Source organism: Oreochromis niloticus, linkage group LG5 (genome assembly GCF_001858045.2).
Source record: "Oreochromis niloticus isolate F11D_XX linkage group LG5, O_niloticus_UMD_NMBU, whole genome shotgun sequence".
Classification (NCBI taxonomy): Eukaryota; Metazoa; Chordata; class Actinopteri; order Cichliformes; family Cichlidae; genus Oreochromis; species Oreochromis niloticus.
Window position 1 is genome coordinate 35,750,415 of NC_031970.2, and position 288,358 is coordinate 36,038,772.

The window sequence follows — 288,358 nt, forward strand, 5'->3', positions numbered from 1 at the left end:
ATAAAATTGATTCATGTTTGTGGCTGTAATGTGACAAAATGTGGAAAAGTTCAAGGGGGCCGAATACTTTTGCAAGCCACTGTATATATAGATATATATCCTATAACTGCTTATTTCTATACCTAAGTCTCAAACACACACTTGGACTTGGATTTTGAGGTGCAAAATGGAGAAGCTGGGAAGTAAGCCACCTTCTGAGCCCCTGTTAAACGGAGCGTCTGGAAAGTATTCACAGCACCGCACTTGTTTTACATTTTTGTCATGTTACAGCCTTATTCCAAAATGGATTCAGTTCATTTTCATCTCAAAATTTTACACACAATACCCTATATTGACAAAGTGAAAAAGGTTTGCTTGTGAAAAAAGTGAAAGTGAAAAAACACCAACATTCACGCTGACCAGGTAACACATGGAAGCTCAGTGCTGTAGTATTAACAGAAGAAAGCTGCTAGATATCTAGTGACTCCAGCACAATGGGAACATTACTAATCAGGATGGCCTGACTAGATTATGCCCAATGGCAGATGCACTGACAGAGTTTAGGGTGAACATTGTGGCAAGACTATAGGCAGCTACACAACTCTCACAACAACAGAAGAAGCTTGGAAGCCAAAAGGAAGCCTGGAAGGATGTTAGTGGCCTAAAAGAGATCCAAAACAGTGTCCTGGCTGACACGACCAGGATGGACAATAAGCCCTACAAGAGAAGAGAAGCAGAGGCAAAGATAATAAATGGCCTGTTCACCAAAAACTGATTCAGGGTGTACTCCAGCTGCAAGGGAACAATGATCAAAGGGCAGAGCCACCCTGACCTGAGACTAAGCAAAGCTGGTTATCCAGTTGAACAGATAAATCAGGTGCATTCACATGAGGTCAGTGGTGTTATCAGCATCTGATCAATCTAAAAGGGATGTTTCTGGGTCAAAGGGATTTTCTTCCACAAAAAATGATCCCTATGAGTGCCACCTACTCTTGTCAGAGACACGTCAGATGATGATAAAGTGGTGATCAAAAATTTGATGTTGTTGGATGTTGATGGCCTTATCCCCCAGAAGTCATCCTGTTAAAGGCGGAACCAGTTAGAAGCTATTTTCAAAGTAGCTGAGCAGATTTCATCTCAAGTAAGTGATTATCTGTTTGTTCATTTGTTCTGCCACTTAAATGACATTTAAGGACGTCTTTTGACTGTCTACTGACTCTTATCATCATTTGCAATGAAGGACATATTTTTCATGTTCATCCAGCTATTTAGTAAATTCGATATCTATCAGCTATAACATATAATATAAATATAATAAATAATATAAATATCTCCTGCTGTTTATAGTTTAGTGAAGTAAGACTGAAGTAAGTCTGTTATCATGTTACATAAGCATTCCTCACATATCAATGAGATGCTGTACAGTACAATCCTGCTGACACATGAGAGGGATAACGACAGCTATTCAACATGGTTACACGACACATTCGAGCTGCATGATGGAGACAAAGGGACAAAATCATCTTTTTTGTTTATTGTCTTCAAACCAGCAGACAAAGCTGAACAGGTATCTTTTCTTGTTATCATAACACATTTGGAGTGACGGCTTCTAGAGCTCAGTTTTGGAACAGCTGTTTGCCGGTTACCCATGCTCTGTCATCATGGATGACAACATCATTGGAGGAAATGGGGTAGCCAAACCTGACACCGACCTGGAAAAAGTGCTAACACGTGCACAGGAGATGAAGCTCAGGCTAAACCCCGAAAAGTGCAAATTTCGCCTAGACTAAGTGTCATATGTGGGCCACATCTTTACTAAGGACGGCCTAAAAGGAGGCCCCTCCAAAACCACGGCAAAAGGAGCAATGCCGGTGCCCACTGATGTCACATCACTACAGTACTTCCTTGGTATGGTTAATTACCTTGGAAAATACATACCGAACCTTAGTGAGATCGCTGCACCTCTAAGGAAACTGACCCATAAAGAGACTGCGTGGTGCTGGTTCCAGCAGCATCAGGAGGCCTTCGACCACCTCAAATCATGCCTCTCCAGCCCACCAGTATTGGCATATTATAATGTCAAGGAGCCAGTCACACTGACATGTGATGCATCATGCTATGGACTAGGCGCTGCATGTTGGCAGACCGGTAGCTTGCGCATCGCGTGCTCTCACGGACATAGAGAAGCAATTTGTTCAAATAGAAAAGGAACTCCTAGCCGTGGTATTCGCCTGCACGAAGTTCAAAGATTACGTCTATGGCAAAGCAACAATCATCGAAACTGACCACCAACCCCAGTTGACCATAATGAAAAAGCCCATCCATGCCGCCCCTGCCCGACTCCAGAGGATGTTACTGCGACGAAAGAGTTACGAGATCAGTCTGGTTTTCAAAAAGCCCAGCTGAACACACCGACTACGAGGTGATGGCAGTGAGCTACATCTCCACTGCTCGCCTGGAGGTTCTCAGACAGCACACAGCACAAGATGAAGTGCTACAAACCCTCTGTGCAGTCATCCGGGGAGGGTGTTCCATCAGACAGAGCACAGCCTGCCATGGTCCCCTTTTTTCCATACAAAGATGAGCTCAGCGTGGAGGATGGGATCATCATGAAAAGCCACAAAGCAGTCATTCCCCAGTCCCTGCACAAAGAGTCCATCAACATCGTACACAAAGGTCATCCAGGTATTAAAGCAACCAAGCGCAGAGCTAGAAGTGTTATCTCTTAGCTCTGCGCTTCAAAAAGACAAAAGACATCACGGAAGAGCTGCGCTCTTGCACAGTATGCAACAGCACCAAGACACATCAGCAGAGAGAACCTCTACAACTTCACCCCATTCCAGACCTGCCGTGGTCGATGGTGGGCGCCAACATTTTTACCTGGTATGGAAAACAGTACCAGGTCCTTGTAGATTCCTATTCAGGATGCATTGAGATTGACCTTCTCCGTGATGTGACCACACAGAGGTCATCTCCAAGCTGAAGAGACACTTTTCAGTTCATGGCACACCACATACGCTCATCACTGACAATGGCAGACAATACACGAGTCAACAGTTCAGTGATTTTGCAAACCAGTAGGACTTCACTCATTTAACCAGTAGCCCAGAGTTTCCACAGTCAAACGGTCTTGCCGAGAGAGCGGTGCGCTGTGCAAAAAAGCCTTGGAGAAATCACACAGAGATGGTTTCTTGACCTCCTAAACCTTAGAAACATTCCCTGCGACACAAAACTAGGCTCCTGTCATGGGGTGGAATGGACAAGTGTAACTGAGTGTTTTTATTTTGCATGTGTTGCTGTGTTTTTTTAGTTTTAATCTTTTAATAATGTAAAGTGTTTTAATCTTATAGTTTTATCACGTTTTACTTTATATATTTATTAACTTGTCCCAGAGAGACTCCACCCCCCTCCTGATCACTAATTAGACACACATGGGAGGTCACAGAGGCCAATAAGAAGGCCTGGCAGGACACAGACAAGGTAGTGGTAGAGCATGTGACATGGCGGTAAAGGGTAGCCGGTGGTCGTGGAGAGCGGCACTGAAGCCAGAAGAGGCAGCCTGGAGAACAGCGTTGGTGCAGTGTGGTGAAGCAGAGGTGGGTGAGACATAGAGGGAGCTGTGTTGGTGCTCGAGAAGTAGCTTGAAGCCGGAGGAGGCTACGGTGGAGGATTAAGTGGCAGTGGGATGGCACCCTATCCCCTCCTACGGCGACATCACAGTGCTGGCGTGACACAGCAAAGCGGCAGAGAGAGTTGAGAGAGTCCCGAGACATACCATGTTACAAGAAGTCACAGTCACAGGACCAGGCTCCCCCCTCTCTCTTCCAGTACTCCAGAGCGAAGAGACAAACAGGACGGCCGGGGTTGCTGCCAGGTTTTCATTGCCCCGCTCCGATTTTAGTGAATTTTAATGCTGTGGCTGATGCCACTGAGCTTTTAGTGTTTGTTTTTATGTTTTTACTGTGTGTTCTCGTTGTCCAGTGGTGTTTTAAACTTTAAAAGCTGGTGTCCACCTAAACACTCCCCTGCTGAACGGCTCCTGTCTCGTCAGACATGCACAGACATTCCTGTGTGCAGCAAGTGGTTGGAGCCCGTCACACAGGACACAGGACAGATCTGTGACCGACTTCACAGCAAAAGGCTCACACTGAAGTGTCACTATGACAAGTCCAGCCGCACACTACAGCCGTTGCAAGAGGGCTACAACAAGCTGGGAACTGTAGAAAGGAAGAGCAAGGAGCCATGATCCTACATCATCCAGGTCGACGGAAGAACCTACAGGAGGAATCGCCACCACATCCTCCCAGTGGCAGAGAGGCCGCTGCCACCACTCCATGACTATGACCCTGAGTGCCAGGACACTAACCATTCTACATGCTCAAACAAAGATTCATAAAACACAGCCTCTCCCGAGCCCCAATCCGCTGCGGATTGGGGCTCGGGAGAGCGGCGCCCGACCAGAGCATGGTGAACCAGACACCATAAACTACACGTGCAGGTCACATCTGCAGACCGAACCCAAGATACATGTAAACGGAAAACACTGGGATGCCTCATGTATAATCAGTTTGAAGTCAGTATGTTGAGATATGATGTTCGCTGGCTGTTTGCCTTTCTGATGATTGCTGTTATGTTAAATTGTGGAGTTACTCCGACTGTAAACATTGTTAAGTTAAAGTCATGTTAAGAAATAATGTTTGGAAGACTAGTGAGTAACTTAGTTTTGTTAGGTGCTACCAGTTAAATGGAGAGGATGCACATCATTTGGCTAAATGATCACCCTGCAATATTTGTCTGTCCGCCGTACCTGTGTGGGCGAGTCCAACCGGAATAGTATGTAGGGCGTTATTTTCTTCCGGTATTCGGCCATTATATGTATTGTGTGCTGGAGTACGCATTGAAAGTCTACAGTGGAATAACATTTGGAGTGATCATTGGCTCCTCTCACCACATGAGTGTTACACTGTTGTTAGCTGTCCATGGTAGGAGGGCTGCGTTCCATTTAGAAGTAGCGACAGTCTGCTGTAACTTGAATTCAAACCCCACTTTGTTCTTTAAGAAAAGGCCTTTTATAGCTGTTGGTAACACACACACACACACACACACACACACACACAATCTTATCTTACTCTGATTACTTGAAAAATGGCGGTTCAACAACCAGTCCTTAAAAATCTTATTGTCAACCACACATTCCTAATAATTTCCATCCAACATGAAACATGGATCAAAACTGCCTGTTGTGCCAGACACAATAATCTCAAAATCAATTCATTTCCATTCAAAGTCTGGTTAGCGCTAATTTTTCTGGTTGGTCATTTTTTCGATTCCAAAAAGCCATTTTAAATATTTTAAAATGTATTAGTGCAGGTGTAGCCTAATCTGGCCTCTTTTTCAACCGCCTGCTACTGCAGACATTTATGTTACCCTGAAAAATGATGATCTTGTGTGAAAAGTGTTCTGTTCATGCAGGCCATGCACCTTTTTTCTCAGGGATCTGCTATTCTTCCCTGGCGAGGAGCAGTCTGACTCTGGGAGGTGAACTCAGGGTTCAAGCTTGCCTTCCCTCACCTGCAGCTCGTTTTGCCAGCACGGACCTCCACTCTTTGTGGATCATCTGCCATTCTACGGTGGTTAAATCGGCTCAGCAATTCTCGCACTTTCCCTGTGTGTTTTTCAGAAGTAATCCTTTGTTGTGTTTGGAGCTACCAGCATCCTGCCTCATCTCTCACGTTTTCTCCATACACACCTGGTTACCTCTGTGGCTGCTCCATTCGCCCCATGCTGCCACACACCAGTAAGGACATCAGCTCCTTTCCACCTGTCTAAGCTGGAGATTGCACTCACCTACCTGCCTTCCTCCTCGCCACTCTCGCCAGCTCTGCTTGGAAAGGCTCTCCTCTCTTGCCCACGGCTCGCCGTCACCCAGGACCATTCCTGGCTCCCCCGGCAGCCTTCCACTTCTGTAACTCATGTAAGCCAAATTCCGATCACACAGTGCAATCACTCCTCGACACAGACCTTGCCATGCAGTAATACTTCTCTTTCCTGTTTCCTCACAAGACCCTCCATGTGCACGTTCACCCACCTATTCTAAATAAACTCACAGTTAACCCAGCCACTCTAGTGTTTTGTGTCTGCTTTTGGGTCCATTTTTGTGCTGCCTGTGACACCCTGCTCTTTCAGTAAAATGCATCTCAATATCCTAACTGGAAGCGTGGTTCTCAAAGATCCAGGTGTGGAAGTACAAGCTGACTGTAATGAAACCTGAGGTATAAAAGTTTGTCCTATTATCAATCCACCATTTAGCCAGGGCCTTCATGTGAATTTGCAAGTACTCCTACTTCCTCCCACAGTCCAACAACATAACCCTGTTAGGTTAACTGGTGATTCTAAGTTGCCCATAGGTTTGAATTTGAGTGTCAGTGGTTGTCTGTCTCTGTGTTAGCCCTGTGATAGAGAATATTCTGCCTCTCAGCCAATCCAACTATGGTAGTTGGAACAGGCTGTCAGTGGACAATCTACAACCAGTCAGCTGTATTCACAGGGATTCAATTAAAAAACAACAACAACAACAACAACAACAACAACAACCCAACAAAAAAACAAAATAGGTCTTTGAGAATAATCTTGAAAGACAAGGACTGTAAATGTTGGTCCTTCTGTACCTGTCATAAACCGATGGTCACAAAAAATTGGAATTTTGTGGGAACTACAAATATCCATTTCAAATCTGATGGCAGTCTTGCATTTGCCAGGAGATTTCATCTGATCGACTAACACGACCACAAATACTGTAAGCCTCGCTGCTAATAGTGTTCAATGTAAAATTTGTACCTTGTGGGAAAAGCCCCCCTTAAATCTTCAAAGTTATTGAGATATTTTGTTTGATCAGAATGGTTATCTACTTCAGAGATTCAGACATTCAGCTGAGTCTTTAGTCTAACAGCATGTCATTCTGTCTGACAGCAGATGCTCGTTCATTCCTGACCGCTCCTTTCTCACATCTGGGTGTCAGTTCATCTGTTCATTCATACATTTATTTACTGTCATCAAGCTCTCATGCAGACACTGACAAATTGTTATTTTTATTTCTTTTCATTTTCATGGCAATTAATTTACAGCTGCTATAAAAAGCTTCATAAACTTAACAGCTGCTCATGTGCAGTGTTATCTTTAGCTGCAGAATCACCCTTGTCTTCTAAAGCCTTTAAATTTAAAGGGTGTTAATGTGCTTCTTGATGTGCAACACGTGCAACTCTGCATGTAGTTACAAAATGAATAGAAACAGACCACTGCCATATCAGAGTTTTCTGCCACAATATGAGAGCACAATGGGCTTTGTGTTATAAGATAAGATAAGATAAGATAACCTTTATTAGTCCGACACGTGGGAAATTTGTTTTGTCACAGCAGGAAGTGGACAGTGCAAAAGTTCTGAAGCAAAAATTAGAATACAATAAGAATAAAGTACTGTACACAACTGTACAGAATAGAATAAAATAAAATACTATATACAGTAGAATAAAATAGAATAAAATATACAATGAGATAAAAATAGTATACAAATGCTATATACAACTGAGTAAAAATACAACGATGCCAGAAAGGAGTATTGCACTTAGTGTTATTGCACATGTGTGGATGTGTGTGTTTGATCAGTTGAAGACTTTGTTGTGGAGTCTGACAGCAGTGGGGAGGAAAGACCTGCGAAGTCTCTCCGTCCCACACCGTGGGTGCCGCAGCCACTGAAGGAGCTGCTCAGTGCTGTCAGAGTCTCATGCATGGGGTGGGAGATGTTGTCCAACAGGGATGACAGCTTAGCCGCCATTCTCCTGTCACTCACCACCTCCACTGGGTCCAGAGGGCATCCTAGAACAGAGCTGGCCCTGCGGATCAGCCTGTTCAGTCTCTTCCTGTCCCCAGCAGAGATGCTGCCGCCCTAGCAGACCACACCGTAAAAGATGGCTGAGGCCACAAGGCAGAATATTACTGTATCTGGAACTGGACCGGAAATGCCAGCTCAACATGTATTAATCAAATTAGTTCATTGAAGAAGTGAATGATCCTGATGGATTTCAGTTTGGCGTATTAATTCTATTAGTCAGCTTCCTTCCTGCCAGTGTGTAGTGATGATTTTGATAATTTTGATGATTTCCATTTATAAATATGAAGAATAAATGAGTGGGTGAAGATGAAAGATTATGGCATCAGTATGCCATAAAGTGGGTTTGTAAGATTGGACCCATGTTTGTATTAGATAATATTTCACTTGGGAAAGTAGTTTCATTTTATGTCGTTCTTTAAAACACCTTGAGGTAACGGTTGTTGTGTTTTGGGGCTATATAAATAAAACTGAGTTGAATTTCCCATTGAATCTAAAGTATTTCACTTTCTGGCTTTCGGGATTACGCCTTCACAAACTAAACGTGTATGTGGGAATTTTCTGTTATTCTGGATGTAATTTGCATCATTTTTGTGTCATCTTTTGTTTCTCACATCCAATCAATATTTTAACCTAAAGCATATCAAATTTCAGGTAAATGATTATAGAAAATAATCTGTCGAATCTGTGAAAAATATTCCTCCTGGCTGTAAACGCCACGTAAAGATCGTCCCTCATGCACTCTGGTACATGTAGTTTTTCAAACATGTTTTTCGGTCTACAACGCGTTCATACAACTACACTTCCCATAATGCACGTGGGTGAAGCTGTCTGAAAGACGGTGAGTCTGTCCAACATTTACCTGATTTGAAAGTGCCTTTAGCACTAGCTCACTGGCTCCTGTCGGCGTTTCTCTGCTATCTTGTTTTGTTTTCTTAACTGTAAACGTGCCCGTGTTTTTGTTACTATAATGTGTACTGAATAATAACGGGGCAAGACCCGGCACGGGGTTTCCTGTGCTCCACGTGACAATGTAAACGTAACCGCAAACATCCGCGAGCTTAACAGTCCCTTTAAGTTAGCCAGCCTGGCTAGCTCAAAGCACCGTGTTTGAAAGTAAAATAATGAGAAACAGTGAGGACGACACTAACACGCAAATATCCACTGACAGTTGCGTGTGGTCAGCTTGGCTTAAAGTCGCTGCCCCGTTCTTCGTTGTGCTGCTCACAACGTTTTACAGGAGTACTGCCCCCCACTCCACACTCCGCGGTGTCTGAGGGTTTGTTTGCTGTGGGAGCTGTTACCTGCCATGGTTAAAGTTTACCTGTCACTGGAGATAAAGGGCTGTTCACGTTTACGTGTGATGAAACATGGGACGTGGGATTGCACCTGCCACATTCATAGGACACAAGGGTTCAGCAACTGATTTTACAGTCATGAAAATCGTGTCCCACACACCACTCATTCTTTTGGGGACAAAAGAGTGTTCCATTAATTAATTATAACAATAATAATAATACATTTAATAATTTGTGATACCATTCCTTACATTACTTTTGAGCTACTGTGTAACATGAGCTAAGATACATTATCACATAATTACAGCATAAACCCAGAAACCACATCCCCTCCCAAACGAGGACACACATGCCTTTTAGTGTTTGCTGAATTTAATACAGTAATCTGTTACATGGTACAAAAAATTGTAAGTTTATTATGGTAACTTTGAAATTCAATAAATATGAGTTAAACCCAACAACGCTGTAAATACACGTTTCCAAAAAGTGGTAATGATGTGTATGCATCTCAAGATAAGGGGCTTTTTAAAGTCCCTTTTTTTGACCAAGAGGCACTTAGTGATGGATATGAAGTGGTACCATCACAGACCATGAACTTGAATTGTGTGAGCAGAAATTAGACGCAACATCATTTTCTGTTTTTGGTGCCAGCCGTACAGTGAGGATGATGTGGCCACTGCATTTTCCATGTGCCTGTATTACTTCTGCATTGTTTTCTGATTGTATGGAAGGACTTTTAATATTCTCATCTTTTTAATATCTAAACACTATTTTGGTACTAGTTTACTGATATGAAATGCTTAAACTTGATATGTCAAAGCAAAATACTGTTCCTCCAAAAGGAAAACGTATTCATGCCTTCATCACCTCTAGATTGGACTACTGCTGTTCTCTGTATTTGGGTCTTGAACATTCCTCTGTTCCTTGCTTGCAGTTAGTCCAAAGCACTGCTGCATGTCTTGTAACCAGTGTTGGGGAGTAACGGAATACATGTACCGCCGTTACGTATTTAGAATACAAAATATGAGTAACTGTATTCTGTTACAGTTACCGTTTAAAAAGGTGGTATTCAGAATACAGTTACTTTGTTGAAATAAATGGATTACACGGCGGTACTTTCCTGTTTCATATTGTCGCGGGTCAGGACTGTTTGGGTTTGTTTGACAGCTACGTCCAGGCAGCAGCGTTACGGTTGCCATGGTTACAGGGTGACTCTCTCTCTCTGCGTGTTTCCTGGGTGAGAGAGCGCTTTTTTGTTGTTGTTGTTGTGCTAAGCTAAAAGGCAGAATGCTACAGGCATGGCCCTAAAGAATGTAGCATCATGGGCAGTGTAGTCCGTGCTGCAGGGAGAATGGACTGCCATACACGTTATGTGTCTGTGAGCGAGGGAGGGAGAGAAAGGAAAAGTCCGAGCTGTCACGGAGCAAAAACGGGAGCTGGAAGCATGTAAATATAATAATAACCACTGCAGCCAAGAAGAGTGCCTGACGAGCCCAGCTGTAAGTAAGCTATTAAGACTCAACTGTACACTGTGTTCGTGTTTTCCTCCGGAAAAAATAAGTTCCGTTGGAGCAGCCTTTCAACGCCTCTCTCTGTCTCTGGCAAGCAAAGTTGACCCAGACAACAAAGTAAAGCTAGTTTTCGGCTACCAGCCCGACACGGAACCCACCGTATTAGCCAGAGGTCCCTTTACTATGGTTCGGAGCCGCGGACCTTCAGTATCAGTAATAAATCACAGCAATAGTACATTCACGTAGTTGTAAACAGCATGATAATATATTAAGTAATCCAAAGTATTCAGAATACGTTACTCTCATTGAGTAACGTAACGGAATACGTTACAGAATACATTTTGGGGCATGTATTCAGTATTCTGTAATGGAATACATTTTAAAAGTAACCTTCCCAACACTGCTTGTAACAGGTATAAGTCCAAAACTTACATCATCGATCTAAATGCTCTTGCATGCAGCTGAGGTCTTAATTAAAGCATGGAGGGCTTTCTCAGTTGCAGTGTCTGGATTAACCTCCCACTGGATATTCACACTGCAGAGTGTGTACAGTCTTTAAAATCCCGTCTTAAAATTCTCTTATTTACCTCGACTTTTAATTCAAGTTGAGTTTGAGCCCCATCAGGTTTTACATTGTCTTTTTTATTATTATCTATTTATTTGTTGATCTGTGTTTTTTTTCCTTTGCTTTTTAATGTTCTGTAGAAATAAAACTGACATTGACATGCACCGACAGCTTGTTCTGAATTATACCTGCTGCCAGTCCAGAGGGAGTGCAAGAAAGAAGGAGCACATAGAGCAGAAAAGTAGTTCCCTTTTCCTTATGGTACTTTAACTTGGTATACGTAATTATAGTCGACCCAGTGATATTGAATATGCAGTACATATGTTGCTCCCAATGTGTCTTTAAATGACATTTAATTGCAGAAATGCTAAAAATACTTTATTTCATTTCTGTGACATTAATTTACCGAAAATTGTTGGTTCTGTAAAGCTGCTGACACGATGTCAGTATGATTGTCAGCAGATGTTAACATTAGGCCACATTTTATAGTAATCAATGCGGAAATTTTGGAAATGTCAAAGAGTTGAATTTCTTGAAACCTTGATGGATCCACATGTAACACTGACCTGGAGTTTGTCAGGTCATATGGCACTGTATGTATAGTTTACCTTTTTGTTTCAGTTTCAAAATGTCAGTATAAGATCATACATCACCTGATAGTATTATGATTATGAACACAGCAACATGTCAGCATACTGGACATATTCATTTAAATCATAGCCAAAGTCATTCACAGAGCTGCTGCTTTGACAGTATGAGGCTGGTCTTTGAGCCAGCAAATGTTTTCAGGTTTCTATGATGAAATTTTTCCACTTTTTGTAAACTTAAGCTTTGTCTATACCAGGGGTCGGCAACCTGCGGCTCTTTAGTCCTTATACTGCGGCTCCGCGTGGTTTGGGAAAATAAATTAGAAATATTTAGCTGAAGTGTATTTTATTTGTGTTTAGTTCTTTTTTTAACTTGTAGTTCTAAATTGGAAGATTATTGTGATTTTGAAATATAAAAATAAAATTATATTCTATTATTTTTTTTCATCGCTCAAAATAAGCGTCACACTCGCTTAAGCCGGTGTACCCGCCAAAACGCGGTGCATTTATCGAGACTTTCAACCCCAGGTAGGCCAATTATGGATCTGGATCCACATTATGTCGGCAGCTGTTCTCCACCGTGAACTATGTTAAAAACAAACACCGCTCACGCCTCACAGATGACAGCTTACAGTCCTGCGTAAAGATGAAAGCCCCGATTTGCAGACGCTGTGCGCAGAGGTTCGGGACCAGAAGTCTCATTGTAAACACATCACGGCAGACCCGACGATGTTTGCATGAACATGCTTTTCAGCATCTCTTTATTGACCACTTTTCACACACGGTTGCTGTACGCATACAGCCGGCTGTAGCTTTTCAGCTCACAGCCCGACAACTAGGGATGCACCGATCCCGATACTGGTATCGGGTATCGGGGCCGATACTGTAAAATGTGTGCGTACTCGTACTCGTAAAAGTTAACCGATACCATGAACCGATACTTATGTAGCCCGGATGGGAATTTGGGAGTAGATAATCATAATTCCCATGGACTTGAACGCCACATAAGGTGTTCACAGTTCACAGAAGAGAACGGCATGGAGAGATGCACGAGGTTAGCTGAACCAAAGTGAGAGACTCGGCTAGTTTTACTGAGGTTAACTTGCACAAAAGAGTGTGTGACTAGAAAGCTAACCGTGTGAGAGCTTCGCAACAGAGTGTGGGTGAAGTGACTTTTTGTTTCAACGGTCGCACCACCGTCCGTGGAAAACTGTGTTTCCAGCCATGACCGCCGAGGCTAAAGGCTAGCCCGGACTGCTTGGCTGCGCCACGGAGGCAGCTGCTATGGACTGTCGGAGAGCTGGACAGTGACTGGCTAACGCGCTGTAGCAGAGACAGCATCGGGTCCGCAGGGAGTGGATTTAGTGTGGGACTGGTGAATGGCGACCTACCGAGCAACGGAACTGTAAGTCAGACTTTTGTGCTCTTACTGGGGAGAAGAGGATTTTTCTCCATCGTCTGGCGTGAGCAGCAAACAGGCCTGCAACAAGTGTGAATGTGAGTGTGTGTGGGGCCCATGTGTGAATATTGTATGTTTAGTGGATTTATATAACGTGTTTTGGAGTGTATATTAGTGAGTCACTTACCAAAAGGTGATAACATAAGTTGGGTTGTTTAATATAATTTGAAAGGGAATTATTTCATTTATACAGTGTATTTCATTTGGTTAAGGAATTGGAATATCATTTGAGTTTAAAAAAGGGATGTGTTGTACAGTATTTGTCTCTGCCCTTACATTCAGTAAACGTTTCGTTTGTGTTAAAGAGTTGTGTGGGGTCGTTTCTTTACTACCAGTTAAGTTTAACTTGTGTGTGGTAGAAGTATCGGTTTTTGTACTCGGTATCGGCAAGTACTCAGATCCAAGTATCGGTATCAGATCGGTTTGAAAAAATTGGTATCGTTGCATCCCTACCGACAACACAACAGCAGAGAGAGCACAGACTTTAAGGCGGTGAGGCGTGATTGCGGGTGCCGCTCAGGTGCGTCCGCCTCCCCTGCAGCGGCGCTGCAGACCACGCCCCGCCACACACATTAACAAGGTAAAATACATATTTAGGCAGAATTTTGCAAATATCTATTTTTCATTTTTCAGCAGCATAGTGCTTTTTTCCAATTATTGTTTAAAAGTCAGGTCAAGGCTCCAACAGCCCAAAGGCGATATAAGGGTGGCGGCTGACGACAGTTTTTGTTTGCTACATGGATCATTTTAGTTCAGCTGGGTGTCTTTCCTTTTGTTATATTTCTTTAAGAGTTCAAAATGTGTTAATTACATAAATAAAATGTAATTTTCTCTGTAGCACTTCATGGATTTCATAAGCAGCACACCTTAGTTTCTCTGTGGATTCTTTTAAAAAGCAGTTAAAAACTTTTCTGTTCAAACAAGCCTTTTGTTGATCTACATATTTTATATTCTTTACATTATTTACATTTGATCTTTTACATTGTGTATAATGTCTATTGATTGTATTGTTTATTTTAATATTTGTGTACAGCGCTTTGTGACTGCCTGTCTGTGAAAAGCGCTTAATAAATAAACTTTACTTACTTACTTTAGATGTTCACACAAAGCACAAAGGTTAAAAACAATATATACAGTGTTATCTTCATTTTAGATTTCAAAAAGTATTTGCGGCTCCCAGTGTTTTCTTTTGCGTGGAAACCGGGTCCAAGTGGCTCTTTGGGTGTTAAAGGTTGCAGACCCCTGGTCTATAACATTTCCAATCAAGATTCACATAATGCAGATCTACTTCAGCAAGTCAATAAAGCATCACAAGTGTTCTCATCTATAAACATGGTTCACAGTTGCACTTATTTTCTCAAGAGGAATCTCTTTTTTTTAAACACTGTATAAAACTCCCAAAAGGGGAGGGGCTTATCAATAGGCTTTGATCAGCGGCCATTTAAAAACATTTTAAAACAGAAACTTAAAAAATATTTCATAAATGAAGCTAAAATTTCCCACCAACCATTATATTTGTTTACAACAAGCCTGTGTTGATTTGAGATGGAATGACCCCAAAGTGCATTTGGTAATCTGAATTTTTTTATTTTATTTTATTGTTTCTGGCTCACAACATTTTCAGCTTTTATACTCATGTAAAAGTTCAGCATGAGCCTTATGCACTCTTTCATAAATGACATCACTGATCTCCAAACCAAGACAGTCTTTGACTCAAATTCAACCAAGCCTGGTCAGAATAAGGGTAATAAGTGAGGAACCGCTAACCTCTGAAAGTATTTGCTTCTGCAATGCCTTTGTGAACAGCCATTATTCATGGCCTAACTCTCTCAGTTCTCTGTGACGATATTGCAGAACTTCAGGTCCCTTTTAAATGTACCCATAAAACGTAATGTGGGACCGCTGACTTTCCTGGTACCCTGGGTTAGCTGTTCATACAGGATCTCCCAAACATCTATTCAACAAACATACCCAGGCCCTCTCAGGTGGCTTAGCAGGGGAGAACATGCTGGGGACCTAGGCCTGTTTCAGGATGTCTGGGTGTGGTGGGCAAAATACTAACCCCAGTTTGCATTTCTCTGATACATCCCTTGGAGTATGAATGTGGATGAATGTTAGCTAGAAAGCAGTTAAAGTTTAGGAGAAAGTGCTTGTTTGAATGGGTGAATGTGGCATGGTGTATGTTGTGGGATGAAACTGGAAAAGCACTGTATAGGAAACAGTCCATTTACAATTTAAAATGCTGCTTTCATCCAGAGGTCAGCTGGAGTTCCCCCTCCTTCCCTTGGAGCCCTTTTCACTCAGTTGCAGTCTCACCAAGACATGGTGCCTTTAAAAAACAAAAAAAACCCTGACTTGGATAGTTAGCTATAGATGATTTTCTCAGTAGGGTCATTAGTATTGTTGTAGGGTCTTTGCCTTACTATGTGAAGTGTATTGAGGCCACATATGTTTGTGGTGCAACATGTACAGTAAATGGATAGACTTTAGTCAGTTTGCCAAGTCAGATATTTTATACTGCAAATCACCAGAACTATTACCAGTAAACTGTTCTTCACTCATCCATTTCAGTCTGATCTAATAAATAGATACAATGTAGAGAAAATAACATTCTTGCACCCAAGCTTCCTCGTGGATGCCAAACCAGATGTGGATGCTATTTCTGAGACTGAACTTCAGTTTTCATGTTAGGTTGTAACTTAATATTTTGATTTATTCTTTAGATTTATTTAAACTCTTACATTGTGCAACAGTCTGGAGTGACCCATAATTTCTCTATATTTAGCATAAGAGAAGCCAGACTGTCACCTAGTTTTTATTTTTTAAGTGCTCTCCAGGCTTTCTGAAGGTATTTCAAAGTGGTTCTTTGGACATTGGCTGCTTTTTAAATCATTTTCAGTCCTGTATGTGTACTTTACCTTGAAAAAATATTCCCCTCTAAAGTATATTATGTTAACTTGATAGATGGGGTGTCGATGTGTAACTTTTATCCGCTGTTTAGACCATGTTTTATCGCAGTTGAGCTGGGTCTTTGGAAATTTGAGCAAACAAACGAAACAACCTCATGATGCTTTCACAAAAACAGGACATTAGAAGGCTATCTGAAAACTGCAGTCTATACTACTCTGTGAATTCCATAAATTTAAGGTTTTTCCTACTTGTTTCAAGAAGCAGAGTACATGCTCTGACAGTTACCCTAAGATAAAAAAAAAAGGGATATTCCGACATTGGAGCTTTCATGAACGCAGCCTTGCACTGAAAACTGTTTTCTCTGACTGAGCGTACCTAAATAAACTAACCAGGCATGTTCGGGCTTGTTAGATCATTCCATCAAGTAGAAATTACTCTGCATAGTTTTAAGTTACACTCTGTTATATACCCATTTCAGGCAGCTGTATCTGTAGGTGAAGTTGTTGACAACTTCTAGGACATCTCCATTGGTGGTGATGGAGGGAGTAGTGATGACATCTTCTGCATCGACATCTTTTTCAGGCTAATAGTAAGTCCAAACTGTTTGTAAGTCTCTCAGACTCTGAAGGCCACATCTCCATGGTTAGTGCCATTTTGGTCTTTGAGCACAGTTGTGCCAAGTTGAATAACTTTCAATCAGAGCTTGTATGCAAGTAGATAGCTTCGGTGAATGAATCAAGGGCATACATCCTACAGAGTGTTGGTGCTTACACACAACCCTACTTGACTCCAGTGTTGAATGGGAAGGAGTCTAACAGTGATTAGTAACTTAAGTAGTAAGTAACTTAACTTGACACATCACAACACAACTGTTGTGATGTTATGTGTCGTGTTGTGTCCTTTTGTGTTGTATGTAGTGCCGACGTGGGACAGTTTTCCAATTTCATTGTACTATTGTACTGCTTGTGCAATGACAAAGAGTTATCTTATCCCATGATGTCAGGGTGGAATGAGATCAATCCTAACCTCACAAGGCTGTGAGGTTAGGAGGTCGCCAACTTGTTGCGAGTACCCCAAAAAGTTGATTCTGTTCATCTGGACGTAGCGTGGAAGAAACGTGACTTCTTCGGTCTCAGCTGTACATTTACATCATGACTGAAACTAGCACCACTGACTGACAATGGGCTGTGAGGTCAGTTTCATGATCAACTGAAGAAGTTACTTGGATGAGTGATGAAATGTTTCTCCCACTGAAAATAAAATGTGCAGATGAACAGAATCAACTTTTTGGGGTTTCCTTACCTGGATGATTGAGCATGAACAAAGACAAAAATCATTCTGAGGAGTTTGAATAGATCTGTCCTACTTCGGTGAGGTCAGTGTTGACTAGCAGAACTTATTCCTTCCTCTTCACGTGAAGATGCACTGGGAGTCTGGGTGAACATGGTGTGCAAACAGCTGTAGCTTGTTGATGAGGACACCTTGCCAGTGATATACAATATAGAGATTCCTCTGAAGCCCTTGCTGGTGATCTCTCTTATTCTGTAAATTGTCATGAGTGGCTTCTCTCATATTCTGGGGACTCTTCCTTTGTCCCTGCGAAGGTAACGGGGTTGTACAGGGGCTGAGGCAGAACAGATTTTTCATGCTGGATAGCTTTTTCCATATCCCAAAGTTTTCCCTCCTGGGTGAGGGCATTATTCAGCTCTTTCAGTGATGGTAACTCATCCTGTTCCTTCTTAAAGCCAGCTTTGGTGTGCTGCTGACATCAGAGGTGAATGAAGAATATATGGTGCATAACATAACTGCACGCAGCGCCCCCTATTGGGCCATTTGTTTCTCGCACAAAGTGATCTGAGGGGGGGTGAAACCTTTCACATCAGCGCTCAGGTTCCCTGGCTGTGTGTGGATTTCAACTTACGAGTACAAATTTTGGCCTGATTTATCTTCCTTTCAGCTGACTGGTCAATGTCATGTCAATCACAAACAGTCCAATCAGAGAACAGATGGGTTTGGCTGTTGGAGGGGTGCTTTACTGAGCTCATATTTCTCCAAAAAATTTAACATATGTTTGGGTGATCCTTTTATTGTGCAAATTTTAGAAAATCAATTCTGGGAACATTCTACATGTCAAGAAAATCTATCTGTAAGCGTACGTAAATGATTTCAATTACATCCACCTTACTCCTATAAAGAAGAAACTTGAAAACAGCTAAAAGTGAACTATTTGATTAAAAGAATGTTTTTTTTCTAAATGTTAGACAAAACAAATTATACAAATTATACAACAAAGCATTACTCAATGCAAAATAATAACCAGTGTTGGGACTAACGCGTTATTAAGTAACGCGTTACAGTAACTACGTTATTATTGTGGTAACAAGCACGGTAACTAGTTATTATGCCAAAATCAGGAACGCGTTACTCGTTACTGGGATTTAGATAGGCTCGTTACTCGTTACTTCGTGTGGTGGATATCGCGGAGCTTCCACAGATTCAGTAACATTAGCAAGTGGTGGAGGCCAGCAGGTGGATGAGAGAAAGTGGAGGCAGGAGGAGGAGAGACCCGAAGCGGCCGCCGGGCCGAGAGTGTCAGGTGAACTGAACTTCAGGTAAGAAGTTATGACCTGCAGTCTGTTTGAGTCAGATATAAACCAAGTTTAGGTGGAGTTTATTTTCGGTATGCTGACATTTTCGTACTGCGTGCTAGCTAGCATGACGGAGTTTCTATACAGCTGGGTGGGTGCTATGTTACTGATGTTGAACTTTATTTTGTTCATACGGTTAATTATTAGAGTTGACAACCGTCCCCTAAAAAACGGAATCGTCTGGTATTCAGAGAAAATATTACGCGTTTCGTACTGAGGTGAAAAGGAACAGTTTGTCCCGTAATTCAGCTACAATGAAAAAGACACAAAGCTGAAGCTGCACAGCTGCCTCTTCTTCTCTCATTCTCTCCCCTCCCTCTCCTGTTGCTACTTCAATCATGAAACTGATCAATGATCAGCTGATCGGCTTTTCTCTCTTGTTTATTTATCGCCCACTTCGCGCCAGAAAGAGGAAACCAGCGGATGTCGCGCTAAACAACAGCAGCAAGTTTAAGCTTGATCAGCTGTTGTTAGAATTTATTTAATATTAATTGCTAGTATCAGCTGATGTTTGCTGGAGCCACAGCTGTAAAGCTGCTGGTCATGATGTCGGTTTGGTTATCTGGTGAGAGGGAAACATGCAGATGAAACCAGGAGATGTCCTTACTGAATCATCAGAGCTGAACAGGTGATGGAGAAACAGGTTTACCTTTTAGGTGACATGAATGAGTTGAAGGGAAGTTATGAACTGTTTCTGAGAGACAAATAACACCAGGATGCTTTTCTATGTAGCTGACAGCTGGTAACTGTGCAGGGGCGGGTCTAGCAAAGTGTTGCCAGGGGGCCAGGTAGGGCATTAACAGGGAAAGGGGGGCACAAGGAAATACTTTTCATTCTTATTCTCATTTAAAATGTCTCACTTTTAATAAATAATTATCTGAGTCTTACAACAAACAATTGATAGATTGATACATATATACCATCAGAACAGTGTACATCACTGTCACAACAGTGTTTATTTTCATTCAAAGGCTTTATGATTTTTCCTATAATGGTGGGCCGGTCTCTAGTCAAAATGCCCGGGACGATTGTTTTGTCCCAGTCCAGCTCTGTATGCAGCTCATCTGCAGTCTGGTGTTACCTACATCTTCCTATTCAGAAGGCAGAATTTCCAAGTTCTGAGTACAATCAAAAGCACCACGACTGCAGTTTTTGTGTTGGATGTAAAAAGCAGGCTAGAATCATGGCGGCGGTCAACGACGGTCCAGGCGTGGGATTTCTCTCGTGGAAATGTGCACATTATTTTTTCCTTTCTATTGGTAGGTGGCACAGTGCACTTGTGGCAAGTAAGCAAGCTAGAAGACTGGCAGTCTGGCTGGGTATCCAGTTACGGAAGCAACACATTAACAAGAGAATTCTGAGTAAAACCAAAGTTACTTTCCCTAGTAACTAGTTACTCTGAAAGTAACGAGTAACTTGAAGTAACTAGTAATGTAACTAAGTTACTAATTTAAAGTAACTTACCCAACACTGATAATAACATAAATAATAATATAAAATAAAAAAATCTTCACAGGTGGCCAGCATACCTTGTAATTAACACCAGTGGCATTTTTACATTAGTACAAAAGGCTACTGGTGGAGCCAGCTGTGCAAATTTAATTTGACAATGGCTGCATTTTATCTTTCATCATTAGATAATTGACACCATGTCCCTCAGATTGATTGACCTACTTAAAGTCATAACTTCACATGGAGATTTGCAAACAAGGATGGATAATGTAAGAGGCCTGTGTCAATTATGCCACAACAATACGTCATATGCTGGGTTTTCTTTGCCTCTGCTTCATGGATGAAACTTCTTTTTTAGGTTTGCCTTTGTTATTTTTCTAGAGACTTATCAGAATATCTCTTGGTGTTATCTGTCCATCACAGGTAGTTGGTGCTAGGCAAGTCTCAGCAGTAGCCATCTAGGTGTTGTTTCCAATGGCCTAGGCTCTTGTGACCCACTCAGTGGTTACTCCATTCCCCCTGCATCTTGCAGGTTCCAGTCTGGATTCTTGTAGACTGATAGCCTCTCTGCCTCTCAGGCATGAATGGTCACATCTGGCAGAGCTCTGACCTAGTTAGCATGTAAATGTATTCATTCATAAATAGATGGCAGTTTTTGCCTGTCCTGTCCGGCACTGTAGCAATCAGAATTATTGTCTGAATGCCCAACAGATTTATTTTCCCAAGAAGACCATTATGGCTTTTACTATACTGGTCCATTTCATTTTTATAGTTTATTCAATCTTTATTATTTATTATTTATTTTTTATATTTTTTATTTTAAGTTATTACAGTCAGAATGGACAGGACCGGGGGACGGGAAAGCGAAAGAAGAAGAAAAGAGAAGTTGGGAAGAAAGTTAACAGAAGGAGAGGTGAAGAGAGCCAGAGAGAGAAAGGACACTAAATGTCTGCCTGATCACAAGCAAAACAAAAACAACACAGCAACAATCAACATAAGCATCAGTAACAGTAAATAATAAATATTAAATGGTAGTGAGCAGTGTACAGGACTAATAGTGCATGATAAAGGCAGCAGCTAACCAAGATAGTGTGTGTCGGTGAGTACCTGTTTGTACACTTGTGTGAACACCTGTGTATGAGCGTGTATTAAGGTTTCTCCATGTAGGCCCCCCAGAGCACAGGAGCCCGAGGAGGACCACCGCAGGGGCAATCACACCACCCACCTAGAAAAGAGCTGAAGAGTGCCCTGGAGGGGGGTCACCCAGCAGCCACAGTGTAGAAGGCCCAGGGGCCGTGACAACGAGCCTGCATGCCAGAGCAGACCGAGCTCTGAGTCCACAGACCTGAGACCCCAGTGCCCCCCAGCAGGGGCCTGACAGAGCTGCTAACCCTATCCCAGGCAGGGTAAACCGTTCCCTTGCTCTAGTACTCATCGTAGGCATCCGATATCGCTTTCTGGTCCTTCAACCAGGACCAGTTTGCCATGGAGACCCTGCCAATATATGAGTTAACCTGCTTTACAAGTAGGCTGGACACTGGTCTTTCTGTCTGTCTCTCTGGACGGCAAAAAAAATGAGGCCCACAGTAATTCTACCATCTGAACTGTTAAAGTATTAAACAGCTTGGATTAGTCATTTCATCATGTGTTCTTTTTTAAAGATGAGTGCGAAGTGTGAAAATACTGTTCTACACAAAAAACCAAACCAAACAAAAAACTGCCTGTTTTTGTGTAGAATAAAGACTTTTACCATCTCTGAGCAGCAAATAATGCAGTTGTTTGTTTAGAGTAACGGTGATAGACATAAGGCCACCGGCATTAACCAGATATATATGTGTTAAACTAAGTTTACTAAACTCTTCATACTCACAGTGGAGCACAGGTGGAGTGGTGTAGAGTAGTTGAGTTGCGTATCACTGCAGTAGCTCTAAACACTCACATTATGCAAATCAGAAAGTCTTTAGCCCTGTGAGGGCTGATAATGTCACTCCTCATTCATTCCACTGTAAACCCAGCACTCTACTGGTTTTATGGTTGTTACTGGTCATTGTAAGCTAGACCTCATTGGAGAGAATATTACCAGCTTTTCACCAGTATGTCAATTGTGCCACTGGTACTAGAGCCATTTTATGAAGATGCTGCTGATGCAGATGCACAGGCTAAACTGGAGCAGCCTCTCTTTCTTCTGGAAGCTGAGACCCTTCAGTCTATGCAGCAACATGACGATTTTCTGTCACTCGGTTTTGGCCACTGTGATGAACTTTGCTGTGGTCTGCTTGAAGAGCAGCATTAGAGCTGGTGGCTGAATAAAGCTAGCTCTGTGATTGGCTGCAAATTGGACACTTTTAAAGACATGGTGGAGTAAACAGAGTGTTCTCCATCACAGTGGAGCTCCTTCTCTGACATGCTGACTTAGCTCTGCTGCCACAAGAAGACATCAGACAGAAACTCATGCATGCAAATTGTTATCACCCTCTATTTTTATATCATCCCACTGTGGCAGCAGGGGGTTTGTTGCTGCTGTCATATAATAAAAATTAGGGAGGGGAGGGGGAAGAGAGCTCACTAGGCAGCTCTAACGTGACAAAGGATTTTAGATGGTTTCAAAAATAAAATGCCAGTGTTGCCATTTTGGCAAGTAGTTGTGGTTTATTGTGTAACTTTGTCAGGACATTAGATGTGGGCAGCCACAGTGTAGGTAATTAGTGGGAATGACTATAAATTCATTTACTTCATCAGGCTTCTTCTATTTCTGTGCCCATCAGTACTGCTTAAAAATAAAAGTAATAAAGTTAGAAAGAGAGGCTGCTTGCTGTAATAATTCCAGCCATCACTGTGTCCATGCACACTGCACAAGATCAGTAGAGCTGCAACTGATTTCCACCAAGAGGGTTAATGTGGAGAAGCAAAAAACTGAATATGAGTGCTCCACCTCTCCTCTCGTTGGTTCTTACATTCACATCAAAAATAACATCCACTCTGCTTTCTCCTTCCCAGCCTGTACATTCTGCCTCAGCCACAAACGCAAGCAGTGAACCACTGAGAAATCATCCTTCAAGGTAAGGATTACAGCGCTAGCTCACTGTTGTTTTGCAATTCTGTGGTGAAAACTTAACCAAATAGCTGCAAACTGTGTCCACTTGATACAAAACACAGTCTTGTGCACAGTCATGCACATTTCAGTACACATGAACTAAAACAAACACATATTGTTAAATGTGAGTACTGTCTGTTCTGTGTGAAAACAGTTGGCATCAATTTGAAGTGTACACAATTAGTTATTAATACATGCAAACTCACCAGTGGAGTCCTTCAAGGTGGAGTATTCATCATCAGTAATAAATAAATGCAAATCAGTTGTGCTGCAAACACACTCCTGTGAGGAGCCGTGTTAAAGCAAATGGCTCATTCATCAGAGTTTGTGAGCTGACAGTGCTTCAGCCTGAAGCCTCAGTAATTCACTAAGTGACTGCTCTGCTTCCATTCATTCTGAAGACGAGGGAGTCATTTGCAAGACCAAGCCCGACAGGAAGAGAGGGAGGCTCATAAAACTCATAGACAATCAGCCAAATAAGAAGAATGATCACTATTATTACGTCTCTAAATAGCATCTAATCACTGCAGTATGCAAGCATTACACTCCAGTGTTTTGGTGGAGCACTTAGTAATAATCTCCTTTTTCTTCTTGTTGTTGTTATTATTCTTGTTGTTATTGTTATTATTACCACAATCCATTCATTTCCTTCATGCTGTTAAATATCCCAATTCTTTAATCTTTGGGCTGAAGGAAGAACAACACTCGGTGTATAAATGCTCAATCAACAATCTCTTTATTCCATACAACACTTTGAGCATAAACGTCCGGACGGGAGATGTGGACAGGAGTGTGTCCGCCAGATCTCGAAGTGTCTGACCGTTTCTCACATTCTTCGGCCCCCCTCCACACTAAGCATTCACATTCTTTCTCTCTTACGGCACCTAAGTGACGGCCTTGGCTTCCTGTTTTATCTCCTCCTGAAGACATGGGGCAGAAAACCTCTACGGTATGTTCTGCTCTCTTTGTAATCAGAAAAGGAAGGCCATGATTCTACACAAACAGCATTTCTTATAACTCAGCAGTATAATGCATCATAAAACACTGTAATGATTTCACAATCTTTAATCCAGGACATATTGTGGCCTATAGCCCTATAATGATTCAGCACTTCTTTGATTAGAAGTATAAGGTGGCATAAGATGGTATAATAATCTCACAACGCCCTTAGCAACAAAGCCCAGACCTCCTTCTCCCTAGTTACCTCATCCAGGTTATCCAAAGAAACACAGGCCAGGCCAGCCAAGACATAAAATCTATCACAAACACCTCACCAAAAAAGCATGCTTGTCAGATGCCTGAACCAACTCGTCTGAGTCCTGTTAATGTAGAGGTTTGGCGCTCTACACTATTCGAGGCCCACTCGAAACTGCACTCTCACTCTTCTCCATATCACCCTAGCCAACCACCCTTCAGAGAAAGCAGATTTCTGCTGTTAGTATATTCTCATTCTTTCAGTCACTCAAAGCTCATGAGAACAGGGATGTAGATCGACTGGAAAATTGATAGATTTGCTTTTACACTCGGCTCTCTCTTCACTACAGTGAACAGTGTGATTGCAGCTATAACCTGTCAATCTCCTGCTCCCTTCTCACTTGTGAACACAACCCTGAGATACTTAAACTCCTCCACTTGGCGCAGCAACTCATCCCCGATCTGGAACAATGCAAACTAAGATCTTGCAATGCTTGTACAGGGACCGAATGGGCCAGACAGTCCACAATCCTGACTCGCACCCCGAAGGATACCAGAAAGGAATGTGGTTGAATTCCTTCTGGAAGTCAACAAAATGCATGGAGACTACCAACAAATTAACTTACCTTCCAAGTACCTAATTGTAGACATTCCCAGGATAAGGATGAGGAGTGTGGTCCCCCTGTAGTTAGAGCACACCTCCCAGTCCCTACTTCTTAAAGATGGGAATCACCACCCCAGTCTGCCAACCAAGAGGCACTGCTCCAGATCTCCAGGCAATGTTACAGAGGCATGTCAACCAAGACAGCGGGACAATATCCAGAACTTTAAGGAACTCGGGGCAAATCATAACCGTCCTGCCTCCAAACTGATGTTTAACTACTTTGTTGGTCTTGTTCCCATGGATGGGTCCCCCTCTCCCCCAGAATCTTTAGTAGATGACACAACATAGCCTTCATTAGTCCCGCAGTTGGGAAATTTACATTTTTACAGCAGCAGAGTGGACAGGGTTTGAATAAATAAATAGATGCAGCATAACCTAACAACAGCAACACTATACAATGAATAAAAGAAAAATATACATGTGGCAGGGTGTGGTTTGTAGCTCAGCTGCAGGGGAGGGGAGGAGTAGTGGGTTCAGTGGGTGGTGTTCGGTAGGATGACAGACTTAGCAGATCTCCATCATCTCTGGTCTCTTCTCCTATGACTTAACTGAGGCAAGTGAAGTCTGGGTTTTGTTCTGGGTTGCCTTCTGTATGAGCTGCACTTAGAGTAATATTGGCAGGTTGGGAAGCTTTACTAGTGTTCAAAGTTTTTTCTGTTTGGAAATGACTTTTTCAAATATGGCCAGTTATGTTCACTGCAGCTCCTTAGATTTTTTTATGTGATGAGAATAAAATTATTTTACTTCTCATCACAGCTTTTCCTGCTGCACATCATCTGCATAAAAGAGAATTTTGTGTTCTGTATTAACATTTGCAATCCCCCTTAATATTGCTAATTTGTGTTACAGTGTCAACTAGTGGTTCAATGAATAATGCAAATAGAGATGGAGCCACAGGACATCTTTGCCTGATAGCATTCAGGAGAGTGAAGCTGACTGTGGTGAGGGTGGTTGGCGGTGCCGTGCGGACGCACCTGCACGGCATCCGCAATCACGCCCGCCTGTTAAAACACGGGGACCCACGGGTTGGTGGATGATTGTGGTGTGATGTATGTATGGCTGCCAGCAGAGAGCTGCAGCCGCGGAATGAATAAAGATGGCTCTCAATAACAACCTGTGGTCCCGCCGTGCCTTATTCATGCCACACTGACATTAACCTCTCAGTGTCGACTGCCTTTGGGGATGTGTAAAATGCTTTTATCCAACCAGTAAAGGATTCTCCAAACCCAAATTTCTTATCTGCTTCAAATTGAAATGATTGAATTTGGGGAATTTGTGAATATCTTCCATATTTTGGTCATTTTCAGAGGTGTTCATACAAAAAATTTCCCCCCGTAAATTTTTTATTCGTAGAGTTTTTGGAAGACTTGCTGAGTCCTTGATAACTGTGCTTGTTATTTTTTCTTTATTTTGATCAAGTATGTTTGCCAGATATTTACCAGATTTATTATTGTATGTAATGTTGTCATGTCTCAGCCGCTATATAAGAAATTTTGTCTTTGTGTTTAATACATTGTTTAACTCCTATCTATGTTTGATCAGACATAAGTGTATTCTTGATCATCTGGTGATGGTTTAACCTCCAACTATCACAATGGCCATCCTCTTCCATGTATTCCTTTAAAATTGCAGTGGATTACCAAACTTGAATGATTTTTTCCAACTCCACAGATTTTCCAACTCAGAAATTTCATAGGCGGCAGAAACATTCGATCCACGTTTGTAGAGATATGATGAATATGGATATGTGGTTTTGGATTAAATGTATGGTTGACTGTGTCGCCTGGACATGTATGAGCGATGATTAAAAGTGTAGTTTTAATGTGCAGTGGTGTTAATGTGTAAGGAGTGGCAAAGCAATATAAGAGGCGTTTGCATCTTTCCTGAATTTCTGATGGGAATTGATCATTTATAATTGTGAGTTCCTTTCAGTTCTTTTCCTTGTTTTTTCACTACTTCTTTGTGCTTGTAATGTTTAAAGGTAGCAGTTCTTTGTCTTGGTTTGTTGGTGTCTTTTTTAACAGCACCGAGACAGTGGATGTGATAAAAGGTTATTTGGTTGACGCTGTCTGTGGGGATCTTAAGCTGAGCCATCATGAAGTCCTTCAATAAGGACTATAACTCAATAATAATGTTTCTGGATCGAAGTGAGAGTGGTCAGAGGAATCTTAATTCCAGTGATAAGTAGGTTATTGCACCTTAAGCGTGATTGTAAATATAATATTGTTTGTTTCATCCTTTTGTTTTCTGTAGTTCTGGCCGCAGCTTATTCAGCGACTGTCATTAAATTCCAAACTATTTTTAATATCATGAAAGTCGTTGTGCAACAGTTAAATGAGGGAGAGTCTGGCAGCATATGAAGGCGGCTTTTGATCTATAGAAATAAGTGTGTAACTGACGTCTGACAAATAGATTTATTCAGTCTGGATTAACAAACTGGTGAATGAGTCCAGTGACCAATGGTGTTTTGATGAATTTGTCAGTGACTGTGGGCTGTGGTAATAAGTGACCTTTGCTAGTCTATTAGAAGCACAGCCAGCTCTTCTCAGTGCCTGGTAGGATGCTGATGTCATGATAAATGGGTTTTTCTCTCTTTAGCAGTTAAATATGGACAATTCAGCACAGTTAAAATAGGTGCTTGGCCCCATATTCAGTACAAACCCAGAGAGTTTTGTTTATAGACACTAGGTTTCTCTCCTAGATTTTGAGATTTCCGTCCCTATCAGTTTAGTTATAGAACAACTGCACCAAAGTCAGAATTGTGTCAGAGCAGTAGAGGTGAACTTTAAAATATAAATAAGGATGGAGAATATTTTTAGCTCCAGAGCTACTTAAACTCCTCCAGTTATGACATTTTGTTTATAGCTAACATAAAAATGAAGGCCGGGATAATGAGCGAGATACCAGGACTGTAGCAGTCTGCTCAGTCTAGTTTTGGTTGATCTAACATCACAACTGGTCTAGAATAGCAGCCACGAAAATGGGATCATAAAAAACAAAAACCTTTCATTGATTTATATCGGGCTGACCTCTGCGCTACACCTTAGTGGAGATTTCAGTTAAAATTCTATATGATGGACTAATGCAAACACACTCTCTCTCTCACTCACATAACATAACATAACATAACATAACATAACATAACATAACATAACATAACAGTTTTAGATTCAATACAACAAAAAAATGTGCAGTTAGGCAGAATTGCTCATTTGTTATTCGGATGCAGCGTCATCATTAAAAACAGGTCGGCAGTAATGCAGTACACATGTGTTATAGTATCAGTATCATAATGGAAGTCAGTGTGACAGAAGAGGGAGGCCCACAACGAGAAAGTGTTGTCGTAACCGTTTATTTCTTTCTTTAAGTAATGTTATGGTGATGGGGAGTGACCTCACTTTTAGGTGCTGTTCTGCTTTGTAGTGCACTTTTTACTCTTATTTAAAAATGTAGTATAAATTAATGATCATTTTATTATCATTACCAATTGGATTATTGGTATATGACTTAGAATCTGGAATTTTCACTAAGAATAGCACAAAGCTCATAACCACAAAACCATCATAGGAGATAACGGTCTACCTGTTATGGACATGAAATCATTATAAAGAATGTATTAATTAACTGTGAGTGGGCTGCATTTCACAGTTGTTGTTTATCTAACAAGGCCTTGGATTTTTGTGAAAAGCCATACAGAACACCTTTCTATCCAAATGTCCTTCACAGTGTTTTCCTCCCCCTTTCCTCTCTGGCTGTCTTTCTGCTATTTTGGCTAATCAACAGAGAAATGCAGCCTCCCCTGGACCAGGCCTTAAGTTCTGCTGCCTGCGCTGTTTACCACTGTGATGTCACACACTTTTTTCAGCAAACACTTTTCCCTTCACCTGCAGAACTGTCCAGATGGATGGCAGGGTGCATGTGTGTGTGTTCCCATGCCATCTGCTCATAATCCCCCCAGCATACACACACACACACACACACACACACACACACACACACACACACAGCCTTCTTTGGTTTAAATGGAGCTGGAACCTGCTACTGGCCCTCTGGGAATTGAGTCACATTAAGACTAACACACACACACACACACACACACGCACACACACACACACGCACACACACACACACACACACACACACACACACACACAGTCATGCAATAGTAACAAGCAAGACAGACATGGATAGCCAGTTCTTTGCTTCAGCTACAACAGCCTGCAGCAGGTTTATTTTGTGTTTAGTTCTACATCAGGATCCATCTTAAAACGGCTCAAACTGAACATGTCTGATAACAGACTACTGTTACCTGGGGATCTTTCATGATCTAAGAACTTACACACCCATCTGTTTCCAGCTGAGAATCTGCATCGTATAAACAGTGTCTGTCTTGCTCTTGCATTAACTGGCCAAAAAGGAGGATTATCTCCAGATGTACAAGAAATGTAACAGCTCTACATCCTGAGCAGCTGTGCCTTCTGAATTTCTAGGCTTGTCATTTGAATTTTTAAAAACTGCAGGTTTCTGTGTCCTTAATCACAGCTAGATTTGATGCCTTGTAGGTCATATATAGAACTGGTTAAAAATTTTAGAACACGCCAATTTTTCCAGTTATTTATTGCTTGAAATGGTGCAAAGGGAAGTGGAGAACTGCCAGAGGTTAAAAAAAAATCATGTGAATTTCTAAATTATAAAGAGAAATGAGTTTTTCAGTAAACACAAAATAGGTTAAGAATTTAAAGCTGTTCTGCAGCAATGGAGATTGATCAAGCCTTAAAAACTGGTGCTACTATTTCCTACAGGTGTTCCAACTTTTCTGGATTACTTACAGCCCCTCTGTCTGCATAAAGCAGTGTTGGGACACACTGTGGTACCATACCCTCTTGAGCTTCAGCTGAACAGTATTCTGCTGCAGAAAGTGGTGTGTTGCTACAGAAACGGTGAGAAAAAGGTGATTAACAATAGAAGAGAGACAGAGCATCATAACACTTAAATGTGTAGGTCTGTCCTACAGAGAAATTGCAAAGTAAGTCAGGGTGTCAGTGAGTACAGTTTCCTTCAGCATCCAAAGGCTCAGAAACAAACTGTGACAGGAAGAGGTCTGCAGACCCAAAGACACGACTGAATCAGAGGACAAGTTTCTGAGAGTTAACAGCTTGTGTGATTGGCGGCTCACAGGACAACAGCTTCAAGCACAGCTTAATAGTGGTCATATAAGCAAGTCTCAGGTTCAGCTGTAAAGAGAAGACTTCGAGCTGCAGGTTTGACAGGATGAGCTGCAGCAAGAAGGCCATTGGTAAGATGTCAGAATAAAACAAAGAGGCTTGACTGGGCCATGAAACACCAACATTGGACTACTGAAGACTGGAAGAAGGTATTATGGACTGATGAATCAAAATTTGAAACATTTGATTTGGGATGAACTGGACAGGAGAGTGCAAAGCAACGCAACCTACAAGGTCCACATTTATGGGAACTTCTGCTACAGATATGGGAGAATATTTGATTTCTATTGTAGAAAGAATAAACGGGTGTGTTCAGCTGTTATATCTGCCAAAGGAGGCTACTTTGATGAGTCAAAAGTTTAGAATACATTTGTTCTATATACTGATTCAAGGATTTCTTTTTTAATTCACGGAATTCTCTTGAGTTGATGAGCATAACAATGCACATAGATAGCCTCAGGATGGAGCCTTCTAAAATGTGCTTGTACACCTCGAGTGGAGCCACTCATAACAGCTGCACCATCATATGTTTGTGCTACACACACGCTCTGCAAGACCATTCATTTGGATCTGCTGCTGAAGCTCATTTCTAATGGACTGGGCATCAAATGATTTTATCTCTGCAAGTGCTAGGAAACACTCCTTCACTGCCCCCTCTGACACATACCTGACACAAACGGCTAACTGCTCTGCCTTTTCATCCTTTGCCTCACCTGCCATGATGGCACAGATTTTAAATGTGTCATTTCAGAAACAATGACACCAGTAACTAATAACTAACAATGTGAAATCCTTGACTCACCTCTCCAGTAGAGGTCTCTCCCCTCTCACTCTCTGTGCTCCTCCGCCCTGACTCCTACAGGTTAATCCCACATAGCAGACAGGTCTGGCCTGGATCTGGTGTCAAGCCGGCACTGCTGGCTGAGTTCTGGCATGGTAAGACGTATGTCATCCAGATATGGGCCAGGCCTGGCATAGATGGCACTGTCTATGTGATGGCATGTCACATCTAGCACGATCATGGTTTGGTTTATGTGGCCCAGGCTCATAAAAAACAGGTCTGGCCCAGATCTGGCATCAAGTTGGACTGGTGTCATGGCAGGGTGTATGTCAACCAGATGTGGGCCAGGTCTGGCAATGATGGCACTATTTATGTTCCTATTTTCCTATTTTAGTTAGAAGACCCAAATGCCATGTTGCAATACTATACTGCTATAGTAGCCAATGTTTCAAATGCAGGTTTGACAGGTTTGTGAGTGTACACTTTATCCAAAACCTGGTGACGGTTTACTCATCTTTGCCAGTGGGTGGCTGTAGCTCAGGAGGTAGAGCAGGTCACCTACTGATTGGAACATTAGTGGTTCGATCCCTGGCTCCTCCAGTCTGCATGTCAAGAGTGTGAATGTGTATGAAAGTAGTTAGGAAGCACTCAGCTTAGAGAAAGTGTGTGATTGGGTGAATGTGGCAAGTTGTATAGAGCACTTTGAGTAATCCGGGAGAGTAGAAAAGCGTTATATAAGAATCAGTCCATTCACTGTCTGGACAGTTTCGTCATGTTACTTGTGCACTATTATGCACATGTTGTTATTTCATGGCTTGATTAAGGTACACATTAGGCTGACATCTGGGGCCAGAGCTGAAACTGTTCTGGCCCACACATGGGCCAGCAGTGTGTCTGCAACTGGCCTTGTGCTGGCCCATGTGTGGGCTACCTCTGGCAAACCAGATCTGGGCCACCAAAGGGCCGTCATTCTTTGCAGTATGTGGGCCATGTGTAAACACATTGTGTGGGCCAGATCTGGGCCATACCAATTTTGCTATGTGGGATGGGGATGGAGTGATTATTATTAGTGCATTATTATTATTTCCACTGATGATAACCATACCTGAATGAGCTCAGCTCGATGTTTCAGAGCTAAAACAAGTGAGAGAAATTAACATTATGCAAACAATTCAACTTAGTGTGCTAGCCAGGTTTTTATTTATCAAAATGGGGAGCACGTGGTTCATTAATTACATGGGACTCTCTGCTGTTAGCTGGAGGCTGGAGCTAACTAACTGTTACTACCAGCAGTGATGAAGACTTACTTTCTTGAAAAACTTGCGTATATCCATGTTGTCTTGCTGTTTGCAGCATGTACACTAGTGTGTCCGCAGGTGTAGCTGCAGCGGAGTGTAAAGTAGCAGAGAAAACGAGGACTGGATTTGTGGATGTTCCCTGTGAACAACTGGAACGGATCGGATAACGAAGCACTGATGCTACCTTAACACTGTTAAGTGAAAGGGACCAACAGTTTTATGAACATATTTAAGTGAACAGAGACAGGTTTATATTATCATTTATTTAAACTCATATTCCTACATCTTTATAGTGAATTGATCTGCAATTTCTGTAAAAAATAAAAATAGAATAAGTAAAAAAATTTAAAAAAAAAACACCACATTATTTAGGGGGGGTTAAGAATATTTTAGGGAGGCTTCAGCACCCCTAACATAGGCCTAACGACGCCACTGTATATAAAACATTGCCTACTAACAAAAAAAAAATTGCATTTACTTGTACAGTTGATTTCCGTAGTTGGATAAATTACTACTGCTCTCTTTTCCCCCACAGACAGCAGACGCAGCACAGACAGAAGGTCTGGTTTGATTGATTTGCTTAAATTATTTAGTTTTAGTTGATAAAGCTGTAATTTAGGCCTGTGGCAAATTACTACCTTAGATTTCAAATTTTACTCTATGGTAATTTCAGTTCCACGTTAACACAAAACAAACAATGCCAGTGGCAGTCGCAGTTGAACTGGCTGACAGGCCTGTACTGGAATTCTTTGATGCCTTCTCTGATTTTTTATTTTTTTTTGTATTTGACTCAAGAGCACCATGTTTGAGACGGGACATGCTTGATGCAGAGCAGCTCTGGCACTTGAATAACTTTGATCCTGAAAATTAAAAGCGGGACTTACATTACTTTATAATATATATGTTTGACTAATCCTTGTGATGAATAATGCTGAAACTGATTGTTCGGTTTTCACTGTTCCTCCTATGAGTCCCTGAAATATTGTCTTATGGTAACAGTGCTTTTTTCAGACACTTACATTTCTGTTTGCTGACTGTACTCTATATGGAGTATGTTACGTAAAGTAGTTTCACCCTGGTTCTTTTTTATTCCTCGGGCCTCCAGAGACGACACCGGACTCAGTAGTCATTTCACAAAACCTTTATTCATCTTCAGTTACGCATGCATCTTCTAGAAGGGAAGATGTGCAAGGCCGGTGTCCCTCTGCAGATCTTCACTTCTTTGTTTGTTACAACCAGTTTTATAGAAGCGACCCCATCGTAAAACCCACATGGTGTGTTGTAAACTCTGTGTTTGTGTATGTATACGCGAGCACGTGAGTGCCTGTGTGTATGTGAGTGCATGTGAGTGACTGTGCGTGTGGGTGTGTGTGCGTTGTAACAGTTAAAGCACTGTGTGTATGTGTCTCTGTGTATGTGACTTCCTGTTGGTCATAAAAGTCCATCTCCCCTCACCCAAGCTACACCAAATTCCTCTACAAAACATACAAAACATATTACAAGCACTGAGACCCCCACTCTGCATCCACTGGGCCATTGGCCTCTTGTTGTCTTACTTTTACAGCGAAGCATGTGGAGGGTCTCCTGCAAACCTACTTCTAAGTTGTGATAGTTATGAGCTTTTATTACATTCAGGGACAAGCATCAGCATCAGCATCCCCCAACTTTAGCTTCCTGTCTCCTTTTATGACAGCAGACCCCCAGTGTCCATAAATTCCTCTCCCTCTACACAATTACACACACACTCAGGCCTACAGCTAAACCAAACTGAAACACACAGACATTCCTTTCCTATTCCTCTGATCTACAGCTGGACCCTCTCATGTAAGCACATTATATTCTAATTATGTTTTCTTTTACTCACAAGTGACATTATTACACGTTATATACATCAGTTCCACTTAAGGCAGCAGAGAAACATATTTTGCTATAAATTACTTGTGGGCAGTGCATTAAAAATGGATTCTGTGCTATAGTCCAGAGTGTGGCCTTAGTGTTAATTTCCAGCATGGAACATATGAAGCCATCAGCTCTGAACATGCACTCCACATCTCTTCCATTACGTCCCAGCAGGAAGTGTCCCATTCGCCCCTCATCGTGGTTAATGGTGGCTGAGTGGCTCTCAGGCTGCTCATATAATGACCTGTAATGCACAACCTCACCTACTGAGTCATTTTCTTCCTCTCTCAATCCTAATGTATGTTTGAGAGTCTCTTCCAAATGTGTCATTCAGCCCAATGTCTAATGGCCAAAAAAAAAAATAAAAAAAAATTAGAACAGGCAGTTAAATGGATGACAGAACGGTTGATGGAAGGCTGGTAATTTCTTGCTACAGATACCCAAACCTTCCTTCTTTAAAGATGGTGCAAAAAGAGGAAATCAAACATAAAGGAGGAAAATTTGTATTCATTTATTTATTTATTTGTATTCCCATATTCTGAGGTGCTGCTGCTACCATAACCCAAACTGTGATATGTCCTTTAACGAAGACTCCATTAATAGTCTTACAAAAGTAAAATAGTACCAGCTGACCAGGCATTGCTCAGTTCAGTTCAGTTTTATTTATAAAATTAAATCACAACAACAGTCGCCTCAATGCGGTTTAAGGTAAAAACCCTACAGTAATACAAAGAAAACAGAAAAAACCCAACAATCATATGATCCCCTTTGAGTATGCTACAGCATGCTTTAATATGCTGGTTAGCATGCTGTAATAAATTGTTATGGTCAACAGTATCGAACGCAGCACTGAGGTCTAGCAGGACAAGCACAGAGATGAGTCCACTGTCAGAGGCCATAAGAAGATCATTTGTAACCTTCACTAAAGCTGTTTCTGTGCTGGGCCAATTAATAGAGTTGTGTTGATCATATTTATGATTGAAGCATTAATTAATGGTAGCGAATCTTTGAGCAGTCTTATAGGAATGGTGTCTTGAAGACACGTTGATAGTTTGGAAGTAATTACTGAAGTTAACTCAGAAAGATCAATTGGATAAAAAGACTAAATGAATATCAATGGTACTGAAAGCTGTAGATAATGTTACATCTGTGAGATGGTTATGAGTCATGGTTAAAATTTTCTTTGTGGAGAAATTAATGAAGTCAATACTAGTTAAGGATAAAGAATTACTTGGCTCAGCAGTTGTTGATATGAAATTCCCCACTGCTGTGTGATCTATTATTAACATTATTAAATGTGATCAGGAAATGATCAGACAACAGAGGGTTTTCAGGAATTACTGTTAAATGTTCAGTTTCTATTTGTCCTAACAAGATCTAGAGTGTGATTAAATTGGTGGTTGGCTCTTTTACATTTTAGGAGAAGCAAACTGAGCCTAAACATAGATTAAATGCTGTGTTGAAGCTGTCGTTTTTAGCATCTACATGGATGTCAATACTTGTTTGATCTGAGCTGAGCACTAAAACAGATAAAAAAGTCTGAGAATTCAGACTTTGCTCTGAGTAGGGTCAAGGTGAATTGTAAATAACAACAAATAATACTGGGTTTTGAGTTTTGGACAAGCCATAAAAAGGTAATGCCGTCTCTCCTAACAAGACCAGGTTTTCTCCAGAAAGTTTCCCAGTCATCTATAAAGCTCAGATTGTTTTTTGGACACCACTCAGACAGCCAGCACTTTAAGGAGAACATGCGGCTAAACATGTCACTCCTGGTCCGATTGGGGAGGGGACCAGCGAAAACTACACAGTCCGACATTGTTTTGGCAAAGTTACACACCAATTCAATATTAAGATACGGAACCCCAAGTTGCTTCTGATGCGTTCATTGGAGTATGAATGTGTATGAATGGGTGAATGAGACATGCTGTATAAAGTGCTTTGAGTGCTCAAGTGGAGTAGAAAGGCACTGTATAAGAACCAGGCTGAAATTACTACTGCCAACTAAGTACTGCCTGTTTCTCTGAAGAGATATGAAAGCTGTCACACAATGTGACATTGTGAAATGAAAAATATTCAAAAAGATTCTTTTTTAAATTCTTTTGTCTCTGGAGTCCCATTAACACATCACTAGGGAAAGAGCTCAGCTCATCTCATTTAGCCACCACACAGAGTATGTGTTTCTCCCTCTCTGTGCACAGACACTCTTGCTTGGCATGACTAATGATCAGTGATTGTTTGCTATACAGCAACATCCTCAGCACTGTGGGCAGTTACTCTCAGAGGTTGGTAAACAAATCTTTTTGGAAAGAAGTCAAAGGAAGTTCTTGAACAAAAGCTTTGCCTGCCTCATATATCATTCATTCCATCCAACTGTATCCTTGAGATGTTTCCTTGTACTGCCCGAAAAGGCTAAAATGAGACATTACTGAAAGTGCACCACGCAATAACTGAGTCCTTCAACAGGAGAATATTAACGTCAAATCTGTCAGTGCTGAAAGAGAGAGGCAGTTAGAGCTCATACTGTGTCAACCTACATTTTAAGAATGGCTTCTTACTGTTTTGTGGTGGATATTTTGTTGTTTAATTTAGAGTACTACTGTTGTAAATACAAATTTGGCAAAGCTAATATTATATATACACAATCATTGGCCAACTACTGTGATTTTCCCTCAGAATAATCTCTGGGATTTACAGAGAATAGTCTGAAAAAGACACACCCAGTGATCTGCAGCATGTCAGAGGTAAGAGTGGAATGGACAGATTGCTTAAAGGTGAAAAGAAGACAGTAACTCAAATCACCCCTTGTTAAAATCAAGCTTCCTGTGGATAGTGTGTCATTTCACAAAGCCCAGAGTTTACCAATCCTGCCATGAACTGGAAACTGCTGAATCACTACTGTATTTTTTGGATCATAAGGTGCACTGGATTATAAGGCACATTAAGCAAACAAAACAGTCAGATAAGTCAAACTTTACTCAACTAATTCTTTTTGCTTCCTCAACTTCCGTACCATTGATTCATTAATGCTGAATTCTCTGGCAGCTGCTCTATTCCCGTGTTGTTGCAGTATATTAATGACTAACCTGGTATTGTGGATGGATTATCTCAGTTGTTCTCCTGACTGAAGTTTGGTCCGTTTACAGCATCCTGCCATGCGATTGCATTTGTCTCTAACCATCGGGAACCCTCACGTTAACTTTTATCGAGTGGAAAAAAGTTAGCGCTCATCCTTCATGCATGAGACTGTGACAGCACTGAGCAGCTCCTTCAGTGGGAGACTGCGGCACCCACGGTGTGGGACGGAGAGATTTCGCAGGTCTTTCCTCCCCACTGCTGTCAGACTCCACAATAAAGACTTTTGCAGCTGATCAAACACACAAACCCACACATGTGCAATAAGACTGCTATACGTGCAATTCTTCTTCTGACGAAGTTGTGTTTTTGTATTTTCCTACTCAGTTGTATATAGTATTTGTATTTCTATTTTATTCTATTGTATATATTATTCTATTCTATTTTATTCTATTGTATATAGTATTTTATTTTATTTTATTGTATTTTATTGCATTCCAGTGTTTTCTAATTTCTGCTACATAACTTTGCACTTTTGCTGTAACAAAACAAATTTCCCACCTGTGGGACTAATAAAGGCCATCTTATCTTATCTTATCCAGCTTCACTGTGTTAATGTTATGCTAACATAGCTGTGTAGCTAGCAATCACGTAGCACAAGCCTATTCAAATGCCGGCCCGCGGGCCACATGCGGCCCAGAAGCAACCTACGAGTGGCCCTGCCTGTAGTCCTGGCAGAAACCCAGAGAAAACGCAAAAAATAAATAAATTAATTAATTAATTAAAAAAATTGAAATTCCTACAGCGTAGTGTACACTGTGAATGCAAAACACTCCTAGTAGCCTACCAATATTTAACCCACAATGCACCGTGATGTAAACATATTACACTATTATTGTAATGTATGATGCAACAACAGCATGTCTTTCTCAATCCAAAAGCGTAAAACTGACAATGAAAAACGTTGGTTTAACCCTGCCTGGACTTATACATTTTACCGCCAAATCCAAATGCCAAACCTATGTGTTTAATTTGCAGTGAGTGTGTTGCGGTAGTTACGAACGCACCACAATTACAAACACCAGACTTCCTACACTAGCTTTCCAGAGCGATCTCAGGACAGGGCTGCAAACATACAGTTTCATTGCAAGTTTAATTGCATCTTACAACCGTTGTACTACCATGGTGAGGGTCCTGTACAGCCCAAGAGAGAGCTGCAGCAGAAAAGGCCTTTCACAGATTCTGAAACAGAGTAATACTGCATGCTGGCCATGGTGGATGCGGTGATAAATGATGAAAAAATTAAAGTGAGGGTGACATCTGCTATTAAAAACGTATCCCTGTCAGACAGTTCAAATATTTGTAGAGTTCTGGCGTCAGACGAGTTTGAAATGCTGTTAGATGACCTGAAGAAAACTGATGTAATGTCTATAGCAGGAGATGGGTTCACAGACAGAACTGATAATGCACAGTTGTGCATATATGTCCATTTTGTTGATGGCAAATTGCTCGGCTTATTACTGTTAGAAGGACGCACAGCTGGCGAAATAATGTTTGAGAAGATTTCAGCTTTTTTGAGGATAATGGTCTGGATATGAAGCGTGTCTGTATACTTGTGACTGACAAGAAAAGTGAGTGCTTTGGCAGCACCGTGGTTGGCTGTTGCATCTCAGTTGAGAACCTTACACTGCATTCTGCATCAGACAGTGTTATGCGGAAAACTAAGTGCGGAGCTCAAAACGACAATGGACGGCGTCATGGCTACAATTAATTTTATTCGCTCAACATCAAGCCTCCAGCACCGCTTATTCCGCATGCTGCTCTCAAAAAAGTCTGCTGAGCACCATGACATGCTATTACACAATGATGTCAGGTATGATTGTTGATATGATCGTTATATATTTCTTTGTGTATGATGAGTCCGGTTTTCTTGAGCAGACGTTCCAGTTGGCGTCCTTCAGCTTTGAGATGGCGCAGGTTAAGAGTAAACCATGGTGCTGAACGGGAAAATGAGACAGTTCAGGGTTTAAGTGGATCAAATATGTTAAGAAGGTTGACATTATAGTGAGAAACAAAGTTCATCTGGGGATGAGGAGCTGTGAATAAATGGAAGGTCATAAATGGCAGATGAAAGATCAGCAGGGTTAATATTACAAATTTTCCTAAATGTGATGTCACGGGGAGTACAGGTTTTAGAGGCTGTTATATTTACAGTGAAAGAAATAAACATATGATCAGACTGGGGAAACAAATGGGCTTTACAGTGAGTGGGGGTAACGCCAGAACAGCAGACCAAATCCAAGATGTGACCTTTAGAATGAGTAGAACATTTTATGTATTGTATGTTTATGTAATTAATATATATTAAAACATTTTTCTACTTTGACCGACCTAATTTTTTAAATTAGCACTGGTACTAGTCATGAAAACCAAAATATAATTGAAATTCAAAAATTTTACCCTTTGAATACCAATCAAATTACGTATTATTATGTTTTTTGGGGGAAAATAGCAATAAACTTCAAATTTTTTCAGCATATGAATGATGAAACCTGATGTTTTTTTTAGAGATGGACCGATCCGATATTACGTATCGGTATCGGTCCGATACTGACGTAAATTACTGGATCGGATATCGGTGAGAAATTAAAAATGTAATCCGATCCATTAAATATATAAAAAAAAAAAAACACCTCACAAAACTTGCGACACGGCGTAACTCGGCTCATAACCGTAGCACGTCGGAGCAGTATGCATGACGTGATAGAGCGGCTGTGTGTATTTGTAGCCTCGCTACCAAACCAGCATTTCATCTCCGAGGAAGTTATCCCAGAGAGAAGTAAAGCAAGTGTGTAAGTTCATCTCTGAATGTTTGTAAAGCGTTCCCACGTTAAGCTTAACAACCGATATATGGAGCGACTGCCTCTCTCTCCCTCCCTCTCCTGCTGCTACTTCAATCGTGAAACTGATCAATGATCAGCTGATCGGCTTTTCTGTCGCGAGTCCGTCTCTCTTCTTTGTTTTTGGCCCACTTTGCACCAGAAAGAGGAAACCAGCGGCTGAACAACAGCAGTACGTTTAAGCTTGATAAGCTGTTGTTAGAATGTATTTAATATTACTTTCTACACCAGGATCCTTTTCTACGCAGCTGACGGCTGGTAACTGTGCAGGGGCGGATCTAGCAAAGTTTAGCCAGGGGGGCCGATAGGGCATGAACAGGGAAAAGGGGGCACAAAGACATACTTTTCTTTCTTATTCTCATTTAAAATGTCGAGCTTTTAATTAATAATTATCTGAATCTTACACCCAAAGTTTTAATCTGATGTAAAATGTATAGAAGTCCATTACTGTATGTAGTAACTGTTAAGTCTAATATACCCTAGTAAGCTATAGTACTTTTTCCTTTGGGAAGGTACCATCTGTGCAGTCTGCAATTCTGTAGAAGAAAGATGTTGAATCTATTTAATTATTCTTGAAAAATAATTTAATTCTGTGCATTTTTTTTTCACCCTGCATCAAATTAAAGTTGATTACATCGATTAAGCATCATGAGGTGGAGGGTGGGGGGTGGTTCCCTATTTTTTTTTGCTGGGAGTTTGCAACCCTATTAGTTAGGTTGCTTAATATTTCTGCTAAGTACTCTTTAAAATACCAGAATAGGGAGGATGGAGTAGGTTTAAGTTTATTAGATTGATCAGTGTTGCTGAACTATAAAATATTTTGGGTGCAGTGTATTTTTTACATACAGGTATAACAGAATAGCTTTAGTGTTGTTGTTTATTTAAACTTGAGTATGAACTTATACAAAATGCAGCAAGATATTAAAAAAACAGTTTTATTGATTAAAAAACACTATATCGGATTCATATCGGTATCGGCAGATATCCAAATTTATGATATCGGTATCGGTATCGGACATAAAAAAGTGGTATCGTGCCATCTCTAGTTTTTTTAATCATCATTGCAGGTGCTTCTGTGTGCATCCTCATTAGCAGCAAGATGTACTAACCAGAGTAGAGTGGTTTTTGTAGGCACACTTTCTACACCTGGTGCAAGGGGCTGCTGTTCCAATCCTGGAGGTGCGCCTTTTGCCTTCTTCTCATTTGTTGGTGGGGTGTGGGTCACACTCTGGTTCAGACTACTGTATCTTGAGTGGCGATTGTGGCTCAAGAGTTGGGAGTTCGCCTTGTAATCGGAAGGTTGCCGGTTTGAGCCCCGGCTTGACAGTCTCAGTCGTTGTGTCCTTGGGCAAGACACTTCACCCGTTGCTTACTGGTGGTGGTCAGAGGGCCCGGTGGCGCCAGTGTCCGGCAGCCTCGCCTCTGTCAGTGTGCCCCAGGGTGGCTGTGGCTACAATGTAGCTTGCCATCACCAGTGTGTGAATGTGTGCGTGAATGGGTGAATGACTGGATGTGTAAAGCGCTTTGGAGTCCTTAGGGACTAGTAAAGCGCTATATAAATACAGGCCATTTTACCATCAATGGCAGAAGTGGCTGAGAATCAGGGACAAGGCCGTCTTGCAGTTGTTGAGGTCACCAGCATGTGCCCCAGCTCTTCCAGGATCACTCTTCATTTGTAGGTTGTAGAGGACTCCCCCACTTCAGTGAAGTTGTTTCCACGGGACAAAGGCATTGTATTCCAAGACATCCAGGAGACTGGCTGAAAGATCCAGCAGCCATCAGTTAGTTTTCCTTCATAAACTCGAGGTGCCAACATCCTGTCTAGGTTATCCAAGCTGTATTTGTGCCTACTGTAGTCCAGGATTGCTTCTTGCTTCCAGGAGTCCTCTATTCCACATCACTGACTGCTGGTTCCCTGTGTGTTGTGCTCAAAAGAAGCACATTCCTCCATTGCTTTGGCATGTGGGATATCGCCGTGGTAGTTTTGGTGAAGCCAAAGACAGACAACAAAATCTTCCTCTGTTGCAACTGGAGGAGCTGGGGAGGAAGCTCTGGGTTGTTTCCCGTGTGCCAGTTTTCATCTGAGGAGTTCCTCTGCCAAGGTGACCGAAGGAAAGACGTTGTCCTTGGAGCTCCTCCGTCAGTTGGAGTCTGAACCCCTTTCCCTTTTTTACTTCCCGAGAACTTCCAGTGTTGTCATCCAACATGCTATGTATTGCTCAATCTTCCAGTCCTCACACCTCCTTCATGGTGTAAGGGTGCACAGCAGCTAAAAGATCTCCGTTGTTATAAAAAAGTCGAAAGTAGATCTTGGGCTGCTAATGCAGGGAACTACATACAGGGTGAGCCCTGGTTTGATACCAGTAGGCACTAGATTGCAGAGCAGTCTCTCTTCAGTAGTGGGACCACATGGTTTTCCCCAACCCCAATCCCCCCCAAAGAAGAGGATTTAGCCCGCGACATTCCAGAGATTGGTGAATAGGATCCTGTATGGCTTTTCCAACTGTAGTGCTTACCTAGATGATCTGGTAATATACACTAAAACATGGTCGGACCATTTCTACACTCTGCGCCAAGTATTCTACCGTTTAGCTCAGGCTTCTTTAACCCTCAATCTAGCTAAATGTGAATTTGCTAAGGCCACAGTGTCTTATTTGGGCAGAGAGGTGGGACGCGGGCAGGTGCGACCTCTTAACGCCAAGGTTGCAGTGATTATGGAGTATCCCACATCTACCACCCGGCGGGAGTTGCGCAGATTCCTGGGAATGGTGGGTTATTACAGGAACTTCTGTAAAAGTCCCGTGTTAACTGCCCCCGACTTGACGCATCCATTCAAATTAGAGGTTGATGCCAGTGCTGTTGGGGCTGGGGGAGTACTGTTGCAAGAAGACTTGCAGGGATTGGACCACCCCATTTGTTACTTCTCCCGCAAGTTTAACAAGCATCGGGTAAACTACTCCGTCAGTGAAAAGGAGACATTGGCCCTGTTGCTAGCTCTTCAGCACTTCCATGTGTACTTGGGGTCCGGCACATTACCCGTTGTAGTGTACACTGATCATAATCCACTTGTATTTCTTGCCCGAATGTTTAACCACAATCAACGACTCATGCGATGGGCCTTGCTGCTACAACAGTACAATTTGGAGATTCGGCATATAAAAGGATCAGAAAATGTGCTAGCTGATGGCCGGGTGTGAGTATGACTTGTTTTGTTGTCTGTCACGAATATTAAAATCTGTGTATACAAAACGTAGTCTTGTATTTTAAGACTGTTACGGCCCTGGGCCTTGGAGGGAGTGAGACTGCCTTTTTGTGTTCATGCAAATCCAAGTGTGCCATGACTTGTGGGTGATTGGCTGCTGGGAGTCTAGTGCCACCCTTTTTTTTTTATGCAGATCACAGTGTGCCAGACCTCGCAGACGATTGGCTGCCTGGAGATCCCATGACCACTCCAAGACCAATTGACTGGCTGATTGTCTGCACCTGGGAGTATAAAAGGCTGAAGATCCTTCACACTATGGGGAACTGCTGCTCTGAAGTGAACATGCAGTGTCCTCCTCGTCTGCTTTGCATGTGAACGTTGTTTGTTAACCCTGTTCGCTGTGTTAAACCTGATATACAGCTGACCTTAGTTTTACTGTGTTGTGTTTGAGTTGAACTGTGTTTGTAACCTCTGATATTCAGCAGACCTTAGCTTTATAAGAGTCTTGTGTTTGCTGGCTCACCTTAGTTAACACTTAGCTTTTATTTAGTGTGCTGCCAGCCTACCTTAGTTAACCCTTAGTTTTTATTCTTGCCTGTTCTTTTCATTGTGTATTAATTGTTTCCCCGGTGGTCTGTTGAACAGCCCCGTCGGTTTTCGGTTTAATGTTTGTAATAAAACCCTTTATTAACTTAGATTTCGTGAGAGGGCTTGTGTATGTTTCTCCCCTCCTGTCGCCTAGCAGAGGGGGTCGTAACATAAGTGGGGGCTCGCCCGGGATCCTCCTTTTCCCCATAAGGAGAATTCCCATTTCTGCAGTCCCCTTCAGCCTGTTACCCACTACTCTCTACCTCACCTTTGGAGGTAGAGAGTAGTGGGTAAAACGTGTGTTTTGCTCCATTTTGTTTTTTTCTCTTCTGCCCTCTTCCCTGTTTTGAGCGCCATGTCGGCTGCATTTTGTTTAGAGGATTTTTTAAAAGCTCCATCTGTTGTGCTCCTTGAGAGCTGCCGCAAATGCGAATTGCTGCAAATTGCGTCACACCTTAAGCTACAGGTCTCTAAAACACTCCGTAAGAGTGACCTGAAAGCGCGGGTAGTAGACGAGTTGGTGGAGGCTGGTCTAATGCAAGCCCCTGATCTGCCTGAAGTGCCTGTGGTCTCTGGTGAGCCTAGTCAAACTTCCTCATTTGAGGGGGACCATAAAGATGGTACGGGTCATGACAGTGTGGGAGATGAGTGGGGGAAGACGCCGCGCACGCTCCCTTGCTATGATCCCCTTTCCTCTGGAAGTTCAGAAGCACGGGACGGGGCCCGGCTAAAGGTGTGCTTGGCACGACTCCAGTTGGAGGCCGAGGAGAAGGCTCAAGTCAGGCAAGCTCAATTAGAGCTTGAGATCAGAAAGCTGGAAATAGAGGCAGATAAAACAGTGAGGCTGCGTAAGTTGGAGCTGGAGTCTCAGCCATGAGCCTCATCTGTCTCCGCTGATGGTCCAGGTTCTGCCCCCGTGTCTACTACTCCTTATGACATTAGCAAGTGCATTTCTTTAGTGCCTGCTTTTAAAGAGGCTGAGGTGGATTCTTATTTTGCAGCATTTGAGCGCATTGCTGGTGCTTGAGCAGAAATGAATGAGCAGAAAGTAACCACTTTAGCGACTGCAGGAGTTCTCGCAGATGAGTATGTGCTCACCCATAAGTCCTCTTTTCTGGTTAAAGAGAAGTCACAGTTTAGTGCCGTGCAGCAGGCTCGCCCTGTTAAACCCTTAGGCTCTAAAGAGAGTCGAGAGTGTTTCTACTGTCATAAACCGAGACATGTCATTGCAGACTGTTTGGCCCTGAAACGCAAAACAGTGAATTCTCAGCAACCCAGAGGTGTTGCCTTTGTGAAAGCAGCGTCCCATCCTGAGGTGCTTGATTGTGGTGGTAAGGTGCCAGACCCTTGTTTTGATTCATTTATCTTTGATGGTTTTGTATCACTAGCTGATAAATCCACTGATCTAAAATCTGTGCGCATATTGAGAGACACTGGAGGGTCTCAGACCTTAATCCTTTCTAGTGCTTTACCTTTCTCAGCAGACAGTGCATGCGGATTTAATGTTGTGCTGCGTGAAATAGAGATGGGTTATGCTCCCAAACCCGTTCACCAGGTCTATATCAAATCAGAACTCGTTACGGGATTTTTCCCCGTCGCAGTATGTCCGACATTACCCATAGAGGGGGTGGCCATGTTGCTAGGAAATGATATTGCGGGCGGATTAGTGCGTCCTAGTCTGGAGGTGCTGGATAAGCCCCTCAGTTCTGATGCCCTAGATATTTCTGTGACCCCAATGCTGTACCCAGCCTGTGTGGCCCGGTGGCGCCAGTGTCCGGCAGCCTCGCCTCTGTCAGTGCGCCCCAGGGTGGCTGTGGCTACAACGTAGCTTGCCTTCACCAGTGTGTGAATGTGTGTGTGAATGGATGGATGACTGGATGTGTAAAGCGCTTTGGGGTCCTTAGGGACTAGTAAAGCGCTATACAAATACAGGCCATTTACCATTTACCAATAGTTTCCATTGGGTGCTAGGAGTGTGGACTGGAGTAAGGTTAAGCAGATTGTCATACCCATGCTGTATCGGTCAAAGATCCTGGCGCTTGCTCATGAAAGCCAGTGGTCGGGACATTTAGGCATCACGAAAACGTATCAGTCACTATTAAAACACTTCTTCTGGCCCGGCATGACGATCGTGGGCGATCGTGGCTCAAGAGTTGGGAGTTCGCCTTGTAATCGGAAGGTTGCCGGTTTGAGCCCCGGCTCGGACAGTCTCAGTCGTTGTGTCCTTGGGCAAGACACTTCACCTACCGCCTACTGGTGTTGGCCAGAAGGGCCGATGGCGCGATATGGCAGCCTCGCTTCTGTCAGCCTGCCCCAGGGCAGCTGTGGCTACAACTGTAGCTTGCCTCCACCAGTGTGTGAATGTGTGTGTGAATGGGTGGATGACTGGATGTGTAAAGCGCTTTGGGGTCCTTAGGCGGGACTAGTAAAACGCTATACAAGTACAGGCCATTTACCATTTACCATTACTCATCATCAGTGGTGATGCAGTCAGCCTCTGTGGAGATTGTCCCCTCATCTTCTGGAGAGGAAGTTTCTTCATCTTGGGCAGATGTCTTTTCTTCAAGGGCAGAGGAAGGCTTGCTGTCCTTGCTCTCTGACCAGATCATATAGACAGTGCTTGAAGCAGTGATGACCTTCTTACCATATTGTCAGAAAAAATGATCTGGAAGCTGTTAGGCTGTTAGGCTCAACAGAAATTCACTGCAGCCTATGTAATATTTGATGCGTCATAATTTATTCCAGACTATTTTGCAATTACATGTTTGTGCTGCTATGTCATGCACAAAAACTATTAGATCCAAACCTATCTCAAAAGTGTGTCATTCTTTTGGTCTATTGGAGTGTGGTAAGCCATCAAATGCCCCTATTGAAAACTAAGAATGTTACATGAAATTACTTGTTTGGCCAAAAAGGGTAAATGATGTAATTTGGTAAAAAACATTAAAAACTACAATTTTCATGTGTTAGGTTTAGAATGAAAGCAATTTTACCTAAATTGCATGATTTAGTACTGTCGATAACGAGGAATCAAAAAAGGTGGTTATTGGACAAAAATAGCCACGATAGAGCTTTTTTTTTTTTTTTTTTACATTTTTTAGAAAACGATATGAAAATTTGGCACACAGCGGTTTCCTTTTTTGTTCTGCACTGTGTTCCTATAAATCCTTTTCCGACCACTAGTGGTGGGCGGATTGATCCAAATATCGATAGTATCAATACCAAGTCGGCATCGGTATCGGATCGATACTAGCCTGGTGAGATCGATTCTTTACTTTGAGTTCTGCTCTATTACAACGCTGTGCTTTCGGCAAAGACGAAACAGGCAAGTCGCTGGACTCGCCGCTCCTGTGTCAGCGAAGAGCAGGCACACTTTGCCCCCCCCCCCTTATGTTTCCGTGTTGCGCTGTCACGTGACATGAGTTACACACTTTGGGGGTTGTTAAGTTGTTTACATATTAATTATATTTTTACCAGTTGTTTTTGTTGTTGAGAATTTTAATTGTAATTTTTGTATTATAGTTTATCACCAGTATTTATTTTAATTTGTTTACTGGTTTGCGTGCACTTAAGATTTAAAGAGAAAAACAAAAAGAAAAAAAAAAGATCACCACCACGGCAGACCCGAGGGCATATTCATGCTTCGCAGCATCATTTATTCTTACAATAATCACACGGTTGCTGTAACAGTACATTCAACGACTGCAGCTCTCCTGCTGGCAGCCGTACACGTCACCACCACCAAACCTGCAGCAGCATCGCAGAACACACCCCGCCACATACCCTCATTGTCCGCTTCAGGCCGGGGAGCCATCCGGCCGAACCTACTCCCCACTCCGCAAGCAGGCGAGGGAATCGGCCCGCACCTCGGCGCCCCATGTCCCGGCCCAGCGACAGGGAAGTGTCCACTCTGTCGCCCGTCCCTCCAGCGGTAGCCCCGGAGCTGGTCTGGTGGCCACCCATGTGGCAAGCAGAGGGCTCACGGCAGCTGGGCAGGCGGCCGGCACGGAGGACCATGCAGCGTGCCGGCCTCTGTTGGAGGAGGCCGGAGCGGACAGCCCTCGGGCGTGGCAGGACCCCCGTGCACCTCGACCGCCGTTTCCAGCTTGGCAGGTCCCGCTGGCGTGCCAGCCTCCGGCTCAGCCCGAGCCGCGCGCTGTCCACCTTTACAGTAATCACACGGTTGCTGTAACAGTACATTCAACGGCTGCAGCTCTCCTGCTGCCAGCCGTACACATCACCACCAAAAAACAACAACAGCACAAGCAGAGCACAGGTTTTAAGCCGGCGAGACATGATTTTAGATGCCGTGAAGGTGAGTCCATCTCACCTGCAGCCACAACGCAGACCACAGCCCGCCACAATATTAAAGCATTTTTTAAATTTAATTATAAACTTTGTCCTAATTATGTCCTGGGTTTTAACTATTTATTAATAAAAAAACCCCACTTATTTATTGAAAAGTATCGGTATTGGTATCGGCGATACTGGCCCGTATTTACTTGGTATCGGATCGATACCAAAATATGCAGTATCGCACACCACTACCGACCACTCATGTGTGAATGGACTGACAATATTTAACACAAATGTACAGCACTGTGCAGAATTCTCACTTCTTCATATTTTGATTTTTTTTTAAGGAATGTATCCTTTAAAAAGCAGATTTCAAAGCAGAATTTGCCAATTCTAACAAGCTTTTAAAGGAACTATTTGGTGTGAGCATCAGATGACTGAAGGACATTCTGAAACCTGTGTAGCATTGTACATATGCTGTGCTCCATTGAGGTTTTTTCTAGCCCAGTATGCTTTTACTGCCTACCATTGTCATGCTGTATAAAACATGCTACAAACATAAAATAATGTTAGCAACATAAAGTACAAATAATGGTCCCACATAGGATAGTAAAAGGATGTGCCCACCCCTGCACACCGTGAAGTTATAGATGCTTTTGACAACTCTTGTGTTTCAGGAGTCACCAGCAACCAACCTATTCTGTCAGTAAGATATGAACGGAGATTCTGGGTTTAAATAATGGATAAATAATAAACTAGACTCATTGATTCTTGTCAGTTGATTCTAGAATCATTGACAGAAGCCATGTAATGACGTTTTATGGCTTTTTACCCCTCAAATGTGCAAAGCTGATGTCGTCGACCCACCAGGCGGGTGGACACCAAAGTTTGTGAATGTGATAACTAAAGAAGTCCCCTAGGTTTTTCAAATTGATACCATAGGTGTAGATATTAAAAGTCTTGGGCAACTTTGAATCCTGGTCTCTGAAGACTTTCACTCTTTATCTCCGTGTTTAGCAGAAGTTTTACTTTTCATATGCTGCTATATGTGTCTGGCTGAAAAGTAAGGGTGGAACAGAAAAGATGTGTACACAGATCAAGCAAAAAAGCAAGTGGGAATGGATTGGAAAGACTTGAGGGGGAGAAAAGAGGGGAATTACAAAACCAATAAAGTAGCTGTGTGGAGTGCAGTGGAGTGGTGTGGGGCAGAGGAATCACATCTCTGCAACATTGAATGGCCCATAGCTCTTCTGTCTTCTGCCATTGCCAGTGCTTTCCTGCTTTTAATTGCCATAAACTCATACATATTCACAAAAGGTGTCAGGCTCTTTGCTGGTGATAGATTGAAGTATACAGCCATTCTCCATAGAAATGATAGTGTTGTTTGGGTGGATGCAACAGCCAGCTCATGCTGCCATCCAGAAACAAATTGCATGTTTAGGTTATGTTTTATTTATTTATTTTGGCGATTTTACCCTTAAATGGCAAATTTTGAAATGAAATAAATTTTATATACATGTACTCTTTCTGAGCTGTATTTGAACTCTTTCTGTTCAAACTCTTTCTGATTGTCTGCATCTTTGTTGCCATATGTTTGGCTCTGACACTCTACAGTGTGAGAGACCGGCTGGCCTGTAGGCTGAATGACTGAGCCACCAAACACCAGCATACATGACAGGTTTCATGTGCCTTGGCATTGATTTTCCAAGGCTCTGGATGATGAGGAGGAGGACTGACCAAAAGCAAAAGGTATTCCCTTAGTTGATGTGCCAGTGGTCCAGGGACTGAAGAACTGATTTGTCACCTTATTTTTTCTATTATTAGAAAAAAGAGCACTATTATTGTTTCTAATGTATGTCTAATTCCCCTTTCATTCTCATACTTGTCCTGCTCTCCTCCACCCACCCAACCTTCCTTCCTTCTGCATCAAAACCTTCCATGACCTTCACGAGCACTGAGGAAATCTTCAATATCCAACCAAAAGATTACAAACTCTGTCTCTCTCTCATTCATGTGCATGTGCACAGGGACAGAATTAAAGGGTTTTTTTTGCTTGCAATAGAGCCTCATGTCAGATAAACCCATATGGAAAAGAAATAGTAAAAACTTATAAAAGACTTGCATCAGATGTGGCCTACTTCATATAGTGAATCATATAAGGCTGATATGATTTACTCATGAAAGTGGCCACTTTCTCATTACTTTCATATATTGTTTTAGTAAGTATCCAAAACATACAAGTTTCATTTATATAATTTTTCAAGGGATCTTATATCTGTTTTCACTCTTGTATGCTTTTCATACAAGTTTCACACAAGACAGATACAAACTTTATAAGATTTATATATATCTTTTCCATATGGGAACACATGTGGCCTTTTTTTTTTATTTGCCCCACAAGTGTTTATGGAATACACACTGTATGATTGTGACCTGTGTTGACAGCACGCTCAGGGTGATCTTGTTTTTAGTGGTCTCTCTCACTTAGTCTGGCTCCAGTATTTTCAAGGGTAAAACAAAGACATGTAAAAACACTAATGACACAAAGTCTGCACACTGGCACAACTCCAAACAACATCGAGTGTGTCCAGTAGACTGCTTGTGGGTACATTCATGCTGTTAGTAGGGTAACACGCTATGCTCCGAAGGACTGTTTATTTTAGGTATTTTTTGATAGAACTCTTCATCATTACATTAAAGTAAATGGACAATCGGTTTCACACTACCTGCTAAAACTTAACTGAAGGCCATTTACACAAATGTGGTAACACCGGTGCTTTCTGGTTCTTTATCACGTTCTTTGAACAAAAACTGACGATTTGAGGTGCCCACAGCTAAGACTTGACACTCGGCACTCAATTGTGTGTTTTTTTCATGAACAATATATTAGCATTTTGATGGCATTGTTTGAATCACAGCTTACAGGTGATAGATAGATGGATAGCTTCTTCAGGTTGTGTGTCTATGCAATAACCTGCAGTCATGTCATCACACCAACAAAATGTAGGAATTCTTTGTAATCATGTGTTTGATGTCTCCAGGTGACAAATGTGTGACTGATATCAAAGCTCAGTCTGCTTGCTGCGTTCATTCTCATCCTCTGAACTCCCTTGAAATGTGTTAATTAGTTTCAGTTTGTTAACTTTATATTGCTTTGAATGTCATTTCACGCTAGCAAATTACTGATTTGCTTTGCACACACAAAAGCTTGATGCTCAATATCAAATCCCCCATTTGTTTCATCAGGAGGAATACTGGGAGCTGTGATGGATTTTATTTGAGTGTATTTGCGTCTGCTCAGCACCAACATGTACAAGAGTTTAATTAAAGGAGGGAAAGCATGAATGTGAATGTAACTGAACAGCAAATTGAATTATTGTATTTGTTCAGTCGTGTTGCCTCATGGGTGTACTCTGGATTGTGTTATTTTATTTCACCTAGTCGGTCCTCCTGAGAACACGGCTCACATTAAGAATGTTTGAACGTGAGTTTGGATTCCACATGTACTGTGAGGAAACGCTGGTTACACCTTTGGGCCGTTGGTGTACATTAAGGCCACCTGTGCACATCTGTATGTGTGTCTTGGTGTTGGCATTAATCAGACATGGATACAATTGCAAAAATCATTGCCAAATTCACTGTGGTGTTTTTACTGACAGTACTTTCATATGAGGGCTGTAGTCAGCTCTGGGCTGATGTAGTGGTGTGTTTTTATTATTTCTATGATGTTCTACATTTAAAAAGATTTGTCAGTCTTTCAGTCTATAGTCTTTATGTGTCTATTTGTGCGTATTTGATTTATAATTTGAACATTTTTGGTCGTGGAATGGAATGAAGATTACAGAAACACTGAAGCACAGAAATTAGAGAGTTATTAGTTTAAATGAGGGCAGCACGGTGGCACGGTGTTTAGCACTGGTGCCGCACAGCAAAAAGGTCCTGAGTTCAGTTCCACCATCAGGCCGGGGTCTTTCTGTGTGGAGTTTGCATGTTCTCCCCGTGTTTGCGTGGGTTCCCTCCGGGTACTCCGGCTTCCTCCCATCGTACAAAGACATGCAGTTTGTGGGGACAAGTTAATTGATTAATCTAAATAGCCCAGGGGTGGTGAACTCCAGGCCTTGAGAGCCGGCATCCTGCAGGTTTTAGATCTCACCCTGGATCAGCACACCTGAATCAAATGATTAGTTCATTACCAGGCCTCTGGAGAACTTCAAGACATGTTGAGGAGGTCATTTAGCCATTTGAATCAGCTGTGTTGGATCAGGTTGGAACTGGACTCACAGAAAACTGGAACCAGATGGATGTTATTGCTCACAAACGAGCCTCTGGACACCCGTTCACCAACAGATGTAGGCCCAGTGCTCGTCAGCTCCAGCTGATTCAACTGGAATGCCATTTCAGCCTGAAGAAAACCACCACACACCTGTGCCAATTCTCTCACAGGCCAGCCAACAATTAATGGTAACCGAACAACTTACTCTTCTTGACCAACTTACCTTTTGCTGCACACACATTAACAAATACAACTTACCCAGTTCCTAAGCACACCAAACTATACCTACCTATCTTCTGGAGCGTGCTGGGCTCGAGGCAACTTTAAAGGCAAAACTTCAGCAACTGGAGCACTGAATTGCCTACCCCCAACAGGGAACTAATCCCCACCCAGGATTACTCCAAAAATAAGAAAGGCAAAATTAAAAAAAAGAGTGCCCGAAGGAAGAACTTAAAAAGCTCAGCTGGACAGTCACCTAACTTAACTGGGAAGTTGGGAATCTCTAAAGGTGACAAAAAGCAAGATAATCAAAAACCAATTCCAACTCAAAACTCCCTTTTCAACAATCCCGGACGAGCCCCCACTTGTTACGTTCCCCTGAGGGGTCTAGGCGGTGAGGGGGAAGTAACAGAAAGATAAGATAAGATAAGATAACCTTTATTAGTCCCACACGTGGGAAATTTGTTTTGTCACAGCAGGAAGTGGACAGTGCAAAAGTTATGAAGCAAAAATTAGAATAAAATAAAATAAGAATAAATACAGTACACAACTGTACAGAATAGAATAAAATAAAATACTATATACAGTAGAATAAAATAGAATAAAATATACAATGAGATAAAAATAGAGTACAAATGCTATATACAACTGAGTAAAAATACAACGATGCCAGAAAAGATTATTGCACATTAGTGTTCTTGCACATTTGTGGATGTGTGTGTTTGATCAGTTAAAGTCTTTATTGTGGAGTCTGACAGCAGTGGGGAGGAAAGACCTGCGAAATCTCTCCGTCCCACACCGAGGGTGCCGCAGTCTCCCACTGAAGGAGCTGCTCAGTGCTGTCACAGTCTCATGCATGGGGTGGGAGATGTTGTCCAACAGGGATGACAGCTTAGCTGCCATTCTCCTGTCACTCACCACCTCCACTGGGTCCAGAGGGCATCCTAGAACAGAGCTGGCCCTGCGGATCAGCCTGTTTAGTCTCTTCCTGTCCCCGGCGGAGATGTTGCCGCCCCAGCAGACCACACCATAAAAGATGGCTGAGGCCACCACAGAGTCATAGAAGGTCTTCAGGAGTGGGCCCTCCACTCCAAACGACCTGAGTCTCCGCAGCAGGTACAGCCTGCTCTGCCCTTTCCTGTAGAGGGCGTCTGAATTATGAGTCCAGTCCAGTTTGTTGTTCAGATGAACACCAAGGTACCTGTAGCTGTCCACAGCCTCAATGTCCATACCTTGGATGTTCAGTGGTTGCAGTGGAGGATGTTTGTGCCTGCGGAAGTCTACCACCAGCTCCTTGGTTTTACTGGCATTGATCTGGAGGTAGTTCAGCTGGCACCAGTCCACAAAGTCTTGAGTCAGTCCTCTGTACTCCTTGTCGTCCCCATCAGTGATGAGGCCGACTATTGCAGAGTCATCAGAGAACTTCTGCAGGAAGCACTGGGTGGAGTTGTGGGAGAAGTCTGCAGTGTAGATGGTGAAGAGGAACGGAGCCAGAACCGTTCCCTGTGGGGCCCCCGTACTGCAGACGACCCTGTCCGACACACAGCCCTGAGTCCTCACATACTGTGGTCGGTCGGTGAGGTAGTCCAAAATCCAGGTAGTGAGGTGATGGTCCACTCCTGAGTTCTCCAGCTTGTCCTTCAGAACCGAGGGAAGAATGGTGTTGAAGGCACTGGAGAAATCAAAGAACATGATTCTCACAGTGCTCCCAGCGGTCTCCAGGTGAGCGAGGGAACGATGTAGGAGGTGAATTACGGCATCATCCGCTCCAATGCCAGGTTGGTAGGCAAACTGAAGTGGGTCCAGTGATGAGCTCACCAGGTGCCGAAGCTGAGCCAGGACCAGCCGCTCCAGGGTCTTCATCAGGTGGGATGTCAGAGCCACCGGCCTGTAGCTGTTGAGGTCCTTGGGCCGTGAAGTCTTTGGCACTGGTACAACACAGGAGGTTTTCCAGAGCTGTGGGACTCTCCCCAGCCTCAGGCTCAGGTTGAAGAGGTGCTCCATCACCCCACACAGTTGGTCCGCGCAGGACCTAACGACCCTCGAGCTGATGCCATCTGGACCCGCTGCCTTCTTGGCTTTAATCCTCCTCAGTTCCTCCTAACCTGGGTGGTTGAGAGAGACAGGCTGGAGCCTTGTGTTGAGTGTGTATTGGATGCTGTTGTTGGGGGTGGGGAGGGGTGAGCAGGGTGAATAGAGGAGGTGTGAAGTGTCAGAGGTGGAACAGCAGCAGTGGGGGTGGGTGAGTCTGCAGCCGATGTTGGAGACTGCCTCATGGCTGAATCAAATCTGTTGAAGAAATGATTCAGTTCATTCGCCCACCTCACATCCCTCCCAGGCAGAGAGTTCTGATGTTTGTGGCCTGAGATGGTTCTGAGGCCTCTCCAGACTTCACCAACGTTATTTTGCTGAAGCTGGTTCTCCATCTTTTGCCTGTAGCTGTCCTTCCCATTCCTTATCAGTCCCCTCAGCTCTCTCTGCACCCTTTTCAACTCCTCTTTGTCTTTGGATTTGAAGGCCCTCCTCTTCTGCTTGAGGACAGCTTTAATTTCTGGGGTAATCCAAGGTTTGTTGTTGGAGAAACACCGTACAGTCCTGGTAGGTACGGTGTTATCCACACAGAAATTAATATAGTCAGTAATGCATGTAGTAAGGCTGTCGATGTCCTCTCCGTGGTCGTCACAGATCACCTCCCACACAGTCGACTCAAAACAATCCTTAAGAGCCTCCTCGCTCTCCTCCGACCATCTCTGCACTGTGCGGGTGGCTGGTGGCTCCCTGCGCACTAAGGGCTCATACACAGGGACAAGGTGCACCAGGTTATGATCAGATCTGCCCAGGGGAGGGAGAGGTGATGAACTGTATGCCTCTTCTGCATTGGCATACAGTAAGTCCAGTGTTTTATTGTCTCTGGTTGGGCAGGTCACATACTGGGTGAAGGTGGGCAGTGTGGAGTCCAGTGAGGCATGATTGAAGTCCCCTGATATTATGAGAAGGGCTCTCGGAGATTGTGTTTGCAGTCTGCTGACCACAGAGTGGAGAGAGTCACAGGCTGCATCCGCGTTGGCCGAGGGGGGGACATACGCTGTTATCGCGATAACATGCGAGAATTCCCGGGGCAGGTAGTACGGACGCATGCTAACGGCTAACAGCTCAATGTCTCTGCTGCAGAGTTGTTCTTTTACAGTGATGTGCCCAGGGTTACACCATCTGTCATTCACAAACACTGTCAGTCCCCCTCCTTTCCTCTTACCGCTCTATCTCGTCCTGTCCGCTCGCAGCAGCTGGAATCCCGGTAGTGTCACGCTCGTGTCCGGAGTTAGCGGTGTTAGCCACGACTCCGTTAGCATCATGATGCTACATTGCCGGTACTCCCTCTGTGACCAGGTTAGCGACGTGAGCTCATCCATCTTATTGGGCAAAGATCTTACATTTCCAATAATTACAGAAGGAAGAGATGGTCGATAACGTCTCCTTCTCGGGCGACGGCGCTCCTTCCCAGCACGACACCCCCGTCTTTTCCTCCTCAGCTCGCTGGGAATGTTGGGTCTGTCCGCCGGCAGTACAGCTGCGGGACGCAGCGCTAACAGCTGATCCTTACCGTAAACAAAGGATCCCTGCTCTGGGTCCCCAGACACGGGTGAAAAAAGTAGAAAAAACTAAGAAAAACGACCAGAACTAGCACAAAACGGTAGAACATGGTTGCAGAGTCTAATTACTAATACGTTAGTTATAAAAAATTACGAGAAGAAAAAGATAAGAAAGAAAGAAACTCAGAATGAGCAGAGCTGCTGTAACAGGCTGCCGCACACGGGGGCGCCGGAAGATATCCGGGTCAGAAAAGGAGACAAGAAGGCATAAGGGTTAAATTAAAGAGTTTTATTAAAGTAGCTCAACTAAAAGAGATGGACAAGCCGCTATCACCATTTAAAGAAAACAAACAAAACTCAAGTGTTGGTCAATAAAATAAAAGTCAAAAAGAGAGCAGCTCACTAGCTGCAAACACGGTCACGCAGCTCACTAGCTGAAAACCACAAAAAACACAGCTCACTAGCTGCAAACACCACAAACACTCAGCTCACTAGCTGTAACCACTCACATGGCACTCAGGCCCAGAGCTCACCATTGCCTGGGCTTAAATCCCTTTAATTACTGACGAGAGTCAGCTGTGTAAAAGAAAAGAGGTGGCACCTCAGGCAGATAGGAGATTGTAGGACACACCCACACAGGCACCTTCAGGAGGAGGCCCTGCTAGGGCCGTAACAGGCTGCATTTGAAAAAGCAAATCTGCCCATAACAAAACTAACTGCAATAGCCACGGATGGAGCGCCAGCCATGATGGGATCTGTGAACGGGCTTGTGGGGCTGTGCGAAGTTGACCAAACATTTCCTGAGTTTTGGAATTTCCACTGCATCATCCACAGGGAGCAACTCCTGTCTAAATCATTGAATTTAGATAACGTCATGAAGCCTGTGATGGAAATCGTCAACTACATGTGCGTGGCCACAGGCAATTCAAGAATCTCATCGCTGAGCTGGACCCAGGTGACCTGCCACTGCACTGCACGGTGAGGTGGCTTTCAAAAGGCCAGGTACTCTCTCGCTTCTTTGAGCTTTTGGATGCCATGAAACTGTTAATGGAAGAGAAGGACAAGGACAATCACGAGCTCTCGGTCCTCAAGTGGATTATGGATCTGGTCTTTTTGGTCGACATGATGTGTCACTTGGACAGACTGAACCTGACCCTGCAGGGTAAGTTAAAAATGCTGCCTGACCGGGTGCAAAGTGTGTTTGCATTTGTCAGCAAACTGAAGCTGTTCAAAGTGCATATTCAAAAGTGAGATTTAATCCATTTTCCCACTCTCCTAAAAGCCACCGGGCAAGTCACCAGCGCCGCCCTAAGTAAGCAAAGAGCCAGATATGCAACGCTGGTTGAAAACTTACACGAAAGCTTTGTGACCCGGTTCCGTGATGTACAACTGAAAAGGCCACAGATTACGTTCCTTGTCGACCAATTTAATGCAGAGACGGCTGTTTGAAAGTCCCGCTAGTCACAGATGAAGCTGCGGCTGAGTTGGAGATGATCGATCTGTTCTGACTGACACTCATGTGAAAGAATTCGAGTAGCAACAACGGAATACAAGCCAGATTTGAAGAGGATTGTTCAAGGCATTGCCAGAAGTCCCACTAAACAACATGCATAGTAAAAGAAAAATGCTATTGTAGATTATTATATTTTTGTTTGTGGATTGGTTGAACTGAGAGTTTGTGTGTGAGACAGTGCACACAATGTTCATTGTTGAAAATGACCTGCCTGTGGTTTTAGTACTGTAGGAGTCCATTTCTGTCATCATCACATTGGTGTTACAATAAATCTGGCTGAGCAGAGCTGTGTGTATTTTTTGTGCGTGTGTGTGTGAGAGAGAGGGAGAGCGAGGGAGGAAGGGATGGGTGATGTTCATGTGTGCCCATGTGTATGATGTAGCTCTTTGTGGCTCTTGGTCTCTGACTGGTTGGCCACCCCGGTTTAAATGAACTAACTTTAAAGAATATGTTAGTAATATATATATAATAATAATATATTAGTAAGTTAGTATATATATTTAGTATTTAATAGAGATTTTCTTTCTCCAAAAGTTGAATCTGTTCATCTGGACGTAGCGTTTTGTGGGAGAAACGTTTCGTCACTCATCCAAGTGACTTCTTCAGTCTCAGCTGACTGCAGGTTTCCCCAAACCTTAAAAACAGTACATTTGCATAATGACTGAAACCAGCCCACTGAAGGAACAATGGGCTGTGAGGTCAGTTCCTTAATCATAATTATGCAAATTCTCATGACCATTGATCAACAATCACTGACCAAAACCCACTGATCAAAGAACACTGATCAATGACCATGAGTACATTCACAGAGAGTTGGTGAATGGCTGCAATCACAGCATTGTAAGATGGCGAAAGATGTACCCTTAGGCCCCCTCATCGATTCAGAGATGGTCTTTCCTTTTTCACGTAAATGGCCTCCTTGACTCCGCGCTCAAACCAGCGTCCCTCCCTGTCCAGGATGTGTACATCCTCATCGTTGAAAGAGTGTCCACTGGCCTGTCGGTGTAAATAGACTGCAGAGTCCTGGCCTGATGAGGTTGCTCTTCTGTGTTGTGCCATCCGCTTCGCTAGAGGTTGTTTGGTTTCCCCGATGTATAAATCCTGGCAATCCTCCTGGCACTTAACAGCGTACACTATGTTACTCTGTTTGTGTCGGGGACCCGATCCTTGGGGTGGACCAGTTTTTGGCGCAGCGTGTTTTGGGGTTTAAAAGCCACAGAGACCCGGTGTTTAGAAAAAATGCGTCTCAACTGTTCCGATACTCCTGACACATATGGGATCACTACAGGTTTTCGCCTGGGCAGCGGTTGTCCTTCTCTCCTGGATCGGCTGGTGCCTTCCCAGCTTTGACAAAAGTCCAGCTGGGATAACCACATTTACTCAGGGCCTTCTTGATGTGATGTTCTTCTGCCTCCCTGGCCGCTGTGTCAGTGGGGATGGTGTTCGCTCTGTGTTGTAGCGTCCTGATGACACCCAGTTTGTGCTCCAGTGGATGATGAGAGTCAAACCTTAGATACTGATCCGTATGTGTAGGTTTACGGTACACGTCAGCCTTTAGATGTCCCCCATTACTGATGGAAATCTCACAGTCTAAGAAGGCTAACCTGCCACTTTTCATATCCTTCCTGGTGAATTTGATGTGTTGGTCCACCGAGTTAATGTGATCCGTGAAAAGGGTACATCTTTCGCCATCTTACAACGCTGTGATTGCAGCCATTCCCCAACTCTCTGTGAATGGTACTCATGGCCATTGATCAGTGTTCTTTGATCAGTGGGTTTTGGTCAGTGATTGTTGATCAATGGTCATGGGAATTTGCATAATTATGATTAAGGAACTGACCTCACAGCCCATTGTTCCTTCAGTGGGCTGGTTTCAGTCATTATGCAAATGTACTGTTTTTAAGGTTTGGGGAAACCTGCAGTCAGCTGAGACTGAAGAAGTCACTTGGATGAGTGACGAAACGTTTCTCCCACAAAACGCTACGTCCAGATGAACAGATTCAACTTTTGGAGATTTACTTTCCTGGATGATTGAGAATGCATCAAGAAGAGATTTTCTTTATTACACACATTGCTCTAGCCTCTCAGGTCAGTTCAATTTGATTCAGTTCAGTTCAGTTCAGTTTAATTTATATCACACTAAATCACAACAATCACCTCAAGGAGATCCTACAATATTAGAAGGACACTCCAACAAACAGACAACCCTCTATGAGCAAGCACTTGGCAACAGTAGAAAGGAAAAACGGGAACAGGAAGAAACCTCAGGCAGAACCAGGACTGGATGGAGGTGAAGGGAGGAAGTCAGGACAAAGACTGGCTGAGAGAGCCAGAGATTAATAATAACTGATGATTAAGTGCAGTGTGGTGTATTAAATTGGACACACAAATTAGGGCTTCTGTCAAGCCCTAATTTTTTATCATTTAAGGTGCTTGGCAAAGGTAAGACCTATTTTATCCATTCTGAAACAGTAATCTACTCTTTTATTTCATCTCATTTGGATTACTGTAATGCTCTGTATTTTGGAGTTAGTCCGTGTCTTCTCTCGCGTCTGCAGCTGGTCCAAAATGCTGCTGCATAACTTTGAACCAGAACTCATTAAAGAGAGCACATAACTCCCATCCTCGCTCCACTCCAATGCTTAAACGGTCTTTCCCCACCTTACCTCTCTGAGCTTCTTCATCCTTACACCCCTCACCCCTCCAGCTGACCAGGTTTCTCAGGTCAGCTGCTCCTGGAGGTACCCAGGTCCAAGAGGAAGCTCAGACCTTCCCTGTTGCTGCTCCAAACCTCTGGAATAACTTGCCCCTGCACATTAAAGAGGCCCCTTCACTGTTCATTTTTAAAAACAGGTCTTATAACTTATTTTTATTATTATTGGCTTATGACACAGTTTGACCCTGATTTTACCACTTTAATTTAATCTGATGTGCTGATTTAATTTTTATTATTATTATTATTATTTATCTTTTTTAACTTATTTTAATGTATCATATTTTGTCAAGTGTACAGCACTTTGTTTTCAGCTGGGTGTTGTCTGAAAGTGCTTGCTTGCAATAGGGCAGCTTTTAAATTTAGTAGAATGGAAGATTTGCATCATTGTTGTACAGCTGACAGATCTACAGCACATGTGATGCTATCCTGTTGGTGTGGACGACAATGTCTAAAGGATGTTTCCAACATGTTGCTGAATCTCTATGACGAACAATTTGTCTCAAAACAAAAGGAGTCCAACCTCAGTAACATCTACGTAATGAAGTTTTTTGTATCTGACAAAAATGACCTTGATTAGAATATGCTTCATGTAATAGCGGAAAAGCAGGCAAAGCAGTTATGTTTTCATGTGAAACTTTTCAGGCACTGAAATGAACATTTTGTGCTTAATGTGCCATGGCAGCATTCATTGTAGCTCCGTCCAGATAACAGGTTTAAATCAGCACTGATGTTTTACCATTCTGAGCAGCCTTTGAATAGTTACAATTCCTAAAAACCATTAAAAAAAAGGCAGTTCACATAAAAGAAATTGTCATTTAAATTATAACTAATTCTTAGAGAGTTACAGTGTTTAATTATTTTTGTAATTCAATCTATCGATGTTCAGTGATGGTTGAAATCATCACACATTACACATTATTCTTTTTTGGTCATTTAACATATACCTTACACACTTTCAGTGGTGTCTGTTAATCTTCAGTCAGCAGTCGCACTATAGCTGAGTTTGTCTGACTCACAGGTCTGTGTCATTATATGCCAACCATGGCTTTCTTCCACTGCTCTCTGGATGGTGCTTGAGGATCACCAAAGCTCAGAGCTTGCTCGGTTATCACCGGGAAGAGATTATTTTTGTCTGGCATTCGCCATGGCAGCTATCCAGTAGGTTGTTCACAGAGTTATTGTCTAAGGGACTGGAGAGGAGATGCCAACAGTCAAGACCTGCTAAAAGGCGGGAGAAGGAAAGAGATGAACTGCTGAAGATGGATGGCCAGCGCCACACTGTGTGTGTGTGTGTGTGTGTGTGTGTGTGTGTGTGCGTGCATTACCTTGTAAATAGTGCACTGTTCACTGTTAAAAGCCCTCCATCTGCTTCTGGCTTTGGTTGAAAGACTTGCTTGTTTAAAACATTGTGCTCAGCACTTTCCACACAGCCACATGAATTCTTACAGACATGTCTTTATTGAACTATCGTCATTATCCATCACTGAGATTAGCTTTGCTATTTCAAAGAAATGGTGCCTTTGTTGTGATTGGGTCAAAAAATATTTATTAATCACCTTAAAGATCTTTAAAAAAAGGCTCTTTCCTGATTTCTTTCTTTTTACATATTTGTCACATTTACATGTTTCAAAACATCAAACAAATTTTTATATTACACACTGATAACCCAAGTAAGTGTTTAAATAACGTGTTCATTATTGAAGAAAAGCTATCCAAATCTACCTGGCTTTCTTTGAACAGGTAAATTACCCCTAAACCTTGTTAGCAAGAAGTACAGTCAAGCGTTTATGGTAACTGGCCGTTCACATTGCTGTGGAGGAACTTTGGCCCAATGCAAAGCTTTAGGGTGATCCAAAGATCTGTGCTTTGATATAGCACACCAGCTAAATCCAAACCACATTTTACTGTGTTCTTGAATTCTGATATGACATTTGCTTTTTCTCCTTTTTGTTTCATTCAACTTTAATGGAACAAATAAACGAGATGCCATTTTTACAAGACATGCTTTTCTCTACTTAATATATTTTGCTTCATATATTGTTTTGTAAAACACAGAAAATCTGTGTCCATCAGAAATGACATCATAACTTCAAAAGATGATTTTCATCCCTTCTGTATAGATTTCACCACTTAATTTGTTACAGGGCCGGCAGTCCTTCTGTTAATTTGTGCTGTAATAACATTTGCATGTGTTTCACTCCATTCCTTAAAAATAATTGTTTCCTCTTGTAGACTGTATCTTATCATTTTAATATATGTGTATTTTGTCCTTTTGTATTAAGACTTCATCTGTACAGCGAGGATGAATGGGTGCCTGCACACTATAGAAATTCAGCAGTATTTTACTGTCATTTTTCCCCTCTGGTTGAGCGTGAGTCACTTTAAAACCTTAAATAAGTCTTCATATCCTTTTCATTCTCCAAATCTCTAAAATGTTCTCCTAATCTTTTCAGTTAAATATGATGTTGAAGTATGATTAAATGACTTAAGGTGAAATATTTGTGAAATCTATGATGGCAGCCCAATGGAGGGCTCATTTTGTTTAGAGAGGGCGATTCCTTGTAAGTTGTTCTGTTCAGATAAGATACGCTGCTGTGTGAGTAAAGAGTAAGAGTGAAGAGGGAGAACTGACATGAGGGAGATATCACTGATTGGATTGTTGTACCTCTGTGCAGTTTCTCTGTACAATAAAATACATTTTCAAGAACCTCAAACTACTGCATGTAGTTTGAGGTGTTAACTCTTTATAAGTCACTCACAGTTTTAACTGGGAGTTATTTTTGTAACTGTTTTCAAAAATTTTATGTTGCAAAACATTACCTTGATAGTAACACTGGAGGCAAAGGTCATGAAGTCATTTTTGATCAGCACGTGTCCTTCAGTGTTCACATTAAACAAATATGTAGCAATGTTTTCTTCCATTTGCACAATATAAATAAAACTAGAAACATCCTGTCTGAGAGTGATGCTAAAAAAGTAGTGTCAATCTGTGGATCCAGCGCCCCAATACATGAAGTCTTGATTGGCTCTCCGTTTAAAAAGTCCTAATCCTATGAGTCTTACCCAGTAGGCAGTGCAGCACTTAGAGCAAGGGTATGGCCTGCGACACAATTATATCCAGCTGACGAGATAATTTCATATGTCAGTTATTAATGTGCCGTTGGCATCTGGGAGACGAATCTTCAGGCCTGCTAAGAATCCATGCAGGCAGTGGTGGGACTTTATTTTGATAGGCACAGCATGCAGCCAGTCACATGCAAAGACAGACTGGGTTCATACAGTCCAGATCAATGGATAATATGGAGTACGACAGCATGCAGCATTTAAAGCTTGGAAGTACTTACATTACTTTGAGTTTTATTACATAAAAAGTGACAAAAACATTAGCATCCGATGTACACTCTGCGTGGGAAGAGAATGTCTTTCTACAAATTAAAAAACTAAAAAATTAAACTTCAAATCTGAGCAATCACTCCCATTTCTTCTTGTTGCATGTTGAAGCTCGACTTGGAAGCTTGTTAAGATCCAACCATGCAAAATAGGATTTTTTGCTATTTTTCAAGTGGTCTTAAACTTTTGTATCGGGACTGTACTACTGTTACCTTCACCCTCCACATCTTCTCAAGCTTTTGTCTGAGTCCTTGGTGCTTCTCCAGCTTCTCATGTTCCTTTTTACTGATGTTGCTGTCATTCAGTATCACTACGTCTATCACTATGGCCATTTTCCTCTGAGACTCTCCAGTGTCTCTCAATATGTGCACCGGTTTCAGATCAGCGGATTTATCAGTTAGTGATGCCAAACCATCAAAGATGAATGGTTCAAAAAAAGGGTCTGGCACCTTACCACCACAACCAAGCACCCCAGGATGGGACGCTGCTTTCACAAAGGCAACACCTTTAGTTTGCTGTGAATTTGATGTTTTGCGTTTTAAGCCCAAACAGTCAGCAATGACATGTCCCGGTTTATGACAGACAGAAACATTCACGACTCTCTTTAGAACCTAAGGTTTTAGCAGTGTGAGCCTGCTGCATGGCACTAAGCTGTGACTTCTTCTTAACCAGAAAAGAGGACTTATGGGTGAGCACATACTCATCTGTGAGAACACCTGCAGTCGCTAAAGTGGTTACTTTCTACTCATTCAAGTATAACACTACGCTGTCTGGAAGGCACTTTTTAAAGTCCTCCAGCAACATCAATTCAAGCAGTGAATCATAATCATTGGCTTTTGACGCAGAGCACCACTTGTCAAGAGGATCCCTTTTTCCCTGGCAAACTCCACATAAGTTTGGGAGGGAAGTTTCCTCTGTTGCCGAAACTTCTGCCTGTACGCTTCAGGGACCAATTCATAGACCTGCAACACAGCCGATTTGACGCTTGAATATTCTAAACTGTCCTTTAAAGGAAGCGCGGCCACCACCTCCAGGGCTTTTCCAGTCAATTTTTTACTGCAATAAAAGAGGCCAGATCTCACTAGGCCACTGCGAAGCACCAGCAATGCGCTCAAATGCTGCAAAATAAGAATCCACCTCAGCCTCTTAAAAGCGGGCACTAAAGAAATGCACTTACTAATGTCATATGGAGTACTAAAATAGAATAGAATAGAATAGAATAGAATAGAATAGCTTTTTATTGTCACTGTTACAAGAACAGTGAAAGGCAGTTTGGCATCTCTCCATGTGTGTGAAGCACACAATATTTACACAATAACAGACAAATTTACATTTACACAAGAAAGATATGTACAAGTTATACATACACCTGCAAACATACATGCACATACATACATATATGTATATATACATATATGCATCCGTACATACATACACACACATATTTCCACATACACGCTTACATCTATATACATACACATACATGCCATCTAACTAGCAGGTGCATTGAGAGGTGCAGTGTGATCAGTGATATTGCTCATTGAGTAGGGGGGGGTGCTGCTGGAACTATACTAAATAAGGTTATGATAAATACAGTTTAAAGAGGTAAGGGTGTTGGTTGCATTGAAGTATAAACAGAAATACGATTTATAAATAAGGTGTAATGTCCATGAGTGTTGGCAGTGCAGTTATCCTCCAATCAGGGTGGAGGTAGGGCATGTTTGACCCTGTGGGTCAAACATGCCCTACCCGCTGCAGTTTCCTCTTGTCCTCCGCGGTGCAGCAGTTGAACCAGAGTGTGCAGCAGTAAGTCAGAAGGCTCTCAATGGTGGAGCGGTAGAAGTTTACTAGCAGTCTTTGGGGTAATTGGGCCTGACAGCCTTTGTTGTGCTTTCCCTACCTGGTGGGAGATGTTTGTGGACCAGGTAAGGTCGGCCGAGATGTGGACTCCGAGGAACTTAAAGCTTTCTACCCTTTCTACCTCCTCCCCATCAATGCAGAGGGTAGAGTGCTCAGATCGCTTTGTTCTTCTGAAGTCGATTACCATCTCCTTGGTCTTGGCTGTGTTCAGATGCAGGTTGTTGTCGTCACACCATTGCTTCAGATGCTGAACCTCCTCTCTGTAGGCTGAATCATCGTTGTTGTCGATCAGTCCTATGACAGTGGTGTCATCAGCAAATTTTATAATGGTGTTACTGGTGTGGATTGGTGAACAGTCATGGGTGAAAAGTGAGTATAAGAGGGGACTGAGGACACACCCCTGTGGGACACCCATATTCAGAAGACATGGGGGCGGAACCGGGAAGATCAGCAGAGATAGCTGAGACTCGTGTCTGAGACTCCAGCTCCAGCTTACGCAGCCTCACTGCTTTATCTGCCTCTATCTCCAGCCTTCTGATCTCAAGCTGTAATTGAGCTCGCCTGACCTGAGCCTTTTCCTTAGCCTCCAAATGGAGCCGTGCCAGTCGTACCTTTAGCTGGGCCCCGTCCCGTGCTTCTGAACTTCCAGAGGAGAGGGGATCATAGAGAGGCAGCGTGCGTGGCATCTTCCCCCGCTCATCTCCCACACTGTCCAGTGTGGGACCAGAACCATCTTTATGGTCCCCCTCAAATGAGGAAGTTTGACTAGGCTCACCAGAGACCACAGGCATTTCAGGCAGATCAGGGACTTGCATTAGACCAGCCTCCCCCAACTTGTCTACTACCCGCGCTTTCAGTTCACTCTTACGGAGTGTTTTAGGGACCTGGAGCTTAAGGTGTGACGCAATTTGAAGCAATTCACACTTGCCGCAGCTATCAAGGAGCACAACAGACGGAGCTTTTAAGAAATGCTCTAAGCAAAATGCAGCCGACATGGCGCTCAAACAGGGAAGAGGGCAGAAGGAAAAAATAAAGATAGCAAAACACACGTTCTCTCACAAATGGGAATTCTCCTTATGGGGAAAAGGAGATCCCGGACAAGCCCCCACTTATGTTACGACCCCCTTTGCTAGGCGACAGGAGGGGAGTAACATACACAAGCCCCCACACAAAAACTGAGTAAAATAAAAGGTTTTATTGCGAACTTTTAACAGAAAACCGAAAGGGCTGTTCAACAGACCACTGGGAAACCAATTAACACATGTAAAGCAATAACACAAGCAAACGTAAAAGCTAAGGGATAACTAAGGCAAGCTACCGTCACAAAATTCGAATCAAAGCAAGCTAGCATCACAAAACTCAAAACTCTAATCAGGCTAAGTTCAAGCATGCACCGAGATTAACAAACAAAGTTCAGCGTTATGAACAAGTTCAACAAACAAAGTTCGAAGAGGGAGGCACGAAGGGCAAACTGCATGTTCAGTCCTAAGCAGCAGCCACTTAGTGTAGGACCTCCAGCCTTTTGTAGCCACAGGTGAGCACGATCAGCCACGGAGTATCACGGGATCCCCGGGCAGCCAGTTGTCTGCGTGGACTGTCACACTGTAATCTGCATAGAAGAGGGCCGGCACAGGTCTCCAAGTAACCAATCATCCATGAGTCCAAGCACACTTGGATTTGCATGAACAAAAAAAAAGGCAGTCTCACTCCCTCCAAGGCCCAGGGCCGTAACAATTTCAGACTCACTGAGTCTACCTGCAGGTTTTCCTGCATTAAAATGAAAGCAGAGAAAAAAGTCACTTGAGAAACCCCGTCCTCGTCGCCAAAATTGTTGTGGAAAAATAATTTCAGTATAGAATCCAAACCAATGTTCTGAGATCTATTGAAAGAAAGTTAAAATCTTTGAAAAGGGATCAAAGGATATGGGGGTTGTCTTTAAAGGTCTTGATCTTGTGTGAGTTCTCTGGTTGACATGCCTCTGAAACCTCATGTGGAAACTGGGAACAGTGGGACAGTCATAGAGCCTCTGAGCTTGGTTTGTATTGCTAGCAATAAGTCGAACACTGCCAGGGGCGCCCTTTGTCACTGATTTTGATTCATAATTTTTATTTACAAAATGTCTACTTTTAACTTGCACTTGAGTGGGTTGTAGCCTAAAAACAATGAGCTATGATTAATCAGTAAAGGCCAAGGTTCTCACACAGGCCAGCAATTCCTTCTCAAAGAAAAAAAAATTGAAAGAACTTGATAAAGCCTGGAGAGCTAATGTTGAACAATGTTGAAGAAAGTCTGGCTCGTTAGGGAAATATAAAGAATCATCAGAATGGGTATAATTTATTAATCCCAGATGAAACTATGAGGTCACATTTGCTTCAATTCATTAAGGTAAAGTTTGAAGTATGGGGAAAAAAATGGAGGAACTAAAACAGGCTGCATGCCGGTTGACACATGCGAACGGTTCAAGACTTTATGCTGTGAATTAGTGAATTTTGGGGTCTTGTTTCACAAGTGAGGAAAGAAAGGGTTAACAGATGGATTCATGCAGTGTCTTTAATAATATGGATACGTACAGGTCTGCTCTGTTAAAGACACAGCTCAGTGTGATTCCTGATTGCAGTGTTTCGCTGGGAGTAGGCTTCAGGTAAGATGAAGGACACGCTGGAATAATCATGGCTCTTGACTAGCTTTGGAATACCTTGGGGTGTCCCAGAAGTGCTGGAGGAGGTTAGGAAAGGCTATCACTGTTTAGACTGCTGCCCCTGTGACCTGGCAAGCTGGCAAGTAAGGCCAAAACAACAAGCACTAACAAAGCCATGTCAAGTGGCAGAACTGCGGATTGGCATGGCAGCAAAATAAGCACAGAAAACTGTTTAAAAGAACAGACACAAAACAGCGCTTGTCAAGCAATTGATCAGGTACCACTAAGTTCAATATTCATCTCAGTCCTCAGTATAGTCACTACTAGTCTCGCATGTCCTTTTGAAACACTAGTTAGTTTCTTCTTGTTACACCAGAAGAAGAAACAAACAGGTTAATCAGAGGGCTGGGCAAGGCTCCAGCTTCTCGCCCAGTAACTGTCATAGTAAGCTGTCAGCCATTGTCAGGCCTGTTTCCCTGGCCAGTGTTGGCAGGTAGTAGTGGTAATAGCCGACAGTGACTCCAATGTCTCCCACAATTAGTGTTCTGTGTCTCGTTCTGTGTTCTACCCCAACTTGAGCTCTCTCTTTCTGAGCTCTGTCCTCTTCTGCTCTCTTCTCCCAGTCTCTCATCTGTCAGCAGCAGATTGGCTCTTCCAGCCTTCTGTTAGGCTTCACAGTTGTGGCAATTAGCCATTCTTGATTCAAAGAAAGTTACAGTCCAGAAGAATATTCCATTAAATGCACATTAAAAAATCTAAAAAGGTTTTACACAACAACAAAAAACTCTTTTTAATGTATAATTGTTCTATTTTGAACATCTTTCTGACACAGAAATATCTCTACTGACCATGTCTTTGTGTGGTTTATGACCGGTGACACTGGTCTAGGGTTTGTTAAGCCAAATCAGCGACTGGCTTTGTGTGGGCATCCTCTGGACTAGCTTAATCTCTTAGCTTGGCAGTGTGTCATGTCTGCCTCCAACTGAATCTCATTTCTACTGCTAATGTCTGTTTCCTGGTGTGATGACAAGGCGCAATGTGATAATGATTCATGAACACAACTAAACAGGATCTCTTATACATTCCTGTCTTGAGCAGTGAGAGCTCCCCTGATGAGATTTGCTAGCAAGCTTTCCTGCTGAGGTCAGGAGCACCTGTTTGCACTGTGGACATGTCATGACTGTAGGGAGACTTTACAGAGTCTGTGATTCAATGGTCAGCCTAATTTTGATATTAAGTGTACATGGGTTATTCCAGACAGATCAATGTTGGCAATGTCAGCCATACTGCTGTGATTATCTGTCCACCCTGAAAACCACAATTTTTGATGTAGACTGAATATTTCAGTTTGGATATATGGTTTTACTTGTATTCTGTGTTTCTGCAGATGTATAAATACGTATACCTGTGTATGTACCACCAACGTATAAAACATCAAAACCTGTTAGTTTAGTGTTTTTCATATCAGGCAGAAGAAGCTTTGGCCTTTTTATTTTAAAAATGACCATTTTTAATAGTGCAGTGAACCAAATGTGATTAAGTTAGTAGTTTAATAACATGTTGCGTATTCACCTGCATTCATATAAAGAATTATACAAAAGTCTTGCGCCCCCCCCCCTCATTTCTTTATATTTTGCTACAATAAAGTACGATTTAAAAAAAAATTAAACTGGGATTAAGCAGTAATTCTCCAGCCATTGTCAAGGTCTTCTTTGGATGTTAGTTTTTTGGGTTTCTTAAACCCCTGACGTGTGAATCATAGCATTAACGGCACCTACCTCAAGGAATGAAGTGGTGTTATGTCTACACATAACACGCAATTTGGCAAAAATACTACTTTAAATTATACATTAGGCACTTTAATACTAGCATTAATACTAGGAGCTTGTCACAAAATGCATTTTCTTTCTCTTTCTTTAATTCAATCTGTGAAAAATGCCAAGAATAATAGTCTGAAAGGCATAAAATAGATTTTTGCACCAAAAAAGAGATTATGGTAGAGCTTTTAGTCAAGAAAATGAGTAACAATCAGATACAAATTGAAACAGTTTGTTAGAATTATTACTAATCTGGTCTATTGTGTTTGATGTTTGCTTGGATAGCACTAGATCCGGAGACCTGAAGCTGTTCTTGTGAACACACAGTGCTTTGCACTGGTGAGTAAATGGAATGTTGTAGCCGCTAACCGACATGCTGAAATGTTAACGTCACTCACTAAACAAATGTTAGCAATGACGGTGCTGTGTAATTAGCTAGCGAGTAAGGAGTCCCGTTCTTCGAAGTTGAAATCCAGTAGAAAGCAATGGAATTCCAAATCCTCTTGAATCAATAATCTAACACAGGAAAAATGAGCAGAGAAAAGTAAAAAATTATAAAAAACTATTTTTAACAACTCAGTCAACTCAATCAACAGCTTACTACTTTTTCTCCTCATAAGTTTCTGTTTGTCAATCATAATATATTCAATATAACTTATCATAACTTTTTTTTTTACTACCAGTCAAAAGTTTGGACACACCGTCTCATTTAATGGTTTTTCTTTATTTTTATTACTTTCTACATTGTAGATACAAACTGAAGACATCAAATACATGAAGCAAGATAAATAACTCTATGCAGAACTGAGGTTGGTACACAGCTTACAGCCCTATTTTGACAACTGTTAGAATTGGCAAGAACCAATCAGCTAAGTAAAGAGAAACAACAGTCCATCATTACTTTAAGAACTGAAGGTCAGTCAGTCGGAAAACTGCTAAAACTTTGAATGTGTCCCTAAGTGAGGTCGCAAAAACCATCAAGCACTACGATGAAACCGTCTCACATGACGGCCCAGGAAAGGAAGACCAAGAGTCCCCTCTCCTGCTGAGGATACATTCATCCGAGTCAACAGTCTCAAAAATCATTAACAGCAGCTCAGATCAGAGCCCAGATAGATGGGGGAGGGGGGGGGGGGCTTTGCTGGGAGATTGAACCAGCATGGCTACCACAGCATGCTGCAGCCACATGCCAGGACAGGACAATGACTCAAAACACACCTCCAGGCTGTCTGAGGGCTATTTGACCAAGAAGGAGAGTGATGGAGTGCTGTGCCAGTTGGCCTGGCCTCCACAGTCACCTGACTTAAACCCAGTGAGATGGTTTGGGATGAGATGGAGCGCAGAGTGAAGCCAAAAGGACCACCAAGTGCTCAGCATCTCTGGGAACTCCTTCAAGACTGTTGGAAACCATTTCAGGTGACGACTCATGAAGCTCAGAGAGAGAATGCTAAGAGTGAGCAGAGCAGGAATCAATGCAAAGGGTGGCTGTTACGAAGAATCTAACATATAAAATGTGTTTTGAGGCATTTCACACATTTTTTGTTTACTACATAAAAAAAGATGCCTTCAGTGAGAATCTACAATGTCATGAAAATAAAGAAAAAACATCAAATGAGGAGGTGTGTCCAAACTTTTGACCGGTAGTGTGCATGTGCATGTCGGACATGTTTCCTTAATCATTCTTACCAAGCACTATAGGCCTCAGACAAGATCTGAGCTGTGTGCCATTGTTTGTATTCCCCATAGGTACAAACAGTCCCAGCACTCAAGCACACACACACCAAATCACAGTAAAAGGTCAAGAGGTCAGTTATTAGAACGGCTTCATTACTCAACTACATTTCTTATTCAAGATATTAATTGGACTTTTTTGGACTTTTTATATCTTTGATTAAAATTAAACATCATTATTATTATTGTTTTAAAAAGCACATATTGATAAACTCTGTTTTAGCACTGTAATTATATTCTCTCAGATGTATTATAGGTAAGCTGGGGGGACTTCAATCTCTTTCAGTCCCACCTCTCTATACAAAGCCTTGATCAGGAATTTGATAGGGATGTGGCAAACAACACTAGAGGCCAACTTCAAGCCAATTGCACACACCACCATACGTGTGGGTTTTACCAGGGAGATCCTGTCCCCGCTGCTGTTCTGCATAGGCATAGCCCTAACTCTAACCTTAATGAATGGACCCATTGTTATCCCCCTCGTCTACATGGCATCAGGCTCTATGCCATCCAATGCAGGGGAATGGCAATAGCAGTACACTGGAGACACTGAGGACAGTTACAAGTACGTTGGAATTCCAAAACCAAATGGGAATCATGAAGAGGCTGCTAGGAAAGCCACAATCACCAAAGACCTGGAGACAGAATTCCTGAGGAGTCAGCTGAATGTGAAAAACAAGATCTGGGCATTCAGTGCCTACGCCCTGCTGGTCATGGAATAACAAACTGGACAAAGAAGGATAAAGAAGCCACTGACATCAAGACAAGGAAGCTCCTTGCCATGCATGGAGAGTTTCACCCAAGTCCAGCACCCTGAGACTCTACACTGAATTTTTAGAATGGAAATCAGATCAATGCTTGGAAGACTGAATTTATTATGAGCAGATACTCATAATGATTTTTAGCCAAGTCAAAAAGAAAGGGGAACAGCAGGACTAGCCCAGGCACACAGCAGCAATCTTTTCTTTTTCTTGTGGAAAAGCTGTGTACTGAACATTTTGTGTCCTGGAGATCAGGACCACTGTAACATTAAAACACTTAAAACCTTCTAAAACTACTTCTTTTATCGTTAAGTGTATATTTGAATGTTTTTTTCACAGTAGTGTTCCCCCTCTGCTAGTCCATTTTTCTTTTAAATCAAATGTGTTATCATAGTTGTCACAGAAAGATATAACGTGAAAAGAGTTCATTTTGTTTCGTTTATTTGTGATTTGTAGGTGATGTCCAGAGATTACTCCGTTTCTGCAAATTGTGAAATTTTTTATGCAGTGATGTTTTTATTTTCTACATACGGTGTTTATATGTATAAAAGTTATAAATAACAACTTTTATCTGTCGCATGATTCAAGGTAATTATGCAAGTACTTTGAGAGAATAAATGCAGAGTTATATGCATGGATGGTAAAGACATCATAACCCTTTTCTTGGCTAAAATAAGAGAGCATTGCTATGATTTCCATCTAATTGTCTTGGTTTGGCTATAATTATGATTTGAGAGATTTGAGAGGATTTCACAAGGACTGGATATTCGTTATCACAGGTCCTTCCTCCCAGCAGCCGTTAGACTTTGTAACCATCACAGCTCACAACAAACATGATAAATTGTTTACATCCCTGCTGGCATTTGCACAGTTTATCCATTTTCTGTAAATAGTCTGTTTTTGGTTTTTTTAAGCACAAATATATACAGCATGTTTAGTACATTAAAAAATTATCTGAGTTTGCTATTTTTAATAACTGTGCAGTCTCTTATTTCTTGTTTTTTATTTCAATATTCTTCACTTTTGTGCATGCTCCAGCTGCCTGTCAATTTACTGCTGGAACACCTGAATTTCCCCAGTGAGGGACAGTCAAGGATATTTCTATTCTATTCTTGTCCTTCTATTACCACTTACTCCATTAGCTATCTACTTATCCTTTGGTCAACATGTAATTTTGGTCTAAAGATGTGATAAGTGTGCCTGACAGATATATTGTTCACTTATCTCCAATCAGAAAATTGAATCTAAATAGGATTCTCTTTTCACGACCAAAGTCTTATTTGTGCTGAGTATGATACGTGTAGGGGACTGCACAGTGAAAGTCTTGTCATACGTGTTCTTTAATTAAATGAAAATCTCTTTTCTTACCCAGATTACCCGTTAGCAGGTTGCTTCATCACTGACACCAGGGCTCCCCTCCTGCTTGGCTAAGATTGTTAAGAAAGAGTGTAGATGGGTGTCGTAGAAAGGACCGGCCGCACACAGTGTTACAAGTATATGAATATCCTTATTTACAATGCATTAAATTTTTGCTTGAGTACCTTTCCAGCTGCCTCATTCTGTGCAGCACACAGCTCTCCCGCCAGCCATCCTCCTGAAATAGGGAGGGTGTCACTAGGTGATGGAGAACAGCTGTGTGGGCCAGCCTTCCCTGACACCACACCTTGAACCCACTGTTCCACCCCTCCCCTGTAGCTGAGCCACAAACCATGCCTGGCGACAATGACATTAAAAGCTTTTATTAACTAAACAGGCACTCGGACAGAGCCATCAGGTGAAGTCATATAGGCTTAATTTACTGTTTGTTAACTGATTTCACATTGACCTGTGTTAATAAGCCTAATTTCTTTAATAAGCAGGCTTGACAAGCACACACTGTTATTGGATTATAATACACTGTAAAAAAAAAAAAAAGTGCTGTTACTACAGGAAAACGCTGGCAGCTAGAGTTACCAGGGACTTCCTGTAAAAAATACAGCAGCACAGTAGATAGCTTTACATACAAAATATGTAAATTGATTTACAATGAATGAAACTCACAACTATTAAATCTACAAAAAGAAGTTAATTTCACACAATTATTGTTGTATATTCATAGAATATTTCCTGTATTTTTTACATGTAATAATTGCTTATTGTGGATCCATAAATTGTAAAATTAACAGGGAAATATCAAACAAAAAAACTAATTTGAACTGGTTAAACTGTGTATTTTAAATGGAACTGCTCTGTATATTATACATAAAAACTATTACTATGCTGTATTTTTATGTTTTAATGTAAAATTTTAAATCATTAACCTGCAAACTTGTTACTGCTATGCCTACACCTAAACATGCAAAAATACATCTTGAGAAAAGACTGTGAGGAAAATATCACTTTTGGGAAATTTATTTTGCAGTCATCATCAATAAAACAACTGACAACAATTGGATGCATTTTTTCCAACTTACACAACATGCAAGGAGCACAACAATCACACAATTCAAACAAAATGCTATAAAACTGTGGAACATTCCTACAAAGCAAGAACCATCTTCATGAAACAAGCATGTGGCAGACCCTCGACCAGAAAAAGTTACCTAGTAACCCGTTAAGACTTTAAAACAAAAATGACATATTGTGCTAAAATTACCGTAATCACCATCCTGTGCAACACGCACTCTGCTGTCACCACAACCATGGCCCTGGTCATAGGAAATACATGTGTAGTTACCATACCAAAACATCAGGAAAACCACCTGTGGGGAAACAAACCTATACAGGTGGTCTAGAAACACTGCAGTAACAGCACTGTAGAAAACAAACAAACAAACAAACAAAAACTGTGGAACATTCCTTCAAAGCAAGAACATCTTCATGAAACAGGTGGCAGACCCTCAACCAGAAAAAGGTTCAAAGTATACATTGTGGATTTAACAAAGTAAAAACTACCAGTCCACAGAGAGAGTCAATATTCAGGCTTTACGCTACTCGTGGTCGGAGAGATCCTGAATCTGGGTGAGGACTCGAGGGTTTATCAATAAATAATATTGTGCCCTTAATGAAAATAAAAATAATAATAAAAATGATAATGTTCTTTAGATTATGCTTGATAGCAGTAGTTTGACTTTTGAAGCATTTTTGTGTGGAGAATAATGAAAATATATATTAAAAGTGGTTTTCAGACAATATTAATATTTTCCCTTTGGTATTTCCCAACAACAGAATCTTTACACTTCAGTCTGTATTTTAGCAATTTTCCCCAACGAACACTTCGAACAGGTAATATATGCACACTTTTGTGTAAAATAAAGATCATATGTAAAATCAGGATTTTTTTCTTATTTTTATTCATCTTTAGGCATGGAAAGATGAAAAAAATATTCAAGACATAAATCCTGTTTGAGGTTGTCATAATTCATGCATGACAGGGCTAAATAACAATAATTACAATGAAACACGTCGTACATCTATAGTAACATTAAACGACCAGTGGGTGTCAGGGTATGGAGTGACACATCAGTGTCCACTGCAGTGGTTTATGTGCAAGTATTCGGTCTTTAAGTGATGACATGATGAATCCTGCTTCCGGGCCCAAACTACTCTGCGTTTAATAAGACTTTCATGTCTTTAACATGTTTTAATGTTTTGTATCTTGTTCTATTTAATCTCAACAAGCCCTTGAAAACAGTCAGTGATCACTGTCGGCCTCTCTCGGTTTTTATTAATGGATTGCATTTATATAGCGCTTTTCTAGGCACCCAAAGCGCTTTACAATTCCACTATTCATTCACTCTCATATTCACACACTGGTGGAGGCAAGCTACAGTTGTAGCCACAGCTGCCCTGGGGCAGACTGACAGAAGTGAGGCTGCCATATCGCGCCATCGGACCCTCTGGCCAACACCAGTAGGTGGTAAGTGAAGTGTCTTGCCCAAGGACACAACGACCAGGACAGAGAGAGCAGGGGGATCGAACCGGCAACCTTCCAGTTACAGATGAGCTTCCCAATCCCCTGAGCCACGGTTGTACCGCTAATCATTTTAAAGCTCAGTTTGTAAAACCTTACGATGTAACTACAGCCCAGCCCATGCAGCAGTATATTAATGACTAACCTCATATTGTGGATGGATTATCTCAATTGTTCTCCTGACTGAAGTTTGGTCCGTTTACAGCATCCTGCCATGCGATTGCATTTGTCCCTAACCATCGAGAACCGTCGCGTTAACTTTTATTGAGTGGAAAAAAAGTTAGCGTTCATCCTCCAGCTTCACTGTGTTTATGTTATGCTAACATAGCTGTGTAGCTAGCGATCACGTAGCACATCATTATATACCAGCTAGCCCAACTTCAGTAACCCTACAAACGTCACTGCTGTTTAGTTTCCTGTCTTCATTTATGTTGGAAGCATTGACTGTAGAAAACATGGACGACGCGACTCCGCCTCCTCCCATTGTGCAAAAATGAAGCCAAAATACCCCGCTTGTGGAGGCTGCCATCTTGCAGATTTGGAGCCAGAGTCTGCGCAGTAGTGACTTGAGGTGGAGCGACTGTGTAACGCTCCCGCCCACACACCCGCTGGACGTGACCGCAAACACGCCCCCCTACACTTTTTACACAGCCCGGCTGCTCGAGTTCTTTTGCTGGTTTACAGCTACTGACGACTCGTTTAATTAAGGTAAATACAACCATGTCACCTTTATAAAAAAAAGACGCACAGCTTATCATCTTATAGTTCTAAAATCACTCTGTTGTTAATTCGTTAGCTAGATTAGCCGCTAGCATACGCACTGTGTTGGAGGCTTGTTGCTAGCTAGTTAGCGATGCTACACACCTGCTACTCTAATAGTCTGTGTTATTGAAGGATTCAGCACTTCTTATGTTTGTTATCCATTTTTAGACAGCGATGAGATCATCTGCACACTCTACAGAGGCCCAGAGTTACTGTTAATATCAAACATATAATGCTGTCCTTTGAGATTTTAACATAAGACTGTGAGTGTAATGGATCTAAAACTCTTTAAATCTTCAGAGCCCTCTACAGCCTGGTAACATGGAGACTTTAAAAACATCAGCAGAACGTTTCAGTAGTGTAGTCTAATTTGTTCTTTTCATTTAATAATAGAGTCCATATTATATCAACAGCTACATTCACCCTGGAGAGAAACTAGTGAGGGAGACCATCCCCAGTCAACACACATATGTGGGGCCCAAATAGGGAGCAGCAGGGCTAATATTTGGGGCCCACTTGGGAAACCCAACTGGGGCCCAGCTAATTTTGTCCTCAGTTTCCATGGTGGCCCCAAATGTGTTTGCCCACATAGGTTAATGATGGGCCCTGGATGGGCCCCAAATCAGGCCCAGCCAAAAAACAAGTGTGGGACCCAGATGGGTAGGAGTGGGTCTGATAGTTGGGGCCCATTTGGGTTACCCACCTGGGACCCAGCTACTTTTGTCCGCAGTTTTCATGGTGGCCCCAAGTGTGTTTGCCCAGATGGGTTAATGACGGGCCCTGGATGGGCCCCAAATCAGGCCCAGCCAAAAAACAAGTGTGGGACCCAGATGGGTAGGAGTGGGTCTGATAGTTGGGGCCCATTTGGGTTACCCACCTGGGACCCAGCTACTTTTGTCCGCAGTTTCCATGGTGGCCCCAAGTGTGCTTGCCCAGATGGGATTTTGGATAATACAGTAAGCTAAAATTTAAATCACCTGTACAACAAAGTCAGTTATTCTTTTTTATTTTACAATACTGATTAATATACTATACAAATAATTTTTTTGTTTAGAGAACAAGTTGACAAAAAAGGTCCCTAGTATACACAAAACAATAGCAAATCAATGTTATACAGTTTAAAAGAAAACAAAATGCACTGAAACACAGCTTCTCACTCATTTACTGATCCATTGGTCTTGGAAAAAAAGTGCATTTTTTCACAAATAACATCAGATTTGAAATACTACTGGAGTTGTTTTGAAGGTGGGGCTGATCAGGTTGTTTGACCTCCTACGTCTTCAAGTATGCTGCAAACCAGAGAGAACATGTACAAACATGCTGGTATTGGTGGCTTGTACAAGTTGTCTTGGAACTGCTTGTGAAGGAGTTGAGGGTGGTGGTAGCCGAACAAATGGATGAGTGATGTTCTGGTGGGGAGTTTCACTTGAATGTCTATTCTCCATTGCTGATGGTGATGAGTTCTCTGGCTGTTCCGCAGCGTTGTCCCAATCCTCATCTGAGCTTGACTGGATCACTGGCCTTAAAATGAATTTTAAAAAAATATTAAAAAACGCCACAAACAATTTAGTTGGTTAGTCCTACAAACTAAAAAAAAATAATTAATGTATAGTCCGGCATCAAAAGGAGTCTAAAACTGATTTTTAAAAGTCAAAAAGTTACAAAGTGCTATTTTAAGATCATATCTAAATCTGGTGAGCAGCAATGGGCTACTAATGATGCTGTCTGTTTGTTTTTGTTTTTCTTATAATCACCACAATAAATTGTTGCTTTTAAGGCGTTTTTAAGAAACATAATTACCTCCTTTTCCGCTTCCCTTTTCCCAATCTGCTTCCAGAATCCGACTCAGTCTGCAGATCAGAGGTTGCTTCAGACCTCCGCAGTTTCACCCTGGCATTTTCGTATTTTTCTGTAAATTTTTGACATACATCAACAAAATGTTGTTAGTGAAATTACAGGGAAATCTTTTGTTCTGTCTTTAATGACAGAATATTTGGTAGCAATAAACAAAAATGCTTCTTACCAGCTTTCCCCAAGATGCGAACTCTGTACTGTGACCAGTTTGCATCTGGAGTAACTCCATCCTTTACAGCCTTATTGATATTGACTCTCCCTGGTGGCCAGAAACAAGAATCTTCCGCTGGTCCTGTAAAGCACTTGCAAGGAATTATGGATACACCTCCACCATCCAGAAAATCAACAACTGCAAATGGTAGCATGCTGGGGAGAAAGCAAAAAGAAGCCAACTAGTACAGCAGTGGCAATGCCACATATCCAGACTTCAGTGGCAAAAGCACAATTTTCTGTTTTAATTCATCAAGTAATACAAGATGCATTTGTTTAGACAGATTTGAAACAAAGTAAATTCCAAGGCATGTTGAGTCCAATGGATAGCTGAAAAAGGCATTACAGTTTTCAAAGACCTGACACAGTGCTTTGACAACTTGGCAATCCTGTAAAATGTTTGCCACAATAAGAATTTTCCCCCCTACATTGAAACATTTATCTCCCATGGAGCAAGAAACATATGTCTGTCCATCAGTGTATTTTCTGTACTGCTTAAAAGTTCCAAGATCACTTGTTATTGGTCCAGAGTTATGAGGCTGTTTAAGAGGAGGGGGAACAGACATCCTCTCTTTTCTTTTCTTCTGAATACTTTGCATCTCATAGACGCGCTTGACAATTTGTTCCACAGGTTTATGATCATAGTAAAAGGAGTTGGCACTGTGGCCCTAACAAGACCGATCAGTTCTGCTTAAATCCGGTTGTTCAGTCTGACGTCACTGGCCGTGTCTGGGCCTAAACTCTGCTGGAGGTCCATATATCAAATGATCACTGTGGCATTACTGAGAGTTAAAACACTGTCTAAAGTCTTTCATCTTTAATAAAATGATCAGCGTTCTTCTCTACCAGGTGTAACAATTGAGTTTAACATCCAGGCATCCATGAAAACGGAATTTATGACATTTAACAGAGTTAGAAGTTAGCAGGAAGTTAGCTCCCTAGCTTCCATCTAAATACAATATCATGTCCTGACTGCAGGGGTTTAGAAACAAATTCAAACGTACAGCTCTGCTGTCACTTCCAACATAAATGAAGACAGAAAACTAAACAGCAGTGACGTTTGTAGGGTTACTGAAGTTTGGCTAGCTGGTATATAACGATGTGCTACGTGACCGCTAGCGACACAGCTATGTTAGCATAATATAAACAAGCTAACTTTTTTTCCACTCGATAAAAGTTAACGTGAGTGTTCTCAGTGGTCAGGAAAAAATGTAATCGCATGGCAGGATGCTGTAAACGGACCAGACTTCAACCAGGAGAACAACTGAGATAATCCATCCACAATACGAGGTTAGTTATTCATATACTGCTGCATGGGCTGTGCTGTAGTTACATCGTAAGGTTTTAAAAACTGAGCTTAAATAAATGATTAGCGGTAATAAAAGCCGAGGGAGGTCAACGGTGATCACTGAATGTTTTTAGGAGCTTTTTGAGATTAAATAGAAGAAAATACAAAGCATTAAACATGTTAACAACACAAAAGCCATATTAAACGCAGACTACTTTAGGCCCGGAAGTAGGATTCGTCGCGTCATCAATGAACAACCGGATAATCAGTTTCCCTCATGTACAGAGCTTGCACAACAGTAAGAGGCAGATTCTAGAGTCAGTACACTATTTCTGATTAAGTTCTCACTAAAACAACTACACATATAAAGTTGCATACTAAAGTGTGTATTAAAAAAACCCCCAAACAAATCAAGATCACCTATGTTTTATTTGCTTTTTCTGGAAAAATGAGAACAATGGCAAGAAAAATGATGATATCTTCTACAGAAATAGAGTGCTCACTGATCTGCCTCTCTGACTGCTGTGCATGCTACTGACACAGGGGCAAAAGCTGGGGACTAGTTGCTCATGGCCATGGCCTACCCTCCTCACTTAGCCGTGAGGAATGAAGCTAATAAAGACAACACCAAAGCAATTTTGGTTGCTCTGATAGTGAAAATACCCTCCCATATTCCTCTTAAAAAATTAGAACTTCGTTAAATTGGTCTAATACAGTCCTTTATTAATACTAATCATAGAGAGAAACCAAGATAATGTTTAAGTACAACTTGATGTTAAGTATACGCAGTAATTAATTTTGGTGCTAGTTAAGCAGTATACAGGACACCAGACGATGCTTTCAAACTGTGAAAATTGGCTAAATCCAACATTACGTAAAAATTTCAACTGCCTTGCTTGAGTGCTAGCAAAAAGTTCGCCAGCAGTTGTGCCATACTTTACTTTGCAGCATCATAACTTTGTAAACATTTCATTTATACTTAGGGATTCAAATTATGTCCAAAAGTTCTTACCTTTATTGCAGAAAATAAGTCCGTAGCTCAAAGATGCACTTAATCCAAAAATTGCCAGCTTAACGGTCAGCTTTGTCCAAAGGCGCGAAATGAAGAATGTTCCCGAATGGAGGGGGTGGGGACGGGTTTGAGAAAACCTCGTGATATTTCATGAAATAACGCGAGATTTCGAAAATCACTCCTACATGGAGTGAAATTTTTTTCCCACTCAAATGTAAAACCATTTATTTTATTTTATTTTACTAAGCGTCTTACAATTTGAAGTCACATCTGTTCTTTGTGTTTCACTTATATTAATATATTTTACATGTATATTTTGTTATTAATTAAATATACATATGCTGCCTCTGGCATAATTTATTATCAGTTATTTCATCTTAATTCATGTTTATACTTACACATGACTAATAATTATACTTAACTAAGGTCGTTAAACTCAGTTGCTTGTTCATGCAACTTCCCATATATTACCCATATGGTGCCCATAGAACATACCCCATCTGGGCTGGCTCAGGTGGGTCCTACATGGCTAACCTAGGTGGGTCCCAGATTGGATGCCCATTGTAAGCCCATCCCCACTTGGAACCCCCATAGCCCATGTGGGGCCCACATACTGGTGTTTACTGGGTCAGGACCAAGCTGGGTTTCCTGGGTCCAGAGGTTTGGAGAAACTTCTTCCCTTTCTTTCATCACAGCTGTCCTGTGCCAGAAGTTCTGTTGACCCACTGAAAGAGGCTTCATTTAAGAAACACCAGGAAGACTGAAGCTCATCGCATTGATCAAGCAGGACTCATGATCTTCACCAGCAGCTCCCTCACAGGGAAATCTTCAGCACTCCTCCGTAGGCCCGATCCAGGAGATGGATACACCCAGCATTTCATGAACACTGTGATGGAGACCTTTGGTTTGTGTAATGTTATAAATACTCGGATACTCCCCAGAGGCTCCAGACTTTTACATAAAGATAATATATTCAGTCCTGTAGAAAGTTATATATTTAAAAATATATGATCCTCTCTGGTTACTCTGGTATGAATAACTCTGAATCACTTATAGTAAATAACACACTATCTGCAAAAAACTGTGAAAGAATTCCAGATGACAAGTTTGTAGTTCAACATACAAATGACGACCTTTGACCTTCATCAGGTTTTATTTAATTGTGTTAGAGAAAATCTCATATGCTCTTCATGCAGCTGAGTACATCAAGTGTTTAAAACGGAAGCTGTGCAGGTCTGAGATCAGCAGCTTTGTGAAACACCAAACTGAGGTCCTGTTAATGCTGATATATAGTGACACTGTTACATGAGTGATTAATCCTTTTGGTTTTTGTCTTTAACTTTATCAATAAAGCTGCAGCTTTCACTACAGCACGTGTGGTACTTTAACCTTTGCACTGTTTTCATCAGTTCATTTTGCAGTTAACATGTTGGATGATCTGTCTGCTGTCACTGGGTGGTGCTGAGGTCTGAATCTGAGGGCAGCTCCTGTAATCACAAAGAGAACAGAACCATCAAACTCAGATATAAATTTTATCCCTCAAAATTGAAATGAAGCTGATTCTTCTGTCCTCACACACTCAGGATCTGAAGTTCTTCTCTTACATTTTTTTCAGTATTACAGTACACTACAGTACTTTAATCCATAGTTCCTGATTAATGAGGAGTTACTGAAGTACAAGCTTTTAAAAAAGATGTTACTGTCTTTACAGATGTGGCAAGAGCCTGAAAACATGCTGTTGTTTGCACATATTTAATAATCAGCTCTGCACAGGAGCTGCAGCAGGGTGCAGCCTGTTGCTTTTACAGTATAATACTTGTAATAAAAGTACAGTAACAGTAATTAGTGACTGAGTAGCCCGGGGCGTTTCTCTTGATTTCTTTAGTAAATTCATTCACCTGCACAGATTAGCTAAACGAACCCCGACAGCCGAGTGCTCATTTTAGCTAGCTAGGTCTCGGGACCTAGCTAAGGACGGTAGTTACGGATTAGCTTACAAACACGTTTAACTTACCGAAAAAGTGCAGCGGGGCCTCGGGTCCTTCTGTCGGGTAGTCCAGTTTACTGAAGAACACCTCAGGCTGTCAGGTTAAAACACTCGGTCGTGTTTTCGTAGCGTAAACGCTGGCCCTCCTCTCAGAGCCTACGCTCTATCTGCTATTCCCGAACAGAGATACGCAAGTTTCTCCGTGACTGCAGCTGTCAGTCAAAGCTGCTATGATGACGTTTCACCCCAATTTAACATGGACTGACTGGTAAATGGACTGATTCTTATATAGCGCTTTTCTACTCTCCCAGAGTACTCAAAGCGCTCTATACAACATGTCTCATTCACCCAATCACGCCCACTCATACAAGCACTTCTAAACTCAAGTGCAACTAATAAGCATTCACACACATTCACACTCCGATGGACGCATCGGAGGGCAACTTGGGGTTAGTATCTTGCCCAAGGATATTTGGCATGCAGACTGGAGGAGCCAGGAATCGAACCACCAACCTTCCAATCAGTAGCTGATCTGCTCTACCACCTGAGCCACAGCCACCCCAACAGCACCGCGGTAGGAATTAGAATCAAACTTATGGGGATTGATTGGACATCAATCAGCATGATGAGAACTATTGAAAACAAAAGAAAGAATCTTTGGAAAAAAAATTATCTGAGGAGAATTAATTTATTTTAGTCTGACCCCAGTCCCGTCCGCTAACATGGAGGAGGCGGGGTTTATGACCTATACTGCAGCCAGACACCAGGGGGCGATAGAGACGTTTTGGCTTCATTTTTGGGGAGCTGTCGCGTCGTCCATGTTTTCTACAGTCAATGATTGGAAGTGATAGCAGAGCTGTACGTTTGAATTTTTTCAGAAATCTCTCAGTCAGAACATGTTATATCATGTTTAGGTGGAAGCTAGCAAGCTAACTTCTAACTCCTTTAAATGTAATAAATTCTGTTTTCATGGATGCCTGGATGTTAAACTTAATTGTTACACCTGGTAAAGCAGCAACGCTGATCATTTTATCACAGATGAAAGGATTTAGACAGTTTTTACCTCTCAGTGATGCTGCAGTGTTCGTTTGACTTTGGGACCCGCAGCAGAGTTTGGGCCCAGACACTACTAATGACGTCAGACTTAAAGACCGGATACCATCAACACTGACACAAATACAAGAAAACAGTCTTTGAATAGCTGTCCACTGTAGTGACCACTATGCATGAAAGGGTTAAGTCCACCCCTCAGTCTAATAACCAAGCAGAAAGGTAACGTTTAACCGAGACATCCAGATTAAATGTGTTTTGCTGCACATGTATTTGGTGTTCATTCTCATTCACAGTTCAATTTAGTTTGAGTTAATTTGACTTTATTATTATTAGTATTTAAATTATTATAGTATAGAGGATGTCTGCATGTCAGATTCCTTGCTATTACTGCACTACAGTTCAGTATGAATTTCAGAAGTGGACCAATGGGATTGGTAAGGAAATACACATCTAATAGAATAATGCAGCCAGTTCATTTAAATAATGGTCACCAGTGTACCAGGAGCAAATAAGTGGGTGAAAATGAACCAGAGTAACTTGCTAACCAAAGTAATATGGGTTAAAAATGCGCATTATCATTGTCTTTCTGTCTGGAAACAGAAAGGAAATTCAGATCAGCGAGTGACAGCTGAGGGATCACTGACTTCCCAAAAATTTACAACAGACACTTTCATATCAGGATTAGTGTGTGGATCAATGTGTATGATCTTTCAATAAATTGGAGTGATCTTTGGATCAATCCAGCAGCACAGGAGGAACGCATTATTTATTCAACGGAGGGCTGATTTATTATAGATTATTCCATTAAAAATGTAAAAAAAAAAGAATATAAAACTGAATTCTGTGTCTTACCGTTGACATTTTGCAGAACATATACTTATTGTCAGATTCTGAACCACATGTACATTAATGAAATTGTTACTGTGCCACCTTAGACGTACATATCTGATTTCTTTTGTTTCCAGCAGGCTGTGTGAGGCTGCCCCATTGTAATTAAAGTCATTATTACATACTGTGGGATTCAGAAATTGATTGAACACACTATACATGTCTCTGAGTTAATAGGAGTATATTAATGGACGTTTTCGCTGGTATGTAACAATATTAGACAGCAGAAAAAGAAAGTGGCTTTGTGTGTGTACTCTGCTCAAAAAAGACCTTTTTCACTGTTGAAACCCATGAGTCACCATGAAACCTATTCTGGCTGTTTGTAATAAACAGTAAAAAAAAAAACCCAGATCTTTCACTGCCTACAATTCTCCACTTTAACTTCGGTTAAGTTCAGCTCTGTTTTATCAGAATAGCAGTATCAGAAATATATGGAGCTCAGCTCTGAAGGTGCACTCAGAGAATAGCTACAGAACTAAGCCGAGGTTTTAGCACTGCGCTCGTACACTCCCAGTGGCAACTACCACATCTGGAGCAAACAAAGTTAAACTCAGCAGTAAATTGTATGCCACAGTACATCACATTTAACATTAATCTATAAATACCCAAATACCTACAAATAAAAACAAAATAGAAACAAACAAAATATAAGAAAATGACAGCTGGAAAAATTTCAGTTACAAACCAGACTCTGGTGCAGGTACAGACCAAAAATACAGCCAATGAACTTCTCCACTGTGTCCATCCCAGAAACACCAGATTAATTCTCCTATCAGAATCACCTTCCATTCAACCCTAGTGGAATGGGAATGTCAGTATGGGTCTTTAGTTATATGTGGTTGTGTGAACAGAAGCTTTGTTTAGTGTGATGTTACTGACAACCTGCTGCACCTGCATTTCTTTCAGGCCTGGCAGTCAGTGAGACATGGCGACTCTACGCTTCGGACAACATCTCATCAAGCTCTCGGCTGTGTTTCTGCAGACTGAGCTGTCCTTCGCACTGGTCAACAGGAAGCCTGTGGTGCCTGGACGTATCTTTTTATTACTTACAGGTTAGAGGTGTTGAGCTTTGTGCGCTCCAGTGCGTGTTTGTTTCTTAACACCTTTCAGAGCCTTCTGTCCCTGGGGCTGTCCACATACTTTGTTGTGTAAGTTTTATTAGAGCGATGGATAAAGACACTGTTGTCTTTGAAACAGGTGCCTGTACGGCTCACACCACAACATTAATGAAAATGATTTTAATCCAGACAACAGGCACTCCTCATGTAAAGTTTTAAAATTCTACTTAAGTACACTAACAAAGTATTTGTACTTTGCTCCTTCCCACCTCTGAGTATGACACCAGTATGTATGTCTGAAACATCCATACAAGTCTCTTGAAGCATGTCCCCGTCTGTGCAGTCATAACGTTCCTGCAAGCAGAGCACAGATTGTCACGGTCCTGGGTCTGAGACCCAGTGTTGTGAGTTTTGTACTATTATTGATCTTTGATTTCATCATAAGTTTTCACAGTTCGTCTCTTGGTTTCAGTTTGCAGTATTTCTAGCTCCCTAGTTCTTTAGTATGTCATGATTTCTAGTCTTTTGGTCTCTGTCTCTGTGTTCCATGTTTGCTCCTCGGTGTTTATGTCTCAGGCTCCTCATTCCCGGTATTCGGTTTTTGTAATGTTTTCTATTTTCCTCATGTTCTTTTGTTAGATTAGCCTCACTAATCTGAAATTCTGAAAGTAGAAATTCTGGAATAAAAAGAATATTTTGTATTTGTTCACACATCTTCACTTTAAACTGGATCATAAATGAATTTTTACAGTTTGCCTAAGTTGTCAGTAGCTGTTCAGTGTGCAAGGTGATGTGCAGAAGGTACTTGAAGGTACATCAGGAGGATATGGCTATCGTACATGAAGCCACAGGGCGTCTCCAACTTTCCGTTGGTGCTTTGAATTAGCCTGTTAGCATTCTATCTTTAATTGCTGTCTTCCTGTTCATTAGCTGTCGATAGCAGATGCACTTCTGAGTGCTTTCACCTAATATTTTAGACTTATAAATGAATACGAAACCCATTACGGTTCAGTATAGAAACATCTATTGTGTAAGGAGTAAACATGAGTATTCTCTTCTTTCCTGTCCTTGTGAGACAAACATGGTGGCGTTGTTCTGCAGAATCTGATAATATAAAACTGTGTGTAAGAGTTTATACACAGTATTGTAAAACTGCAACACAGTATAGCCATTAACAGTCACTCCTTAATGCCAAAAGTGTGTTATTTGATTTCTGACTTAGTATGAACGTAACAGCGAAGCTACAAGGAGTAGAGATAGAGAAGGTAGATGAGTTAAATACCCAGGGTTGACCTACCAAAGCTACAGACACAAGAGCACCAGAAATGTAAAATACTGGAATCAAAGACCCAAGGTAGCCTAGCCACCGTTAGCTCTCCCTGGCAGATTGTCCCGAGCAGTTGCGAAAAGAGGAAGGTGGGTTGATGGTGAGGAGGAAGCGTAGTCTTAGGACTATGAAGCCCCTGGTTCATGTGTCTAATTGTTTTTTCCCACTCAGTGACACACCCACCAAGGAACAAGAGCAGGCCATATAGAATAGAATAGAATAACCCTTTAATTGTCCCACAAGGGGAAATTTGGTTGCAACAGCAGCAAGAAAAACACATATATAAACAAACAGTACACATAACAGAAACGTAAACAATTTTTTTTAATATTTACATCAAGGAAAATATTTACCAAATACCATATTATTAGGTAATTAGCCATTTTGTTTTGAGACACGTGGGAAGCTTGAGCTTAACTGCCAAAGGACTAATGATTTTGTCTAAACCAAAGGGACCAATGTAGCATGGCGACAGCTTGCGAAAAGTCATCTCTTTTTTTTTTTGCCTGTCCCGTTTGGTTCTTTAGCTGTCAGAATTGTTGTCTGAAGGCCAAGAAAGATACCCAACGGATTTATTTTATTTTATTTTCAGTTGTTACAGACGGGACAGACATGGCTGGGGGATAGGACAGGGAGAAAGAAAGATGAAGGAAAAGAAAAACAGAAGGGAAGAGGGACAGTGAGAAAGGACACTTAAAAAGAAGAAATCTCCTGGATCACCTGTTGAGAGGGAAAAAAAAGAAAAAAAAGAGAAAACAAGCAAAAAAAGAGAGAGCAGCATAATAAACACAACACCATCGCATCAATCTAGCTAAGTGTAAATAACCGTAAATACTAAATATTGAATGTTGTTGTGCAGCAGGCAAGATCGACAGAGCACAATGTGCTTTGAGGTAGCAGCCAAGAAAGGTGTAGTTTGTGTCTATTAACGCCTGTGTGTACACCTGTGAGCATGAGCGCGCTTGTATTCAAAAGGTTTCTCCATGTAATGATCTGCTAGAGGGTGTGGGGAGCCATGGCCCCATCCCCCAGGGCATGAAGCAGGCATGGAGGAGATCCAGGCCCCAGAGTGCGAGAGCCCAAGGAGGACCATCGGCAGGGCAACCGTGCCACTCTCCTGGGAAGAGCTGAGGAGAGCCCCAGACGAGGGGTCACCCAGCAGCCACAGAGCAGAAGCCAGAGGGGGCTGCAGTGATGTGCCCACGGGCTCTGCTGGTAGCCAGCTGTGCCAGAGTGAACCGAGCTGCAGGGCCATAGGCCGAGGGCCCCCACCCCCTGGAAGAGGCCCGACCAAGCCACGGGTGCCAGGCTCCGCCAAGCAGCCACCGGGAGTGAGCCAGTACATACCTGAGTGCCCAGCCCGGACACTCAGGTATGCACCGATGCCTGAGGGCATCAGCCACCAGCAGGGAGTGTGGTGAGGGGAGATAGGCCTTCATACTTTGGAGGGTCTGAGGTGTTCCCAGAGAGGTGGCGTCTAAGACCCGACCTGACAAATAGACACAGACAAACAGACACACAGAGACACAAACATGCATTCCCACCCTCATGCACACATGAGGGGGGATTCCTCCCCTGCACCCTGGTGTCACACCTGCACCCCAAGGCCCTGCATGTTTGGGTGGGTGTGGTGAAGCGGGAAGAGGGAGGCAACCGGGATGCGAGAAGTCATCTTGAGGGGAATGTCTCTTGCCGCTCCGGTGCTCGGAGTCAACTGACAGCGGCACTACACTACTACGAGGATCGCCTCACATGTTTGTGTCCAGGCTTTGCGGCAGGATTGCCGGTGGCGGTAGTAGACGGTGAGAACTGTGGGCTTGTTTCATGTTCAGGAAACAGCAGGGGTTGATATCCTAGAGAGGCAGGGATTCAACTGGGATTCCATGTAGCCTGAATCTACTAAAATCCTGGCTGTCTCTGTGGCTGTGGAATGCTATGAAATAAATGGGCGGTCTTTGAAAATCTATCTATGACAGTGAGTATGGTGGTTTCTCCTGCAGACACAGGTAGCCCAGTGACTAAATCCAAAGCAATTTGTGACCAGGGTCGGTGTGGGTGTGAGATTTGTTCCGAGTACAGAACCATTGGAGATGCTTCCGAGATGTGGGTGTTGGCCACTCTGTGACTGCCTCCACCTGCCCCCCTTCCAGGATGAAGCCAAAAGAAGAGACAGATCGTGAATGAAATTCACATTTTTCTGCTTTGATGTACAGTTTGTTCTCCAAGAGTCATTGAAGGATGGCACGAATGTGGGTTTGTTGTTCCTTGAGAGTCTTGGAAAAATCAGAATGTCATCTAGGTAAACAAAAATGAACCTGTCCAGAAAATCCCTGAGAACATCCTTTACCAAAGCTTGAAAAATGGCTGTGGCTGGTTAGCCCAAACGGCATAACCAGGTATTCAAAGTGTCCAAGAATTGCATTGAATGTGGTTTTCCTTTCACTTGCTTGTTGTTTGCAGACCAAGTGGTATGCATTGTGGAGTTTGCTATAAATAGTAGCTCCATGAAAAGGGTCAAACACGGAGCTTATTAAAGGCAGTTGATACTTGATTGTGATGTCATTCAGGCCGTCATAATCTATGCATAGGCGGAGGGTTGCATCCTTTTTCTCCAAAAAAAAGAACCAACCCTACACTCAAAAAAATAGAGGTGCCAACTGGAACCAAAAGTGGTTCTTTAGACTGATGCCATAGAAGAACCTTTTTTGGTGCCACAAAGAACCTTTCAAACAATGGTTCTTTGAAGAACCATTTCTTTCAGTGGTTCATTGAAGAACCTTTAAAGGTGCCCCAAAGAACCATCAAGAAATGGTTCTTAGGGGCACCTTTAATGGTTTTTCAAAGAACTTTTTTAAAATCGGTTCTTTAAAGAACCATTTTTAAAAAGTTCCTTCAAATGGTTCTTTAAAAAAACATTTTAAAGAACCTTTTTTGAAATGGTTCTTTAAAGAACCATTTTAAATCTTTCAAAATAAAATGTAACAAATTGAATTTAAGTAGGGTAAAATAAATACGAGCACAGCATAGACATATATTAATGGTTTATTGCCATTTCGTAGTATACCAGAAGACCAAAAGGCATTTTAACCCTCAGTACAACATCACAATACATGTCACATATTAGTCATTTAAACAGTAATAATTAAACATTTTTACAATACTATAAATAAATATATATAAATACTATATCTATAGATAACACAAAAATTAATACATGTATTGTTTAATTAATAAAACATCAGAAAGTGATAAAAACACATTAGAAATAGCAATAGCTTCATAACAGACCAATAAATCAACACATTTTCATCAGCAGATGTTTGCATGTTCAGTAAAAATATTTCAACAACAAGTTTATGATTAAAATGATCAATGAACTTCAGCATTATGTAAGGCAACTTTCATGTTGGACTCATTGTCCTTTGTTAGTCCAGTTTAGGACAATGTCACTGACATATATATCATATCAAATATATGTCATATCAAAACAACCCCACACCTGCAGTTGTTTCAGTTTTTCTCAGGTGTTTCCTGTCAGCTGGTCAACCTCACTCAGGTGGACATCCATATCAGCCAACCAAAGCTCCTCCCTTTGTGCTTCAAATCCCTCCCAGTCTGAGACAAGGAGCTGAGAGAGAGAAAACAAGGGTCAATTATAAAGAAGAGAGAAAACTGAAACCCTCCTCAGAAGGTCTGACTCGCATGCCTGCAGTCAACCTATGATGGACTCCAGTTTGGCGTTCACGTCATCCCAGCGGCAGCCGCACTCCCTCGCTGTTGCCAGCAGCTGAATCTGCAGGGTGCCCTGGAAGAGCCGAGTTAATGTTCGACTCCTCCTGGTCAGGCTGTCCAGCTGGATGAGCCGAGGTCTCCCCTCTCGCCGCCGCCTCTGAACACACAAACACAAATTGCATCTGAAGCAGGAGGTGCAGATTTTTTTGCTATTCTTTTCTAAATCCAGGTTTGATCACATGGAGGTATTTGGAAACCTTTTTTGGCCAGTGGACGACTGTTGTCTCGCAGAAAGTCAAATCAAATGTATGCGATACACAATCAATTCACAAGAACACATTAAAAAAGAAAGTGCCTGATTTCAACTGAATTCTGCATCAAAACAGGGAAAACAGAATTAAAACGAGTTTGCAGCAAATGTGAGCACAAAGCCTCACTTTGTACAAGCCTGCTATTAAAGTTCTCCTCTATGCAGACGACTTTCCTGTTTTCAAGGCACAACTTGGATCTGCTGTACAAATCTTATGGATACATGCTAAATGAAACAGTAGTGTGCACGACTCCAGATTCTGATCCCTCGTCCTAATATGGTCCCAAAAGGCTCACAAAAAACAACATAGCGATAGCAATAAAGCAAATGTTGAGGCTTCAAAATATAAAGTCCATAAACCAATGGCTGACATGGGTTTTATCATAAGGGTGATAAATATACAACATATGTTCTTAAGACTAAAAGTATAATACAGATTTTAGTCTGAGAGATTTGATGTTCATTTACCTGCAGATGCACTATACGTGCCTGCTCTGTGGTTTTCCACGTTTTGCACATCACTATTTAACACAGGAACTAGGTGAACTAAAACAAGTCATCTTTCTTTGTGAGAGGACAATATTAATGAAACAAACCTCAATGAGATCATAGAGATCCCCAAAGATGCTCCTGCTGCTTTTCTTCCTCCTCATCCTAAGCTTCCTCCTCCTTGTCCTCGACATCCATCCAATTGTAATTCAATCTAATTGTGTTTCTCCCGCTCCTCTTCCTCATTTTGTTGGAGCTGTGAAAAGAATTAGTGTGAATTAATTTGTGCAAACAAGAAAAATCTACAGCTTTTCGGTCAGAGGTAGTCTTGTGATTTAAGCCAGGTAGAGTAGATTTATGTGTTGATGCTACCTGCTTCAGCTCTACGACTGGCTGCTGAGTGATATTTACACCCTGGCTGGATTACAAACTTTAACCACGTCCTGAACTTCGGCCCAGCGTTGATACCTCTTGTTAGTATAAAGACCTCTTCTTGGCTTAATGTACGATGGTGGATAAATGAAACGTACAAAGAAAATTTAACTATATTACAAAAAGGACATCCATCTTGGTAACATCAGATGACCGGAGCATAACTTGTTAACTAATCCGAAAATAAGTTATACAGGAACAGTCAAAGACACACCTTCTCATGTGTCACATTTCTATTCATTCAAAACACTTATGCATAGCTGTGTTTTATACAGCTCTTACAGAATTCAAAGTACAGGCTGATGTGAGTATTTAATGTACGGCTCAGATCTACTGAATTTCAGAGTTTCTAGAGCAGACACAGAGCTCACGTCACAACAGGCTTCAGGTGCCACTTTAGTGACATTAACAATATTATAAATTTTAATCAGTCTAGCTGACATTACGTTATGTACGCAGCACGCAATAGAACCACATATTTTAGAAGCCAAAGGTTCAAATTAGTTGGGAGCACCTTCACTTACTTATAACAGTGGTTTTGTTAGGAAAACAGTTCTGTATACCGGATACTAAATTGCGTTAACATCAACGGCTAACGTAGCTAACATAGCTAACTGTTATTGTTAGTACAGCATTAACAGCAAGCTACAATGAGGAGTAACAAAAACAAAACAGTAAAAAAGTTTTAATGAAAATGTTTTACCTTTTCCAACAGTCCCACAATCCAGAGCTTCAAAGACCAGCAGGTACTGAAGACTGTTATTCGTTTCCAGTGTTGGGGAGTAACGGAATACATGTACCGCCGTTACGTATTCAGAATACAAAATATGAGTAACTGTATTCCGTTACAGTTACCGTTTAAAAAGGTGGTATTCAGAATACAGTTACTTTGTTGAAATAAATGGAATACACGGCGGTACTTTCCTGTTTCATATTCTCGCGGGTCAGGATTATTTGGGTTTGTTTGACAGCTGTTCTGTTGTTCCAGGCGGCAGCGTTACGGTTGCCATGGTTACAGGGTGACGCTCTCTCTCTGCATGTTTCCTGGGTGAGAGAGCGCTTTTTTGTTGTTGTTGTTGTGCTAAGCTAAAAGGCAGAATGCTACAGGCATAGCTCTAAAGCATGTAGCCTGATGGGCAGTGTAGTCCGTGCTGCAGGGAGAATGGACTGCCATACACGTTATGTGTCTGTGAGCGAGGGAGGGAGAGAAAGGAAAAGTCCGAGCTGTCACGGAGCAAAAACGGGAGATGGAAGCATGTAAATATAATAATAACCACTGCAGCCAAGAAGAGTGCCTGAGGAGCCCATTTGTAAGTAAGCTATTAAGACTCAACTGTACACTGTGTTCGTGTTTTCCTCCGGAAAAAATAAGTTCCGTTGGAGAAGCCTTTCAACGCCTCTCTCTGTCTCCGGCAAGCAAAGTTGACCCAGACAACAAAGTAAAGCTAGTTTTCGGCTACCAGCCCGACAGGGAACCTGACGTATTAGCCAGAGGTCCCTTTACTACGTTTCGTACTACGTACCTTCAGTAACAGTAATAAATCACAGCAATAGGACATTCATGTAGTTGTAAACAGCATGATAATATATTAAGTATTCCAAAGTATTCAGAATACGTTACTCTCATTGAGTAACGTAACGGAATACATTACAGAATACATTTTGGGGCATGTATTCAGTATTCTGTAATGGAATACATTTTAAAAGTAACCTTCCCAACACTGTTCGTTTTGCTGTCACCGTCGGTGAGAAAGTGTTTTTTTTTCCCTCAGAAAGTTCAAGGCCCGCCGGTCACGCAATCTCTCTGCGCATGCGCATCCCAACGATTCCCACCCCCCCCTCTTTTGGGAGGTTGCCATAGTACGACGTGTTCTAACGTCACTCTCTCTCTCTCTCTCTGTCATTTATTTGGCTCGAAACACGTATTAACAAATTGCTCAGTGATAAACAAGTACTGAGATCATTTACCTAAGCAGTGTGCTTTGTCAAAACTAAGTAAGTGTGTCGGTAATGAACACATAAGTATGTTCATTACATTGACATTCTGTTGTGCAATTGTTATTTACTTGTATTTTATAATTTGACTTTACATACTGCTGGGTGGTTTGTAAAGTTTACAATAACTAGTATTATCATTATGCTATATTTTCTAATATATATAATAATCTCAAAAGTAATGCCTTGAAGCAGAAAATAGTAATACTTGATTAAAATTTAAAACTAAAGTACAGTATTTGAATGTGTGTATTGTGTCTACTGTTTGTTAACTCACCATAATCATAAACGTCTTAATAATAAATTCCTTATTCTATTACCACATTATTTGTGATCAGTGGGTTTGCGGGGTTGTGGGTGTGGGGGGGTAGGGTCTTTAGGCTTTGGCCCCCACCCCTGCCACCAGTATATTTTTAAGCAAGTATTTCTAACTTTTATTTGAATATTCAGTTTCCTACCATCTGCTCTTAAAGGGTAATTGCCAGGTAACCCGCCCTCCCCCTTCGCACACACATGCACACAAACAAAACACACAATATAATTCACACCCTCATTATAGTGAATAAATATTTATGCCATTTTACACCATCAAATTCAGATAGCTAAGGATGAAGAACCTTTTGTTCTTTAAAGAACCATTTGTAATAGCTGAAGAACCACCTACAAAATAAAAAGGTTCTTTGACGTATGATGGTTCTTTAAAGAACCATGAAGACATCTGAAGAACCATTTAAGAACCATAATTTTTCTGAGAGTAGGGAATAGGACGGATGGATGATGCCTGCCGCAAGAGATTCGCAAATTTATTTTTCCATGGCTGCTCGTTCGACTCAGGTCAGGTTGTAGAGATGACTGGTGGGGAGCAGTAACTAATGTGACTGGTTTAGAGCAATGGGTGATATGAGCAAAACTGGACTCTGGAGTGTTCGGGTGAATATTTGGTTTAATTTATTTAGAGCAGCGGTCCCCAACCCCCGGGCCTCGGACCAGTACCGGTCCGTGAGTCGTTTGGTACCGGGCCGCGAGAGTTGAGGCTCAGGTGTGAAATGTATGTTTTTCAGGGTTTTTATTGGTTTTCAGCGTTATTTTGTTATCGGTTTTATCGTTAACTTGGTTTTCCTGGGTCTTTTCACATGTGTTATGAATAAATCTTCTTTTTTTCGGTACTGGTACTAGTTTTATTTTGTTGTATTTATCCGCGACACCTTAAAGGCCGGTCCGTGAAAATATTGTCGGGCATAAACCGGTCCGTGAGGCAAAAAAGGTTGGGGACCGCTGATTTAGAGTGCAGAAATTTTACTTTGTGGTTTGGCACTTTGGATTTTTTCCTGGCAGTCAGCTTTGCAGCTGAGCATATTTCTCCTATGTTGGCTTCTCTTCATTGGCTACCTGTTAAATATGGAATAAATGAATTGAAAGTCCAAGCCAAAATTTCAGGAGGGTGGCCACATGGCCATCAGCAGAGACGAAACAGCTCAGGTGGGCAGCCGCGTGGCCAGCAGCAACCCTGGGGGATGCTCCACTGACCAGTGGAGGTGATGGGACACATGGGACACCTCTGGCAGCTTGGCAGGTCACTGGCAGCACTTAGACAGAGCAGGATCAGATGGTGCAGAAACCTCTGGCAGAGATGAAGCAGGCCCAGCAGGCACAGAAACCGCTGGTGTGGGCTGAGCAAGACTTGCACCCTAGGTGCAGGGACAGGCACAGGAGCTAGCTCGTCACCAACCACTGCTAACCGAGGAACAGGTCTCAAGGAAACGGGACAGGGACCGGCTGGGCCCTAGCCATCCTCATCTGAGTAACTGGAATGGGTGCAGGGAAAGGCAGGGTTCGGGCTGCCCTGCAAGGATGACAGATACAAGTGACTGGTTTTTATCCTACTTTGAGCACTCAAAGCGCTTTGAATAACTTGCCTTATTCACCCAATTCATGCAAACACTTTTTTCTATGCTCTTTTGATTTATAATTTTTAAATTTTGCCTCTTTGTACCATGACAGTGGATCTTAAATGAAAGGTGATGCAGCATTTTTTTTTTTTTTTGCCTGCCCTGTTTGGCTCTTTTGCCATCAGAATTATTGTCTATAGGCGAAGAAAGATGCCCAACGGATTTACTTTACCAAATGGACCATCCCAGCCTTGCCGTAATGGTCTATTTGATTCACCTTTTATTGTTTATTTTATTTTATTTTATTTTCACTTGTTAAATACGGGACAGACTTGACTGGGGAAAAGAAAGAGGGAAAGAAAAACAGCTGAGAAGAGGGACGAGGATAAAGGGCAAAAAACAAAAACCAACAGAATAAGCAGACAAAAAATACATATATCAATCACCTGGATCACCTGTTGAGAAAGAAAAAAGAGAAAACAAGCAGAAGAAAAAAAAAGAGCAACATAATAAACAACATCATGATGATCTATGGGAATATAACAGTAAATACTAAATATTAAACATTATTGTGCAGCACGTAAGATCGACAGCGCACAGTGTGCTTTGAGGTAGGAGCCAAAAAGGGTGTAGTTTGTGTGTGTGAGCACCCGTGTGTACACCTGTGAGCATGAACGCGCTTGTTTTTAAAAGGTTCCTTCATGTAATGATCTGCTAGAGGGTGTGGGGGGCCACAGCCCCGTCCTCCAGGGCATGAAGCAGGTATGGAGGAGATCCAGGCTCCAGACATCCAGAGGCCCTCAGAACACAAGAGACCAAGGAAGACCAACAGAGGGGCAGCCGCGCCACTATCCAGAAAGAGCTGAGGAGAGTCCCAGATGAGGGGTCACTCAGCAGCTGTGGAGCAGAAGCCAGGGGGGTTGCAGTGACGTGCCGGTGAGCTCCGCCGACAGCCAGCTGTGCCAGAGTGACCGAGCCCCAGGCTGAGAGGCCGAGGGCACCCCACCCCCGAAGTGGCCCAAGTGAGCCCCAGGCTCCAGGCCCCGACAAGCAGCCACCAAGGAGTGAGCCGGTGGGTACCCAGACGCCCATCCCCAGACACAAAGAACCACCAATGCACCGATGTCTGAGGGCGTCTGCCGCTGGCAGGGGAAGTGGTGGGGGGAGATAGGCCTCCATACCTTGGAGGGCCTGAGATGTCCCCAGAGAGGTGGCGTCTGATACCCAACCTGACATATAGACACAGACAAACAGGCACACACAGATACAAACATCCATTCCCACCCTCATGCTCTCATATGCAATTACTCAACACTCAACCAACGTGGAGACAGACATAAAGAGACACTGTACACACAATCACACTCCCCAAGCGTACTCTAAGCCCCAGGCCTAGGTACCCTTGCCCCTGGAGGGGGAAACTGCACCCAGACCCAGGTGGTGTTACCCTTTTCCCTGAGGTGGGGAGAAGCAGACCGCCCCGACTCGGCAGCAGCAGGGAGGCCCCACATTCCAGACCCCAGTCAGACGGCCAACTCATCCTCCCAGCCCCCCCACTCCAACAGGCCACAGAGAACGGGGGTGTGTGAAGACTCCAAACCTCCCTCCACCCGCTCATATGTAGTGTTGATGCATGTGTGTTCTAAGGTGCATTTAAAACCCAGGAGGGCATGGAGCTACCTGCCAGAGAGCAGCAGGTAAGCGCATAGCCCCTCCTGCTAGCCCTCAGTGTCTACGTGTATTTAAAATTGAGAGGTGGGCAACGACGCCAGGGGTGAGGTGTACACCCTGATGGTCTTTTGGATTCCGTGTAGCGTGCCCACCCCCAAGATCCTATATGTATGTGTTATGAGAGTGTGAGTAATGTGAATGTCTAAGTTGTGGGATAAAATTGAGGCAGAGGCAGCCAGAAGGGGACAGAGGGGGGGATGCCTCCCCTGCAGTCTGGTGACACACCTTTACCCCAAGGCCCTGCATGTGTGGGTGATTGTGGTGGAGCGGGAAGAGGGAGGCAGCTGGAGATGGGGAGGGAAGGAAGGGAGGGGCAAGTGGCCCTCCCTGGGGCCAGCTCCCCCGCTGACCCAAGTAGGCACCCCCATACTCTGCAACCCGCCAGGGAAAGGGGGTCCAGGCCCATCCGGACCGGGGCCCAGTTCAGCAGCGCCGCCTGGCCCCACAGTGCCCGGGACAACCCACCAGACCCCACCACAGAGAAAACTGCACCCACCCCATCATCCACTCATCTTCCAGACTACACAAGACAATAGACGCCCAGGCTGAGAACTTCCTCCACCTCTCCTGTATCTCCCCCTCCTGCAGAGTGAGTTCCTGAAGAGAGGAGACCTCCTGCAAGATGTAAAAGCCTCCCCCACCAGTTGAAGAGCCCCCAGGTGGCTCAATGCACTGGCAGCACCCTGCGCCAGGGCTGGGCCCCCAGACACCCACCCGCCCACAACCCCGGCAACACACCAACCAGGACCCAAGCCACCAAGGCCCAGCCAGGGCCCCAGCCCAGAGACGAAGCACCCCAGAACCCCACGCCCGTCCCGGACCCACCCAGGGGCAGCCAGGCTACCAGGTCAGTAACCCACATCCGTCAGCACAGACCCTCCCCTAGCCCCGCTGCACGCAGCCACGAGGAAACCGTCACCTAAGAGCCAACAGAGCCCTTAATAGGCCATGACCGCTACCCCGGGTTGAGCCCTCCAAGGAAGATGCTCCCGGGGAACCCCCCGATGCCCTAAGCCTGTCCCTGCCCCCACACCAATCACAACAGTGAAGGTGGGACCAAACTATGACCACCCACCCCCACTAGGTGATGGAGATGATCAAAGGAGTCCAGAACAATTGATCTGATGTGGTGGCAGAGGCTGTATCAAGACTAATGTAATCTAATAGATCATTTCTATATTGGTTAGAATTAAGATTATTTTTATTTTTCCAGTTCATGAGGACTGTTTTCTTAGCTATGCATAGGGCAGTGAAAACCATATGAGCTATATTCTTTCTGTAGTGACATTATCTAAGCTGCCCAACAAACACACTGAAGGGGAAGTTGGAATGTTACATTTCAGACACTTTGATAAGTCTTCACATATCTCGCGCCAAAACTTCTGAACTGGTGGACAGAACCAAAGAGCGTAGATATAATTGTCCGGTGAATTGGTTTGGCAGTGTGAGCAGTTGTTGGTAGACGTAAAGCCCATCTTGAACATCTGATGACCTGTATAGTGTACTCTATGTAGTGTTTTGTATTGAATTAATTGAAGACTGGGATTTCTAATTAAATGAAAGGTTTTTAAGCATATCTGAGACCAGAAGTTTTGGTCTAAGTTAACTGATAAATCCGCTTCCCATTTTGCAATAGGAAGTGATATTGATTCATCTGTTTTAGAAAGTGTTCTGTATATTTTGGAAAGTAATTTGGGGGTTTTAAGAGTAAGAAATTGTACCACACTTGGTGGTGTTTGTAGTTCAACTTGACCCGATATAAATTTCTTTTTTATTATGGATTTAATTTGTTGATATTCCAAAAATCTTTTCTTGTTGATCCCATATTGTGTAACTAGTCTGTCAAATGGAATAAATTCTCTACCTTCTAATATATGTTCTAAATATTTGATTCCTTTACCACTCCAATCTGGAAAGTTTATCATATTATTGTTTTGTAATATGTCAGGGTTGTTCCAGATAGGTGTACGTTTGCATGGGATTAATGAAGATTCTGTCAACTTCAGAAACTCCCACCATGCTGTCAGAGAAGAGCTAATGTTGACGCTTTTGAAGCATTCATGTCGTTGGGTGTTTGAGCTGATAAATGTTAGATCTGAAACCTCTAGATTATTGCAAAGTGCTTGTTCTACATCTAGCCAAGGTTCATCTAAGAGGGTATGTTTTAGCCATCCTGAGATAAATTCAATTCAATTCAATTCAATTTTATTTATATAGCGCCAAATCACAACAAAAGTCGCCTCAAGGCGCTTTATATTGTACAGTAGATCGCACAATAATACATACAGAGAAAAACCCAACAATCATATGACCCCCTATGAGCAAGCACTTTGGCGACAGTGGGAAGGAAAAACTCCCTTTTAACAGGAAGAAACCTCCGGCAGAACCAGGCTCAGGGAGGGGTGGGGCCATCTGCTGCAACCGGTTGGGGTGAGAGAAGGAAAACAGGATAAAGACATGCTGTGGAAGAGAGACAGAGATTAATAACAGATATGATTCGATGCAGAGAGGTCTGTTAACACATAGTGAGTGAGAAAGGTGACTGGAAAGGAAAAACTCAATGCATCATGAGAATCCCCGGCAGCCTACGTCTATTGCAGCATAACTAAGGGAGGATTCAGGGTCACCTGGTCCAGCCCTAACTATATGCTTTAGCAAAAAGGAAAGTTTGAAGCCTAATCTTGAAAGTAGAGATAGTGTCTGTCTCCCGAATCCAAACTGGAAGCTGGTTCCACAGAAGAGGGGCCTTTTATACTGAAAGCTCTGCCTCCCATTCTACTTTTAAATACTCTAGGAACAACAAGTAGGCCTGCAGTGTGAGAGCGAAGTGCTCTAATAGGGTGATATGGTACTACAAGGTCATTAAGATAAGATGGGGCCTGATTATTTAAGACCTTGTATGTGAGGAGCAGGATTTTGAATTCAATTCTGGATTTAACAGGAAGTCAATGAAGGGAAGCCAATACAGGAGAAATCTGCTCTCTCTTTCTAGTCCCTGTCAGGACTCTTGCTGCAAGTGAAGCCTGTTGGCTAAGAAGTAGTGCTGAAAGTTAGGTAGTTCTAATCCTCCTTTATCCTTGGTCTTTTGTAGTGTTTTTAAGCTGATACGTGGGGGCTTATTTTTCCAAAGGAATTTGGACATATATGAATCTAGAGATCTGAACCAATCTTGTGGCGGTTTAGTTGGGATCATTGAGAATAAATAATTTATTTTTGGTAATACCATCATTTTTATAGCGGCAACCCTTCCCACGAGTGATATGGGTAGACATTTCCATCTAGCCAGATCACCTTCTACTTTCTTTAAAAGTGGGATATGGTTTAATTTAGTTAGATCTGCAAGCTTGGGAGAAACATTAATACCTAAATATTTTATATTTCCCGATTGCAGTGGTGTAGAAGAAGAATTATGGAAGGAGCAATTAATCGGAAGGACTGTAGATTTTGACCAGTTAATTTAGTAATCTGATATTCTTGCAAAAGAGTTTATCAATTCAATCACCCCAGAGAGATTGGTTTGTGAGTTTTGGGGAAAAAGTAATACATCATCCGCATAAAGGCTGATTTTATGTTCCACGTTCTTGCATTTTATGCCCTTAATTCCTGTATTCTGTCTAATTGCTGCTGCTAGTGGTTCAATAAAAATTGCAAACAGTGAAGGGGAGAGTGGGCATCCCTGCCTGGTGCCCCTCAGGAGACAGAAGCTGGAGGATGTTTGGTCATTTGTTTTGACAGAAGCTGTTGGGGAATTGTATAATATTTGTAAGCAGTTAATGAAAGAGGTTCCAAAACCAAATTTGTGTAAAGTTCCAAACAGAAATTTCCAGTTAACTCTGTCAAACGCTTTTTCTGCATCTAAAGAAAATATTGTAGTTTCAAGGTTTTTACTGCATGAGTAGTCTATCAAATTAAGTAATCTACGTGTATTTGTTGATGAGTGCCTACCTTTTATGAAACCAGTTTGGTCAGGATGAATTAAGATGGGGGTTATTTTCTCTTATCTCTTTGAGATTAGAGTTGTGTTGGGGAGAGAGAGAGTGTGGGGGATAAATGCAGTGTGCTAAATTTAACACCGGCATTAAGTGGAGATGTGAATAGAGAAGCTTTGGTAAGCGCTCAGGAAAATGACAGGTCTTTGAGTCCCTGTTTTGCAGCCGTTGCCACGGCTGGGGAAAGCCTCCTTCCCCGTTTTTTCCTGCAGGATGGCGTGTTAATGAGGCAGTAGTCCTCTGATCAAGTGTTACACAGGTGGTGGTACCATCTCAACACCGTGATCAGGTGCTAAGCCTAGCACATGATGCCGGCATGGCTGGGCATCTCGGAGTAAATAAAACTTATTACCGAGTGCTGCGTAATTTCTTTTGGCCTGGCTTAAAAAAACATGTGGCTGCTTACTGTCGGTCTTGTGCCACCTGCCAGTTGGTGGGCAAACCTAACAAGCCCATTCCACCTGCGCCGTTAACGCCTATCCCAGTAATGAGTGAACCTTTTGAAAAGGTAATACTGGACTGTGTGGGACCATTGCCGAGAACAAAAGCCGGTAATCAGTATATTCTTACTATAATGTTCTCAGCAACGAGATTTCCAGAAGCCATTCTGCTGCGTACGGTAAAAGCCAAAGCGGTCATTAAAGCTTTGATTAAATTCTTTTCTGTGTTTGGGTTGCCGAAAATCATTCAAATGGACCAAGGCACTAACTTCATGTCCAGAGTCTTTGCGCAGGTTGTTGATGAACTACATGCTAAGCATGTTACATCCAGTCCATATCACCCCGAAAGTCAAGGTGCTTTGGAAAGGTTCCACCAAACTCTCAAAGTTATGTTACGTAAGTTTTGTTTGGAGTCTGGTAAAGAATGGGATGAGGGGTTGCCCCTGCTGTTGTTTGCCATTAGAGAGGCTAGACAAGAGTCGCTGGGTTTTAGCCCCGCGGAGTTGGTTTTCGGACATGTGGTCCGAGGCCCTCTCCGACTTTTGAGGGAAAAATGGCTGTCGGAGACTCCGGAGGAGCCGTGTAGTGTACTCGACTACGTAAGCCGGCTTCGAGACAGGCTTCGCCTGGCGTGGAAAATAGCCAGGGAAAACCTGAAGCAAGTGCAAACTAAAATGAAAGTTCGTTTCGGCAAAAAAGGCGGTGGATAGGAGCTTTCAACCAGGGGAGAAGGTGCTGATGTTGTTGCCCGTAGTGGGGTCCAGTTTATCAACACAGTTCGCTGGTCCTTACAGTGTTGAATGTAAACTCGACAACAACCATTATGTGATACGCACTCCAAATCGGGGGCGAAAAACCAGGGTTTGCCATGTGAATACCTTGAAACTGTTCTATCCCCGTAAGCAAAATACAACAGCGCCCCCGGTGTGCACTGTTGCCACCCTTACTGCTTACAAACCGTCGGATGACGGGTTATCTGGGAAGGAAGATGCCTTAGGTAGTGGGCTGAAAAATTCAGTAATTCTAAATGATCTTGAATCATTTGTTGCGGATTTACCTGAATCTGCTCAAACTGACATCATTACCCTGATAAAGGACAACTTGTCACTTTTCTCTGATCACCCGCGCCAAACGACTGTCTTATGTCATGACATTGATGTGGAGGGGCATAAGCCAATTAAACAACATGCGTACCGGGTGAACCCAGTAAAAAGGGAAATAATGCAGAGAGAAGTTAATTATCTTCTAGAGCATGGCTTGGCCGTTCCAAGTGCTAGCGCGTGGAGCTCACCATGCGTGTTTGTGCCCAAGTCAGACAATACTCCTTGATTCTGCACGGATTATCGAAAGGTGAATGCGGCCACTAAAGCGGACTCTTTCCCATTACCTAGGATGGATGACTGTGTTGATCGGGTGGGGTCCACTACTTATGTGACCAAATTGGATTTATTGAAGGGATATTGGCAGGTTCCTTTAACTGCAAGAGTGTCTGAGATCTCTGCATTCGTTACCCCCGATCTCTTCCTTCAGTATACTGTGATGCCCTTTGGCTTGCGTAATGCGCCAGCAACTTTTCAGTGCCTGATGGCTAAGGTTTTGGCCGGGGTCCCAAACTGTGATGCCTACTTAGATGATGTGGTCATTTATTCTGCTTCCTGGAGCAGTCATCTCCAAACTCTCTCAACTGTTTTTAAGCGTTTCGAGGAAGCATCGCTCACTGTAAACCTGACTAAATGTGAGTTTGGAAAAGCCACCATCACCTACCTCAGAAAGCAGGTGGGTCATGGGCGAGTGTGCCCTGTAACCGCAAAGGTGGAAGCTATTATTGAGTTTCCGATTCCACAAACAAGGAGGGCGTTACGCCGCTTCTTGGGAATGTGTGGTTACTACTGCGGTTTCTGTAAAAACTTTGCCTCCGTAGTCGCTCCCCTGACTGACTTAGTCAGTCCAACCAAACCCTTCACATGGACTGCGGCGTGCCAAACTGCTTTTGAGTCAGTGAAGACTTTACTGTGCAGTGCCCCAGTTTTGGCAGCCCCTAACTTTGAATCTCCTTTCAAGTTGGAGGTGGATGCCAGCGCAACTGCAGCGGGTGCGGTTCTGCTGCAGGCAGATCAACACGGAGTGGACCATCCGATCTGCTATTTCTCGAAGAAATTCAATAAGCACCAAATGAACTATAGCACCATCGAAAAGGAAGCGCTTGCATTGTTGCTAGCCTTGCAACACTTTGAGGTCTACCTGGGGTCTAGTGCTGTGCCCGTTCAAGTTTTCACAGATCACAACCCACTTGTGTTTCTTTTGCTGATGCCCTATCTAGAGCAGTGTAAGCGGATAGGAATTAAATAAGCAAGGAATTATTTAATTCTTATGGTGGGGGGTGTTACGTGTGCTGTTGGTTTGTCTGTTTCTTGATATGTGTATGTAAATTCACCTGTGCAGGGGCTCGGCTGTGATTGGTGGACCTAATGAACGGCCTGATGTGACTGGTTCCTGCGGTGGACGTGAACTACAAAAGGGCGTCTGAAGAGCTGCGCGGGGGATGTGTGGCAGACTTCCCATGCACCTGCCTTTGTTCCAGACGGAGCGGCCGCAGCTATAGTCTCTTAGTTAAAAAGTCGGGCATGTGTGTGAGGTGCGGAGTAAGTAGGGGTGAGCTGCCGATTATTTTGGGATACCTTCTTTTCTCCTGTGTTTGTAGACCAGGGAAGTCAGTCTGTGTTATTTCTTTGTTTTCTTTTCCATGAACAGGTCAGAGGGGAACCGAAGCCTAGGTTGAGTTTTGTTTGTTGTGTTGGCCTTGGCTCACCCCGAAAGTATACACTCCCCCCATTGTGCCATTAGTGTGAATAAATTACTGTTAAAAGTCCAATGCTGTGGCTGTGTCTGTTTGGGCGTGGGAAGTCGCGTGACATCCCGCTCTGGTTACGGTCATTTCAAGCTGGGTCGTAACAGAGCTTTGCAGATTATTTTAAGGTCTACATTTATAAGGGATATTGGACGATAGCTTGAGGGATATACAGGGTCTTTGCCTGGCTTTAGCAGGAGATTGATGTTTGCAGAATTCATATTTGATGGAAGTCTGCCCTTTTCTTTGATTTCCAACAACGTTCTGTAAAAAACTGGTGCTAGAATCGTCCAGAATTCTTTGTAGAATTCTGCAGGAAAGCCGTCTGGACCTGGAGCCTTATTATTAGGCATACTTATCAGGGCTTCCTGGAGTTCACCTGGCGTCAGTGGTGAATCCAGTGCCATTGCTTGAGTGTCTAATAATTTAGGAAGAGTTATGTTGTCCAAAAACTGATCAATTTCCTTTTTAGATGGGTTTATTTGTGGTGAATACAACGTTTTATAGAAATCCCTGAAAATGTTGTTTATTTGTTTCGGGTCATATATTGTGTTCCCAGATGAATCTTGAACAGCACATATAGTTGTTTTTTCTTTATTTATTTTTAGCTGGTTTGCTAGAAATTGACCGGATTTATTACCATGTTCATAATTTTGTAAGCGTAGTCTTTGTACTAAGAATTTTGGTTTTTTATCAATTATCTCATTTAATTCTGGTTTTGTTTTGCGTATTTTGCTCAATGTTTCCTGATCTTGGTGGGACGCGTAGGCTTCTTCTAGGGATTTGATGGTTTTTTCTAATTCCTGAGTATTTTTGTTTTCTTCTTTCTTTTTATGTGATGAGAAAGAGATTATTTTACCTCTCATCACAGCTTTCCCTGCTTCCCATAGAACAGATGCTGATGTTCCGGGAGTGTCATTATAGTCTAAATATAGAGTCCATTCTTTTTTAAAATATTTAATAAAGTCTTCATCTTTGAGCAGCGATGTATTAAATCTCCAGTTTGTACTTGGTGTGGTATTCTTCTTCTGCATTAGTGTTAAAGATACAGGAGCATGATCGCTGACAGCTATAGGGTGAATCTCAGTGTCTGAAATGTCGCTCAGCAGTGAGCTGCTGACCAAAAAATAATCCAGACGAGAGTAGGAGTGACGAACATGTGAGAAGAAAGAATATTCCTTACTGGTGGGGTGAAGGGAGCGCCATGCATCGCAAAGACCAAAGTCGCTCATATACTGTTTGATTATATTTGTGGACTGCCAATTACGCTGAGTTCCTGCTGTGTTGAGCCTATCCATTTCTTCATTTAGTCCAAGGTTGAGGTCGCCTCCGAGAACAAGTGTGCCATCTAAGTGTTCAGAGAGTGCGCTGAAAAAACTGTGAAAGAATGAGGGATCATCAACATTTGGACCATATATACTTACAATACATAGCTTTTTATCAAGTATAGATAGTTTAATGATTAAGAATCTGCCCTCTGGATCTATAACTGTATCGAGTACTGTGAAATTAATATTTTTATGTATTAAAATTGCTACTCCCCTTTGTCTAGAGTTATAACAAGCTGAGAACACATTAGGAAACTCAGGTGTTTTAAGTTCATTCGAACCTCTAAGACAGGGGTGTCCAAACTTTTTTCACTGAGGGCCACATACATAAAAATATAGGAGGGGCGGGGCCACTTAATAGAAATTAGGTATATAACCTTAACTGTAGCGTATTAAAGTTAGAAAAATCATTTAAAAGTGGTCAAATGTGTTATATTGTTGAATATAATTAAAGACAAAACTGCCTTCATCACAGCTTTCCATAAATGGATCTTTATTGATTTATTCAGAAAAAGCTTTGGTAGCTCATTCTCAGAACAGCAGCAGATTTCTTCTTGGACAGAAGATTTACAGCACAGAGAAAAAACAATAAAGGGGAAAATGGGACGGGTACATTTCAAGCTTGTTATTTAAGTTATTAGGCTTAGCAACACACCTATTAACGTTCGTTTGAAACGGTTATCAACATTAACAGACTGAACTGGACTTAATAACAGGAGTGCATATAATTTTAGTAAATTATTCTGGTGAGTATCAGCTGTGCTGGGTATGTAAATCGGGCCATCCAGCCGCGGTGCTGATCCGACGCCACTCGTGCCAAAAATCCGGACAAATGTCACCTGACCAAGGAGCAGATCTGCATCAGATGAGATCAGCTGACTTTGCGTCTGCGTGCGCTGTGCACAGCGGTGTGTACTCTGTGTGTTAACAAGAAAAACGCATATAAGAAAGTGGTGCGCAAAAGCAGGGTAGTGACAGAATTGATGCGCATTATTGATATTTGAAGCATGTGTACCTGCACATTAACACACCGGTACTGTGGAATATATTTTTTACTCACCTAAAGTGCTCGTGCTCTCGTCCACTCCCCGCAAAAAAAAATTAGCAGCTGTGCGGCGTCTGTGGCATCGGTGCTCTCATCACATGCGATGGAGTAAAAATCAAAAGCACAGCTTTATCAGACAGTTGCAGTTTAATGTTGGCTGACAGTCTTCAATGCGTGGCACAAATGTATTTCTGGACATGCTGACGTTGTTGAAGTCCTGCACTTTTTTCGGGCACATTATTTCGGTGACTTTAACGAGGCAGTGTTTTATGAGGTCTCCATCTGAAAAAGGCTTGCCATGTCTTGCGATGAGTTGGGCGACCTCATAGCTGCTATTGGAGCCTTTTCCTGGACAATTTGAGCACGAAAAAAATACTGTTGCTGACCCCGCAGGAGAGCTACCCTTTGCTTTAATTTCTGCTCTCGCTCAGCACCAGTGTAGGATGCATAGGCCTGATGTTTGGTTTCATCATGACGTCGTACATTATACTCTTTCATAACTGCCACAGTTTCAGTGCAGATCAAACAGACACACGTCCCCTTGAATTCTTTGAAGAAATATTCACTCTCCCACCGTGTCTGAAATTTTCTGCACTCACTTTCTACCTTTCGCTTCTTTGGTTCTGCCATGTTTGGTAACTTGGGGGTAAATTTCTTCTGTGATTGTCCTTTTTGGTAGACCAACTGCCTTGATCAACAGCAGCTCCCCCTGGTGTTAAAACTAAGAAGTGCAATACACTCAAGCAAAAGTTGAAGTGCGGGCCATTTTCTATTCTATTTATAAAATTACTTGAGGGCCAATTAAAAATGGACGGCCGCGGGCCGGACTTTGGACACCCCTGCTCTAAGAGGTCTGTGGGTCTCTTGTAAAAGGACATCTGCCTGTAGTTTTTTGAGTTGGATAAATATTTTTAACCTCTTTTCTCTGGAGCCAGCTCCATTTACATTCCATGTAACAAACCGTAGTGCGCCCATAGATGTCTGTGTATAACTAGGGGTGTACGCTGTGTGTGTCGCTTAGACAGGTGGAGAGAATACATCACTTGTTCGTAAATAAAGAGGAGAGAGAGAAAAAAATGTGTGGCGAGATGCTCCCTGAGTCTATGTGTTTGCATATTTACTAATATGAGTGCGCTTGACTTAAGTGTGTGTATCCTGTACGTCTGTGTGCGCTGTCTGACTGATGTAAATGTGCTGCCGTTGAGCGCATGACTGTGCGTGATCGTGCTGTGCGTATGTGTCGAAATAAAGTTTGTGGATGAGTGTGGAAGCAGGTGATCGAAGCAGTGAAAGAAAATAAAAAAGAAAGAAACCAAGGACAAGGGTGAGCAGCATAAAAACAAGAGGGGGGGGAAAGAGGGGAAAAAAACGAGAAGAAAGAAAACCGGAAACATTCCAATCAAACCACTGACGGAGAGTGACGGTGTTAATTCTGCTATGATATCACACTTAAGATGCGATTTGATACTAGTAAGTTAAACAGATGTTAATGCAAATTAGTGTGAGTGGATGGGGAAAGGGTGTAGCGGATTCTTATCTGGTGTGAAGTTAATACAGCCACGGAGTGATGTCGGGGTCGCGGTGGAGCTGTCCGTCCACGTACAGCCGGTCCACAGCGATGACAGCGCGGGAGCCCTTCTGGATGAAGCCGCGTCGGATTGGGAAGAGGACCCTGCGTCGTTCCAGGATCTCTTTGGGGAACTGGTCGTTCACGCTGAAGTCCGTTCCTTTTAATTCCCTGCCGCGGCTTTTCACCTGTTCCTTTTGTTTGAAGTGGCCGAATTTGGCCACGATAGGATGTGGTCTCCCGGTCGCAGCCCGCATGGGGCCAATGCGATGCACCCTATCGAAGACGATGTTCTTCACCGTGTCCTCCAGCAGCTTCAGGTGGGTTTTGATGAAGCTTTTCACCGTAGTCTGTGCGTCCTCTCCAGCGGCATCTGGAATACCAGAAAATACAAGATTATCATGCATGCCACGAGCTTGTAGATCAATAACTGTCTCTTTTATGTTTTTATTTTCTCTATTGAGCTGGGTAACATTTTCTGTGAGACATTTCACCGACTCCCTTAGCGTGGCATTTTCAGCAGCGAGCGTTTCCACCTGCTGCTGGCTGAACTCCAGGGATTCTCGCAAGGATTTAAATTCCCGGTGAAGAATCTCCACCAAGGACAGCCTTGCATCGAAACTGGACAATCGTTGGTCGATTGACTCCAGTATGTCGGCAATATCTTTGCCGGCTAGCAATGTTGTTTCCCGAGGGAATCTGCCGGGCGAAGTCTTTTCGACGACGGCGTCTCAGATTTGGCCGGGGAAGCTGCACTCTGAGCCTTTTTCATTATGAGATCCTGGAACCACTGATCAATGTAATCTTGGAGAGCCTCTAAACCAGGGGTAGGCAACCTTTTTGATGGCGAGTGCCATTTAAAATTTCCTCAGAAGTCAGTGTGCCATATGATTGCATTAGCAATAAATTTAATAACGCTCTATATTAACAGTTACACATTATATAGAACCACTTTATAGAATTATATTTGTTTGCAAATGTTGGCAGCTATCAGCGAATAGTTATCAGCTATTTTGAAACAAAAAAAAAAGACACTTTTTATTCATAACAAGAACTCCATAACAGCAAATGAACTGTACAACAGAAAATACAAATGCTATTTATGGTCTCCTCACAACAATAATAAGAAAAATAAACTGGGCCAATATGGCATGTTTGTTAATACAGAGACACACATGTTAATGTGATCTCTGGTCTCCCACTCAGAGACACAGGTCTCCGAGTGTCCAACATTCAGAGAGAAAATCTGCTCACACAGATATGTAGAGCCAAATACTGTCAATAAGGCCTCTGCAATGTTCTGAAGACAGTTAAACTTGTCAAGTAGTGATGTCCAGCAGGTGAAAATGCAGCTCCATGAACACGCACAGCTGTAGATTCCAGCTGCTTCGATGTCGCATTAACTGGCATTAACTCAGCCAGTTAATGCGAGACAAATCTAGCTGCTCATTAAAGATTTCTGGTTTGATCAGAAAATAAAACATTGGTCCATACACCTGAAAGTCCCAAAAATGCATTGTGTCTCGAGTCTATGGATGCATTTTGACTAAAGACCGGCCCCCCAGATATTAAAGCCATAAAGCCTTTGAATGAAAACAAACGCTGTTGTGACAGTGATGTACACTGTCTTGTTGGTAAATGTATGATTTCTATTCATTTTACGTCAGATAAAAACTTTGGTTGTAAGCTTTAGATAATTATTTAATAACAGCCAGACATTTTAAATGAGAATAAGAAAGTATTTCTTTGTGCCCCCCTTTCCCTGTTAATGCCCTACCTGGCCCCCTGGCAAAACTTTGCTAGATCCGCCCCTGCACAGTTACCAGCTGTCAGCTACGTAGAAAAGGATCCTGGTATTATTTGTCTCTCAGAAACAGTTCATAACTTCCCTTCAACTCATTCATGTCACCTAAAAGGTAAACCTGTTTCTCCATCACCTGTTCAGCTCTGATGATTCAGTAAGGACATCTCCTGGTTTCATCTTCATGTTTCCCTCTCACCAGATATACAAACCGATATCATGACCAGCAGCTTTACAGCTGTGGCTCCAGCAAACATCAGCTGATACTAGAAATTAATATTAAATAAATTCTAACAACAGCTGATCAAGCTTAAACGTGCTGCTGTTGTTTAGTGCGACATCCGCTGGTTTCCACTTTCTGGCGCAAAGTGGGCGATAAATAAACAAGAGAGAAAAGCCGATCAGCTGATCATTGATCAGTTTCATGATTGAAGTAGCAACAGGAGAGAGAGGGGAGAGAATGAGAGGAGAAGAAGATGCAGCTGTGCAGCAAAGACACAATAACTCCAGCTTTGTGTCTTTTTCCATCCTGGCTGAAGTCCGGGACAAACTGTGTTCCTTCTCAGCTCAACACGAAACGCGTAATAATTTCTCTGAATGCAGGACGATTCCGTTTGTACGGGACGGTTGGCAACTCTACTAACTAACCTTATGAATAAAATAAAGTTCACTATCAATAAAATCATAGCACCCGCCCAGCAGTATATAAATTCCGTCATGCTAGCTAGCACGCAGTACGAGTTATTGTAACTGACTGTAAAAAGTCAGAACAATAAAAATAAACTGCACCTAAACTTGGTTTATATCTGACCCAGATAGACTGCAGGTCATAACTTCTTACCTGAAGTTTAGTTCACCTGACGCTCCGACCGGCGGCTGCCTCGGGTCTCTCCTCCTCCTGCCTCCCCTTCCCTCATCCACCTGCTGGCCTCCACCACTTGTTAATCTTACTGAATCTGTGGAAGCTCCGCCATGGCCAACACCAAACAACTGAGTTATTTTTACACACCGACCAGCGTCTGGTCAGTCCACCACCATAAAAAGAAAATAATAATAATAATCGGGCCACCGAGCAAATGCCCTTATGCCCGATGGCCAGTCCAGCTATGGTCGTGCGTGCCATCAGTTAACCCTTCGCGTGCCCAGGGTTGCCGACCCCTGCTCTAAACTCTCCCCGTTGTTCTCCAGGGTGTTGAAGATGATTTAGACAAATATTGCTAGTTATAAGACAATTGATAAGTGTATTTGGTAATACTGAAGCTTAAAGGAATTTGTTCAATTCTAGACTACCATTTGCTTTAATTTTCCGCCAAAATCTCCGGTGTCTGAGGTCAGTTAAAACATGAGTCGCTTACCTTGTCCGTCACGATTATTTTACTTTTGAAAGTAATTCAGCATATATGATTCAAAGTTCTGTCACATCAGCATTTTTCAATAATAAGGATTAGTTTGATTTTGAGGTTTTTTTAAATTGCTTGTCTTGTATTGTTTATCTTTTGTTATATACTAATATAATACTAATATACTTGCTGACAGACTCTTTGAAGAATATTCAGTGTTAAGCTACACAGATATTCTCTCTTAGCAGTTGACGGGTGGCTCCTTTTCTTCAGTTGAGAGTGTGTTTTTAACTACAAACCAATCTCCCTTCAGCCAGCTCCAGGTGTGCTGCTGAGCTTGTCGGCCTCATTTGTGCTACAGAATGTTAGCAAATACACTGTACATGGACAACTTGGACTTTGAGCTTGGTCAAAAATGCACACTATTTTTAGTAATCTTTCTGCAGTCTCTACAGGCAAACACAAGCTGCCGTTTGCAGTAATTTATGAAAAAAGATTCATTTAATTATTAACCCAAACTAACAGGTGTGGAGCTGGCACAATAAAAATGAACATCTGCATCTTCTAAGCATTGAGTGGAACAACAGTGGAGTTTGAAAACAGAGAGAGTGGAGCTTCTAAATAACAGCTACACCACTAAATAAGTATTGTCCCTTTCATACAAGTAGTCATTGAAAGATATGGATAAATACTGGCTAAGTAATGCAAGAGTGCTTACAAGTGCATTTCTCTGTTCTTTCTTAAACTCTCTGGCTTAAACCCAAATCAAGCAGCTGTTGCATGTTTCTACCACAAATGACAGAATTACAGGGGTGGTGATTTGCTGAATTTAGGAAGTATAATAGATTACAATACCTCTACACTGAAGTTGGACAAAAAATGCTTGCTAATTATAAATATATGCTCTAAATCTTAAATATAAATCTTATGCTTTGATGCTGTGTCTGGAATTTACTCGAGTCCATCTTTCAGTTTGGGGGCTACAGCTCCTAATGATACAATTACCTCTGGGACCATTTGAACTTTGATTGGCTGCAACTTACCATAACCAACTTTGTTTATAAAGTACTTTAACAACAGCAACAGCAGATGCAGTGCTGTACACAAAAAATGCTTAAATACATTGAAAACAATAAAAAAGTAAAAACTACGCCATTGAAATAAAAACAAAAACAAGCAACTATTAAAACAGTCTGTTTCAGTTGTTGCCTTCAGCCAAATGTCTCATGCTCCTTCTTTGCTATCAACTAGGACTGCCACATCTGTCCCAGCTGTGGACTCTGCTCCTGTGTCTGTTTGGTTAGCCAGCACCTGCTTGGCCCACAGGAGCTTAGCCCTGTAGTGTTTTAACCACTTCTGTGGTTTCTTCCATCAGGACTTGGGAACTTGTAGTGCCTACACAGCCCAGATGTTCATGTACACTATCTCAGCTACTTGGCTGTGCCTCTCAGTGTATACTATCCCATTTTCCATCTTACTGCTACTATGTGTTGGATGTTCACCGGGTGATCTATCTCTGCCACAGTACATTTTCAGCTTGGGTCCTGTTGGCTGTGGTACACTCCTGCCTGCATGGATGCTTAGGGCCTGTTGTTGTGGTGCCATGATCAGAGGTTTTAGCCACTGCTACAGATATCAGCCAGTTCTGTGTGAATATCAGACTGCCTAATGCACCATTGTCATGTGCTGTCATTTTAACCAACATTGTGTTCATTTCTGTTTTGTTCATTTTCAGCCTATAAACATAAATACTTTGGCTTCTATTAAGCACTTACATACACTGACCTTTCAAACTAATATAGACTCTCTCATAGTCATAGAAAGGAACTAGACTGTAATACTTTTGCAGCCTTACTGTGGCATTGATGGATCACTGATTACAAACTTCATAGAGGCTGTAATCATGTCAAAAGGGACCATTACTCTTAATTACCTTAAATTACATCTTGCGGGCTTATTAAGGCTGCCTACGTAGAGCAAGCAAAATTGAACTTTTCTTTATACCTTTTTTCCCTGGGCTTGCAAGGAAAGTTTTTTTTCTAATGATTTGTGTCAAGTTTGGTGGTGTTCTTGCAAACTATGTGTGACACACACACAGCATTTTCATTTTGGTCCTCTGTGATGTGACTTAGCACGGGTTTCTCCTCCATCACTGTCCTCTCCTTCCACAAATATAGTGATAGAGAGTTACACAAGAACAGTGTATCTCTAACATTTGCAAAACCCCCCAACTCTATACAGTCCTCGTAAAAAGAAAGTATACCCTCTGTCAGTTTCATGTATCAGGAAGTAATAATGATAATATGGTAAGTCTGAGAAATGGGTAAATTAACCTCAGATGAACAATAAAACATGACGTAAGATACATATGACTCGATGCCATTAATCAGTATAAAAAATAGAAAAATAACTTAAAAAAATCAAGAAATTGCACTTGATTGCAAATCTTGTCTCAACTGAGTGTCCCAGCAAATTCAACCCAAGATCAGACCGTGATGCTCAGAGAAACTGCAAAAATCCAAATAGCTACATTTAGATTCTCGGGCCTCATTAAGCAGTAAAAGACTGAACAAGTATGGCTTATTTGGAAAGGTTTTCCAAATGACAGCCTTAGCTTAGAACTGCATCTAAAAAAAACAAAAACACCTTTAAATCAATGGCCCTCGTTCACCAATAGTGCATGTGAATGTTACACTCAAGTCCAGACTACAGATGGCACGATACCACTTTTTTATGTCCGATACCGATATCATAAATTTGGATATCTGCCGATACCGATATGAATCCGATATAGTGTGTTTTTTAATCAATAAAACTGTTTTTTTAATATCTTGCTGCATTTTGTATAAGTTCATACTCAAGTTTAAATAAACAACAACACTAAAGCTATTCTGTTATACCTGTATGTAAAAAATACACTGCACCCAAAATATTTCATAGTTCAGCAACACTGATCAATCTAATAAACTTAAACCTACTCCATCCTCCCTATTCTGGTATTTTAAAGAGTACTTAGCAGAAATATTAAGCAACCTAACTAACAGGGTTGCAAACTCCCAGCAAAAAAAAATAGGGAACCACCCCCCACCCTCCACCTCATGATGCTTAATCGATGTAATCAACTTTAATTTGATGCAGGGTGAAAAAAATGCACAGAAATAAATTATTTTTCAAGAATAATTAAATAGATTCAACATCTTTCTTCTACAGAACTGCAGACTGCACAGATGGTACCTTCCCAAAGGAAAAATTACTATAGCTTACTAGGGTATATTAGACTTAACAGTTACTTTATACAGTAATGGACTTTTATACATTTTACATCAGATTAAAACTTTGGGTGTAAGATTCAGATAATTATTTATTAAAAGCGAGACATTTTAAATGAGAATAAGAAAGAAAAGTATGTCTTTGTGCCCCCTTTTCCCTGTTCATGCCCTATCGGCCCCCCTGGCTAAACTTTGCTAGATCCGCCCCTGCACAGTTACCAGCCGTCAGCTACGTAGAAAAGGATCCTGGTGTAGAAAGTAATATTAAATACATTCTAACAACAGCTTATCAAGCTTAAACGTGCTGCTGTTGTTCAGCCGCTGGTTTCCTCTTTCTGGTGCAAAGTGGGCCAAAAACAAAGAAGAGAGGCGGACTCGCGACAAAAAAGCCGATCAGCTGATCATTAAGCAGTTTCATGATTGAAGTAGCAGCAGGAGAGAGAGAGAGGCAGTCGCTCCATATATCGGTTGTTAAGCTTAACATGGGAACGCTTTACAAACATTCAGAGATGAACTTACACACTTGCTTTACTTCTCTCTGGGATAACTTCCTCGGAGATGAAATGCTGGTTTGGTAGCGAGGCTACAAATACACACAGCCGCTCTATCACGTGACGCACACTGCTCCGACGTGCTACAGTTATGAGCCGAGTTACGCCGTGTCGCAAGTTTTGTGAGGTGTTTTTTTTATATTTAATGGATTGGATTACATTTTTTATTTCTCTCCGATATCCGATCCAGTAATTTACATCAGTATCGGACCGATACGTAATATCGGATCGGTCCATCTCTAGTCCAGACCTCATTGAAATTCTGTGACCTTAAGAAAGCCGCACATAAACAAATGCCCACAAACCTCAATGCGCTGTGGCAATATCGTAAAGAAGAGTGGACCAAAATTCCTCCACAATGACAATGACAACTGATAATCACTGATATTCCTCTTTGGGTCATACCTATAGGACACGGCCCTTCTCTTTTCCACGTCTCTCCTGTTAAAGATCAGAACAAAATAGAGTAGGTTAATTAGATAAGTGCAATTCAAGTGATTTGATGATTCTGTAATTAATAACTAGAGGGGAGCTGCCACAGTGGGTGTGGCCAGGCCTGCAATGCCACTCAGGGCTGCTGGTTTTTATCAAAGTAGGCATATCCTAGACGTCCAGAATATAGAGGCACGTAGAACTGGACAAGCCCTCTCAGCCATCTGCTCCGTCCAAGCTGTGCACTGCCTACAGGGTAATACTCATAGGATCAGAGAGTGGACTTATTAGTTAGGGGTGCAACAATACTCGCATCGATATTGAACCGTTCGATACAGTGCTTTTGGTTCGGTACGCATATGTATCGAACAATACAAAAATTTTTATTTATTTTATCAACTTTTCTTCTGACGATGCTGTCCGTGTTGAGCGCTCAGTGGATCTGCATTCGACTACTCCGCCTAGGCTGCACTGTCAAGTGCAGATCCACTGAGCGCAGCGCAAGCTAGCAAGACAGAAGCTAAGCTCGTTGCAACATGGCAACTGCCTCAACGCTACCCGAAATTGAGCCTCCCCCACCCTCATTCAGATCTGGTGTTTGGAACTGTCTTGGTTTTCATGTGAAGCATGACCCTGATGGTAAGTGCGTCATGGACAAAAATAAAACAGTATGTCGGATGTGCCACGCAATGCTCAATTGGTGGGAACTAGTGCGTTAGCGCAGTTAGCTTGTTAACGTGTTGATGCCGTCCAGCCCCACGCACGGGGCGATCCGCGGTAACTCGTTAACGGAGATTTGCCGCGTTATGGCGTTAATGTCATTTTAACGAGATTAACGCTGACAGCACTAGTGGGAACACAACGAATATGACTGCACATTTACGCCGACATCATCCTAGTGCAAAGACAAGTGGAAGCAGACAAAAACAACAAGCACGCATGCTACAAACTTTACCCGCGTCATTTAGACAGCCGTTAGCACATGATTCTCCTTATGGGACCTGATATGTTTAATATGCTGCTGAGAATATACCCCAGAAGAAGCGTATAGTATAGCTTTTATTTTGGAAAGAGCCATTTCTCTGTAATAAACTCTCTTTTCCAAAGATGAGGGATTTCTCGATCAGATAGATTTATTTTATTCTATTATTTTGTTGTTTCAGCAACATTAAATTTAAAAACTGTACTTTTGAGTTAAAATATATATTTATAATTTTAATAAATGACAAATTAAAAAGGCATGAACATTTTTTTGTATCGAAAAAATATCGAACCGTGACACCAAAGTATCGAACCGAACCGAACCGAACCGTGAATTTTGTGTATTGTTGCACCCCTAATATTAGTCCAGCGTGCTGATACAGATTTGCTGTATTGGTATATAGTTCCACAGATCGGCCTTGTAGTTTTTCACACATTGCTTTTGTTTCAGATTAGTTTTAGTTAAATAAATAATGACAAGGTAGGATATTTCATGGATTTGTTGCTGATTTTTTGTTTAAGACCTGGTAAGGAAGAGATAGTTTTTAGAATGATATGTGAAACCTTCCCATATGGAAAAGATATATATAAATCTTATAAAGTTTGTATCTGTCTTGTGTGAAACTTGTACGTTTTGGATACTTCCTAAAACAATATATGAAAGTAATGAGAAAGTGGCCACTTTCATGAGTAAATCATATAAGCCTTATATGATTCACTATATGAAGTAGGCCACATCTTATGCAAGTCTTTTATAAGGTTTTCCTATTTCTTTTCCATATGGGTTAGAGGCGAATAAGAGCATACTGTTTTTTGTTTTTTTACCATGACTGTACACTTTGAGCCCAGTCATCACCCTTGCTGGCTTTGAATTATAAAAAATTCAGAATACCATCTCCTGGATATGTCGTAAAGAAGCTGCAGGAAATGTCAAGATAATTTGACAACTTTGAAAAAAAAAAGTGTTTTATCTCTCTCTCTCTCTCTCTCTCTCTCTCTAGATAGATAGATAGATAGATAGATTTGCACATGCGCTACAGTAAAATAACAAATGACAAAGTTGAGCTACTTGTATACATTAGATAGATAGATTAAAGTTTTATATTTTGTAAACTGTGTAACATATTGTATTATTTATTTCCTCTGAGCTGTCTATGAATTCTGTAGATGTGTGTCTACACTGAGCAGATCATTTAACATTCATACCTGTTTGATATTTGAAGCACTGAGCAAAACCCTGACACTGATAGATCTGCGCAGGAAATTAAGAATGTGACTTCTCTCATGTTTCTTTTTAATAATAGTAATGTTACTGTACTCATTGTATCACTTTGTTTTACATGTGTTATTGCCAGTAAACAATAAAACACATTTCTTATGTTAACATATCCTGACAAATCAACTTTACACAGCATTATTTTATAGTTAATGTATACGAGCACGTCTGAAGGTCCAGTGGCTTCTAAAGAGGGTAAACCGCTCCTATGTGCTTGATTGATTTTTTTATTAATATTATTTATTAATATTTATCTTTCCCCAAAAATCCCTGCACATGCTCAGAAGAGAAAAGGAAATAGATAAAATACTGACTGAAACCAATGAATACAAGCAGCAATGAGGCCTACATTTCCTCCAAATGAAAGTATTGGAATGGTATATGACATCAGTATTTCATTTAATCTATTTAATAAATAAGTGTACTGACCTGCCAATGGACAGTTTACTTACACTGTTGGTGTACTCCCTGTCCAGTGTTGTTGGAGGCAGATGGCTGTGCTCTGTGGCTTCTTATCAACAAGACAGTGAGTGAGTTGTCTCTTTAGCATCTTCATCAAGTGTCACCAGCTGGGAGATTCAGCCAAGCAAAAAGACCTGGGGTTATTGTGTCCTTTTGATAGTGCCAGTGCACAGAGAGCTTGTCATTTGTCTCCTTAGCTTCAGCCCTCTCATTCACCTCTCTTAATTTTCAGCCCACCAGGCTAGTAGTTAGTCACACAGTCCATACAGAAATGTGATCATCTTGCCCTTCTGCAGTTTAATTCAATTCAATTCAATATTATTTATATAGCGCCAAATCACAACAACAGTCGCCTCAAGGCACTTTATATTGTAAGGTACAATAATACATACAGAGAAAAACCCAACAATCATATGACCCCCTATGAGCAAGCGCTTTGGTGACAGTGGGAAGGAAAAACTCCCTTTTAACAGGAAGAAACCTCCGGCAGAACCAGGCTCAGGGAGGGGCGGGGCCATCTGCTGCGACCGGTTGGGGTGAGAGAAGGAAAACAGGATAAAGACATGCTGTGGAAGAGAGACAGAGATTAATAACAGATATGATTCGATGCAGAGAGGTCTATTAACACTTGTTGAGTGAAGAAGAAATACCCAGTTCATCATGCGAGTCCCCCAGCAGCCTACATCTACTGCAGCACTTACTGCACGGCATCTACTTCAGGGTCACCTGGTCCAGCCCTAACTATATGCTTTAGCAAAAAGGAAAGTTTGAAGCCTAATCTTGAAAGTAGAGATAGTGTCTGTCTCCTGAATCCAAACTGGAAGCTGGTTCCACAGAAGAGGGGCCTGAAAACTGAAGGCTCTGCCTCCCATTCTACTTTTAAATACTCTAGGAACAACAAGTAGGCCTGCAGTGTGAGAGCGAAGTGCTCTAATAGGGTGATATGGTACTACAAGGTCATTAAGATAAGATGGGGCCTGATTATTTAAGACCTTGTATGTGAGGAGCAGGATTTTGAATTCAATTCTGGATTTAACAGGAAGCCAATGAAGGGAAGCCAAAACAGGAGAAATCTGCTCTCTCTTTCTAGTCCCTGTCAGGACTCTTGCTGCAGCATTTTGGATTAACTGAAGGCTTTTCAGGGAGTTTTTAGGACATCCTGATAATAATGAATTACAGTAGTCCAGCCTGGAAGTAATAAATGCATGAACTAGTTTTTCAGCATCACTCTGAGACAGGATATTTCTAATTTTAGAGATGTTGCACAAATGGAGGAAAGCAGTCTTACATATTTGTTTAATATGTGCATTGAAGGACATGTCCTGGTCAAAAATGACTCCAAGGTTCCTCACAGTGTTACTGGAGGCCAAGGTAATGCCATCCAGAGTAAGAATCTGCTTAGATACCATATTTCTAAGATTTTCAGGGCCGAGTACAATAACCTCAGTTTGATCTGAATTAAGAAGCAGAAAGTTAGCGGCCATCCAGGTCTTTATGTCTTTAAGACATTCCTGCAGTTTAACTAATTGGTCTGTGATACCTGGCTTCATGGACAGATAGAGCTGCGTGTCATCTGCATAGCAGTGAAAATTTATGCTATGTCTTCTAATGATGCTGCCTAAGGGAAGCATGTATAATGTAAATAGAATTGGTCCTAGCACTGAACCCTGTGGAACACCATAATTGACCTTAGTGTGTGAAGAGGACTCTCCATTTACATGTACAAATTGGAGTCTATTAGATAGATATGATACAAACCACTGCAGTGCAGTACCTGTAATACCTACAGCATGTTCTAATCGCTCTAATAGGATATTATGGTCAACAGTATCGAACGCAGCACTGAGGTCTAGCAGGACAAGCACAGAGATGAGTCCACTGTCAGAGGCCATAAGAAGATCATTTGTAACCTTCACTAAAGCTGTTTCTGTGCTGTGATGAGCTCTGAAACCTGACTGAAACTCTTCAAATAAGCCATTCCTCTGCAGATGATCTGTTAGCTGTTTGACAACTACTCTTTCAAGGATGTTTGATATGAAAGGAAGGTTGGAGATTGGCCTATAATTAGCTAAGACAGCTGGGTCTAGAGATGCTTTTTAAGTAAAGGTTTAACTACAGCCAGCTTGAAGGCCTGTGGTACATAGCTGATTATTAGAGATAGGTTGATCATATTTAAGATCGAAGCATTAATTAATGGCAGGACTTCTTTGAGCAGTTTTGTAGGAATGGGGTCTAAAAGACACGTTGATGGTTTGGAGGAAGTAATTATTGAAGTTAACTCAGATCAATTGGAGAAAAAGAGTCTAACTTAACATCGATGGTACTAAAAGTAGCTGTAGATAATATTACATCTGTGAGATTTTGAGTAATTTTCTCTCTAATGGTTAAAATTTTGGGGCAGCGCGGTAGTTAACACTGTTGCCTCACAACAAGTTCCTGAGTTCAATTCCACCATGAGGCCGGGGTGTTTCTGCGTGGAGTTTGCATGTTCTCCCTGTGTTTGTGTGGGTTCTCTCCAAGTACTCTGGCTTCCTTCCACGTTCCAAAGACATGCAGTTAGTGGGGTTAGGTTAATTGGTAACTCTAGATTACCGTGGATACTGTATTGTCCTTTATTTGTGATTTTTATATTTAAGTTGTTTTTCCTGGTTTTTAGTTTGTTTTTTGTCTGTTTGGGAGCTGACACAGTCTCAATGGAGATGGGTTTTTGGGGGGGGTAGCAGGAGAAGAGAAGCTGCAGAGAGGCGTGTAAGACTGCAACTCTGCTTCCTGGTCCCAACTCTGGATATTCATATTTTGGGGGGTTTAATAAATTTGTCCATATTCCTAGAAATAAGAGCTGCTCCATCCAAAGTGGGATGGATGCCGTCTCTCCTAACAAGACCAGGTTTCCTCCAGAAGGTTTGCCAATTATCTATGAAGCCCACATCGTTTTTTGGACACCACTCAGACAGCCAGCAATTTAAGGAGAACATGCGGCTAAACATGTCACTCCTGGTCTGATTGGGGAGGGGACCAGAGAAAATTACAGTCCCACATTGTTTTGGCAAAGTTACACACCGATTCAATTTAACCTCCTAGGACCTGCCGTCCACATATGTGGACATCACATTTTTGGTTATTTTGACCAAAATACTCAATTTTGCTCTACATGGGCCTGATATCCACTTACGAGGACATTATACTGCTACTGTTCTATCAAATTTTTAAATGAATATCCTCATTTGTGGCTCTCATTTTTCTTAAAAACAAAAATAAGGTAAAAAAAAAAATCTGGAAATTCTTTGTTTTTACATTCATCGGGCCCCAATATGCCCAAATATCAAAGAGAAATTAAAAATGCATGTTGTGGAAGAGTTTGGGTCTTAGGAGGTTAAGGATAGCAGTCTGGGTCTTCTTCCAGACCTTGGCAAAGTGATCAGCAGCCATTTGTCCCAAATGAGCCACACCTAAGAGCTTCTTCTTCTTCTGTATAGGGTTTACTGGCAGTTGGCAAACAGCAAAATGGTGCAATGGTGTGTGGACTGAAATGACAAAAAAAATAAATAAATAACAAAATAAAATAAAATAAAATATTCAAATCCTCTCGAACAAATGGGTCTGCCTTAAAAACCAAAATACAGCCTGATAACTTTCACTTATAGAGTTCGTGCGAAACAAATCAATCAAGTCCAACTTCACTTTCATATCGTCCAGCTTTTTGATCAGTTGTCTCCTTTCAATATCATACTTCTGACAATTCAATAAAACATGTTCTATTGTTTCCTGTTCCCTACTGCAGTCCCACTCCCCTGTACAGTGTTTACCTATTAAAAATAACGTGCTATTTAAACCAGTGCGTCCTGCTCACACTAATAACCATATCTACCATCGGTCTCCTTGTTGCGACTTTTGCTGTCCTATCTGCCATTTCATTTCCTTTAACTCCATGATGCGCTGGTACCCATAAGAATGTAACCATAAGCCCCATCATAACAATTCTGAATAATGTTTGCTGGATCTCTATCAGAATGTCAGGTCTGCATTCTGAGTGGCTGTCTTGCAGGCTGGCCAGTGATGAGCTCGAGTCTGAACATATCACAGATCTTAGTGGTTTTGTTTCTTCAATCCACTGGACTGTTAACAATATTGAAACCATTTCACCTGTGTACACTGATAAATCGTCACTGATCCTTTTCCCTACCTTGATATTAAATTCAGGAACTATAAATGCTATCCTGCTTTGGTTGGCTGTATTCTTTGATGCATCTGTGTAGATTTTGACATAACTATAATACTGATTAATATATTCCTGTGCTGTATGTGATTTTAAGATAAAACCCCTCTCCTTGTTCTTTTTGTTTAACAATGTGAAATCTACTACTGCATCAGGGAGCATCCATGGTGGTATTGTAGGCAACGGCACTGTTTGACTTATGTTAATCTTGTCCAGACTAGAGATGGCACGATACCACTTTTTTATGTCCGATACCGATATCATAAATTTGGATATCTGCCGATACCGATATGAATCCGATATAGTGTGTTTTTTAATCAATAAAACTGTTTTTTAATATCTTGCTGCATTTTGTATAAGTTCATACTCAAGTTTAAATAAACAACAACACTAAAGCTATTCTGTTATACCTGTATGTAAAAAATACACTGCACCCAAAATATTTCATAGTTCAGCAACACTGATCAATCTAATAAACTTAAACCTACTCCATCCTCCCTATTCTGGTATTTTAAAGAGTACTTAGCAGAAATATTAAGCAACCTAACTAACAGGGTTGCAAACTCCCAGCAAAAAAAAAATAGGGAACCACCCCCCACCCTCCACCTCATGATGCTTAATCGATGTAATCAACTTTAATTTGATGCAGTGTGAAAAAAAAATGCACAGAAATAAATTAATTTTCAAGAATAATTAAATAGATTCAACATCTTTCTTCAACAGAATTGCAGAATTCACAGATGGTACCTTCCCAAAGGAAAAATTACTATAGCTTACTAGGGTATATTAGACTTAACAGTTACTATATACAGTAATGGACTTCTATACATTTTACATCAGATTAAAACTTTGGGTGTAAGATTCAGATAATTATTTATTAAAAGCTAGACATTTTAAATGAGAATAAGAAAGAAAAGTATGTCTTTGTGCCCCCTTTTCCCTGTTCATGCCCTATCGGCCCCCCTGGCTGCACTTTGCTAGATCCGCCCCTGCACAGTTACCAGCCGTCAGCTACGTAGAAAAGGATCCTGGTGTAGAAAGTAATATTAAATACATTCTAACAACAGCTTATCAAGTGTTAAGGTTCATTTTGAGGAGAGAGAGGTGGAGGAGATCGGAATAACACACTGACCCTGCCAGGTGGAGTCAAACGATGATTTTAATGAAACACATGCGTGGGAGAATGAGCTGACCCTGTACGCAGACAGCATCAAAATCTCATCTCAACAACGACACAGCATTAGTTTTATCCCGTCAAGGTATATTTTTACTGACGCCCTCTCTACGTCAGTCACATGCATCAGTTTCAAAACCACAAATGTTCTATTTGACAACTTGTGACACAATTAAAAGAACATCGCCTCGTCCATATCCCAGGTGTCTTCCTGTTGTCACCGGACGCTCACTTATCTCTCTGGAACATCAGGCCCACGTTCTGCAATAAACGGTACTTTTGCAGGCACACTTTGCAACTCTTACCTAGAAATGAACCCACTAACTGTATGTGTCTCGTCCTTAAATGCTCTCTCATCTCACCCGTTGCACTTCTGACCTTTCACCAGAACAGAGGCTCATCCTTACATGTAATAACCTAACTGGAACTATATATGTAATATGTTGAATAAATGTTTTAATCAAGAACCTCTACTAAAAGCTTAATCAAAAGATATAAATGATTAAAGATAATAAAGAATAACCTGGTTATTCATAACCTGCTCAAAATAACTTGCACACAGACTCTGCTTTCGGTTTCACTTCCTGCAAAAGCATGCCCTGCAAACATGTAGTTTCCTGTCTCATTTTGGCACAGAGTATACTCAACGTTAGGGCCTTTCTTTTACAATGCAGTCTGCATATAAACATTTATGATTATAGATTCAACTCAACAGTTTAAAGTGGTGAGTTGCGGCACGAAAGAAACTCGGGAAAAAGCTCAGACTTGCAATGACACTGACGAGTGTTACACAATAATCCAGCGAAGAAGCACTCTCAGCAGCCGCCTTAAGAAGTGAGCGTGGTGATGATATGATTGCTTGCAGGTGTCCGAGCCAGGGGCTGGAGCCGTCATGACTCTGCCCCGGTAGAGCGCAGTGCGCGGGAGGGGAGAGAGAGAGACGCAACACAACAAAAACACTTGTAGCCATACAGAGTCAGCCGAGAGGGCACAGGGTCATGACAATTTGCTGCATCTCCAGATCACTAACTCGTTCAAACGTTTCCCAATCTGCAGATCCAAAACACCATTTGTGCACACCTCCTGTATCACACCTCTCCACAGTCATTGCTATCTCAGTCTGTACCGGATAATGGTCTCTTCCCACCGTTGTCTCTTTAATTACCTGCCATGAACAAACACCTGCCAAAGAATCTGACACTAATGTAAGATCAATTGATGATTCTGTCCCATCCCTACTATTGACCCTTGTACTGCTTCCATCATTTAGGCATACCAAGTTTTTAACTTCCATTAATTCTTCAATTACTGCTCCATTTTGGTCATTGTAACCTCCCCATAATGAGCTATGAGCATTGAAATCCCCACACCAAATTACTTTCCCCCCTAAGTGGCCCCCAAGTTCTCCCATTACTTCCAGTGACAGTCTTTTACATGGGTTATAAAAGTTTACTACGTTTATGCTTCCATTTTTTGTCCAAGTTTCAACTACAATATACTCCAGCTGTGTCCCTTCTCCCAACATTCTATACTGAACTCTTTGTTTGATAAATATAACACACCCTCCCCCTCTGCCCTCCCTTCTATCCCTCCAAATATTCTCATACCCTTTAATGACAAAATCCAAATTTGGTCTGAGCCAGGTTTCCTAATTACAGATAATATGTGGTTTCTTTCTAAGATTCTTAATAAATCCCTTAAACTCTTGCCCATTTGTTATTAAACTTCTAGCATTCCACTGTATAACGATCAGACTGTCCTCTCTCCTGGTCCTCCTGCCTTCTCATCTCCCCCCAGTCTCTTATGAACTTGCTCCCAGGAAATATCTTTTATACCAAAAAATTTCTCAGCCCCTTTAACAATTATTTTAATCTTCTCTGTTTTGTGTTTAACTTGGTCTGTACAATTTATTGCATATGCAATGAATAAAATCATCTTCTCCACTGTGATTGCTGGAGGGGTTTCATCAAGCTGTTGTTGGTCAACCTGTGAAAGTTGTTGAGCCAGTCCTTTCCCATCTTTTGCCTTGTTCACTTTCTTGACTGCTTCTGCATAACTTATATTTTGTACTGCTTTGACTTGCTCTATTTCCACAGCTGCCCTCCTAACTGCACATCCCCCGTATGTCACCCTGTGTTGCCCATCACAGTTACAACATTTATCCTGTACACTGTCACATTCATCATACCTGTGTTCACCCCCACACTTTGGGCACCTCTGCTCCCCCTTGCACAGCGCTGCGACGTGCCCATACCTCTGGCATTTATAACACCTGAGGGGAGGGGGAATGTACGGCCTTACTGGAAAACTCATGCACCCTATCTTAACTCTCCCAGGAAGTACCGGTTCTTGGAATTCCAGCATTACAGTCACACTGTCAACTCTTTCCCCATCAACCGTTCTCATCAGTCTTTTGATCCCACTGACCTCACTGCCAGAAATACTACGTCTAATTTTTTCTAAATCTTCCTCTATTGGAATGCCCGTGATTACCCCTCGCACCACTTTAGACTCCCTCAACACCTTTCTCTCTCTCACTGTCTTTCTGCAGATGCTCTCAGTATTTAACACTTTATTTTTCTGTTCTTCCGTCTTAGAGATGGGAATTTGTTGATAATCGTTAAGTACTTTGGCTAACGTTACCTCTCCAAACTTCTTTTTCAGCTCTCTTGACAAAACTATCGGGCTAAGTGCATCCTCCGGCCTAAATTTCAATATTATTTTAAACTCTTCTCTGACAATCCTTTTCCGGATAACACTCCCATCATCCGAACTATTCCCCTCCAAACTTCGTTTGCTGCCCCGAGTTCCTATGACACTTTCATCCTCTCTACCTCTCCTCACCCCTTTCCCACTAACCGGCGTCCAATCTCCTAAATCCATGTCATCATCGTCTTCTACCTGAGTTGCCATTCCAGTCCAGTCACACACCAGTTTATGCCAACCGCCAAAATCTCTAATCCAAATCCGCAAGTCAGAGTCAAAACCAAGCCTTCTCCAAAGTTCAAAATCAGCGCCGCTCGTCCGTCTACTCCTCTTCCCTCACCCGGTATCCGCCCACGATCAATTCCACATCTAAGAGCTGAAAAGACCCGACTCCCATCAGGGAGAGCTAAATCTTCAGCCACTGGGAGAATCCATGTAGGCAGAGGTGGGACTTTTTTTTTGATGGGCACACTGTGGTAGGACTTGACTTAAGCAGCCAAAGAAGTGCAGGAGACAGATGCTGTCCAGTGTAGCAAGTGATTTATTCACCATTTTGTGAATGGTTCTTCGGTTTATTAGTCAGAGTTTACTAAGCAGGCAGTAATATAACCCTCCTTCCAGGAGCATGATGCCTCTACTTCTGCTGTGACGAAACCTCTCCAAGGTCATTAAGTGGCCCCAGGAACTCACATTGGATCAATTCCTGTTCCTTGCCCTGCTAGTTTTCTTTTGTCATTATTTTTTTTGTGTGTCAACTGCACCTCTCTGTTTCTGGTCGTGTGTAGCAATAATTATGGAGCTGATTTCTGTCTAAACTAAATATCTAATGTTGTTTTGTTTATTTGAAATGGAATATCTGCAGCAGTATGACAGTATGTGTACTTATTATACACACACACACACACACTGAGAGAAATGACAGCTTTGGGGAGAGTGGGAGAGTAACTGACTGAGGCGGTACAAATAAATTGGAGCTGTAAAAGCCCATCAGGACTGATGGCTGTGTGAGGTTCCCTCGTGAAGCAGGTCTTAGTATTGTGAAGTAGTAGACGGTGGTGTTGAATCTTGAAATAGATAAAAATAGAGAGAACACTCTGATTAATGGTAGGAATGAAGGAAGGGAGAAGGCCAATAGAGGGCAGGATTTTCAAACAAAATCACGCCTTCATGTGCTTGTCTCATGCTGATTAACTCTGTCATACATAAAGCGCTTCGAGTGCTCCAGGAGAGTAGAAAAGCACTATTTAAGAATCAGTCCATTTACTATTGCACATCCAGCACTGTAACTGTGAATGACTTGAAATTTAAGTGTTCTCGAGTATTACTTTTTACACTTGAAATTTTAATGATTTTTTTTTTACACGTTGCAGTGCATGTAGTATATTTCACAATGAACAATATCACACATCCATTTCTGTCTTATATTCCTATTTTAATAATTTTTCTCTGACAAGAGAAGTCTTCTCGTGTTATCCCAACTGTAAGATTTTGTAAAAATCTTTAAAAAAAAATTACGTTTGGAATTTTTAACTCTCTCTTCAAGCTCCCAGGTCCTCTACCAGAGACCTGAGAGTTTGAAGGTCCTGCACAGTATCTTTGCTGTTCCTGGGACTGCTCCTCTGGACAAGGATCTCAGATGTCATACTTGGGATTTTCTGAATGTATGTACATCTTCTACAACAGGGGACAATAGTGTTTCCTGAAGAAACTGTGGATCGAAGGTACAAACTCTTGGGAACAAGACTGGTTTGTCTCCATTTTAGGTTAAAGTGGAGGTGGTTTCTGTGCAGACAAACGATTCGAATAAGAACAGGAAGACACCACAACCAAAGACATTCGGGATAACTGGGTGAAAAACCTATTAGATAGGAATCTCATTGAACCTGAAAAGAATGCATTAGCCAAAGGACTCGATTTTGCAATTTCTCTACAACATCTGCCCATAGTGGATCTTATCACAGCCACAGAAGCAGCAATAAGGATTAATAAATTAAAACAATCTGGAGCAGAGCAAATCAGGATGAAGGTCTCAGCTACCTTCTCCAGTGCAAGAATTCCTCTGTCCAACCTCCCAATACAAGTAAAGAATGCTGTCACAGCCGTGAGCAAACACCAAAACATCACCATAACACCAGATGAGAAGGGGAGGTGCACTGTTGTTCTAAATTCAGCTGATTATTGATTACTACACCCCTCAGTGATAACAATACCTATGAAACCTTAAGGCGAGACCCCACTAGCAGCTAACAGTAAAAAACTTGAAAAGGAAAAAACCAGGGGATGCTGTGCTCTGTATATATGGGCTTCCAAAGATCCACAAAAAAGGGATCTCTTAAAACAAGTGTTTATGCATTTCCTCCAAACTTGGCATCCACACCCCTAGACAAAAATGGGTTTATCGCAAGGACAAGGAGAGCCATTTCGACAGGACATGTCTCAGCTGTACATCTGCATCTGAAGGACAAATGTCACTCTTTCAAAGAGGCTGATGTTCACATTTTGGACAGAGAAAACAGACCGTTTGAAAGAGGAGTGACAGAGGTTGTCTGTGTTCACTTAGAACGACCATCTTTGAACTGTCTGACACATACAATGCAGTTCCCTGCCCAGGCACCTTAACCCCCCTTACTGATGTAGCTCTTATTTTCGACCAGGTTCTTGCTCAGCTCTTAGATGCACTACCCACTCAGCATTGTGGGTCAGTATTGCTCCATCTCCAGGATTGGTGGGGCTGATTGAGTGGAGAACATCTGGTTTATTCTCCTCGTGTCTATCTCTCTGCTATACCTCTTCAAGCAGCTGCCCAAAGCTGTGAGTCTTTGCTTGGCAGTTTCCATGGCTTGCTGTACTTCTTGGGTATCCCTTTTTTAATCATTCCTTTCTGAGGTTCCAATAGTTGGACTTCCCTATGTGCTACTTTGATCTTGGCCTCAAATCTCTTTCTACATGGAGGGTGCTGCTCCTTGTAGCTGTTTATGTTGTTCAGTGATCACTCTGCTGCCACAGTGTAGATCAACTGGTTGATTTCGGTGATGGTCACGTAAGAAATTGTACGTCATTTTTGGTCAGTGACAGTCCTGGCTATGGTGTCATATGCTATGACAATCTGTATGGTAGAGGAGTGTTTTCTTCTGGTAAATAATCTGGAAGTCACGGCTAAAAGTTCGATGTCTGGAGAACAGGAAAGTTTCTTCAAAGTAACATTTTATTCACAATTACTGTGAAACCTCCACCATTCCTCTTACCGCTCAGTGTGTTGTCTCAGTCAGGCTGAACAGTTATGAAGCCATGTCACCAGGAAGCATAACATACTGCACTCGCAATACGCCCACTGAGGCCTTAAATTCCCAACAAAGACCAAAGGAAAGAAAGGTTTATATTTTCCTTTCCTTGCTTTGAATTTCACTCCAGTTCAACACACCCTCACTCTTCTTGAGCCAGATACAGAAGTGTAACAGGTTAACCATGAGGTGCCATTTTGCTACAAGCAGAAACTGCTGAAACAACTACAGAAATCCTCCTGATCACTGTGGCTTTATAGGAAAATCTAGGGTAGTGGTTAGCCTTCCCCTGTGGAAGGCTTCCACCTGTGTGAGCTGACTAGCTATTCATCTGAGCTGACCTTGGTTGCTGTGACAATCCCCAATGGCTTCGTCAGTTCTTTGGTCTCCAAGTCAACCTTTTGATGGAAATAGTCCATTGTTGCTGGAAAACTACGGCAACTGCCTTTGGAAGTCACTTCATCAACCAGATCACAGTACTTGGCCTTCCTCAGTTCATGCAAACTGAGCTCAACTACTGATGGTTTTGTACACCTAGTTAAAAAGATCACGTCTGGCTGGAGTGTGGTCACTGCCAAATCTTCTGGGATAACAAGCTTCTTCCTGGGATCAATGTGCATCCCCCAGTTGTATTTTGGTGTAGCCTCAGCTAGAAAAAAGAGAAGCTCATGGTGGTTATTGACCCATTTATTCTTTTAACTTTATATGATTGTTTGTTGTGAACAAAGTAATTGAGTTTTATGGTGCACGCACATGTTCCCAGGTACTTCAGACTGCTGTAAATGTGCCTTCATAGTGTATGGATACACACAGCCTGACATCTGTGCTAATTTTCCTAAAGGGTTCTTTTGGGTAAGAACTAGTGGGCTTTAGGCCCCCTGGTTCTGTTGGTGGCCTCTCTGCAATGATCCCATTTATTCATGTGGTTGGGCTCATACAGGACCTGACAGACTGAAAGGGAAATAATTAAGACTGCATACACTCACAGTCACACACATAAGTTCCTGGCTCCTGTTAGGTATAACATTGTATCCCGACGTCTTTATCAATATTTCCTTTCATCAGAGCACTCGGTCAGTGAACACCACTGAAAGGCCACCACTGCATGGCTAACTGCCTCATTAAAAAGTTTGGAGGGGCATGGGGGCAGCTAGCAGAGCCCAGAAGTGGCCCAAAGGTTGACAGAGCTCAGAATCCCTGAGGCAGTAGCCTCTGGAGGTCAACTCTCATTGAAAATTCTGATCCCAGCCACTGACTACGTCTATTTACATCCTGTTCAAACAGAAGAAAAGAACACTGCATCTCTTTGTCTCCATCCACCTGTTCACCTCCTCCCACCTCACTCTCTCTGCACTCCCTGCTGAAGTGCATCGAGTTTTCTTTGTCCACAGGGGAGTTTCTCCACAGAATCTGTAATGCTGAAAAGTCTTTTTCTGGATATATAGATTTTTACCTCATTTCATTTTCATAACAGAATTCTTAGCATCATGTGTTTACCTGTACAAGCGATCACAGAAAGTAGAAGGCCGTGTGTGCATGGAAGCTTTTCAAGTGCTCAATGTATGTAAAAGCAATGTTGTAAAACATCATGATGAGAGAGAGAATTCACACGAAGGGTGCTGATTGTGATCACAGTGAGTCACACTTTTGTAAGCATCTTTGTTCAGAAAATTAAACCTGGTTAAAGAGATAATATCAAAAAGGTGACTGTAGTAGGCCTGGAGTAACGAGGTTTAGAATGTTACTTTATGAACTTTAGGATGTGTTTCTGATGTAATGGCATAGAGATCACAGTTTCTAATGCTTAGCTAGTTAGGATTCCTTTAAAGGTTTCTATGGTTACACAGTGTCAAACAAAAGCACACATGTTCCACTAGAATACAGAAAATAGCTTGAAATGGTAAATTCATGTTATTTATAAGAATTCACTGTTTGTTTGTTTTTTTGAGCTAAAGAATAAAGACAGTTGACCAAATTTACATCTGTGAGCTGAACAACAGGGCACAGAAGCCTCGTCTCAAAAATTATAAACTTTGTCAAATGTTTTTTCCTTGATGGCAGAAAAACCTTATCATGTTGCACTGAACGTGTCTCAAAGATGAACTTAAAATTGATCAGGTGACATTTCCCTGAGAATCATTAGGAAGATGTGAACTCTGCTGTTGCTAATGTTCAGCATTCAAGTTGAGGGTTGAAATGGAAAATCCAAATGGGAATACTAACGGCCACAAATGACTAAGCTCCATTTTCACTTTATAGGGAAAGGTATTTGCTGTTAGCTGTCACCTGACAGTCAGCCACTGCGAGTGCCCCCTCCTTCCCTAACTTTCAACTACAAACACGCCCCATTCACTCAATTGCAGAGTATAACTAAGAGATGGCGCTTTATCAAAAGAAAAAACTTAGACTTGGACAGTTAGCTGTAAATGATTTTCTCAGTATTATTGTCGGGTTTGCCTTATAATAAAAAGCACGTTGAACCCTATGGGCAGAAATCTGTGCCATCAGAAACTGAATTTGAATAAGTTAAATTTGAATTTGAATTACTCGGATTGAATCTGAATGGTAACTTGAATGAAAGCTTTTGAAAACTGAATTTGAATTAGTCTAATTTGAAATTGAATTTATGGTTTGAAAATGAATTGATTTGCTTTGAAACTGCATTTTATCCTTTAAAAATTCAACTCTCGAATAATTTCAGATTCACTTCTCACCATTCAGTTTCAGTTCTACAATTCAATTTCAGTTCCAAAATTCAGTTTTTTGGGACTTACATCCGGTTCCGGTTCAAGCGCAGATTAATAGAACTACAGACTGATAGCGTTACTGACGGAATCTACAGCGTCTTGAGCTGAATTAAGACTTCAGAAGTCATTCGTCATGTCGAATGACCAGCGGATAAACTCTCAGGTTGGTAATAAATGTATTACATGTATAAGAACAAGCGTCATGTTAACAAATGATAGCCGTACAGTAACCTTTATGCTTATTGTAGCTGCTAGCTAAAAACGCTAATTTAGCCTAGTTTGCCCTGGATTTAGCTTTGACAAACAAATATGATCGACTGTTTCTAGTAGAATTCCAAAGTTGTCATCTTGTACCCTGTCAGAGCCCTGTATGCTTGCAGACACCCCTACAGTAGGGAAACATGCAAAACAGTATCCAAACCTTTGTATTTTAGCTTTATTTATGTCTTACACAGCATCCCAACTCTTTAGCTAACTTAATAACTTTAGCTAAAGTGAATAGTTAGTCTAATTCATTAGTGCAGCATTACTGGATCACCTCTGTTTGAAGTGATATAATATGATATACAACTATCACTGAAACAGCAAACTTTGTAAATAAACAACACTTCTCATTCTCTAAACGTTTGGCCACAGCTGTAGATTACACTATCAGTGCTTGTTCACTCTTGTCAATAATTACATTTCTAAATTCTCTTTGTGCATTTACAGGTAAACAGTATCTAATATTTTATCTAAATGACTGCTTTGTCTTTGAAAAGGTGAAGAGCCTGAGGCCGGTGACACTCCAGTTCTACTCTGAGTACATCCTTACGGTGGCTCACAGGACAAGGCGACATTCCTGTCCTGCCAGAAGAGAAGAGAAACTTCAGAGTCTTCATGAAGTTCAACCAAAACCTGTCATATGGAATATGACAGGGGTCTCAAACTCCATTCCTCGAAGGCCGGTGTCATGCAACTTTTCCATGCGCCCTCGAGGACTGGAGTTTGAGACCCCTGCCGTATGGTGTTCATGCAGTTTTCTACCCCACAGTTACAGCATGTCTGACTGCCTGTTCAGCATATGCAAAAATATATGATGAGTTTAAGCATGTGATGACTAAGGCCTTCCATTATGGTGTTTGTCATCACATGTCACAGACATCTGGATGATCATTTGGAATAAACAAAAAAACAAAAAACTTGTTACTTCATCTTTTATCTTTATTATTATTTTTCTTATTTTACATTTTTCATTGTTAGGCATTGGGTTTATTTGTAGTAGTCCTTTCCAGCTTCTTTCCCTCTTCCATATTACTGTGTCAGCTTGTCAGCATCTATTTGGGTTTGGGAGTGGAACAGGAACTAAGGAACAGAAAGTGCCATTTAAACCAGGAGAGGTTCTTATATTTCAGAAGAAGGGATTAATTCAAAAGAAATGACCTCAATGCCATATGTTATTTATTGCAAAATAACACATTCTTATAATTTCACCCTCAGATGAGCCAAGCTACGACTGTCAGGGAAGGTGATGTAGGTACAGAGCATGTGAGAGTGGTTAAGTTAATGTCTCTTGTCTAGATGAAGGCACAGGAGGGATCAATGGCAAGGCGTAGAGATTCAGTATCTTCAGTCTTCAGTGGACACTCCATTTCTGGCACAAAACACCTGTAAAAGATGGTCGATTTAGGAGGTGACCCGACAACTTCAGCCTGTCAAACATAGCAATGGAGCAGTATGTTTAAAAAAAAAAAAATCTAATTAAGCATGCACTCAGTACCCTAAGAATTATTATGATAGTTAAACACAGTGATAGTTGTATATCATATTATATCACTTCAAACAGAGGTGATCCAGTAATGCTGCACTAATGAATTAGACTAACTATTCACTTTAGCTAAAGTTATTAAGTTCGCTAAAGAGTTGGGATGCTGTGTAAGACATAAATAAAGCTCAAATACAAAGGTTTGGACAGCGTTTTGCATGTTTCCCTACTGTAGGGGTCTCTGCAAGCATACAGGGCTCTGACAGGGTACAAGATGACAACTTTGGAATTCTACTAGAAACAGTCGATCATATTTGTTTGTCAAAGCTGAATTCAGGGCAAACTACGCTAAATTAGCGTTTTTAGCTAGCAGCTACAATAAGCATAAAGGTTACTGTACGGCTATCATTTGTTAACATGACGCTTGTTCTTATACATGTAATACATTTATTACCAACCTGAGAGTTTATCCGCTGGTCATTCGACATGACGAATGACTTCTGAAGTCTTAATTCAGCTCAAGACGCTGTAGATTCCCGTCAGTAACGCTATCAGTCTGTAGTTCTATTAATCTGCGCTTGAACCGGAACCGGATGTAAGTCCCAAAAAACTGAATTTTGGAACTGAAATTGAATGGTGAGAAGTGAATCTGAAATTATTCGAGAGTTGAATTTTTAAAGGATAAAATGCAGTTTCAAAGTAAATCAATTCATTTTCAAACCATAAATTCAATTTCAAATTAGACTAATTCAAATTCAGTTTTCAAAAGCTTTCATTCAAGTTACAATTCAGATTCAATCCGAGTAATTCAAATTCAAATTTAACTTATTCAAATTCAGTTTCTGATGGCACAGATTTCTGCCCATAGAACCCACTGTTTTGATTTGATGCCATATAAATAAAATTGAATTGAATTTCAAATTCATTCATATTTCATTGATAGCTTTCGTTCGTAAACCTCTTCACCCATTCAATTATAAAAAATGTTACATTTTAAAGATGTAAAATAAATAAATAAACATATTTAGAAATTTTACACTGTAGATCACAAAAAACTATTTCCAGTAAACAGTTCTTCATTTATTCATTTCAATCTAATTGAAATTGCAGAAATTTTTCATTTAACCTGTTTGTTGCTTCTTCTGTTTGAATCATTTTTTTCTCTTAGAATTTTGATTTATTCTTTAGATTTCTTATATTGTCCTAAAGTCTTGAGCGACCCATTATTTCTTTATATTTTGCATAAGAGAGGCCCGACTGTCACTTAGTTTTTTTGGGTGTTTTATAAATGCTCTCCAGTCTTTATGAAGGTGTTTCAAAGCTGTTCTGTGGACATTGGCTGCTCAGTCCTGTCTGTGTAGCTGAGAGGGGAGCTTTGTTTTAACCTTGTCACCGTACAAATTTAAATTGTATTAGACTTTCCATTGAAACTGACAGTTTATTTCAAGGAGCAGAGTACATGCTCTCACAGTTACTCCAAGATTTTAAAAAAAAGAGTGATATTCTGATGTCTGAGTTTTCATGAACACAGCTCTGTGCTGAAAACTATTTCTGTGACTGAGCAGAGCTAAATGAACTAAACAGGCATTTTCTGACTTGTCAGATCATTCAATCCAATAGAAATTACTTCTGCATAATTTTAAGCTACATTCTGCCTGCATGATGTCACAAAGTTTGAAGATGCATCAACAATAATTTCAGTAAAACACCCTGGGCTACAAACTTTAAAAGATGAGATTTTAACATTAATCTGAAAATCAGATAAATTTTTTGTGATTAAGTTTATTAAAGGAAAAAACACATCAGTGGCATCCACTAAGGTTTTACAGACAGGCAGAGGTGTGGTGGTGGTGGTGGTCTGTAGAAGGCTCTTATTTCATGATTAGGTGAGTGATGACAGCGTCAATTTAATCCAAATGACGTGCAGCAGCTAAACAAAGAGCACTAAAATGAAAAAAGCAAAAAATCCTTGATACCATTTACCACGCTGTGACAAAATCACAGCGATAGGATAGACAGGACATTTGAGCCGGGTTTTGGGAGTCGTTGGACTTTTGTGGGGGGTTGGAGAGCGGATTGAATGGTAACCTAATTTGTGACAGAAGAATTTGCTGTGATGCTAATAATAGCCTGGGCTCTCTTACCTCTCGGTAAAAGTTGGTTTTTGTTATGGCAGTGATTTACCAGAGATTTGCAGAGGGCAGGAGAGTTTTAAAAAATACAGGCTGTTTGTAGCAAACAATGTACTGCATGTTAAAATTATGCAATCCATACATTATTAATAAAACTACTGCTAAGACATCTATGTAATACATTTAAGAAATTGAGTATTTATGTATTCATCATTAGGATTCAGTCGTTCCTACAGTTTCCCATAAATATTCCATGGTTTATTTCCTGCATTCAGGTTGAGGGGTCCTAGGATGATGCACGATTGACCTTGATTCCACAATTTCAAGACACGATATAGTAAATGTTTAAAATAGGTATCAGCTGTTAATAATTGCATAGTTGGAAAAGAAAAGGTATTCTGTGAGGGCTGGGCGTGCTGTTTGTAGAGTCGCTCATTAAGACCAGGTTGAGTGCGAATGACTGTTAATCCTTTCCTACCTGTCAACACATTTTTGCACCTATAACTATCTAACAAGCTAAATATATAAATAAATAGGCATGAGTTAAGGCATGAGTGTGATCGTTACCGTGATTGTTATGACTGTTAATTTATTGGGAAAATGTAAATGGCCAGAATTACCAATAGTTTTAAGCACAGTGCTAAAGCTTTGTGGTTCTCTCCTACAGCAGACTTTACTAATCATCAGAAATAACTGGAACAAAGTGCCACATATTTCAGACAGGAATACACACACATACATGTTGTTGTGCAATCGAGATAACATCACTTAAAGATCATTTAAATTGTGATTTTGCATTTTATATAAAAACAGAGGGTTTTCAGGGAATACTTGTAATTTTTCCGTTTCTATCCCATATCAGAGAAAAATCTAGAGTATGATTAAAGTGGTGTTACAAGATAAATATATATTCTTAGTGCTAATTTTCTGATTATATTGTTTTTTGTACTTTGTGATAGAGTCTGTGACAAAGAACTAGGTCAGAGGGTGACTGGTCGCCTTGGCAACAGAGAATTCAGTAAGGGGAAGTTAAAAAACAGGAAGTTAGTGTAGCGCTGCAGAGGCATATTAATAAAACACAGGAAACCAGACAGAAAAAGCAGAACTAAGTAAACTGTGTGTGTGACGTATAGCAGAACTATATATAACCATGCTGGCTTCTAAGGCTTTCAGACCTGAGCATGTGTGTTCGTGTGGCAGGTCTCCATTAACCGGAAATGTAAATAAATATCATTTCTTGAGCTTGACCACTCTGAGTCGGAAGTCTTTCTCTGTCAACAAAAGAATTCAAAAGAACGGAATTTAATAATTGGTGCCAGTGACCCGGATTCTTTTGCGACTGAGAGGACAAATTCAGCTTAAGGTGGGATCTGATATGAGGCGAACAGGAGACCGGTCTAAAAAGATTTAAAGGTAAGCACAAGCCTGTTCAAAGAAAAGCAAATTGTGCACATTGGATGAATTCTAAATTATCTGTTCGCCGAGTTGATGATCTCCACCGTTAAATTGACTCAGTAGTGGTGAAATTAAACTAAATTATAAAATCTGTTAAGTAGATTTCGGGTGACATGTCCATGGTGATTTTGGGTAATTTGTGATAAATAAAAAGTAAAGTCTGGGGAATATTTGATGAAAGCTTATTGCTGTTAATGCTGGGGTGAATATTAAAGCTGATGTGACGTGTGCTTAAAGTTGGTGTGTTATGGGTGTGTCAATTGTGTTATGTCAGCCAAGGAAAGAGATTAGATTAGGATATTTGGTTAAGGGATTTAATTCCCAAATTGATTAAAAGGGTTGGACCCGACCATCAGTTAAATAAACTGGCGGTTACAGTCCACAGTGATGCTCCTAAATTTATTTAAATTATTTAGGACTGGAGTTGGACTCCTACGGGTGCAAAAGGTTTGGATTGGTTCCCCACTTTACTGCGGACGCACGGTAAAGACCCGCGGCGACAGGAGATTCCGGGTGATCCCCGCGACAACTAAGGACAGTCGTTAATAATCAGTGGTCAAGTACCACTTTCGTTGCACCGTTTGAGCGAAGAGCTGGGCTCGGGCGTGACCATTTCAACAAGAGTGACCGGTAAAGCTTTAAGTAAAGCTTTAAGGCACCAGTTAAATACTGAGATAAATAGCATTTCTTGAGCTTGACCACTCTGAGTCCAGTCTTTCTCTGCCGCCAAAAGAATTCAAAAGAACAGAATTTAATAGTGTGAATGAGTTCTTTTACATTTTCGAAGAAGCCAACTGAGTCTAATAACAGATCAAATATCGTGTTGAGGCCGTCAGTTTTAGTATCTACATGGATGTGAAAATCACCCACCTAATCTCCTATCTGAAGACCATTTCGTACTTTTTCTTGCATCACAGGCAACTTGCTTTCCCTCACAATAGCTCTACATATTTGCAGGTTTCCGTTCATGCAACTAAAACTAGCCAGAGCATGGCTGAGGCAAATGAGAGAAAGATTTCATGATTCTGTTCATCTGGATGTAGCGTTTTCAGTGAGAGAAACGCCATCCGCTTTGGTTTGGTTAACCTGAAAACGCTATGTCCAGATGAACAGAATCAACCTTTTGGGATTTACCTACCTGGTTGATTGAGCGTGCATCATTTGGCATCACATGAGTGGTCGGATGAGGTCAGTTGAGTTCTTTTTTAAATTTCCACTTGTTTTTGACCTGACTTTTGAAGCATTGTCACAGAGTTATCTACTATATACATCATACATGCCCCATGCTCTTGCCAAGAAACCAAAGCTAAACAGTTGATCGGAAGAAAAGAACCTAATGGAGGTGATGGTAAAATTGAGCGTAATCTGTAAGTCTAATGAGAACACTCTTAGCATTACACTGGAATTATCTCTAAAACTATCGAACATGAATGAAAAACGGACTGTTTCGTATACGGCGCTTCTCTATCTGAGCACTCAAAGCGCTTTATATTACTCGTTCATTCACCAAACACTTTTTCTAAGCTGTTAAGTGGGGGATTTTTTAAAACTTAACTTGAGGTATTTATCTGTTATTGACCGTGTGTGTTTTAGCTCAACCTTTCCCAAGGTGATGAAGAAGCATATTGGAGTTGAGACTTGACTTCTAACTTGTTGGAGTGTCATGGTGCAAATAGCGTTATAGACTATTTGTTAAGGCTTACCGTAAATAAAGTTGTTGATGCAGCACCCTTTTTGCATTTACACTTTATGTAAGCTTTGGTGTAAGAGTTTTCTATTGAAGTGCAAGGATCTTGAATGTTACAAATGTTAACGTGTGAGCAAGTGCAAAAAGTTTCTTGAGTTGTCACCTGTACTCTGTAGTTAAGTGTTAGACCTTTGCTGAAGACCTCTGAAAGGTCCAAACACCTAATTACAATGTATAGATGACAACTCAGGAACCTTTCTAGACTTGTTTTGTTGATACCTAAACATTTAGCATATAGATGAAACTATTCATTAAATCATTATTAATCAAATTAATTAGGTCCAAAACACAATCTAATTGGTGCCATTAAATTCAAATTAATATTGTCAATTGAACCTAAAGCAATACAGTTAATAAAATGAACAAAGTGTTTAAATTCTAATTAATAGTGTTAAATAGTAACAATGAAAGGAAAGCTGTTGCTTTTATAGAACTATTTCACTTCTGATATACATCACCATTGAAATTGCAGATAACAACCATATTGATTTATGTTTAATTGACCAGGTTTTGTGGAAAAGATTGCCTTAACTTTGTCAATTAAATCCAACGTTTTATTTCTTAGAGTGTAATTAAAGTAGAAACAGGAGAGGAGAGAATGAGAGAAGAAGAGGCAGCTGTGCAGCTCCTTTGTGTCTTTTTCATTGTAGCTGAAGTCCGGGACAAACTGTGTTCCTTTTCACTTCAATATGAAACGCGTAATATTTTCTCTGAATATGAGATGATTCTGTTTTTTACAGGAGGTTGGCAACTCTAATAATTAACCGTATGAACAAAATAAAGTTCAACATCAGTAACATAGCACCCACACAGCTGTATAGAAACTCCGTCATGCTAGCTAGCACGCAGTACGAAAATGTCAGCATACCGAAAATAAACTCCACCTAAACTTGGTTTATATCTGACCCAGATAGACTGCAGGTCATAACTTCTTACCTGAAGTTCAGTTCACCTGACACGCGGACCGGCGGCCGCTTCGGGTCTCTCCTCTTGCCTCCCTTTTCCTTCATCCACCTGCTGGCCTCCACCACTTGCTAATGTTACTGAATATGTGGAAGCTCCACGATATCCACCACACGAAGTAACGAGTAACGAGCCTATCTAAATCCCAGTAACGAGTAACGCGTCCCTGGTTTTGGCATAATAACTAGTTACCGTGCTCGTTACCACAATAATAACGTAGTTACTGTAACGCGTTACTTAATAACGCGTTAGTCCCAACACTGCAAATAAATAACAGATAACTTTTTAAATTCGACAACTCTCCACCCACCCTCCAAAAAAAAAGAAAAGAAAAAAAGAATCTCATCTCTCTAACTACAGTCACTGCTTTGTTACATTCCTAATATGGGTGATGTCATTATGTAATGACAGTCACCTATAAGGTAAATGACTTTTAGGAGGATTTGCAAGAACACTTTTTTCCTTACAGTTTGATAGTAATGAATGATCTTGGAGGCCTACTAAGACTTAGAAAAGCCAATACAAGTTTGTAAAGTGCCAGCAACTTAAGAAGCATTTTGTAGTCGTTATCAGATGAAAAACAATAATAAATAATCATGTTTATAAACTTCACAATAGTGGTTAATGGTAGAAAGTTAGTTTGTCTAAAAGTGGGATGTACTAATTTTTTATTGTTTTTAGTCCCTGCTGTAGTTCAAGAAAAACTCCAACTTCCATCTGTTACAAGCATATTTTCTTTTGCAAACACATAGGTGTGAAAGCATTGTAGTCAAGCGCATACACACTTGCACACAAACACTGTCACGCCTTGTGGTGCTAAACAGATTGCCTGTGTTGAAGAGCATGTGGGCTGGGTCCACTGAGAGATGTCTCTCTGTGGTGATGGAGTGCTTGCAGTGCTTGCTGGAAAACAAATGGGAGTTCTTTGTGTGCACAGACATGGGTGAAAAATTCCACTTATGGTAATAACACCCAGGCACTGACAGACTGATCCATGCAGGTAGATGGTGTTCTACTCTATATGTAGAAACATTTGTTTTATTCTGTACTTTGTATTGTTCACTCCCCACGTGTGCTTATAAAGCCTCTGCTGGTGTTTGAAGGTGGTAACTCACTAACTGTGTGAATCCCTGTAAGTGCCATTCTGGGCTACATTGAAATAGCCAAGCCCAAGTCAAATTGTGTTATGTTAATGTCAGATTGTGGCCATGGTTAACAGGTTTATCACTATTATGTAGAATTGCTTATGCCAGTCATGTTTCAGGCACAAATGTTCAACTTTTTTATCCCTACACTGGGGGTAAAAATGGGCCTGAGTGATCTAGAACAGCATTCCAGCAACTTAACACAGAATATCAAGTGATTGTTTTTTAGATGCACAGTGTTTCTTCCAGTCAAAAAAGACCCACCTTCATATTCTTCACCTATCCTTTTGTTGCGCTCTTCCCTGTCATGCATGCATATGTAAAAATACGGTACAGTGGCTGTACTTCCCAAGGAAAAAAGGGTTAATGTGTAATAACTTGTCCTTTTAGGACAGTATTCATCATATATGTCTCTGCTTGACTGTGTACTGTCTCAAGGTTCTAAATTGGGTCCCATTCTCTTGTCTTTATAAATGCTCACCTTGGGGTCCATTTTTAAAAAGACAACATCTGTTTTCATTGCTTTGCAAATGATCAGCATATATCTGCCTATAGAAACCAACCGCCATGTTTCTATTCAGGCTCTGGTGAAACGTCTTTCTGTTTCCAAGATAATGTAAAACTACCGAACAGCTTTAGGACCACAACCAGCATTAATCAAACCTTTTTTCAGCACCAACTTCACTAAATGAAATGCCTCACACGGATCCATATGTCAGGCAGTGCAACGCTGTTTCCTGTCAAGGGCACATGTGAAATCATTTATTACTGTACCCAGTTCTAAAATCACACTGAAAACTCACTTATATAAATATAATTATCAGATAAAAATTGTGTTAACTGTAAATTTACCTGAGAAGGATTTTAGACAGGACTGAAAGCCTGGAGGCCAAATTAAAGTTTTTAACTATGTTCAAGTTTTAATGTATGGAGCCAGAAGAAGACTGGTTAAAAATGTGAGCAACTGGCAATAAGCAATAACATCTGCTGAGACCTTTAAGCAACATGTACAGGAGACATGGATTTAATTCATTTCCAAAAACTCAATCACACTACTTATTAATAATTAATTCGTCAGATTTATTCTTATTGTAAAAAAAAATGAACGTAAGCCCCAGCAATTCTCAGGTGTTTCTTCAGCAGTTCCACTGAAAGGAATCTACTTTGTCATATAGCATTGAAGCTGCACTGTAGAGGAACACAAGGCTCTTATGAGAGTGCTGAGGGAGGCAGAGTGCATCATGGGAGCTAGGTTTCCCTCCCTCCATTAGATATACGAGCACTGACACACACTCCCAGCCCAATGAATCATCAAAGACTCTCACCACCCTAATCAACACCTCTTCCAGGCCTGTCAGAACTTGTGGCTTGTGAAACATTATAAATACATGCTCTGTAACACAATGCAAATTATGTTTATTTATTTATTTATCTTTCTATTGCCAGACAGATTTAGACTCTAAAAGCTCCCTGAAAAGAGTGGTGTATAGTAGTGAGTGGACAGGATGACTAAAGAAGAGAAAGAGCTGGTTCCACAGAAGAGGGGCCTGAAAACTGAAGGCTCTGCCTCCCATTCTACTTTTAAATACTCTAGGAACAACAAGTAGGCCTGCAGTGTGAGAGCGAAGTGCTCTAATAGGGTGATATGGTACTACAAGGTCATTAAGATAAGATGGGGCCTGATTATTTAAGACCTTGTATGTGAGGAGCAGGATTTTGAATTCAATTCTGGATTTAACAGGAAGCCAATGAAGGGAAGCCAAAACAGGAGAAATCTGCTCTCTCTTTCTAGTCCCTGTCAGGACTCTTGCTGCAGCATTTTGGATCAGCTGAAGACTTTTCAGGGAGTTTTTAGGACATCCTGATAATAAAGAATTACAGTAGTCCAGCCTGGAAGTAATAAATGCATGAACTAGTTTTTCAGCATCACTCTGAGACAGGATATTTCTAATTTTAGAGATGTTGTGCAAATGGAAGAAAGCAGTCTTACATATTTGTTTAACATGTGCACTGAAGGACATGTCCTGGTTAAATTCAACTTCTGTAGCAGAGTTAAGACAAATCTCTTCCTGTTATATAGAAGAAAAGCAAACAAAAAACAAAAGCTATTTTATATTTTGGATTTAATTGATGAGTGTATGAGCTTCACTTCATTCTCAAATTCTCAACTTCAACTCTAAAACACACACAAATACATAACTTATAACCTGAAGAAGAAAAGGTGTTACTTGTTCAGGAAATTCATCATTTACCATAGAAAAATAGTTTTTTGCTCTATAGAGAAGACCTCCGTAAAGCTATAAGAACTTTTTATTCATCACTGATTGAACAAAATAAGAAACAACATCTGTCAAAAATAGTCCTCTAAGCTAAGATAGCACCTCCAACAGCAAAAGCTACTGTGTACCTCACAGCTCCACCTGTGCCAAGTAGCAGCGACAAACTCAGGTAGGTTGTAGATTCTCAAAAATCCCATCCACTGTTCTCTATCCATCCTTCAAAAAGTGCACTAGCAAACTTTTCTGGGACCAGGATTCTAGGTTCTCTTTCTCGATCCCTTATTCAAATATACCGTTTTCAAAACTGTCCCCACTGTTAGCACACCGTACATAATGACCTAAAACAATCATTGCTTGTAAATCTATAGACTCATCTCATTCTTCCACCCCTCGATCAGATTAAACCACCCAGAATGATTGACAGCCACAAGGGTCTGATCATCATGCACGCTTAAGCTCCAACTCCAGGTAAAGAGCTCAGTACTCTGGAGTTTGCTTCTGCATTTTCCCGTTATAGAGACATTATATAAGTAGATCATCATTTCATCATCATCATCATCATCACTTTTGGTCTTGAGCTATGATTTGACGGCAACTGCTTCTATCAGAACCACATCCCATTCACCTCAAAAGCTTCTGCTTGCATACAGCAGTTCAACAAGAGCAGTTGTCCTGCAAGAAATGTGGAGCACAATCCTGCTTCAGCTTGTGTGATCAAAATAACTAATATTAACACATCTGGGGTCACCTGCTTGGCTCTAATCACTCCAGTCACTCTTCCAAAACCCCAAACTCCTGAATCCACACTGTATTTCGTGAGTATTCGGCTGCCCCAAGGCATAGATGCGAGGGCTAGACCTGTAATGCACCTAGGAGGCCTCATAATTTGCAATTATTTCAAATACATCAGATGTTTGATGTCAGTCTCATTATCTGCAATCCTGCTCCTTTCTCAGAGGTGGGTATTCCTGCCCAGCAGGGCCGCACAGCTCCGCTAACCCTCAGCGTTATCCAGTTCCAGGTCTCTCTGCCCGTGGAGAACCTCAGCTGTTTTAATGTCCTCCTCCAAATCCATTTTCTTGCTTTCTAATACAAACAACAGCTGCATCAAGGCTTCCCTTTGCTTCTTATTTTCTTTTACTAGCATCACCTAAATCCTTCCTTCTTGACAGGATCATTCTGGACAACTTTTCCAAGCTGAAATGTAGTCCTGGCAATATCTCTTCGCCATCTCAAATGGCATCATCTTCTTCTATGATCAGCTTTTATGCTTGATGGCATTGGCTACACACATTCAGCTGGGTTTTGGGGGTTAACATGGTGGAAGTTAGTTCCCAATGCCTCCAAAACTGTTTACTATCAACTTTGTTCATTTATGAAATCTACACAGTAGGTATTGCTACCTTACGCAAATGAAGTAAATTGACATTAAAGATAAACTCACCCTTAAGTTTTTATGAGCGATTGGGCTATTACCTCCAGCCGAAAAATCCCAGCATGCTTTACTGAGCATGCTTTTCAGAGTCCAGCCACGTCACTACCTGATTCAGGTTCTGCTCACTCGAACACTTCTCCAACCATTACATCCCCCATTTTTCACGACACATTCGCTTGACTCCGCTTCAGTCCCTGACCACCCAATCCAGGTCACTGGCTGCTTGTCATTAAAAGTCTGCCTACCAGTTGAATATTCACCCCACATTCCCTTCCTTTTTCAATTTATTCACTTCTCATTAGTAGTACATGGGGATATGCCTGACCCGGGAGCCACTTCCAGTCCCCTCTGAGGCCTTCCCCAACCGCAGCCTTAATTAATGTTCAAGCCATCTGCCATTATCTGAAATGCTGGTCTCAGCTAGTGAATTTAGACAATCTTAAATATGACAACCCTATCTCTATTAATAGGCTACGTACTGCAGGCATTCAAGCTGGTGGTAGTTACATAAAAATGTTAGACCGTTACTTAAAAAGCTATAAATTGACCCATCTGTCTCAGATAATTACAGGCCAATCTCCAACCTTCCTTTTAGCTCAAAAAGTCTTGAAAGTAGTTGTTAAACAGCTAACAGACATTCTGTGGGGGAATGTTTAGTTTGAAGATTTTCAGTCAGGTTTACTGCTTTAGTGAAGGTTACAAATAAACTTCTTATGGTTTCAGTAGAGTGGACTCATCTCTGTGCTGGTCCTGCTAGACCTCAGTTTAACATTGTATACTGTTGACCACAATATTTTATTACGGCAATCAGAGCACACTGTAGGTATTAAAGGTACTGCGCTGCAGTGGTTTGTATCATATTTGTCTAATAGGTTCCAATTTGGTCTATTAGTGCTAGATAAAGTTAACTATGGAGTACAACAGGGCTCTGTGGTAGGACCAATTCTGTTTAAATTATACATGCTTCCAATTAATTAAACTTAAAACATAAAGACCTAGATGGTGTCTGATTTTCTGCTTCTAAATTACTCTGGATGGCATTACCTTGGTCTGTATTATCACTGAGTAATCTTGGAGTCATTTTTGACCAGGACATGTCCTTCAATGCACATATTAAACAAATATGTAAGACTGCTTTCTTCCATTTGTGCAACATCTCTAAAATTAGAAATATCCTGTCTCAGAGTGATGCTGAAAAACTAGTTCATGCATTTATTACTTCCAGGCTGGACTACTGTAATTCTTTATTATCAGGATGTCCTAAAAACTCACTGAAAAGTCTTCAATTAATCTGACAGGGGATTTCTTTAAATCACCCCGTAGTTCTTCAGCTAAGACCCCCGAGTTAGAAAACACAAACACTGCAGTTATCTTTCACTCGCGAGGGGCAGTCATGAAACGCAAGACCTGCGCCTCATGACTGTCTGCGTCCTTTATTTATACAAGATTGTCTCTGTGTGTGTGTGTGTGTGTGTGTGTGTGTGTGTGTGTGTGTGTGATACAAAGATAACAACGTCACTCAGAGCAGCGGGTTTTTCCCTTTTCTACATCTGTATGTTCTCGTAAAAGAGCTGAGGTTTCTCTTCTCTACATCTAAATGTTCTCTGAAAACAGGAAGTGGTTAGTAGCTGAATAAGTTCATCACACAAGTTATTAGGTGAAAAGTCACGTAGACATTTGCTTAGTGATAAGTAAAAGAATACATTTCATGTAGCTGATCACATTATATACAATTTTCTTTTGACATAATCCAAAATGCTGCAGCAAGAGTGCTGACAGGGACTAGAGAGAGAGAGAGCAGATCTCTCCTGTATTGACTTCCCTTCATTGGCTCCCTGTTAAATCCATGCAGCCCCAGGGACACATTGCTTGACACCTTCATAACCATTGAGGATGACATTTAAATGAAGAACATTTTGTGAGATTGGCAATGTGTAGTAGCTATAACATTAATAGTAGCCACGACCTCTAACAGTATGTTTTGATTTCACACCATTGTGTGGAGTAGCGTCATTAAGAGTAGTGATGTAATCCAAATAATACATAAACCTTATAAAAAAGTCCTTTCAAAATAATATTTAATATACAAAATGGCTCTTGAGAACCACTAAAAATTGCTTTTTTCTCTTGTTCCAACTTTTTCATAACCAAATTGCATGTCAAATGTCAAAGTTAAAATGGCTTCCTTTTATTATTTATTTTGTTGGTACACACCTCTTAAAATTTTAAAAAAAAACCAAACCAATTTATTTAACATCAACATTATGCACTGCAAGTAATGTGCTGCAACATATGTGTTACTGAAACCTATTAAGCCTGGAAGGAAGAGACAAAACAGTGAGTGACATGACAAAGATCTTGTGCTAATGCTAATGACAGACCAAAACCTTCCATAGACCAAGGGTATATTTTGTATTTTTCCAATTTGTTTTAGACTTGGTTGAGTGTGTCGCTGTAAATAATTCTGTTACCCATATTACAAAAAAAAGAAAAAGAAAAAATAATTCAAGGTTTCCTTCCATTATTTATATATGACTAAATGTATCCTTGATTTTCAAAGTCCGTTACCTTCCACTGTCTGAGAAAACACTAGTTGTAGCACTGATTTACAACCATGTTGCTATACTTGTAAACCTGTTCCTAGACATTAAAAAACAGACAAACACAGATATTTATTTATCAGATTTATCTCATAGTCAAACATTAAAAAAAAATTCTTTAATAAAGCATTCTTTTATTTTCTTTATAATTTTTATTAAAGTCTAAATTGTTTCTGGACTGACCAAATTATTATTATTACTCCTACTATTACATGAAGTATTAATGATATTAGTTAATAACAGAATTTATTTTAACTGGCAGTGTCCATTTTCATTTCATTTTTTTGTTTGAATTATGCATTATCTTATCCAAACCCAACGCTTTGAGTCTAGTACTGAGGTTTTACTAGAATCAGAATCAGACAATGGAAGCAATGGAAGACACAAACCTCTTTATTTACAATTTTTATGTTTTTTTAAATTTTCATTTATTTATATTTGTTTATTTTTTATTATTATTAATATTATTATTTGTATAAACAATATTTCACTACCAGATAGCAAAGTGGTGGAATGGTTAGCAGTGTCACCTAACAATAAAATGGTTTTAACCCTTCTGGTTTGTTTGCATGTTCTGCCTAGGGGAGTTAATTCTGATACATTGGTTTCTTGCCACAGCTTAAAGACATACAATGATTCTACACTGGCTGTAGGTGTAAGTGTGAGAGTGGCTGGAGTTGTTAGTCACTATGCTGTAGCCCTGCAATCTTGGAGGATCTGCCCCAGGTGTACCCTGCCTTTCACCTTATGTGATCTGAGATTGTCACTGGTTGGAATTTGGAGCTCAGTACCTTACTCAAAGATGTGTGGTGGGGAGTCTGTAATCAGTGCATAGTCAGATTTTGCAGCAGACTAGGTACAGTGCTGATGCCTCTTTACATAGATCATTTAATATCCCGTCTAAGCAAAATGTGCTTGATACTCAGTAAACATAAGATAACAGCTGCATCACTGACCTTGATAACCATCATGTGCCTTTGGCCTTATCCATTCGTGTAAATGCAAATGGAAAACTATTAAAGGCAGTTTGAACACTGTATGCACCATAGAACCAAATTAAAAAGACATATATTTTAACAGGCACTAGCCTCATCTGTGGCAGTTACCACTTTCTGATTAATGGCTCAGCACTCTCATTTCAATAACCCATGAATAATTCTTCTCTGGTGCCAAAGTCATGATTAAGTGTATCCATTGAGAAGAAAAAAGTGGAAAACATAGATGTGTGAGATCACCTGGGAGTACCTCGAACATAACTGGCAGTTGGATATAGCAGAGTGGAGATACTTTTAATACACATGTGAGTTTTTTGAGATTATGTGGACCAAGCACCTTTACACCTGTCACATTGGCCCTTTTGGTAAGCACTGGCACACAGCACATTTCATTCATATTTAGGATAGGTAGTTACAGCAATTAATGCAATTTGAAAGGAAATTGTTTAAATTCAATAAAGGGTGTGGTGTTTCACTCGTCATCTGATTGTTGAGGTTTTCTATATTTTCTGTAAGATTGTAGGGACAAAAGGCATACACCACACTTAACAGTACCCTATACATAGAGATTACAGCTAAGATTGGCAAACACACATGGCAAAAGACTGTATGAAAATGATTTTGGCAAAAATGAATGTCTGGTAAATCAAAGGGGAACAGATCAGAGTTAATGTCAGTGTCTGCAGGTGGGGCAGGGTGGGCTCCAGTGTCAGTGTCCAGATCCTTTGCAGTCCCTCTCTTAGCAAGAGAGGAAACAGAATGTCCTTTGGAAGTTAGAGAGTCCCAAGTATGAAACAGTTGCATGTTCACAACATGATAAACACCTGCATCCACACCGGAGTCCACCCAAGTGAGCCCGTAGTTAATGTCACTGAGTCTCTGAGATACACACAATGGTCCCTCAAACAGTGTTGCAAGTTTAGCAGTAAAGTTAGACTGGGCATCTGACCTGGGGTGCGTCTTAACTCTAACAAGGTAACCAACATGGAACGTGGCGTGTCGACGTCTCAAGCCACAGTAATGTTTTTGTCTGTCATGGCTAAAGTCAAGAGCCACTCTGGTATGGTCGTGAGCTTCCTGTGGGGAGGCTCTAAGAGTCTCAGGCTAAAGTAAACCGGTTTATCACCATCTGCCCTAAAAGGCAGAGTGATAAGGTCAAGTGTTCAACTCATGACCATAACACATCATGGAAGGCGTCATACGTGTACTGTCATGGGGGGGCGGTATGCAGAAGAAAGCAAATCTGAGGGAGGGAGGGAGAAACTTATCCCATGACGTGTGCACCTACAAAAGCGCAGATTTCAGTCTTCAGAGTCCGGTTGGCGTGTTCAGTAGCGTTTGTCGAAGGGTGATATGCCGTAGTGAGTCTGTGCACCGAGCCTAAGGCAAAAACAACCTGCTCAAAAAGCTCACTCACAAAAGGAGACCCTCTGTCAGAAATCAGGTAAGTGGGTGTACCATGTCTACCAAAACTGTCAGTGACAAATTTACCATCTGCTACCTGAGATGTACTTCTTTGACAGCACTGGCTTCAACCCACTTAGTTAAATAGTCAACAAACACGATCGAATATGCATTACCAGCAGGGGTGCGGGGCAGTGGCCCAACAAAGTCCACAGCCACATACTCCCAGGGTTTCTAGGCAACAATGAGAACCATAAGACCAGCTGCTTTTTTATGATTTGGCTTGGTGAGTTGGCACACTGAGCATGAAGTCAAATAGCGTTTTACATCAGCAGCCATTTTGGACAAGAAAAACCTAAAGCGCAGTCAAGCCAATGTCTTAGAAACACCCAAGTGTCCTGCTGTGGGGTGGTTGTGGCAATAGTCTAGCAAGATGACTCTTACGGAAGTAGGGGCAAACAGTTTCAGTTCTCAAAGGGTGTAGAGCACATGTGGACTCTCTGTAATACAAAAGAGAGTCATACACAACATACTGTAACAAGGTGGCACTGTCTGAGCTGTTCAGAGAGTCCCCTTCAATGTCTCTGGGGCGATCGTGGCTCAAAAGTTGGGAGTCCACCTTGTAATCGGAAGGTTGCCGGTTCGAGCCCCGGCTTGGACAGTCTCGGTCGTTGTGTCCTTGGGCAAGACACTTCACCCGTTGCCTACTGGTGGTGGCCAGAGGGGTGCCAGTGTTCGGCAGCCTCGCCTCTGTCAGTGCGCCCCAGGGTGGCTGTGGCTACATGTAGCTTGCCATCACCAGTATGTGAATGTGTGCGTGAATGGGTGGATGACTGGATGTGTAAAGCGCTTTGGGGTCCTTAGGGACTAGTAAAGTCCTATATAAATACAGGCCATTTACCATTTACTCTGAGGAGTGGACCTGTGATATGATCACCTAAGTGCAGCTGTCTCAATTGTAAACAATCAGCCAGAGTAACGGGTGGCAGAGAATCTCCAAAGTGACGGCTTCTTCTGGTAAAAGATCTGTCGGCCTGTCACAAGTCGGGGTAAAGGATTGCACTTTGTTGTGTGCACCAGGCTTGTGCACATAACTCAAATCAAAGTCCTGCAGGCAAAGTGACCAGCGGGCGAGTCGGCCTGTTGAGTTTTGAGGAGAGATGAGCCACCTGAGGCTGTTGTAGTCAGTGAAGATAGTAACATGAACACCTTGAACATATGGCCGAAAGTGTTCCTTTTCTGAAGTGCAGTAGGGGAGTTCAGTTTTGTTAAGGGAGCGACTAGCAAAAGCCACAGCATAATTCTGAATTTAGCACCAATAATAACCAGTCAGGTAGAGGAACTGGCGGACATGCTTCATCGTGGTTGGGGTATTGAACTCCTTAACCGCCTTTACTTTATCTGGATTGGGTTTGACACCTGAAGTGATGTGGTGCATGAGGCAGGTGAATTCATCGAGGCAGAATTGGTACTTTTTGAGCTTCAAGGACAAGCCAGCAGCCTGGAGTCTGTCCAGCACTTCCTCAAGATCCACAAAGTGCTGTTCAAAGGTAGGTGAGGCAATGACAATGTCATCCAGGTAGACAGCGCATGTTTTGTAAATAAGGCCAGCAAGCACTGAGTTCATGAGTCTCTGAAAAGTTGCATGTGCATTGCAGAGCCCAAAGGGTAGCACCCGAAACTGGAAGAAACCGCAGTTAGAGATGAAGGCAGTTTTAGGCTTAGAGTTCTCCGCCAAAGCAACCTACCAATAGCCTTGTGTAAAGTCCAATGTTGAGACAAACTTTCCCCTTGCCAGAAAGTCCAAAGACTCATCTACACACGAGGCAATGGATGAGAGTCTTTTCAGGTCACTTGGCAGAGCCCTTGAAAGTCCACACAAAACCTTGGTTCTGCGGCTGCTCTGTTTACAATGACTAAAGGAGCGGCCCAGGGGCTTGTGGAAGGTTCTATGATGTTGTCCTTTAACATTTGTTGCACCTGTTCTTCATCACACTTTTCTTAGTGGGCGATGTGCGATAGGGTGGGAGATTCACAGGTTTTGCATCGCCAGTCTCTACGACATGTTCAGTGAGAGCAGTATGAACAAGACAACCGTCAAAAATAGAGCTAAATTTGCTGAGCAATTGAGTAACACATTCTTGTAGTTCTCCAAGAGGCTTGATTCACACAGTTTGGCTATTAAGTCTGAGTGAATCATTTCCAATTACATCACCGTTTTAGTTGAATGTGAGTAATTGTTTTGAAGGTCCTCTTCATCATCTGTGAGTGGGCAGGGGATGTCTTCAACTGTTCTTGTGTGAATGTGAATGGGTACAGAAGCTCGTGTCATACAATCCATATCCAGAATGAAAAGAGAAGTCAAATCTGGTATTATTGCAAAATGCTGGTAAAAGTTCTTGTTCATGAATCCAATATTGAGTCAAGTGACACCCTCAGGGACACAGGGAGCATTATTGGCGAGGTTAACTCTAGGACCATACCACTTACTTGTGTTTTAGGGTAGGAGTCATTGACTTGAATGAGATCCGCTCTTACACATGAGAGGGATGCACCCATGTTGAAGGTAGCATCCATGAATGAAGCATTGAAGTTCACTTTTGTTCTTAGTGAGGTATTCCAGTGGACTTTTGAAAAATTGTCTTTCGACCGTTTCCCTCGGAGTATTCTGTGGGAGGTGGTTCAGGAGTATGGGGTGTCTGGCTTGTTGATGAGAGCCGTTTGATCCTTATACACCCAAGAGCTTATCGCATAGATGGCAATAAGTCAGGTTCATTCCTGGGGATCTCAGATGTTGTTCCTGGGATCTGCTAGACCCACTCACCCAGCTTGGGGTCACTGCACCGAGTGCACCGGTTACCACTGGGACCACTGTTGCCTTCACCCTCCAGATCTTCTTGAGTTCTTCTCTGAGCCCTTGCTATTTCTTGAGCTTGTTGTGTTCCTTCAGCCTGATGTTGCCATCACTTGGTATGGATACATCTAACACTATGGTCGCCTTCCTCTGCTTCTCCACCACTACTATGTCCGGTTGGTTAGCCATCACCAGTTGGTCTGTTTGTATCTGGAAGTCCCACGGGATCTTAGCTCAGTCATTTTCAACCACTCTAGGTGGCGTGTTCCATTTTTCAGAACTTCTAGGCCATACTCGGCACACATGTTCATGTATACTGTGCCGGCCACTTGGTTATGGCATTCCATGTATCTCTGCCTCTGTGGATCTTGTGCTGAGAGCTTGCTTGTGTGCTGTCATGATTAGTGCCTTTGTGCTGTCTTTCAGTCCAGCTTTGTTCAGCTGCTGGTAGGATTTCTGGATGTCAGCCACTCCCTCTTTCTGCCAGTGGTACATACCACATACCACTAACCTCTGACTGAACAAACAAGTAGATTTCCCAAAATGTTGGCCTGTTTAAATTGATGTTTTAATAGACAGGCCATTGTGTTTTTTGCGCCTGAAAATTTCATCATTTTATTACATAGTGAAGTGAATCTTAGCTGCATAGTTTACATGATGTATCGATTTTGGAAGTTTACTACAGAGAGTGCACAACTGACTCATCCAAACTGTTAACAACTGTGGCTTTTATGATGGATTTCTTCCTACTTAATGGGTAAACAAATGACTGTGAGAGAGCTGAAGCAGTGTGAGCATTTTTCATCTCCTGCCATTAAGGCTGTTTACATCACTCAGTTCCTATTCCCAGCAGACTTTAAGAAAGCATCTCAAAATACTTTGCTATCAACAGACACTATTTGCATAACTCGGTTAGGTCTTGAGTATGACTTTAAGCTTGTTTTTTTTTCTCTCACTTCAATTTCCTCTCATTGCTCTCAGTTTTTGTTTTTAGTATCAAAGACTTGCTGGATGACAGTCTTGTCATTAGTTCTACTCTAAGAACAGAATGGGGCAAAATGTCCCTTAAAGGTCTTATTGTAGTTGCTTGTATCTGTCATCACTTTACAGGACATTGTGGAGTTATTGGGATGTAAAGACATACAGTGTCATTTTGCTGTTTTTGCACTCTTTCTGTTCATACATAGCAATGAGAAAAAGCTGTTCAAATGTGGCCAGCTACCCAGCTCTGACAAATATTTAGAATTTCTGCATAGGGTAGTGCCATATCTGTTTGATATTCCCTTCTGTAATCTGTTGTTTGCTCTCGTAACAACACTGTATGAGACATAAAAACAATATTCAATGCTCCCTGAGCACTAGTGTTATACTAATACGTTTCTTATCATGTGGTCTTTACTTCCCACAGGGTGACTAGTGGTCATTTTACACATATACGTATAACATTATACCCACACACATGGAGTCCATTCAAATGCACTGCAGGTTCAGCCTCCTGCCACATTCCTGCAATGGTCATATTTCTCCAGTGGTTTACATTTCAAAAGTCCTGATGAGTGTTTTGGGGGTTTTGTCTCAAAGATCTTTGTCTGCATTAAAACAGTCCAACATCCAGTGACTGTTTTTGCATTAAAAAAAATCACATAGTGATGGTCAGGTACAAAGTTGACCCTTTCTTAAATTGAATATGCAATGTTAGACAGTTGTCTTCAGAGTTGTTGTCACCACTGTAAATGTTTGGTTTAAATTCATTGTGCGCATTGGTCAACCGGCATGCAGCCCGTTTCAGTTGCTCTGCTTTTTCCTCCATACTTTAACTTTTCGTACTTTTTTCTTTGTCTTTTACTTAGTCCTTCTTGTTAGTTTGTTTTAATAGGTGTTTGTTCTCCTTGTTGCTTGTTACGCATCAGAACATGTGAAATGAATGCTACAACACAGGTGGACGTAGAGGCAAGACTATATCTGCTGCTCGGTCTGTGGCTGTTCGTCAGTCTCGTGGAACACAACTTTGTTTTTGTAACCATTTCCCTCATTGCCGGGTTTCAAAAATGGCGGTTTTGATTTTCATGAACTAGACACTCTCGTGACTCATCATCACCAGCCAGTTGGTGGCATGCAGTCTGATGATGTCACATTTTAGCGCTATGCCATAATGGATAACCTTGAAAGCCGTGGCGAACCGTGCCAAGTCGATCTGATAAGGTACTAATGGAAAAGAGGCTTAGGAGTAGAAGGTGGTCAGAGGAGGCCTTAGCTGAACTACAGGGCTGGTTTGAGGTGACATACTAGGAGACACTCATGGTAAGGGCCCCAATGGGTTTACCAGGTGTATCACTGACTACATAACCTTTTGCACCGACTCCATTGTTCCAGCTTGGACTGTCCATTGTTACCCAAACAACAAGTTGTGGGTGACTAAGGACAACAAAGCTTTCACCTTAGAGGAGGTGGGAATGGTTCAGGTATTATTGAAGGGCAACATCAGAGAGGCTAAGGACAACCAATAAAAAGTAATCAAATATATCAAAATATGACAACACATGACAAATTAGAGTGGTCTTCTTTTACTTTCAACTGTGCCATGTCTAACAAAATGAAAAAAAAACCTCCTAAAACAAAATAATGACTCTGGAAAGCTGGTCTTTGGTCCACCCATTCCTGGGAAATTTGAGACTTCCCTGGTGAAGGCACAGGCTCCTCGACACGCAAACAGCTGCAGGAGAGAGAAATCATGTAAATGTATTTTCCCGGGTGTAAATCACCCGGCGATAGTGTTCTAGGGTTAAAAACACCACTGCACTCTACAGGAAGGGCCAGAGTCATTTCTATTTTTGGAGGCAGCTGAGGTCTTTTAACATCTGTTGGAGAAGCGGATGTTGTCCAAGATAAGGACAGTACCTCCAACCCACTCCATGGCAAGCTGGCCAGTCACAGGAGCACGTTCAGTGTGAGACCGTGATTACAAATGTACCACTGAACAACACGGGGAATCATTCCTGCCTGTGCCTCTGCCTCTCTCTCTGTACAACTTTTTCAGCTAATGCAAAGTATAAAGTGTAATAGTTACAGCCTTTTGCACATCCTCTACAGGGAAAATGTTTAATTTAAATGAGAGAGCTTTGTAAATCAAACATGTATGAGGCAAGTCACATAATATCCAGTTAAGTGAGAACCATGTACGATTATTTCATGCATGGTTCTCACTCAACTTTGTAACTATATCTGACATTTTTATTCTCACACGCACTTCCATCTGGTAATGTCTCGAAAGAGGCTAAAGTGTATTTATGAAAATTACTGAATATATAGACCATGTCTCCTTTGGCATCATCAGGTGTATTCTTCAGGTTCAGCAGTAATAATGATCTCAAACCACTGGCAGTGCTAATTTAGTGTTTATTAAGATGCAATTTCAGATGCATGAAAGTTTCCGTAACTATGTTTACGTGAATCAGTCCATCAGTTATTTAGATGAACTGATAATGATAATGATTTTATCATCAAACAGCAAATTCTGTTGTCTTTGATTAGTCTTTATAAACTGACACATTGTCCTTCATCTGACTTTTACACTGTATCCTGACCAAGCGACTCTGAGTCATGAGAAGTAGTGGTGAGCGATACTGCAAATTTTGGTACCAATCCAATACCAAATAAATACAGGGCCAGAATACTTTAACTCATAAAGGCAGGGAAAGGAAGAGCAGTGTGTAATGATTGATTGAGATGAATCACCATGAATTTGCAAATTCTGATTTTAATGACCACTAAATCACTGTGAATTGAATTTCAATAATTAGTTAACACAATGAAACACACCTTTCAGCTTTTCATGTATTTTGAAACTGGGGATCTTTGAGACCTGGAATGTAAATGAGTTCTTCTAATGAGTTGTCTCTGTGTAACCAGTCCTTGTCTGCAAGTGTGCCGTCACTCGGAGACTGATGTTATTGCTCTGATGAGCAATAACTAGTTTGGTTTCTCAGTAATCACTCCAACCATGCCTGAACGACTGAGGTTGAATGATCATGAGCACTTTACACTTGAAACATCTGTTGCAGGGGGACAGTTTTGAAGCCACAAAGTTTTAATGATTAGTATCCAATGATCAAAGTCTTTTTGTGTATGATCAAAGTGGATGCTTATGTGCCAAGAGGGAGATAGAGAAGCGGGCCACTGTGTGTTAAAGATTAGCTTAATAAAATAGAAGGTGAATTCCATATGTTCAAAAGAGGTAATTGAAGACGTGTCTATGTATTAACATGAGTATTTTTTTTTTCTGTTTTGTGGAAGGTGTTGTATTCTGTTATCACAGGGACATACACCTGAAACATTAGTTGTAACACATGTAAACATGCCACATTTTGTAGGATCACTACAGAGGCCCCCAGCAAAAGGTTTGGGGAACCAAATAGAAGTGAGAAACATTGTTAAAGTACTGTCCTTCTAAGGCAGGGGTCAGCAACCTTTAACATCCAAAGAGCCACTTGGACCCGGTTTCCACACAAAGGAAAACACTGGGAGCCGCAAATACATTTTGACATCTAAAATGAAGATAACACTGTATATATTGTTTTTTTACCTTTATGCTTTCTGTGAACAACTAAAGTGTGTTGCTTATGAAATCCATGAAGTGCTACAGAGAAAATTACATTTTATTTATGTAATTAACACATTGGTAACACTTTATAATAAGTGCACACTATTAAGCATTAGTTAATCATCTGTTAAGCATTAGTTAATGGTTACTTAATTCTTAATTCTTAATTTCTCATAATCAGTTAATAGTTTACAAGCACTGATTTAAACACTTTATTCATGATTAATAAGCTAATGTACAACACTTTTTATTAATTATGTTTTCATGTTCTAAAACTCATTGATTAATCATTTATAAACGCTACTCTGCATCAGTTACAAACCAGTCATTTCAGGATGTTCAATGGTATACAAAGTCATTGGTAAAAGGTAAGTAGATGGTTAACATACCCTACATAATACTATAAACTCTACATGTACTACACATAATAGTTTCAAACTAGATGTTTTATAAACACTGAATATCAGGGTTACATCACTCAGCTGATATATCTTAACAGATGTCTTATAATACATTTATAACTGTCACTTAAAGGCTGCCAAAGCTGTAACTCACTATCGGCCAACTTCTTTTTCGATAGATTATCTATAAATACTCATAAATACCTTAATAAACTTATTTAGGAAGTTACAAACCATTTGCTACTTGTTAGTAAAGTATCTTGCGTGAGCCCATCTAAAGTGGGGACCATATATACCTTACAACCTATTTATAGATGTGAAAGTTTTTAAAGTACATTGTAACAAAAAATAAATGACAACACACAGGGTAGATCCACAATGCACTGTATTTTTAAGATGCCAATCACAAAAATATGAGAACAGATTGGACACACAAATTTTGATACAAAAATAAAAAGTGTCATAAACTATCAGCCAATATTTGAGGTAATACAGAACACGGCTGGATGCAAACTATATGACCTGTAGCTCTTTACATTAAGTTTTCAAATAACATTTTCAAAAAGAAAAAAAAAAGCAGTAGCAACATTAACTTTTAGAATTATCTGTATTTTTTGGAAATGTCATAAATCAGTCTCCCCAATGTTCCATTTTTGTGCTTAAAAGACTAAATGATACTATGAAAGGTTGATAAATATATAGATGTAATATTAAATTACAGTCACAAAAACTTACCTTTTGTTTGTGACGAAAGTGACTCTCATCAATTACAACAAACTCCCTTCGGCCACCAATCTGCTGACCTGTACGAGAAAAAAGAAGATGCACATTCTCTGTCATATGGGCCTGGGATGATTTTTTGGAAGAGTGTTTTCCTGCTTGGAATTACTACTGCCCCTATCCCCTCTGCTCAGCGCAAACACAAGGCTCACGTGCGGCGTGAAGCAAAAAAAAGTTAGAGAGAGTGAGGGTGAGAGAAAGGAAAAAAAAACCAAAAACGCGGCCCCCAATAAGGAGCCGGCTCCCTTTGTTCACTTCAAAGAGCTGACTCTAAGAGCTGTTTCATTGCGACCGACACATCACTAAAAACCTCATGAAGCTCAGAGAGAGCATGCCAAGAGTGTGTAAAGCAGTAATCAAAGCAAAGGCTGGGTATTTTGAAGACTCTAAAACACATGTGAAATATTTTTCACATTTTTTTGTTTACTACATATTTTCCATATGTGTTCAATCATAGTTTTGATGCCTTCAATAAGAATCTACAATGTAAATAGTCATGAAAATAAAGAAAAACTATTAAATGAGAAGGCGTCCAAAGTTTTGACTGGTAGTGTATTTACAGGTTAGCAGGCAGAGGCTCTGAGGCTGTTTACCTGCACTGCAGTCTTCTTGAACTTTTAATGAAAAAGCATGTTGCAATTTGTGTGACTGACAGGTGGTTTGGTGTTTTTTCTCTGCCTTTGTTAAATTATAGGTGCATTGTGTCTGTTTACAATGCACTGTTTGTGTCTTCTTCACCCCACAGTAAACTACAGTAAGTCATGGGCCCAAGGCAACTTAAGCGTCTTGATTATCTCTCCAATAAGCATCGTATCTTCACAAATGGTGTCTTTCATTTCCTTAATGGACTCTCTAAAGAGCTTAAGTGGATAGAGCTTGTGGTGAGTGTAGCCTAAAGCACAGAGAGGCGGCTACTGTGAGAAGAAAGCTCTGTAGTAAAGATGCTGGAGCTGAAATGCAGTTAATGGCTTGGAAGGCAAGCTCATTTAGTTGCATCTGCAGCGTCCATGGTTTATGATGATTACACCATCATTCCTGCCGTTACTGCAGGCCTCTAAGCTGTACACAGCAGCCCGTGTGAGAGAAGACGTCCACATTGGTTCACAAACATTCCATTATAACTGTGAGAATTCCATTTGGTCATTTGGTCTGTGATGGCTCAGAATAATATTTTACCTCCTAGATTCTTTGAACCATTTCAAACCAAAAGAAAATCAAAACATGATGGGGGAAAAAAAGGTCAAACAAAAGATTGCTGTAATTAGCCTGTAACCTGTGTTTTGCCTGAACAACCAAAAACCTCCTAAACATGGAATTAAAGTAAATAAATAACTCTTGGGACTAGAATATCTTAATATGTGTAGCAAGAAGGTCCTAAAGATGAATCTGTTTGTGACAAAGGCTTTGCATGTTCTGCTTGTGCCTCTGCATAGACAAAATTATGTGGGTTTCAAGAAATATAAACTCTAAACTAGCCAACTCAACTCTCTGTGTTAACCTCTGACTGACTGACAGCATTAAGCTGCAATGTTCAGTGCAGCCACTGCATGAAGAGATTAGCATTGGTTTGTCAACCATGTAAACATGTTTGATAAGGACATGAATTATCAGAATTTATTAGCTGATTGTTCAAATCATGAATGATTGCATCTCACATCACAAATTATTTACATTCATTTTAGAAACCTACTGCAAATATGTGAGCAACTTGAGTTTACATATGTCACATATGGCATAATTTTAAGTCATTCAAACTGTGTTGATTTTCTTTATTTGAATAACGATTATTTACTAATGTAAATACACTGTATCCATATTTTAAAATACAAATTAATCACCACTGCTATAATGGTTTGTCTTTGTGTGCTTTATAATTGCAGAGCACAAATCACTATACTAGTTTTATCCCTGAGGAACCAAAACAACAAAAAGCAAATCAATGGCTCATGAAAATATAGCAGCTATCAGACTTAAAACTTCTGCTGAAATAAATCATTTTAAATAATTATAATTCATCAGCAAACATTAAAACTAACCTTTGTTTGGCCTGTTGAAAAAAAGCAAACAAACAAAATATGTTATATTTCCTATTGAAAATACTTTAGCAACTTTAGATCTATCATTAGCCAATAGAAGTTTAAAAAGTAGGTTTCCATGGTGTGGCTGTAGCTGAGGAGGTAGAGCAGGTCATCTACTAATGGGACAGTTGGTGGCTGCTTCAAGCCAAATATCTTTGGGCAAGATACTAATCCCAAGCTGCTCTACGGTGCATCCACTTAAGCATAGAAAAAGTGCTTGTATGAATGGGTGAATGAGAAAAGTTGTATAAATCATTTTGAGTGCTCAGGTAGACTCAAAAAGGACTATATAAAAATCGGTCCATTTGAAGAAAATGCTTTGAAATATTCTAACACGTCTATCTCACGTCATTTAAATGTTTCTCTCATTCTGCTCTATTCAGTAAAAAATGTGGAGAATACTGCAAACTGGCAAATGATACTGCTCTAAAAATAATCTCTGTAACCCATCCATAAACATAAAGGCAAAAATGCTGAGCCAAGATGGAGCGGCCAGTGTCAGCTTGAACTTTCTTCTCTTTTATTGTTTTTCTTTTACCGTTACATCATACAGACAGCTCTGGACCAACTGGCATTTCACTCTGCAAATATGGAAAGCAACCACTGGCGTTTAAGGCCTGTTGGCCTGTCCTTTCCCTTTCAGAGATTTGCAACACTTTTGAGATTACTGTAGTTAGGCACTTATCTGTCATGGTCAGACAAGACTGTGTCACCATGGTCTTGGAGGAACATTGTCTCGTTTCACTGTGTACTGTACCACTGCACACGGTGGAATTGACAATAAAGCCACTTGACTTGAAAGACAAATCTCTACAATATTAAGGTATTCTTGTGCTGAAAATACAAGTTATGAGCTCAGTACCGTATTTTTCAGACCATAAGGCGCACTAAGAAACAAAACAGTCAGATTCAATTCAATTCAATTCAATTCAATTTTATTTACACAGCGCCAAATCACAACAAAAGTCGCCTCAAGGCGCTTTATATTGTACAGTAGATCGCACAATAATAAATACAGAGAAAAACCCAACAATCATATGACCCCCTATGAGCAAGCACTTTGGCGACAGTGGGAAGGAAAAACTCCCTTTTAACAGGAAGAAACCTCCGGCAGAACCAGGCTCAGGGAGGGGCGGGGCCATCTGCTGCGACCGGTTGGGGTGAAAGAAGGAAAACAGGATAAAGACATGCTGTGGAAGAGAGACAGAGATTAATAACAGATATGATTCGATGCAGAGAGGTCTATTAACACATAGTGAGTGAGAAAGGTGACTGGAAAGGAAAAACTCAATGCATCATGGGAATCCCCGGCAGCCTACGTCTATTGCAGCATAACTAAGGGAGGATTCAGAGTCACCTGGTCCAGCCCTAACTATATGCTTTAGCAAAAAGGAAAGTTTTAAGCCTAATCTTGAAAGTAGAGATAGTGTCTGTCTCCTGAATCCAAACTGGAAGTTGGTTCCACAGAAGAGAGGCCTGAAAACTGAAGGCTCTGCCTCCCATTCTACTTTTAAATACTCTAGGAACAACAAGTAGGCCTGCAGTGTGAGAGCGAAGTGCTCTAATAGGGTGATATGGTACTACAAGGTCATTAAGATAAGATGGGGCCTGATTATTTAAGACCTTGTATGTGAGGAGCAGGATTTTGAATTCAATTCTGGATTTAACAGGAAGCCAGTGAAGGGAAGCCAAAACAGGAGAAATATGCTCTCTCTTTCTAGTCCCTGTCAGGACTCTTGCTGCAGCATTTTGGATTAACTGAAGACTTTTCAGCGAGTTTTTAGGACATCCTGATAATAAAGAATTACAGTAGTCCAGCCTGGAAGTAATAAATGCATGAACTAGTTTTTCAGCATCACTCTGAGACAGGATATTTCTAATTTTAGAGATGTTGCACAAATGGAAGAAAGCAGTCTTACATATTTGTTTAATATGTGCATTGAAGGACATGTCCTGGTCAAAAATGACTCCAAGGTTCCTCACAGCATTACTGGAGGCCAAGGTAATGCCATCCAGAGTAAGAATCTGCTTAGATACCATATTTCTAAGATTTTCAGGGCCGAGTACAATAACCTCAGTTTTATCTGAATTAAGAAGCAGAAAGTTAGCGGCCATCCAGGTCTTTATGTCTTTAAGACATTCCTGCAGTTTAACTAATTGGTGTGTGTTACCTGGCTTCATGGATAGATAGAGCTGGGTGTCATCTGCATAGCAGTGAAAATTTATGCTATGTCTTCTAATGATGCTGCCTAAGGGAAGCATGTATAATGTAAATAGAATTGGTCCTAGCACTGAACCCTGTGGAACACCATAATTGACCTCAGTGTGTGAAGAGGACTCTCCATTTACATGTACAAATTGGAGTCTATTAGATAGATATGATACAAACCACTGCAGTGCAGTACCTGTAATACCTACAGCATGTTCTAATCGCTCTAATAGGATATTATGGTCAACAGTATCGAACGCAGCACTGAGGTCTAGCAGGACAAGCACAGAGATGAGTCCACTGTCAGAGGCCATAAGAAGATCATTTGTAACCTTCACTAAAGCTGTTTCTGTGCTGTGATGAGCTCTGAAACCTGACTGAAACTCTTCAAATAAGCCATTCCTCTGCAGATGATCTGTTAGCTGTTTGACAACTACTCTTTCAAGGATGTTTGATATGAAAGGAAGGTTGGAAGGTCAAATTTTACTCAACTCATTCTTCTTGCTTCCTCCAAGAAGAATGAGTCAGCCTCATTTGATTCATTAATGTTGAATTCTCTCACAGCTGCTCTATTCCCATGTTGTTGCAGTATATTAATGACTAACCTCGTATTTTGGCTGGATTATCTCTTGTTCTCCTGACTGAAATTTGGTCCGTTTACAGCATCCTGCCATGCGATTGCATTTGTCCCTAACCATCGGGAACCCTCACGTTAACTTTTGTCGAGTGGAAAAGAGTTAGCGTTCATCCTCCAGCTTCACTGTGTTTATGCTATGCTAACATAGCTGTGTCGCTGGCGATCACGTAGCACATCATTATAGCTAGCCCAACTTCAGTAACCCTACAAACGTCACTGCTGTTTAGTTTTCTGTCTTCATTTATGTTGGAAGTGATAGCAGAGCTGTACGTTTGAATTTTTTCAGAAATCTCTCAGTCAGAACATGCTATATCATGTTTAGGTGGAAGCTAGCGAGCTAACTTCCTGCTAACTTCTAACTCTGTTAAATTTAATAAATTCTGTTTTCATGGTTAAACATAATTGTTACACCTGGTAAACCAGCAACACTGATCCTTTTATTAAGATGAAAGAATTTAGACAGTTTTTAACTCTCAGTGATGCCGCAGTGTTCGTTTGACTTTGGGACCTGAAGCAGTCAGAGTTTTGGACCCAGATTACTCCGCAAGGGTCCTGACTACGGTAGCCATAATGCCCCAACAATCCATCAAGCGGTGCGGCTTTGTAGCTTACCAAAGTCGTACTAAAACATGTTTTGACAGATTTTTGAGCGCCGTATACCACATAAAATCAGTTTGAGGTCAGTAAGCACAACCAGAATTCATACATAAGGCGCACCGGATTACAAGGCGCACTGTCGATTTTTGAGAAAATTAAAATATTTTAAGTGCGTCTTATAGTGCAGAAAATACAGTATTTTTACATGTGACTTAGGTGACCATGCACAGCAGGTCAGCGAACGTGCATGAAGCCTGTCTTTGATTCCAACCTGCAACCGCAGGTTATGGATGTGTAATGTTCATTGTCAGCTTGTAGTACATATACATGTTTTTGTACATGCACTACAAAATTACCTTTTTTGTGATAAGTACTATTTAGTAGTATATGTCTGAGGAAGAAGTAACAAGAATAAACCACTAGAAGCTAGCAAATTGGCACTTTTGTTTTATTGTTGGGAAAGATGCTGCTGAAATTCACAAACTTTTTGTTAACATTGCTTTGTGGCAGTTCATAGCTGAATTAAAAGATCCTCATTATGCTACATCTGTTGTTGTTATTTTATTTTCCCAAAACTCATCAATAATAAAATAGCAAACACTTGATCTGACTTAAATTTTTTCACTAGTTTGCAGAGAAATTTCAGTGTACATCACAGATGAGCACAAACAAGTGATTAGAACACAACTTTCATTGAGGGACTTAAACGAGCACTGAAAGTGATTCCCTGCAGTTGCTACTATAATAAATACAGTTTATAGATAGAGATAGGAATGTTGGTTGCATTAAGGTTTAAATAGAAATACGGTTTATAAATAAGGTGTAATGTCCATGAGTGTTGGCAGTGCAGTTAACCTTCAGTCAGGGTGGAGGTAGGGCATGTTTGACAGCCTGTGGGTCGAAGCTTCTATTGAGTCTGTTTGTCTTTGACCTGATGGACCTGTAGCATTTACCAGAGGGAAGGGGGGTGGGGGGGTGGGTGGAGTATATTGAATTACTGCTTCTAGTTATGTCTTCTATTCATTTTAATATCCATCCATACATCCTTCCATTTTTTTCCACTTATCTGGAGCTGCGTCGCAGGGGCAGCAGCCTAAGCAGAGAAGCCCAGACCTCCCTTTCCCCAGCCTACTGTGGCTTATCCAGGAGACCACCAAAGTGTTCCCAGACCATCCGAAAGATATGCGGTCAGATGCCTGAACCACTGGGCATCTGGCTCTTTTCAGTGTGGAGGACTAGTGGCTATACTCTGAGCCCCTCACCCTATCTCTAAGGGAGACGGCAGCCATCCTTCGGAAAAACCTGATTTTCGTCACTTGTGTCCACTAGCTCATTCTTTCAGTCCCCACCTACCCACAACTTAAGTATCGTTTTTATAATGTTCTGCAAAACCTGTGCCTGCACTCCATCCTGCAGTGTCTTCATTTTGATTCAGTTTTTATTCACTTTTTTGCCTTCATCATCACTCAACTCTAGAAAAGCTGTGTGAGTATTAACTGATTGTTGTGACAGTGGTTTGCACCACATTAATTCAGTACTAATATTTACATATTCAGTGCAATACCTAATATATAACATAGAGCTCTAATGCTTGTGGCATGCTGTGTTGCCCCAAATGATCCTACATCTCACAGTTATTTATTTACATGTTTATTTATTTACATGAAAGGTGCTAAAACTGGGTGCAGTTTTAGCAGGGATTTAACTGGGATTGATGTCCCACCTCTAGTGTGCTGTTTGATTCAAGGACAACAGCAATTCCTGGCAGACTTTAGCTCATATTTTTTGTGACAGAGGGAATACGACAAGCTCTATTATACAAGAAGACAAGTTTAAGAAGCATATCATTAACTACATGAATGTTTTGATGTATTTTGCATTCGTGCATTGCAAAAAATGTGTCTGTCCCAGATTGATTTTTCTATTCAGTGTTCTGATTTTGTCTGTACACAGTGTATCTGCAAAGTATTCACAGTGCTTCACTTGTGCCACATTTTGTCATGTTACTCCATAATGACAAAGTGAAAAAGTTTGCTTGAAATTCAAATGAAGTGCGCTGTATAAAATACTGTTCAAAGAAGCTTTGGTCCCTCTGATAATCAGCCTGATTTTCACATGATGATTTTTTTTGGCTGTGTTGGTCACTTCCTGCAGAGCCTTTCTGTTCGCAGTTGAATTTCCTGCAAACCAAGCTGTGATGCAGTACATAAGTACACTCTCAACGGTTGTTCTATAGAAGGGCACAGCTGTGGTGGACCAGTAAAGGTCCCCTGAGATATGAACTCCCAAGAATGTGAAGGATGTCCCTCTCTCTACCTGGTTTCTATTGATTAAACATGGTATTGAGGGTCCATGCAGCACATGCAGCAAGAACTTTTCCAGATACTCCATCAGGTCCAGCAGCTTTCCTCTGGTTCGCCTGGCACAGCACCTGCTCTATCTCATGTTTGTGTGAGAGCCAGTGAGGTGCTGCTGTGTGCTCGCAGGGGCCCGTGAGCCTCAAAGCAAGCAAAGAAGATGTTGAGTTTCTCTGTATCTTGTTCACCCAAGATGGACTTAGTTATCTTATGGCTATATTTTTCTCCTTGGTGCTGCTGGCAGTTTTTTGTACCATTACACCTGCCTCTGTGTATCAGTGTGTACTCAGGTCCTCACTGATCAGCTGACTGTCCACTGGACAGCTGATAGCCTAGCTCAGCTAGCAAGCGATTCTTTGGCTCTACCTTCGGATTTTGCTCCGTGATGACTCGTCCATTGTGTACTCTCCTGGTTCTGTCTTCCTGTTGGTATCTATTTAAAACATTGGTTCTTTACTATTTGTTATTTCTGATATGACTGTCAGATACTGTGCCTGTGCTGTAAATAGTTTTTTTGAGGCCTGCTGTTTTGCCTTTTGTCATCTAATTGTCCAGTTTCCTCAAATAATAAGGATGTGTCAGTAGGTTTTCAGCTAATAGCTATGTAAAAATCATCTTGTGGTCCACAATTTCATGGACATGTCACTTGAAATCTACTTAAAAGATTTTATAATTTAGTTTAATTTCACCACTACTGAGCCAATTTGACGGTCACGATCATCAACTCAGCGGACAAATAATTTAGAATTCATCCAATATGCACGAATTTGCTTTTTCTTTGAACAGGCTTGTGCCTACCTTTAAATCTTTTAGACCGGTCTGTTGTATATATTAAGTCTAAAGTATAAGTATACCTAAGTATAAAAATAAAATCAAAGGTCGATTGCTCTACCACCTGACAGCCACCCCAAATACTCTGTGTCTCATGTTGAACCTGGGCCAATAGACTCTTTTAAATTAGACCTTTTTATAGTAAAAATATAGATGGGAGAAAACATTTTACAACTCAACCAGGACAAATCAGAAGTTTTAGGTTTTGGTACTAAGGCCAAGAGAGAGAAGCTGTCAGCACATCTATATTTACTAGAAATTAATACCTCCAAATCCAAAATTTAGGTGTCATCTTTGACATGATTCTTAGTTTTTTTTTAAAATTATATCTTTATTTGGATTGGACAGGTAGAAATAGGTTAACATAAAGCATCTGCATAGCAGTGCCCAAGTAACATATGAGCAGAGTCCATTCCAGGTTTTTAGATTTAGTTTAGGAGAGCAAATGATGAACAACAATAATCAGCAAGTGCATATTACCCTCCTTTAGCCATTCCTGTGAGAGTTGTTCACTTGCTCTCCAAAGGGAGATACTTAAAACACATAGAACTATAAACACAAATTGGGGGGAGGTCTGTGCTGCTATAATGGTTAACAAGTAAGTAAATAAACAAAACAGGTAACAGTGAGAATCAAGTGAAGTCAACTCTGGTGGGGGTAATAAATTGTATCCAGTTGTTCCAAATTTCGTAGAATTTGGCCTTTTGGTTTCTTAGCAAATATGTCAATTTTTCCATCCTATATATCTCTAGAATGATCCCAAACCAGTCCTCTAATGTAGGTTGGACTGGGCTTAACCATCTTCTAGTAATTGTTTTTTTACTTGCCACCAAAAGTAGTTGTGCCAACTTAATCTCACTTTTACGCTCCAGAAAGGGCATCAGACCCATATACAAGACCTTAAAATCTAAAGGTATTTGGACATTGAAGACTGTACTTAAAGAGGTCTGGACATCCATCCAGAAATTTTTTAACTTGGGACAATCCCAAAAGACATGAAAGTGGTTAGCCTCAGTCGAGCCGCATTGTCTCCAGCATTGCATAAGGACCCCTTTGTATCTCTCCTGGTATGGTGTCTTGAAATACCTAATGATATTTTTCCAGCCATGTTCCTTCCAGCTCATAGAGCTGGATGTTGTCCACTGACAGTGCCAAATATTTTCCCATTCACCCCTAGAAATAACAATCCCTGATTCCCTTTCCCATTTATCTTTAGTGTAAAGAGTATTATCCTCGCTGGCACTAGAGAGAGCTTTGTATAGTTTGGAGATGGATTTAGTAGGAATCGTGGTTGTGGCATTTTTCAGAATAAGGAAAAAATGCGACTCAACATCACTAAGGTCAGACAGTTTGCATTCATGATCAATATATGATCTCAGCTGTAGATACCTATGAAAATTGTATTTTGTCAAATGATGGTTATCCCGCAGGGCCTCAAATCTGAGCACAATATTTCTATGAGTAAGAGAAAGGAAGGTCGTAAGGCCATAGGATATCCATACTTTAAAATTAGAGTCGTGTCTATTTGGGATAAAATCTGAATCAAAAGCAAACCACCTGAAAATTTTTAACATTTTGTTAAATAATTACCCTCTGCCAAACTTGGAGGGTGTGAGTTAGCCAGGGGTTCCCCAAGGTTTCCAGCCGACACATTAAACCCTTATCTGCCATAACAGCTTGTAGAGGGAGACGGTCTCCTAGGTTGGATTCCAGTTCCTTCCACTTAGCTGTATATGATTCGTTGCACCAATATAGGAGAGGGGTTATTTGAGCGGCATAATAGTAGTTCTTGAGGCAGGGGAGGCCCAATCCTCCCTTTTCCTTGGGGAGCTGTAGGGTGGCATATTTAACCCTTGGTTTTCGGCCCTGCCAGATAAATCTGGAGATCCACTTGTCCCATTCAATAAATTGGTGGTCACACACTTCTATTGGCAAATTTCTGAAAAGGTAAAGCAGTCTGGGGAGCATGTTCATTTTGATTGCGGCTATCCGGGAGCTGAGACTCAAAAAAGGGACCAGATTCCATCTATGCAGATCTTCTTTTATACTTACAGATATTGGCTCATAGTTTGCTTGGAAGAGCCCAGAGAGGTCTACAGTCAGGTATATTCCCAGGTACTTGATTTTCTCATTATCCCAATTTATTTTAAATTTCCTACGTAAAGTTGCAGAGGCTGTGTAATTTAAGGTCATCACCTGTGTTTTTGAAATGTTAATCTTATAGCCAGATAACTTCCCAAAATCAGTTATGGTAGACATCAACTCGCTAAAAGACCTCTCTGGGTCCTCCAGGCAAACCAATACATCATCGGCAAACATTGCTACTTTATGTTCAACTCCTGATAGTGCAACACCCTTAATGTTATCATTTTGTCTAATCGATTGGCCTAATGTTTCTATGAATAAATCAAAGAGAAGTGGCGAAATTGCACAACCCTGTCTACAGCCACGTTCCAGGATAAAGGGTTTAGAGAGATCGCCATTCACCTTAATTCGGGCTGAGGGTTGAGCATAAAGACCTTGAATTATTCTAATAAACTTATCTTGGAAGCCAAACTTCCCCAGAACCTTATATAGAAATACCCATCTGACGGAGTCGAAAGCTTTCTCGGCATCTAAACTTCCTATTATTGATTGAATTTTATTTTTTTGTATTTGAGTAGAAATGTGTAATATTCTCTTAATATTGTCACTTGTTTGTCTATAATGAATAAAACCAGTCTGATCTAAGTTGATGAGGGCAGGTAGTAACTTCTCCAGTCTGTGAGCAAGAATAGAAGTAAATAACTTGTAATCCAGGTTAAGGACACTGATTGGTCGATAATTTCCACATTCTCGTTTATCTTTCCCCTCTTTTGGGATGATTGAAATAATTGCCTCCCTCCAAGAGGGTGGGATTTCTCCCTCCTGTAAAGTATAGTTAAATGACTTCAACAATATGGGGAGTAGATCTGCCCTCAGGGTGCGGTACCACTGAGAACTGAACCCGTCCGGCCCAACTGCTTTACCTGGTTTTAATCTGGAAAAAGCTACATTAATTTCTTCCGTTGAAATGGGATGTATTAAATACTCATTTTGAGAAACGAGGAGTGAAGGTAATTCTAATTGACTTAAAAAAGCATCAATACAGTTCTCCTCAGTAGCATTCGTTTGTGAATACAATTCACTGAAAAAGGTCTCAAAACATTCCTGAATATTTTCTAATTTAGTTTCCAAATTGTTAGTTTTGGGATCCTTAATTTGATATATCGTATTTTCCTCTAGTTGTTTGCGTAATTTATGTGCCAAATATTTTGCAGATTTCCCTCCTATCTCATAGTATTTCTGCCTCAAAAAGGTTAACTTATTTAGGGCCTCCTGGGTGTAAATATCATTAATTTCACCCTGTATTTTCCTGATTTCCTGTTTTACAGTGGGATTTGCGGTGTTTCTGTCCTCCTGTTCTTTTAACTTTAGATTTGCCTGTAAGTCTGCTAGTTTTTGCCCTTTGATTTTCTTTAAGTGGGAGGCAATAGAAATTAATTTACCTCTCATTACCGCTTTAAGCGTGTCCCAAAGAATAATTGGGGATACCTCCCCTGTATCATTAACTTCTAAAAATTCTTTAATATCTTCCTTTACTTTAGAAACTATGGCAGGATCATTAAACAAGTGTGAATTAAATTTCCACAGTGTCTTACGTTTTTTCCTAGCCACCTGTAGGGATAGAGAAATAGGACTATGGTCAGATAGGTCTCTTGTTAATATGTCACAGTCTCTGACCCTAAACCTATCAGTTTTAAACATGAAAAAATAATCCAGCCTTGCATACACTTTAAATGAACCAGAGTAGTGAGTGAAATCTCTAGTAGATACGTAACGATCCCTCCATACATCTATTATCCCCATCTCTGTCATATAGGAATTAACCTTTCTAGTAAGTGCTGTTACCTGACTGGTCGGAGGGGAGGAATCAAGTTTGGGATCGAGCCTAAAGTTAAAATCTCCCCTGCAGACAACTATCCCCCGAGAGTCCACCATTAGGTCAAACATATTCCTATAAAATAACCACTCGCTCCTAGGGGGGGCGTAAACATTTAATATTGTAATTTCAGATCCCTCTATCCTACCTGTTATTTTAACAAATCTGCCTTCCTCGTCACATATTTCCGAGATATGTTCATAATTAAGGGCACTAGAGATAAGTGTAGCCACACCCCTCTTGTGTTTAGACTTCATGGAGGAAGAGAATACGTATTTAAAACCCTTTCTTTTCAATCTCAAATGATCTACTTGGTTCATGTGTGTCTCCTGAAGTAGTGCAATCTGTGCCTTCTCCTTTCTTAATTTTGACAGTATTTTATTCATCTTAATCACATTCAGAACCCCATTAACATTAAAAGAGATTACTTTCACTGATTCACTTCCCATTTAGATATATTAAATTTCCACAGCACGTTAATTCAATAGCAGCAAGCAACCCCCTCTTGAAAAAATAACGAATGAAAAAATTTAAAGATAAACAGAAAACATTAGAACATAACTGAAGCTTAAAGGCTTCTAGGCTGGCTTCTGACAGTGGAACACTACCACTGACACCCTCACATCTTGAAGGGAAACCCCTTATTACTCCCCGAGTTAGGGGGCCTTCCACTACGACGGCACTCACAACAACGAAGAGCCCCATACATTGTAGCTCGATAGTAATTGTAATTCATTGTATTGTCCATAACAAATACATATAGTTAAATTAGTTCTCTTCACGTCTATATACTTGCAGCTTCTCTTTGTATCCTGCAACTCCTCAGATCTGACGCGGGCGCTGACCACCAGCTCCCCACCACAGCGGACATCTTTGTAGTCTTTCTCTGGGGGTTGCCGGTGGTGTAATCACCTTTACCGGCAGGCCCCGGCTCGCCAGGTCTGCCGTTGCCTCCTCCACTGTGTTGTAAATTTTCGCTCCTTCTTCGAAAAAAACCTTGAGGCGCGCTGGGTAGAGGGTCCTAAACCGTAGGTTCTTCTCTTTTAAAACCTTTCGTGCCTCTGCATACTCCTTCCTCATAACCATGATCTCAGAGGGAAAATCGTTGTCGAGGTTAATCTTGCTGGAGTTCAACATAAAACCTCTCTTTTGCCAGGCAAGCCTCAGCACTTCTTCTTTGATGGTAAAACTTAAGAATTTTACCAGGATCGATCTGGGTTGGGAGCCGTCCGGGGGGAGTGATGATATCGCTCTGTGTGCTCTCTGAATTTGTAACGATGTTGATGGTGGGATGGCAAGATTCTCCCGGAGTAGCTTCTCCACGAAGTGGGCCATAGATGGTGCTCCCGATTCAGCTCCCTCCGGTACCCCATATATTCTGAGCGACTCCCTCCTCGAATAAGCCTCCAATGATGTTAGTTTTGTTTGAAGCTTTTCTTGCATTGTTAATATCTCTAACAATATTTCATCTGTGTTCTGAAGCTTGTCTTCATGTTCAGCAACCCTGGTTTCCACCTGGTTGAGCCGCGTGTTGACTTTGTCCAGCTCGCTCTTAATTTCCAGCAGTTGCGCTTTCACGTCTGTTCGAAATTCTTTCACCTCTTTTCCAACGCCTCTCAGTTCCTTCAGTATCAGCGTCAAACTTACTGAGTCGTCCTCATCTTCTGTCCCAGAACCATCGCGGTTAGAAGTGGGAGAGTTACCTCGGCTGTTAGCCCCTTCTGTTAGCTGCACATTGTCATCTTCAACGCCTTCGCGCATTAACTTTTTAACTCTTTTGTTCTTTCTGGACATCGTTTATGCCCCTTTTCCCTCTTTAGGTGCAGTTAGATTGTTTATTAATTTATATGGGGCAGTTTTAATCAGTTTTCACTCGAGAGCTCTCTTCCTAAGTTGCCATCGCCCGCGTGCACCGGAACCGGAAGCCCATGATTCTTAGTTTTGAGCTGCAAATCAGAAGTGTAACCTTTTGTTTTGGTTATTTACTGTATTTTTACCAGGAGTTACAGAAATCACTGGATTGCAGTTTGCCTCATAAGGCTTTAATAAAATATTTAATTTAAGGTACACTCAATTTTTTCTAGGCCATTTTCACAATTATCACAATAAAAATCATTGTCTGATTATATCTTTTAAGCTTATATTACTTCAACAAAAAACTCTCAGATTTACTTTGCTGAATGAAGAACATGAGCTTTTGTCATAATATCTCAGAACTAACCGACTTTCTTATCTCAGTGCTTTCTGACTTCACAACCATGTCTGCAGCATGTTAATTCCTTAACAGAGCTGCTCAGATGTGCTGGTGTGCCCACTCAGACCAGTTGAGCGTTTTCGGGATCTTCGGCCGGATGAGCTAGCAGATTTGTTCTCCACCACTCAGAGAGTCGCCAACTTGGTGGAGAAACACTTCAGTGCCACCTCAATCACCATCGCCATTCAGGTAAACCACACACTCAGTGACTGTTAAAAAATATTTTCGTCACAGTCAGGGGAGAAGCTGACTTTGTGGAGTGACCAGGTGGACCCAAGTGCAGACAAGCAAAAACCCAACTTGATCTTAACAAAGGGCAAGCTGGAACGTGAACATGAACATAGAAACCTGACATGAGAAACCTGAAACATGAAGACTTGGCATCATTTCATAGACCTGGAAACATGGCATGACAAAGCAGGATGGACAGATGAGAAATGAATGAAAACTGACAGACTAAATACACACAGGAGGTGATTGAACATAATGATGCCACAGGGGACAGGAACGCCACAGGCATCATGACAGGACGCAGACATGAAAAACACCATAAACTCAAAATGCTGGGTGATATGACCCAGAAGCATGACAGTACTTAAAAAATAGGGTAATAATAAAAATAGGGTAATAATGCAGTAATGCCACCCTCCTGAGAGCCAGAGGCAGACAGGGTAAGACCCAGGAGACGCCAGCCGTCCACGGCACCCAAGAGAGCTGAAGATCCGAGGGGAGCAAGCATGTCTTGAGGTGTGCCATGACCAGTCGCTCAAAAAACTATGGGCACGAGTGCAAGAGGGCGATAGTTGTTCAGGCATGTTGGTGCTGAGTGTTTCGGCACTGGCACGATGGAGATGGTCTTGAAACACATTTACGAGAGAGACGGGGGGAAAAAACTATGTAATTAATTTCTTTTACTGTAAGGTGATGGGAAGTGATGATCAGTGTGGTCACATAATTGTGTAGATACTGATCGTATCCTTTTTTCTACAAACCCAACTCTGAAAAAGTTGAAAGGTTGTGTAACATGTAAAAAAGAAAAGTCAAATTCAATCATCACATCAACCATATTTTATTCACAATATACCCTTCAAAACATATCAAATGTTAATCTGAAAAAATGTCTTTTCTTAGATCTTTTTGCGCAAGGGACCAAAAGTAAAGAAAAAAAAGGTGGTGATTTAGTTATAGTACATGTGAGAGGATCGGTCTTTTCAGATGTGGGCCCATAAACTGGTAACTCAGTATTTATTTCACTTTCCTTCATTTTGGAAGAGAATCAAGGCGCAAAAAATAGTCACTCACCTCCAGTGAGTATTATGCTGCAGCGGACAGTAAAGGGACAACAATCATACTGCGTCTTGTACTGCTGCATCTGTAACAAACCACATTCACACTCTGACTAGAGCCACAAAAAAGGTTTTAATAATATTTCCTAGCATGGAAAATCTGAGTGACCCAACTGGGTGACTATTGCCAGGGCAATTTTTCCACTGCAGGTAAGCTCAGTGGAAAAATCACATACAAAATACATAAATGCAATTAGATAATCACATTTAACATAATTTGACAATCTCTACAAGATAAATGGAGAATTTACCTGCTGTATTTTCACATTATAGCTGTTAGATCGAGTGTTAATACCTGTTGTGCAAATCCATCTGTTCCAAAAGGTTTTGAGTAATGGTTTGAAGTGGAGATTTTGAGTTGGCTGTAATTCTTAAACAGATACTATATACCTTTGTTAAAACCCTTGAATTAAAGTTGGTTGTATGCACTTTAGTCTAAATATGGAACATTTAAAAAACTAACTCCCATTGAATAAATATAGCCAAAAAGTTGTCTAAGAAGACAAATATCTCAGGATAAAGACGGCTTTGACACAAACGTTGTTTTAGGGGAGATGTTATACTTCATCTTAAATTAAATTCTTTCTTTAAAATATTAATGCAAGTATTTCTAAATTCTCATCTCTGGACTAATTACCCCTTTCTGTTCCCACCAGGATGGCCCTGAAGCCGGACAAACTGTGAAGGTGAGAACTTAATAATTTATGACCTTTAAATATGTCATGAACCCTCTGCAATAGTTATACACCATTAAATAATCATCATAATTAATTTGTAGAGCTAAACTCCTGGAGAGGGCGAATTATTCAGTTATCTTTTCTAAAAGGTGTAATTATTTTTAGTTTGGTTGAAGGCTATATGAAATAATTCATGTCACTTGCTTGGGAGCCATTGGAGAAGTTCACATAGGTTAAAGTGAGGGGAGAGAATCATTACCAGTCTAACTCATCCTCTTGTAAAATACTCCACTGTACTGTTGTGCAATTTTGTACTATGTTAAAAAATGTATGATGCATTTGAACCTTTTGAATAATAAATAAAATATCAGTGTATGAGATACAGCATATGTCTAACTCATATTACAGTTTGAAATGCACATCATACTTACTTATGTTCACATAAGTTTGCAACAGTGTATTTTTACATAAAAGAACGATTTGTGCTTTTATTTCTCTGTGCACAGCTAAGCTATGGGTGAAATACCCATAGCTTAGCTGGAACAATCCATATAAATACTCTGATCTGCTATTTTTTATGAACATGTATTGGCTAAAAATGTATTTTAATATAAGGACGTTCACTAATAAGAATATAAAATTTAAATAAGAAAGTATCTGACATGAAATTAACTAATCAAGTCTTACACAGAAAAATAAAAAAAGTTTTTTTTCTTTCCTGAATTCAAACTCAAAGATTACACTGACTTAGTTATATTTGAACCAAAACCAAAAACTCGGGTGTGGGCGGAGTTCAGAGAGGCCATGGAAAAAGACTTTCAGACTGAGTAATCAGAGTCTAGGGAAGAGGGGGATGACTTGTCAATCTCCAGAGGTGAAGTCACTGACAGAGCAGGGCCCCTGAGGTGGATGAGGTTCACCCTGAGTTCCTGAAGGCTCTGGATGTTGTAGGGCAGTCTTGGTTGACACGCCTCTACAATGTTCCGTGGAGATCAGGGTCTGGATTGGGAGACCTGGGTGGTGGTTCCCATTTTTAAGAAGGGGAACCAGAGGGTTTGTTCCAACTATAGGGGGATCTCACTCCTTGGCCTCCCTGGGAAAGTATATGCCAGGGTGCTGGAAAGAAGAGTGCGTCTGTTAGTCAAACCTCAGATAGAGAAGGAACAATGCGGTTTTCATCCTGGTCGTGGAACACTGGACCAACTCTTTACCCTCTCAAGGATCCTTGAGGGTGCATGAGAGTTTGCCTAGCCAGTCTACCTGTGTTTTGTGGACTTGGAGAAGGCATTCAACAATGTCCTTCGGAGCGTCCTGTGAGAAGTGCTCTGGGAGTATGGGGTGTTTGGCCCATTGCTACGGGCCATTTGATCCTTATACAACCATTGCAATAGCCTAGTTCGCATAGCCAGTAATAAATCAGACTCATTCCCATTGGGTGATGGGCTCTGCCAGGGCTGCCGTTTGTCACCGATTCTGTTCATAATTTTTATTGACAGAATTTCTAGGCGTAGCCAAGTGGCGGAAGGCATTCACTTAGTAGGTCTCAGAATCTCATCTCTGCTTTTCCCGGATGATGTTGTTCTGTTGGGTTCATCAGGTGATGGCCTCAAGCTCACACTGGAATGGTTTGCAGCCAAGGGTGAAGGGCACAGAAACAACCTCACAAGATCCATAGATGGGTCTACTAGTGGTGTGCGGATTGATATAGAAATATTGATTCTTCCGATACCAGTAATTTAAGTTCTAGAATCGATTCTCATATTAAAATATGGATATTTTAGTACTTTGGGGCAAATTTGTAGTTTTTCATTACCAGGAACACAGTGGAAAGAAACTATATCATTCGGATCTTCTAAATTTGAAGGAACTACTTCCGCTTACACCTTTCATAGTCATATGCGAAATACAGCTGTAAAAATGTGTCGCAGCCCCTGGCATGCGCACTCACAACAATGGCTGAGTGTAAACGGAGTCATGTGCGGACGTATTTTACCTCCACAAACAGCCAAGATGTGGTTTGCAATACATGTGGCAAGACAGTGAGGTGTTGTAGCAACACCACTAACCTCATCAAACACCTCAGAGTAAATCATATCACAGTATATAACGAGCTTATGTTGAGCCGAACTGAAGAGGAGGAGAGGGACAGGTGCTGCTAGGGCAAGACAGACGTCTCTCGCAGAGTCCTTTAGTGCTGCAGGCAGGTAACATGCTCAAGTAGCGCACAACTTCAGGATTTTTATTTCTATATGATAATTCTGCATTATTAATCAATAAGAACAAGTAGTCTGATGTCCTATAATCATTATGAAGCTATATTATAATATTATTACAATTACATAATACAATTATATATTGTATTATGAAATACAGTTCAGTATCAGTATCGGATCAGTATCGTCGATACCACCCTGAATTTTACTTGGTATCGGAAATCAGTGGTATTGCACATCACTATGTATGGCTTGGAAGTCCTGTGGTCAAAATGTGATACGCCCCGTTGAGAATGACTGAGCTAAAATCCTGTGGGACTTTCAGATACAGATGGACAAACTGGCAATGGCTGTTTGTCCCTTATGGTAGTCATTTTGTTAGAACAAATAATAAAAGTCTATTAAAATGACTGGCTGGACATAGTAGTGGTGGTAGACAAACAGAGGAAGACAGCCGTAATGATAGATGTAGCCATACCGAATGACAGCAACATTAGGAAGAAGTACTAAGGGTTGAGTAAAGAACTCGAGAAGATGTGGCGGGTGAAGGTAACAGTGGTCCCAGTGGTAATTCAAGCACTCTGCGCAGTGACCCCCAAGCTAGGCGAGTGGCTCCAGCAGATACCAGGAATGACATTCAAGATCTTTGCCCAGAAGAGCACAGTCCTAGGGACACATAGGGATGAGAGGGGAATTTATTATTTTGCATACATATGTATATGTTGTTCATTTAATCATGCAGTCTGTGGGCCAGCTTAAAGGACCACTATGCAATTGTCCTACAAGCACTGACACCAGCCCCATTCCATTGATCACACAGGACTGCCCAGTCAAATCTGTTAAAGCAGCTGGCCCCTCCCCTATCTTCCTTGTGCGTTCATGCACCTTTTTGAAGAACAAAGTGTATTCTGGAAGACGTGGTTGAAGAAAAGGCATCATATCGGCTAAGATGAACAGGCACATGAGTGGGGCACAGAAAGGGATTGGCAAGAATATCGAGACTGCAAGACCAGACTGACCAACCTGTGCGCTGCCTGGATTGATTACAAGAAGGCCTATGACTCAATGCCCCACAGCTGGATACTGGAATGCCTAGAATTGCACAAGATCAACAGGACCCTAAGAGCCTTCATCAGGAACTCAATGGGGATGTGGCGTACAACACTAGAGGCCAACTCCAAGCCCATAGCACAAGTCACCATCAAGTGCGGGATCTACCAAGGAGATGCTGTTCTGCATAGGCCTGAACCCCCTCAGTGAGATCATTAACAAGACTGGCTACGGATACCGACTCCGGAACGGAGCAGTTGTCAGCCACCTCCTGTACATGGATGAGCTGTATGCCAAGAGTGAACGAGACATCAATTCACTGATCCACACTACCAGGATATACAGCATAACATACATTGGAATGTCGTTCGGACTGGAGAAGTGTAGTCGGATGGTAACAAAGAGAGGGAAGGTAGTCAGAACTGAGAACTCAGTTAGTCAGAACTAGTCAGAACTTAGAACTTCTGGTAGTCAGAACTACCAGAAGGCAACATTGCAGACATAGAGGACAGTTACAAGTACCTGGGGATCCCGCAGGCGAATGGGAATCATGAAGAGGTCGCTAGAAAGGCTGCAACCACCAAATACCTGCAGGAGGAGTCAGCTGAACGGTAAGAACAAGATCCGGGCCCGTGATCAGGTACCCTGCTGGGGTAATAGGCTGGCCAAAGGAGGAGATAGAAGCCACTGACATAAAGACAAGAAAGCTCCTTACCATGCATGGAGTCCAAGCACCCTGAGGCTGTACGCTAAGCGGAAGGAAGGGGGCCGGGGACTGGTGAGTCCAGGATGAGACAACGAACATCCAAGAATACACTGGGAAGATGGCCCCAACTGGCCGAGTGCTCAGTGAATACCTCAGGCAGCAGAAACCCAAGAAAGAGGAGGGAGACGAGGAACCATCATGGAAGGACAGGCCCCTGCATGGTATGTACCACCGGCAGATAGAGGAGGTGGCTGATATCCAGAAATCCTACCAGTGGCTGGACAAAGCTGGACTGAAAGACAGCACAGAGGCACTAATCATGGCAGCACAAGAACAAGCTCTGAGTACAAGATCCATAGAGGCTGGGGTCTATCACACCAGGCAAGACCCCAGGTGCAGGCTGTGTAAAGATGCCCCAGAGACAATCCAGCACATAACAGCAGGGTGCAAGATGCTAGCAGGCAGGAGCGCCATAACCAAGTGGCCGGCATAGTGTACAGGAACATCTGTGCTGAGTATAACCTGGAAGTTCCGAGGTCAAAATGGGAGACGCCCCCAAGGGTGGTGGAGAATGACCGAGCTAAGATCCTGTGGGACTTCCAGATACAGACGGACAAAATGGTGGTGGCTTACCAACCGGACATAGTGGTGGTAGACAAACAGAGGAAGACGCCTGTAGTGATGGATGTAGCGGTTCCGAATGACAGCAACATCAGGAAGAAGGAACACGAGAAGCTGGAGAAATACCAAGGGCTCAGAGAAGAGCTCGAGAGGATGTGGAGGGTGAAGGTAACGGTGGTCCCCGTGGTAATCGGAGCACTAGGTGCGGTGACTCCCAAGCTAGGCGAGTGGCTCCAGCAGATCCCGGGAACAACATCGGACATCTCTGTCCAGAAGAGCGCAGTCCTGGGAACAGCTAAGATACTGCGCAGGACCCTCAAGCTCCCAGGCCTCTGGTAGAGGACCCGAGCTTGAAGGATAAACCGCCCGCAGGGGCGAGATGGGTGTTTTTTTTTTAATATATATATATATCTGTAGCTGTTTCAGCCAAAGAACAAAACAGTTGAATGTGGACTATTAAACAGTGTGGCCCTCTTCTTGAAGTTTGTTACGTCAGGATTGAGTAATTGATTAGCATATTGATTTATTTTGCCTTAATGAAACCTAATTACAACAGAATGAATACATTAAAGTAAATTCATCAACATTAGAATCCTCAACGCACGGGCAAAGGATGGGGTGTGGCACCAATCTTCCACTCCAGCTTATTAATTAACAGTAGACAGAATTTAAATCCATTTGACAACCTGACTGTTAGACTTGTCCACAAAAAAATTATTTGTTGTTGTCATTTGTCCATCATGCTCAAAGTTTTGGATTTCTCAGCAAAATAATTATAGTGAGTGCCTCTAACATTTTTTTTTTATTTTGATTTATTGATTAGCATTCAAATATCTCAGTAAGAATAAAGATTACCACAAAGCAAGAAAGCACGAGACAAGGCTAATCAAAAGGTATTGGCTGAAGCATTTGCTTATTACGCCAACCCTTTTAACAAAAGATCTTTTAGCATGCAGCTCCTGTACACAGGGCTCGAACACCAAAACAAAACAAAAACAAAACAAAAAAAACTTTCCACCTTAGATAAGTAACTACATCAAAGCAAAACAACGAAGAGTTTCAGTATTATTATTATCACTCTTTTCATTCTTGATTTATATATTTTTCTAATGCTCTATTTTTAAACATGTTTTTAAACAAGGAAAATGAACTACACCTTTTTAAATCACAATCATAACTATTCCACAAGTTAACTCCTCTAGAAGCACAAATAGGAAGAGCATTTGTTTTGTATGCATTACCCCATATCTCTAGACAATAAGTCATATATGGAAGCAACGGAGAACATTAAAGCATGTATAATGAATTCTTGTTTCTTGTGCTTTGTTTTGTAGAGAATAGCAATGGTTTTTGACATTTTTGTTTTCACATGTTTTATATGAGGCTTCCAGCTCAGCTTATCATCAATTATCACTCCAAGAAATTTATTTTCGTACACTCTTTCAATTTCAATTCCATTAATCCTGATTTTAGATACATTTTTCATTTGTCTAGTACCAAAAATAATAAATTTTGTTTATATTTAACTCTAACTTTAACTTATTTATATCAAACCAGTTTTTTTAATATATTTAACTCCTTTTCCACTGTAGTCAGAAGCTCTTCTAGGTTTTTGCCTGAGCAATACAGAGTGGTATCATCAGCAAACAATACATATTTTAACAGTTTGGAAACACTACATATGTCATATATATATATAATATGAATAATTTAGGGCCCAGCACAGAGCCGTGAAGAACACCACAAGTTACCTTCAACTGATTAGATTTTACATTATTGATTTCGACATATTGATATCTGTCATCCAGGTAACTTTTCATCCACTTTTATGCTAACCCTCTTATACCACATCTTTCTAGTTTATTCATTAATATAGAATGATCAATTGTATCAAACGCCTTTTTTAAGTCTATAAAAACACCAACAGTATATTCCTTATTATCTATTGCATTAGATATCCCTTCTACAAGTTCCATCACTGCCATCGAAGTAGATGCTGACAATTGCAGCTTCAGCACTTCATGTAATTCATAAGAAGACTCTATTAGGTTTCTCAAAGTGTGAAAGAACCCAGCGCTTTAATGACTGCATCTTGCTCTGACATAGCACAGCACAGAAACTGAACATTTGTCAGAGTTCCTGGGTCACTGACTCAGTGTTTCAGGTTGGATTTTTTGCAACTGTTTAGTTCTCATGTATGTTCCCTGTCTTAATGTGATAGTCTTTTGTCTGTGTGCATTATGTTCAGTTCTACTTTCCATGTCTCATTAGTTAGATTTAGTTCAGCTGTCTTCTTATTTGTTTGTAATCATCCTCATCATCCAGTGTATTTAAGCCCTCAGTTTCCTCAGTTCCGTTGCGTCATCATTAATTCCGCATGTGTGTTCTCAGTGTAGCTCAGTCATTCAGTTCATTTCATCATCCATGTTCAGTTCATCCAGTCTCGATAATAAAACTTCCTCAATCAGCCTGGGAGTCCTGCATGTGGGTTCTCTTTCCAGTCTCCACACACCCACCATGAGAACATTTAAAAGTTTTTCCTGACAATGATCTTTTGTCTCACCATTTCTTAATGGCATTTAGTTTTACAATGGATTGCACAGCACTGGAAAGGAAAACAACAAAAAAACAAAAACAATTTCAGTACACTAAATATCTTTCTGAATGTGTTGGAACAAAACTGAAAAAAGCTCTTCTCTTCTTTGTGCAAAGCAGATACCTGGACTCTACTCCCACAGAGGTCGATTATCTTGTTAATAGTGTTACATGCTCACTGTATGCGACTCTGAATACTGTGGCTTCTCTGAAAAGGAAGCAGGAAATTTTGGAGGTTGATGCCCTGGCATATCCTGGTATAAAGTCATGCCTTGAACCAGAAAAGTCTTAAGCTTGAGAGAAAATAGCTTTGCATTTATTTAAAAGATCTTTCTTTGGTTTGGAAAAAGTTTTACTTGTTTTATTCTGTGAAACGTCACTGACAGAGAAAAACGGGAACAACCCCAGGTGTTTCTTCAGCACTGTGGCCAGGCTGACAAAAAGTAAGAGCTCTGTTTGAGCCAAGCGTCTTTTACCCTTAACTATTAATGACTTTCTTCACAAATACAATATTAATCATTATAGAAAAAATTATTCAGAACCAGCTTAGAGACATATCATTACGTAATGCTACTTTCTCCTAATTGACAAAAACTAAGGTTCTTGTACTCTGCACGTAAAATCTTAGTCTAGATGATATTACTTTGGCCTCACGTAGCACTGTTGGAGTCATTGTTAACCACAATCTGTTCTAAAGTGTGCATATTAAACAAATATGTAGGCTTTCTGCTATTTGCACAGCATTTCTAAAATTAGAAATATCCTGTCTGAGTGATGCTGAAAAAGGATTTTATTCATTTGTACACTTGAAAGAGGCAAGAAAGAAAAATCATATTTCTCCTGTTTTGGCTTCTCTTCATTGGCCCCCTGATAAATCCAGAACTGACTTTAAAATCCTTCTCCTGACATACAAGGTCTTGAATAATGAGGCCCAATCTTATCTTAAAGATCTCATAGTACCACATTATCCTAATCACTTTATTCTTAGGCTTTATTTTTTTTATGGGGTAGCATTTCTAAAAGTAGAATAGGAGGCAGATCCTTCAGCTTTCAGACCCTGTTGAACCAGCTTCTAGTTTAGATTTCGGAGACAAACACCTTCTGTATTTTAAAGGCAAATGTATTTATCCTATAATTGGGGAAATTCTACTTTTAAAGTAAACACAGCCAACAAACAAAATAATAGTTTAATTAATGAAATAAAAACATTTACTACAGATTGTTACATCAGTGTAGATTGTCAAAGGAGTTTGCAAAGAAAGGCGTCTGGACTTCTTTAAGTTGCTTGAAGACGTTTCACCTCTCATCCGAGAAGCTTCTTCAGTTCTAAGGTCAAATGGCCGAGAGTCCCAGATTTAAACCCAGTGGGAGTATCCCCCCAAGGAGGGACAAAGGACCCCCTGGTGATCCTCTAATCACATGCGCCAAGGTGTGAAAGCGGGTGTGGGACCTAATCAGCCAGGGTTTCGGGTGAGCCCATTGTGAAACCTGGCCCCACCTTGTCATGTGAATTCCTGAGGTCAGATGGCCCAGGATGTGAGTGGGCGTTAAGGCGTCTGGGGAGGGAACTCAAAACTGGATTATAGATGGCAGACAGTTGGTGTCGTAAACCACCGCCTCTGACAAGGTGGGGCCAGGTTTCACAATGGGCTCACCCGAAACCCTGGCTGATTAGGTCCCACACCCGCTTTCACACCTTGGCGCATGTGATTAGAGGATCACCAGGGGGTCCTTTGTCCCTCCTTGGGGGGATACTCCCACTGGGTTTAAATCTGGGACTCTCGGCCATTTGACCTTAGAACTGAAGAAGCTTCTCGGATGAGAGGTGAAACGTCTTCAAGCAACTTAAAGAAGTCCAGACGCCTTTCTTTGCAAACTCCTTTGACTACGATGACCTGGATGACTGAGAACCTTCACAGACATCAGTGTAGATTAATATGGCAAAATTACTCAAAACCAAGAAATAAAGATGTATAAAAGCAATTGTATAAGCAGTGTTTCTGAATTTGAAGGAAGGATCAAGAACACTGCTGCTAAAACACAGTTTTATATTGGAGTGGTCTGAATTTGTCTTTTTATTTCTTTGTAAATTGTAGCGTAAACTGATGAGGATAAAAATGCATAATTACTAGTTACCTACTGTAAAATGATATGCTTAGATATCATTTTTTATACTCAGTAGTAGGACTGGGCGATATGACCCAAAATTCATATCTCGATATTTTTTAGCTGGATGGCGATATACGATATATATCTCGATATTTTTTTAAAGCCATAAAGTAAGAACAAAGAGAATTCTTAGTCAAAGCTGTGTCCCAAATCTCACACAGGCACTTTTATTAACATACAGCATAGATGTACAAGAAAAAATTACTCAGAAATAAATTATCAGCATTTATTAAATAATAATGCTCCATAAATAAAATAAAACAATGTTGTTTTTGTGCATAACAAAAAGCTCACAATTGTGCAGTCAAAATGTAAACTAACAGACGCTGAACATAATAACAAAGACAGATTTCACAGCTGCTCTGTTCCCAACTTCTACTGCGTGACTGACAGTGTTGGGGAGTAACAGAGTACATGTACCGCCGTTACGTATTTAAAATACAAAATATGAGTAACTGTATTCCGTTACAGTTACCGTTTAAAAAGGTGGTATTCAGAATACAGTTACTTTGTTGAAATAAAGGGATTACACAGCGGTCTTTTCCTGTTTCATATGTTAGGCTATACCCTCTCTGTTTTTGGTAATTCCACGTCAGTGGAAACCCAAACAAAACACATTAAGAGGCTCTAATGTCTGTCTCAATCTCGCGGCCCATGTCACCTCTACTTACGACCCATATTTTTAAAAATGATTTAATATGAAGGAAATAGGCAGAATGTTACAGGCAATGCCCTAAAGAATGTAGCCTCATGGGCAGTGTAGTCCGTGCTGCAGGGAGAATGGACTGCCATACACGTTATGTGTCTGTGAGCGCGAGGAGGGAGAAAAAGGAGAGTGGAAAAGTACGAGTTGTCACCGAGCAGAAACGGGAGCTGGAAGCATGTAAATATAATAATAACCACTGCAGCCAAAAAGAGTGCCTGAGGAGCCCATTTGTAAGTAAGCTATTAAGACTCGACTGTACACTGTGTTTGTGTTTTCCTCCAAAACAATAAGTTCCGTTGGAGCAGCCTTTCAACGCCTCTCTCTGTCTCTCGCTAGCAAAGTTGACCCAGACAACTAAGCAAAGCTAGTTTTCGGCTACCAGCCCGACACGAACCCGACGTATTAGCCAGAGGTCCCTTTACTACGGTTCGGAGCCGCGGACCTGTTTTATATACGCGCGGTAAGGCTGCAAAAAATGCAGCCTTACCTAATGTCTACCCTACTGTTACTCATTTTAGATTAAGATTTAAATATCTAGTTGGTATTGGTATGGCGAGTAACCTTCAGTAAAAGTAATAAATCACACAGCAATAGTGCATTCATGTAGTTGGAAAAAGCTTGATAATATATTAAGTAATCCAAAGTATTCAGAATACGTTACTCACAGGGCGATCCGCGGTAACTCGTTACCAGAGATTTGCCCCGTTAATGCAGTTATGGCGTTAACATCATGCTGACAGCACTAAAATAGTAATCCCCAAATGTTTTCTTTTTACCGACCAACTCCTCTTTGATAGCTGCCGTGTCCATCTTGTCGTTGCTGCAGGTGAAGCGATGGGGGAGGAGGGGGAGTTGTGTTCAGTGAAGGAGAGAGGCGAGGCAGAGTAACGTTGTGTAGAGACAAAAGTGGACGAAAGAGAGACAAACTTGCGGTTCCACAACTATAATTATAACGTAACATAGACTATATCGATATAAACAATATTGTTACATCTCATATCTCGTATAAAAATATATCGATATATTTAAAAACTCGATATATCGCCGACTGGGTGATATATCATGCCAGTAATGTTCTGATGGCTTCTCCAGCATACTGTGAAACTCTGTCATAGTGCTCCCAGGAAAAAGTAAGATTTTCTCCAGATCAACCACAACATCTAAACCTTGTTTGTATGTTTACAGCATGTCCACGTCCATGTGCTGCCCAGGAAGGCTGGGGACTTTCAGCACAATGACAGCATCTACGATGAGGTAAGATGGACAACTTTTGGTCATCCTTATTAGTTCATTTTAAAATTATTTTTAATTTAATTTTAATTAAAAAAGTTTTTTTCACTGTCAATCACTGTGTACAGGACACAAAAACGTGTGTGTCAGTGTGGACTTATTCTTTGGAAAGCTATGTGAAAAATGTTAAGAAATAGTCAAGGGTACCAGGACTTGCATGGTTTTGTAAAAAATATGATCTGGGTACTTGATCACTGTGATAAATATCTCAGTTTCTATTATGGGCAATCAGATACTGATGAGACATCTGTGACACAAGACAGCCACCTATTTCCCATTCTCTCCTGCTCACCAGTAAGAACATAACTAAATGAAAACAGCACTATGGTGGCTGCTGACTTATCTTCTAGTTCTGCACAACTGGTATTGTTCTCCCAAGCTCATGCTCCAGTGTGTCACCACAGCAGTATGAAAGGACAATTCACTGCTAATGAACTGATTCACATGTGGCTGCTAATAATGTTAATTAAACATTTGAGTTTGAACAAATATCAGTGAGCTATATAGCCCTCAGGAGCCAGAATCCCCAAACCAATGAACTACAGCACTTCACTAAGAAAATAATGAACATGCCTTTCAGGCTATTTTAAATTTCACTGTGATATTTTGAATTTGTAACAAGAGGGTCTGTGGCAAATTGAATATCAGTAACTGGGGACTATGATATGAATATTCTAATAACCACGTCTAATAAAAAAGAGCTCTCTGTACTTCCTTCTCCTGCCTAAGGGGAGAAATGAAACATGGATTTCCATAGTGGAGTCCCAGCAGCAAAATGTAAATAGGTTTGTTTTTAATTTGCATGTGATCATAAGGTTTATTGTAAGAACAGTGCCATTTATATTTTCTATATCACATCCAGCAAGCTGTTGTTAGAATTTATTTAATATTACTTTCTACACCAGGATCCTTTTCTACACAGCTGATGGCTGCTAACTGTGCAGGTGTGGGTCTAGCAAAGTTTAGCCAGGCGGGCAGGTAGGGCATTAACAGGGAAAAGGGGGCACAAAGAAATACTTTTCTTTCTTATTCTCATTTCTAGTTTCTAATAAATAATTAATCTGAATCTTACACCCAACGTTTCCATCTGATGTAAAATGTATAGAAATCCATTATTGTATATAGTAACTATTAAGTCTAATATACTCTAGTAAGCTATAGTACTTTTTCCTTTGGGAAGGTAACATCTGTGCAGTCTGCAATTCTGTTGAAGAAAGATGTTGAATCCGTTTAATTATTGTAGAAAAATAATTGATTTCTGTCTTGATGCATTCTCAATCATCCAGGAAAGTAAATCTCCAAAAGTTGAATCTGTTCATCTGGACGTAGCGTTTTCAGTAGGAGAAACGTTTCGTCACTCATCCAAGTGACTTCTTCAGTCTCAGCTGACTGCAGGTTTCCCCAAACCTTATAAACAGTACATTTGCATAATGACTGAAACCAGCCCACTGAAGGAACAATGGGCTGTGAGGTCAGTTCCTTAATCATAATTATGCAAATTCTCATGACCATTGATCAAAACCCACTGATCAAAGAACACTGATCAATGGCCATGAGTACCATTACCAGAGAGTTGGGGAATGGCTGCAATCACAGCATTGTAAGATGGTGAAAGATGTACCCTTAGGCCCCCTCCTCGATTCAGAGATGGTCTTTCCTTTTTCACGTAAATGGCCTCCTTGACTCCGCGCTCAAACCAGCGTCCCTCCCTGTCCAGGATGTGTACATCCTCATCATTGAAAGAGTGTCCACTGGCCTGTCGGTGTAAATAGACTGCAGAGTCCTGGCCTGATGAGGTAGCTCTTCTGTGTTGTGCCATCCACTTCGCTAGAGGTTGTTTGGTTTCCCCGATGTATAAATCCTGGCAATCCTCCTGGCACTTAACAGCGTACACTATGTTACTCTGTTTGTGTCGGGGGACCCGATCCTTGGGGTGGACCAGTTTTTGGCGCAGCGTGTTTTGGGGTTTAAAAGCCACAGAGACCCGGTGTTTAGAAAAAATGCGTCTCAACTGTTCCGATACTCCTGACACATATGGGATCACTACAGGTTTTCGCCTGGGCAGCGGTTGTCCTTCTCTCCTGGATCGGCTGGAGCTTTCTTTAGGTGCCTTCCCAGCTTTGACAAAAGTCCAGCTGGGAGAACCACATTTACTCAGGGCCTTCTTGATGTGCTGTTCTTCTGCCTCCCTGGCCGCTGTGTCAGTGGGGATGGTGTTCGCTCTGTGTTGTGGCGTCCTGATGACACCCAGTTTGTACTCCAGTGGATGATGAGAGTCAAACCTTAGATACTGATCCGTATGCGTAGGTTTCCGGTACACGTCAGCCTTTAGATGTCCCCCATTACTGATGGAAATCTCACAGTCTAAGAAGGCTAACCTGCCACTTTTCATATCCTCCCTGGTGAATTTGATGTGTCGGTCCACCGAGTTAATGTGATCCGTGAAATGTAGTACGTCCTGAGATTTGATTTTCACCCAGGTGTCATCCACATATCTGAACCAATGGCTTGGTGGTGTTCCAGGGTAGGATAGCAACACCCTCTTTTCCACTTCTTCCATGTACAAATTGGCCACGATGGGTGAAACTAGGGAGCCCATGGCACACCCATGTTTCTGCCTGTAGAACTGACCCTTGTATGTGAAGTAGGTGGAATGAAGACACAGTTCCAAAAGCAAACACACATGGTCGATGCTGAGGGTGGTCCTGTTGCTGAGGTTGGTGTCATCCTGTAATCTCTTACGGACTACCTCCAACGCTTCCGTGACTGGGATGCAAGTGAAGAGAGATGTAACGTGGTATGAGACCATGGTTTCATCTGCCTCCATAATGACATCTCTCACCTTCTCAACAAAATCCAGGGTGTTCTGGATGTGGTGTTCAGAGCTGCCCACCAGCGGGTTGAGGATCGAAGCCAGAAACTTGGAGATGTTATAGGTGACCGAGTTGATCATGCAGACAATCAGTCTTAAAGGTGCACCCTGCTTATGTATTTTCGGTAAACCATACAGACTTGGTGTAGACTCCCCTGGGTACAGCCTGTGGTATGAGGTCTGGTCAATAGCCTTGTCTTGTTCTAACTGCTTCAGACAGTCTATCACCCTCTTCCTGTAGCCACTTCCTGGGTCTCGTTTCTGGGGCTCATAAGTATTTTCATCACTGAGTAGTGAAGCTGAGACTGAAGAAGTCACTTGGATGAGTGACGAAACGTTTCTCCCACAAAACGCTACGTCCAGATGAACAGATTCAACTTTTGGAGAATTGATTTCTGTGCGTTTTTTTTAACACGTGCATTAAATTAAAGTTGATTACATCGATTAAGCATTATGAAGTGGAGGGTGGGCGGTGGTTTCCTTTTATTTTTGCTGGGAGTTTGCAACCCTATTAGTTAGGTTGTTTAATATTTCTGCTAAATACTCTTTAAAATACCAGAATAGGGAGGATGGTGCAGGTTTAAGTTTATTAGCTCAGTATTGCTGAACTATGAAATATTTTGGGTGTAGTGTATTTTTTCCATACAGGTTTAACAGAATACAGGGCTCTAGACTAACTTTTTAACATGGGCTCACCGGTACGCCTAACTCTAAAAATTTAGGCGTACCGGCACAAAAGTTAGGCGCACTCAAATTTTTCAACCGCATCGCTTAACACCGCAGTTTTACATGTGCACTTTCTTTGGGGGGAAGTCCATACAGACAATATTCATTTCTACATTATTAACTAACAAACTTGTGCTTAAATTGCTTTGTCAATATTGTAGAAAATGTTAAACTTAATCATCATCTTGGCTCCTCTGACGACCTGTTTGCTGCTGTCTGCTGCTGAAAGGCAGTGGGGAGAGGGGACACGGCAGTGCTTGCAGCATATAATGTGTTTTCTGGATGCACTGCTGCTTTTTCAGCATTCAAAGATTGATGGCACCGTGTCAGAGCTGGCTATGAATTTCAGACGGATCAGGCCTTAACTTAACAAAACGTTAGCAATAGTTCTTTTCATGTTTTCTTATTACCCACAGCTACATCCACTTCTGTCAGGCCTAGGCTGCTCACTAGGGCTGGGCATCATCACTGATTTCTATGATCCATTCGATTCCGGTTCTCAAAGTCCTGGTCTGGCTTTTTATAGCAGATAACCTTAAAAATATTCTGCAATATTCTGCAATTTTGCATAATTTTAAGAAGTTTAAATTTCTTCAGTATTGAACAGCAGAAATGAGGCTTTCTTGTCCGAGGACATTTAAGTGAAAAAAGAAAAAGAAAAGAAAAAGACAGCGGCCGACAGCGCTGTAAACAACGGTAGACTGGTGGGTAATAAGCCAATGAATAATGCAGAAAACAGAGATTTGAGACGGGAAACTGTTCTTGAAGTACAGAGAGAGAGAGAGAGAGAGAGAGAGAGCTGTGCATGAAGTGTGATTTTTATCGTGGTGGAAGCAAAACAGCAAAAGTCAGAGCGAATTCATGACGACATTGATCAAATGTGAAGCGTAGTTTGCTGCTTCTTTTGCTGCTGGCTCGGCGAATTTTGGTTGGAGAGAGACAAAACCTGCAGCTCAGAATCAGCGCAAAAAAGACGGAAACACAGCGCCAACCCGACGCATCAGAATCGCTGAGCTCCGACAGCGTGTCCGTGTTCGGGCCGTGGGGTGAGAAAGCCGAGAAAGACAAAGCTGATCCTGATGCGTCGGGTCGCTCTGTGTTTACGTCTTTGTGTGGAATCCGTTAATGAACTGATATCGCTTTATTCAAGCTACTCACCTCTCTCTTCCACCTGCACTTTCAACTGGACCACGGCCAATCAGAGAGGTCCCGCCCCTGACTATCTCTGATTGGTTTAGTCCACGATAGGGCATAATGTGTGTCTGTTGTTGACCACACGGAGAGTTGCAGAGATTTTTTTTTTTTTTTGTTACCCGAAAATATTTGGTCGCACCGGTGCAACCAAATATTTTTTTTTTAGTCGCACCACTGAAAAATTTGGTCGCATTTGCGACCAAATTGGTCGCACTCTAGAGCCCTGGAATAGCTTTAGTGTTTTGGTTTTTTTTTAAACTTGAGTATGAACAACAGTTTTATTGATTAAAAAACACACTATATCGGATTCATATCGGTATCGGCAGATATCCAAATTTATGATATCGGTATCGGACATAAAAAAGTGGTAACATACCATCTCTAACACCAATACGTAATATCAGATCGGTCCATCTCTAATACATACCTGATATGAACAAAAATATTGGGCTGTTGCATAGCTGCACAGCACTCGAAACTCATGCCTTGAAGCTCTGGCACAGTTTCTTTGCTGATATTAATACCAAAGGGAGTTTAGGACTCTGCAGTGTGATTCCACTTCCACTTTGCAGTAATATCACTTACAGTTGGTCATGGAATGTCTAAGATGGAATAAATTTAACAAACTGACGTGCTGCAGCGGTGGCATCCTATTTATATACCACACTTGACTTAGGTAAGCTCTTTAGAATGACCTGCTCTTTCACAAATGTCTGTAAAGGCATACTGCATGGCTAGATGCCCAATTTTATATACCTGCTATTTTGTAAATGCTAATTATCTAATTACAGGAATATGAGAATAGGTCATTCAAACATTTCCTTTGCCTTGTTTCTCTTAAACTGGGTGTATGTCTTAAACACGGTATAATGATTTGTCAACATCACCTAAGCTATTAATAGAAGACACACAACTGCTACTTAACACTAGAAAAGATTAGGCTGTGATGTGCCACAAGTATCTGAGGCAACATTATGTCAGCTGGTGGTACAGGGGCTGAATCAGCCCACTCCCACACCACCAACCCCAATGTCCCTAGACTGATTGGCACTTTCCAGCTCTGTGTTTGTAAGGTAATTGTTGTTATTTGTTTTTTATGTTGTGTGTGTTTATTATTGGGTGCATTTCTATGCATTTCATTTCTATATAAGGTGCAATTTGAACATGCACCAAGAAAAAAAAGGAAAAATGAGAGGAGGCGCACTTATGTGTGTGGAGCCAACCCCTTTTTTGACCTCTTTGTCTCTCTTCATTTTTAAAAAATTTTGGCAAGTTTGGAGGCTCAAAGGAAATCTGATGCTAAACACAAACAAATAGAAGCTGCTATAAACTCTAGAACGGAAATGCATGCAATGCAGACTGCTCTTGCTGAGTCAGATGCAAAAATTAGACGTTTTGCAAAAGTATAGCTATATACAGAACACTCATGATCACATCAGTAATGCTGATAAAGGGGACTTTGAACCCCACAAAGATGCTGTACCTGAGTCATAATAGCAGCAGATTTTAACAGCCTCTGGGGCTTCACCTAGCTCTGAGCAAGTGCTGCCCCCTGTTTTCCAGCCTTCAGCAGAACTTGCCTCACCCAGGGTCAGTGATACTCTGGGCTTACATTGAGTTTTTTTAACATTAGCTTGCTGAGTGATCGCGTTGCACAAGCTATCAAACACCGGACCCTCACCAAAGTCAACATTAAACCAAGCTGATGTTCTTGGAGGAATTTCTCACTTTTCAGTGATCCAAAACTCTGTTTATGTGTGGACAAAAGGCCCAAATGTATAGAAAAAGCTTTGTTTTCAAAAATACCGGTGTACGTGTGGGCGTAGCCTGTCTCCAAGCAGTCTCAAGAGTGTGGTAGAGATACCAGGAGACAGCCTATTACATGAGTATGAATAGCCTATCCCCTATGAGTACAGTATAAAACTAGATTCTTTTAAATAACTATGTCATATTTTTGCAGACAGGAAGTGACCACTTTGCAGTTCACAATTCACAAGACAAGCAAGTTATGAAGTGCAAGCTCCACCAGCTGTTTAGGTTTTACATATTAGAAATTACTGTGTTGACCTGATGTGCTAAGTATAACTATATTGATATTTTTTAATTGATATTTTGAATCTTCTTAGATATGCTCTTGCTTTTTTTCTATAAACAATAAAAGAAAATACAGTGAGAAGTACAAACAAGTTGAGGAACAAATTCATTATGATGAGTTTCTCAATTTTAATTTAATGGATCAGATTTTTACATTGTGCATGCAAAAACTGATTACTGGGTCTCCATACTGAACTTAAAGAGTGGTCTCATGTACAGTTTTGAATAAGAAAATCTGCACTCTGTAAACATTTTTTTAAAATCCAATAAAAGTTGAGTAATAAAAGTTATTTCAATGCATTTTCATGGACTAGTTAATACAGAAAACAATCCAAATTTGTTCTGACAATACATTATTACATATTACATCTTCATTGTCTTTGTAGTTACAAAACCATGATCAAGAGGATAAGGACATACCATCCAAGTGGAGATCAGAGGAAGAAATGGCAGCAGAAGCTTCAGATCTGAGGAAACAGCTCTAGAAACCTGAACGGTAAAATGGAAAAACCAATAATGTCAGCAATTCAATAAAGGCAGCACCGCCATGAACATAAAGTTGACATTTGCAATGTAAAATATAATTAAAAATATAATTGTATTTTATTTGAGTTAATTTGATTATATGTATATTAAATCCTCAAAATCTTTGCTGAATTATGCTGTATATGAAAAGTCAACCAAAAGAAATCTAACTTGTTGCTGAAATATAAAAGCTACACAGTGAATGAATGTTTTTTTCCTCCTAAGTTCAACAGTATTGTACAGATGAAAGAAGGCAGTCACTGACATTTCTTTAATGAAACACTGAGGACATGTGCTTGAAAAAAGTAACCAAGGTTCCTTACAGTATTACTGTATTATAGAATTTGTGTAGTATCTGTATTTGGACACTGTGCTTCACAGATTTTCAGGGCCAAGTACACTGACTTCACTTTTGCCTGAATCTAGTATTTGAAAATAAAGGCCCTTCTGTCATTTATGTCTTACGAAACAGCTTGCAGCTTAACTAGGTTTTTTGTGTCATCATGCTTCATAGATACAGTTTCTTTGAGTTTGGCAGTTTATTCCCTCCTGGGTATCAAAGTGTACAAATCTTGTAGAATACTCCAGAAGACTCAAATGTAGTTGCTAAAGGGGCTCAATTAACAGTCTGAATGATTTTCTAAATAAGTTTTCAGATTGAGTGAGAAAAATTCCTTTATTAATATTTATAAAAATAAAATGTATTAAAATATTTACTAGATTATATAACAATTATTTAAATCGGTCAACGAGCGAGAGAGAAATGTAACAAAAACTATGTTTATATTAGTCTTCAGCGCTCCTTTCTATGTTCCAGTGCCAGGGTCCACAGTGGCCAGATAATTGTTCAAATCCACTCATCGAAACAAAAGAATCCACATGAAATTGAATATTAGTGAATATTAATGTATCCATTTTTTTTAAAATAAAGTGTAAATAAAGCTTTTTTTGTCACTGACCACCATAAACAGTAAATAGTGTTAATAGTGGTTAAAGCTGTAAAAAGTGTGATTGAAGTTAATACTTGTAGTGACTTACATCTACATCCTCTTTCAATTCTAAGGTTTTATGTATCATAAAAAAAATATGTGAAAAATTAAGTACACTCTCACTTTTCACCACAGGAGTTAAGAGGGTACGTAGTAGCCAGGTGCTAATCAAATGCACCTGATCAACTGGTAAATGGACTGGTTCTTATATAGCGCTTTTCTACTCTGTCTGAGCACTCAAAGCGCTTATACAACTAATTCATTCACCCAATCACATCTTCTAAGCTAAGTGCTAATTATCTAACATTCATACACATTCACACTCCGATGGACGCATCGGAGAGCAACATGGGGTTAGTATCTTGCCCAAGGATATTTGGTACGCAGACTGAAGCAGTCTGGGATCAAACCACCGACCTTGTGGTTAGTGGCTGATCTGCTCTGCCAAATGAGCTACAGCCACCCCACAGTAAAAATACATGTTTTGGCAGTTTGCTAGTCTGAAGCATTCAGGTGTGTTGACAGATTTCGGTGGATGCCATCAGAAGTCTGGAAAAGAATAAGAATGAGTGATTATGCCTTCAGATCAGCTAGCTTAGTCTTCGCTAACATACACATGATAAATCGACAGCAAATTGCTGTAGATTTGGGCTTAAAAGACTATAAAATAATACCAGAAGTGTAGGACGCCTCCCTCCCTGACATGTTGAATGGGTTCTGCTGTAGGTTTGAAGCAATGAAGGAAGAAAAAAAGAAAAAAAATATTCTACCTTATGGTGAGCAGGTGCTGAGATTGTATACAGCTGAGTGGAAGAGAACACTAAGAAAGGCCAACCTGCATGAAGCTGCAGAACCTGGTATTGAAAGACCTCATTCACTTCCTCATTCCTTCCTTGTTCATTCAGTGGGCCGGTTTCAGTTATTGTGCAAATGTCCTTTGAAAAGATAAACCCCCGTGTAGACATAGAACAGAATAAAAACCTGGCTAGACATAAAACAGGCACTATTCAATAATACAGAGATTTCAGACCTTCCAACCTCACATACAATTCACTATTAACCTTTTCCCTTGTCACGTCTCGCTCTCAGAAGGAACAGTGGATATATTGGGGAAAGAATGTTGAATATGGAGCTGCCAACTAGAAAGAAAAGATGAAGGTAACAGAAGATTTATGTAGTAAAAATTGACATGCAGTTGGTGAGACAAAACAGCATGCTAAGACTAAGCTTAGATGGAGACAGAAGATCCACTGTATTGACCTCTAAAGGAAGGAGCCAAAACATATGCCTTGATATATATACCTTGGCAGACAACCTGAACAGGAACAAGTAGTAAATCGAGGGAGCAGTGTACTCAAAATTAATAAACTGCCAAAAGTATTCACCCACCCGTCCAAATAATGTAATTCAGGAGTTCCAATCACTCCCATGGCCACAGGTATATAACATCAAACACCTAGACATGCAGACTGCTTAGACAAGAAGACTACAGACAAACATTTGTAAAAGAATAGGTCGCTCTCAGGAGCTCAGAGATATGATACAGCTCTGTGCTACAAAGGAAGCTGTGAAATTTCCTTGCTAATAAATATTCCACTGTCAGCCGTTAGGCATTATAACAAAGTGGAAGGGATGGGGAATGACAGCAATTCAGCTATAGAATGGCAGGCAACTTAATATCACAGAGTAAGGTCAGTGGACGTTGAGGCAGGTCGTTAACTTTCTGCAGAGTCAGTCACTACAGACCTCCAAATTTCATGTAGCTTTCAAATTAGCACACAAACAGTATGTAGAGAGCTTCATGGGATTTGTGTCCATGGCCAACCAGCTGTATTCAAGCCTTACATCACAAAGTGCAGTGTAAAGAGTTGGAATGTATTGGTCTAAAGCACACCACCACTGGAAACTAGAGCAGTGGTGTTGTGTTCTCTGGCATGGTTAATCACGCTTCTCTTTCTGGAAATCCAAAGGATCAGTCTGGGTTTGGCAGTTGCCAGGAGAACGGTACGTGTCTCACTTCACTGTGCCAAATGTAGTTGGTTGTTTTTCAGTGGTTGTGCTCACCGCCCCAGTTCCAGTGGAAGGAACTCCTAACGCTTTAGCATATCAAGACATTTTGGACAACTTCATGCTCCCAACTTTGTGGGAACAGTTTGGGGATTGCCCCTTCTTCTTCCAACATGACTGTGCACCAGTGCACAAAACAAAGTGTATAAATGGATGAGTTAATTTGGTCTGGAAGAACTTGACTGGCCTGCACAGAGTCGTGACTTAAACTTGACAGAATACCTTTGGGATGAATTAGAGCAGAGACTGTGAGCCAGGCCTTCTCATGCAACATCAGTGTCTCACAAATGCACTTCTGGAAGACTGGTCAAAAATTCTTGTCAACACACTCCTAAACCTTGCAGAAAGCCTTCCCAAAAGAATTGAGAACTATTTGGGTGGACGAGCAAATACTTTGGACATGTGTTTACAATTAGTAAAACTTGAGCTGATAGATCTCATTGTCAACCAAGTAAAATGAAAAATATGAAATAACAAATCTGTTAAGATAGAATAACTATAATAAATATTACTATAAATGTACCACTTTCAGTTTCCTTTCTGAACACACCTGTAATGTACAGATTATAAATCGTACTAAGTTGCAAAGTGAGGATTGGTGACAAAACCAGGGTTTTTAACCAATAAAATATTTAACTTCATTGCTTGTGACTGTTGTTCATTTCGTTGCTTTTTGGAGCTGATAGTAGACTACTTTTAGAGCACTATTGTAGAAGAACAGTGCTGTGAACGAGAAGAAGCTGGAGGATGACACAGGTAAGATCTAGATTAATGAGAAGGATCAAGCAGCATTTTCATTAACTGCAGGTGACATCAATCATCTCATTTTAGCCAAGCTTAACCGCAGCACAGGAGAACATCTTGATGCAACACTTTATTTTGATAAATGATGTTTATGAGTGAAGGAAAAAATTTAATTTAGACTTAATTGTTTGCACGTGAATCAGGGCTGAAACAACAAATTTGTAAACAGTGGCTTTGTGTTAACTGAGATCTGCATTTTCTGTTAAAAAAAAAAGCACTCTCATTTATCATTAGTAATCACCTTGGCCAACATGAGAGAACAATTTTGTCGTGGTCCGAGCGATAATTTGCCACAGTTCCTCTCACTGGATTCACACCACCCCACTCCATGCTCTGTTTCCCTGGAAGGACGTCTTCACCATACATACATTCCTGCCCGAATGGGGAAAGAAAAATAGAGAGAGGAGAAGGAAAGAGAAAAAAAGACACTGAATACTTGCTTGATCACCTGCTGAAAAAAACCAAAAACCCAACACAGTAGGGAAACCACAGCAAAAACCAACATAACCATAAGTGACAGTAAAAATAATTCATCTTAAATGTTACTAAGCAGAATACAGGACTAACAATGCATGATATGTTTAGAGGCAGCAGCCAATCAAGAAAGTGTGTGTCTGTGAGTACCTGTTTGTTGTACACCTGTGTGAACACTTGTGTGTGCACCTGTGTGTGTGTGTGAGCGTGCTTGCAGTCAGCTATGCCAGAGGAGGCTGAGGCCCAGGCCCAGAGACCTGAGACCCAAGGGCCCTCCACACTCTGGAAGGGGCCCGACCTAACATGGAGATACACAGTACTGAACGCAGTACACGCACTCACACTCCCCATACATACTCTATACTCCCAGGTTCAGGAACCAGCACCCCCAGAGGAGCAATCCGCCCCCAGACCCAGTCCCCTTTACTCTGGGGCGGAGACAAGCAAACTACTCCCGGTCCTGCAGCAGCACAGAAACGCACCAGTCAAGACCCCTGCCAGACGACCAGCTCCTCCTCTTGGCCCCCTGCCCCAGATAGCGAACAGAGTGTTGTGTGAAGACCCCATACGTCACTCCGCCCACTCATATGTGGTGCTGATGTGTGCTATTCTAAAGTGCATTTAAAACAGTTATCTGCCAGATAACAGCTTGTGTCAGTACGGCCCCTTCCGAGAACCCTCAATGTCTACATGTATTTAAAATTGAGAAGTGGGCACCGGCACCAGAGGTGAGGCTGAATAAACAGAAACCTGCCCCTAGGGAACCCCCGAAAATCATACCCATACCCACCCCTACATCAACTACAGTAACGAAGGCGGGACAAAACCACGACCTCATGAGAATACATTTTTAGAATATCAACAAATTTTCCTTCGAATACGTATTCCAATTCCTTTACAGTTCGGGACGTTAATCATGTTATTGTTCCGTAGTATGTCAGGGTTGTTCCAAATGGGTGTGTGTTTGCTTGAGATGAATGAAGACTCAGTCATGTTTAGAAAATCCCACCATGCTGCCAGAGAGGAGCTGATGTTGATGCTTTTGAAGCATACATGCTGTTTGGTGTTTGAGCTAATGAATGGTAGGTGCCATATCTCTATATTACTGTAAAGTACTGTGCTACCATTGCCACAGTAATGGTCCTGTGCTACAAAGGACCATTAACTTGGTTCTTTGTAGCACAGGGGTTTGTCTTTCCAAAGGAATTTAAAAATATATGATTCCAGAGATCTAAACCAGTATAGTGATGGTTTACAACACCATCAGTTTCATGAAAGCGACACCTCCCATGAGTGATATGGGGAGAGAGTTCAATGTAGCTAGATTGTCTTCTACTTCCTTTAAAAGTGAGATGTGGTTTAATTCAGTTAACTCTACAAACGAAGGGAGACATTAACGCCTAAATATTTAATATTTCCAGATTGCAGTGGGGTAGAAGAAGAATTGTGGAATTAATCAATTAATCGGAACAACTGTAGATTTTAATTAGTGTATCGAATAATCTGAAACTCTTAGAAAAGGAGTTTATTATGTAATTATCTCAGAGAGAGTGGTGTGTGAGTGTTAGCTTCATTTTTGTACAATGGGAAGAAGTTCAGCTAGATCATCATCTTTTCTACAGTCATTGCCTGCTACCAACAACACTCACACAAAATTTGCCCACTGCACTCGAGTTATTGACGATTGTCACGATCATGGTTATAATCCCTATTACCCAAAACCTAACCCCCTAACCCTAACAGTGGGGTAGTGTGCAGGGCCGTGCAGAGATGTTTGAAGGGGCAGGTGCTCAAAGTAAAAAGGGGCACATAGAACCAGGCTGAATAACAACAACCCACATTGTGGTGTTCAGTTAACAACCTCCAACTGAACACCACGAAAACTAAAGAACTCATCTTGGACTTCAGGAAGGGCAGAGCAGACCCGGCCCCACTTTACATTCACGGGAACCGTGTGGAGAGGGTACACTCCATGAGGTTTCTGGGCGTGCAGATCTCTGATGATCTCTCCTGGACTGCAAATACCATGGCGGTGGTAAAAAAGGCCCAGCAGCGTCTCCACTTTCTGAGAGTGCTCAGGAGGAACAACCTGGAGGAGAGGCTGCTGGTGACATTCTACAGAGCCACCATAGAGAGCATCCTAACGTACGGCATAACAACATGGTATGCAGGGTGCTCAGCTGCAGACAGGAAAGCACTGCAGAGGGTCATCAACACAGCCCAGAAGATCACTGGCTGCTCTCTGCCCAGCCTGGAGGTCATTGCAGACTCTCGGTACCTCAGCAGAGCTGGCAATATCATCAAGGACCATTCTCACCCCAGCAATCAACTGTTTGAACTATTACCGTCAGGCCGACGGTACAGGTCACATAAAACCAGGACAAACAGATTCAGGGATAGCTTCTTTCCCAGAGCTATCACCGTAGTAAATAAGCACAAAAACAATTGAACCTGCTTAGCCATACCATACTGTCACTGTCATTATATTAATGCTGCTATCCTGTATATATCATACTTACTTTTGGAAGTACTTACGTTTGTTTTATTGTACCTTTTATATTTTACATTTATATTTATTATTGTATTTTGCACCAAGGGAGTGGCACTCCAAATTCATTGTACCCTGTACAATGACAATAAAGGCTATTCTATTCTATTCTATTCTATTCATCAAGAATCTAATATGGAATTGCATCATGATGTGTCATCAGCTGGGAAAAATGCAAGGCAAACATGGCCTTATTATTTATTCCTAGTGCTATAATGATAAAGTAATAAGAATTTTAAAAAGTAATAAATATAAATTAATGTATTTATGATGATTCACTTTGTTTGACTATCCACTCTGTGCAGGCAGAAAGCTTATTAAATGTTTAAACTGTAGATACAATAATTTTGCTGCTGTAAAATCAGCATTTTGTCATATTTGAAATATAAATCCAATTTGTTTCCTAATGTATTTTCTTTAAAATACATTGTGTTTTTTAAAAAATATTGCAATTATAATAATCCGTAATTATGTGTATATGCATATTAGATAGTTTTTCAGTGAAATAAAAACCCTCCAGAAAGGCAGCGAAAAGCCATGTAACTTGCTTTAAAACTAAACATGTTCCCTAAAATGGTGGACAGAGCTACAGACCTATGACAGCCTTACCCAGTTAGCTAATGCGCAGCACTACTTGTGCAGTTAGTAAAAGGACAGGTAATGTTTTGTCGTGCTGTTGCGCACATAGTGTGCTTATTTGTTTCAATTCATCAGTTGCCACAAGACAAGTTAGCCTAAAGTAATAACCTAATACTCCTGTGTGCACTATGGTGTATAGCACACGGAATTCTGCAACAAAAAAGTTCTTAGAAAACACTCGACGAGTAAGGAAACTCAGAGGCTATAAAGAAGGGCAAGAGCGGAGAAAACTCGTTACCAGTCTGAGCACTGAAGGAGCAGGATCTCTCTGGCCATTTACAACAAAAGCATTTGAGTTATTTTCTTAGGTGTGTCTTGACCTGACCTTTCAAAGGTCAAAATGTTGTCAATGGGCACACTAACAATTAGCTTTTTAGATACTTTCATAAAGCCTAATACTCTTCACTGATGACAATCAGGACATTGATAATACAGGAAATGGATCCTGTCGGGATTTTGAAACAATTTAGCACATTTTATTAAGTATGTGTTACTTGTGATGGCTTGTGTGGCTGTGTCCTGGGGGTCAAACCACAAGAGCCACATGCATTGAAATAAAAAATTCTGTGCTTAAATAATGAATAACAATAATAATGAATTGTAGAATAAACTATGCATTTGTAAATTCATTTACGAATTCATTTTTCATTATTTTATTTATTCAAACATTACAAAAGTAATTTATTGTTTAATTATTCCATTTTAAATACAAAGACTATTTTTACATCCGGACATGAAACAGATTTTCATAATCTTTTTTAAAACAATTTAAGAAAGAGAAATAAGTAAATGATTTTACTTATTAACACAAGTTAATCTGAAGTTCATCAGATTTGAATCCACCAGGTGTAAGTGCAGCCACTCAGCCTCTACTCATCGTGGTCATAGAAGCAGGTGCAGATGTGTCACAAGTTAATCTAGTAGTAGGCTTTGGCACTTGGCCACAGGTGGCAGCAGTGGACTGACCTCATTTGAGACCGCTCCAGCTGCCAGCTGCTATGTGATAGTCAGTGAATCTGCTACAAATTGAAGATCATATGTAAGATTTGGAAATTAAATCATGAATCCTCCTGACTTAGATTTAAAAAAAAGATTGTTGTGTTTGGCTTTGTTCAAACAAACGTTAGATTTGTTTAACGTTACACAGAAGTCCATTTGGCTCAACACCACTGAACGAAAGCAGCAAAATGACAGAGCTAACATTAACAGTGCAGTGAATCCTGCTTGTGCCATGATTTTCAGGACAGGATATTCACTGACTTTCAGCTTGTTATGTTTATGGATATAATACTGACTTTAATTATCCATAAAAGCGTCACATTCTCTGTAAGATTAAGGTCGACTACTGAACTGCATATATTTTAAAGTAAAGGCTTTAAAACCAAAAGAAGCTGAACCGTATTAAGTACTAACATCACTAATGTCAGATAACTTTGCCGACATGTGGCCAACAGTAATGTAGCCATCACCATTTTTTGTCAGGGTAGGTGTGGAAAAAGGCGATGGGTGCCCAGGTGTGGCCTCCTCCTTCTCCTCCTAGCAGTGCTCGTGGCCGTGAAGTGAAAACACACGTAGTGACTCCTTCCAAAACAGTAATCCAAGCAGCTACAGTGATTTCTCTCTGTTTCTCTCTGTGCTTCACACAATGATCCAGCGCTGACTAAAGCTTGATCGCCCCGTTAAGAAGGCAGTCCCGAAGATGGCGGATAATTGGCTACAGCTGGTCGGCTCCGATCAACAACAGGTGCGGCCGGCCTCAGCGCGGGAGCACTCTCGGGAACACTCGTCACTTCTCAGAGGTAAACAATCCCTTTATGTGAGAGAGAGAGAGAGAGAGAGAGAGAGAGAGAGGGAGCAATACACACACACACACAATAACACACGAGCAAGCAGCCCGGCGAGGGCTGTCGGACCATGACATTTTTTCCGTCTGTATCTTGAAGTCCCACAGGATCTTAGCTCGGCTATTCTCCACCACCCTTGGGGGCGTCTCCCATTTTGACCTCGGGAAACAGATGTTTCTGAATACTATGCCAGCCACCACGGCCTTCGGTTAGCTATTCTTGGTGACTCTCATCGAATAGCAGCTGGTTCATCTGTGCTGCCAGACGCTCGTGGAGTGCAGTCAGCCCTGACATGAACCATGTCAGGGCCTGGTGCTGTCCAATTCTTCATACTGGAGACCCTTTCTTGGATGTCTGCCACTGTGATGGTTACTGAGCCCTGTTCAGGAAGGTTGCTGTGGTCGCTTAGATCCACTAGCCACTGAGCATTGGTTGCGTCCTTCTCCAGAACAGAGCCACCAAGATGAGCTGATTCTCCTGTCTTCTGTCTCTCTGGTGCACCTCTTCAAGCGGCTGGCCAAGGCTTGGCAGTTTCCAAGGCCTCAGGAATGGACAGCTTGTTGGCACCTTCTTCATCGCACCTTTCTCCAGCTTCAATAGTTGGCTAACCTCCCTCCGTGCTACTTTGATCTTGGCCTCTGGTCTTGTAGCCAAGTATTTCACTGATCACTGCTGCGGTGGTGTAGATCACCTGATTAGTGTCGTGCTAGGTATCGTCCGCTTCTTAGCAGGGCAAAGCTATGAGCACAAACAACAGTGTAGAAAAATCCAGGCCTGTGTCTGTCCAAATGAGATAGCTAATCCAATAATTATTCCATGAGCTAATCAGGAGCAAACAGGAAAGGAAAATGGATTTTCAAATGAGGAGTGGAATTGCCTTTTTGAATGTAAAAAAAAATCATTGATTTTTTGAAAATCTGTTTTTGAAATGTGATTTTTATTGAGAGTTTAATTTTGTTTTTTCAATCTTCAATTCGAAGTATTTATTGATGGATTAAAAATTCATTTTTGAAAAAAAATAGATGGAAAAATTGTGTTTTTATTTTATTTACAATGAAATTATTAAATAATAAATTAGTAATGTTTGAAGAAATGAAATACTGTAAAAAATGAATTCGTAAATGAATTTACAAATACATAATTTATTCATACATTTCATTATTTAAGCACAGAATTCTTTATTTCGATGCTTGTGGCTTTTGTGGTCCCCCATAGTGAATGAGATCATTGTGCACTATCCTTTACTTACCTAATCCCTCCAAAATTTAAAAATGTAAAAATCTGAATTCAGAATTGCCAAAAACAGTAAATATGATAAACAACCTAAGTGGTACATGATAAAAAACAATTTTTTAAAAACCTTAATTGGGATTCATGATAAAAGCAAAGTTAAACCACAATGTTAAAATCTCTGTTTGAAAAGGAATAACAAAGAACACAAGCATGGACAAGGAAAAGATACAGGTATCACACACATTACAAATACATACAAAAAAATTAATTAGCAGACGTGAGAACAGGGCTCATGATGAGATGGTGAGAAGCCAAGGGTGGACTACTGTCCGCAAAGGCAAGAAGGCTCATCGCTAATAAACCAAACCAAAACTCTTAATTCGCTTATCCTAAATCAAACTCAAAATTTTGAGAGAGGGTGTCACATTTCACATTTTGCAGTTCACCAGAGGTTCTTTTCAAATCTTGGAATGTGAAGAGGATGTATGACCGTTTTAGCATTCAGTTAGATTATGTGGCTGAATGTGCTGGAGCTCATAATATCTAATCATAACATCTCAAAATATGAAAAAAACAACCAAAGTGTGTAATGACTTTGCATTATTCCCAGGAGGGAAGTACCTGAGACAGGCCACAAGATGGTGACAGAAGAAAAGGATCGAGTGCAATAAGAAATACCCATGTGATTAATTCATAGCACTGTTTTTAGGTGGTACAATACAACTTTTTCTCATTCTGTATGTTTTCTCATTTTGCATTACTGAACAATTGTTTCCTATAAACTACTACGACTACACAAATGAAGACAGAAGCTGAAACATAAATGCATGCATCTGGCTTCTCCTATTATGAAGGGCATGAATAATAATAATGAGAAAAAGATAGACCTTTATTATGTTACTAAATGCTCGTTTAAAACTATAAATTCATGTTTATTGTCTTCATGTTTTCATAGTTTTCCTGTTGAAGAATTATAGGGATTATTTTACATAACCATCATCTTTATCATTGTATTAATTATCATTTCATCCAAGCATTTATTGAAGTTGCTGGCATTATGTTATAATTGGTATTACAGAGGTTATCATAATCAAATATTAACATGTTTATTACAGGTGCAGTTATAACCACTTTAAATCTTTTCATATTTTGAGAGCTTATAAGCTCTCAAAATATGAAAAGCTTATATGCTTATATGCTGAGTATATTGCTACAGTAAAATAGTAGCTGAGCAAAGGCCTGAATGTATTCAGCTTCTTGTTGCATTTGAGTTTGCCTAGCAACAGGTGACGCAAAGAGGAGGACAAGTCCATGGGGACCTCAAAGGCCTGAGATCATCACCATATTTGAAAGAGGATGCCAGAAAGGGGAACTTCTGTGTCTGCATTTATTTCTTAAAATTGCTCATTGTCTGTAAAATATGCAAATTATGTGCTTGTAAACGCATGAGGGGGCGTCATAATACCCTGATGATATAAAAACAATCTGAAGTGTATTTTTGGGTGGGGATTTACAACTGATGTTTTACAGTTTACGTCTCCCCACGCTGCGTGTATTCATTAAAATCAATTGTTTGATCGACCTCTTCTGGACCATCATTGTTTTACTCTCGTCCTCAATTTCGGACCCGTAACATTGTTTAACAACATTCAACATTAAACGTTTGAGAAAAGAGGAAAATAGTGATAACCTTGTGACGCAACAACAGCATGACAATGGTAAGCACAGTTGAAGGCCTGCTGCTGTTTAGTAAAGTTAACTTTTAAGCCTATGACAAAACTGGTGATACCAGCTAATTTGAATATGCTAGCTAAAGGGATTTTCCCTGGCCATTCCCAGGAAGAACTGCAGTTTTTTTAACCACATGAGATCTGCCAAGATTATTATCACAGAGGTGAAAGCAAACAGTAGCATAAGTCCTAGCTCTGGGGCTTTTTACCTGAATCTATAAAAAATAAAAATAACTTTGACTTTGAACATATAGGTTTGGCTCCCTGGTTTTCATGTTGTTTGAAGTACACTTAAAACAATAAAGACAATACATTGATGAGCTTATATTCATATCTACTTCTAACTTTTACATATATTTTTATGGCCTGTTTAACAGAAAGTTAAATAGACCAAACTGAAGTCCTGCCTCTTTGTGAAACAGGGCAGCTGCATGATCTAGTCTGACTATTTAGCTAGATTATGTAAATATATATATTTAACTGTAATTACATATAGTTAATAGCTAATAATCAACATCAGGGGATATCTGGGGCATGGTTTTGTGTAACTGTTGCTATCTCTGTGGTAACAAGCTGCTGCCATCAGATTAAATTCTAATTAATTATATTTTCCATCTCAAACCTAGCCCTATTTCCCTATCAGCATATCTTGTATGACTTATAAGTATCTCTTTTTCGTTTTTTAATATTTAGTTATTGTTATATTTTATTCAGTTATAAATATAATAAAAATGTAATTTCTTGTCATTATTATTATATGTCATTATTTTTATTATTAGCAGTAGTAGTGGTTAGGGCTGCCACAAACGATTATTTTGATAGTCGACTAGTCACCGATTATTTTTGCGATTAGTCGACTAATCAGATCATGCATCCATTGGACGTAAAATGTACACCTGAAAATATGTTAAACGTTTATTTTGTGACACAGAAAGAATAATAATTGTAATATTAAAACTAACTAGCTGCCGCCATTGTTGACAACTGCGCTGGGCCGCGCTATGAATTCTGGAACACAGTTTCTTCTTCTTCGGGGTTTAACGGCAGCTGGCATCCTTGTACATGCAGTGCTGCCATCTTCTGTTTCAGTCCGTTATTACACTCTTAAATACTACTACTTATTCCTGCGTCTTTTGGGATCTTACAAAGCTTCAAACGACGCGTCGACTATTAAATTAGTCGTCGACGATTTTAATAGTCGACGTAATCGTGACTAGTCGACTAATCGTGGCAGCCCTAGTAGTGGTACAGTTCCAGTGGTTCAAGACCACTTGAAAAATGGCAAAAAATCATATTGTTAATGGTTGGATCTTAACAAGGTTCCAAGTCGAGCTTCAACTGCAAAAAGTAGAATTGGAAGTGAGACAAAACATTTTTTTGAAAACAACACTTGGACTGAAACAGGCTGTTTTACAGCTGCTCAAAAGTTTAGGACCACATTCCTTTAAACCTTAAAATAAAACAGTTTCCTGTAAACTTCAGCGAGACTTAGTTTAATTTTACATAACAAGTCATCGCTGTATTAGTATTGGCTGTTATTCACTGATAACTTTTAACTTTCCCTGCAACAAAAACCAAATGACTGGTTTTGTTGTATTTTGTTGTGCACACAGTGAATCCACATTCACAGCACTTAACATTTTATCATGTTACAGCTTTATTCAAAAAATTGATTAAATTCATTTTTTACCTACAAAGGAAGTCTTACATCTCATCTCTCTTGCAATGTTTTATATTTTTGCAAGAGTTCAGTATTAACATTGACTTCCCAGTTTATGTACAGTCTCCTTATTGTACTTACATGTATTACTTTGCTTTTATACTCGATGATACATTTGTGAGAATTGTTGGAGGGATGCAATATTTTTTTCATTAAGACATCAAGAGTTAAAAGTATACACCGCTTAATAGCATTGTAACTCTTATGTGTTACTCAAACTGTGTATTATCTGTTTACAAATAAGACATAGTTGTCTGCTTCTCTTAGTATTGTTAAACAGGAACATTTATTTTAATAACTATTGGACTCTAAAGCAATGCATAGTATTAGTGTTTTTTTAAAAGATATACATGAATGGCAATCTGGCTACGGAATAAGGTCTACCAGCTTCTTTCAGGTTTCACAGGTAAAAATACTGCTTCCAAAGAATGTCTTTGTTGTAATCTTTTCTCCCTCGGGTAGTGAGAACCAGGGAGAAGAAAGATGACACCCATTTCTAAAATAGTGGGCCAAAATATAAACTTGTTCCCAATGAAAATACAACAATAGTGTTTTACCAACAATTGGCTATTGCTTTACAATAGTTTCCAGTGCTGGGAATATGTTATGTAATACGGAAACCAAGCAGAAAATAGTGTGTGTGAGTGAGTGAGACAGAGACTTTGCCTAAGGGGCTGCATTCCTTAGCATTCTCATTATTTATGCAATGTAGCTGTTAAGACAGTTTCTTCGTGTTCACATTTAAATTTGGAGTTGAATGTGCATTTAGTATATAACATGCATTCAGACTATTCGGCACCTTTTAGAGTAATTTTGCTTGTCAGTAAGATGCCTAAGTTGCTATTTTCACTGAGTGGTAAACTGGGCTGGTGTTTCTATTGTTCAAATCCAGTAAACTGACACTTCACTCTGGCTTTTCACAATAGATTCCATTGTGAAGGTGACTGGTTTTGTTGCTTTGAGGGAGATATACAACGTTTTCGTGAGATAATGATGTAATGAAAAGTCTTTCATATATTTAGAAAGGATTTCTTTTGTCTAAGCAGGTTATTGGCATATGTTGAACTTCAATGTTTTTAATTAAGTTTTTACAAAGTTTATTTACATTTTTAATGAAACTGAAAATTACCATCAGCATGTAAGGACTACAGTCCTTTAGACTATAATTCTCACGGCAGACCGAGTGGAGAGAGTGAGATGGACCCAGGAGCAGACACAGGCGAGGAGGCAGAACTTAACTTTAAACAGAAGGCGAGCCTTTATTGTGGCTGATACAAAGGCAGACAAAACAGCAGGGACAGACACTAACCTTAACTAAAACCTAAACTGGAGCAAACTAGAAGTGACTATGATGAGTGACTAAGACAACAGTGAGCAGGACTCTGTGCGGGTGCATGAAAACTATGACTACATGACAAGAACAAACATGACCATGACCTTGCACAGAATCCCCAAACTATACTACCTGACTTGACATGAGGGATGCAACACAGACGACACCACACTGAAGAGAGAAACACGGGGCTTAAATACACTGAGGGATAACGAGGGGAATGATGCACAGCAGGAAAACACAGCTGGGAGTAATTGACAAGATGAGACAGGGGAAGCAAAACTGAATACACTGACATAAGACAGGGACCTTCAAAGTAAAACAGGAAACAATTCACAAAGACGCAGACTTGACACAGAACTAAACCTACACTAAATACGAGGGCACAAGACACAAAACCTAAGAACAAAACCCTAAACCAGAATAAACTGGAACAATTATCGGCCCAGCACCAGCCCCACAAGCACTGACAGCAGCCCATTCGTTCATTTTCATTTTCTGACACTGGATTACCCAATCAAATCTTGCCACCGGACCCTCCCCTCAAGCAGCTTGTAGAACAGTGATGTTGATGAAGTGGCGAAAGGAGGGGCTGAGGAGGGGCCGCAGCCTCAAGAAGAAAGCAACGAAAAGGTGAAAATAACAAGGGAATAAATTAGATGGATGTAATTAGCAAGGGAGAGTGATGGAAAGCTATGCAATACTCTTTACAGTAAGCTGAAGGAATATATTTGTCTCTCTGTCCATATAATCCTTTTCTCAGGCTTTGTTGTGGCTGCTTTGCTATCTGTTATCTGTTATAAGTACACCATGTAACTGAACTGCTTTTTTCTGTAAGAGTGTCACACACATCTTGTAAGAAGTGTATAAATGCAACAGGATTGCCCAGGTGAGCACTTCAATAGACTGTCCACCCTGCGACAACTGCAGCAGGGGTGGACATTAGGCATGAGATTGCACTGAAAGGACAGGAGGGATGATGTCTACCAAGATAGGTGGGACGCAAGATTAGATGGGAGAAAATCGGAGCAGAAAGGAGATGAGAGTGAATCGGAAGCTAAAGCGTTGTGTTTGCAAAATGTAGAGATTTCTCCTTTCTTAAACTGTACAGCCCAGACAACAAAAACAGTGCACTTAATGGGGCAAAAGCAAAACTGAAAACCTTTTGAAGTGATGCTAAAACCAGGGCAGAGGGAAACACGCTTGATGAAATCCCAGAAATCCTCACTAAATAAGGGCGTCCTTCCCTGCTGGCTCAGTGTGCCTTCAGTTTTGAATAAATCCCCAACAGTGTCCCCAGCAAAGCACCCCCACACCATCACACCTCCTCCTGTATGGTGGGAACCATGCATGTAGAGACCATCCGTTCACCTTTTCTGCACTGCATCTTGACACAGTGGGTGGAACCAAAGATCTCAGATCTGGACTCATCAGACCACAGCACAGATTTCCACTGGTCTAATGTCCATCCTTGTGTTTCTTGGCCCAAACAAATCTCTTCTGCTTGTTGCTTTTCCTTAGTTGTGGTGTCTTAGCAGCTATTTGACCATAAAGGCCTGATTCACACAGTCTCCTCTGAACATGTAGAGATGTGTCTGCTACTGGAGCTCTGTGTGGCATCTGTCTGGGCTCTGATCTGAGCTGCTGCTAACTTGTGATTTCTGAGGCTGGTGACTCGGATGAATTTATCCTCAGCAGCAGAGGGGACTCCTGGTCTTTCCTGGGGCGTCCTCATGTGAGACAGTTTCCTTGTAGTGTTTGATGGGTTTTGAGACTGCACTTGGGGACTCATTCAAAGTTTTAGCAATTTTTCTGACTGATTGACCTTCAGTTCTTAAAGGAATAACAGACTGTCGTTTCTCTTAGCTGATTGGTTCTTGCCATAATATTCAATTCAATTTTATTTATACGGCACCAAAACACAACACCAGTAGCCTCAATGTGATTAATATTGTAAGGTAGACCCTACAATAATACATACAGAGAAAAACTCAACAGTCATATGACCCCCTATGAGCAAGCACTTTGGCGACAGTGGATGTCAAACTTATTTTAAATCACAGGCCACACACTGCCCAACTTACTTGGACCAAACCAGTGATACTTAGTTTACTTAAAACATTATGTCTTAGCCTTTCTGCATTATAGAAATAAGAAATGCTGCATTGTTAAATGAAACATAGATGTGTCAGCATGACTCTTTGGGCTTAACTTTTACTTCCTAAGACCCAAACTCTTTCATGGCATGCATTTTTAATTTCTCTTTGCTATTTGGACTGATTGGGACCTCATGAATGTAAAAGCAAAGAATTACCTGATTTTTTTTTACCTGATATTTCTTTCCGAGAAAAATGATATTCAAATCCACATTCATTTTAAGCTTCGATAGAACAGAGGCAGTACAATGTCCTCGTAAGTGGAAATCAGGCCCTTGCAGAGCAAAATTTGTATTGTGGTCTAGACAACCTAAAATGTGATGTCCACATATGTAGACGCCAGGTCCTAGGAGGTTAAAGAAACAAAGGTGCAAAATTAAAGAAATCTATCATTAAATCATATCATTATTTTAATAGGTTGTGAGTAGCAATAACAATTCTCCCCCCCACAGTAGCAGCATCCATGCCTGGATGCCACCTGGTAAAGCCTGGAGACTAGGGCTACGTCCACACTAGCCCAGATAGATTTGAAAACGGCGCTTTCGTCTGAAAATGCTCCGCGTCCACACTAGCGTTTTCAGTCGTTTTCACAGAGTTGTGCGTCCACATTGAAATGGCTGAAAACGCTTACGTTCCAGTACTGCTCATGCGTGAAACGCAAGAAGGTTCGACCGGCCTCATTTCTGTCTGCCGCTTATTTACTTTCCGGCTCTTTGAAATGTCGCAGCAAAATGTTGAGGAAAAGCACCGAGTTTTTTAAATGAACTAACAGTGAGGTGGAGTTGTTGCTGTGAGTAACACAAAAGTACAAAGTTGCAAAAGCGAGTGAGAATTAAAGAATTTGAAGAAAAGCTATCTGGAGCACGTACAGACTGATATTAATCTTTAATAGGGCTGTCAAAACAACTGCTGTCTAATGCCCTCTGCTATCTTAGTTTAATTGGTCACATGACTGCATCATATGATTAACATGTATCATCGTTTTAGAAAGTCTCCGTTTTTGCTGTCCACACTGTGACACGAAAACGGCGTTTTGAAATGTATGCTTTTTCGAGAGAGTTTTCAAAACGCTGCGTTTTCCATGAGCGAAAATGGGGTCTCAGTGTGGACAGGAGGCCAAAACGAAAACGCATTAGTGTGGACGTATAGATGTTTGTCAAGATGATAAAAAGAAAGATGTGGTCACACCCCAGGTGCGAACGACCATATCAGGTATTCCTCTCCACACCTACTGCTGTAAAAATAAATGAGCGAAAGACCTGGTTACATCTAACACACTGTAAACCTGCACGATGCATAACAAATCCCACACTTCCACGCAACAGTAGTTGCTAGACAGAACTAGGGCCATGCCTGACTCAAACCTCCAACTCCCCTGTAGCTGGAGGTTTGAGTCAGGCACAGTTAGAATTGGGTGCCAATTAATAAAAATATAGATTGGATTAATTATCTTTATTACAATCCACAGAGATTTCTGAATCACACTTGGGATGCATTGAATGAGCTCTGTTAACAACTCCTACATGCAACTTCTCTGATGATTTGACACAACAGAATGGCTTCAGCCATGTTACTGGGTGAGAAGGATGTTCGAGGCTAGTTGTTGCACATTTATCACATTTAACACAACACCTGATGGCACTGTGATTTGAGCATTTGAATAGCTCACAACCCTTGCTGATGAATTGACCGAGCACTCAGGGATAAGAGACCCATTCAAAACTTTCATGGAACTGTGGTTTGGTGGATGGAGTTGTAGTGTGTCTTCTCTTTGTTGGAGTTGCAGTCCAGACCTTGCTAACTGCCTGTGGATGCTGCTTCATTCCCTGCCTGAGAAAATTGGTCCAGAGGCTGATCGACACTGCTCTAACCAAGACCACCTACATGTATCACCGAATAAGGCAGAAAGAGAATGACTAAAAAGACGACCGACAGCCCTATAATGACACTATGGACAGTAATGAAGTGTAATGCAATAATGACAGTTATGCTGAAAATCCAGAGAGGAGAGAGAGGCCTGATGTAGTAGTAGAAAAACACAGTACACTGCATTTGTGTAAATATTATGAAGGAGTGTTGCATAAACAGGAGGCAAATGATAGAAAAAGTATTAAATTTATGCATCACACCCTGAAATTAAAGCTATGCAACTCTCTTTACTCTTTGTCCTTTTCTCAGGCATTGTCGTGGCTCCTCTGCTATTTGTTGTCGAAAGCACAGTCAGAATCATATACAAGTACACCATGTAACTGAACTGCTTTTCTATAAGTGTCACACATATATCTACCAGGATAACGTTGGAAGAAGTGTAGAAATGAAACTTGTAGGATTGCCCCGGTGAGCACTTGCATAGATGTTTGTTGTGTATGTTATTGCTGTCTTGCAAGTAAAATAAACGTGTTGGAACTCGCTACTCTGTGTCTCACTTCATAAGAGAATTTTTCCAACAGAGAAATTTAAGGATTAAATTAGTAAAATTAATAATCTACTTTGACCATGAGCCACTCTTGTATGTTTTTTTTTAAGATTTCCAAAAGCGTTCAAATCCCATATTATTCTGACTTTCTGTCATATACAATTCACGTTCGGATGTTTATGAATGATAATGACTTTTTTGACATACATTTAAAGATACATTTGAGGTTTTGAGGAATTTTCTGGCCAATAACAACAATGAGCTTGAGACTGACAAGTAGAAGTTGCAATTGACATCTGAATTCCAGTATCGTGTTTAAATGTAAAAACTTCATGTTTCTACAATGCCCCAGAGGACTGGGTGTCATGAATCTTGTCATAAGTCCATGTGAAAAATGTAACAATAAAGTTGAAGATATGTAATCGCTATTAAATTAAATCTGTGTAGCCCTCCACCCACCCCCATCTTTTGACTGTAAACAGATGGGTGGGTGGGGTGGGGTACACCTGATAGTGGAGGTGCCTTATGACAGACAACCACTCCTTGGAAATGACCTCAAATACCTGAACCTCTTGCCAGGAAGTGTTTACTGATTGATTTTTATGACATTTACTGCCAACAGTAAATGTTGCTGAGTTTATGAGTTTGATTCATGTAAACCAGAAGATGTTAGAAAGATGATTATGGAGTTGATTCACCTTATTAAAGCTGGATCAAGAGGATGAAAAGACAAAATTTTTGGTTTGGGTATGCACCACTGAAGTACAATGTCAAATTAAAGTACTGCAAAGTTGTTTATTTATTTACTACTTAGGGACCATATATTGAAATACCATTGTCTGTCTTTCAGCCAAACTCCTCCTGCTGAAAAACTGGTTTCCCAGTTCCCACTTGAAGTGTTCTGGAGATGAAAAAAATGCATTCAAGGTCGCATTTTTACAACAATGAGTAATTAAATTTTCCATTTGCTAGGAGACTAGGAGAAACATTTTACTGATACCTGACTGAACGTAAATCAGCAACGGCAGATAGTGATAGTCATATATTGAAAATATTACTTGTGATGTTACTGAGAAACTCCACAGACTTTGTCTTAATAGGTTTTGGCATGCAACAGCTGGACCTTACTATGTAAAGTGTGAGAACTACTGTGCAAAACTGTTGCGCTACACCTGTTCTTTAAATTTCACTGAGTAAGTGAATATTCAGTATGACCATCTTTATTCCTTAACAAAGCCTGAACTCCTCTAGGCAATGTTTCTTGTCATTTCTTACAAGAAAGTAGGCTTCAGGAATAGTTCTCCGTGCTTCTTAAAGTACATTCTAAAGTTCTTCCTTGGACTTTGGCTCTCTTTGTCATGGCCGGACCGTCATCACCGGTCAACATGCCTGTTGTGTTTGCATGTGTGTGTTCTCTCCTTTTTCCGTCTCATTGTGTGTTTGTTTATTTTGTGTGTGGAAGCATTTCCACATTTCCGGAAGTCTGGGCGCTGGGTCGCATCTGACCTGGAACTGTTCTCCCGCTGAACCCCACCACACCTGCGGCTAATCACTTCACCAACTGCCGCTAAATGCACCTTGGGGGGGCTTGGGGTGAAACGGCATTTTGATACTGTGTATATTGTTGTATTGACAATAAACATCTTGAATTGAACTGAATGAATTGAATAATTATCCGCCATCTTGGGCAGACCTTTATAATGGTGTGATTGGGCAAATTGGTCAGCGCTGGAACGTTGAGTTAATCCTGGCTGTATTGCTGTGGATAGCATTTTTGAAGAATCGTGTGGTATTGAATGATTGCCTAGTCACCGCATGTTTGTGTCTCACTAGGAATTGAGGACGGATTGCTCGGGAGCAGCAGGAGGAACCCTGGGTCTGGGCCAGTCCTTGACTCATAGTGTTCAATTGTCTGTTTTTTCTATCAATGGATAGAAAAAACATGGGAATTTTGTCATGCTGAAAAACCAAGCTGTTTCCAATTGACTGAGTCTCTACAGCCAATAAGATGCTTTCCAGATGGTATTGCATTGTGGATTAAACTCTGACAGTAAGTTTCTGCATTCATAATTTTTCATAAGAGCACCAACACCACTGTCCCCAAACCATGACAGAGTCTCCATCATCCATTTAGACCTGTGGCCACTGATTTTTCAGTCCAGGTTTTGTATAATTTGGCCTGGCCCTTTTTTGTCTAGTTTCCCTTCCTCAAGAATGACTTCTTGACTGCCACTCTTCCACTGAAACCATATCTGATGAGGCTTTGGTGATGGATCAAATGAAAGGCCAGATGCATCTCTCAGGTCCTGTGTTCTATCAGGTGGGGTGTCACATTTTGACCTAAGGACTATAGGGGCCGTACTCGGCACAGTGTGGCCTGAAAGTCGCACCTGTTGTTTGGGTACATTCCACAATACAGAGACGTAAGAATTTGTTTTGTTCATATCATGTCTAACCCTAAAGTTTGAACTGAATCAGTTTGTGTAAAGGAAATGAAAGAATATCATGAGAATATCAGAGGGTTACTACATAGAAATGTCATCTGATGATTGCTTTTATGTGTTTCTTTTCTCAGTGTGGCATTGTCATGATACTAGTGTACCAGCTCCATAAAAAAAGGTTAATCATTTCTAATTGACTGCCCTGCCCAGTAGGGTGTACCTTATGACTTGTGTCTCTGGAAGTCACTTGAGTGTAGGATAAAATAATGCATTTGTCCAATGATCATGCTACCACATACTTTGTTTCTTCTCTTGAATTTCTCAGTGACTATTGCTCAGCACAGCCTCAAACCTATGCTACTCTGGAAATAATGTAGATTGCACACATATACACACTTATTTGTATAAATGTGCGCGTTTTCATTGAGGGATGGACAATGTGTGGCACACAAAACAAAATTATAAAAGTTTAGTTTAATGGCTGTATGTAAGGGCGTAATGACTCTTCATGTGTTTATCCAGTAACATTGTGCTGAGATCACAGCAATAAAAATCCACCCCCACCCTCCCTTTCCTGTATTTTTTCTGGCACTGATCATGAGCTTTCCAGTAAGCTACGTGCTACACACAGTTTTTGGCTAGCGGCCAAATGTACCTGCTCGACAGGTATATTGACCTAGAAGGAGGTGAATAGTCTTTTTCACTAACAAGAGATAAATGTGTGTGTGTGTGTGTGTGTGTGTGTGTGTGTGTGTGTGTGTGTGTGTGTGTTTTCACGTGAAACTCGCCAGCTAGATCATTAACAGGTCTAACAATAATACTGACAGGATAAAAAGCTGCCTTGTTGTAACAGACAAGGCTCTGAGTTAAGTTACAGGGTAAATAATCTACAATGCTTTTGACCGGAGCGAGAGTTTTGAATACCTTTTTGTACAAGTGCATGATTACTAACTATATGGCATTCAGGTACAATGCATACAAAAAAACCCCACTAATATTTAACACTTTTCACTTTTTGAGCAAACTAAACAATTACTAAGAGTGCACAGCACATTCTGACAACTGCAGAAAAGAAAGAATGATAACAAAAAATTCCAGAGTACCATATAAAACAGACTAAGATGTGCACATGTTGAAGAAGCAATTATTATAGCTGGTTTTACAGTTAGCAGCAGTTGTACCATTTAGCATTCTGCCTAAATGGACACTAGATGTTTAGACATAAATTCTGAACTCTCGGGACAAGAGTTCTCGGGAACTCTCTACTGTGCCACCTGAGGTTCTGACGTCCTCTATTCACCCCTTTGCTCACTGCAAAGCACTATGGAGAAATAGAATACCAGGTCCACCACTGGCCTTTCACAGAAACAAGCAGGTTGGACCCGAGCACACGAAACAGATGTGAATGGGTCGGGAGAAGCCAGTTATGTTAATGTTATGTTCTCTGTAACATCTTTCAGTATGTTTAGTATTGTGTCATTGACACAGCCCTTGAAAGAGTAGGCAACAAACGGCAATCTGACTACCATTAGGTATCAGGATGAAATCCTTGGGCCCACTGTCAGACTCTACGCCGTACTTAAGTGGAGAGAGCAGTTCCTAGAGGATGAAGGAATTAATACCACTGACTGGCTCCCCATTTAGCTGACCTAAATCCAATAGAACTCCTCTGGGACAATATGTTTCAGATCTAGGGGAGATACCCCAGGACACATTCCACTGTTTTATGCATACAAGTGTGTGGGGGCTATACAAACTACTGAGTGCCATTTTGGGTTGCAGTGAAATTTTGGCAAAATGGACTAGCCTGCTGCGTTTTTTCACTTTGATTTTCAAGGTGTCTTTGAATTCAGTCCTGTGTAGATTGATCGTTTTGAGTGGGTTCTAAAAGTTCTTTACGAAGACTGTAGTCAACCTAACTGACCATTTCTGAAAAAAACAAAACAAAACAAAACAAAACCTTAATGACTTAATATCTATTAATGACTAGAACATACAGTGTGTGGAGTGGTGGAATGCCTACTCCGGGTCGGGGATGAGTTCCTGCCCCAAGTGGAGGAGTTTAAGTATCTCGAGGTCTTGTTCACGAGTGATGAGAGAAGGCAGCCGGAGATCAACAGACGGATTGGTGCTGCGGCTGCAGTGATGCAGATGCTGCACCGGTCCGTCGTGGTGAAGAGAGAGCTGAGCGTAAAAGCGAAGCTCTCAATTTACCGGTCGATCTACGTCCCTACCCTCACCTATGGTCACGACCTGTGGGTAGTGACCGAAAGAACGAGATTGCGGATACAAGCATCAAGGTGCCTCTGGGTGGCTGGCCTCTCCCCTAGAGACAGGGTGAGAAGTTCCACCATCTGGTAGGGGCTCAGAGTAGAGCTGCTGCTCCTCCACATCGAAAGGAGCCAGTTGAGGTGGTTCGGGCATCTGACAAGGATGCCTTCTGGGCACCTCCTGGGTGAGGTGTTCCGGGCATGTCCCACCGGGAGGAGGCCCCGGGGCAGACCCAGGACACTGGAGAGATTATATCTCTCGGCTGGCCTGGGAACACCTTGTGTTCCCCGGGACAAGCTAGAGGAGGTGTCTGGGGAGAGGGAGGTCTGGGCTTCTCTGCTTAGGCTGCTGTGCCCGCGACCCGGCCCTGGATAAGCGGAAGAAGATGGATGGATGGATGGATGGATGGATGGATGGATGGATGGATGGGCATACAGTGTGTCCCGTTGTAACTGTATGGCAGTGCCCCGTCTGGCTGCAGCTGCATCAACAACATGCTGGACAAGATCTTCATGATGTGTTGGTCAGTCAGAGGAGTTTACCTAAATGCACCACTGAACGATGCAGGACATAATATCTGCCTCTGTACAACTCCTCCATCTAAAGCACAATTACACAATGCAATAGTTGTACACTCTTATAAACTTCACATCCTTAAAGTACAGTATGATACGAGGGACACCTCAGTGTCAAACATATATATTTCATTTTGTGTAATGTACTGGGATATTTATAATTCGAGCCATCTGTATTTATTAGAACTATATTAAAAATATTGTATTATTTAATTTACTTTAGCTACTGTTACTGTTCTTACTGTCTTGGAGTAACTGTAACCACATCATTTCTTCTGGGAATATAAAGTATTCTGATTCTGATCAGTACAAAATCATCATGTAAAAGTCATACTAACATGTAACATGACTGTTAAATTTGTCCTCTGGTCAAAATGGCTCAGTGTTCCCATTTCAATACAATGTCTATTTTTAGTTTAGTTTGGATTTATTTTGGATTTATGCTATATCTTCAGTTTCACTGTTCATGCATTTATTTGCTACTACTGAAGTTTAGCTTCCATGGGTCCCATAAACCTGTAGTGTTCTATTAATATTTTTCTTATAATAATAATAATTATTATTATTATTACAGCAATGCCCTCACCTCTACCTCTTATCTTTGGATTTTGTATTTCCAGTTATCTCAAAGATTTCTTCTTGTGTCTTAGGAGTTTTTTTCTCACTTGTTGCCAAATGTTGTTCAAGGAGGATTTTTTTGGCATTTTTATTCAGTAAACTACATGAACTATATATTAATGCAAAGCATAAATATATTTAATACCTATTCATATGTTGCTGAAGAAAATCAGATATGTAATTAAAAACTAGTTTTTTACTAAAGCCTCAGGTAAATGTCACTTCCATCAAATCAAGTTTTTACGTTGCAGCCTACCCTACTAGATGTTATCGTGCCCCGTCACGAATAACAGGTCTGACCTGTAGCGAACAAAGCTGAGACCAGAAAATGTCTGCCAGTTAACTCTGAAAGAAGCAGACTGAGAAATGTGAAAACCACAAACAAACACTAGCTTCTACATTTTAGAAATCAAACAGTGGTGCATTGATAGTGTGTAGCAGTGAAAAGTACCAAATTTAGCTAAATAGTAATTATTTCATTATTGCATCAAACAGACACACACAGCACGCCTGCACTATCTATAGACTGTTTTTACTGATGCATGTTTGCCTTAACTTAAAAGTGATACAACATATTGATCATGTATGAGCTTTAATAAAAAGTAGAAAGACTTTCATAACACTGTCAGGTACCTAGGTGCCAATTATGTTGGTAAAGGGTGACTAGAAAATTCCATTGTTGCACAATGGAAAAGAAAAAAGCCATTCCAACAAACAAGTATTACTAGTCTTTATGGTAAAACACAGTGAGTCTACAGTATGGACCGGTATGAAGCTATGTTTTGTTTTGTTTTTCATTTCATAACAGTGCTTTCTGGTCACATGTCACAGTACAAGTAAAAAAAAAATTAAATAAAAACAAAAGCTAAAGATAATGTGGCCTGGTTTTTTGTAACATTGTACAACTTACCTCATTCACCCTTTCACACGATCCCTTTTTTCTATGCTTTTTCTGCTTAAATTCAAGGATTTACACACATCAGAGATAATAATGCAGACTGGGGCAGTCATGGATCAAACCACCAAACGTCCGATTATTAGATGACCTGCTGTACAGCCACTCTATATGCATGTTGTTCACATTCAGTTCCACTGATAGCAGTGAGCAGTATAAGATTAACATACATTTGCATTGTTGAAAGGTTAATGGATTATCATATAAAGCCAGTATTTTAAATGGAAGACTAATTGCAGTTGGGTCAGCCAATTGCAGAGTTAGCTTGATCTTGCATGCTCAAGTTGTTGGGCAAAAACCATGTTCATCCACCATCATTTTATGCTGAGATATTATGGACAGTAAATCATTCAAAGTTTTCCCCTTTTTATTCTATTTTATCCATCAGGATAAAAAAAGAAAAGGGTTCCATCTTTTTTATGGGTACATCATATTGTTATTAGCACAACAATCTTTAGGCAAGTTAGCATAAGCAAATGGAGATGTCACAATCTTAAACACCAAAAAATTCTGATTTCAACAGAGACAAAAAAACCCCTTCCTATAGTAATAAAGGTCTTATTTGTATCTGGATATTCTGTTCTAAAGTTTCTTAAGTTATAGTTCTCTGAAATTGTATCTCTCCTATCTGTCACATTATTGACTTGTATTCTTTGTCTTGTCCTTAGTCCTAAATCTTTTTCAAAGATTTTGACAATTTATTCTGTAATAATGTTAAAAATAAAGAATATTTTAACCTGCCTGGGTTGTGAAAGAAAACATCAAAAGAAAACATCTATTTAAAATCGAAACTCCCTGAATATTTTTTTTCTCCTTTACTTTATGAACATGTTTTTGTTTTTTATTGTAATTTAAGTTGTTATCCCAGTCAGAGTAATAATAATGATCCATTTTAGCTACTTGGGGTTAAACTGGATCAGTTTTTGCATCTGACAGCATTAAAAAAAATGCCCTAAATGTAATTCTTTTAACATGACTTTTTTCCTAAAATGAACCTAAATATACAAAAATTATTTCCCTTTTTCGGCTACAAAAAAACGTGTGATGAGGCTGTTCCAAGATTTTAGACCGTTAGTACAGTTCACCCATACTGATGGTCTAAAACTGAGGTTTAAGGGAAACTTAAAACTGAATGTCTGTATGTATTCTATGGGAGAGCAGTGACAACACAGTTTCTGTTGGCACTTGATACAGCCGCAAGAACTGTGTTTGCATCATATTTGCATATTTGAGGGTGGCTGTATCTTAGGAGGTACAGCAGGTCATCTAATAATCCGAAGGTTGGTGGATGGTGCAGACGAAAGACTGTCTGCTCCAGTCTGCATTTTACTGTTTGCTTGGGCAACATAATAACCTCAAGTTTGTCTCGGATGCCATTGTAAATGTATGTGAAAGCACTTAAGGATAAAAAAAGAAATTTCTGTGAACTGAGGGAGTCAGGTCTCAAACCGCTTGCTCTACCTCCTGACCACCCAGTGTTTGCCCCCTTCCTGATTTCTTGTTTTTTTGTATGCTTGTCACAATTAAATGTTTGAGATTGTGAAACAAATGTAAATATTAGACAAAGTAAACGCAAAATATACTTTCTAAATGAGGGTGTTTATTATTAGGGGTGGCCCAACCAGTATTAATTGGTTGGGCCACCCTTAGCAGCAACAATTGCAATCAAGTGTTTGCAATAACTGGCAATGAGTCTTTTACAGAGCTTTGGAAGAATTTTGACCCACTCATCTTTCGAAATTGTTGATATCAGTCACAATTTTTTCAAGTATGTAGTTTTCAAGCATGAACTGCCTTTTTAAGGTAATGCCACAGCATCTCACTCACATTCAGGTCAGGACTTTGGAGTGACTAGGCCACTCCAAAGTCTTCATTTGTTTTTCTTAAGCAATTCAGAGGTGGGCCTGCTGGTTTGTTTTGTCCTTGTGCAGAACCCAAGTGCACTTCAGTTTCAACACATTCAAGGAGATATGAAAAGTCAACGATCGAAGAAGCTATTGATTGCAGGAAGTGAAAGCAAATCATCAATGAGGTCCCAAAACCAGAAGCACCTTGACTGTTGGCTCTGAGGACCCCCTCCTCTTCCAATTACCAATTAAAGGACAAAAGAAAAAGATGAAGAAGATTGGTTAAGGTTTATTAGTAAATTGCAACAATTCCATAATGTTGTTGCCATTTGGACTTTCAGTTAAATATTTTTTAATCATTTTTGGCTGATATGTTTTCAGGCCAAAAAATCTCTATAAAATGCACTCTCCCATCCATCCATCCATCCATCTTCTTCCGCTTTATCCGAGGTCGGGTCGCGGGCACAGCAGCCTAAGCAGAGAAGCCCAGACCTCCCTCTCCCCAGCCACCTCCTCCAGCTTATCCGGGGGAACACCAAGGCGTTCCCAGGCCAGCCGAGAGATATAATCTCTCCAGCGTGTCCTGGGTCTGCTCCGGGGCCTCCTCCCGGTGGGACATGCCCGAACCACCTCAACTGGCTCCTTTCGATGTGGAGGAGCAGCGGCTCTACTCTGAGCCCCTCCCGGATGGCTGAACTTCTCACCCTATCTCTAAGGGAGAGGCCAGCCACCCTTCGGAGGAAGCTCATTTCTGCCGCTTGTATCCACAATCTCGTTGTTTTGGTCACTACCTACAGCTCGTGGCCATAGGTGAGGGTAGGGACGTAGATCGACCGGTAAATTGAGAGCTTCGCTTTTACGCTCAGCTCTCTTTTCACCACGACGGACCGGTGCAGCGTCCGCATCACTGCGGCCGCTGCACCAATCCATCTGTCGATCTCCGGCTTCCTTCTCCCATCACTCGCGAACAAGACCCCGAGATACTTGAACTCCTCCACTTGGGGCAGGAACTCATCCCCGACCCGGAGTGGGCACTCCACCCTTTTCTGGTTGAGAACCATGGCCTCAGATTTGGAGGTGCTGATCCTCATTCCCGCTGCTTCACACTCTCCCATTAGGTTTAGGGCTGGGAAAATCATCAGAGACCCCAGTCACCCATCACATGGACTCTTCACCCTCCTGCCCTCTGGGAGGCGCTACAGGAGCCTCCGGACTAAGACCACCAGGTACCGGAACAGCTTCTTTCCTACAGCTGTCAGACTCCTGAACTCTGCCTCCTGACATCTGACCCACGTTAAACTCATGGACTGAACATACACACACCCACAACCACCTACACACACACACACACACACACACACACACACACACACAATGGACAACTGTACCCTCATACACACAATAATAACATGGACTGAACCACCACTCACAACCACTAGCACTTTATATAGCCTCTGTAGAAATGATCCACATATCTCACTTATCTTAACTGCACTACTGTACAGTTCTGTGTAAATAATCATTCTGTACATACGATAATTTTTAATCCTACAACTGTTTATAACTTACATAGTTCACATTTCTGTATAACTGTCAGGGTTCGTACGGGTGCTTGAAATCCTTGAAAATGCTTGAATTTTAATGTTGTCTTTTCAAGGTTGGGAAAATGCTTGAATTTCAGATGTGGTGCTTGAAAGTGCTTGAAAATGTAACTGTATTTCATTCACCACAAATAACTATCTGATTAAATAGTTTTCTTATCAGATAGAGAAATAAAAATGAGTCGCAAAATGTAAAAGCAAAATTTCCCTGCCTGGGCTGCGTCTGTTTCAATATGTAACCCCGCCCCTCCCTCGGACAGTCGGGGATGAGTGCGCTAACATACCTGTAGGTTGCTGTTTAAATGAGTGTATGATGGAAAACGACAGTGGCGGAGTTTGCGCTCTCCAGTCGCATGATAGGTGAGTGCTAGTAAATAATTTTCCAGTAAGTGTACGTTACGCATGCAATTTTTTAAAATTATGATTATTATTTTGCTAGCTATCAAACTCGCTGGAGAAATGATTGAAATGCACTGAGTGTGATGCAGTATGGCAGCGCTATTATGGAACATGCTGTGAACTTAGCTAACATTACTTAGCAGTGATATGAGTTAATTTACTCAAGTGAAAGCTTTAAACATTAGCCCGATACATAATTAGCCAACTTAAGGCTTTCTGATTAACCCTCTGGGGTCGACCCAGAGTCTCCATTTCAACTTGGGTCGAACGTGCGGACTTCAAGCTATATACCAGTGTTTAAACTGTGTTGATAGGTCACGTAAAACCGGTGTTTTTTGTTTTTAATAAAACAGTGGCGTTTACTCCGGGAAGAAACGGTAAAAAACGGCGTTTTCTATGGAGAGCGCTAGCAAAGACGCTTTGCTTGTGAGTGAAAAAAGAAAAAGAAAAAACACTCCTTCCCTATTGGTGGAAAAATGTACCATGTCGACCAATCAAAAAATGATATGGCAACATGTGCAATTTGGTCGTTTGGGAAGAGAGGGAAGTTTTAGGAGTGACCGGCGAAAGAGAGAGAGAGCGAGTGAGCGAAAGACAGAGAGAGAGTTTTGATACGTGAGAGATTTGTGACGTTTGCCGTGTTTGGAGTCTCAAGTTAGTGTGTTGTCTTGTGTAGTTAGTGTGTAGTTTTTGTTTTGTGTGTCAGTTCTACTAGTGAATGTCACAGTTGCTGCAAAAAAGCCACCAAAGGCAGATTGCAGTGTAAACGCTGAGTGACACACCTGCCGTCAAACCTGCAGGTTTATCCCTGTGGTTTATCATCTGTGTTATAGTGGACACAAACTATTTTTTGGAGTTGCATAAATAATTTGTGTGCCTTATTTGATGCAGCACAGCTGATTGTTCTGTAAATAGTTTTGAATGGTTATATAAAAAACTTCTGAGCCTTGGCTGCATTTTTAGGTAAATAGTACTATATAACTTTGTTGTTTGCAAAACTTGTTCATATTTTTTAAAAATGTCCAATTTCTATTTGCATTTCAAGTTATGAAAATGATTCCTTAAACATGCTTGTGGTTTTTACAGTCAAAAATATCACTTTCTACTTGTATTTTAAATTTTGTCTGAATTTAGATAAATTGTGCTGACACATTATGTCAAAATGAGATAATAACAGATTGGCAAGATAAACAGTTTTTAATGGTGAAATATAGAGGCCAAATCAAAAGTAGGTAAAAACGGCCAATTATACCCTGGACACCAGAGGGTTAACGGCTAAAAGCAAAGTTGTTACCAAGTACTGTTTATATTTGTGTGTATTGCTGCAGCTTTTTTGCGTATTAATTTGGTGCCTTTGGGTGAAATAATGGTAATATGAGGGATCCATATGGTCACAAAGAATAGCCACTTGTTTCTGTGCTACCAAGGTTCCCCGGCTTTCATTCAAAATGTGTTTATCGCCACCTACACATTAAACTACTTAAACAGTCAGTGCTGTTCTCCATGCCTGCCTGACTTGATGTTATTAGCACAAACACTTTAAAGGTGATCATTTAGGACTTCAGGAATAATACAGACAGCAATGTAGTTAGCAATAAAACAGTTTTGTTGGGAAATAACTTAAAAAACAAACAAACATCTGTCTCCTATTTTTTTGTCACACAGGAAAGAAGCATCAATATCTAGACTTATTTCTTTATTTTTCGTTTTTCTTTTTTCAACAGGAGAAGAATATCTCTAACAAGTTGATTTGTTCACATTTGCACATCTTAATTTTTAAGTGAAATGTGCATTTTGAGTTTATACACTAAGTATATAAGGTGACCGTTCCTTTTGCAGTATTTTTGTGTGGTGCGTTTTTCTATGTCCTAACAAAAGGGGAGCTAAGGTGTTTTTTCACATGGTCTTACTGAGGTGATGCAAATTGAAACATGCATTCTCTTTTTTTTTTCTTTTTTTTTGGCGGGGCAGTGCGGCGGGGGGGTACTGGAAAAGCTTAAAAACGGATCTTGAAAGTGCTTAAAAAGTGCTTGAATTTGACCCTGAAAAAAGCGTACGAACCCTGAACTGTATATCTCAGATTTCTGTATAGTTTTTTTATTTCATATTTATATCCTGTACATAGCTTGTACTCACTACAGCCTGTACATACTTATAGTTATAGAATATTCATAACATACTTCATACCGTGTACATTATAACATACCATAATAGACCCATTTCTGTAATATACTTACACATCTCTATTATTGCTAATATATATTGTAATATATCTATACCATGGCTAAAGCACTTCTGGATGGATGCAAACTGCATTTCGTTGCCCTGTACCTGTGCATGTGCAATGACAATAAAGTTGAATTCTATTCTATTCTATTCTATTCTAAATCATCTCTTTATTTATGTCACACAGGCTATTTATTCTTTCTAAATAGGTCTAAAGTTTATCAATATAAATATATCTGGCCTACGTCAAAATAACCTGAACCATACTGGGAAGCAATGCAATATGAAAGGGTTAATTTCATAACCAGGTTGTTGGCAATGGATACTGTAATATACTTGTTGTCATTTGAGACTGGCAACCACAATGAAGCCTCTAGTGAAGGTCTACTTTTACTTAATTGCGTCTAATTTCTTCTACTCATAGGCTTTGGTTCTGTCCCCAACCTTTTCTCCAGCATCCTGCAGCTCTTGTTGTAGGATCTTCCAACCCCCAACACTTTCACTAATGAGGTATCCAATATTTTTGTTATTATTGTTATTTTTCTTTGGTCACTAATAATTAATTTTTATTTGTAATTAACAAAGTATGTGGAAAAAAAGTCCCCAAACAGAGGGTGGTTACATGTCCAAATTTATTTATACAAAAAGCCATAAAAACAATTCACATAATTCACATAATGATTGACATAAGATTTACTCCCCTCATCAATCCAGAGATAGGTGATTACATTAAAACAATCACACAAACTGCAACAAATGTTTGACTGATTCACATCAACCAGTCATGTTCAAATACAGACACTTATGAACTACTCTTTACTCAAACATTGTGTAAACACACTTTATAATAAGTGATACCAAAAGACATGTAGTGCACATCTTTACTTTGTTAATGTGAAGTAACTTCACCTACATTTATTTCTCGCCGAGTTTTTTTGTTTTTCCAAACTTATCCTACACTAAGACACACAATGTTTTTTACATGGAAAAAAAAAACAAAAAAGATGTTTATAGTGCTACAGTAGCAACAAATGAAGATGAGAGTCCTGCATCAACAAAAACAAGTAAATACCAGAGTAAAATCTGTTCATCTGTAAGAGGTTTGCTTTTTCAGCCTTTACTGTAGGTACTTGCACTCACAAGTATCTAAAACAATTTAAAAACATGTGAAACATCATATTGGTTCATAAAACCTACTAGAGCCATAAACACTGGCTTACATTTTCTGTAACACCTTCCTTTTAGAGGAAGTTAGTGTCTTAAACATTTGGGGCAGCAAGGATTTTTTCAGACAGGCAACATGGTTAGGCATTTATAGTTCCTGAACTACTGCTCTGACTGGCTTTTCAGTTCTTACCCACTTAGTGACTAATGTCTTACATAGCCATACCAATCTCCTCAATCTTCCAGCCACTGGAGTTTTTTCCAAACTTGTATACAAGCCTCCGGCCATCGACTCGCTCCAGAATCTCCCTCTTATAGTAATACCTGCAGGTGGAGAAGTTTCAGTTACTTGAAGTTCAGCACATAGCATGTGATCCCCTTCATCATCTGGTGCTCAGCTTAAAACAACCAAGCATTTTACATGTGAAGCAAAGAGTCTTAATGAGCCTGCCATAACAATTTTCTGACTTTTGTGACCTGGAGGAGCTATGTATCCAATACAACTCTGATTAGGTGGGCTAAAGTTGGGTTCATGGTTAAAGCAAAAGTATCTAAAAAGTATCTTAAAAGTGAAGAAGCTGTTACTGCAGCATGTGTTTTTAGCCTTGTCACAATATTTTCTGAATCATGTCTGATTCAAATATCTGATTAAATTGTTGAGATTGAGGAAGAAGTAAAGGAAGGGCTGCTACAAGAACTCACCTCATTGCACGGCTGAGCTTTTCATATGTCATGCTGCTGTTTTTCTTCTTCTGGCCCCACATCTGAGCCACAGCCTCAGATTTGAGGAACTTAAAGACACCCTCACGGCGGTCCTCCCATTTCATTAGACCCTGATTCTTTTCTGGGTGGATCAGAATGTCTCTGATGAATTCCCACAGGTGAGTGCCACGAGGTGCTGAAGACAGTGGGATAAAATAAGCTAAATGTCTGTTTGCATGTGCATGCTGTATTAGCATAAAGCAAGCAAGAAGAAAAGATAAATATCTGTGGTCTAGTAAAGATGCAAAATAAATGCAAAATAGAATCTGTAAAATAGTTTCAGTGTTCAGATGCATGCCTACTGAAGCTGTTTTACATTATGAGTAAGACAACATTTGTGGGCTTACCATGTTTGTTTTTCTTTGGATTGTCATATATGTTGCTGCTGTGCTCTCTGCTGACTTTAGGAGGTCGCCCCCGTGGTCTTTTCAATCGGGACTCTCCTTTGTCTGGCTTAATGTGCGCTTCTGTTGATGAAATGGTGACTTGTCAGAAATGAATATAAATACAGGGAATGCAAATAACTTCAAATGTTTTTTGTTGTTGTTGTTGTTTTTTCCTGTTTACTCACTTGAAATCGGAGGGTAAGAGAACTCGGGGTCAGATTCACTGCTGCCAGACTCTGGTGAACCGATGCTTGGAAAGCCAAACATGCCAGCTGAATACATGAGAGATACGTTTTTGATAACATTCTTGAACTTGAGTGATAACAAGTCTTGACAAACATGAAGATAAAATACTAACTGTTGGAGGAGGAGCTGTACTCGCTGTCAGAATGATTATCAGACAGGTAGCCAGTGTCTCTCAGTGGTGTCATTGGTTCCATGGTCAGACTAGTCAGATCATAGTCATCCTGATAGTCAAATTCTCTTTTGTTGACAGCTTCTTCAGCTGTAAGTAGAAATTAGCAAGTCCACTTGTAAACTAGTCCACATAATATGTCAACTTTGAACATATCTGTACAAGATGTACCTTGACCAATTTTAATTGTGCTGAGTAGAGGAAAGTTTTGTCCAAGGTTGTCCAAGAAGTTGTCCAAGAGCTGACAGGTCTCGTTCAGTTCTTGTCCTGATAACATCTGCATCTCTGGGGGAAGGAAAGATTACGAGAAACAGTTTACATGTATTTTTCATACATAAAAATAATTCTTCCCCACATAGCTAGATGGTAAAAATACTTCAATTATGTGTGGATATTTACAGCTGTTACGTTCAGTAAATCGTTCCTGAATAACATAAGCATTTTACCAGGCATTTTGGTCTTGTGTTCCTGTAGACTCTGATAGAGGTGTGGGCCAAGCTGCACACCAAAGATCCCAATCATCTGTTCTCGGTTCATCTGGCAAAGGGTGGAGCCATCCATGGCACAGTTTGCCAGACTAAGGGTGTTTGCATCGAACTTGGTGCTCTCTACTTGGTCACTGATCCACTCCAACACATGATCTGCTGTCCAGTAATTAGGGCTGATCTGCCTGTACCCCTGACCTGCAGTGACAGCCAGGGATTATTTATTATTCCTTAGCTGTGCAGATACACAATACACACTAAGCTTTAGCATAAATTTAGCATATTTTCATAAAACCATGACCTCAGTTCATACACATAGGTTTGAATGTTTGAATGTGACAATAAGGCATTTTTAGTTTAGCTTAACTCTGAAGCCGCTCTCTAAGGTCAAACAAATAGAGTGAAACTGTTTTAACCATGAGGTCACAGCATTCTTCTGTGTTGCGGTTGTGCTGAGTTAAACATTACTTGCCTGGTAAATCATTAAGTGAGTGCCTAAATAAGGTCAAAGCAAAGGTGAGCAAGCTGGCTGAAGTTTGAAAGAGAGCGTCTGTTTACTGTGAGATTAGTCTTTAGCTAAAACTAGACTGACCTGGTTAACTAAAGCTTCAAAGCCAAGAGACTTAACATTTTGAAAATCTTTTGTCTGACACAGATCAACCAAACAAGTGAATTGTATGACAGTGAAAGGTCAGAAATAACATGTCTCTTCTCACCACCTATGTTGGAACTGTATGCTGGATTGCTGATTTGCAGAGGACTGACGCTGGAAAGCATAGTGGTCTGCTGTTGCAGCACATCTGGCAAACCAGTCTGATACATGGTTAGGTTAGCATGAGTCAGAACAGTGCTGAGGCACGGCGATGACATGGAGACACTGTGAAATATAGAAAATGCTTGTTTACATACCAGAAAAACTAACAAACAGGAAACCAGCAAACAAAGCTTATTAAAAGCAGGATCATTGAAGCGTAAAGCGATTATTTTAGTTAGGTATGTATATAATTTACCTGATTACAACACTGGCCAAAATATGATGAAACAGAAAGACGTCCTAAGACAATCCAGTGTCAGGATTCTGCTTGGTTCTGCTGTTTGAGTACCACTGCCCTCTCTGCCTGCTGGAATCTCTGTATCCACGGCAAAAAAAACGCACCTGCTTTTACCTTTTGAGCTTTATAGTTGTGGGGGATGGACTCAGGTAAATTCAGGGGAATTCCACCTGAACATGGCCACGCCTCCATTGCTACTCCTCCCCCACTTTCCTGAGAACTTGATCAACAAAACGAACCTGCCCTGCCTTTTACTCTCAGCTTATATTTCTACATCATATTTTGTACACTGACTGGGCAAGCTTTTATGGGTTTCTTTTTCCTTAGATTTTTGTTGCTTAACATTTCTTTTGTTCCATTACAGTTCTTACTCTAGGTCCCTTTTAAAGTACTTATGTTTTTAGTACATTTCTACTGTTTTTGAACTAACTTGACATATTTACACGTCAAGGTATTGACATAGACACGTTTCACATCAATGAGGAAGGGGTGTGTGTGATAGACATTTGCAAATAGTCACAATCTAAAAATAGACACAAAGAGGTACCTGTCCTGTGTGGACAGGTACCTTTATCAGTTTTACCAGTCAACACAGGCCAACAGTGATAAAAGAATGTTATCTAGGTTTTTCAAAGTTCTACTGCACCCAGCTGCCTTGTTTGACACACACTAAGCTAAGTGGTAACCTCATATTTTCCAGGTTATACACATAAACACACACAGACACAGAGAGAGAGAGAGAAAGAGAGAGAGAGAGAAATAGCACAGAGAAAGATTTTCATGACAAGAAAAACTTAATTGAACCTTTGTATCGATCAGCCTGTATCTTTAGTACTTGTGTTGTGAACATGAAAATATGATTTGTACATACAAAATATCCAGCAGTAAGTTTTTGCCCAAAATATGTGCATTTTCTATCTAGGCCTTGATGTTCAGGATGACTGACATTTATTTTATGGACCTGGCTCACATATTTAGCCAGGTTTATGACTTCTGTGCCATGTCTGACCTAGACTATGCTTGTAGACTGCACCATATCAAGCTTTTTGACCCATGTTTGTGTGGGAACTGAGCTGTGAGTCCTAAAAGCAACACAGATTAGGCCTAAATGTGTCTGTTTCTAATTTACTCTGATTCCAAAGGCTCTACCAAGCTAAAACAAACCATACCAGCCAAACTTCCTATCAGTGCACATAGCCTTCAGCTCAATTCATGTTACCAGCAATGGCAATAGCTTAATGAAGTTATGTTGCTTGTTGACTTTAGAGGTGCTGTAAATTATTCTTACTCTGAAACTCTAGGAGCAGACAGCAGTCAGTACACTGTATGCCAGTGTTTCCCTTGCTCCAGTCAGAACTGTACAGTGTCCAGCTCTCTTAACATTACCGTACCTAGATACCTATAACACAGCTCAAAGCCTAGAGAAGTGTAAACCTAATCCTTATAACAGCAAAGAAATATCAGTGGCCATATTGTTAGTATTGGGTACTAATACTTGTTTAGATAAACATCAGAGGATACAAACACAAGAGGGCATGTTGATAATTATTCCATCCTAATGGTAAGATAGTCAGTATTTTGCAGACACAGTGTGTAAGTAGTCTGTTCAGGTGTCATGTAGCAGAAAGAATCAGGTTTTCTGTGTTGCAGCAAACCAAAGCTAATGCTTAGCCTGGCTCAGTGCTGATACCTAGTGGTTAGTAATCTCCTGCCAAAGCCTACGTACTGTATTTGTTCTGCTAATATAAAAAAAGATCTCTTACAATATGGGTTGGCTTGGCCAATACATGGTAGAAATACAGAAATATACAGAAATGTATAGAAAGAAATACAGATACACCATAAAAATGTACCATGGAAGTACTGTCATTTATTGCTTTTTTTTTTAAGGCTTTAAAAAGTGACATGTCATTCTTGTTACGTTTCATGTCATATTAGAGTTTTGTTGTACTCTTTAATCTCTTGGGTGACTGTTTAGGACTAGGGTCTGTGGTCCATTTAAAACAGTGTTTTTCCCTGTACTCTATCATTGATTCCAAAAGTACTCATGAAATCCAGCAACAGGAAGGTATGGTTTTCCACACGGCTGCTGTTCTGCCATGTAACTACCATAAATTGTTTTAACTCAGCACAGCGCAGCACAGATATTCATTTGTATGCAAATAAAAATAGACATTATGGATTTTTTTTTTTTTACTTAGTGTGTTGAAATGTTTTGCAGTGAAACACAAATATGCTCACAGCAAGAGAAATAACAGGAGAACACTGGAGAAATGAACTCACAAGTCATTTAACCAAATCAAAGTCAAAGTAAACTTTATCGTCATCTCTGCTATAGCCAGTGCAGCATACAGAGAGATGAGACGACAAGGCTCCAGTTACTTTGTATTTTTAAGTTAGGATCACAAAGAATAAAGGTATAAGACCACAAAAGAACTCATGCATCAGGCCTTAAAGTCGAATGTTTAAAGATTTCTTTTGATTCATGCTTGGGGACATAGCAATAAGCAGACATCTGGTTCAATATTAAGCATTGCAATTATGAAAGGCTGCTTTCAGTGATAGGAACACCAGGAGACCAGACCCAAACACTTCTTGTTTGCTGAAATACTTGTTTCATACTGTTTTGAAAAAGAAATAGCTAGACAGTACCAGAAAAAGAATGTGGTTTTCAATTTAAAAAAAATCATCAAGTTTAGCTTCGGAATAATGTGTGTTGGACTTCAATCATTTAGAATTTAGGCAACTTTTATGTATATCCGACATGACATTTTTCACAGCTCATCTGACACTTGGATCTTCAGTTCTTTGTACTTTGCGTCTCTATACTTGGCTTTTGCTGGAATCAGAAAACTGAGCTAGAGCAAAATAAAACTCAGTATTTAGCAGTTTTTTATGTATTCAACTCCTATATCACAGAGGTACAAAATTTACTGTTCTCAATATTGTTCCTGTTTTAATTAGGCTTTACTCATAGAGGCATTTTTGTTGAGAGTTAATGACTCTCCAGCACTACCATCAGAGCATAATAAATTGATCAGTGTTATTAGGAGAGAATTTAAAGGTCCTGAAACATATCACTTGTCTCAGGTCATAAAATCAGGGTGAGACGTCACAGGCTCTTATTCAGAGTGAGAAGAAATATTAGGTGTGGACAGGTGGTGACGTGTGTGTCCCATAATCCTATTTCCTACTAACCTTTGGAATCTGTTTCAGTCAGTAATTGCTAAAGAACATTCTCCCAGATTTCACAACGCTGCTCACTCAGTTTCCCCAGCGGATTACAGGAATGCTACACAACTGGTCTTTGCTTTCATCGCCTGAAGACTAACGGGCAAATTCTTTCATCGCTTTCAATTCATGCTCTTTTTCGTCACCCTTCATTACTCTACCTGGTCTATTGCTAAAGTTGGGGCATTTCGCAGATACCGTATAACAAAAAATATGCCTTTATCCCAAGCACAACCCACATTAAAGTTTTACTATGACCGCCTTTCAAAAATATAGTTTCAATAAATGTAATTAGATTTATGCAACATGATGAAAAATTTAATGGTGTTTACCTATAATTATGTTGCAATGACACCAGACATCTCAAACAGCAAAACAATATTAACTACAAATAAAGAACCGTGAGAAACCCAGTAATTAACCTTAGTGTGTGAAGAGGACTCTCCATTTGCATGAACGAACTGGAGTCTATTAGATAGATATGATACAAACCACTGCAGCGGAGTACCTGTAATACCTACAGCATGTTCTACAGCAGCACTGAGGTCTAGCAGGACAAGCACAGAGATGAGTCCACTGTCAGAGGCCATAAGAAGATCATTTGTAACCTTCACTAAAGCTGTTTCTGTGCTGTGATGAGCTCTGAAACCTGACTGAAACTCTTCAAATAAGCCATTCCTCTGCAGATGATCTGTTAGCTGTTTCACAACAGTATTTTTTCTCTAATGTTTACAACTGTATTTGTGAAGAAGTTCATGAAGTCAATACTAGTTAACATTAAAGGAATGGTTGGCTCAACAGAGCTCTCACTTTTTTGTCAGCCTGGCTATAGTGCTGAAAAGAAACCTAGGGTTGTTCTTATTTTGTAAGATGTTCTAGCTTTATGAAGGGTTTTTTTTTAAAATAGCAAACTATTTCTCCAGGGTAAATAATGGTCTTCTAAATTTGTGATATGCCATTTCCTCTCCAGCTTACAAGTTATCGGCTTAAAGGTGCTCTTTTGAGAGTTATACTGGGAGTCAAGTACCTCTGATTTGAGACTCTCTTTGGATACTATAGCTCCTGTGAAAGAGTTCTATGTAGCTAGGAGGTAAAATTATTAACAAGGTAATCAACCTCTGTTGGAGTAGCGTTCAGGCAGCTGCTGTGCTCTGTGTTGGTACAAGGTACTGAAGAGGATAACAGTGGATGAAAGAGCAAATGTGGATACAACTGTATTATTAAAGTTTGTGCATGAAACTGTCGTATAGCCTCTGGTGTAAAAAGGACCTCCCGAAGTGCTGAGACTTGCATTTTAGTGCAGTCAATCTTTGACTGAATCCACTACTGTTGATAACCTCCAGGACATGGAGTGGGCATCTAGGGTTGATCATAAATGATTTCTGATTTGAGAGCAGCAGCAGTTTTTGACATGGGCAACATGGGCGGTTGCCCAGGGCGGCATCGTGGTGGGCACGGCATCGTGGTGGGCACGGCATCACGGGCATCGGCAATAAAAAATTTGCTCATACTCATGCTGCCCCGATGTCATGCCAGCGCATACTGGGGATGGCATAGACAACGATCGGTTTTCTAGCGCCCATTTGCTGGGAGTAAGGGCGCCCTCGTTTGCGAGGTGAGCCTGCTGCTTGCAGCACAGGGAGGAGAGGGCGGGGTGGCGGGGGATTCTCTGGCTGGCTGGAGCAGCATCTAATAACCAACTCGCAAAATAAAAGAAAATAAAAACAAACCAACAAACAGGAAAACACCGGACATTATGATACAGACTCATAATCTGCACCAATGTTTTTTCGAAATTCTACATGCAAAAAGTGAGCGCGAGAGCCCTCGGTGCGCCTGCTCGCTGCTGAAGTCAAAGTAAACTTTATTGTCATCTCCGCTACATACAGTCCAGTATATAGAGAGACGAGACGACGAGGCTCCAGTTACAGCAGTGCAAGTAAACAAACAATAAATATAAGAAGAGTAAGACAATAAATATACACTTTAGGACTCGGGGTAAAGGGATCAATAACAATTTAAAATTTATAATTTAAAGTTTAATGATTTAAAGTCTCACACACAACCCATCGAAAGGGGAGGGGCCTGCTGCTTCCAAATACAGCACATTTCATTCATAATGTTGTAAATCCAAGCCCATTATGTATTCATGATCTGAATCCTGGGTTGTGCGAAATCCCAGCAATAAACCTTAGACAAAGCGAATCTGTGAACTAAGGTGTAGGTCTATGTTGTGGTGATCCTCTGGTTGGGGGATGGGTGTTCATACTGGAGTGCAACATTAAAACTAATGGAAGATGGACAAGAAAAGGTCAAAGCCAGAGGGAATGTTCGCCCAGGGCGCCAAACAGGCTAGGACCGCCACTGTTTGAGAGCATTCTTCTTTGCATAACCTGCTGGACTTTCTCAAGTTTATTCCTCACCACAGAGCTGGTCTTCTTAATAAGTTTGTCTTGTTACTCTCCCTGTCTGTTGTGTGGACACCCAGCACACAACCACAGCCACAGCAACAAATAAAGCAATGACCTCCATATGGCTCTTCCAGTTCAATGCAGAGCAACGACAATGATGTGCTAGGAGTTAGATGTTCTCATCGGCTAGTGAGTCTTGATTTCCAGGTCATTTTTTGAGCTGGTGGGTAACAGATATCTCCGAAAACGTTGGAGCACTTTTGCAAATATGTGATGTCTTGATAAATTGAGCAGATATTTGAAGTTTACACAGCTACATTGTCACCTGAAAATATCTTAAAAGTTTATTTTGTGTCACAGAAATAGTAATATTTTAAACTTTTTAGACGCTCTCTTCTCCGTCATTGACACATTTGAGTTTTGGATGAAATGCATTCTGGGACATTTGGCTGCACCAAGTCAACACAAGTCACCACAGACACATGCTCAATAGAATGACGTGAGCGAAAAACAATCCGGGAACTTTGAGAGTACTTTGAATTGGAACAGTACTTGATCTGAGACAGTTGAATAGTTTTAGACAGAGATGTGTTATGATTTAATGTTGTCAGTTTTTTGTTTTATGTTATGTTTAAGGATTTGTTCTCGTTTCCTGTTTTATTGTGAAGGTCTGCGTCTCATGTGAGTGTGTTCAGTTTTACCTCTGTCTCGTCTTGTTGATTATTCCCAGCTGTGTTCCCCACCTGTGTGTAATCTCCCTGTGTTTCCCTGTGTGTATTTAAGTCGCGTCCTCTGTCTTTGTAGTTTTGGCTGGTCCGTCTGTGTATCCACCATGTCTCATCCGTGTGTTTCCCTGCTGCCAACCGTCATCTGTTTTCTGCTGGCTGTTATTCGTGTTCAGGTTTGTGTTTCTGTTCAGGGTCAGTAGTTTAGTTTTCCCAGTATAGTTTAGTTCTCCGTTCACCATTTTGTCCATCTCTTTTGTTGTGTTTGCCTTAGTGGCACCAGCCATTTTTAGCCGACCTGGTTGTCCATTTTAAGATAAAGCCTCTTCTCATCCCACAACCTGGTATTCATCATCTTTTATGTTGCGGCTATGAGCCGGGTCGTAACAGATGACATCAGCTCCACACTCCACAAAAGCCCAGAGATATTAATTTAATAGATAATAGATATTAATATCCAAAATGTCTAGAAATGTAATGTTGTCCTTTGAGATTTTTGCATAAGACTTAGGATGATATAAAACTGAAGATTTAAACTGTTTTAGAACCATTACACTATGGAATATGGAATATGGTAATATGGTATGGTATGGAAATGTTAATTAAAATGTTAGATTTAAAACAGCAGAAGTTTTTTTTAAAAGTGGAATTTATTCTCTTCATTTAAAAACAGGACCCAGAGTTCCCAATCTCTCATGTCCACGGGTATTTTTGAAAACGGAAACTTTCCAATCTTTATTTTTTTTTTAAAAATCCCGTCCATATGTGCAGTTTTGAAAAACATATCTCCGTCCACATGTAAATGCTAAAATCCAAATGCTGGCCAATCACAAGTCTAGAAGCCTGGGGGGGCGAATAAACAGGGTTTTGTATCCTCACAAAACCTTAAATACTTCTGAAAAGTTTTGGTCTTTCTGGAAAGGCAGCTAATTTTGTGTTATTTTTCGAGTGTCTTCATCATTTCAAATGTTAATAACTAAAGACAGTATTTTGCTTGTTGTGTAGACTTAGGAATGAACAAAATGCATACAGCAAACATAAATTTAATTTAAATAAAATTAAATGTATTCAAAAGCGACATAGGGATTGGGGTTGTTACAGCGTCTGTGTTGAATGTAGAAGCTACGTCCGAAGTTCACTCTGAAGCCTCTGTCTTTCTAAATGGAGGGACAATAACTGCGTGTGTATATGTAAGCCTGTGAATACTGCAGATAGTAAGATTAACAGCAACAGTATTTTGTCTATATCCGCCATTGTAGTGTATCTCATGTAAACAATAACGTGGCGCACAGCGTGAGGTCAAAAACAGCGCACGCCTTTGATGTTGCATGAGTAAATCTGTATTTCTTGTCCACACGTAAAACGCAAAAACTGAGTTTTCAAAAATCTCCACCCTGGCAGGGGTTTTTAAAAATCTCCACTTTCAGTGGCCCAAAACGCCGTTTACATGTGGATGAAAGGCCCAAACGCAGAGAGAAATCTGTGTTTTAAAAAATACCCGTGTACTTGTGGACGTAGCCTCAGAGTTATCAACAGCTGTTAGCTGTCCAGAAGTTTGGAAAAACTTTGTTCCTTTATTTCATCACAGCTCTCCTGTGCTGTGATGTTCTGTTGGCATACTGAGAGAAACATCAGGAAGATTAAAGCTTATTGTAGTGATCAAGCAGGAGTCAAGATCTTCACCAGCAACTCTGTCAGAGGGAAATCGTCACTTCAGACCGCTAGGCCCTCCCCAGAAGATGGATAAACCCAGCATTTCATGAACAAGTGATAGTGACCTTTGCTTTCTGTAATGTTAGAAGTACTCACATCATCCTCATATAATGCACAGAGGATCACTTGATGTAATATAATATTGAGGACTGTAGAATGTCATACATTTAAACTATAGATTATCCTCTCTGGGTACTCTGGTATGAATGACTCTGAATTACTTTACAGTAAATAACAGTGTGAGAGAATTCAAGGTTTAAGTTTTTAGTTCAACATAACATACAAGAGAAGACTTTTGATTTAATGCTTCCAGAGAAAATATATTCTCTTCATGCAGATGACTACATTTAGTAGGTCTGAGATCAGCAACTCTTTAAAACACCAAACTGAGTAACTGACACCAGTTACATGACTGATAATCCCTTTGGCTTTATGTCTTCAACTTTATCAGTCAGACCACGGGACTGCAGCTTTCAGAGACGGTACATAATAAGGTACTTTAGCCATTGTACTGTCAGTTAACTGGAGTTACTACAAAATATGTTTTGTAGATGTTTACAGCTCCTGTAATAACAAAGAATAGAATCATCACAAGCTGTGAAGTATAAAGTTTATCCCTAAAATCTGCAATAAAGCTGATCCCTTCCTGTCCTGACACACTTCAGGATCTTAAGTTCAGCTGGCAGATGTAGCTGTTTGTTTAAAAAAAACAGTAAAGGTAGTTAGTTAGTGATTGGGCAGCCTGGTGACTCTTCTCTGTTTCTCATACAAACCATTTCAGTGTCTCATCTTCAGCTATATTGTGTGCATTTTAGGACATCCTAAAATGAAAGCCATCTCAGGTGTCTGTCTGCCAAACCAAAAAGGGTACATGTTACATGGACTGGGTTGAACATTCAAATATAATGCACTTCCTGAACCTCAAATGGGCCAAAGTGTTGCAAACCAGGTTTGCCATGGCTTCATCTTGAGCTGACTAATTCATGTCTTCATGTATCAATGTCATGGATGTGGATTATTTCAGTGCAGCCCGCAGTAAGTGTATTTTGGCTGAATGTATTCATAGGATGTCCATCCAGAAACATCCAACTCAACTGAATTTGAAACAGGGAAAACCAGAAAGAAAAACCAGTAAAAGCCAAAGAAAATGTAGGGCCATCTGTAGGGTCAAGTGGAACTGTGAGCCAGGGCATGTTACCACATACAGCTGTCACGGCAAAAGACGCAATGGGGGAGCTGAAGAACTATCTGAAGGTGCTGGAACTAGTAGGGATTTGATAGGTTATGCAGTCTTCAACACAACTCATAATTTACCTTCATGCAAGCAGTGTTTCCTATTTAGGAAACACAAAAATCATATCATAAGACAAAAGCTTTAAAAAAAGACAAAACGGTAAAAAGGTTGTCATTCTTCAGTATTTGTTACTCCAGTTCCTGGAGTTAACCTGGATAGGATATTATAGTAAGTAAGTAAAAGAATGATTAGCGGCAGGTGATAATGTTTGTTACTGTGTTTTTATCACCAAGTGTATCTTCCACACATTTCCATATGTGGAAAAGGCTTTAATTACATACAGTGAGGACAAGGGACATTTGGAAAGCTTCTTTTCATTGTGCTCCAGTAGCTGATAAAAGGATCATGTGTGTCCAACAGGGAATGGAGGACAGCAACATTCACCATGAGTTAAATGTTTACCTGTAAGGACTTTGACACGCTTCTTTTTTTATTTGATTTTGAAATAATCAAATGCTCCTAAAGCTTTAAAATAATATGACAGCTTTGTGCTTTAAAAAAAATCTATCGTATTAATAATAATGTATACTTTATTGATCCCCGTGGGGAAATTACTCTCTCTGCATTTAACCCATTCACTCAGGGACGCAGTGGGCAGCCACTAATCAGTGGCGCCGGGGAACAGTGTGTGGGGACGGTACCTTGCTCAGGGGTACCTCAGGGAAGCTTCCGATCATGGGGTAACCATGCTACCTACTGAGCTATCCCTTAATCCCAACGTCATCACACCCATGGCAGTAGCTAGTGATGGCGCTTGAAGCTGACGCTCCGGCGTGCGTGTAAAAAAAACCCAATACACAGCTGAAGAACTGGCTGTATCCCAATTCAGGGGCTGCAGCCTTGGAGGATGCGGCCTTTGCAGTTTACGTGGGCCGCGTCCCTGAAAACCGGAAGTGCGAGGCTTGTGAAATGGGACGGTCCAGCTTCCGTCGCGTTGCTCAGGATGCCTAGCAGCCATGATACTAACCGCTAGAAACGTTTCATACAGCATTGTTTGGCAGAAATGAAGGAGAACATTTTTTTGTTCATCTGTTTGTTTTTATATGAGCTTTGTTTGAATTGATAAGTATCTGAGGCTGAGACCATGGGACAGTATTTCTGTACTGAACAGTCATTTTAAGATTAGCTAGTATGACAATTAGCTAATGTTGTTCATGAGACTACACAGTAAAAAATGGAGTGTCAATATTTCAGAGTAAACCTGTTTTAACCTAGATAAAGTATTTACAACTCTATGAGGAGTAAACCAGCTCTAACATCAGAGTTAAAAGTCAGTGTAAAGTTCTTTTGACACATAGTGAAGATTTAACTCCACACAGTGTTGATTATTGCCAGTCCGCAGGTGTGCGCAGTCTTAGGCTACATTCACACTGCAGGCGAAAGCGCATCAAATCCGATTTTTTTGACCCTATGTGACCCATATCCGATCATGGTATGACAGTGTGAATGGCACAAATCCGATATTTTCAAATCCGATCTGGGTCACTTTCATATGTGGTACTGAATCCGATACATATCCGATGTTTTAGAAAGCGACTGCTGTTTGAACGGTCATGTCGCATTAAATCCGTCTTTTACGTCACTGACACAAGACAGACGCCAATCATCAGCGCCGGAGAAGATATCGCGAACGCTTTCTGGCCATCCAGTGTAGATGTCAGTGAAACTGTTGGGAAGACAACGTTGGAGAAACGTGAACATTTTATTTGTACTGTATAATCTGCAGATTCTGACAGAAATCTGCAACTACCCTTTGAAGCACCGCTCCTCTAAAACAGCAATAAGGATCATTATCAGGTTATTTACATTATTATGTAAATAACAAAATAACTTAAAGGAAAAATTGGGAAACGTAAAGTCCGAAGTCTTTATATTAAGGGCCATCAGTCAAACAATATTGTTTGCTCTGGGTCTAAACAGAGCGCGTTGTGCGTGACATCTTCTTTTGCGCATGCGGGCCGCTTTGAGCGTTCACACTAGAGCGCGTTTGCTGTCGCATTTTATGTGTAGTGTGAACAAGCAGACAAAAAAATCGGATTTGATCAAAAAATCGGAATTGAGCATTAAGACCTGCAGTGTGAATGTAGCCTTAGAGTTCTGACGAGCATGGAATTTTCTCCAGAGAGTTACCCCAGTCAGGTAATTGAAGTTAACTTACCCATACGTAACATTGTTTAAAAGGTATTTTTTAAACTAAATGGCTTTTTATAGTTTCACTGATGTCGAGTGAGGACATGTTAGCAGCATTTACCCATAGGTTTAATGATATTGTCGAGTAGCTACATGCTAACAGTTGCTAAAAGTTCAGATGTCACTCTCACTGATTCTCACTGAGTTAATATGAACCTAAAACATGTTAACTATGTATTTCTTCTAAATGCTGCCGAGATAATATAATTGTCACATGTCTAATGCCATAGTTTTAACAACTAAATTAGTGTTTATTAGTAAGCTAATAATTGCTAATTAGCTTCCGTAAGCGAACAAACTTTCAGAAAACGTAGGTAACATTACCATAAAGTTAACTCTACTGATTTATATTCTTTTAAGCAAATGCCAAAGGCATACACTACTTAAGATTTTTGCTTATTATTTAGTAACTAATATGTATTTTGTATTCATTAACTGATGTTAATGATATGTTAATGTATATCACTTGTTCACAGAAATAAAGTGAACTGCAGTAAGAGTGGGCCAATACTTGATAAGTAGGCTAAAGTCATTAAACAATATTAGATGTTAGTCACACTTGGCCCATTTGCAGTAACGCTGGCTGATAAAGATCTTTGTTAGCAGCAGAAGTATGTTAGGCTGTCTGACCTAACATTTGATGCTTTCATTAAAGAAGGTTAGAATATCAGGATAAAACAATATATCAATTTTTACTTGTTCAATACACCAACTTAATTATAAAACCATATTCTAACGTTGACAATCGTTTTTACTTTGACAATGAATGAGAATTACCTATATGCTTCAGCTTCATCTCATCAGCACCATTTGACCCTGTAACATTTCTTTTCTTTTACCTTACTTCAGTGTGCCTAAAATTTAACATACTAGAAGGCAGACAAGCTATGAAGGTGTTTGACCAGTCGGACACAGAAGTAGATGCAGTGGTATTGGAAGAAATAGTGAAGGGGTCACCGGGAACCTTCCGAGTCATGCTGAGCAATGAAGAACTTGGTAATCACTCACCATTCACATACATAAATATGTTTATAATAAATTTAAAGGTTGAGATTGGAGCATTAACAGCTACATTTAATGCTTCTGCTTTGATCATGTTCCTTAATGCACAAGTTCTTCTCTATCATCATCATCTTCAGCATCATTCTAAACTTCACAATGTGTGACCCTCCTGAAGAAGCAGCTGCCACTGAAGGAAGACAACCTAAAAGGCTATCCCATATAAACTATGAGGCAAAAGGTGTGGATAGTAGACATTGTTAAGTCTAATCTGGATGTTTGATGTGAAGTGTTTTTATGTAATTGTTCTCTAGTCTTTTTTAAGGTTTAAAAATTTCTGACTTTATATTTTATGTCTATTTAAGATGACTGAAAAAATCTTAACAACAAAGCCCGGTGGTGAACACATCATACAAGAGTATGCAAAAACCAAATCTCTGACAGACGCAACTAGAAGACAGATGGTAAACATACTTGCAGCCGAGATTACAGAAGCACATGGGTAAGAATCATAAATGTAGGCTATAGAGAAACATTTTTAGTATTGTATTATTTTTAATTGTGATGTTCAATGCCAATTGAGGGACGATCATGGCTGAATTTATACATTAGGGGCAGGGGATTGTTGCTCTGTTTCCATATCTACAAGACCCATATTCACAACATGGATATGTAAGTAAAGGGGACTTTGCAACATTAAACACATAATTGCTATCAGAAATTTTGATAACATTGTCATTCTGCATGTATTTAATTACATAGGAACATTACTACGATCCAGAAAGCGGTTCAGGATACCTTGCATGGTGGTTGAAGACCATTCAAAGAAAAGCTGCAGAGGAAAGAACTCTCTCTCCCAAAAGTTCACATATCATTTAAACCAGCGGTCCCCAACCTTTTTTGCGCCACGGACCGGTTTATGCCCGACAATATTTTCACGGACCGGCCTTTAAGGTGTCGCGGATAAATACAACACAATAAAACTAGTACCGGTACCGAAAAAAACAAGATTTATTCATAACACACGTGAAAAGACCCAGGAAAACCGAGTTAACGATAAAAACGATAACAAAATAACGCTGAAAACCGATAAAAACCCCGAAAACCATACATTTCACACCTGAGCCTCAACTCTCGCGGCCCGGTACCAAACGACTCACGGACCGGTACCGGTCCGAGGCCCGGGGGTTGGGGAGCGCTGATTTAAACGATACTGATGTAAATTGTAAGCAGGAGTCAAATTGTTTTTTCTTTAGTTGGTGGGCCAGGGTCGATCCAGATCACTCAGAATGGTATGACTGTGACTGTTTTTAATTGCCATTGTTGGTTATATAGGTAATTCTATCAATTGAATGTATTTTTGGAATAATTCTTTGTTTATTTGTCTGTAGGCTGGGACAGTGACATGTCTGCTATCTTGCTGCTGCTACATCTGCTACCACCATCAGCACAAGGGCGAAAGAGACCCAGCGCTTTGAGTTTATTGTTATCATTTTCTAGTTTATTCTGATTTTGTATTAATTCTTTAGGTTTAGTTGTCATGCCTTATTATCCCTACCTGTGTCTTCCCTCTGTGCTCTGTTCGTGTCCCTGAGTTTTGTGTTGTAAAACAGTCTGTGAGTTTCCTGTTTTACTTTGTAGGGTTGTGTCTCGTCTTGTGAATTAGGTTCAGCTGTGCTCCCCTCCTGTGTGTCATTCCCCTCATTACCTCGTGTGTATTTATAGTGTGTGTCTGCCTGTGTTCCTCGTCGCGTCGTCTGTGTTTCTCCGCGTCTCTCTGCCCAGCCTTCTTCGTGTCATCCCTGTGTATCTCCCGCTTCTCTTATGTTTTCAGGTTTGTTTGTTAGTGTTTCACAGTTTATGTTTATGTTCAGTTCTGCCCTCACCTTGGTTACTGTCCACTGTAAATAAAACCGCATTTGCATCTCCACCGCCGTCTGCATCTTGGGTCCTCATTCATTCCACCACATGACTGCTGCCCCAGCCGTGACAGTACAGCAGCATGTGGACAACATCACCCGAAGCAGTCAGTCCTACATTCTTGCTCAGGGACCCACAAGAAGCAGCATTCATGCCTTCTTCATTGTAATTGACAAGCATGCACTTCCATGTAAAGTGGCAGGTTCAGTAGGAGCCCTTGATGAACTCTTTAAGGTCCATCATATCTTTGGTATATCATGCCGTTCATCCCTGACCAACTTTTTCACTTTTCTGCAAACAACTATTTACAACACTGATATTGGGGAAACGTCATATTGCTTTCTCATCATAGTACTGTATGCTACTGTGAATTGTAAGGGTTTGTTACGTTAATGAAATGACACTGAAATGAGACACATAATAAATGCTGTTACTGTAACCTGTATGTTTATTGTTATTTCCATAATGTTGTGTTAATGTTTTGTTGTTAAATTTGACACTAAATTGAGTAGAATTAACACTGAAAAGTTTTATTTAAAGCACCACACCACATTTGTCATATACTGTTCCATTTTGTACAGGACATTGTTGAAATTATAAACTATATATTCTAGTTGTCCACTTGTCAGTAATTTTTGAGTAAATGGATCTCACTGATAAATCAGTGGTGATTCACCTGCAAATGTTTTTACAAACATTGTTTTTTGTAGAATTCATCAGCAGCTGTGAAGAGATGTATTTGAATATCTTCTGGTTCCACTTTTCCTAACCTGGAAGCTGAGGATGGCTGATTTCTGACAAGGACACACACCTCAGCGCTTATCATGGGTGTTACATCCTCCGTGCACCAATTCCAGAGAAAACGAGAGAGTCATTCATTAAGAGTCACTCATTAAGACCAGCCAGAAATCTGTCCCTTTCTGGCAGCTGTGGAAACTTCTAATAAGAAAGTGTGCATTCTAGAACAATGCTGGGTCGTGTGTGATGTGTCATCATATGAGGATATTACATTTTGACTTAATTCTGCTCAATTAAGTGTTTTGATCGTTGATCCAGTATGGCAGTTTTGTGTTGTGCTGCAAGTTAAAACCCATTGTCCTCATGAGCACAGCATCTAACAACTCTCCTTAAAAAAGTCGATTGACTTTAACTGGACACAATGGTTTCCAGTGGGAGATACATTCATCACTCATCCGTGACACTGGAGAAGTCACCTGAGTGAGTGATAAAACATTTTCCAGAGGAACTAAACTTTGTTGTTGTTTCTTTGGGCTCAATTTCAGCCGCTCTTTAATGCACCATGTGTGGTGTGAGAGTTCAGCACAGTCAAGTACTTTTGTAACTAACGAGTAAGACTAATTAATCCAGATGTTATTTTCTTATTAGGTCAGGGCTAAAACTGAACATTGTTATAACGTAAAAGTAATGCTGTTGTTCAACACTGTATTGTAAAAGTTGTCACGGTCCTGGTTAATTGTGATCATTCCCACTGTTTAGTGTTCTCTGTGCCTCCCTGATGTGCCTCGTGTCCGGCTGGAGCCTGCACCCGTTCCTGTCTCCGCTGGAGGCTCAGGTGAACCGATCCAGCAGTTTCCCTCGTGTTCAGAAGGCTCAGGGGGATGAGCTCAGCCATCATCACAACCACCATTACAGTCTTCTTTACAACAACATATACAGTCCTTTGCCCAGTTCTTAGCTCAGGCATCAGCTTTGTCACTAGCTCAGTCTGCAGTTCAGTCATTTACTCAACCACCAGCTCCACTTTAACCACAACCGTCACTACAGTCTCTGGTTCAGTCTCCTCTAGTTCAGTCAGTAGTCTCCATACCTTCTGGCTCTGCTTTATTTTGCTTTTGGTGGACTACCCTTCAGTTCGTTGCATGGATCAGGGGATTTATTCTGCCCCTGGGCTGGGATCCATGTATGGGTTATTAGTTGAGTCCCCCTTTTTGGCCCAGAGCCTTCCAGACCTCCTAGGCTCCTTCGCCACAGCACACTGGCTCCCGTGGTGCCAGATCTCACTTTTCCCTTTCAGCTGGACTGGGTGTGAGATCCTCTCCACCACCTCGAATTCTCTGGTCCAGCTTGGGCCCAACTTCTTCTTCTTGAGTCCTTTCCAACAGACCCACTTCATCTCTGGCACTGCATGCTCCTGGTGTCTGTACTGCTTACAGAACCATAACTCCATCGCTCCACCTGTAACTTAAAAATGAAACTCCCCAGAAAACCCTCATGGACCTCGCCATGCGTCAACTCCACACAATCAGAGATGCTCTACTCCAAGCCTGTAACCCTGTCATAAGAAAACATTAGCCATTGGTTAAATGTTAAGATTGTTCAACTCCCAGCTCCACGTGGAGCCTGTATCCTAGAAGACAAAGCTGTAAATTAAATCAAACTTCACATTTGCAACCAACTGTAGATCATAAGAGTAATGAAGTATTCAGCATCACAAAGACAAGTATCATGTGCAGGTTTTCTCAAATCATTAAACCCACTACTGTTGCCATAATTTGCCCCAAATCATAGATCATCCCAATTTATTCCACATTGTAATCAGTGACTTTCCTTAAGCAATGTCATTCCACTCATTTATCACTATGAGCTCAATAGTGGTCAAATAATGAGCCCAACATTAAACTATTCTGTAATCACTGCACATCTTATTTTTCTCATGTCACTTGTCTGTCTGTGCTGAATGCTCTACAAGCACTCTTAAAGAAAAACCAACATTAGCAAAACATATGAAGCATCCTGGAGGTTAGGCCTAGGTCAACAGGTTCCAGAGGTGCTGTAAAAGGTCATAAAGTTAACAATCTGCTGCAAAAAGAGTGACACTTGTTTCAACACAGGATGTGTCTCACACTGTATGCTCATTTCTCCCACTGTAACATTCAACATTTTCCCAACAACAGTGTAATAGCACAACCAACATACAGCCTGTAAACACAGTTCCCTTGACACAAAATCCAGTAACCATGTGGTAGAAAAAACATTAACCATTAGTGTGTCCTGCTGTAAATCACATGATTAAATCACATGATTAACCCTCTGCTGTAGAAAAGTAATGGAAATGTTAGCGCAGCGCAGCTGTATACACACTTTCTTACAGTGTCCTCTGCAATGTGAGCAATACAAGGTGATGAATAACACACCGCTGGTAAATTCACAGACACAGAAAGTGGCAATTAAAAGGTTAAATCGGCACGGCCCAAAGCTCATGCAACCTAGGATGTTGCTGTCATCTTTCTGCTCCTGTAAAAAGAAACACACATAGATACATCCACCCTTTTGTCATGTCTGGGTGGAGGTGCAATCTTACATACTGGTGTCAAATCAGTTAAGTCAGTCAACTCTTGTCAGTCCAGTCAGTTCCCCATTTTTTATTTCACTCATTATTTATTCATTCAGTCATTCATTCATTGCTGATAATGGAATCTATCATCGCATTTCATTTCCACCCTCAGCAATATGATGCCATTTCAAAAAGAAAAAGAATTTAGACTGGATTACCTCGCTGAATCCTTTTAGACAGGGACTTGCTTTCTGATTTCCCAATAAGTGGCTTTCTCCTGAGCCCATTTAATGTGGAGAAGCTCACTTGCAAACGTCGTATATCGCTTTTAATTCCCATTATGCAGGCCTGCTTAAAGAAAAGAGATTCCCAAACAAAACTCTCAGTGCACTGTTCAAAAATAAAAAATAAAACAAAAATAAAATAATATTCTTCCTCTAAAAAGTGAAAACCACCAAATCTAAAACTTGGTGAAAAAAGAAAAATGCATCAGCCAATTAAATCCCCAAAACTTTCATCAAGCAGCCACACGCTTCACACAACCGCAATATTCTTTTAAGTAATCAGTTTCTTCCTTTGTCCCCAGGTGTGTGCCATGATAAAACCTTCCCCATACATCAGAAACAAAAAACTAAACGAAAAACCTGCTAGTTTCACTCATTTAAACCCTCGCTGCAGGATTCTGTTCACCCCTGCTATCGTTCAATCATCTTCCCCAAAATAATACTAATTCACTAGTCTATGTATCACCTCTCAACCCACTAAGTGAACCAGAGAAGATGATGGTAACAGAATCGCCTGCTTGAATATGGTGTTTGATCATCTTGAGCTTCATTACGTGTGTGTGTGTGTTCGTAGGTGTCAAAAGAGAATATTGTATAATGTGATCAGCTATATGAAATGTATCTTTTTATTTTATCATTAAGCACATGTCTACGTGACTTTTCACCTAATAACTTCTGACATGAACTCTTCTGTGATAAACAACTTACAGCTTCCTCTTTCTGTTTTGGAAGATACAGACTTAGAAAAGGGGAACCTCAGCTCTGAGTTCTGAGAATAACTCTTTACACACACACACACACACACACACACACAGAAAAGTATAAATAAAAAACGCAGACAGAGATGAGGCGCAGATCCTGTGTTTCATGGCTGCCCTCGCGAGTTAAAGAAAATCTGCAGTGTTTGTGTGTTTTCTAACTCAGGTGTCTCAGCTGAACAAAGAACGGCAGGGTGATTTAAAGAAATCCCCTGTCATTTAAATTGGTCCTTCGAGCTTAGCGATGGAAACAACAGACACGTTTCTGTGACTCCAATAAGGTCTGACTGCTGCATCCTGACGCCGTGGGTAAACCAGCACCGAAGTCTGTCGACAGCCCTCTCCAGGTAGAGGTGAGAGTCCTGGAACGTTGAATTCGGGTCCAGGCCGGTGATTTAGTTCTGGTCCACGACGTTGGGATCCAGATGACCTGAACAACCAGCAAAAGACGACTGAGGGTGAGAAAACACTTTTTTGGTTTTAGAAGAATGCGCAAAGGTTTGTTGTAGCCGGAATTACTTCATGATACGCGTAAAATAGGTTTGAGTTCGCCGGAAGGAACTAAGATTAGGTTGGTTTTAGAGGTAGCCGTCAAATACTTCGTGACAAATAAGGTTTAAGTTCACCACAAGGAACTGTGTTTAGAGTGGTTTCAGAAGTGACCGTGAAATACTTCGTGACAAATTAGCATGCAAATGTCTATCTGTGTGTATGTACATGTGTTTTGTGTATATATGTTTTGTAAGTAAGTTGATTTTACAGCACAATAAGCTGCTGAACTACTTCCATTGTTTTTTATTGTTTTATTGGTTGGGCTTTGTCTCATAAAACTGACACCGCTCCAGGAATAGCCCGGAGTAGAAGGGCGTGTCAGCAACCACCCCCGAGTCTAGTACCAGAGAAAGCTTTGCAGTTCTGTGATAATGGGGAATCAGCCCACCAAACTCACTGCTGACGAGCAGTGGTTAGAAAAGAAATGTCCAGGCGCCGGACAAATTAGTGCTTGTAGATGGAGAAAGCCTAAGAAAACAAAACGTCCCCTATACATTCACCCATATCAGGAAGAACATAATAATCCCTCATCAAGTGAAAGATTATTCAATTCAGTTCAATTCAATTTTATTTATATAGCGCCAAATCACAACAAAAGTCGCCTCAAGGCGCTTTATATTGTACAGTAGATAGCACAATAATAAATACAGAGAAAAACCCAACAATCATATGACCCCCTATGAGCAAGATTAGAGATCAAAGTTTAAAAAGGGCTGGATACAGACCCAACTGAATACACATAACTACAAGAGGAATGCATAGTGGAATAAACAAAAGGTTAAATTAAAGTAGAGCTTATGTCTACTATATTCAAACTAATAATAGGAAGGATAACAACCTGTAAATTGGTACTACCAAATGAAACAAAATTGGGTAGATAACCATGCCCAGAATGAATAGAATGAATGAAAGCAGATAATTCACACGAAAACATATTAAATAAAATAGAGAGATGCATAAGGTATATTAAGGCTGTGTCATTGTTCAGCCAAGGAAAAGGTAAATGTCTCCAGCTTGGGAAGGGGTGAAGCTGCAGATCACACAGGCCCATGATGGATACATAATAAAATATAAAATAATAAACTATTGTATATTAGTAGTATAGTAGTATATTGTAATATATTAATAAATATTGTGATATACTACTGCTGTTATAAAAACAAAACAAAACAATGATAACATTAATAATGACATAATATTAATAATAAGAGGCACCTCAGTCAGTTATGATGTGAGGTGGATAATTGTTAAAAGTAGTCTGATTCAAGCTTAAGGTTTGCTCAAATTCAGTATAATGATATATGAGATGAAGAAAATAAGGAAAATACCTAATCTAATCAGGTGCATAGAGACACTTGACCTGACTGAAAACCTGTCATCCTAGACGAGACATTGTTGAGATATAGAGCACTCCTATATTAACAACTATTAAGCCAAACCCTGTATACAACAGCTAAAGCTACAGGTTTGAGAAGCTGTCAGGCCTGAGAGTGATTGTAAATAAAAGACGTCTGTGTAATATAAATAAGAGATCTTTGTGTGAAAGGAGTCTCTGTGTCAGCAGTGCACTGCCTGTTGACTTCTATTTTTAGATGGCGTGTGTGTGAATGCAAATGAGGAGCGGTGACGTGCATGGAGATTGTTGCTTTCGGTTTAGAGTGTTATTGAGCTTTATAACTATTGTTTGCAAATGTTGCTAAATGCCTGTGACTGAGATGCTGGTTTTGCTCACTACAATTGTATAAACAGAGTTTGAATTCATTACTGTGGATGTATAGTAATTGACTGAGTTTTGATATATATATATTGAGTGCATTGTACAGGACCTAAGACCAACATATTACGTTAAGTAGTAACCTCTCTTGAGCCATAAATGCTGGTGTGTTTTAGTTTTCTTCTAGTTATGTGTGTGCTGTGAGAAGCTGTGAGAATGATTTGAGGTTTCAGTTGTTTTCCTTGGACTTGCTCTTTCTGATTATGGAAAGCATGTCCAAAATACTCGTATGAAAGCATATTTTGAGTGATTTTAACTGTGTGAATGCTGTCAGTATTTGATTTGAGTGACTCTGTGTGATTTGTACCAAATAATAAATAGGTAATAATAACACTACGAAGGTTGATAGTAGAGTGAGTGAAAAAGTGGAAGTTTGAGAGAAAAGGCAGTGTGTGTGGGATGATTCATGATGTCTGAAAGAGCTTAGAATATTTAAAAGTGTGCGTGGAACAAGGGTGTATTGTTTTGAGATAAAGATTTAGTAGAATTAAAGAGGGTTTATAGGCTATGAATACAAAGAAAAACAAAAGAGTTCGATTAGTCTGCAGAAACAGGAAATGTGTGCCTGTGGTGTGTCTGTGACAGGAAATCGTGTGTGTGACAGGAACTGCATGCCCATAAAAGGAGCTGACTGTGTCAGGGAGAACCCAGAGAGAGAGACCAGTTAAACTCTAGGTGGATGAAGTGAATGAATGTTTTAAGAAAAGTAATGAAAATGATATTAATTGTATGCTTTAGTGTGTCAATACAGGTGGATTTCTCTCGACCTGGAACCTTGAGTACAGCGACAAAAAGGATAGAGTAATAATTGGGAAAACAAGCCACTTTTTGGCAAAAATTTTATAGCTTGACCTCTCACTTTATCCTTTACCCTGAGAAGAAGCTCAAAGGACAGTTAATCTCATGATGAAGACCGACAGAACATCGTGGACTTGAAGAATTAACAGCAGGCAAAAGACAGAGCAAATGAAACAAGACTGACTGACAACTGCAGCAGCAGCATGAAAAGCACGTGATGCAGCATGCACAGTGGCTGGTAAAGAACAGTGTCACATGACTGTTCGAAGGCACTGAACATGATATTTTGCCAGGCTGGAACCTAACTTAAAAGAAGAATACTGAAAGATCAAAACAGAGAAGAGACAGACTGTGTTTGTTGGAGCTTTGAAGGCCACACAAGAACACTGTGAAAAAAAGGGACGAGGACCGATGGGAGGTGAAGCCAGGAGACGTTCGAGTGCAAGAATACAGGGTATAATTGGATTGAAATTGAAGGCTGAACTCATGATTGTTTAGAGATGTCCACCATGTCACAAACAAAAGAAGGTAAAAATAATGACAGAAATAACTGACAACTATATTAATGAATAGACAACACACACACAGATTGTTATATGTGAAATTATTTTTGGAAAGAGTCAGAAGTGAGATAGTTTGAATTTAGAACTCAGTGATATGATGCATGAATTAAACCTTATTGTAACAAACACTTGCAATGAAGAAAGCAGCTTACACTCAATTAACATGAACGCAAAGCCTTGATGCCATAGGCAATTTTTTTTTTTTTTTGTTTGTTTGTTTTGTTGGCTTGAAAAACAAATTTGTGATCATACTTGTGGATCACAATGACGCATAATGATTAGGCATATGATTTACTAATGTCTGGTTTTAGAGCTGTGAGCTGTGAGCAATGCAAAGTTTTTTCCTAACTTAAAAGTGTGAAATATGTAAGATGTGTGGGTTCTTTGAAAAAATAGATATGACCTAAATGCCTTAAGTAAAATGTAGTGTTCTCAGGTGGTAACTGGCGTCTCACTACTGGCAACGGCTCTGCTCATCACACTATCCACCCAGGAAGAAGGAAGACAACAATACACGAGCCGAGAAAAGAGATGGACTATGCCTGGTACAGATACGTGTTTAACAGAACCGCAGAGAAAGACTGTTATGTTTGCTCGCACATGCCGAGCGTATTAACATAACCATATATGGGAAACACCCTGAGAATGACTTTTGTAAAGTGCACAACAACATCGACATCCTCATCCAGGAAGAAGCGCTCAACTTTAACAAGTTTTAAAGAGACTGTTGATTGTCGTTGGACTTTTCCTGATTTTATTTTTCTTTATTTGAGTTATTCCTTGTTTAAAGCTGTAATTTCACAGATGATAAGTTTGTCACTCACAGCATACGCAGATGTACCAAAACCGATGAAGATCATGAAGACTTCTTTTCCTATTTGTTAGATGAAGATGAAGTGTAACTAATGATGTAGTAACTGAGTATGTGAAAGACAAGTAGTTACTCACTGATGAATTGTACATTTCATTTCGTGATCAACAGGAGGGAATGTCAAAAGAGAATATTGTATAATGTGATCAGCTATATGAAATGTATCTTTTTATTTTATCATTAAGCACATGTCTACGTGACTTTTCACCTAATAACTTCTGACATGAACTCTTCTGTGATAAACAACTTACAGCTTCCTCTTTCTGTTTTGGAAGATACAGACTTAGAAAAGGGGAACCTCAGCTCTGAGTTCTGAGAATAACTCTGTTATCTTTACACACACACACACAGAAAAGTATAAATAAAAAACGCAGACAGAGATGAGGCGCAGATCCTGCGTTTCATGGCTGCCCTCGCGAGTTAAAGAAAATCTGCAGTGTTTGTGTGTTTTCTAACTCAGGTGTCTCAGCTGAACAAAGAACGGCAGGGTGATTTAAAGAAATCCCCTGTCAGTAGGGTTAATGCATTTTCTAATTGTGTGTGTCCTTTTATTTACCCTCCCCCTTTTTTCTGAAACAAAACTCCGTTCACTCCACCTTTTTGTTTCAGAAACATCTAAATGAAAATCTCTGTCTTAGACACAGCTAAACCCTAAATGCTTGCAGGTTACCATAGGCAACCACGCTGTGTGTTGTTAACCCCTGCTACAAGTTCCCTCTTTTGATGTGTGCCACTTTCTGTATGATTTTGTGCTACCTCTAGTACTTATAATGTGTATGTGTGGTGTTGCCTTTCCGTTTTCTCTAGCAATACACTTGCATACCTCAGTGCTTGTCTTCCTCCCCCTTTTGTGGTGGTCTGGACACTTTCTCAATTCTCCACTTCAAGGCAGTCATTTGTCTCCCCGGATTCCTTAACCCAATTTGATTCCCCACACTAAAACAACAGCATTCCTCTATGTCAGGGGTGTCAAACTCAATTGCACAGGCGGCCAAAACTCAAGGCACACTTTAGGTCGCGGCCCAAACAAGATAAACATTTCTTGAACACACTAAAACAATGTTTTTTAAACATAAATATGAATAAAAACAGACAGGAATATTATTCCAGATTAAATAAACTTTAAAAAAAACAAACTTTAACTTTAAATATTTTGCTCTTCAAAAAAATATATCCTGTCAAAATTATGCAAGTTAGAAATATGAACATGCTGCCAAAAACCCCAGAAAAAATAAATGAAAGCATACACAAGGTTCGAGCCGCATGTAGGCGGAGCTGGGGCATTGCTTCAGGAATGGAACTAATAAACTGTGCGGGCCCTTCAGTGTCGTACTTTCCCTTGAGTGTACCATTACACTGCAGCTCCATCTGAATCTGCACAGGTGCAGTCCAGATGAACAGATTCAACTTTTGGAGCGTTACGGTGATCATTACATGCTCCATTTTTAGGACTTTACCACACAGCCTTTCCTGGTGTATGATGCAGTGATATGCTGTTAACTCACCGGTACAGTTCTCCTCCTGCATCTTTACTCGCATCCTGCTGACTAGTCCGCTTTTTTCACCGCACAACACCGGCGCTCCATCTGTTGTAAGTCCAACAAGTTTGTCCCAGGGCAGTTTCACGTAGGTTACACTTTGACGTACGTTTTAAAAAATGTCTTTTCCTGTCGTTGTCCCGTGCATTGATTTAATGTTCAATATTTCCTCTCCACGGATGAAGATGCTCAGCTGTGCAATGTCCATCATGTCTATACTTTCATCCACAGCAAGAGAGTCTTTCACACAACTGTGTTCTTAAATCAGTGGCCATCTCACAAACCCGATCAGCAATCGTATTTCTCCTCAGGCTCACATTTGCCAAAATCTGCGTTTTGTCTGGACACAAGACGTCGCACAGCTTCATCATGCAGCTCTTCAGAGTGGTATCGGTGTTGTGCCAAAAAGTGATTGTCTGCCAAAAACTGATTTCCAATGTTTCTGTGTATTTTTTATGTGTAATATCTTTACGTATGTTCGTAAATAGACTTCGGTGAACAGGGTTTACAAAGGGGTTACATATAGAATTAAAAAATTATCTGTTTTTCAAGTATCTTTACAACTCTGTGTTATTGTACTTACATTATAACCAATCCGGTCCTTTATCCCCACTTAAAATATTTTTTACAGAACTAATATAATATTTGCTGCCATTTCTGCTGTCCTGTTGGCCAGCTTACTCTTACAAAACACATTTTTAATGTTAATGACATTTTTTAACTGCATAAATAAAGGTTATATAAAAGTCACTGCCAAAAAGTTATTGCGGCTTCTACCTTGTTGTTTGTGGCTCAAGATGACTTTATCTCATCCATAGGGATGCATTTGACATATGTTTAACATATTATAGCCCAACAAGTTACTTTATAGCAGTTTAAATACGAGCAATCAGTTTTTGGCAAATACCGGAAATCAGTTTTTGGCAGACAATCACTTTTTGGCACAACACCGGGCTGATTTGGCTCCTCTGCTACAATAAAACTTGCTTTCACAACAGCTTCACTTTGTGATTTTGTTCTGGTGACAAAAGTCTGCTGAAATGTCAGATTCTTCTTTAGACTTCTACTTTCTGTAGTTTCTGCTCTGCATTTAGGTTTTTCAGCTTATCCTGACGTTTTGTCTCGTAGTGCCGTCTTAAATTAAATTCCTTAATTACAGCCACATTAGCTCCACTAATAAGACACACGGGTTTACCAGCAATGTCTGTAAACATATATTCAGTCACCCACTGGTGCTGAAAGGCTCTGCTTTCAGAATCAACTTTTCTCTCCACCATTGTGCACGGCTAGCTTCGCAATAACAGAAGTTTGACTTGATTGACGCAGGAATGTTCCCAGTTAGCCTAGCGGTCAGCAAAGAGGCTGCAGCGCTGCATTATGGGATCTGTAGTTTGTATATTATTAGCGCCTCATATCGCCGGGCCATGCATAACAATAATAGTACATCTATATAAAATGATCTCGCGGGCAGGATATAAATGTACGCCGGGCCGGATGTGGCCCGCGGGCCTTGAGTTTGACACATGTGCTCTATGTCCTCACATGCTCCTTCTTTCACTGTGGCAGGCACGTGCAGGGGGGGGGGGCGGAAGGGGCTTGAGCACCCGCCCCTTTCCTGATGGGTGCCCAGAGTGCCCTTTTGTTGAGGCAATTTTTTTTTAAAATTTTTAATTATTTTTTTTTTAAATGTGTGTGTGCGTGTGGAGTCCTGTCTGTGCCCCTCAACAATAATATTTAACTATTAATCACAGTTTTGCTAAATAAAAGGATCTGGCTTGCATCAGTCACATGATCACCATTAACCAATGATCGCCCTTGATGGCAGAACGCGCTGGTTACGAGCCGGGAACGAGCTCACAAAGAGCACGCGCATTTTTTGCGGTCCGGAGCTGTAGGAGAAACACAAATTAACTCAGACACACAGACTGATGCGACAAAACCAGTAAGTAGCTGTACAGCGCACACTGTAGTCTGCAGCACACAGCAGTATTAGCTTATTACGTACACGTTGGTAAGCTGTCTTGTGGCAACTGACGAACTGAAACAAATGAGCGTGCTGTGTGTGCAACAGCGCGACAAACTTTACCTGTCCTTTTATTAACTGCACAAGTAGTGCTGGTCATAGCTGCTGGCTCACTGGGTAAGGCTGTCATGGGTCTGTAGCTCTGTCACCGTGTTAGGGAACATATTTAGTTTTAAAGTAAGTTACAGGGCTTTTCCTGCCTTTCTGGGGGGATTATATTTCACTTAAAACGATCTAATATGCATGTCCACATAATTATGGATTATTATAATTATAATATTTAAAAAAAACACGCTGTATTTTAAAGAACATACATTAAGAAACAGATTATATTAGATTTATATTTTAAATAAGACAAAATGCTGATTTTACAGCAGCAAAATTATTGTATCTCTACAGTTTAAAAATGTAATAAGCTTTCTGCCTGCACAGAGTGGATAGTGAAACAAATGGAATCATCATAAATGCATTATTATACATTTATTACTTTTTTCCCCTCATTGCTTTATTATTGTAGCTCTAGTAATAAATAATAAGGGAAGGATTCTGGATCAGCACCATGATGGAAACTTGTGCCCACAGTATATACAGTATTCTGAAGAAGTTGCAACTTGTTGGAAACGCATCTCCATCCATCCAATCAAGATGATGGATCTTCTCTTTCTCTCTCTGATGCCGTTTGCCCATAACATTGCTGGACCTCTCTGCTCAGGACTCTGCTGTTGTCTCTTGGACTGCTGTCCACTGTTGATGTTCATGCCTGTGACTCTGGAACTGCACTCATTGTCTTCAAGGAGAGATTAGCTTCCTTGGAGCTTGCTTTTTCAGGATGAGGAAGGGAAGCTGCAAAACAATTCAGCCAAAACTCGGGTTGGGTGTTTCTAATGATGTTAACCTATAATTTTCTTCCGACTGCTGCCCGTGGAAAATTGATCCAGGTCCGTTTCCTCACCTGTAATCGACAGACTGAGAGGCTTTCATCATTCACTGTCACTGCATATATTTTCATCACCCCTGAAGCAACACATCTCCACTCATTTTGTTTTGAACTCTCCTGACTTGAAACCCCAAAAATGAGATTTTTATTTGTTCTTAACCGCAAACACAAAAAATCTTCTTCATATTGTTATTAATTATTTTATCCACAATACTCCAAATTCTGTTTTCTTTTGTGTCAAGCAGGAGAAGAGGATGACCTGTAGTATCACTGCTTCCCCCAGCTGGAGACAATTTTCCTCTCACACTTCCACACTTTTTACTTTCTTTGTTTTTATTATTTTTCTTTCTTTCTTTTTTTTACCCCTTTGTTTTACACCCAAACATCAACCTGTTAACTCACTCCTCCAACCTCATTTTCCTTTCTCCCCAACTGCTCTCATCCAGTCCGTGATCAAATTCTCCATTCATCCTTAAATACTTGATCACCTTTAAATGTCACTGTTAATTTTATCAATTTATTTATCATTACCTTAACACTAATCCACTATTTAGTTTTCTTTATTTATTTTAGTTCATTTTCTCCTATTTGATCACTATGATTTCTTTGCTATTATTATTTCACAGAAAATCAACTAATGTACTTTGTCTCCTCTTTTTCCTCAAGGAAACTCACTCACCCCCACCTTTCTTTCTCTCACACACACACACTTCCATTTTACTCCTCCTTCGTTCCACCTATGAACCCGCCCCTCGAGGCTGGCTCACACACCTCATGCTTCTCGCAGTCCCCTTCACAACTCGCTGTGAGACACTTCCTCCTCTGCTGATTCAGGACAACGCCCTGATCAGCACAAAGAGTGGGTGCTGTCCGCTCTTGTACACCTCAACCAAACTAGGACAATAGGCTCACGATCTTCAGATCGCGGCACGTTTGCCTCACGAACTATTCAAACTGCGACACGGACTCTAACCGTGGTTTCTCTTCTCCCCCAGATAAAGCCAAATTCAACCCCCCAATAGACTCACAATTTGCAACAATTTGTGACACGGCCTCCTGGCGCAATTTCTACACACCACAAACACACACTTTTAGACACAAATTCCTTTGTTACTTTAATTGACTCCCGAATTTCTGTCGAGATGCCGACTCTAACGGCGATTCCACACACTCTTCACAGCCCTCTATCTGCAGCAGACACTCTGGTTCAACTTAGCTCAGAATCTAACCCACTTTGACCCACAACACCCACTCTGACCCAGTTTCCATGGAAAAGAAAACAGTGGGACCCGCAAGTACTTTTGACATCTAAAATGAAGATAACGCTGTTATTGTTTTTTACCTTTATGCTCTGTATAAACAACTAAATTGTGTTACTTGTGAAATCCATGAAGTGCTACAGAGAACGCATTTTGAACTCTTAAAAAATATATCAAAAAAGAAAAGACACCCAGACATCCTTATATCACCTTTGGAATTTCACAGCATGTAGCGGAGCCTTGACCTGAATTTTAAAAATAGTTGGAAAAAAGCACTATGCTGCTAAAAAATGAAAAATAAATATTTGCAAAATATCTGGATAAATATTTATTTTACGTGGTTAATGTGTGTGTCGGGGCATGGTCTGTAGTGACGCTGCAGGGGAGGCGGACGCACCTGAGTGGCATCTGCAATTACGCCTCGCCGGCTTAAAGTGCTCTCTCTGCTGTTCTGTTGGTATGTATCGGGATGTGAGCTGAAAAGCTACACCCGGCTTTGTGGGAACAGCAACTATGTGTGAAAAGTGGTTGTAGTAATATAGCTGTGGCTTTTTTTGTTTTGCTTTGTTTTGCTGTTTCCTTATCAAGAGCATCCGAGGACACACATTTATCCTTTTAGAAATAAACTTTTCTTGTGATACTTCTAAAAAACACATATTCACACCTAGTCACTAGTCAATGTTCCTTTAATGCAACTACTGCTGTAATTCTCTACTAGTCACACAAACATATTGCAACAGTAAGATGCAATGATTAGACATAGGGGGTTACAAGTGGCTCCCCAACAGTCAGCAAAACAAGTCATAAAAAACAATAAAGGTTGTTTCCTTAACAAGAGCATCCGAGGACACACACCCTAATGTTCACATAGAAAGGTGCACACCCCTAACTGTACCTCTATAGTTTCCACCTTTTTCTTTACAATCTGCTCTTTATCTCTGCATGTCAGAGGTCAACTGAAACAAAGTCCACCTATATAAAAACACCCCATCAGACACACAGTATTTTCCTCGCCACTTCACAACTGCCACAAGGTATATTGTTTTAACTTTTTCAGATCCTAGACAAAGCGGTGTGAGGTAGTTAGCACCGTCACGGTGCACATCCTTTAATTTGGCCATGTAGAAAGCATCGTTTGTTTGGAACACATCAGCAGAAAGGTAGACTTCATCGCTGTTCATAAGAGTTTAATTGAATCAAACCTCATTTTACGGATCTACGTGGCTCCTCATCACTGGCCGATTCATCATTTTTATTTAAATATCTGAATTTTCGGAATGGTGATCCAAATGGGACAAAGAGGCTGCGAGTTTTAACGCACCAGAATGCTGCAAATATAAATAAAAGCCCGACTATCCCGAGAGCCTAGTCGCAGCGACGCCTTTCTTTCAAACGGATGCCTGCAGGTGCGTTGGAGCCAGGGCTCTAGAGTGCGACCAATTTGGTCGCACATGCGACCAAATTTTTCAGTGGTGCAACTAAAAAAAAATATTTGGTCGCAACTATTTTCGGGCAACAAAAAAAAAAAAAAAAATCTCTGCAACTCTCCGTGTGGTCAACAACAGACACACATTATGCCCCTATCGTGGACTAAACCAATCAGAGATAGTCAGGGGCGGGACCTCTCTGATTGGCCGTGGTCCAGTTGAAAGTGCAGGTGGAAGAGAGAGGTGAGTAGCTTGAATAAAGCGATATCAATTCATTAACGGATTCTACACAAAGACGTAAACACAGAGCGACCCGACGCATCAGGATCAGCTTTGTCTTTCTCGGCTTTCTCACCCCACGGCCCGAACACGGACACGCTGTCGGAGCTTAGCGATTCTGGTGCGTCCGGTCCGCGTTGTGTTTACGTCTTTTTGCGCTAATTCTGAGCTGCAGGTTTTGTCTCTCTCCAACCAAAATTCGCCGAGCCAGCAGCAAAAGAAGCAGCAAACTACGCTTCACATTTGATCAATGTCGTCATGAATTCGCTCTGACTTTTGCTGTTTTGCTTCCACCACGATAAAAATCACACTTCATGCACAGCTCTCTCTCTCTCTCTCTCTCTCTCTCTGTACTTCAAGAACAGTTTCCCGTCTCAAATCTCTGTTTTCTGCATTATTCATTGGCTTATTACCCACCAGTCTACCGTTGTTTACAGCGCTGTCGGCCGCTGTCTTTTTCTTTTCTTTTTCTTTTTTTCACTTAAATGACCTCGGACAAGAAAGCCTAATTTCTACTGTTCAATACTGAAGAAATTTAAACTTCTTAAAATTATGCAAAATTACAGAATATTGCAGAATATTTTTAAGGTTATCTGCTATAAAACGCCAGACCAGGAAAATCTCCTTCATGTTTTTCTGTGTTTTATTCTCAGTTACTTTGACACAAAGGCATCTGCTGTGATGTTCACAATTCTGATGAAGTCTCATGTGTATCAGTGCTGATAAATGATCAGAATTATAATATTTCTGACTGTCTGAGGCTAAACTGAATCGAATCAGGACTTTGAGAACCGGAATCGAATAGATTATGGAAATCAGTGATGATACCCAGCCCTAGTGAGCAGCCTAGGCCCGACAGAAGTGGATGTAGCTGTGGGTAATAAGAAAAGATGAAAAGAACTATTGCTAACGTTTTGTTAAGTTAAGGCCTGATCCGTCTGAAATTCATAGCCAGCTCTGACACGGTGCCATCAATCTTTGAATGCAGAAAAAACAGCAATGTATCCAGAAAACACATGATATGCTGCAATAAATGCACTGCCCAAGTGTCCCCTCTCCCCACTGCCTTTCAGCAGCAGACAGCAGCAAACAGGTTGTCAGAGGAGGCCGAGATGATGATTAAGTTTAACATTTTCTACAATATTGACAAAGCACTTTAAGCACAAGTTTGTTAGTTAATAATTTAGAAATGAATATTGTCTGTATGGACTTCCCCCCAAAGAAAGTGCACATGTAAAACTGCGGTGTTAAGCGATGCTGTTGAAAAATTTGAGTGCGCCTAACTTTTGTGCCGGTACGCCTAAATTTTTAAAGTTAGGCGCACCCGTGCGCCCATGTTAAAAAGTTAGTCTAGAGCCCTGGTTGGAGCCGACTTTGCTACATGCACAGAGCGTTTCTGACAGTCGGGTGTTGTTTATGCAATAGAGAAAAGCAACAATACAGCGTGTTTCTCTGCTCCAAGACATCCGCGGTCCTTTCACACGGTAAGCATGTCGGTTATACCCAGCGCATAAATGTCTGTATGTCAGTGCTGATTATTCAAACCCTGTTTAAAATGTGACACATATGTTGTCCAAAAACATTTCCTCTAAATTTGCTAAGTTACTGATTTAAAAATATATTTTTAATAATATATTTTCGAATTTTTAGTAGGATGTCAAATATATGATAGACTCTTGAGTATATTTATATAGCTATATTCACTATGGTATAACCTTGCTAAATAAAAGATGCCCAAGTGTGCACCAATGCACTCTAATGCAAGCCTCTAAACTGTATGTTGATAAGTGCATGAAGTATACCTCTACCTCTATAGCAGAAAACAGTCTGTATCCATACTTTGAGGATCTGCTGAATTGTTTTTAATGTGGCACTTTTTTTGACGAACTGCAGATGATGAATTCCTCTTTATTGGAGAAAGTGTCCCTAAGCTATTGTTGCTCATACTTACTGAGTTCCCTAGCTACTTCTTTACTATGGCAGTAAAGTTTTTGAACAATAAAAGGTATGGTAGATTTAAAGAAACATCTTAATTGAAGCAAAGGCAAAAAATAGGAATGAATTTTATGTGACTGTTCATATTAAATCCAACAACAAGTGAAAATCCAAAACCTGCTCCAATCCTTTGTATTAATGATTCCCCCCCCCCCCCCCCCCCGTGTGTGTGTGTGTGTGTGCGCTCGCAGAAGGAATGTCATGGCAGGAACTTTTCTCAAACGCATTTCCAATCAGTTTTTTTACAAGAAGTGTAGCTCATACAAGGTATAAATGTATTCTTTGCGATACTTTATAAATATGGAACTCAAATATGAAACTCTAAAGATTTTGAGTTCATGCACATTGTGAAACAAGAATCTAAATATTTGTTTCACAATGATTTCTATAAAAGCATGTTGTTTATGGGGATAATGTGACAAATCTATTGTGGGCCCTATTAATGATCAATGGTAATTGAAGAGGAAGCTTGAACCTTGGCTCTGGACATTTTCATGACAAGTGACAGCGCAGACATCTGCTAATGAGAGAACATGTTTATCATCATAAACACTGTGATATGAAGCATCGTTAAAGTGTCACTTCAGTAATGTTGACTCATGTTTTTAATAGATGACTTAAAACACTAAACTCTAATTTCAGTGGTTTATTTTAAGTTTACAGAATATAACATGTGGTAAGACGATGAGTTTTACTTCTCACTGTCCGTGTTATGTGTATCTATTTATCATATATGCTGCTTTGCTCTGTAAACTGTAAAATGTTTCATTGTATTCATAAAATAAACCAGACTTTCACTGTCTGCATCTTTTACTGTTTTTCTGCTTTTGTTCACTCCAAGTTTGACAAACCCACAGACATCCAGAGTTAACTCACTAACAATGTGGAGCAGTCTCAGTGTATTTAGCTGCTTTTTCCCTAAACACAACCAACTGAGAGAAATGTGTGTAGTCATCACTTTGGTCATTTTGAACGCTGAAGGAGATTTGTTCCATAGACACCTTATACTAGAGTTTCCTACACTTAATCCATCACTACTATGTTCTATTTAAATCCAGATTCCTTTTATAATTTGCAGTGAAATTTGTTAAACCATTGCTTAATGGGCCAGAAGTACACGTCACTCTTTACTAACACATTGTAGATAAGTTTACTGCTGAACAACACAGCTAGCAGGCTCACACACTCTTTAGATTTTTGAAGTTTTGAGTGTAACGGTTTACTTTTCTCCAAAGTACGGCTCAGTAAACAAACAAGGATTCTAAAGCCAGAACAGAAAGATACAGTTGGAAGATGAATGATTGTGTTTTTATGATGCGTAGTAAACTACCCCCTCTTCTTCTTCTCTGTGTTGTTGTTCTTCTGTGTGTGTGTGTGTGTGGCTTAGAAGTCAAATAATACATTAGCCATACTTACAAAAAACATCTGAATTTCATTTAGAACTGAGACTATAAGTTGTAAGCAGAAATCTTATGCTCAATCAGAAACATGTTTCCCCACTTTCACAATGCTGAGGTGTCAAATCCACAACCCCCAACAGATGGTTTGTTACACGCGATGTGAAGGGCAAGCTTTACTCACACAGCCTCACACACAATAGATTTTTAAAGTTCTTGGGTACAGTGGTTTAGCCACAGACGTAAATTCTACTTTTGATAAAGATCACTCCACCAGCATATTCCTTAAGAAATGAAGCGTCTTTATTAAGCTCTTATTTATAAATGTCTACACAATAATAGACACTGTGTGCTCTGTGACATTATAGTCTTCTACTTCTGCTTCCATCGGTTTGCATTTTAAACTCACAACCTTTCAGGTTGTTATGAACGACTTATATTTCTAACATTTTGTGATGTAAAAGTGAACCACGTTTATTTTCTGTGTGATGGAATGAGTTAAGACACAAGTTATTTAAACAATTATAAATGACAGTGTGATGGCCATAGTACTTTATGTGGGTCAAATATGTTAAGGATAATGTTTATCAATGTAACATTGCAAAGAACTTTTGGATAGATTATAACATCTTGTAAACAGTTACCTCAGAACCTGCTGAACCTCCTCCGATCCTTGTACTCGCAGATCTATGTATGTAAGGTAAAACTTTCCACAGTACTTCCACTTAAGCAAGTAACTAAACACATAAAGTCACCCTTGCCAATAATCGACTGCTCCTTGAAAAAGTAGCACAAACAGACAACTGACTCAGCAATGATGAGTAGAGCTACCTGAGGCCGAGACTCAAGAAGAAGAAAATTAAAAGTTGTTGTCGTTGTTGTTGTTGTTTTTGTGGCTCAAAAGATTAAAGGAAAATATGTTTAATAATTCAACAAGACCCGCACCTTCAACACACGTACATTCAAATTTTGGAACAGGCTAACATTGCTGTTGTTCAATAGTTTTTAGCCGCTTGAAACAGTCATTTTATGGCCTTTATGTTTCCAGCTGATAAGGAGAATTACTGCATTTCAAATTTCTCGTCATAAGGCTTTAAACATTTTCAGATGAAAATTTGGCTGCTTTTTTTTTTCACTGTAACACACCCCTCAATGCCTTTTTTAGGATATTCTTGGAGATTCCATTTTTTAATATTTATGCTTTTGGAGTGAGGGTATCTAATACGCACGTTGTTACTGTGTTTTGTACTACCAGCTGTGAGGGCTCTGCTTTTACTTTGAGCAGTCTGTTTTTATTTTGTCTTGTGAGTGTGTGTTTTTCAAACGAGATCTTCGTCAGTTTGATTTTGTTACCACGAACTTTGTGTGAAGTTCACAACAGAGGTAAAGAGATTTTTTTTTTTTTTTTTTTTTTTTTTTTGTCTGTCCCATTTGGTTCTTAAGCCGTCAGAATTGTTGTCTGAAGACCAACAAGGATACCAAATGGATTTATTTTGCCAAATGGATCATCATGGCATTGCCGTATTGGTCCATTTGATCAAACTTTGTTGTTATTATTTATTTTATTTTCAGTTGTTACAGATGGGACAGACATGACTGGGGGATAGGAAAGGGAGAAAGAAAGAGAGGAAGGAAAAGAAAAACAGAAGGGAAAAGGGACAGTGAGAAAGGGCACTTATAAAGACAAAGAGAAAGAAAAAAAAAAAAAATCTCCTGGATCACAAATAAATAAATCATAAAGAGATTTAAACACAGCAGTTTAAGGAGGCAGGGGTTGGACCAGCTGCACAGCACAGTGTCAGGGGAGACGTGCAACAGAAGCAGAGGGAACATTTTACAAGATGATAAATGGCAGCTTTAGATGATTAAGGATTTTGTTGACAAGATTAAAAGACACGGCCGTCAGAGTTCAGCAACATTTCAGTTTGATTAAATTAAAGTTTTTAAACTTTAATTTAAAGTTTAAATTAAAAAAAGCCACAGCTATATTACTACTAGTGGTCAATAAAGAAATGCTGAAAAGGATGTTTATGCAAACATCGTCGGGTCTGCTGTGGTATGTTTACAATGGGACTTATGCTCCTGAACCTCTGTGTACAGCGTCTGCCAATCAGGGCTGTACGAAGTCACTTTTATCTTTACGCAGGACTGTACGCTGTCATCTGTGAGGCGTGAGCGGTGTTTGTTTTTACCATAGTTCATGGTGGAGAATAGCCGCTCACATACATATGTGGTTTCAAAGATCCATACCTGCCTGGGGTTGAAAGTCTCGATAAATGCACGGCATTTTGGCGGGTATGGTTTATGCGAGTGTGACGCTTATTTTGAGCGATGAAAAATAATAACATATAATTTTATTTTTAGATTTCAAGATCACAATAATCTTCCAATTTAGAACTACAAGTTGTGGCAAAGAACTAAAGCAAATAAAATACAGTTCAGTTAAATACTTTTTTTCCAAATTTCCAATATTTTTCCCAAACCACGTGGAGCAGGAGTATAAGGACTAAAGAGCCGCGAACCGGAAGGTGCGGGGAGCCCCAGTAGTGATTGGTGATCGTGTCCTTTTAGCCAACAAAAAGGGATGTCGCAAAAGAAAACTTGCTGATCGCTGGGAGAGTGTTGTCTATACAGTTATTGACAAAAATGATGAGAGGCACACCTTTAAGCTGACGGATAATTCCACAGGGCAAGTGAAGGTTGTGCATCGCAACCTGATAATGCCAGTGAACATCCTCCCTCTCGGTGGTGTTTCAGTTCAGGATGATGGAGATGAGCTTTCTGAGTCTGAACTCATCGGTGGACGCGACTGAACAGGACGAGAGCTTGGGTGTCTGACTTGCCATCTGCAGTGTCCAGCGAATCGCTGATGACTGAGGTTACTCAACCAGAAGGCAACATTGTGGATCAACAGCTTGCCTGTACCAATGTTCCCCCTGTTGACACTGAGGTGCAGGTGCCACCTCTGGTGGTCAACAATATGACCTGCTCATGTCTGTGGCCACAGTTCCAGCCTCCTCTGTTTTGGAGTTGGCAGCCACTACTGACTGTGATCCGGACAATGCAGCTGCTATTGAGGGTCATGTCTCAACGACAGCTGTGTTGCCCAAAGTAGACTTGACTGATGTTAGCAGGGTGGTGGGGACCCGCGCTAGATCAAGAGTGGGATCGGTTACTAAAGCCAGTTGTGCATTAAAATGGTGCACCAGAGAACTGTAAAACTTTGAATACTGTTGGATAACTGCAAGTTAATTCTATTGTTTTTGAAGTGGGACTTGGAACTTCAGAATCAAAACAGATTATTTTGTTTTGATTTTTCTGTGTCAGGGTGGCATACAGTTATGATGTGATAAAATATGTAACTGGTATATTTTGTTTTTTGGGGGGGGGTTCTTTTTCTTCCTGTATGATTCTTATTTTTATGTTTATTTAAGCGTTATCCGACAGTATGTTTGCACTAAGTACCGCAGCAATTTCCTAATGTTGTAAACCTGCTCAACATTTGGCAATAAAACCCTTTCTGATTTCTGATTTCTGAGTGATGACGGGGTCTGGCCAACTTCTTCTTCTACTGATTCCTCTTGGAATAGTCCTCTGACTGGATTTTATTGGTAACTGTATTACCAATAAAATCCAGCATTGTGGAACGGATTTATCACATGTTGATAGCTGTGGATTAGCTATTGGATTTTTTTTCTTTCTCTTGTTTTTTTCAGGATTTTTGGGTTTTTGTCCTCTGTTCATGTAGTGATAACTGTGGTGTACCTGGCTTTATGTTTTTTTAAAGGGTGGTATTTTGTTTGTGATGTTTGTTTATTTGAGTGTGAGAAAGCAAGTGAAATTCAGCAGGGGGATATTTAAACAGTGTTTATGTGGTATTATTCCACATGCCACAAATGTTAGTGCAATGGGGGTACAGCGCCCCCCTCTCCGTGTGTTGTTTCCATTCAGGTACATCATGTGTTATTGTTATTTTGTTGTACATTAAAAATTGTATTATTGCTGCATTAATTGCTGCCAGTCTGCTGAGGCCATACGAGTGTGTGCTGTGCGGAGTGGCATGTGGCGAGCCCTTTGCAATGATACAACACCGTTGTTTCCATCCAGGAAATAAAGTGTCAATGATCAAGCCAGTCTTAGGTCTGGAGTAGTACCAACTGGGTTCAAGCAAACTGTAGTGCAGCCAGTACTTAAAAGACCTTGACTCCTCTGTTCTTGCTCATTTCAGACCTATTTCCAAGCTTCCGTTTCTGTCAAAAATTCTAGAAATGATTGTATTGGAGCAGCTACAAACCTTTCTAAATAGTCATAATATTTTCGAGACGTTCCAGTCGGGCTTCAAAACCCACCACAGTACAGAAACTGCCCCCCTGAACATTCTTAATGATATTTTATTAATCACCGACTCAGGAGACTCAGCTGTGCTCCTGCTTCTAGACTTAACTGTAGCCTTTGATACTGTTGACCACAGCATTTTGATCTCCCGTTTGGAGCAATGTGGCATCAAAGGTATCCCTTTGGAATGGTTTAGGTCTTACCTCTCCGAGAGGACTTTTTCCTATCCATGGTGAGATCATTTTTATCCTTTAAAAACTTGGAACGAGCAATCCATGCGTTCGTCTTATCTCAACTGGATTACTGTAATTCGCTATACATTGGTGTCAGTCAGTCCAGTCTGGCACGGCTCCAACTTGTACAAAATGCTGCAGCTCGCCTTTTGACTCATGTGAAGAGACACCTTCATATTACTCCGGTGCTTGCTTCCCTTAATTGGCTTCCAGTGCGTTTTAGAATTAAATTTAAAATCTTACTTTTAACTTATAAACTGCTTAATGGTCAGGCACCAGACTATTTGTCTGACCTTTTGCAGCTTTATACGCCCCCTAGAGCCCTTTGATCAAGTGATCATTTATTCCTTACCTTACACAAATCTAGAATGGTTCATAGAGGGGATCGGGCGTTTGCGGTTGTGGTACCGAAAATGTGGAAAGATCTACTTCTCCACATTACAAAAGCCCCAACTGTCACTCTTTTTAAATCTCATCTTAAAACATATTTTTTCACTTTGGCTTTCGATACTGCATGAGAGTTGCCAATTCTTTTTATCCTAATTTTCTTTTAATTTTCTTACCCGTTGTTGATGTTAATGTCACTGTTTAATTATTACTTTGTACAGCACTTTGGTCAACTCTCTGTTGTTATTAAATGTGCTTTATAAATAAATAAATAAATACGCCCATTCATACTCCCCAAACATACTCTATACTCCCAGGTCCAGGTATCACCGCCCCCAGGGAGGGCAATCAACCCCCAGACCCGGGAGATGTTACCCTTTTCCCCAGGGTGGAGGCAAGCAGACTGCCCCCGGCCTGGCAGCCGCAGGTTGGCCCAGCATCCCAGACCCCGGCCAGACTACCAACTCCTCCCAGCCCCCCACCCAGATGATGTATTGAAAACGGGAGTGTGAAGACCCCATATCTCACTCCCCCCGCTCATATGTTGTGTTGCTGCGTGCTGTTCTAAAGTGCATTTAAAAAACAGAAGGGGATGGTACTCTCCTCTCATGAGAACCCTCAATGTCTACATGCATTTAAAATTGAGAGGTAGGCACCTGGCCCAGAGGTTAGGTTGCAGCAATTTAATTTTTTTGTTTCCTTTTTCGGTGATAGTCTGCTGTAATGGGGAAATTCTAGTTAACCTTCACATTTAGATTTAGGTGGTTAGGACTTCACTGTATGATTTTAGTATAACCTTTGTATGCTTAGAAAAAGTAGATATGCGTGTCAGGATGACCTGGTGGAAAACTGCTTAGCTTTGCTTAATGATGTTTGATTATGTTATCTGCTAACTGTTAGGGCGTAGAAGAACGAAACTCCCAAGATGACCAGTGCCAGGAGATTCCTGGGAAAAGATAATGGGAGTTGCTCTCTGTCTACTAACAGCCTGTGGGACAGAAACCTGTTGTAACTGGAAAGATACAGAGTTGTGTGTGAGGGTATAAAAGGGATGCGACACCCCAGGGTTAGAACGGTCATTACTATGAACCTGTGATGTTTTGATGTGTGTGTTCATTCTCCTGCATGCAATAATAAATAGCTTGACCACAGCTGTCCATGTTGCAGACTTCATTTACAGAAAATTCCACGACACTGTGGGACCCACGAAGACTGTATACCTGCATCTCTACCAACTTGCATTTTCTATAAGGCAGGAGAAATTATCTCCAAGAAAAGAAACAGATTCAGTCCTCGTACAGTGGAACAAACTCTCTTCTTAAATAACAACCAAGCAGGATGACCTTAAATATCATACATCATGTTTTTACTTTACAAGTTCATAAGCATTTTCCCTTTCCAGTTCACAATTCTACCGACAGGTTCAAAATATATGTAAGAAATTTGACCTAATATAATATTATTTATAAACCTACCTGTCCAGCTGTCCAGTGATTAATTGAATAAGTACATGGAGGCAGGATCTCACAGCAGAAGCATACCCCATAATGTGTTGTACATTATTATATGTAAATTATATGTATTTTTCATCTGCCAACATCAAAAAGTCACAAGCAAAGAAAGTTTAGTGATCAAATAATGAAGCAGGACACTTTAATTTGCAGATTCAAGCTGTTCTTCATATTTTTGGCCACCAGATGTGAAAAGCTTTGAGTAATGAATTGTTTTTTAAGACAAGCTTCAACGCTTCAGAAAGCTTCGTTTGGGCATCACTAGCAGTAGCCATGTGCTTCCTGCTTTTGGTTAGTGGATGAATACATTCACACAGACACCCTGGAAAAAATGCACACACACACACACTCGTGTGTATTTCTATCTTGTGAGGGACATCTCATTGACAAAAAAAAAAGGGGACCTGTGGGGACCTCGGGGGTTTTTTGTGAAATACAGGCTTGGCTATACCTCAGCCCTTTTTCTAGGATTTTTTGGATGCCAGAAATCTACGTGCTCACTGGCATTTCTGAAGTGTTTTTTTTAAATTTTCAGTCAGGTTTTACTATTCCAGTGGGGACTTCAATATTATGCCATACAAAAACCACCACCAGATGGCACTATACTAATTTCTTTTGAGGATGTATTAATATGCATTTCAAAATCTGTATGTGGTCAGCATTAAAGATTAGGTTTTTAAAATCAAATATAACAATATAGTGATTGCATTTATGCTTTATTTATACTCTTTAAAGAAGTTTTATATTGCATTAGTTATTATATTTGTATTATTATTGATATATGCATACTGATTGTTACTCCATTACAAAAATATAAATTATTTTATGGTAAAACCATCTTTTAACATTTAGCTACTGTAAAATTTGCATGACAGATAAACATCAGACACTGGTAAATGCCGTATCACTTTTAGGTCAGCATGTCACATCTATACATCAGGTAAAAAACAGTCTCTAGTATTTGCAACCAGGATAAATATGAAGCCTCACAAGCCTTCTCTTACGTGGTTGGACGTCTACTTCCTGATAGGTAGCTGGAACAGTTTTCTGTACCTTCTGCCGCATCTCTCCTTACTCTTGAGCTGTCTGAAATCTTCTGTTGAAGGATCTTTTCTGGTTTCTTTAGCTGATGGAGACTGAATACAGTCTTTGGTGTCCTCAAATCTTGATAGAGCCTCCTCGGGGTGTATCACATGATTTTTTTATCAGCTAAAAAAATAAAAACAAAGTACCAGTTATTTTATCTAAACTACAGGGTGGGCCATTTATATGGATACACCGTAATAAAATGGGAATTGGTGATATTAAAGTCCTGTTTGTGGCACATTAGTATATATGAGGGGGCAAACTCCTCAAGATGGGTGGTAACCATGGTGGTGTGGGGATCAGGGAAGTATTTTACTGCTGTTGTTCATGATCATCATCATTGCCATTGCACTGATGACATGGTCTGCAGTGTTGATGTTGCATTCAGATGTTTAGGCATATTAGCACCCAATTAGCCTTTATTACAGGTGCAGTTATAACCACTTTAAACTGTTGAGTTGAATCTATAATCTTAAATGCTTTTGAATGCTTTTTATAATCTTAAAATGGTTATATGCAGATTACATTGCATTATATGAAAGGCTCACCTCTGAGTATAGCCTATGCTAAAGTCCTGACAGGAAACGCAGGCTTTTGCAGAGCGTGCTTGCAAAAAATGAAACTAAGCAGAGGGGAAGTGACTTGGGGCCTGAGCAAAGGGGCTGAATCTATTCAGTTTGCTTGGTAACAGATAACTCAGAATACGTCAGGAAGTAGACTTTTAAAATGTCTTGGTTCCTCTGTAAAGTGTGCATTTTTGGTTGTTATTTTGAGGAGCTGTTTGGATGATGCTATTTGAGTAACCAGGTTATTCATTATTATCTTTTATTCATTTATATCTTTTGATTAAGCTTTTAGTAGTGTTCTTCATTAAAACATTTATTCAATATATTACACATATAGTTTCAGTTGTGTACGTGCTGGCCTTGTGGCAGAATGTGCGTCTGCTGTTCCAGACATACCGTATTTTCACGACCATAAGACGCACTGTACTAAAAGGCGCAGTCTCAGTTATGTGTGCCATTACTGTATTTAACACACACATAAGGCGCACTGGATTATAGGGCGCATACAAGTACCGTATGCGTATTTAAAAATAAAGCGGGAGCAAATCTGAGTTCGGTACCTTACTCACATTTCTATTACCGGTAATCGTCATCATCAACAACACACAAGCATACAAGTGTGCATATTTAAAAATAAAGCAGGAGCAAAACTGAGTTTGGTACTCACATTTTTATTACCAGTAATCGTCATCATCAACAACACACAAGCATACAAGTGTGTGTATTTAAAAATAAAGCAGGAGCAAAACAAAGTTTGGTACTCACATTTTTATCATCAATCAAACCCATCGAAGTCCTCATCCTCTGTGTCTGAATTGAACAGCTGCGCTAAATCTCCATCAAACATGCCAGGTTCACTTTCTTCACTGTCAGAGTCACTTTCCGTGCCGTGCGGCTCCTCGGAAATGATGCCGGCTTTTGCGAAAGCTCGAACAACAGTGCCAGCAGACATGTTAGCCCAAGCATCTACAATCCATTGGCAAATTGTGGCGTAACTCGCCCGGCGCTGCCTTCCACTCTTGGTGAAACTGTGGTCTCCATCCGTCATCCATCGCTCCCACGCCGCTCGCAGCCTTACTTTGAACGGGCGGTTCACACCGATGTCCAGTGGTTGGAGTTCCTTTGTCAGGCCTCCCGGAATGACAGCAAGCTCACAGTTCATTTGTTTCACTAGTTTTTTCACATCGGCTGTGAGATGGGCACGCATAGAGTCACAGATTAAGAGCGATGGTGATGCGTGGAAAAAAACACCTGGTCTCCTTACATACACCTCCCTCAGCCACTCTTTCATCATTTCCTCATCCATCCAGCCCTTTTCATTTGCCTTCATGATGATTCCTGCTGGAAACTTCTCTTTAGGCAAAGTCTTTCTCTTAAAAATCACCATAGGTGGCAGTTTCTGTCCATTAGCATGGCAGCCAAGCACAACAGTAAAAGAAGACTTTTCATACCCCGTTGTGCGTATCGCTACCGTGCTGGTCCCCTTCTTCTCCACAGTGTGACTCACCGGGATGTCAAAAGTGAGCGGGACCTCATCCATGTTTGTGATGTGGCTGGGCTGGATGTTTTTGTCACCGATGTGTTTGCTGCAGTAGGAGCGGAAGATGGCCAGCTTTTCCTTATAATCCGCTGGAAGTTGCTGCGCTACCGTAGTCCTGGTCCGGATGGAAAAATGGCACCGTTTCATAAAACGAAAGCACCAAGACGGGCCTCCTTGGAAATGTTCAATGTTCATCTCTTCAGCTAGTGAAACTGCTTTTAGCCGAATGGTGACCGTCGAAACGCTTCTCCCGCTCGTTCTTTGCTCGATGATCCACCGCTCGAGTCTTTCCTCCAACTCGGGCCACCTCGCCTTATGTCCGCGGAAACTCAGCTGCGTTTTCTTGACCTGCCGGAGCTTGTTTTCTAGCTTCCTCCATTTGCGAACCATCGATTCGTTAATCTTAAATTCTCTCGCCGCTGCTCGATTTCCATGTTCCTCCGCGTAGCTGATGGCCTTCAGTTTAAACTGTGCTTCGTAAGCGTGTCTCTTTGCCATTTTCAGGGTTGTTAAAACAACGATGTCCTGCATAACGCACATACCTGTACTTTTATACAGGTATGTGCGATCGTATATACCGCTACAGTCAACGCCCACACTTCACCCTTTAGCGTTTTCATGGTGTTCTCTACTACGTCCTCATTACAACACACAGGGCGCACTGTACTATAGGGCGCGCCGTACTTTTTGAAGACAATCTAAGACTTTTAAGTGCGCCTTATGGTCGTGAAAATACGGTAAGCGAAAGTGGGAAGTTCGACAGGAAGCACCTCGCGTGGAGACGGAGAAAATGTTCTTTTCTAACTGTGTTAAAAGTTGTCAACAGAACATTTGTGGTTTTAACTTATGCATGTATTGTATCGGATGATGCAAGAGGGGGCGTCAATAAACATACCCTGATGCTATAAAACGATTGTCTTATGTATTTTTGGGCGGAGATCTACAGCTGATGTTGTGCAGTGTACATCTCCCCACGTGTGTTCATTAAAATCATCGTTTGACTTAACCCGGCCGGACCAGCGTTGTTATTTGGATTTCCTCCTATATCCCTCCTTAATATTTGAACTCTAACAGTGGCCATTTAGAAGTCGGCCATCTTGGATACAGCTTTTGTTTTTTCAATAGGAAGAGGGCCATGTGACACATCAAACTTATTGGTAATGTCACAAGAAAAACAATGGTGTGCTTGGTTTCAATGTAACTTTATTCTTTCATGAGTTATTTACAAGTTTCTCTTTGTTCACAGCCATTGACATGTCGAAGAGGTTAACACGTGAGGATCGGATCAAAATTGTGTTGATATCTGGTGAACGCAGTAACCGGGTCATTGCAGCAGATCTCAATGCAAGACACCCTACAAGACCACCCATCTCCCATGCTACAGTTAGCAAACTGCTTGCTAAGTTTTGTGAAACTGGTTCAGTGTTGGATTTGCCAAAATGTGGATGCAAGAAAACTGTCACTAATGAAGAAACATCAGTGGCTGTCCTAGCTTCATTCAGCAAGAGCCCACAGCATAGCACTCGCTGCATGTCACTGGAGAGTGGCATTAGTCGAACATCCCTTCGGCGGATATTAGCTACTCACAAATGGCACCCTTACAAACTCCAGCTACTGCAGCATCTCAACGAGGATGACCCAGATCGGCGCACAGAATTTGCAGAATGGGCAAAACAAAAATTGGAACAGGACCCTCAGTTCATGCAGAAGATTTTGTTCAGTGATGAGGCAAACTTTTATGTGAATGGTGAAGTTAACAAACAAAACCACCGCTAATGGTCTGACACTAACCCACATTGGATGGATCCCTCCAAGACTGTTGGAACAACAAAAGTGATGGTTTGGTGTGGTATATGGGGTACAACGATAGTGGGTCCATTCTTCATCAATGGAAACCTCAAGGCCACTGGATATTTGAAATTGCTACATGATGATGTGTTTCCCTCTTTATGCACTGAAGCTGACACATTCCCTGAGTTTTTCCAGCAAGATGGTGCACCACCACATTATGGGTGCCAGGTCCGAGCATTCCTAGATGAACAGTTTCCTGGAAAGTGGATTGGTCGTCGTGGGCCAGTTGAATGGCCCCCAAGGTCTCCAGATCTGACCCCCTTAGACTTTTATCTTTGGGGTCATCTGAAGGCAATTGTCTATGGTGTGAAGATATGAGATGTGCAGCACCTGAAACTATGGATACTGGATGCCTGTGCTGGCATTTCTCCTGCGGTGTTGCTATCAGTGTGTGAAGAGTGGGAGAAGAGGGTTGCATTGACAATCCAACACAATGGGCAGCACACTGAACATATTTTATAAGTGGTCAGAAACTTGTAAATAACTCATGAAAGAATAAAGTTACGTTGAAACCAAGCACACCATTGTTTTTCTTGTGACATTACCAATAAGTTTGATGTGTCACATGGTCCTCTTCCTATTGAAAAAACAAAAGTTGTATCCAAGATGGCCGACTTCTAAATGGCCACCATGGTCACCACCCATCTTGAGGAGCTTGCCCCCTCACATATACTAATGTGCCACAAACAGGACTTTAATATCACCAACCATTCCCATTTTATTACGGTGTATCCATATAAATGGCCCACCCTGTAGTCTTGTAGCATTTGAATACAACATATGTAATGGTTAGCTAATGGCCTGACAGTGAAATGTCTCTCCGTGTATAAATGTTTATGGTGTTGTCCAAAATATGAAGCAGTATTTATTTTAAATACTAAATAAATATGCTGCTCCGATTCAAATAAACTGAAAATAAAGACTAAATTATAATCATTCAAAGAAAATAACAGCAGCTTCTGTAGTGGATTGGACTTCAGGATAAGACCAAAGAATGCCTTCCTTTTCCATCTTCCATCATCCCTAATTAAAGTATCACATCCTTCCAGTGTTCAGTTTCCCAGTATCTGACATTTCGAGTACTCATACGTGTATGCTTCAATCCACAATTCACAAATACAAAGCAATCTGACCACACGTAGAACTATTTTACAAATGTGTAAATCCAACCTGAATAAATACTGATCATTTATGGCAGTATGTACATTTCTTTCATTGGGACTGTTCTTAAACCCTAAACATGAAGAAAACAGTTTCTTATACTCATGTGTGAACTAAAATCCTTGGTCTGTGATGGACATGGTGTGTTTGTGAAACAGCATTTCATCCACGTTTTCTAATAAAAGATTTATTACAAGTGTACAACTGAAGTCTTAATTTAAGACAAAGTTCTTGTCCCATTACATAAATAGGCATTATTAATTATGTTGGATTAAGATATAAATTCTTGAAATATTAATTTTAAATAATTCTGATTAATTATTTGTGTCTTCATTACTGTTAATAAGGACAATTTGCTTAAATCAGGCCTTTTTGTCTAGTTTTAAGACCCATCATATGCATAACATTGGCTAATCTTTTATGCTTGTTTGAAGAAGTCTAGCCAACCAAATTTTACTTACCCCATTAGCAGATTATTTTTGCTTAATACAAGAAAATTTGCTTAAATTGAATAATATTTGGCATTTTTGAAGCGTAAAATATGAATCTGATCATTTTGACTTTCAAAACCACTTCTGTGCGTACAAATGTCTAAAACTACACATAACATCTTTGTGGCTCACTCACAAAACCTTAAAGATATGTGAGCGAATTCACCTGATATGCACAAGATCACACTACATGCTCACGTGGGGTTTTGATGCAAATTTAACACTGTCAGCTTCCCACAGATCAACAAATGTAAACTGCTCTAAGCTGCTCAGTGTAACACTGGGAAATCTGGGCTTCTCCTGTATACCTGTGTTTTTTAAAAATGGTTTTTCAACTCCACTAACTGCATATCTTTGTATTGTTGGAGGAACCTGGAGTACCCAGAGAGATCCCACACAGACATGGGGAGAACATGCAAACTCCACACAGAAAGGCGAAATGGGGGATTCAAACTCAGGACCTTCTTGCTGTGAGGCAGTAGAGCTAAAAACTTCTGCACTGCTATGTACATTCAAAACGTGTCCTTGGAAATGTTCTAAAAGCACATTTGAAGAATAAACAATGGGCAGAAAAAAATAGTTTTTAGTGAAGAAAGACTTCTGTAAAACACTGAATATGTTTTTTTTATTGTAACATCCACCTGTCTCGGGCCTGCATATGGAAAATGGCCTTATTAGGTAAATTTGATTTGTTACATCATTCCTTTCTATAAAATAAAGTAAAGAAAATAAAAATAGACTAGCAAGAGCAACAGGATGTAATTATACCACTAATCACATATATCAATACTTACAACTTCTGTGGTTCCTCACAGCAGGCGTTCTCGTGTGTCCGTTTACTGCATCAGCTAGAGTGGCAACAAGGGTAAAAGTACTTTCAAAGCCACTGGAGTACGAGTGCTTCCTGAAAAATAACAAACAGAAAATCATTTTCATAGTTTTTGTTATAATATACTTTAACCAGGAGATGCTCTAGCAGTATGTCATAGTTTCCCTTCAGACTCCATACTAAGAGACCATTCAGATTGAAACTGGAGCTTCCAGTGAACATCTGCCACTTATCCCTGTATGCATATATTAAAATCATGCCTGTAACTTGAGGGAATCCTTATTCAATTTAATTTGCTACAGTTCATATTGTATTAGTGCAGGCCTGGTGTTGCTGCATTATATCACCCAGATCCATTTGAGACTAACAGATTTGGAGAAGGACAGAAAACATCATGTGAACTCGATAAATAGAGGATAGATTAAAAGTTTTTAAAATTTAAGGTTACCTTTTTTTCCAAACAAATGCTTGCAGGAAGCATCAGCAGAAGCAGACGATCTGGCAGATGCTGCAACCGGTTGGAGGTGAGGGGAGGAAGACATTACAAAGACATGTGGAAGAGAGCCAAAGATTAATAATAACTAATGACTGAATGCAGAGAGGGCTACTAACAGATAGTGAGTGAAGAAGAACCACCCAGTGCATCATTGGAATCCCTCAGCAGCCTACACCTATTGCAGCATAACTAAGTAGAGATAGTGTCTGAATCCAAACTGGAAGCTGGTTCAACAGAAGAGGGGCCTGAAAACTGAAGGCTCTGCCTCCCATTCTACTTTTAAATACTCTAGGAACAACAAGTAATCCTGCAGTGCGAGAGCGAAGTGCTCCAATAGGGTGATATGGTACTACAAGGTCATTAAGATAAGATTGGGCCTGATTATTTAAGGATTTTGAATTCTGGATTTAACAGGGGGCCAATGAAGGGAAGCCAATACAGAGAAATCTGCTCTCTCTTTCTAGTCCCTGTTAGTACTCTTGCTGTAGCATTTTGTATTAACGGAAGGCTTTTCAGGCAGTTTTTAGGACATCCTAATAATATTGCATTACAGTAGTCCAGCCTGGAAGATATTTTAACTAACTGGCGTGTGTCATCTGGCTTCATGGATAGATAAAGCTAGGTATCAAGGTATCAAATACTCCTGTAAGGACAAAACTCTGTGGAACTCAATAATTAAAAGCTGTCTTACCTTGTCATTCAGAGATTCTACTACTGGATCCAAAACTTGGGTCATTACCTGTCAGTACAAGTGACAGAGTCAGTCATGCAACTTCCAATATATTGTATAATGTATTTTGTTGAATTTCAGTCTGTACTGGTAGTATTTGGACTATTCAAATAAAAATTCAGTTTGTACGCATTTTTCAGTACATTAATACAGTACACTAGCAACAACAAACATCCCCAACCTTCAGTCACATTATTGCGGGGAAAAAAAAACCCTCAAGAGTCTTCTTCTGCATTTATTGACTAAATTGTAAAATATTCTGATACAATTGCCCAATTAGAAAATTACAGCATGGGATACTATAATGTTGAATTAATTATTTATTGAATTATTCCACAGACAATTAAGACATCTATGTTAATAAAAAGCAAAAATATTTTTAAAATCTCGCATTCTCAGTGCAACATAAACATGTGGTTCTTTTTCTTCCTCATATTATCTTTTAACTTTGGCATTTCAGTTGGCTTAAGGCCTGATTCATGTTCACATGTATTCTGCTAATTAGCTGCTACTCATCTGCTAGCTAACATGTCCTTGCAAGCCTTGTGAAAATCCAGTATGTTTTAGTAGTTATTTTTAATGTTATCACAAATACTAGGAAGTGAGCTTAACAATACAATATTTTATTAAAAGCAGGGTAAAATAACTTAAAACTTACCATTTCTGGAGATTTCACAGCTAACATGCTGCATGCCAGTACTTCATGGGTCTTTCCCCTTTTGACAAGTGAAATTGAAAAAAGGAGCGCTGGATTTATAACACAGCGCACACTGAGTTAACTACAGGAGGACTTGAGGAGAGTAGTGATGGTAAATTTGATTCTTTTTACTGAATCGAGTTTTAATGAGTCACTCACCAAAGTGAATCGGGTTTTTTGAGTCATTTGAGTCACTGAGTCAGTTGACCAGAGAGTGCAAAAAATGTACATTTTCACTCAAACTTAATTTGTTTCTCTTTTAATGTAAATCCTACTGCTAAGATGAGTGATTCTTAAAGAAAACAACTATTTTATATAGCAAAAAAGAGCAAAAAGAATTTCTAAAGGGAACATTTCTTTTGTTTATTTTTATTTTATTAGTATTTTCCTTACATGTGTCAAATATATATTTTCTCATCTAAATGTCCACTGAGCTGTGAGCCAGGGGGCGGTAGTGCGCCTTAACATTGGTTGCCAACCAAGAAGAAGAAGAAGTAGCTGCGAGCCAGGAGGGAGGGGGTGAGTGAGTGAGTGATTCGCTCGCTCTATGATTCAGCACAGGAGGGAGGGGGTTAGCGAGTCATGAGTGATTCGCTAGCTCTATGATTCAGCACAGGAGGGAGGGGGTTAGCGAGTCATGAGTGATTCGCTAGCTCTATGATTCAGCACAGGAGGGAGGGGGTTAGTGAGTCATGAGTGATTCGCTAGCTCTATGATTCAGCACAGGAGGGAGGGGGTTAGCGAGTCATGAGTGATTCGCTAGCTCTATGATTCAGCACAGGAGGGAGGGGGTTAGTGAGTCATGAGTGATTTGTTTCCCCTACGATTCAGCGCAGGAAAGGAGGGGGTGAGTAGCTCAAATGTGCTGTTAGCATGTTAGCAGAGCGATGCTACTGTGAACTGAGGAGCTATTGCCTTGATGTGAGGTTCTACTCAGGGTTTTTTCTTCCAGTTCAGAGCAGAAATGTTTTTGTTAAGATACTGGATGTTGTGTTTTTCTTCACAATTTGAATTATACGCTAGATATATTTCTACTAATGAAATTAGTTTGCTAACAGCAACAGGGATGAGTCAGTGAGTCAGTTGCGCTTGTGAATCATGATTCACGAGTCAGTAAAGTGATTCTCGAGTATTGAACGATTCGTTCATGATTCGCGCATCACTAGAGGAGAGTGAGTCATCATGAAAAGTCAGGTTCTGTGTGTATAATCAAGTAACAGCCTCTGTAAAATTCAGTTGTGTGTAATACATCAGTTAGAACTATTACTATACTACTACTTCTAAGTGTAATATATATGTATTGTATACTGTTGTAGCTCTATGGTTGTATATAAACTCACTGAATTTGATAATAAAATATCAAAAACAGATCAACTGTTTTAAGCCAATCAAGACTTTTTAAATGATCCAGGCACCAGTAGGGAAACGAGGGGTTACCTTAGTTAATTTCTATCATACTAAGGAAGAAGAATCTTTTTAGCTAGCATTAACATGGTGGCAGATGTGCAGAGGTGGGTAGTAATGAGTTACATTTACATTTACGTACTAAGTACGTTTTTGAAAAAAATGTACTTTTAAAGTACCTTTTTTGCACGATACTTTTTAGTTTTACTTGAGTACATTTGTGAAGAAGAAATGGTACTTTTACTCCACTACATCTGCAAAATTCGACTCGTTACTTAAAAAAAAAAAATTTGTTTAACACATTAAATAACATGCCGCCAGTGGAGTTTCCAGTAACTTTTTTACCAATCAGATGTGGCCATGCAGTCACATGACCAGTTTGAAACTGTGGCGGGCAGAGCGGCCCAAGCGTTTCAAAGTAGCGGACACACGGAAAGAAGAAACACATGAAAACATGGCAGAGCCAATTGTCCACGCTAGAGCTGAAGAGGATGAACACCCTTGGCCCCATATACTAAGAATGTTTCGCTTAAAAGCAATACAAAAGAACAGCTATGTCTTCAGTGTCGGTGTCTTCAGTGAGAGCCAAAACAAACCAACTTTTCAGCGTGAAACAACTCAACTCGTGTAACCTGAGGAAACGGTAAGTTTTCTCTAAATATCTTTTTAGCTGTGGTTAGCTGGATGTCAGTCTTATGTTACAGCAGCTGTGTCGAGCTCGAGCTGCGAGTCATATTTTTGGCACTACCTTGTAGTGAGATAAGTTTGTGGGTGTTTTGTGCAGCTGTCCTTTTAACTGCATGCTGGTTAGCTAGCGTGAGCTATAAGCTAACAGTTAGCCTGGTTAATGTAAACAGCTCGTCTATACTGCTAAAACTGTTAAATCAGAAGGCAATACTGTGGGTGACAGGGTTTATTATGTGAAACAGCAGCTTGTTTAGTTTAAACAGTCTGCATTAAGCTGGGCAAACATTGTGCGATTTTTTTCAGTCACGTTATTCAGCTCCTGCTGAAACTGTACAATTCAATCTCAGGGGTTAGAAGTTCATAGGTCACGATGCAGGGTCTCACACTATACGGCCTGATGCTCTGATGCGAGCTGAGCGCTCAAACTGTGCATTCATAACATGAAGCTTATCATACAAAATCTGTCTCTCGCTCTCCCTCTCTCTGTCGTTCACTCACACAGACACACACACACCACCATCAACTTTGCTAAATTACTAATGAAAAACATTGACCAGGCAGCTGCAACTGAGCAGCAATGTCCATCCAACTCTTTTCATGGTGGTTGTAGTCGTGATAATTTTGTGAGGCCACACTGAAAAGCCTTGGATATGGAAGCGAAGAGCTGCCACCCAGGCAAAAGAAAAATAGAACTATATCACGTTATAACGTGGAAAGTATATTTTTCCACCATTTTGTGGGGTTAGCACTTTAAGAGGCTTTTCTTTGCATAGTTTACATGTTCTCCTTGTAATTGTTGAGACACCTCTAGGAGATCTTTTGGGTTAATTGGTGGTATAGTGTGCAGCCACACTGGACTGGTACATAATTCTGTTTTAGACAACTACCTCAACTCTATCCCTACCAATGAGGTGTGCTGCTACCAGTGATGGGAATAACGGCGTTACAAGTAACGGTGTTACTAACGGCGTGTGTTGTGTGTCAGAACAATGAGGCGACTGCTGTCTCCAGGTAGAAACAGGAGTGATACACCTGCTGCTGCCAGACCTGCAAGTATCAGGCTGTGATGTTCTCCTTTATAGTGGACAGAAATGATTTTTTTGGAGTGGCACAAATAATTTGTGTGGCATCGTATTGAATGCAGAACAGCTGATTGTTCTGTAAATAGTTTGAAATGGTTATTTTAAAAAAGGGTAAAAGGTAAATGGATGCAAATAACTTGTGCATAGGATTTTAAAATTGACAATTAATATTTGAAGTTATGAAATATGATTGATTAAAGATGTTTATGGTTGTTACAGTAAAAATATCACTTTTTCTACTCTGATTTTATGTTTTTTGTCTGATTTTAGATCAATTGTGTTAATACAGTATGTCAACATGAAAACATAACTGTAAATTCAGGCACGTGAGGTTGTGCTAAAAAGAATGATACCAAACAAGGCAAAGTAAATAGTTTTTAAAGGTAAAATGTGGAGGGAAAATCAAAAGTAGTAAAAAATGGCCAATTGTACCCTGGACCCCAGAGGGTTAAACTTTTTTTTTTTAAAGTAACGCAATAGTTACTTTTCAAGTAATTAATTACTTTTAGAATACTGTAACTCAGTTAATAACTCAGTTACTTTTTTGAAGAAGTAACTAGTAACTATAATTGAATTACTTTTTCAAAGTAACTTGCCCAACACTGGCTGCTACCCAAATAACAAACCTTGGGCTACAAGCAACTTCAAGGTCCTATTCAATGAAAAGAAAAGGGCCTTTAGATTGGGGGACCATGCAGGACTGAAGCGGGTGCAAAAGGAGTTAAAACACAGACTTGTAGAGCACAAGGACGCCTACAGAAAGAAGTTGGAGGAGAGATTACTGGCACACAGGGTCAGGGACATGTGGACGGGGTTGACAGACATCACTGGCTTTCAGTAGAAAGGTCATGGTGAAACTGTGGGGGATGTGCAAAGAGCAAATAAGTTAAACCAGTTTTTCAACAGGATTAACTCCATCTCCATCCATCCATCATCTTACGCCTATCCGGGGATGGGTGGCAGGGGCAGCAGCCTAAGCAGCGAAGCCCACACCTTCCTCTCACCACCCACCTCGTCCAGCTTATCCGGAGAAAGACCGAGGAGTTCCGAGGCCAGCCAAGAGATATAATCTCTCCAGCGTGTTATGGTTCTGCCCAGCAGCCAGCAGCACAGGCCCTGGTGTGTTGTACATGGCCTCAGCCAGAAGCACAGGCCCTTGTGTAATTTACATGACCTATGTCAGCAGCACAGGTCCCGGTGTGGTGCGGAT

At 40.8% G+C, this 288,358-nt stretch overlaps 2 protein-coding genes and 2 long non-coding RNA genes across 11 annotated transcripts; 2 read left to right on the plus strand and 2 right to left on the minus strand.

Moving 5' to 3' along the window:
- Positions 1 to 8,658: 8,658 nt before the first annotated feature.
- fhit (fragile histidine triad diadenosine triphosphatase) lies at positions 8,659 to 197,194 on the plus strand. Of its 3 annotated transcripts, XM_025907533.1 has the most exons (8): positions 8,673 to 8,705; positions 23,292 to 23,353; positions 50,122 to 50,256; positions 86,928 to 87,052; positions 175,939 to 176,084; positions 177,898 to 177,927; positions 189,164 to 189,232; positions 196,541 to 197,194. In XM_025907533.1, the coding sequence occupies exons 4-8, from the start codon at positions 86,947 to 86,949 to the stop codon at positions 196,637 to 196,639; spliced, it is 450 nt and encodes a 149-aa protein (XP_025763318.1). In that variant the 5' UTR covers positions 8,673 to 8,705; positions 23,292 to 23,353; positions 50,122 to 50,256; positions 86,928 to 86,946; the 3' UTR covers positions 196,640 to 197,194. The 3 variants fall into 3 exon arrangements, with proteins under 3 accessions (XP_003446525.1, XP_025763318.1, XP_025763317.1); XM_003446477.4 differs by lacking the exon at positions 50,122 to 50,256 and having other exon boundaries at positions 8,659 to 8,705; XM_025907532.1 differs by lacking the exons at positions 8,673 to 8,705; positions 50,122 to 50,256 and adding an exon at positions 10,638 to 10,661.
- Positions 197,195 to 227,071: 29,877 nt separating this feature from the next.
- Positions 227,072 to 247,380, plus strand: LOC102078369 (uncharacterized). 4 transcript variants are annotated; one of them, XR_001224532.3, is made up of 5 exons: positions 245,211 to 246,389; positions 246,533 to 246,633; positions 246,758 to 246,894; positions 247,005 to 247,064; positions 247,155 to 247,380. It is a non-coding gene; the product is annotated as an uncharacterized LOC102078369 (long non-coding RNA). The 4 variants fall into 4 exon arrangements; XR_003220242.1 differs by adding an exon at positions 227,072 to 227,300 and having other exon boundaries at positions 246,243 to 246,389; positions 246,571 to 246,633; positions 246,758 to 247,380; XR_003220244.1 differs by adding an exon at positions 240,398 to 242,944 and having other exon boundaries at positions 246,243 to 246,389; positions 246,758 to 247,380.
- Positions 230,178 to 233,948, minus strand: elf3 (E74-like factor 3 (ets domain transcription factor, epithelial-specific)). 3 transcript variants are annotated; one of them, XM_005452189.4, is made up of 9 exons: positions 233,788 to 233,948; positions 233,497 to 233,654; positions 232,739 to 232,975; positions 232,464 to 232,577; positions 232,236 to 232,382; positions 232,063 to 232,149; positions 231,839 to 231,958; positions 231,432 to 231,627; positions 230,178 to 231,053 (listed from the first exon to the last, which is right to left on the minus strand). In XM_005452189.4, the coding sequence occupies exons 2-9, from the start codon at positions 233,645 to 233,647 to the stop codon at positions 230,942 to 230,944; spliced, it is 1,164 nt and encodes a 387-aa protein (XP_005452246.1). In that variant the 5' UTR covers positions 233,648 to 233,654; positions 233,788 to 233,948; the 3' UTR covers positions 230,178 to 230,941. The 3 variants fall into 3 exon arrangements, 2 of the variants coding, with proteins under 2 accessions (XP_005452246.1, XP_003446550.1); XM_003446502.5 differs by having other exon boundaries at positions 233,494 to 233,654; XR_002062095.2 differs by having other exon boundaries at positions 230,801 to 231,053; positions 231,432 to 231,676; positions 233,494 to 233,654.
- A 28,014-nt stretch (positions 247,381 to 275,394) lies between the features above and the next one.
- LOC102079730 (uncharacterized) lies at positions 275,395 to 283,984 on the minus strand. The gene is made up of 5 exons (XR_266198.3): positions 283,937 to 283,984; positions 283,240 to 283,287; positions 282,501 to 282,560; positions 282,018 to 282,127; positions 275,395 to 275,737 (listed from the first exon to the last, which is right to left on the minus strand). It is a non-coding gene; the product is annotated as an uncharacterized LOC102079730 (long non-coding RNA).
- Between the last annotated feature and the right edge of the window lie 4,374 nt (positions 283,985 to 288,358).

Coding starts and splice junctions, on each gene's coding strand:
- fhit (XM_003446477.4), top strand. CDS start 86,947: ATGGCGACTCTACGCTTCGGACAACATCTCATCAAGCTCTCGGCTGTG. Junction 176,085..177,897: donor CAATCACCATCGCCATTCAG/GTAAACCACACA, acceptor TGTTCCCACCAG/GATGGCCCTGAAGCCGGACA. Junction 177,928..189,163: donor AAGCCGGACAAACTGTGAAG/GTGAGAACTTAA, acceptor GTATGTTTACAG/CATGTCCACGTCCATGTGCT.
- elf3 (XM_003446502.5), bottom strand. CDS start 233,647: ATGTCATCGCCGTGCCTCAGCACTGTTCTGACTCATGCTAACCTAACC. Junction 232,150..232,235: donor GTACAGCTCCTCCTCCAACA/GTTAGTATTTTA, acceptor TCATGTATTCAG/CTGGCATGTTTGGCTTTCCA. Junction 231,628..231,838: donor TCCAAAGAAAAACAAACATG/GTAAGCCCACAA, acceptor CACTGTCTTCAG/CACCTCGTGGCACTCACCTG.